Here is a 236,605-nt window from a genome sequence, read left to right on the forward strand (position 1 = left end):
CAACAACCTCGCAAGGGTGAGGAAACAGAAGTGAGGAAAGAAAATCGGATCTCTGCTGAGGGTCTGTGATATGGCATCTGTCATCTCACGTCATCTTTATGACACCCTGTTTTACGGATGACGAAGGAAAGATCCAGAGAAGTCGAGTGACTTGTCCAAAGTCACACAGCCTGGAAAAGGAGGCTGTTACATAACTCCATTCACACTTCCTCCTAAGCGCAACTTATAACAGCATAAAATTATATCAAACACTTGCACGGCGCCGCCCTGCTCTAAGGGCTTCATAGACGTTATTATACAAATGCTCACAACACCCCGGTAGGGTAGGTAACGCTATGATTCCTAGTTTTGTGAATGAGGAAACAAGGGTTATTTAGGCTCACTTGCAGGGTTCTTGCTCTCAGCACCAACAGCCAAGGGGCCACTCCAAGAGAGGTTGAAGTACGTTGTGAATGCAGCTTAGTTTATAGCAACACCCAACCAGAAGGACCATCAGCGTCCATCAGTACTGGACGGGATTAGCACCTTGCATTCCGTCTGTACCATGAAACACTCCCCACCAGTTAAGATGCATGATCTAAATCTACTACATGTCACAGCATGGATAAATCTCAGAAGCATGACGTTGAGAGGAAAGTTTACTTTACGAAAAGATACATTGAGTATAATGTTTATGGAAAGTCTAGAAACAATACTACACATTGTTTACGGATGTTCACATACTCAGTGAAAGTAAAAAAATAAATAAATAAATAAAGATAGACGTGGTTACCTTAAGGCAAAGGAGGGAAAGGGGATGGATTCAGGCGGGCAGAGGGCGCCCAAGTGCACTGAAGTTTCACCCCATCCTCTACCCCACCCCAACAGGGCAGGCCTTCCCTGTCAGTCCAGAGAAGACAGCTTGCAGCCCCTCCACACTTTCCCCAACTCCACACCAGCCAGAGGGAGTGCTCTCCAATGCTAACCAGAGGACCACCATGTCACTCCCCAGGGCCACCTGGGAAAAGTCTGAAGGGCTGCATCGTAAGGTTAGAAGACGGGTCATTCACTACTTCCCCTTCATAATTTCCACCTGTCTTGGTTGTGTGCTTGTAAAACCGAAGGTAGGACTTCCTAGGTGGTGCGGTGGTTAGGAATCTGCCTGCCAATGCAGGGGACACGGGTTCGAGCCCTGCTCTGGGAAGACTCCACATGCCGCAGACCAACTAAGCCCGTGCGCCACAGCTATTGAGCCTGTGCTCACTCTAGAGCCCGTGCGCCACAACTATTGAGCCCATGTGCCGCAACAATTGAAGCCCACGCGCCTAGAGCCCGTGCTCCGCAAGAAGAGAAGCCACTACAAGGAAGGGCCTGAACACCACAGTGAAGAGTAGCCCCTGCTCTCAGCAACTAGAGGAAGCCTGTGTGCAGCAACGAAGACCCAACACAGCCAATAAATAAAATAAATTTATAGAAAAAAACCCAAAAAAACCTGAAGGTAAACTTCAGCCCTTCTCATTCAAAAACCAGGTTACTGCCACCAAAACAGTTTGATGAAACAAAAGGACAAAATGGCACTGTCCTCTTACTTAGCCCACAGATGTCCCTCTGAGACCTGTTTCATCTGCACTTCCTGCACCGCCCTCCCCTCCTTTCTTTCCTCCCCCCAAGGCTTCAAGACCAAAAGACCTCAGGCAGCAAATGTACCCCAAATTCCTCCCACTTTCTCTTCCCAGAATTATCAAAAATAAACATGAAGGTGGGACTGCACTTTTGTGAGTGTGTCTGCACGCACGCGCACAGGTGCCAACACATGGTACACAGAGAAAAAGGTCTAAAATGCCGTTCCTCAAATATCATATATTAACACATATATGTGGCATATAGAGAAATGGTACAAATCAACTGGTTTGCAAGGCAGAAGTAGAGACACAGATGTAGAGAACAAACATATGGACACCAAGTGGGGAAAGCAGGGTGGGGGGGGTGCGGTTTGGGGGGAATGAATTGAGAGATTGGGATTGCAATATATACACTACTAATAAGAAAAAAAATAAGAAAAAATAAAAATAAAATGCCTTTCCTGCTTGTGACTCCATATGTTTTTAATACAGTTGCTATATACAACACATGTCAAACATATATCTAATATATATGTACATATTAAATGCTTAGACATTTATGTGTGTGTATTTTAGGTACCTAAGGCTCTCTGCTTGCTAATAACAAAGCCCTTACCTCCAGACCTCAGTTTTCCCATCTGTGAGGTGGGAGACTTGGCCCCTTTCCAGCTCTGACAGTTTATTTGAATCTATCTCATGTGCGGTGTGGAGAAAACACCTACCGTGCAAAATTTGTCTTAATGGCTCCTCCTCCCTGTCTGCAGCCCTGCCCCAAGTCCTACCCTCTGTGACCCCATCCACTATCCTCTTTAAAAATACACTACTGAAGCCCACGTGCCTAGAGCCTGTGCTCTGCAACAAGAGAAGCCACTGCAATGAGAAGCCTGTGCACCACAACAAAGAGTAACCCCCCCTCGCTGCAACTAGAGAAAGCCCACGTGCAGCAACAAAGACCCAAAGTAGCCAAAAAAAAAAAGCACACACACACACACACACACACACACACACACACACACACACACACACACACACTTAGCCCTCTCCCCCAGGATGAGTATCCCTAATACTAGAATCCCTAGTTCCCAGCCTGGGGTGACTTGGCCCCCAGGAGAGAGTTGGCTGTTTGGAGTCACAACTCGAGGGTGTTACTGACATCTTGTGGACAGAGGCCGGCAGTGCCGCTAAACATCTTGCAATGCACAGGACAGGCAGTCCCAGGACCCACAACCTGTCAGCAGAGCTGAGGTTAAGAGCCCTGCCCTAGACTGAAGGCACCCATTGGATACTTTTCCTTATATTCTCTACACCAAGACGGCTAGGATGGCACTGGGGTAGCAGGAAGCATTGCAAGTTTAAGAGGGACAAGTTACCTTTGTTCCTGAGCAGCTAGACACCAGGCTCTGGACTCCTCACTTCCAGGGACCCGACGCTGAGTAAGCCTCACGCACCCTGTTTTCAGATGAAAATGTACGGCTCAGTTAGTTAAGGGCACACAGCTGTGAGGAGTCAGGGTTCACAGCTCGCCCTGTGATGGAATCTGGAGTCTGTGCTCTGGAAGGACTCGTAGGCGATGGTCACCAATTCAAGGAGGAGGGGAAGGAGGGGTCCACGCCAGCCCAGGGAGTAAGACAAGCTTTCCACACTGCTGCCTGATCTTCCTTAGACTGACAGTCTTTACCTGCACATGAAAGTCTAAGGAGGTTGCCCTGTTGGTCGCCCTGATCTCTGGGTTGGACCACCCATTCATTCATTCATTCAGTCAGTCATACAGTATCAAGCCTCAACTATGTGTGGGCTCTTGAATACACAGAATGCAAAATTAGAATGGTCCCTGCCCTTACGGGAGACTTCAGTCTAAGAGGGAACGGCAATGAAGTAATGAATCAGACAAAGAAATGTAAAACCACACGCGTGCTTAGGCCTTCAGAAGACAGGTGAGCCGCGCAGAAAGTCGTTACGTCATCAGACGATTGGCCTCACCTGTGAAGCCAGGGAACCCACTGGGCTGAGATTTGAAGGCTGCACAAGGGCTAATTAGGCAAACTGGGAAGCCCTGTGGCTTGATGAGTACAAAGAACAGGAGAAAAAGTGTATTTATGTAGTAGGAGGCTGGAGAGACAAGGCCAGGACTAGCCCTCCAAGGTCTTGTGAGTCAGTGACTAGGGTCTTCATCCCGAGGGCGATGGGGAGCCATGGCAGGTTTAAGCAGGAGGCCGTCATGATTGGATCTGCATTTTTGAGAAGATTCCCTCTGACTGCTGTGTGGAGAAGGGGCTGTAGGGGCAGAGGGAGTGCAGAGGGACCTGTGAGGAGCCTGTTGGGGCCATGTGACCAGGAGACGATGCAGGCTTGGATGGGGGAGTTGGTGTGAAGTGGGTGGATTTAACAGAGATTCAAGAGGTCAAAGGGTGATGGAAATTCAGGAGACCAACAAAGGGAAATCACGTACCTGTTCCCTTTCAAGCATCTCCTTCAGGGCAGCTCTGCCAAAGCTTCCTGATGCCCAAGTCCACTGCCAATCAACTCCATCCTCAAGAGGGAAGCAAACATTTGGTTTTAGAAGGATGCTGTTGTGACGGACGGTGGCTGTAGAGCCTGTCCAGAGGAGCCGCGGGCTGCTGGGACCTGGCAGCCCAGCACCGGCAGCCAGCCAGCATCAAAACCCCAGTGAGGAGGAGGCTTGGGGAGGACTATTTCAGGCTCCTTAATTTTTAAAGCCGGGGTCAGGGCGCTCTGTCTATCAGCATCTCCAGGACTGGAAGTGTCAAAGAGCATCCCCTGACCTGCCACCAGCCCAGACCAGAATGGGTGCAGGGCTGCACAGTGACCACAGGCAGCAGGGAAGAGGGGCCCCAGAGTGGGTGGTGGAAGGTTTGGAGTGTGGGGGTTCAAGGGCAGCCAGAGAGGCTCAGGATAGAGCCTTGGGTTTCTACCTCAGCTTTTCCGCTTTCTCCCAGCGTGGCCTTGGGCAAGTCAGTCCTCGCTCCGCGAGGCTCAGCTGCCCATCTGCAAAGTGGGAATAATCCACAGGTTGCCGGAGGCCGGAGAGGGAGTGAATCACGTGACCGATAACAACCTGTGACTGACAGTCAGGGCCCTGCAGGTGGGAGCCCTGAGGACGATGCTTTGCTGACACCTGGCGGCTCGAAGGGGAAATGGCTCCTGGAAGGCAGGAAGGAGGCTCAGGGCGGGCCCTGCGGGGACCAGAGAAAGAAGGGAGCAGTTCCTGCCGGGCAGGGGGAGAGGGGGGCAGAGCACAGCCCATTCATGACACAAAGAGAGGGAAGGAGTAAGATGAAGGGGAAAGATAGGGAATGAATGGGGATATAGAGATAAAGAGAGAAAAGCACAGGTGGAGAGACGGAGCGTTAGAGACAGAATGACGGAGAAAGGGGCAGAGATACCAGCAGAAACAAAGGCAGATCCTGAGAGAGACAGAAGATAGAGATAAAGGGAGAAAGAGAAACACACACACACACACACACACACACACACAAATACGAGACACAATCAGAGAGATGTGGAGGGAGGGACAGTGACCCCAACCAGCTGTCACGTCCAGCCTGTTCTTTTACTGAGCAGGATGAGGCCTGAGAGACAGCGTGTGTCCTGGCCACGTGAACCCAGCCCTCTTCCCTGCCTTGTGAAAGCCCATTCCTGGCGCCTCCCTTCCCCATCGGGCAGATTGCATTTTGTAAAGACAGACACCGTACTACAGCTCGTCCCATAGGCTGACCTTCCTCTCATTGACTGGTGGGGTTTTTGTCACCTCCCCTTGAACTTGGGTCCACCTAAGGGACCCCTCTTCCAATAGAATAGGGAGGAAGTGATGCTGTGTGACCTCTGAGGCTAAGCCATTAAAATGAAAGGCAGCTTCCACCTTTCTCTTGGGACACTTGCACTGAGAACCCAGCCACAAGGCTGCAGGAGCCAAGCACCTGCATGGGGTGTCCACGTGTTGGAGGTGTCTGATCTGAGAGCCACAGTTGAGGTTCCTGCACAACATCCAGCCATGTGACGCACCCCAGCCTTCTAGCCACCCTAGGTGACTCCGCTTGGAGGAGAGATGGGCTGTCCTCACTGGGTCCTGCCCAGATTACACGTGAGCAAAATAAATGATGGCTGTAGTTTTATCACTAAGTCTGGGGAGATTTGATATGTTCAAATAGATAACTGGAAACCCTCTTGGTGCCACCGACCACACACATCACCATCTTCATCAACAACATCACCACCATCACCACCGTCACCACCACCACCATCGTCCTACTTCAATCTCTCAGGACCTTGTGTTTAGCAATCCCTCTGAAGTTTCCAGGCCCCGAGGTACCCGCTGTACCTGAAACACTGGAACATACCATGCTCTTTCTTGCTTCCCTAACTTTGCATGCTCTGTTCCCTTTGCCAAGATTCACTTGGAAAATGCCAGCTCCTCTTTGAACACCTCTGCTTTCTGGGGAAGTCTACCCTGATGCCCCAGGCAGTAACTCCCGCCTTCCCTGGGTGTCGCTGGCCTCTTCATCTTATTATCTCTGTATTAGCGTCCTAGGGCTGCCAGAACAAAGTACCACAAGCAGAATGGTATAAACAATGGGAGTTTATTCTCTCGTGGTTCTGTATGCTAGCAGTCCAAGGTCAAGGTGTCAGCTGGGTTGGCTGCTTCTGGGGATATATGAGGGAGAATCTGTCCCATGACTCCTGGCTTCTGGTGGTTTCCTGGCAACCTTTGGCGTTTCACGGCATCTTCTGTATCACTCCCATCTCTGCCTGCATCCTCACATGGCGTTCTCCCTGTGGGTGTGTCTGCCTCCAAATTTCCTTTTCATAAGGACACCGATCATATTGAATTAGGGGCCCACCCTACTCCACCATGACCTCACATATAACTGATTGCATCAGCAACGACTCTATTTCCAAATAAAGTCACATTCTGAGGTATTGGGGGTTAGGACAACATACAAATTTTGAGGGGGTTACAATTCAAAATCATCATCGAGGTTCTACTCTCAAACTATTCCCATCCCCACAGAGTAGAAGCTTCCTGGGGGCGGGGTCTCTGTCTTCCTTGGTATCCCCTACTCTGCCCATTCCAGGAACAAAACAGGCCCTCCGTGAGTGCCGGCTGAAGAATGAAGAAACAAATCGGAGCTGGCAACTGTTTGTTAAGCACTGATTTGCTCCCACCTTCACGGTAATCATCTTAGTCTCTTTAGCTCATTCAATAGGGTTTCCCATTTTTCTAGATTTGAGGAAATGATTTGATATGGAGAAATAAAGGGGCAAGGCTATCTAAAATGTCCTTGAAGAAGAAGGATGATTTAGGGCACTGCAAGATTTATTAGACAGCAGTGGCTATTAACATAATATGGTAAGCATACAGAGACACACACATGGAATAAAGGAACAGAAAAAAAAGAGCCCATCAACAGACTCCACACATATGTGTCCATCCACTATGGGACACAGAGGCAACCCTGCACCACAGTGGGGGAAATGGATTTCTCAGTAAATTACTCCAGGACAACGGTGGTCCAAAGTGGAAAAAAAAATAAAGAAAAAAGAAATTAGGTCCCTGGCACACGCTGTACAGAAAAATCAACTCCAGGAGGATTGAGAACTTCAGTGGGAAAAGCAAAACTTTATAACTTTTAGGGAAAAAAAAAATCTGGAGAATATATTTGTGGGAAGCGGGGTGAGAAAGAATTTCTTAAAGAAGACATGGCAGATACAAACCATAAAGGACACACTGATGTCAAACCACACCAAAATTTAAAACTACGGCATCAAAACATACCATAGACGAAGCAGACAAAGCAAAAAGATGCTCTCTGGGAGCGGATATTTGCACTACAGAAAACCAACCAGCGATGAACATTTATAGGAAGAACTCCTGAACTATCTCATGTCGTCCCTGCTGTAACCCTGTCAGGGAGGCACTATTTTTTCCCTATTTTTCCAAGAGGAAGCATTAAGGTTCTGAGGCCCCATCACTGGCCAAGGCTCCAGAACCGGCATTAATCAGAACCCAGCCCTCAATTGCTATGCTAAGTGACCATCCCAACCAAGTCATGAACAAAGCGACCAAGGAACACACAAACCCACAAACAGGTCATCGTGACCTCTCTCTGGGATGGGGTGGGGATGAAAGGGTTTGGGGCTCCTCTGGGCAGATCTAAGAAAACTCCCAGGTTCAACGTGATGAGGCAGGTCTGTGGGAACTGCAGGCAGTGGTTATGCCTTTAAGGGTCCATCCCGTGCCCTGGAGTGACTGCCCGGCAACCACACGAGAAGCACTCAGAGGTCAGCCAAGCCAGCCACTTGTGGGGCAAGGTGGGGGGCGGGGGCGGCGAGGTAACTCAGACAAAGAAGCAGAGGCTCAGAGAGGTTGGACTATGTGCCCGAGGTCACACAGCTAAGCAGCTGCAGAGCTGAAAGACTTGGTGAGGTTGTCCCACCCCTCACCCAGTCACTGTCTGGTGCTCGCATCTGTGTCTCTTTCACATGAGCACACACACACACACACGCACGCACGCAGCACCCCAGCTCCCACGGGGGATAAAAGACGCTGCCGTGGACACGTTGCAAGTCACACTTTATTCAGTCGCCAGGAGGTCTGGTGGGATCCTGGGCGGTGGGCCACGCCCCCGGGGAAGAAGGAAAGGGGGCACTAGTTGGAGGGGTGGAAGGCGCCTCGCTGGTGCCACTGCATGTCTCGGATGCGGCGCACGGACTGCACCTGGGGCTGGGGGGCCCCAAAGTCACTGCTGTCCTTGTAATCGCCCTTCTCCAGCAGGTACTGCAGTCCGCGGTAGCCGGGGTACTGGTAGCCGACCCACCTGCAGGGCCAGAGGCAGGGGGAGGGGGTGTGGGGAGACAGGAGACACAGATGGGGGGGATCCTTTAGCCACGGGGAAGGGTGGGGCCTCCCAATCATTTCACGCTAACTGGGTGCTGAGCAGGAACACCACCACCCTTCCTGGGCCCAGCCTCTGCTTTCTTCCTTCCCTTGATGGGGAGCTCACTACCTCCAGAAGCAACTTTAAACTGAAGGCCTGACACCGGGATCAGAGGAAGGGGTGATCTCAAGCTGACTTAAGCTTAGGAGGAGACAGGCCTCTTAACCCAACCCCTGGCAAGGCCAAAGGACAAGAGCCGAGGTCCCAGGAGCCCCCTGTGATCCCGCCACCATTTGAAGCCATCACCGTCGAGGGGGCCATTCACTCTGAGTACCTGACGAATGTTACAGTCTTCTCCCCAGAAAGCATCACAAAGTCCCGGCCCACACGGACCTGTCCAGCCAGGCCCTGTGGACACTTCTCAGACTTGGGCCCCTACCTCTCGGCAACCCAGCCACTCCATCCCTTCTGGAACCCATCAGACTCACCAGGCTCCTCCCACCAGGACCTTTGCACGTGCTGTTCTCACTGTCTGGGATGTCCTTCCTCCTCTTTACCTCCATAATTCCAACTTTATTGAGATCTCAGTTCTCCTCGGGGAAGGAGGCTAGATTTGTGTGGATTCCTCAGTTATTAACAGTTGCCCCCAACGAGACCGCTAGCTACACAAGGCAGAGGCCGGGTTTCTTTAACCGACCTTGACTTACTGATCACCTAACGCCGTGCCTGGCGTATGACGTCACTCGACAAATGGAATCAATGAATAAGTGAGTAAATGACAGGGAACAGGAGCATAGAACTTTGCTCACTCGTAAGAGTTTGACAAGCCCCAGGAAGCGAGTATGTGCTGGTAAACTAGCCCTTTTGGGGAAAAAAGTCTTGATTTGTAACCTTTTCCAATTTCTGTGGTATAAATACTTCCATGATGGTTCAAGTCACCAATGATTAAACAACCAGCTCACATAAATTCTGAAAAGTTATCAGTCAACTTTTGCAAGCTGGTACAAGCCAGCTCCAGCACGCTGCTGCCCAAAGCCCATTTGCAGACTCCCCGTGGAATTCAAAGTTTTCACAGTGAGAAATTCCCCAGGGCTGATGGCTGAGGTTATATGCTGAAGAAATTTAATTCGGTGGAGAAGGACCCCTCCGATTTCCAATCTCAGGAACGCATGCAGTCAAAGGCCAGCACGGGCTGGACGTCCTGCCTCTCCCAGCTCTGTTAAGACCACTCAACTCATTCCCAGCCTTGCGATTCCCCATCCCCACCCCCAGCTTCTGCCTTAGCCCACCCCACCTCCACCATTTACTGTCCTGCTCTTTGGGGCTGAGGTTAAGGCCAAGGTTTCTTTCCTTCAGAGGTAGGGTGTTGCCCAAAAGGCAGGTCAGGATGGAACTTCAGGGGCTGAAAGCCACATGTAGGCTGATGATTTCAACACCCGTTTTCCAATGAGAAGCATATAAGATCCCCAGAGTTCAGGGCAGAGCAGGACTTAGCAGCCCAGGGCCCAGACTCCTGGGGTGGGGTGAGCCAGGGCTGGGTGTGCACTCACGTGCCGCTCTGCACCCGCACGGAAGACACCTTCTCCTGGTAGCCGTGGGCGTGGAAGCTGGGTACGTCATCGTCTATCACCTCCATCTTCTTCCCCGTGAAGTTGGGGTTCTCATAGAGGATGATCTTGTGCTCCTGGCTGTCCTGTGGGCAGGGAGTGGGGGAAAGCGAGTGTGGGTGAGGGTGCCCAGGGTGCCCTGGAGTAGGGACCAGCAGGCTCCACCTGCAGCCCTCTGCCCAAGACCCCCACCACGCGAGTGTCTATGGCAACTGTATCCAACAGTGGTCGTTTATTAAGAACCTAGCTGGCTATTTTCACATAACAGACACTCCAGATTCTACACTTTGGGGAATATTTGATTCTGAAATGGCATTTTCCCTCCCGATGCATCACCGTTCCTTTTTAAAAATAAATGGCAGACCTGATACACACACACGCGCGTGCACGTGTGCACGTGTGTACACTTACGGTGTCTCTAGTAGACACTTAAAATATTTTTGTTTTCCTTCATCTCCACACATATTCCCACCCTCCTGTTCCTATGACATTTTTCTTAAGTCATCTCCTTCCATCTTTTAAGCTACTCTTATGCTGTTTGGCAGATGAGAAAACTGAGGCTCAGAGAGGTAAAGTGACTTGGCCAAGGTCACACAGCCGGGAGTGCCAGAGCCAGCAGAGGAACCCAGGTCTGTGGAACGCCAAGCCCAATGTTCTCCAATCTTCCATTAAGCTCTGGGGAGAGCTAGACTGGGCTGGGGAGGTTTGGGAGTGTAAGAGAGCATCGCTGGGCACTTTGCCCTCCAGAGTTCACACACTAGTAAGAATCAGGATCAGAGAAGCTCTGAAAGGTCATGCTGGCATGGTTGTGAACAAGAGCTAAACTGCCTTCTCCTCCTCCCTGAAACCCAGAATTTCTTTGAGTCTTTATGGTAGCAATCATTTATGGAGCAATTGCTCTGTGACGGGAGTCGCACAGCCCTGGACAGCACCATCTACAGAGACTAGAATGTGAACAGCACCCCCTGGAGCATCTTGAATGAAGCCCCTGAAGTTGTATGATGTGGCGACTCTCAGCCTAAGCCTGCTGGTATCTCAGGACAGTAGATGCTAATATCCCCATTTTACAGGTGGGGAAACTGAGGCTCAGAGAGGTGACGTGACTTATGCAAGGTCACACAGCCAGGAAGTCCCCCAACAGTCAGAAGGGGCACGAAGCCAGAGGTGAAGCCTCCTTCCTGGTCCCCAGACCTCTGGCTCCAAGGGGATGAAGAGAGGAAGAAGATGAGGGTCAGGGGGCTCACCACTTTGATGGGCCTCAGGGAGCTGAGAGAGTCCGTCCTCCGACTGCTGGTCCATGAATCCCAGCGGGGGTACTCGCCCTTCTCAAACACAAACTGCTCCCCTTTGCAGTTGGCTTGCTCATAGCCTACCCAGCTGCAGTGGAGACAGACAGAGAGAGAGAGAGACAGAGAGAGGGCAGGTCAGGCTCATTCCAGGCTTCCTCCAGTGGGACCCTGACTACCCGCTTGGGCCTCAGAGCTCACAGCTGCCCAGCTCATCAAAATGAGTAGCAGCCTCATCTAAATCCTAGCACAGCGAGTCCAAGAGCTGCATCCCCTCAGTTATCCAGAAACCAGCATGATGCTGACTCCAATCATCTGGAACACAATCAAGAAGGAAGAAGGAAGCCTAAACGATGGCCTAGCAACAAACGCTGATGTATAGAACCCAGGTCCTAGGGCCAACGGGATGCTGCGAAATGAGCAGCCAGCGCTCAAAAACAAGACAAGTCCTGTTCGTAGCATCTGCTAATTTCCATGGCGTAAATACGCCCACCGTGGCGGATGTCAAGCGCTCCATATGACATCAGTGAACACAGAGTTGGGAAGAAATGCGCCCAGTCAGCTTTCACCCCCGAGAACAGACTCCAGCACATCCCTACATCTGAATGAAGCTCATGCACCTTGTTCAACCCCTTCTCTCTGGGTCGATTTCCTCTTCTGTTCCTGATGGTGGTCTCCGGACTCGTACCCTACACAAAACTCTAATCTTCTCTTTGACCCACAGTAGAAGAGGAATAGGACCTTAAAGGGAAGGATTACCTGCCAGTGGGGCATGGCTAATAGAGGAAAGGAGACAATAAGAAAAATGGGGCACCGACTTCACGATGCCTGGCATTCTGGGCTGTTCACTGCAGAGGCAGACGGTTCAGCCTGGCACCGTATCGGCGGTTCAGAACAGTAATCTAAGCCCTTCACGGAAGGGGAGATGGTGTTTCTTGCTGCTTTTAGAAGAGGATGCCCTCTTGATCTGGCCATTCAGCTTTAGGCAACGTGTCCTTAGAAAACAGCTGTCAAGAGCTCACAGATATATGGGTAAGGGTGTTATTTATAATATCAAATAATTGAAACAACTTACACATCCAATGGGCAGGGCCCGGTTGAATCAATTACAGCGTATCCCATGATGAAAAGTTACAGAGGCGTGAAAAACACTGAAGCAGGACATGGGTTCTCAAACTTAACTGGGCAGAAACATCACCAGGTGGGTTTGTGAAATGCAGGTTCCTGGACTCCGGGCCCAAGAGTTTGATTCAATGGGGCAGGGAAGGGGCCCAAGAATTTGCACCTCAAAGCCTCCCCCTTCTGTGACTGTGATGCAGACTTACCTCCAGAGGACTCTTTGAAAAACATTCACATGAAATGCTACTTAGTGACACGGAGAGCATTTGAGATATCTTGCAAAAGGTTTCAAAATGAGTCATAAAACAGTACGTAAAGCATGAGCTCACTTTTGATTAAATATGTAGCTAATATATATTTGATGAAATATGTATGCAGAAAAATCTAAGTTTATATCAAAATCTTAATGGTTACTTCTGAGTGGTAAGATTAGAGTCATATGGCTTTTTTGTACTAAACAATTTCTCCTTAATTTTAAACAGTACATAATTAATAAAAATGTCAAAGTTAAATATTTTAAAAGAAAGCAGAGGAATGTAAAGTCTACTTGAAAAATTCTTCCATCCAAATACTAAAAAAAGAAACAAACAAAAAAAAGACAACTGAAAATCAGATGTGGTGCTTCAGTGGTCAAAACTTCAGCCATCCAGGAAGCCATGCTCTCAGGCACCCTGATGCTCTGAGCACATCAGGTACGTGGGACTGGGCAGGGCCATTCCTTTGGCTGTGTTCTCCACACCAGCAGGCTCTGATTTAAGTAGGCTCATCACACTCTGCAGAATTCCCTGTGAAGCTTGAGGTGTGGTGTGGGTCACCCAGGACCCACACCAGACTCACTGACCTAGTGGTTGGGGGTCACTGGTAGCCACCTCTGATTCCAGAGACTTGCAGAGAAGGAACCATCAGGGAACCGCAAAAGAGAGGCCCCTGCAGGCTGTGCTCAACGATGTGACTGGAGCACGGCAGAGTCAGACCTGACTAGTCACCTCCCCTTCTCTCTTGGGTCAGGGGTCCCAAGCCTGCTGGACCCCAAATGTGTCAGCAAACCTGAAAAAACCAAGTATCACCACGACCTTGGAAGGGAGGGGTGGATGCAGAGCTGGGACATCCAGCTTTAAACCTCGCAGGAGAGTGAGGACACTCCCAGAGCCAGAGACTGGCAGCTCTTAAAAGGTCCATGGGAGTCATTGTGTCCATCTCCCTGCCTTGAGGAAGTGGTGTCAGTCTTTTCACATGAGCTCCATCCCATCATCCCCAGGAGGACATGGTTATCCTCATCCTACAGAGGAGAAAACCGAGGCTCAGAGAGGGAAGTTCCTGGTCCAGCATCACACAGCACAGAAGTGGTGGAACCAGGATTTGAAACCCAGCTCTATCTGACTTCAACGCACAAGCTCTCTTCATAGGCTGCCAAGACCCCAAATCCTGGTGCCCTGATCACACAGTTAGGAGCTCAGTGAGAGCAGATCCCTCCAGCTCCATAGCCCAACTGTCTTTCCCTGGCAGCTCCTGACCAAGTGAGGCCGCCCCCTCCCCCCAGCTACGTACGGTCCAGCCTGCACCAGGACAGAGGCTGCCTTCTCCACGCCGGTCTCCTTCAGGTTGGGGCAGGGCCCGTTGAGCTCATGTGAGTGGCCCTGGAAGTTCTCCTGCTCAAAGATGATGATCTGCAAGAGGAAGAGAGAGTCAGACCCCCATCATGAGGGTGAGTGGGGTGGGGAGGGGACTCAGAGAGCCTCGAAGGATGCTGAAGGGTTCCATGCTTGGGAATCACGAACCAAACATACAGTCTGACAGTCTTGGCTCCAGTTACCAGCTGTGAGACCTTAAGACAGTATTTCACCTCTCTGAGCCTCAGTTTCCCCATCTGTAAAATGGGAAATACAGAACCTGCCTCATAGGGTTGCTGGAAGGATTCAGAGGAGCATAATAGCAGACCATATTTGCTCTGGATGTGGGAAGCATAATTATAGTAATTAAGGGACATGCTACAGGTGCTGAGTGGGTATGTGGCAGAACTGAAATTGGAGCCCAAGTTTGTCTGAGGCTGTTTCCAGTAGAGCAGCCCTTTGCAAGCTCTAACATGCATATAAAACACCCAGCATCTTGACAGATGTGGTTTCCAAGGCAGAAGGTCTGGGGTGCCTCCCCTGATTCTGCATTTCTAACGAGCTCCCAGGTGAGGTTGGTACCACTGGTCTGTGGACCACAGCAGCAAGTAGCAAGATGCTCGACCGTGCTGCTTAAGCTTCTCCTGTCCCCATAAGAGCTAGACTAGTACCCCCATATCCACCCTTCACCCCCATTTCACCTATAAAACTACACATACCTGTGCCCTTTTCTTAAGCCCCCACAGGTTTTGCAGGCTTTCTTCCCACCTTGGGATACTTCTTAAAAGGACTTCACTTCCTTTGCCTCACCTGGTCCTTGCATCAGCCCGGGGAAGGGCCAGCAGGATTCCCATCAGGAACACTGAAGCTCAGCAAAATAAACGGGCTGCTCACGGCATCACAGCCAAGTACTAATGGCTGGAGGTGGGGTGGGGGGGGGATGGCTGCTATCTTTCAGGATTCCACAGAGAACTTGGGGGCAGAGGTTTTCCAGCCACACTTCCCCCAGGGAGCTGCCTCTGGATGAAGAGGTAGGTTCAGGGCCGCGGGGCAGCTGCACAATCCACTTGTCAGCACTGGCTGGGTGAAGCACCCCCCCCTCCTCTCAGGCGGGGGATTAGCCAGACAAAGCCAGGGCAGGGAGGCCCAGCAGGGTTCAGAGTCAGATTCCATGGGCTCAATTCAGCCTTTGTGTTCACTGACTCCACCACAGATGGGTCAGGAGACCTGGGCCCCAGTGTCGCCTCTGTTGCATCCTGCTATGCAACCCGAGGAAGCCACGTGATTGCTCTGAGCCTCAGCTGCCCGCTCTGTAAAATGGGGAGTCATGCCTATTGTGCCGGCTTACCGAGAAGAATCAAGAACATGGGAGTCGGGGGCTAGTGGATTATGACCCTGGCCTGGGAGGCAAGGGCTTGCAGGGGTAAGGAGGGCGAGGAAGGTCTGCCTCTCCATGCATTTGAAAGGCCTCAGAGAGCCCAGGAGCTCGTGATTATTTTTATTATTTATCAACAAATGGATGCAAAAAATTTACGTATTAGCTAATCCTTTCAACCTGCACTGTCCAATACAGCAATCGTTAGGTTTCTATTGACATGTGCAACTCATCTGAATTCAGATGTGCTATAAGCATTAAATACACATCAGATGCTGACGATTTAGTACGGATAAAGAATGTAAAATAGTTCTCTAATAATTTTTCTACTGACAATACATTAGGATATATTGGGTTTAATAAAAAATATGAAAGTCAATTTCCCCTGTTTCTTTTTACTCTGTGAACATGGCTACTAGGAAGTGTCAAACTCCATAGCGGCTCCCATTAGAAATCGGCTGGATGGCACTGCTCCAAGCCACGTCTGAGTCTATTGCTCAGACTCACCCACCTTGCTCCAACCCCTGGGCCTTTGCACTTGCTGTGCCCTCTGCCTACCCCCATTCCCCGATTCTTACTACTTCCTCGCTTGACCCGAGGCTCTGCTCCAATGTCACCTCCTCAGAGAAGCCCTCCCTGACCGTCTTAGCTAACACGTTCTTCGTCCACCTTGACTCTAAAGAACCCACTCTTTTTCTTTCTTCCTAACACTTCTCACTCCTGGAAGTTATATATTTATTAGTTTATTTATTGTTTTTCTTTTAGAAAGTAAGCCTCTTAAGGGACAGAACGGGGTGAGCTGGGGCGGGGGCTGGAACCAGGCAAAAAGGCAATTCCAGGACAAACTCTCTGCCTGGGGCCCCAGAAGCAGAGGGACACGGGACGCCAGCCTGGCGGACGGTTGCTGGTAGACGTTTGGGGGCAGATTCGGTGTGAGAAGCCCCTGACATTGGGATAAGATCCCACCACCCTTAGGAGGAAAAAGCAAAGAAGGCATCATAGCTGGGGTTAGGTGGACATGCGTTAGTCTGAGCCTGTTACCTTTGCCTCTCCACAACCACCTTATGCTGTGAGTCCGACTCCCCATTTCTCAAAGGAGGGACCTGAGGCTCAGGGAGGTCAAGTCACTGGCCCAGCTCACAGCAGCAGGTGTGGAGTCAGGAATCCCACCCTACCTCCCATTCATGAGCCCCCTCTGGGCTGAGGGTCTGCCCGGCTTTGGGGAACCCCACTGAGGAACGGGGTGCAGGGTAAGGCAGAGGAAATTCAGTCTCCAAAGCCAGAAGCATGTTCGTCGTGGGCCGGGGAGGGGTCTTCTGAATCAGCAACCCCGCTGCAGGGTGCAAGCTGGGGAGACTACGGCTCAGAGAGGGGGAGCCCCAGAAAGAAAAACACCAACCCCACTTTATAGACGGGAAACCGAGTCTGGGAGAGACTCTGTGCCTGCCACCCCAGCCCCCCAGGTGCACCCACCTTGGGGTTGAGGGGCTGAGGTTTGCCCGCTTGGGTCTGGTGGTCTGAGGCCATGGTGGGCTGTCTTGTGCAGGAATGACCTGGAAGGCATGGGGGAAGCAGCCGTGAGGACCCCTCTCTGGGACCTCGGCTCCCTCACTGGGTGGGGGGCGGTCCCGGGACCCCATAACTCCAGCTTTTTGTCTCCCTGGTTTCAGGTTGTCCTAGGGCAGTGGGGACGGCCAGCAGCTGCCTGAACGTCCATCCTTTCGCTTCACTTCTTTGTGTCCAGGCCAGCTCCGAGGGGGGGACAGAGACATGAGATCTACTAGAGAACAAAGTGAGAAACTGGAGGGTGAGTGGGGACCCACTTGGCCCCAGACAGTTGATGCTATTACACATAAAGCTCTTATGCATCGATCGATATTATGGAGACATTTCTTGATGAAAACAACGTGGGCAGACAAAACCCACGCCCTGGCCAGGCCTGGCTGGGTTGTAGTTCCCAATCTGCCATCCTACAAAGGCCCCGGGACCCCCTGTCCCTCGCCCCAACGTCCTCCTTGACTCCCGCGCCCCACGCAGTACCCGGAATGCTCCTCTCCACCACCGGTCTTCGCCCACCCCACGCCCACCCCCACTCCATCAGCACACATCTGTTACGGAACTCCTGCTACAAGAAAGCAGAGACACAAGTACTACGGAAGTTCAGACACTGTGACGAGAAGCAGCGGGGAGAATTTCTCAGCAACCGAGAACATCAGAGAAGCCGGGAAGAGTGTGAGTTTCCTCTCCCTTCCCGCAGGAGGGGCAGAGAACGCAGCCTGCGTTTTCCCAGCGTAGAGGGGAAACCTGTCTCCTTCTCCAGAGATAATATCCCGCTTCCAGAAGCTCCTTCCACACCAGAGGCCAGGCCAGGATGTTCCCCAAAAAGAGGACGTTCAACGAAGCCGCTTGGGAGCCACACTAGTTCTTCTCCCCTAAGAAACCGGCCCTCTGGGGCCGTCCCTGTGCCCAAGAGCCCACATCACAGCCCTCCACCGGCAGCATCCTCGGACTAGAGATTAAGCGCGAGTGGTTCAACTCAGGTGCCGCCTCCGCCGCTTACCACCATCAAGGCCCTGGAAAGGGCATCCCCTCTGTGCCTCAATTTCCCGTTCTGTGTAATGGGGACAGGATGACGCCAGGGCATATCTACGAACAGGTTACGACGATCCAATTACACAACACGGAAACCACAAGCACCTGCCAGCTGTTCCGGGACCCACTCAGCGCCCGGCACACGGCAGCAACTATGGCATCATTCGGGTCCTTTCCACCCAGCTCTAGTGGCTCTGGCGTCACCTGTTGCTGGGAGCTCCCCGAGAGGGGCGGCTGCTTCCTAGCTGCCCCAAGGCGGAACGTGGAGCGGGTGCCCGGAGTGTTTGCAGACATGGAAAGAGCAGACTCACCGCCCTAGAAATGCAGCAGAACCTTCCAAGGTTTTACTCCTCCCACTCACAAACCCTGTTATACTCTCCCTCACTGGCAACACAAGGATGCTGATGGACTGTTTAATATTAATAAAGAGCATCACCAAGGTACACACTCCATGCCAGGCACTGCGCTGGACCACTCTCCTGTGTATCTCTGAGCCCCACAGCAAAGGAAGTTTTATGACCCCTCTTCCCTATTGAAAAGAAAACTAAAGCTCAGCGCCTTGAGGTCTTGGCCCCAAGTCACCTTGTCAGAAAGTGGCAGCCTCTGGGTTTGAACCCAGGCCTCCCACACTTTCCATCAGGGAGGAGGATGAGAGAAAAAGGCAAGACAAGCAAGAGAGGCATCCTTACCAGCGACACCAGCCCCCGAGAATGCCTGTGAAGCCTGCTGGCGGGAGGTGGCCTTTATACCTTCTCCAGGAGTGCTGGTGCCAAGACGGGTGACCGCTGCGTCCCTGCGGAAAGCGGGGCGAGAATGCTGGATTAAGCCCACACCAAAGCCCGGGTCAGCAAATGCCCACAGACATTGTGTCTCTGCACAATAATGTCATTAGCTTTCAGATTCGGCTGCGCCAGGGTGGTCAGGCGGTTGAGCAAGGAGATGTCCGCTTTGCATGCATCAGCCATCCAGCTGCCAGGACCAGGGGCACGCTGGGTTCACTGGTGTGGTCAGTTGAGCCCTGAGATTTGAGACAGAGGCCAATCTCAGCGGCCCTGGTGAAAAAAGAAAAAGCAGCAAGGACAGGAAGGTGCTTTGGCAGGTCCAGCACTCAAACGTCCATCCATGCATTCAAACATCGATCAGGCATGTACTTGGCGCCAAGCTCTGCCCTAGGGGGTAGTGTCAGGGACAGGACCTACCCCAGCCTGGACCATCCAGGAAGGCTCCTGGGGAGAGTCAAAGTCCTCAGGGATGGGGAAAAATTAGCCTGGGATGCAGGGTTAGGAGGAGAGTTCCAAGCAGAAGGGGACCAGCTACAAGGTGCTTGTGGGAAGACATTCTGGAACCTTTTTGAAACATTGAAAATGTTGAAGTATGTGGGCCGAGCGATGGGATTCAGAATGTCCTGCTTGAGCAGTGGAGGAGCTGAGGGTGCGGGGCGTGGAGACTAATATCACCCTGTTTGGTCCTGAGGGATGGCTGGTTAGCCAAAGACGGGTAAGATTCCTCAGAGGAGGAACAACCTAAGACAGGCACAGCCGCAGAGGGGCCAACAGGGGTGGTGCATAGAGCCTTCCTTATATCACCGTGTTTGGCCCTGGAGGATGACTGGTTAGCCAGAGACGGGTAAGATTCCTCAAGGGAGGAACAACCTGACAGGCACAGTCGCAGAGGGGCCAACACGGGTGGGGCACAGACCCTTAATCCTTCTGAGAGAGGTCTCCTGCCCCCAGGGCTGCTTTGCTCTCCACGCCCAGCTCAAACCCATGCCACACCCAGCTCAAATCCACACCCTGCTCAAATCAGGACCCAGGAAACAAAGATCATTGCCCCCAGTCATGTGAGGCCTTTGATTGTTTATGGGATTAACCTGGGAGTGTCAGACCCTTAGGCTATGCCGAGAACTCAATAAAAGCAACGTGGGATCAATCAGCGACGCTCTTGATCCTAGAGGTCTTGAGTCCCCCCGGTCCCATCTTTCTCTTCAGTCTGTGTCTGTGTGTTCTTCAAGCTTGCGGCACCCGTCACTCACCTCGAGTCGCCGAGTTGATCCCGGCAGGTGCTGTCTTGGTATTTCAAGAACACTTGCAAACAGGTTAATGCAGCTACAGGGTTGCCTGTGATGCGGCAGGGCCTGGACTGGCTGGCCAAGGTGGGCAGAGGGCTGGTCGTGCAGGGCCAAGGAGAGGAAACTTCATCCTGAAGGCCCCTGACTGTCCCAGCACCCACTGTTCCTCAGTGGGCTGCGCTCGGGATTCCTCAGGCCCCGTGGTTTCAAGAAACCTCTCAGATCCCTCCTGCCAGCCCCATCGCTGCCCCGTGAGCACTTGGTCTTAACTGTGCACATCCTCCTCGTAGACTGTCTGTGTCCTGGCCGAATCCCAGGTCAGGAAGGCGAGAGGGAACAGCACTGGGGTTTGGAAACTGGGTTTGGGTGAGGGGACTTGCTCGCCCCCACCTTCCATGCCCGATACACACACACGCTCCCCAGCCCCCAGCCACGTGGTCTCTCTCTGTAGCGCTTCTCACCACCTGACAGTATGTTACTCATTTATCTGCTATCTTTCCAATTAGAAGAGAAGCATCCTGAGAGGAGGGCCGTTGTCTGCCTGGTTTACCGCCTGTTGGGCTGCACCCGCAGGCCTGCAAGCCTTGTGGTTGCCCAGTCTTGAGACCAAAGGAAAAGCCTGGACACAGCAACAGAGACATCAGTGATTTATGGCACAGAGAATCGTACGCAAACGGTCCTGGAGCGACACCTCACCACGTGCGGCCAGCGGTGGGCAGGACATGGCATCTTCTCCAGCTACTCGGGGGAGGAGGAGGCTGCCCTTTATGGGGGGAACTGCAGTCCAGTGGGCTCAGTTACCAGCGGCCAACGAAGCCCTGTGATGAAGGGGACTGGGTGGTCATGTGAGGGAAGCAGGCACTGATCAGGATGGACACAGCAAGAGAACAGCCATCTTGAGTGGCCTGACCGCACACGCCGCCCCTGCAGACCCCACACGACCCTCACATTCCTGGTCCGCCCCTCTCCCCGGTATCCCTGGGGTCAGGCGGGGCTGCACGGCAACCAAACACCACACATGCAAATCCAGACACCAGCAGCCCAGCAGCACCACGCGTAAGCCAGGCGCACAGCAAGTCAACTTCTCACGGAAGCGCCGCGGAGGACCACACGGCCTCTCGCTGTGGATGCAGCCGTCAGCAATCAGCCTCGGCTCGCAGGGAGGCCACCGCTGTCGCCCAGTCGGCGAACAGGTTCCCTCCGCTCAGACTAGGGACGAGACGTAAGATGTTCAACAGACCCAAGACAGGGAAGATCGTGACCAGCAAGCGACCCACGAGCAGTGACAGCACGGAGACCACCCCACCCCGCCTGCGGTCTCTGCCCTGCCTGCAGGACCACACTGCCTGTGCACCCTCGGTCCCCACGGCTGGCGCCAAATACCAGAGAGGAAGCTTAACAACAGGCCACAGGGTTAATATAATGGTGCCTGAGAAAGGGGCCCGGGTTAATGACCTTAGCAGGCTTAGGTGGGGCCGGGGAGAAGACAGGTGAGATCTGTAAGCCCCTTTCTAACCCTACGAGGCGGCAAACGCAAACCACCAGGACTTACCTGCCAGTCCCAGGCTGTGGGGGTGGCGGGGTGGCGGGGGGTAGATCCCGTGTCAAGGGCAAAAGGGGGTTATTGTCCTGACAAGTGGTTGGCAACAGTCCTTGGGTCCCTCAGTGGCAACAGCTGAGCTCGGGTGGTGTTGACTAGCTGCCTCTGGGTTAACGCGGTGTGTGCTGGGATGATGCTCCTGGGGATGCTCAGTGATAGTCTCCAGGGCTCGAGTCAGCCTCCTGGTCCATACTCCGAGAATGAACTCCTCTCTCAATTATTTAAGTGGTCCCTTCATAGCCTGGCAGTGTCAGCGAGTCCAAGCTGGCTCTGCTCGCCACACGACAGGCCCATGAACCGGAGACAAGGTGTTGAGGCAAGGAACACGACTTTATTTGGAATGCCGGCAGACTGAGAGGACGGCAGACTCGTGTCTGTCGAAAAACCATCTTGCCTGAGTTAGAATTCAGGCTTCTTTTAGACTAAAAAGGGAAGGGGGGTGTTGTTGGTTATTGCAGACTTCCTGGTGCCAGAATCCTTTGTTCTAACAGCTGTCCACGTAGGTCAGGTCGCAACGTTCCCATAAACGTTCAACGAGGCAAAGGTTATGCTCTGTTCTGCAACTTTATAGGGATGGAAAAGTGTTATACCTTTAAAGGCCAGAGGTTTGAGAATGGGTTAGCCTGTGTATTTTAGGCTGTAAAGCAACATTCTAAAATTGTAGCAAAAGCAGCAGAATACAAAGGTGACTGCAAAACAAACAGATCTAACAGGGAGTCCAATTCAACTCTTCCTGTAACAGCAGCAGCAGCAGGGTGGCAAGGCAGGTGGAAAAGCCAACGTATGGCATTTTCATCGGCTCATTCCTGGACTTCAGGGTCCTTGGTCCCTGTCAATATCCAAGGTCCTGTAGGTCACATACAGCTGTTCCAGACCCTGCCTGGCGGTTGTGGTACTCGATAACTCGTGTCTGCCTTTCGCATCGTCTCTCGCCTGTCGTAAGGCGTTGTAGCCGGCAGGTAGCTGTGGCCCCATCCCCGTATAGCGTTGCTCTGCCCCCGCCCACGGCTGGCACCAGAAGCCCAAGGGTTCTCTTATGATTTTGCCCGTGGCCACAGGCCCCAACCCAGCCCCTCGGGGTAACTGGCCACGTCCACTTCACGGGGCAGTCCCTGAGTTCACATCCCTAAAGCCTGCGTCTGTGACTGTGGTGGGGGTAGGCCTGTCTTCCCCAGGTAACCCCCAAGCGTCCGACAGATAACCCGGGGGCCTGGGTCCCGTCTGTAGTCACCAGCCTTCCCCGGGCAGCCGGAGGAACCCCGAGCGCGGGGCTGTCGCTTTTAAACTGGAAAGAGACTGGGAGTTGAACAGGGCATCCTCAGGAACCGGAAGAGAAAGGTGGCGCCGGGGGTGGCCGGCGGCCCAGCGCCCCAGGGCCCCGCGTGCCCGCTCCCCGGCAGCTCGGCGCTCGCGGGCGCGCCCTCGGCCTCCCGGCTGCCCGGCAGCTGCGGGGCTGCGCGCGGGCCTGGGAGCCTTGTAACCGCCCGGTCCTCAGCCCCAGACGGAGACACCGGCGGCCCCTGGACAGGGCACCTGACACGTCCCAAGCAAAGGGTGCTGGGGCGGCAGCCCACCCGAGCAGCGCACGCCTCTCTTCCCCCGGGGGCGGGGCGAGGGAGGATGCCTTTATAGGGGGGACGACGTCACGTGGGCCCCTCCGTTACCGGGGAAACCAGCAGCTTGGGCACGCCCCTCCCAGCCCTCGGGTTACCACTACCACGAGGGCAGGTGTTTCCTGTTAGTGAACCAGCAGGTGGAGCCGCCCGGGGCTGAGGACTAGAACAGTCCCTGGGTGGGGCACCTGGCAGGTATGGTCACGTGAGCACCTGCAGGCGAAGCAGCGGCCGGTCGAGCAGGGAACGTAGAGAAAGCAAGTGACCAGCCACCTTGAGTGGCCTGACCACACACCATCGTATCCCCAAAGGCCAGTGTCTGACACGTCGTAGGGACTTGTTTTGGTTTCCTGGACTGCCGAAACCAAGGGCCCAAAACTAGTGGCTTGAAAGACCAGAATTTGGGGACGTAAAATGGTGCAACCTTTATGGAAAACAATATGGAGTTTCCTGAAAAAAATTAAGCATCGAATTCCCATATGATCCAGCAATTCTACTTCTGGGACTATACCCACAAGAAGTAAACCAGGGACACCAACAGATATTTGTACGCCCATGTTCAGAGCAGCACTGCTCACAATGGCCGAAAGGTGGAAACAGCCCAAATGTTCACTGTCAGATGAATGGATGAATGAAACGTGTTCTATCCTTACTATGGAATATCGTTCAGCCTTAAAAAGGGAGGAAATTATGACACAGGCTACAACCTGGGTGAAACTTGAAAACGCTATGCTAAGTGTCAAAAACCAGATAAGGACACCTACTGTATGATACCACTTACATGAGATTCTTAGTGCAGCTAAATTTAGAGACAGAAAGTAGAGTAGCGGTTGCCAGGGTCTGGAGGGAGGGGGACTGGGGAATTAAGGTTTAATGAATACAGAGTTTCAGTTTTGCCAGATGAAAAACACTTTTGGAGATGGAAGTGGTGCCGACTGAACAAGAATGTGACTGTATTTTACGCTACTAAACTGCACACTTAAAAGTGGTTAAAATGGAAAATGTTATGTTATGAATATTTTACCACGATAAAAATAATGTCACAAAAAGACTTCCAGAAATATATTGTCTCATAGTTCCGGTACATAAATACTTTCAGAATAAATTAATGATAAAATGTCCTAACTATAATGGAAAAGAATAAAGAAAATAAAAATGTGTAATAATATGTATTTCAATATATAAGGGTTTGGACACAGCTATACCAGAATAATGTAAACAAGGAGTAGGCCTTTGTGCTACTTATTATAATGGACACGTTTGGATAAGAAGTTAATATTGAACTGAATGTGTTGGACGTTTTCATATGCCCGTGAAGAATCTTCTTGAACATAATACAGCCAGACATTCGATTGGCCCGATTTATTGGTGATGCAAACACTGCAGGCAACATCGTCACAGGCACCATGATTTTCCAAAATGAGTAGGAAGGCTTGGTCAAGTTCCCACCTGGGGGTAGGGAGCTGCGGTGTTATACACCAGTTCCTGTTGGCTATTGGATGAGGGCTGCTCCTAGTAGGTGTTCATTCCCCAGAATTCCAGCTGCCCCGGGGCACACAGGCATGCAGATGCTGACAGCGAGAAGTGGCCCTCATACGCCACCAGTGCAGGTGACAGCTGGAAGTGGCCCACACACACCACCAGTGCAGGTGCTAAGGGGTAGGGGGAAGCACATGGCATCTGCTTCCGTCCAGGGGCAGACAAAAGACATCCAGGGTAAAGGCTGGGGAGAGGGGCAGCTCGCAGCAGGCAGTGGCAGGAGGACCCCAAGAGAACCAGGAGTGGGGGATGCATTTGCTGAGGCTCGCTAAGGGTGGAGGATGCCCACGGAGCGTGCCTGCAGCTCCTGGGAGTTCTTGGGCTGCAGTCCTGTCTCCCTGAGTCCTGTTCTCCCCGTGAAGACTTGTCATAGCGTGGAGGCCCCAAGGCTGGCCTCGGAGCCTAGGTTCCTCATTTTCTTGCTTGCACTGGCATCCTTAGGATGAACCCCCATTACTGAGTCACTGGAAAGTCTCTCTGCTTCGTACAGCCACGGAGCCCCTCTTTAGGGTCATCATGTTTAATGAGGAGGAGGATGAAGAGTTCTAGGGCCCCCACTTTGTTTATCTGTTGTTCTCATCCCTTTCGGCAAATTAAACTTATGCTAATACTCAAAACAACCTAGATAGGTAGTGTTATTAACTTCATGTTACAGATGAGGCAACGGAGGCACAGAGAGGTAAAGTGACTTGCCCAAAGGCACACAGTAAATGATGGAACCGGGAAAGGAACCTGGGTGATGTGGATCAGAGGCCCATCTCAGGCGTACTGCCTCTAACCATTAGTCTACAAAACCTCTCATTTAAGTAAAGTGATTTGCTGGCTCTGAACCTTGACCTTTTGTCACTGAGGGATACTCGTTTCACTGTCCCACTCAAGCTCTGCCCGTGACTTAGATGAAATTTGAGTCTAGGTTGGAGTGAAGAGCAGCCTTCTGGAGTTATGCAGGCCTGGGGTCAAATCCCAGCTCTGCCGCTCGCTGGCTGTGTGACCTCGGCAGTCAGCTACCCCTCTCTGTGCTTCTGAGGCCTTTAGGAGGATTGAACAGGGTAATGCATGGGAATACTTGCAGAGAGCAAGTGCTCCTTGACACAGACGGTTATTATGGGTTCGGGGATTTGGACAGAGTCACTGGGACATCAGTGACCTCCTGGGTCTGCACGGGATATGGGGATCCAGCTGAACCCCACCTCTGGAGTCAGCCCAGCTGCAGTGCCTGGGACTAAGCGCGGCCTGAAGGAGGGAGGGATGGAGGGAGGGACACCCTCCCCAGCACTGTGTTGGCCTCCTTGCCTCCCCTGATCCCGGAACCCAGGAGCCTGCCGGGGGGGCCTACCTGCTATAAACTGAGACCAGGCATGGACACCTCCTGCCCAAAACCTAGAACACAGCAGGTGCTCAATAAACAGCAGCCACATTCACGGCCAGCAGCCACAGCAGCAGAGAAAGCTTCAACTACAGCATCATAGCTGGTCAGCCTCTCTGAGCCTCAGTTTCCCTATCTGTTAGATAGGATTAATAACTGCCTTCCAAGGTCGGCATTAGGATTCAACGAAGGGACGGGTGAATACAAAGCCCTAGCCCTGGGTCTCGTGCTCAGTGAGCACTGCTGGATAAGGCATAACCAGGCCTCTCTCTGTGAGAGGGAGGAAGGGGTGAGGAGGGGTGGGTGCTGCCGTCCTCACATCCAGGGAGAGTCAGCCCCTGCCTCCCACCTGCCTCCCTGCGGGGCACCCCTCACCCACCCCAGCTCTCCGCTACCCACCAAAGTAAAAAGAACTCCAGGTGATTTCTCAGCTGTGCATATTTTTTTAAACGCACCGACGTCACAGAAAATCGCCGTATTTTTTAAATGTCTTCCTGGGGCCCCCAGAGGCCTCCCCCACGCCAGCTGCCTCAGCCGTGGGGAGGCTGCAGGTGGCCGGGACGGGCTCTGGGTGCCACGGAGGAGCCGAGTCAGGGTTGCCTCCTGGAGGTGGGAGGGGTGGGGGTTGGCCCCTGGGAAGCCAGCGTCGCCTGTCAGACTGGACAGTCCCGCCTATTCCCGCAGCAGGGCAGGGCAGCAGAGGAGACTGACGTGGTACCTGGTGCAGCACGGCATCCCCCTTGGGCGGGATGAAGCCACTGAGGCGCACGGCAGTGATGGGGGTTGGGATGAACAGGGACGGGGGGGGCGGGATGAGGGCTCAGCCCTTGAGCTGAGGCCGCAGAAGGTCTCCGGCCAGGGGGACAATCGCTGTGATTGCGGGGAGGCACCACAGCATCAAGCTCACCCGGTCTCTGCAGGAGCCTCCCCAACCGGTCTCCCTGCTTCCCACTTGGCCTCACCGTCTGTGCTCTGGGCCACAGCCAGAGCGGTCCTATTAAACCCAAAGGCAGACCATATCTCGCCTCCTTCAAACTCTCCGCGGCTCCCACCCCACCCCAGAGAAAAGTCAGAGTTTCCCACAGCCTGCAGAGCCCCAAACGCCAAACTTACTCCCTGTCTGATCCCCTCCCCACCTCTCACTTAACCCTCCTTGCTGTGTCTCCATCATGCAGCCACACTCCAGCCTGTGACCTTCGAGCCTGTTCTTCCTCTGCCTGGAATGTTCTCACGGCTCATTCAGGTCTGAGCTCAGACGTCACCCTCCTCGGAGCACAGTTCTCTGCCCACCACCCTATCACCCTGCATCCTTGTATCCTGCTTCCTTGTCCTTAGCCCTTCCCACCTCCTGAAGTTATATTCAAACTTTACTTGTTCATTTATGCTCTGTCTCTCTCATAGGTGAGTTTTGTGAGGGCAGAACTTTGTTTTGCTCACTGCTGTGACCTCAGGCTTGCACAGGGCCTGGCATTTGTTGAATAAATGAATGAAAGTAGAGACTGACAGAGAGATGGAGGGGGAATGATGGACAGGTGGATGGGAGAAAGGAAGGATGGATGGAAGGATGAATGGATTAATGGGTGAAAGGATTGATGCAAGGATGGAGGAATGGATGGATGGATGGGAGGAATGGATGGGTAGATGGATGGATGGAGGGATGGGTGGATGGAGGGAGAGATGTAAGATGGATGGATGAAGGGATGGAAGGATGGAGAGATGGATGGGAGGGATATAGAATGGATGGATGGAGGGATGGAGGGATGGAGGGATGGATGGATGGTGGATGGATGGATGGATAGACGGACTGACTGACAGATGGAGACCAGGCAGATAGACACAAGATCACAGCAGGATGTGTGTGTGGTTTTGCGTTATAAGAACCGGAGCTTCCAGTAGGAGCACAGCTCACAGCCCTCCCTTGGGGATCTTGGAACCCTCAAGCCCCAGCCTCTTTCATCCTGCCCCTCCCCTGGGCTCTACTTGGGGCCTGGCCCTCTCAAGAAGTGACGCGGAGGAACATGGCAGGTGGGGGACCAGCCCCAGGCTTTATTGAGCAGATTCTGGGGAAGGGTGGCCAGGCAGGCCCTCACCCCGGCCCTGGAGCCTCCTCTTCTTGCCCTTGCTGCCCCCCAGGGCGGGCCTGGGCCACTGGGGCCTGGGCGCCCTTCAGCTGCTGAGGAAGCAGCCCCGCTTGTGCCACTTCTGGTCACGGATGCGGCGCACAGACTGCAGCTGTGGCTGGTTGGCGTCCCACTCGTTCCAGTGGCGGTACTCGCCCCGCTCGAACACGTATTGGCGGCCGCGGTAGCCGGGGAACTCGTAGCCAACCCACCTGCAGGGAGACCGAGGTTGGGGGGAGGGTGGTCGGCCTCTAGTCTCTCGCCTGCAGCCAGACCGAGTCTTTTAAAACTAGCATCTCATCGTCTTCTCCACCTGCCTATATCCCTCCTTGGCTCCCCAGTGCCCTCGGGATGAATTCAAACTCCTAGTCCTGCTCACAAGATCCTTCATGAAGGATCTCTAGCTGCATCTCTCATTCATTCTTTACACCTCACACTCCAGCCTGTCTTCTTCTACTCTCCCTGAACCTGCATGTCTCTGAGCCTTTACACATGCTGTTCCTTCTGCCTGGAATGCTTTTCCTTGCCTCATCCTTATTTTGGCCTCTCTTTCACTTATAGCCTTTGCATATCAATTCAGATATCTCCTCCTCCTGAAAGCCCCTCCTGATTCCCCTGGGCTGAACCAAGTGCCTCATGAGGACCCTCAGAGCCCCTGTGCATCCCCCATCACAATTCTGATCACAACAAATTGTGAATACTACTTCCTTGTCCATCTCTCTAGAAGACTGTGAAATTCATGAGGGAGGCATTGTAGAGTTTTTGTTGCCCCCATACCCTGACCATAGGTGATGCTTAGTAAAAAGTTGTTGAATATATTATTATCAGGTAGAGGTGGCACCTTTCAAGGCCCAACCCCAGATCACAAGCCCACAAGTGAGACGTGGTCACCTGGACAAAGGGATGGTGATCCTAAGATTCTATTAACAGAGATATCAAGCGTAGAAGGAGGGAGGTGATGAACCTGCTCTCCCATGTACTACTCAAGCCACACCTACATACATGCTGGATCCCCTGGTAAGAAGGACAAGGATTGTGAAGAGGTGAAAAAGACAAAAACAAAACAAACAAACAAAACACCTGACTTCAAGGGCCTAGGGATGTTCAGAAAAGGAGTGAAGACTGATGAAGACAGGTGGTGGGGGGGAACAAATTTCACTTGATTAAGAAAAAAGATAAACCTGTCTCTAAGTCAAGGCTCCCTGGAAATCCAATGGTACAGGAAGGCAAGCCATTGGACGTGCACATCACGGGGGGTCTTGAATGGGGCTTTGAGCAAGGCTGGTGTAGGGGCACTGACTCGAATGAAGGGCCTCCAGACCCAGAGGAGCAGGAAACGTCAGCTGTATAGGAAACTGAACAGAGATTCTGTTTGGAGCCAGATGCAAGCTAACTGGAGTACAGGGCAGTGGGGTCGGGTCCCTTACGTCCCGTTGATGGCCCGGGCGCTCGCCACGCGGTCCTGGAAGCCGTGAGCCCAGAGGCTGGGCACATCATCGTCCACTATCTCCATCTTGCGGCCGCCGAAAGCCGGGTTCTCAAACAGATGCAGCTTATGATCTGGACCATCCTGGGAGCAAAAGCACAGGGTGAACCGGCTGCTCCCGCGCCCAGAGCAGGGGGCAGGGAGGCTCCAGGAAAGAATCAAGTCACCACAAAATAACGCCCACCCCCAGGGCTGGTCTCCTTAGGAACCGTAGAGCCAGAGAGCCGTGAAACCAAGAGGGAGACTTTCAGGTCTGGTTAAACTCCGACGTTTAGCAGATGTGGAAACCAAGGTGCAGAGAGGATAGCAGGAGATCAGAACTATTCATGTAGAAACATCCCCTCTTTACGAAACCAGATCCTGAGTAGGTCTGCCCAGCTTTCCTCCTCCCAATCCCCTCCGAGGAGCATCAGTCGTTGTGAAAGGAGAAAGGACTGGGGCAGCTTCTGAGCGCGAGCGCAGTAGGTGGTGGTGGGGGGGAGCGCTATTTTACAGTGTCACCGTGGACCAAGTCTCTCTCGGTGCTGCAGAAACACAGGAGAGGACTTGAGCTGTTTTGCAGTTACTTTCTGAAGCTGTTTTCCAGACTGTATGTCTTTGCCCGGAGCATGTGGGTCATGATGTTAATACGGTTACAAGGGCACGTACCAGTGCCCTGCTGGCTAATTCAAGCTGTGAGCCCTGGTGTCCTGACCCCCGGCCCAGCGCCCACTCAATAGCCAACTTCTTCTTGTCCCATGCAACCAGTTAGGTCAGAAATAATGAGGGCCCTTCCCAGGCCAGGTCCATGGCAGCCAAGCCCTTGGCAGAGCTTGTGAAAGGAGCTTGCCTCGCGTGCTCCCAGGGTGTCCTGCTTCTAGGAGCTGTACTTACAATTTGCAGAGGCCGGAGGGACAGGAGGCTGTCACTGTGGTGGCTGTTGGACCAGGCGTCCCAGCGAGGATAATCCCCCTTTTCCAGGACATACTGCTCCCCGCGGAAGGCCCTGCGCTCAAATGCCAGCCACCTGCAGGAGGAAAGAGGCCTGGGTCACCTCTGCTGCCCTGGGGGAGGACCCAGGTCTAGTGAGGGGGGTGCCCAAGAGCTGCTGACTTTTGACCTTGCACTTTCCCTCCAACCCTACTACTTCTGATCCCTGGTCCTGGTATTGAAGGAGCTGCGAGAACATACTGGGAGTTGAGACTCTGAGCCAGAAAGCCATCCTGGGAAAGAGTACGGAGAATCTATTTTACGTGCAGCCTCTGTGTAGGCTGCTGGGAAACATTTAAAATGCAATGCCTGGCACACAGTAGGTATTCCATAGACGACAACTCCTCCTCCTCCTCCCCCTCCCTCTTCTCCTCCTCCTCCCCTTCCCCCCCTCCTCTTCCTCTAATTCTTCTTACTATTATATTGTTATTGTTATTATTATAATTATACTGTGGTTGTTTATGTGCATCCTTCCCCTCATTTTCACAAAAACTCTGTCTGAAGTACGTACCCTCATGACCCCCATTTGACAGATGAGGAAATAGAGGCCTGGAGGGTGAAGCACCTTGCCCAGGATCACCCAAGTGGTTACTACCAGAGCCTGGACTTTCCTTCCGAAGAATTCAGGGTCCAGCTGGGACTCCTGTTTGCTATGTGGACGTGGATGGGACATGTAACCATGTTGGCCTCAGTTTCTTCATCTGTCAAGTGGGATTCAGTGATATAAAGCACCTTACAATTCAGATTTAACATTATTAAAATTATATGCTACTGTTAAATCCCACTAGTAGGCACTGAGCTAGTTGCTGGGATGTCTTCCTCTGTTCTCTCTCCACAGCACCCAGCTACCGACCCCAGAGATGGAGAGCTAGAAGGATTCCAAAAGAATCACAGTTCAATGCTCTCATCTGACAGATGGGAAATCTGAGGCCAGAGATGGGAAAGGAGTTGCCTAAGGCCCCACCGCAGATCTAGAGCTTGATCCTGGACCTCCTGCCTTCCAGAGGGCTCAGGGCTGCGAGAGGGGGCTGAGGGTCCAGGTACTCACGGCCCTGACTCCACTTGGATGGAGCCCACCTTCTCCAGCAGGCTTTCCGTCAGGTTGGGGCACTCGGCCGAGAGCTCGCACCGCTTGCCCTGGAAGTTCTCCATTTCGTACACGATCACCTGGAAGGGCAGCCTCCTGAGCATCTCACCGGGGCCGGGTTCCCAGCTGCAGCCCGTATCCTGCCCGGTCCTCCGTAGGGTCATCTGCTCCATCAGCTCTGCCTGGTACCGGCCTGAAGCCAGCACCGCCACAGGTCTGCCCTGCCCCCTAGTGGCCACGGAGGGGAACGCCTCCAGGAACCCCCCGTTAAACCAGGGATTGCTACTCGGGTATCTGGCCGAAGCCAGTGCAGAACCTAGTAAAGCAAAATGTCCCAAATGACCGGAAGGAGAACTGTAGGGAAACGAAGCCGCTGTGGTCAGGAGGGACTGTGGGCCCCCTTTCTAAGCTTTTCAAGAGAAGCCAAAAATCTGTAATTTCCTTAATGTGAAATTTATCCATTTAAAAAGTCTGGTGCAGGACAAACAAAACTCCAGTTTGCAAACAGTTGAACTTCCCCTGTCCCTACACCCCAGAGCAAGGGGCTGCAAGGGCAGAGGAAGGCTTTGCCTCTTTCACCTGCCTAGAAGCACAACCTGTCTTTGTAGCAGGTCCCTGAGGAACATCGGCTCTGGTCATTTTATACACGGGTCAAGGGAGGCTCAGAAAAGGTCCTGGGCTGCACAGCAAGTTAAGGGGAGGCACAGATTCAAAAAGCCTGCTGGCCATTTTCTCCCAAGCACCCACAGATGCTAAAAGGAGCCAGGAAGGGCCGGCAGTGATGACCCCTTCTCCGGCGTGTGGCTGCCTCTGGGCAGCTCTCCCCAGAGAGAAGCTGGGGGTCCACAGGGCAAGGCTGATCCACCCACGAAGCAGGCCCAGAGCCAGGCAGGCCTCTTTGCTGCTCTACCCCTCCCAGTGTCTCCCGCCCTGGTTAAAGCCCCGTTATCTCCTTAGTCTATCCATCCTCGTACCCCCATCTCAAATTAAAGCCCCCAGGATAGCTTAGAAAGGACAGACCAACAAATCCCCGCTCTCTGATTCTGCCGTTAGCTGGCCATGGTAATGGCATGTGCACTGAGCTCTCACACTGTGAAGTGTGGGTACTGTTCCCATTTTAAAGATGGAGCTATTGAGGCCCAGAGAAGGCCAAGGACTGGACCAAGGTCAGGCAGGAGAGTCAGTGCCATGTCTCCCGAAACCCCCATTGAGACTGGCAGGGTGCGTGTGACCAGTTCCATGTTGCAGACAAAGACACAGAAGAGGAAAGATGGGGCGGAACCGTGAAGTGAGTTTATGGGCAGAGCGGGGAGATGTGCTCCTGGTCCTGGCTGGCTGAAAGGGCTGCAGCTCCTTTCTAGAGAGAGGCTGCCCTGCCAGGAGGCTTAGCCTGAGGACCAGAGCCCCCGGGACCCCTCTGCGCCCAGTACCTTGTAGCCACCCCCGAGGCCTCCGTGGCTCTTGCCTGCGGCAGCCTGCTCCGGCGCGCTGTGCGGCTCCGCCATCTCCCCAGGAACACCTGTGGCTTCAATCAAAGGCAAACGGGTCACCAGGTGCACCTGGGCGAAACCAAGTGCTCATGTGATTGGAATCGAGGATGAGCTACAGAACGTGGCTGCCTCTGAGATGCGGTCATTGCTCACAACTACATTGGATCATTCAGTCATTCAGCAAACATCCCCGAGCATCTACGAGGGACCACAGGGACAGTTGGGGGATCAGGATCCCCATTTCACAGACAGGAATCCCGAGGCCCAGGGAGGTGGGGCTGGATTGGGCTCCAGAGCCCATGCCCTTCCCCTACACCTGGAGCTCTGTGCAAACATAGCACCTCCAGACACTGCTCAGAGGGCAGCTGTTGGGGTGGGGACGGGGGGGGGGGTTCCTCTATGAGGATCTCTCCCACCTTCACACCCCAAGCAGTAGCCTTTTGTTCACTGATTCCTTCATTTGCCAAAGATTCTGTGAGAACCTAGTTGGTGCCTGGCCCTGTGCTGGATGACCGGGAGGAATAGGAGACCACAGACAGATGGGAGATGGACAGAAAGACAGACGTCTACAGAAAGCATGATGCCGGACCAAGTCCTGGGACACCTGCTCCAGCCCAGTTTCTCTGCATTCAGTTACTCGTCCCACATGCATTTGTGGAGCACTTTCTTTTTTCCAGCCGCTTAGAGACCCAGACACAGACAGACACAGACAAGCAGCTCCCCTTCATCCCTAGGGACTGTGCCGTGCACCACCGGGCCTGCAGGAGCCACGTGGAGGGACGCTCCTGATGCTGCCCATCCAGACACATGGGACTGTCCTCCTGCTTATCCACACACGTGCACACACATGCACGCTCCCGGGGTCACTGTACCCGGTCGCTTCCTACCTGCTGCACAAACACAGGCCCCCTTGCACACGCACATGCCCATATCAGACACCCACAGTGGCCCAGCAGGCACCACAGCCACACCCCCACACTCCTGGGAGCAGCTGGGCTGCGTGGCCCACACACTCGGGACACAGGCCTGGGGATGCATAGCCTGCGGGCTGTCTGTCCGCCTGTGTCCAGCCTCAGCAGGAAACGGGCCTGGTCTGGCTCACGGCGGACCAGCTCATGGAGGAGTCTCAGCGGCCCCCCAGTCTGCCCACTCCCCTTCCTCGGCAGTGCTCAGTCTTTGCCAGCCCTCTGCCCTAAGCTCACGCCCGAGAGCGCGACCCCGGCCACCCACTCAGACACCTGCTGGGCTTGGTGGCTGTCTTGCGTCCTCCCGCTCAGCTCCATCCTCACATGGAGCCCCGGTGCATGCAGGGGGCCAGCTGGGCGCGCCCCCCCGGACACCGCCAAGGTCTGGGCCTGCCTCCCCGTCCCTGCATCCCAGAGCAAACCTGTTGCAGTCGCCTCGAGAGGAACAGAGGAGCCGGCGCCGTCTGCAGACTCAGTCTGCCTCTGCCAGGACCGTCCTATTTATGTGTGCTTTCTGACAGCCCAGCACATCCCGGCTTTTGCTGAGGCAGCGCCCTGTCCACCCGATTCCGTGCGGGCCGCTTCACCCCAATAGCAGGCCCAGAGAGGCCCCTGTGCCTCTGTGTCCTCAGCCGTGGCCTCTGATGACTTCCTGGGGGCAGATGAACAGCATCAGCTTTGTGGGGGGCCTGGCAGCCCCAGGCCAGGGGCATCAGGGTGTCTGGTGTCCCCCAACTTCCTCCCTTTGGCTTCCTGGTGCCACCATCTTCCTATTGGGGTGCATGACATCCTTGGAATGGCTCCAGTTCTTAAAGTGAGGGGCTCCAGAATCTCTCAATTTTCCCATGCGCCACGTCGCCTAAATTTTAAGTCGGACCACCCTGAACGTACTCTCCAAATTGAGTGTAAATCCATCTAAACATTTCCACGAGATGCAGTAACAGACCCAACAAAGATTCATTTTCTTCATACGGGAGGCATCAATGAATAACAGTGACCATTTATTGAAGACCTACTACGTGCACAGCACTGGGCCAGCTTCATGAGCTGCATGTCCAATCCTCATGCAGCCCTCTTTAGGGGAGGAGTTATGATCCCTGCTTCATAGAGGGGGAAACAGTTCAGAGAGGTGAAGTCACTTACCCAGGGTCACACAGCAGTGAGGATGAGGAGAGGCTGGCCTGCTCCAGGGCCCAGCTCTTAGCCTCAACAGAAATAAAGATGATCATGACAGCCACTTTATGAGAAAAAAAAATTAGATTCATGTATTTTGTGTGTGTCTAACAAAGTATAATTTTGCCTGTGATAGTTACAGGATTTCCTTGCTTTCTGGAAGTTTGCCTTAAGCCACTTTGCTTTTATGAATGCCCTACATTAGTACCTGTTTTCTTTAACGGAAAGAAATCCAGAGAATTGTTGCTTTTACGAAAAAAGGCAAAAAGCAAAAATCACTTTATTTTGTAACGAGCCATTACAGAGGCAGGGTGAGCTCCAAGCAGTGAGTGGCGCCACCAATTGCCTTCCACGGGAACCACACTCAGCATCTCAACATCTCAGCATCACGCGGCCATAGTTTTGAACCGTCTCTGAGAGCGTCTGTGTCTTTGAACCGTGTCTGAGAGCATCTCCATTTATTTTGTGCATCTGTGAGCAAGATGTGTCCTCAGGTAACCGCTTCTTCGATTTATGCCACTGTGGTTTAGGAAAGATTTTAGAGGAACGCTCTACTTTCAGATAGTGGAGGAGAACCTGTATTTAATGATTACTGAATGAATAAAACAATGAAAGGGCAAAGGAGTGAACTGTTAATCAAGAGGGTTTTCTTTAGCTGTTGTTTGTTTTTGGGTGAAATTCTCAAGTCAGCATAAAACCCAGCATCCCTGCATCCCTGGAGATGTGGGTGACAGCTGGGCTCTGGAACCAGGTGGACCTGTGTGACCTTGGGTGCGTGAATGAAGGTCAGAGCCACAGTCTCCTCGTCTGTAAATGGAGGAGCTTCTCTCTCCTCCAACCATTGAGAGATCATGAAGGCAAAACACTCGGCACAGCATTACTTTCTTACTTTTAATCCCTGAGGATGCTGCCTACTGTGGACAGTTGAAACCAAGGGGCTCCCTCCTCCTGCTGCTCATGGAAAGCAGAGCTGGTCTCAATCCCTTAACCTGGGCTGCAGCTGCCACCTGCTGGGGACATAAGGGGGAGACAGGTGGGGACAGCCTATCAGGCATGACTCTTCCCCGGCCCCCCCACCATGCCCCAATCAGTTCCTTTAGGATCCTGAAGACCTACTATGGGCCCAGATTTCCTGTGCCACATAATTCTTTTAACCTGAGTTTTCAACCTCGGCACTACTGCCCTTTGGGGCCAGATCATTCTTTGTGATGGGGGTGGGGGGGGGTTTCCTGTGCAGTGTACGGTGCTGAGCAGTGCCCTGGCCTCCACCCACTAGATGCCAGGAGCATCTCCCTTCCCTCCTTGTGATAGCTTTAAAAATGTCCCCGCCAGACGTCGTGCAAGGGGACACAGCCGAGAGCCACCGCCTTTAACCTCTGCCAACTGTTGTTGCTGTCACCCACCCCCATTCTGGAGAACCGTGGGGGCTCAGAGGTACCCCACAGCCAGGAGCATGCAGAATGAGGACTCAACCCCATGTGGCCGAGTGGAGACCCTGTTTTCCCTGCCTCGGCCCCCTCCCCCAGGACCCCCGCTGCGCGCCCTCCCGCCGCCTGGCCCCCAGCTCAGCACAGCCCAGAGAGACTGACTCAGCTGGGGACGGGCATGCAAGCGTGGGGGAGTGCATTCATTCACACACCGACACGCCGACCTCTCCAATGCGGCGCGCGTCAAAGCTTTATTTGCTGTTTTTCAGAGTCTGAATGCAAACGACTTTGTACATGCAAAGGTCATTTTGTTTTAGGGCAGTCGACCAGACTCCCAACAGCTCTGCTGTGCGTAGGAAACCTCTTTACAGTTACAAAATAGAAAAGCACTGGTAGACATCCGATACCCTGTGAGGTCCGGGAAGCTCCGTGTGTTTTGATGTTAAAAATATAGGTTTTTCTAGATGAGTTCTCAGTCACACGATACAGATCCTTTCTGGGGTTGGATATAGTGCCAGTCGACCGCCTTCCGTTCGGAACTCCTGGAGCCTGTGAATTCATAAGGCAACTGCGAGGACGCCAGCTGGCAGGACGCTTCAACTGTCCTGCACACAGGACTCGAGTTCCTTTTCGAATGTGACTCAAATATCAGAGGAAGGGACCCAGAAGAAAGGTAAAGAAAATACATAGTGTACGTATATATATTTCCACTCCCCTCATCTTACAAAGCGTTTTGAGGATCATCTGGGAAGTGCAGGACTTGGAGGATATTGGTATGATGTAGGAAACAACACAGTACAAAAGAGCTTCCGTGACACAACAGATGACTTTTACAAGCCCCGTATTTACAGGATCTATAAGGCTATGTGGAATGAGATCATTCTTTAGACAACAGCATCTTTCTTTTTCTTTTTTTTTTAAGCAGGAGCGACACCACCGGAGATTGTTAAAAAAAAAAAGTGCCAGGCTGATTCATGGGAGGAGACAGTGTGTGCCAGGTGTGAGGGTGACTGTTTCAGGGGATTCTGGGAGGACAACAGGGAGAGGCTGAGAGGTTACCTTGCCGGAAGTCTCAGGTTGACTTCCCAAGAACCTGGCTTTCTGGCCCCCTCCCTGCAGGAACCAACCCAGATGAAAGAAGGAAATCTGTAGACGGGTGATGGGGGCCAAAGCAGACACGGACCTGCTAAGACGCAGCACGTCCGTGCCTACTGACTTTCTACGTGGTTCTGCATTTCCAGACCCTCGGCTTGCCCAGAATTCCAACACTGTGACTCCTGGCAGCTTCAGTACAGGGCCCAGATCCATCACTCCCTAAGGGGGTGAGGCCCCAGGTGGACCCCCTTCCAGATGTGGAGCAGGTCCTGCCTCCTTTAAGTGGCTCCCTCCTACCCCATGGAATCACGATGCCATGGGGTTTTTTTTTTTTTTTTTTTTTGCTTTCCTGTTTTAACACATTGGAGGAGGAAAGGCACAGTCCGAGGCTACAGAAGGTTTCTCCGTTACTGAGTGACTTGCCACAGCTTAAACTGGAGGGGGGGCAATTCCCAGTGGATAGAGCTTTCCTCCTGCCTCCCCGCAGGCCTCACCCTGAAATGTGAGTCTACGCAAAGGCGACTGTCATCTAGCTTCCTATATTAAGGGACAGGGCTGTGTGGGAGGGACCACAGTGCTGGGGGAGGAGAGAGGGAGAGGCTGCCTTGTGAGCCCCATCCTTGGGTGGGACACTGTCTTCCATGCAGGCCCAAGTCCCTTTTAAGAAAGCATTTCGTTTTGGAGGTCATCTGACCACACATCTGTGGGTTTTTAGTTTTGTAATGAGGCCTAGCTTCTGGGGCAGTCTGGCGGCACTGTGATGAAACATGTAAATGGACAAGGCAGATGTCAGCACCGGGTGGGAGCAGCTGAGGTCTCCTTCAGGGAAATCATGCCCAAGGTTTTTCCAAATCCCTGCACAGCCTCGAAGGTAGAGAACCTCAGGCTCATGTCGATTCCAGTACCTAGAGCTGGCCTCACTTCTTCCCGGGAAGCATAAAGGAAAACACGTGTGTCTGAAAGCACGTGACTTCTCTTGTCCCCTGCAAAACCTTCCCATCTGATTGTCCTTTCCTCGAATCTTAGACAACATCAGGCTGTCAGGGCAGCATCACTCAAAACCTCCAACATTCTAAACTCCGCGAGGCTTCTTTTCCACTGGAGTTTCTCTGGTGGTACTGAGGAATTCTCCACAACACTAATTTTTCAGGCCTCACCATGGAATTTTACAGGCCAAAGGCTTCTGTTACCTTAGGCAAGAGACCATGAGGAACGGGATCTACTGGAGGAGAAAAAGATCCAGACTTATCAAAAGACCAGCCGTCAAAATGCTGATGTGCAAAGAGGGTGTGGGGAGGGAGGGAGGGGGGGAGGGAAGGAGGGGGAGGGGAGAGAGAGCAAGCATATTTTAGAAAATCACCTACCTACCCATCTATCCACCTTATTTTTGATGCATTCTGTATAAAACTCTCACTTAAAGAGAGCCAAAGGCCCAGGAGAGGAGGGCTGGATGAGGGCGGGTGACGTGATTGCATACAAATGATTAAGGCATATTAAGTTAGTTTAAAAGGAGACAGATTTCCAAAGGTGGCTCCAGGCAAACTCAAGAAACGAGCATACAACCCCTTGCATAGCCCCCAAGAGCTCACCAAGTTTAGAAAGAGGAGAGATAAATAACCCATTTGCCCAGCTATCTGCAAAGGCTACAAGCATCCGTTGCTGCAAACTTCACTGTACTTCATCACAGCAGGAGCCAGAGGTCACAGGAGCCAGAGGTCACGGCCTGCATTAAGGAAGCTGCTCCTGACCCACTGTGATTGTCTGCTCTGCAATGGAGGGATGAGGCTGCTGTAGTCCGTTTCAAGGGGGTGGACTTTGTACGTCCTCATCACCAAGGAATTACATGGAATTGTATTTCCAATCCAGGTGTGGGAGGTTAGGTAGAAGAACTCCAGGTCAATCTCATTTTCAAGTGTTTTTCTTTCCTGCTGGGTACACCTGGGCTGAAACATGACTGATTCAAAACTGAGAGCTTTGCATGGTGAGTATCAACGTACCGATGGAACAAAGCAGGTCACTTCCTACTGCCTAAGATGGTACCAAGGGGCCTCCCCACCTTGAGAAAAACAAAGAAAGACAGCAGCTGAGAAAAGAAACCAGCGTCAAAACACATTAGGAGCGTCTTTTAAAGAGGACCTATTGACCTGGAAGGATACTACATCAAACTTGAAACAAAACATGAACTGGATCTTCAAAGAATAAGAACGAAGAAGCAACTGAAGCGGTTCCTGAAAGGATTAAATCCCCAAATGGCCAGAGAGAACGGACTGAGCACAGACTCTGGGAATGAAGAGAATACTATGATGAAGCAGGACCAAGCCTCCAGACACAGGTGCATGAGATTTCCAGATGCACAAGGCTGCCCAGGCGACAGGCTCCAACAACTGCCCACCCAGTAGCCAAAGCTCAGCCAACAGGAGTCAGGGAGGGAGGGGCCCCCTACCACCTTGGTCACTGTCCGTGGTGCTGACCCACAGCCCCTTTCCAGCCCAGGTATTTGTCTTAACCTGCACACAGGATTGGTCTCCATCCTGCCAGCCCCAAGAGAGGGAAGAGGTGGTGAAGGGAGATAAGGGTGGAAGAAGAGCTGAGGAGACAAACAGAGACTTGAGGAGGGGTGGCCAAGGAGAAGGGAGGCGTGTTTTGACACCATTTGCAAAGAATGGGTTTAGCAGGAGAGACTTTCACCTTCTGGGAAGTCCACTGCTGAGCAAAGATCCATTAGGAAGCTCAGCCCCAGTGCCCCTCAGCAATCACAGGCTGCCCTGTGAACTGCCCAAGTATCTTTCTCACAGATGGGCATCTCCCGGGCAAGGTTGGCACAAAGTTTATGGCAACTCCATACATGGTGGGGGCCAGCCATCTCTGGGATGATTGCTGGAGCCCTGGGCTTAAGATTGGTGGAGGAGGCTGGTGTGGAGGATTTCCAAAAAAAAAGGACAGAGTACACAGTGACTAGAGACCCCAGAGGTCTAGGAGATTCCTAGGAATGAGCTTAGAGTTGGCAAGAAAAAAGAGGCAAGGCAAGCCTACACTTGGTCACCTAGTGTCCAGCACATCTGTCCAGAATCCCTGGATTGGTGGGGGTGGGGGTGGGGCCCTCCAGAGAAGGCCTTTCAGCAAGACCCTTCCTTCCTGCATTTGGACCTAGTAAAAGCACCTGGTCAGGTAGAATTGCGGGGAGGTTGGGTAGAAAGAAGAGGTGAGAAGAAACAAAAAGGACCCCTCGTTCATCGTTTGTCCTGAGTCCAACTGGGAATCATCCTTTCATGCCAGCAGCTCAGGTCGTGTTCTGAAAAGGACTTTGGAGAAAAAGTCTCTCGGGGCAGGTCTGATGTTTGGGAGGAAAAGGCACTGCCATTTGGGCTGCAGTTTTGTGAACCCTTGAGGCCAAGGGACAAAGGTCACCCTACAGAAATCAGAGCTCGAATGAAAAGGACCCAGGAAAATGTACACCAGGGTGACAATTAGAATTTTTAAAAAGCTTGGGGTAGGGATAAGATAACCTGAGATGATCAGATACTTCAAGCAAACCATTCACACGCCTCTCCTCCCGCTCTTCAACGTAAAAACATATATACATCTCAAATTTCAAAGAAAGCTGGCTGGATTATTGCTTTTTTGCCTTCTAAAGCAAACAAAACATGACGTACAATGGAAGAGGCCAGCTCTGCACACAGCCCCACTGGGAGGATAAACACAGCTGAAAGAACGAGGGTGGGTGTGTTTCAAGGTTGGAACTGCTGATTCTTCGAGAGGGGGACGGAATTTGTCAGAGGAGCAAACAAAGTCCCCAACCCGGTGGTACTGCTGGGACCACGGTTACAGCAGGAAATGAATGGTTTCATCTTCCTTGGAAATGTCCTTTGGAAAAAGACCAGCCCTGGAGTGGTGGGGGGAAGAGGCGCTTTCATGACTCAGAGCCCAGGGGAGACGGTCCGGACTTACAACTATGTTCCCGGAGCTGCTGCAGGGGTCTAAAGTGTGTAGAAATGCACATCTTTACGTAAAAAAAAAAAACAAACAGAAAACAAAAAAACAAAACCACCAGCATGGACATTTCTGGGCTGCCTGGCTTCTTTCCCAGCCTGAAGCGCTGTCTGGGGAGACGGTGCACGTGCTTGTAGAGGGTGAGCCTTCCTGCCCCATCCATCCCGGAGAGCCAGCCGGGGGGCGGGCACTGGGCAGCCTTCTCCACCCGACTGACCAGAAGGGCCCAGGCGTGTGCGGGAAGCGACGGCAGCAGCGGGACCTCGTCTTCGGGTTCTGACAGTTAAGGCTTGTTCATTAGACGTGGCAGTGCCCCCCATCTGGAGAGGAAGGGACAGTCCTGGTGTCAGCATGGGGAACATGAGGCCCCATTTCTCTCCATCATCGAGCCCTGAAAGCTTTTCTGGTGCTCCCCAAGATGGCCACCCCCACAAGCTACAGGCCAGGAAAGCTGACTTTTTTTTTTTTTCAGGGGTGGGATGAGGAAGCTGGGGGCGGCCGGATACAATGGAATGAACGTGAAATTTAGGGTCAGGTCAGGGTGCCAGCGTCCGTGTCCTCAAATGGATCCCTGGAAGCTTAACTGAGATATCATATATGCAGCACTGAAGACCAAAGAGACACAGGATCGCATCTCTTATCCAGATTTACTGGGGAGTTTAGAAATTTTGAGTTTATTATATACATATATATAGACATATATAAGCATACATGCATATATGTAAGTATTATGTAACATGTAATACATATATACATTGCCCAACACCCCTATAATTAAGCACATAATATGCCTGCAGTATAATGTATGCATATTCATATAAAATGGGGGAAAGAGAGTCTAAGTAGCGTTTTATCCAAGCAGGTCAGGTTTTGTCACTACATGCGGGATGGAAATGCTCTGTTCTGCCAGCATTCTGGATTTCGGGTTTGTGGAGGAGGGGTGGTGGGGTGGGGTTGCCTCTGAGCTGCTCAGAGCAGAGCTGACTCTGACGCAGCAAGAGCCGTGTGTTTCTCCCCCAGGGACTTCCGGTCCATTCTCAGGGAGCCCTTGGGACTGCTCGGCGGCACGGGCGCTGCTACCCCATTTTACAGATGGGCAAACTGAAGTTCAAGAAGTTAAATCATTTGGGGCCCACACCAGGGCATAGCCAATCATTCGATTTTTAATTTTTTTTTCAAATTAATTTTTAATTATGCAGGTTGTATAGGAATTTAGAAATTGGGGAGATTTCAGATTAAGCTGATCTCTGACGTCCTGCCCATTCATTTTATAAAGGGGGACTAAGATGCAGTAAGAAGGGCTGGCCAAGGGCATGAGACCAGAGTCCATGCCCCTTCCACCTACCCTAGGCCGTCCAGCTGTGTTGTTTTCCCTAAGAAGAAGCAGATCACTGTCACCCTCTTTAGAACCCAGAACACCCTGGTCCATATTTTCCCTTCCCTTTCCCAGGGTACAGCATCCCAAGCCTCTGACCCTTTGCCTCCCAGCCCAAGTTCCCTGCTCCTCGGACTGCAGGCTCTGTCCGGGTCTCCCCTCCAGAGCCCCCCTTACCTGCTCAAGCTTGATTCTCATACAGGCTTTGCCTCTTCTTGGATTTCAGCTCCTTAAGCCACTGAGGGGAGGGCTCTTCTGATCTGAAACCACAAAGGCAGTGGGAGTCAAGTGTGAGCCTGACCCAGGGCTGCCTGTGGGCAGGGCTGTGTGGGTCCCAGTTCTCGCACTGCTGTGCCAAGGTAGGGGCTGAGCCATGCTTGCAAGTGGGAAAGATGCCTATGTCAATGTGATTGAAACGGGAATTAACCAAAGCACCCCCAAGTGGGGAAGATTAAATAAATCATGAGTACATCCATTCTGTGAAATAACCTGCATCAGAAAGTCATGCTTATGTAAAGTTACTTCCATTCATCCATCTGTCACCCAAATATCCATCCATCTTTCCATCTCTCTATCCAGGTAAATGCCTACAAGGGTTAATTCTGTGTGTCAGCTTGGCTGAGCCACAGTACCCAGCTGTTTGGTCAAACATTATACTAGATGCTTCTCTGAAGGTATTTTATTTTTTTTAGATGAGATTAACATTTAAACCAGTTGTTTCTGAATAAAGCAGATTACCCTCCATAACATGGGTGGGCCTCACCCAATCAGTTGAAGGCCTTAATTGAAAAAGACCAACCTCCCCAAAAGAAGAGGGAATTCTGCCTTTGGGACTTGAGCTGCAACATCAGCTCCTCCCCAGGTCTCCAGCCTGCCTGTCTACCCTGCAGGGTTTGGACTTGTCAGCTTTCACAATCGTGAAAGCCATTTCCTTAAAATAAATCCTTCTCTCTTGCTCTCTTGTTCTCTCTCTCTCTCTCCGCCCGTGTACACATCCTATTGGTTATGTTTCTTTGGAGAACCCTGAGTAATGCAATGCCTGTAAGACAAAGAAAGATTGATCAATCGATCGATTGATCTTATTTTTACCGAATAATAACAATAATTGTTTTGGGGAGATATAATTTGTTTTAACTTTTTTTAAAATTGAAGAACACACATCCAGAAAGCACCCAGATCACAGGTGCACAGATCAATAACTTTTCTCAAAGGGAATGCATTTGAGTCATTACCATCTGAAGGTAACATTTTCGAGTGTTTTATTTTTTACTTTCTTCATTATGTATTTTTCTCTGTTCTCAGAATGGCTTGTAATGAGAACACATCATTTTAACAAAAACAATGAAGTAAACAAAAACATTTGAAACTTTTTTAAATAAAAAAAAAATTCATACTTATGAAGACTAATGGCCATGGAAGAATCGTCACATGAAACATGTGACTGGAACAGAAGCTATGTATATTGTACGTTGTAATCTTGACTACACTTAAAAAGAATGGAAGGGTCACAAATCAAGCCTTAGTAAATTTAAGAAAATTGAAATCGTATCAAGCATCTTTTCTGACCACAATGCTATCATATTAGAAATCAATTACAGGAAAAAACTGTAAAAAAGCACAAACACACAGAGGCTAAACAATACGCTACTAAATAACCAAGAGATCACTGAAGAAATCAAAGAGGAAATCAAAAAATACCTAGAGACAAATGACAATGAAAACACAACGATTCAAAACCTATCGGATGCAGCAAAAGCAGTTCTAAGAGGGAAGTTTACAGCAATACAATCCTACCTCAAGACACAAGAAAAATCCCAAATAAACAATCTAACCTTACACCTAAAGAAACTAGAGAAAGAACAAACAAAACCCAAAGTTAGTAGATGGAGAGAAATCATAAAGATCAGAGCAGAAATAAATGAAATAGAAACAAAGAAAACAATAGCAAAAATCAATAAAACTAAAGCCTGGTTCGTTGAGAAGATAAATAAAATTGATAAACCTCTAGCAAGACTCATCAAGAAAAAGAGGGAGAGGACTCCAATAAAATTAGAAATGAAACAGAAGTTACAACAGACACTGAAGAAATAAAAAGCACCATAAGAGACTACTACAAGCAACTATATGCCAATAAAATGGACAACCTGGATGAAATGGACAGATTCTTAGAAAGGTATAACCTTCCAAGACTGAATCAGGAAGAAATAGAAAATATGAACAGACCAACCACAAGTAATGAAATTGCAAGTGTGATTAAAAATCTTCCAACAAACAAAAGTCCGGGACCAGATGGATTCACAGGTGAATTTTATCAAACATTTAGAAAAGAGCTAATACCCAATCTTCTCAAACTCTTCCAAAAACCTGCAGAGGAAGGAACACTCCCAAACTCATTCTTTGAGGCCACCATCACCCTGATACCAAAACCAGACAAAGATACTACAAAAAAAGAAAATTACAGACCAGTATCACTGATGAATTTAGATGCAAAAATCCTCAACAAAATACTAACCAACAGAATCCAACAACACATTAAAAGGATCAAGTGGGGTTTATCCCTGGAATGCAAGGATTCTTCAATATATGCAAATCAATCACCGTGATACACCATATTAACAAGTTGAAGGATAAAAACCACATGATCATCTCAATAGATGCAGAAAAAGCTTTTGACAAAATTCAACACCCATTTATGATAAAAACTCTCCAGAAGGTTGGCATAGAGGGAACCTACCTCAGCATAATAAAGGCCATATACGATAAACCCACAACAAACATCATTCTCAATGGTGAAAAACTGGAAGCATTCCCTCTAAGATCAGGAACAAGACAGGGATGTCCACTCTTGCCACTACTACGCAACATAGTTTTGGAAGTCCTTGCCAAGGCAATCAGAGAAGAAAAAGCAATAAAAGGAATCCAATTTGGAAAAGAAGAAGTAAAACTGTCAGTGTTCGTAGATGACATGATACTATACATAGAAAATCCTAAAGATGCCACCAGAAAACTACTTGAGCTAAGCAATGAATTTGGTAAAGTTGCAGGATACAAAATTAACACACAGAAATCTCTTGCATTTCTATACACTAACAATGAAAGATCAGAAAGAGAAATTAAGGAATCAATTGCATTCACCATTGCAACAAAAAGAATAAAATACCTAGGAATAAACCTAACCAAGCAGGTAAAAGACCTGTACTCAGAAAACTATAAGACACTCATGAAAGAAATCAAAGAAGACACAAACAGATGGAGGGACATACCATGTTCTTGGATTGGAAGAATCAACATTGTGAAAATGACTATACTACCCAAAGCAATTTACAGATTCAACGCAATCCCTATCAAATTACCAATGGCATTTTTCACAGAACTAGAACAAGAAGTTTTACGATTTGTATGGAAATGCAAAAGACCCCGAATAGCCAAAGCAATCTTGAGAAGGAAAGACAGAGTTGGTGGAATCAGGCTTCCTGACTTCAGGCTATACTACAAGGCTTACAGTGATCAAGACAGTATGGTACTGGCACAAAAACAGAAATATAGATCAATGGAACAGGATAGAAAGCCCAGAGATAAACTATGGTCAACTAATCTATGACAAAGGAGGCAAGGATATACAATGGAGAAAAGGCAGCCTCTTCAATACGTGGTGCTGGGAAAATTGGTCAGCTACATGTAAAAGAATGAAATTAGAACACTCCCTAACACCATACACAAAAATAAACTCAAAATGGATTAAAGACCTAAATGTAAGGCCAGACACTATAAAACTCCTAGAGGAAAACATAGGAAGAACACTCTTCGACATAAATCAGAGCGAGATCTTTTTTGATCCACCCCCTAGAGTAATGGAAATGAAAACAAAAATAAATAAGTGGGATCTAATGAAACTTCAAAGCTTCTGCACAGCAAAGGAAACTATAAGCAAGATGAAAAGACAACCCTCAGAATGGGAGAAAATACTTGCAAACAAATCAACAGACAAAGGACTAATCTCCAAAATATATAAACAGTTCATCCAGCTCAATATCAAAAAAACAAACAACCCGATCAAAAAATGGGCAGAAGACCTAAATAGGCACTTCTCCAAAGAAGACATACGGATGGCCAAGAGGCACATGAAAAGCTGCTCAACATCACTAATTATTAGACAAATGCAAATCAAAACGACAATGAGGTATCACCTCACACCAGTTAGAATGGGCATCATCAGAAACTCTACAAACAGTAAAAGCTGGAGAGGGTGTGGAGAAAAGGGAACGCTCTTGCATTGCTGGTGGGAATGTAAATTGATACAGCCACTGTGGAGAACAGTATGGAGGTTCCTGGAAAAACTAAAAACAGAACTACCATATGACCAAGCAATCCCACGGCTGGGCATATACCCAGAGAACACCATAATTCAAAAAGACACATGCACTCCAATGTTCACTGCAGCACTATTTACAATAGCCAGGACAGGGAAGCAACCTAAATGTCCATCAACAGATGAATGGATAAAGATGTGGTACATACATACAATGGAATATTACTCAGCTGTAAAAAGCAATGAAACTGGGACATTTTTAGAGACATGGATGGACCTGGAGACTGTCATACACAGTGAAGTGAGTCAGAAAGAGAAAAACAAATACCGTATATTAACACATATATGCGGACTATAGAAAAATGGTACAAATCAATCGGTTTGCAAGGCAGAAATAGAGACACAGATGTAGAGAACGAACATATGGACATTAAGTGGGGAAAGTGGGGAGGATTGGGGGGAAATGAATTGGGAGATTGGGATACCAAATTGTACACTCTAAATATATGCAGTTTATTGTATGTTAACTGTATCTCAATAAAAGTTCTCAAAAAAAAAAAAAAGATGTGGTACATATATACAATGGAACATTACTCAGCTGTAAAAATGAACGAAATTGGGACCTTTGTAGAGACATGGATGGACCTAGAGACTGTCACACAGAGTGAAGTGCGTCAGAAAGAAAAAAACAAATATCCTATATTAACACGTATATGCAGAATATAGAAAAATGGTACAAATCAACTGGCTTGCAAGGCAGAAATAGAGACACAGATGTAGAGAACAAACATATGGACACCAAGTGGGGAAAGTGGGGTTGGGGGGGGTTTGGGGGAATGAATTGGGAGATAGAGATTGCCATATATGCATTACTAATAAGAAAAAAAATATCAAATTGTACACTTTAAATATATGCAGTTTATTGTATGTCAACTGCATCTCAATAAAAGTTCTTAAAAAAAAAAAAGAAGAAAAAGAATGGAAGGAGGAAGGCCCAGACATCACTATGGTAGTCTTTGGAGGGGCAACGGGTGCCAGATCACGGGTGATTTTCTTTCCTGCTTTACATTCGCTTCGTATTTTCTAGGTGAGCATGTACTGCTTTTATAATCAAACACACGTACACACAAGACCTGACTTCTGTTGATCTCAAAGAAAGCTCCTGACCCCATGGTCCTGGAGGGCTCAGGGACACCGCTGACCTGCCTAGGGGTGGGGTGGGGGTCTGCGAGGAAGGAGAGGTCCCCTGGGCAGACAGGGGTCTGAGTACCCCAAGCAAGGCTTGTCTGATGGTGGAGGCTCAAGACCAGGCCTCCTGGTCTGGGGGCCTGTCCAGCCTTGGAGAAACACAGGCACCCTCAGCTGACTCCAGAGCAAGTCTTGTGTCCCCAGAGCAAGCAAGGCCCCATCTCTGCCTCAGCCTTGTCTCTCTCTCTCATTCTCTTGTCCCCCTGCTTCCCACAGCCCACTCTGTGCTGTAATAACATGCACTGCCCACAGCGCCCAGTTCTACCAGGCCCCCGGGCCTTTGCACGTGCTGTGACTTCAGCCACCTCTTTTGTTTGTCATGACCCAGCTCGGGCATCCCCTTCTCTTGGAAGCCTTTTCCACACCTTTCCTCCTCAAGTCTCAGTTCTGAACCCTTCTTCTGCCTTCCTCTGTCACCAGGGGCAGACAAAAAGGCAGACAGCATGTGTTTTTGACTTCGCAGGTTACAGGGTGTGGGCGTCAGTGTGTCAAGTCTGCAGTTGCATCATGAAAGCAGCCGCAGACGATCCTTAAATCACGGCGGTGTGCCAATAAAACTTTACCTACAAACACAGACAGTGGGCTGAAACGGACCTGTGGCCTACAGCTGGCCAAGCCCCGCCCTGTCATAGCTCTTACATGACAATAACGGTCTCACGAACAATCCCTCACTTTTACGTGTTAGCCGTGTGTTCGCCAGATGCTCACCTCTCGTCCTTCTCCGTGCTGGAGGGCAGCACACGACTGCCCAGCGCGCCGGGCTGGGAGGGGGACTTGGGGGTCTTGGGCTGGGGGGCCCAGCCGGGGGTCTCGCCGGGACTGTCCGCCTCTGGCCTTTTGTGCAGCTGAGCCTGGGGAGAGAGGACAGGGGTGGAGTCTGAAACCTGCCCTCGGTCTGGGCAAGAGTCCCAACCTACGATACTGTCCCTGCATGGCAACAGCGGGGCTCGCAGCAGCTGGACGGACCCAGGCAGCAGACTCGGGGGCGGCGGAGATGCTGCCTGACCACGGAGGCCAAGAAAAATCGCAGCTCAGGCGTGTAGTCCCAGAGGCCACCCCTGACCCCTGGGCTCAAAAGACCGTCAAAACCCCACACCATCCCATCATCTTTGGCTGAAAAGCCATGGGTGGCGTCCTCATCTCAGGGCACTCCGATCGCCTTCAGTTTCCCGAGGACCGCGAGATGGAGACAGGAGATGTATCTTTAAGCTCTTTGCTCCTGTGACTATGAGTAAGTGAGGCTTCTAACGGATTCGCACAGGGAAAAGGCAGGGTGGATTCCCACCATGTTTGGAGGGCACGTAGGGCAACGGGGTGACTTGGAATGCGGTGCCCAGAACTCCTTTGGGGGCCCCGGGGGTGTGATGGTGGCAGGTGGCATCGGTCTCCGAGGCAGCGCGGGCCCAGCCCCCAGCAGTCACGGCATCACCATCGTGGCCCTGGCAGCGTCTGTGCACTGGGCATCCATCGTCTGGGCTCTACCAAGTGGAAGTTACGTGACACACGTTTCTGGGGTGGAGACTGGCTTTCTCTGTTTTACAGAGGAGTAGCCTACAGGTCAAAGGTCGAGGATCTGGCCCAAAGTCATATGATTTTCAATAACTGGGGTTCGCTCTAGGTCTGCCCAATTCTAACTTCAGGGCTCTTTTGACAAAAAGTCCGGCAGCCTCCTCAGGGCCTCTGCCCCGTCCTGTAAGCAGGGCCTTTCTCTGCCTCCTGTGTTAGGCTGCCCTGTAAGATAGCCTTTGTTCCATTGCTTCAGAAAAGAAGTCAGAAAACCTCTGGCCCAGGACAGTGGCTGCAAGACATGCATGTGTTGAAGTTCTGTAAAATCAACGGCAGAGGCGAGTGTGCGTCCGCTGTTTATCGACTTTTTATTCTTGCCAGAGGTGACATGAAAAGCGAAGCTGCCGTCTACTGAAGGAGTGGCAAGTTCACGGCCCTCCGGACAGGAGGCTCCTTGGCCACGTGGAGTGTCGGGCTGAGAAATTCCGCAAACAACCCAGACTTCTTTGTCTTCATTTCTTCTTTAATAAAATGGGAGTAAAGAGCTACCTTTCTTAGGGCTGCTGGGGGCATAACGCGAGTTTGCAAGCACATGGTTCCTGGCCCAGAACAGGGGATAAAAGAGGCCTCTCCCTCGCCTGCATTAAGTACTGCTGTCTGCCAGGACTGTGTGAGATGCTCGGTGGAGCGGAGGGGGTGCGGAGGGTGGGCAAGGAGACAGCCCAGCCCTCCCTCCAGATTCCACAATGCAGTTGGGAACGCAGTGTCATTTAAGACAGCTTCATGTGGTTCCAATGCTGACTTCCCACATCCTTTGGAATCAAAATCATCATTTGATGTGCCTCCCACCCCTAGCACACCTGATTTCTCAAAGACAGAAGGCTGGGCTGGTTCACTCCTGTTTCCCCGACATCCAGCATGGGGCCCGATGCCTAAGGTGGACTTTTAACCCCCTTTACAGATGAGCACATGGAGGCTTAGCTGGAAGACTAAACTGAGCAGCAGGTGTGGGGGCTGCAGAAAGATAGGAAGTGGAGATTCAGTAACACAGGGTCAGTCATTGGAGAAATCCAAGCAAATCAGCAGTATTGTTCACAGCACTGGGCCAAGGCCAACGTCCTGGTCTTGATGATGTACCACGGTCATGGGAGGCGTTAGCACTGGGGGAAGCTGGGTGAGGAGGGATGCACGGAAACTCTCTTCATACTAGTTTTGCAACTTCTCATGCATCTTCAGCTGTTTCAAATATTAGAGAGGGAAGAAGAAAGGAAGGGAGGAAGAGAGGGATGCAAGGAGGGAGAGAGGGGAGGAAGGAGGGAGGCGAAACATAAGAAACAGGAGCCTGTCCGTTTTGCTGCCACAACTGAGCGTAGCTCAGGGCATGAGCTCTGGTACCTTCAGTGCTGCCGGGTCCATGCCTGGAAACACGGGCATCCTCTGGGGTCGGCTGATGGGCGTCCTCTCAGCTCTGGGTGTCTTCTCCTCCTCATCTGACTCCTCCTTCCTGGGGGATTTCTCTTCTGTTGCAAAGAAAAGGGTACTGAAGTCACTGGCAGCCACCATTCTGAGATTTTGCTTCTTAAAACTCTTCCATGGCTCTCCACCTGCGGATCAAGGCTAACTTCTTAGCAAGGAATCACATCTCTCCAGAACTGACCCTGCCCTTCCAGCATGATTTCTGCTATTCCTGGCTTGGGCAACACTGAACCGCTTAGAGAGGCCACTGTCCCTGCTCCCCCCCACACAGACCCCTCCCCACAGAATGTTCTTTCCACACCTCAGCTTCTTTGATCCTGTTGATATTTCCATCTGGAGTACCCTTCCCTGGCTAATTCCTATCTGTTCCTTAAGATTCAGCTCAGGCTTTGACATGGAATACAGCCAAAGAAGTCCTCAGAGGAAAATGTATAGCCTTAAATAATTTATTAGAAACCCAAAAAGACTGATAATAAGTGAACTGATCTTTCAACTTGAGAATCTAGAAAAAGACCAGCAAACAAACCTGAAGAGAGGATAAGGGTACATTTAATAAGGACAACAGCAGAAATAGTGAAATCCTATTAAATTGTGTCTCAGTCCCTTGCAACTGTGGAGCCCCAATTAATATATCATCCTCAAAAAATTTTTTACCTGGTTTCTAATAAGCTCGGTGTAAGGAGAAATCAGTTTCCTATGTTACCGTGTTCTAATATACTGCAGTCTTCAAAGTCAGGAAGCTGTTCCCAGGGTGAGCTAAATCCTTCCCACCCTCCACCGCGCTACCTGTGGAGGGGAGGGGGCATACCTGTGGAGTCCTTGAACATCCACATGCTGTCGGCCTCCTCCTCCAAAGCAGACCTGCTCCCCGACTCACTGACTTGGCTGCGCCGGAGGGAGTGGGAGATGGGAGCCCGGCGGCGGCTCTTCTTGCTGAGCTGCACCCGGGTCTTTAGGGCACTTGAGTCGAGGACTGAGGTTTGCTGTGGGAGCGGCAGGGAAGAAGAGGGAAAAAAAGCACGGGAAACATTAAATCGGGGCACCACCCAAGGGAGGTGTGCGTAGCTGTGTTGATACAGGACGCTATTTAGGTGGTACGTGGGCCAGTATTTCCACATTTCAGTAGGAACCTAACACTCTCAGCCTACTTTCTCTGCGAAATATAGCAGGTCGGCTGATTCTACGAATCAAATGAACCTTGAGTGCCCCACACAGTGCCTGGCACACAGTAGGCACATGACGGACATGCCTTTCCCCTTCTGATGACATTGTCTGCGCAGGTAAGCTAGAACAGTACGTAACTCAATATATGTTTGTTTGCTGAATGAATAACTGAGCACGTCATCTAACTAAATCCTTACAACAACCTTATTCCACAAAGGTCCTTGAGCTGAGAGGTTCTCACTGTGGTCCTTCCTCTACCCACAACAATTCAGGGTGCAGGTGGGAGCCGGGGGAGCAACCTACTAAGTACCAGGCATTCGTTTTCAAGCATCACACTCTGAGCAGAGGTGGGTGGAGGGTCAGGGATCGTTTCCAACATCACCACCTTTTGTGCTGAAAGGGCCGGGGGATGGACCACCTGGGTGGGCCCAGCAAGGAGGTGGGGGCAGCCATGGCTCAGTGATCTCCCAGGAGATGGTGGTGAAGAGCTCGGAGCTTGGGGCTCAAATCCCACTCAGTTCAAATCTTAGCTGTGTGACCCCAAGCAGGCGACTTACCCTCTCTAAGCTTGGGTGTCCCTCTTTGTAAAAGCGGAATAATAGTATCCCCTTGCTAGCGTGCTTGAGAGCATTCGGGGAACCCAGGCATAGAAAGCCCTGGTTCCAGCAAGGGGTTTCTCTCTCCCTGGCCAGCTCACGTCCCAGCATGAAACGTTGATTCTTCCTCTCAGGTCCACTTTGGGGAAATTCTATCACCCAGGGCTTTTAAGTTAGCAATGATGAGCTAGCTAATTGCAGTGACTCATTTCCCAGAGTTGGTAAGTGACAGGCACCCCAGTGGGGGCGGGAGAGGGAAGCTGATATCTGCAAAGCTATTTCCCAAACCGGCCACGATGCTGTCCAGTGGGGGGGAGGGGGGACCTGTGTGGGGCCGGCGGAAGTGGGGGAGAGATGGAAATCAGAGAGGATCGCCCTTCCCCAAGAGGAGGGCATACGCCTTCCCCAAGAGGAGGGCACACATCTTCGGTCGTCACTAAATACAGCTGGTTTCTCAGACTCAGGGAGAGTGGGAGCGGGCCACCGCAGCACAGGGGATGGCTCGAGGGGGACGTGGTTCCGTGTCCCCAGGGCCACCCTCGCAGCCTTAGGCTGGTGCAGAAGCTGATTCCTTAGTGCCTCGCCTCCCCTTTCGGCCTCCAAACACTGCCTGTGGGAGACCTCAGGGTTAAATAATCAGCTGCACCTGTGCTTAGGGACACTGGCATTTCAGTCACTCTGTGGCCACTTCTGTTCCCTAATCTGCAAAAATGCGGGACTTCCCTTGTGGCATGGTGGTTAGGATTCGGCGCTGTCACTGCCGTGGCCCGGGGTTCCATTCCTGGTCAGGGAACTGAGATCCCGCAAACGGCAGTGCAGCCAAAATAATTCTTTTTCGAATTTTTAAAAAATAGTGTCGTCTCTGGTTATTTGAAAGGATAATTAAAAAGAAAACAAAAACAAAAGCAAAAACATGGGGCAGGGATTTTGCCTCTTGGTCTTCGCGCTCTAGACAGTAAATCTCAAGAGCTACCCTACAGCACAGGGACAGCGCATGAGCACGTGAGCTGCAGCAGTGCTTGGGACACAGCTGGAGCTCAACAAATGTTTGTCGAACGAATAACTGAACACATGGCCTAACTAAATCCTGACCACGTGCACCCTGCTCAGGTTTATATAGTGCGGCGCCCCAGTGGAGGCTGAATTTGTGCCTTTCCCCATCTCTGCCCTTATCTAGAGATGCCAGCGAGAGACCCTGGCCGTACTTAGGAAAGAGAATCCCCTCTGAGGCCCTCAAGGAAGCCCCACCCCCAGCAGTGACAGTCCTTCTCTGGGGGCATCTGTGTAGCCATCTCTAAGGGTGTGAAGCTGAGGCTTTACCGTGGAAAGAGGGTCTGTTTTGGGTTTTGCCTGATTTAGATGCTGCATCCTCAGGAGGGTGGGCAGGTAGCCCTATTCTCAGGGAAAGAGAATACGAAGACCCCTCAAGGGCTGAAAAGGACCACCTGCCTGACCCCTGCAGAGGGCCTGTGCTGCTCTGGAAGGGGCTGGGTGGGAGGCAGTTGGGTCTGGGCGGCCGGCAGCCTGGGGGGGTGGCTCTGCATGGGCCCTGGAAGACCTGAGTTCTGGGGGGTGCCCACGCCGGAGGGGGCTCCCCTGGCTCCAGGGACACAGTCCCACTTGGCAAGACCTTGGTGAGAACCCCCAGCAGAATCTGTCTCAGCAAAGTCCAGACTGCACGCCTGGATTTGCAGACCTCAGGCAGACTACCCCCTCACCCAGGAAGGAGCGAGGGGCCAGACGGCCTGCTTACCTAACAGGTGAGGGCTCAGCTCAGTTTTTTTTTTTTTTCTTCCCTTTTAGTTTTTTTTTTATTTTTAAAGCTCTTTATTGGAATATAATTGCTTTACACTATAGTGCCAGTTTTTGCTGTACAACGAAGTGAATGAGCTGTATTTATACATATACCCCCACATCTCCTCCCTCCCGTGACTCCCTCCCACCCTCCCTATCCCAGCCCTCTAAGGCATCACCCGTCATCGAGTTGATCTCCCCGTGTTACGCAGCAGCTTCCCAATAGCTATCTATTTTATATTTGCTAGTGTATATATGTCAATGCTACTCTCTCACTTCGTCCCAACAGCTCAGTTTTAATTTGAACACGTGTGACTGTATTCAAGGCTGTCAAGCGCCCTGTACTGGTTATGGGTGGGGTAAGGAAGCTAAGCCTCAGAGAGGGGAAGACATTTGCCCCAGGACACACAGCTGGTGCGTGGCAGGTCCAAGCAGACCACAGTCCCATCTCAGACTGCGTACCCTCTGCACCCACCAGAAGGGGCCCTGGTACACAGATTCTACCCAGGAAAGGGGTAATTCACTGGGAGATGCTAGCATGTCTCTTTAAGAAGAAATGACTGTTTCCAGCACATGCTCCCAGCAACTGACTTACATCGATAAAGGAGAAGTCGTCCACCCTCTTTTCGGGGCAGGTGTCTGGCGGGGGTGGCCCCTCCGTCCCATCAGTGGATTCCAGGTCCGTGCTGGATCGGTCCACGCTGGTGCTCCGCTGGTCCCTGGAGCAGTCGTGCTGGTCCCCGGCTGAGGTGGTCTCCGTTTGGGAGGACAGCGAGGACAAGCGGCTGCCAGGGGCCTGCTTCTGAGCCGACGCGGCACTGCTGTCTGGGGACGGGGACTCGGGGGCCAAGCTACAAGAACGGAAGGAAGGGAGGGAGGCGTGGTCAGGCAGGTTGTTTCAGACCTGAATTTCAAGGAAGGGAAGTGGCAGAAGGTAGGGTGTGCTTTATATGCCGGGAAACAAGAGACAGAACATCCCAGTTAGAATGACTCTGGGCCCAGCCAGGTGCTGTCTATGGTGCCCCTAGAACACCTGGACAGATGTGGAATGAGAGGAGTCAATCCTGTCCTGTTCAGGACCCTCGAACCCTGCGCTGTCCGATAGGGGCACCACTGGCCACATGTGGGCCACTGGGCCCTTGCAATGGGGCAGGTAAGGGCTGAGCTGGTCTGTGAGTACAAAGTACACACTGATTCCCAACACTTTGAGTGAAAAAAAAGAATATAAAATACTGTGTTAATAACTTTAGAGTGATTGCACTTAAAATCATAGTAGTTTGGGTCTATTGGGCTCAACAGAATATACTGTTAAAATGAATTTCACCTGTTTCTTTTTACTGTTCTGATGTGGCTACTAGAACGCTAAAACTGCACGTATGTCTCGAGTGTGCAGCTTGCACTGTGTTTCTGTTGGACAGAAACACAAGCCTGCGAGGACTGCCCTATAATCCTGCAACCTCCACAACCCTAGGAGGTAGGATTAACCTCATGAAATTAAATACCGACCTCGCTAAAGATGAGGAGACCGAGATGTGAGATGTGAAGTGGCTGGCCCAGAGGGGCAGACCTGACTCCAGAGCCCAGGTCCGTGACCCTCTCCTCGAATTTCTGCTCTTGACGATGTATGCCAAGTACCCCTTGGATAATTGGAACCACGCAGGACAGAAAGTTTGTAAATAAATCAAGCCATTAAATTAAAGAGGCTCCCTGCTCCCCTCTTAAAAAGATCCCAAAGTCAAGAGCACAGGAAAGTCTCACCCCAAGGAAGAGGGGGTGGGCACACCAGATACCACCTCCCAGATAGGAGGGTCTGCCTTGGAAGCCCCCCCAGGCTGCACCCTCGGGCAGAACCTTCAACCCAGGTGTACTGGTGTTTGACTGCGGGAGCACAGCCATGCTTTTTGTCAGCTCTGTGAGGATGTTATTACTTGGAAGAGGCAGGATGTTGGGGTGTGGGGTGGGATTGAGGCAAATCCACCAAAAATGAGGGAACTACCACAGAGGAGGCAGCAGGTGGCGCTGCTGCTCAGAACCGGGCACACAGCTGCTCCTGGGCCCTTTCTCGGAGGAGGAGCTGCAATGCCTCCGGAGGACAGGAGAGGGCGACGCCAGCCCACGGGGGAGATGCCAGGTCCCAGAGGGACAAGGGGCCTCCCAGGGTCACACAGCGACAGCAAAACCAGGACACCCAGGCGTCCAGGCTCGCAGTCCTGTGCTCCTGCAGGAGTGTCCTAGTGAAATCTAAGTAAGCTCATTAACTAAACATTATCACAGGTTAGGAAAGAAAACAAAAAGCCTCATGGGTACTGCAAGGAACCTGTGCTTCCCTTTTTCTTTTACTTACCCGTTTCCCATTCCATCATCCTCCACCCACCTTAAGGACCAATGACAGCTATGGGACGTGAGCCAGCAGAGGGCTGTGGCTGCTCCTGACTGGGGTGGGGGGCAGGGGAAGGAGTGGGGAGACCTGGGTCTGGGTCCAGCTCAGTCACTCACACACTGTATCCCTGGGCACGAAACCTACAGGTGACGAAACTGAGTCACACGCTGACAGCTGGTAAGTGGCCACACAGGGGTCGACCCAGGTCTCCCTGACGTGATCCTGCGGCCCCTGGGTGAGAAGGCGTGAGCTGAGAACATGGCAAGCCCACCCCCGGTGTCCACGAAGGCGCTACTGTGTTCGATCCCGCCCAAGGGTGGGAAGAAAAATTGCATTTTTAAGACAAAGACCGGGTGCAATGTATCAAGCTCCTGCTAAGTGCCGGGAAATATGCCAACTGCTACACAGGTGACCCTCCCGACAACTCCATGTGCCTCAAGTCTTTGCCTCTGCAAGATGGGGCAACAGGATTAAATATTGTTTCAGTGCTTAGAACAGCGCTTGGCCTGTCTGTTCAATATATCTTGGCTGCTTTTCTAATATAAGCATCATTCCCTTTCTATGGAGGAAGAGCATGGAATCTGACGAACATAATGAGTTTATCAGGACCCCACCGCCAGCGGGGGTGGGGCTGGAATTCACGCCCGCCTGCCTCCTGAATCCGCCTCTGCCACAGTCATGACAGCATTCCCTCCCGGCCAGGCTGACACCTGAGGGGCCCTACAAGCCACTAACAGTGGTGATACTAAACGCTGACCTAGCTTATAAAGCCGTATGTATCATATGCTCCTATATCTGTAAACACACAATACACATAGAAAAAAAGCACAGAAAGACTTACAATAAAAAACATAAACGAGGGTTATATCTGTGTGCTGGGTTTAGAGGCTGGTTTTCATTTTCTTTGTAATTTTTTTTTTTAATGGTGGCAAAACATGTAATATGAAATTTACCAGTAGCGGAGTTTCATGCATTCACAAGGTTGTGTGACTGTCACCGCTCCCCGGTTCCAGAACATCTTCACCTCTTCAGAAGGAAATCTGGTCCCTGTTTAGCAGTCACTTTCCCTCCCCCCTCCCCCCAGCCCCTGGCAACCACAAATCTACTTTCTGTCTCTATGGATTTGCCTCTTCTGGACATTTCATATATCATTCTAAAGTAATTTCTTTGTCCTTTCTAAATTTCTGTTTTATAAAAAGAATTGTTTGCTCTTATAGTTACAGACAAAACAGGTTCTACTTAGTAACAGAGAAATCAGGCGGCAGATGGGTCACCCCGACTCCTGCCCAGAGGCCCCGCCCCCCACACCCTACCTCTCCCGGCTCTGGTGCTGGTCCAGCCACGTCCCATACTGGCTGTCGGCTTCCTGCACGAGGGTGTCGGTGTCCTTGGCCTCAGGGGTCCGTCTGGAGAAACACTGCTTCAGCTGATCCTGCAAGGACAAGCCAGAGGTTTCTATGCGGGGAAAATGCTTGGAACCTGGTCCCGGCTGATACATCACTCAAACCCACCCCAGCTCCCTGCTGTTCTCGGGGCGGGGGGATCCAAGTGTCTGCGCTGGGCACTCGAGGGACCAACCGTCTGGGTCTGCCTAAGACATCGCAGGATGCAGGACTGTCGGTGCCAACGTCAGGCAAACTGGGATGAAGGGATCACCCTCCCGGGTCCTGTGTGGGTACCACCCTGCCCCTGGTCAAACGTCTCTCCATCTTCAGTGCTCCCAGGACTTATTCGCCTGGTTAGGACGCTCCCCCACCCATCCCCCGCCCCCAGACACCCACGGCCGCCCTGCTTCCGCCATCAGCATCGCCCAGCACAGCCTCCGGGGAGCACTTAACTTGTGCCTGGAGTCGACCGAGCCGTCTGCACGTCACCTCGCTGAGCTGCAGTCCCACAGCAATCCCATGGGGGGGGGCTCATTACAATCCCCGTTTTACAGATGAGAACACGGAGGCTCAGAGAGGTGCAGTGACACGCCCCCAGTCGAACAGCCAGTATGTGGGGAGGTGGGACTCAAACTGGGGCAGGGGGCTTGGACCACGAGTCCAAACTGGCAACCACTGTGCCCCACGCAGCCCGGATCCCCGGTTCTGTCACCACCTGCTGGTGAGGGTCCTGGTAACCACGGCACTGGCTGCAGAGCCCAGCCCGGTACCTGGCATGTGCTGGGCAGCCCACCGATCTCCAGGAAACGACCGAACTGCCGGCCTCCCTATCTTGTTCACTTGGCAAATTAAAAGCCCGCCCCAGTGATGACTACTGAACTGGCCGACGCACGGGCCTCTGTGTTACTGATCGGGGGGCGGCTGGAACACTCAAGGCAAACCCAAAACTCCAGCCCCCTGGGTGGCCATTGGGCAACAGCAATTCAAATGACCTTGGCTTCTGGGCTTTGAAAGATGTTCCCGGTCACCATCTCTTGATGACTTGGGGCCAGTGGAAGAGGAATACGGAGGGAGTTGGGGGTGACAGGGGGTGAGGAGGTGAGGGCAACTTGGCCCCCAATTCCAGAGACACCAATACGAAGGAGGCTCTCACTGCTTGTGTTCCATCTGGGGTCAGGAGGCGTACTCCGCTGGGATGTGCTTCGGAGCATGTATCTGCTGCTCAAAATCCTCCCAGGGCTCCCTACTGTCCTCCTGCTGAGATCCAACACCCCTTGTAACAAAGCCCCAACTTCCTGTGCAGTCCCATCTCCTACCCCTGCCCCAAACGGACCCTCATCCCACCCACGGAGACCTCCTCAGCACATCCCACGCAAGCCTCATCTTTCAGCCTCTGTGCCTCTGCTCTTCCTGTTCACCCTTCCCACCCAAAGCCACTGCAACAACCCACAAGGATCTTGCCTTCCCCTGCACTCTCCCTGCCTATTCTGGACTCACTGTTGTGCCAGATGAAGTTGGACATATACGTTATTTACCCAACAGAGACCTACTGAGCACCTACCACGTGCCAGGCACTGGGGAACCAGGGGTGGGGTCACTACACAGATTCTGTAACTCCACCGAGGCAGCCCGTAAGATCGGACACTCTGTCACCTTTATTCCCCGCACGGAGCCTGCCTGGCACCCAGTAGGTGCTCAGTGGAGGTGGGCAGACTGTCCTTGAGTAGCTTATCTTCCTCCCAGTGGGAAGCACGTCTCCTCACTGCTTCTACGGAGCCATCCTTCCCAGAAGAGCAAGCACGTGTGGTCCTGCAGAATAAGCACGCATCTCGGGGGAAAAAGCTTTGCTGTGCGACCTCAGGGCTCCAGTCTCCCTCTCTGAGGCACAGAGACGTGGCAAGGACACCAATGAGAGGACCCACACGACAGCTCCTAGGCAGGACCTGGCATTCAGGAAATACCCAATAAATGCCCAGCTCGTTCCTCATTTTCTTTCTCTCACCTTTTGGGGACACGTGTGTACCCCATGATGTTCAGGGGGATGCTGCAGGTGAGGGGTGAGCCAGGACCCCCAGGAAACAGAATAAACCCCTCAGCTGCCTGTGGTAAACAGCCACACTCACACACCCGAACGCCACTGCCTGTCGATGCCTTTCCTCGTGCTAGTTACCAAAATCACACGTGCTCGTCGCAAAACATTTAGAAATTATAGAAGAGTACAAAGAACAATATTTAAAAGTCACCCGTCACCCAGTGATCGCATTCTGCCATAGTCCTGCCCCGCATTTCCCGTGGGTCAGCTCATTTACAGCGTCATCGTTAATGGCTAAAGAAGATCCCGCGGCCCGGACACAGCACTGTTCCTTCAATCAATCCCCAGGCGTCGTGGCATTTAGGTTGGTATTCCCTGTTATAACCAATCACACGGTGAACATCCTTGGGGCTGAAATGACACATCTCTGATGATCCCCACAGGAGAACTCCCTGGGCAGAGAATCGCAGGGTCGAGGGGTAGCACACGCGAGCCAGTCTCTCACACTGCAAGCCCCCCGCAGTATCTGGGGGTGGCTGTTAGCATGCTTGAGCGATGAGGTCAGTCCCCAGTTGGGGAAACTCGGATGTTTTTGCCTCGAAAGGTCACCCGACACGGTCAGATGCCCGGCACCCTTAAGAAAATTCCCCGGAATGGAAGTGGTCATCTGAGCGTGCTCCCAGCGGCCGACTGCTTTCCAAGATGTCACAGAATCACCCACTCCCTAACGTAACCTCCCAACGTGGGTCCGATTCAGAGGCCAGAGGTCGGGGCCTGGGGGGCTGCTTCTGATGGACTCGACATCCTTGTCCCCAGCAGTCTGCAGGTGGCGGCAAGGTGGAGGCTGGGCCCGTGCCCTCAGGGACAGCTTACAGCTCGGGCTGGGAAGGAGGACTGCGGTCTCTGCTCTGCCCCAGCTGGGTGGCCTGGCTGAGCGGCTCTGCCCATCCAAGCCTCAGTTTCCTCAGTGGGAAAACAAGGGTTGTTCTGAGGTTTCAGGGAGATAAGCCCTGGAACGCGTTCCGTCCAGTGCCTGGCACGTAACAGGTGCTCAGCAGACAGAAACTGATGTGATCAGAACCAGGTTCACGGCCCTTCCCGGAGTCAGGCAGGGGGACGGACCCTTGGCAAAGTGTGATCCTTCGCGGGTCTTCAGAACCCCCAAGAGGTGGGGATCTCTCGGTGCTGAGTGATGGAGGAAGCGATCTGCAGGTGGGGGCGGGGGGCCCCCGGAAATTAGAACATCAAGTTCTCAAGGATGCTTCGGGTGGAATCAGGGCAGGAGGCAGGGGAATGCTTCCTGACCTGCTTCGGGAGGCTCTGGGCAGCAGGCTGGGTGGCGGGGGTGGGGGAGGAGGGACATGGCGCTCAGCACAAATGCTCTGGCTTCCGCGCATTCCCATGTGGGGGCCCCGCCGCAGAGGTTTAGGAGTCACGCTCAGGGATCTGGAACCCCCGCAGGCAGGGGTGGAGGTCTCCCTCTACCTCCCCCTAAAGCCAGACTCGGGCATCTGGACGGCAGCAACCGTGACTCCTCTGTCACTCTCACCCCCTGTCGGATCAATACCCAAGCCCCTCAAAGTCTCTATCGGGAAAATTCCGTCCAATCTCGGCCAGCTCTGGGGTCCCCCTGCCTCCCTCACCTCAGGCCCCTCCCGTATATTTTCTTCCCGTTACACTTTCCAAAACTGAAATCTAAGCCTGCAGGGTTCTGCTCAAAACCCTTCAGCAGCTCCCCAGGGTCAAGTCCAAACACCACAAGGACGGCTGGTGGGACCCTCATTACTGGGACTCTTTCCCCACCATCCCTTGTCCTTCCTCCATCCCCAGGCCCTCCCAGCCCCTCCCACTGGCTGCTCCAGCCCCCTTTCCTCTCCTCACATTCCTTAGTTGGCTCTGCCTCACCTCCAGACCTGCTGGAGCAGCCACCACCTCCTGGCTATCGTCCAGATTTCAGCTGCCCTGGCTCTTCCTCCAGGAAGCCTTCCCTGAACTCCCCCTTACCCAAGACTGGCTTAGGAGCCCCCAGCTTGCACTGTTCCCTAGATCTCAAGTCTCTATCCCTGTGCTGTCCAATACTATAGCTGCTAGCCACGTATGGCTATTTAAATTTCATTTAAATTAATTCAAATTTAAAAAATATGAAGAATCAAGTTCCTCAATGGCTCTAGCTGCATTTCAAGGGCTCCACGTGTGGCTACCATACCGAACAGCACGGACAGAGGACATTTCCATCATGGCAGAAAGTTTTTGGTGAAGAGCACTTCTGTAGAACTTCCCACAATATATTCATTACGATTGACCTGTTTCTTTTCAGTCTCCCTTGGATGAGTACTGCTTCTGCAGCCAGATGTCTGCATATGAGTCCAGGCTCCATCACATTGATCCTGTATTCCAGCTGTGTGACCTCAGGCAAGTTACTTAACCTCTCTGTGCCTCAATGTCCAGATAAAGCAGATGTTAAGTATTTGGTTGAATGCCATCTCGGTCACTGCATTTTAAAACAGAACCCCCAAATCTGGAGTACTCCAGGGGTTAGGATCATCTAAGGGAATTGATCTTGTAACTGATGCTCAAGGAAGCAAGCTGTTTGTCAGCACTTCCCCAACTAGCATCCTCGTAACCTTGAGTGCGCTGCAAATAATTCACGTCTTGTCACTGTGGCAGACCCTGGTGGCTCAGCAAATCAGCAAGGCTCGATCGTCACTCCCAGGGTTATGAGGCCTCAAGATCAACCCCAGAGAGGGCCCAAAATTCTTCTAAAACTTTCTGAAAGTCAGGTTTTTAAATTAGCTTTAAGGCAGAGTATTCTTCCAAATCAGTTTTGCCTCTCAGGCTGCTGCTATAAAAGCCCTCACTGTCTGCAGACGAGTAGATACCTACAGATGGTTTGAAAATACATGATAGATAAAGAGAAGAGTTGTCTGAGGAGCACACGGGTCCTAACTAGTCCCCCATTTCGGTCACGGGCAGGACTTTTCTTTGACGTGCACCCCCAATGGATATCAACTAGCCACAATTCAAATTTTTGCTGTCATCTGTCACGCGAAGGCATCACATCTTGACATTTAGATCCTCGAGGGCCCTGAGTCCATTCAGCGGGCCCTTTTCAGGTGATAAACTTTTTCGGATGATAAACTCAGAGGCAGGGATTGCTCACAGTTAGAGGGAGAGCCAGCAGGCCTGGAACCCAGGTTTCTGGGCTCCTGCCAGCCCCCAACCTTTTCCAGGATGCTTCACGAGGCTCAGATGAGGAAATGTACATTAAAATGCTCTAAAAAAGCCTCGAGACCTTGGCGGGTTTAAAAACCCCTTGCTCGGACTAGCACACCAAGCCCCCATCTGGTGGTGGGTGAAAATCCTGGACCCTCATCTCACAGGCAAACACGACTGCCTCGGCCCAGGACCTAAAAAAGGACAGCTTCCCAACACCCAGGCTGGGGACACCAGCCTGACAGACACCTCTGAGGGCTGCGTTTACACAAGCAGCAACACACGTCCTGAAATTCAAAACGTGCATACCCCGACTCAGCAACTTCAGTTCCAGAAATTTAGCTCAAGAAAACCATTAGACGTGCTCACCGAGATCTATGAACACGGACGCGTCCCCAGGGGAGAGCAAAGATTGCAAAATATCTGACGTAGCCCTGGAAGACACTGGAATTGTCCTAAGGCCTCAGTTAAGACGGGGATCGGTGAAATATAATACGACGTGTCCACACGACGGAATGGACACAGCCAAGGAAAATCATGCTCAGGAGGAACGTTTCCTGTCACCGAAAGACGTCTGCCCTATACTAGCAAACGGTATCCGTAAAAAAAGGTAGCAGAACAGCACGTGTGTTGTGATACCAGACTTGTAAAAGCAAACATGTCAATGCGTGTGAGAAAAAGCAAAGGACATCTCGAGACGTTTCCACAGAAAGCTGCCACCCGTGGCACTGTCTGTGGTGAGGAGGTGGACTGTCTTTCTGCTATTGAGGATGATTTTAGTCACTGTCCACACCTGTGATTTTTTATCCCAATGTCATCGGACGATAAAACTAACTAAAATGAATTAAATCGCTCCTCCAACACTACCACATTACAGCACACATCACGAACGAAGAACGGATCCGAAGGGGGGATCTTCGTCTGCTCGGCTCCGTTGGAGCCAGCAGATAATAAATATTTTGGGCTTTGTGGGCCATGGGGTCTCCGTCCCAGTTTCAGCTTTGCTCTTGTTCCCGTGTCCGCAGCACAGTGTCTGTGTTCCCATAAAACTTTATTTAGAAAACGGGCAGCTGGCTGGGCGGTTGGCTGATCCCTGATCTATACCCTCTAGACTGTCACAGCGGCGTGACAGTGGGGACGCGCTCATCCACTGCTGCACCCCAGCTCTTAAGAACCACGCCAGGCCTGGAGCACTTGTTGAATGAATATTTGCCGGAGGAATATGTTTCTGAAAATAACTTCTTTGCGCTGAGTAAGGTGTGAGCTCCTTACCAGAAAAGGCCATGTCGTTAGGGAGGGGGTGAGGAAGAGAGGAAATATTAACGCCTGTGTGTATTTCGGGGTGTCTGACACATCTGCCTAGGAAAGAGGCCTGAGTCAGGATGGCACGCGGTGGCCCGCGGCTGACGGGGCAGATCTGAGCAATTCCAGACCTGCGTCCCCCTCCGCCCTCTGCAACTGGACACTCTCAGCTGTGCAGGGTGCTCTAGGGTCATGGGGCCCAGGGTGGCAGGGGTGACAGCGGCTCTGTCCCATGCCCCCGGGGGCCTGGTGGCACCTCCCCGCCTTGTGCCCAGGTCAGACTTGCACAGTGGCTGAGCCGTGACAGTAACAGTAATATCGAGGGCTAACACCGCTGCGAGCGCTGCTGACTGTGGAGGCCTTTCACTCGGCCCTATGTTGTAGGCGCCCTCGTGGACCCATTTTACAGGGGAGGGGACCGAGGCCCAGCGAGGGGACCTGACACGCCCTAGGTCACACAGTCAGCTGGTGGTGGAGCTGGGATTTGAACTCAGGTTTGCTTGACACCCAAGTCCTAAAATATTCCCCCAAACTGGTGCATCCTCCCAGCTCCAGCTTGACATGGAGAGCTTTGTGGGGCCTTCAATGACCATTTCACAGATGGGAAAATTGAGGGCCAGAGAAGGGAAAGGATGCCCGGCCAGGCCTAGAATCTAGGTGTCCTGACTCCCTGGCCTGTGCGTGGTCACTGCAGTGCATCCCCGGCTGCACCCAGGGTAGGGAGGGGAGAAGGCGGGGGGCTGCAGGCCAAGGATGGGCCAGTCCCCCATGTGTCTCCCATCCACCCCGTACCCCCACTCCGGGCTCTCATCTCAAGGGCACTGTCTGTCCTTCTGCGGCCTGTGGGCCCGGATGTCCAGTGCCCACTCCCCTGGCCTCCTCTTCTCACCCTCTCCCCTAAGCCCCTGCGCCTTCACAGCACAAGCCTGTGCCCCAGCTGTTCACTGGTTAAGGACCACCTCCTTCACACCGCACAGCAAATGGCAGTGCCTTGGAGAGGCGTCCCCACCCGAGCCTACATCCTTGTCCTGTCCCTCCGATCCCTGGCCTCGGCTGGGGGTTCTCAGCCCTTGGACGGTTCCTTGGATACCTGTTCCTCCCAGGACACACAATCTCCAAGAGGGGAGAGCTGCGTCTCGTCACCATTGGACTCTCAGGGCTTAGTTACAGCACCTGGTGCAGAGTAAGTGCTCACTGAATAGGGAGGAAGGAGGGAGGGAAGGTGGGGAGGAACGAAAAAAAGAAAAAGCAAGGAAGGGAGAACACGGTAAGGCAGTCAGGACAGAAGGAAATGGGCAGGAACAGGGCAGGACGGAGCCCTCAGAACGCTCTCCCGATGCTGCCAGCAAAAACCCGTACGCTGTCCCCTCCCCGTGGACTTGGGTCCCAGCTAGGAGGCTTCGGGGCACCTGATGGGCTTCTGGGAGTCCACAGTGTCACCTCAGGCGGCAGGACAAGCCGGGGGGCGGCAGGACATCGCGCCCGCCCGATGGTAGGGGGTGGTGCTTCCCAGGGAAGCCACAGTTTCTGACCCCTCTCAGTGGGCTCTGGGAACAACAGTGCAGTCTGGCCAGGTGTGGCTAGGTGTGGCCAGGTGTCGTCAGGTATAGCCAGGTGTGGCCGTGTGCGGCACACTGTGGTGGCTTGGATGGGGGTGCAGCCAAGACAGAGAGCAAGACAGAAACGGGGAGAACACAACCCGGACTGGGAGACACGTGGAGGTGGGCACAGGGAGAGAGGCGCGCGGGTCTAGAGGGACAGACAGGTGGAGGAGGGTGAGTCCTGGGCCTCGGGGACGGGGCTGGACCGGTCCAGCCGGATGGCGATGGCAGCGCTGTGGCTCCGCCCACAGGAACACACCTGTTCCTGGACTGTGTCCCCTGACCCGTCGTGGTGGGCACAGGTGCCAGGCTCAGCGCTGGCTCCCTCTCTGGATGGCCCAGAGCAAGGCCCCCACCTCTCTGAGCCTCCGTTTCCTCTCTTGGTGACTTTGTGGCCAGGGACGGCAGGTCTCAGCCGCTTGATGGTGTCCGGAGCTCACCACACCGGCCTGTGTGAACTGTTGGATGCTTCCTGGTGATGAGGGCTTGGTTTGTTCCCCTTTAAACAAGTTTGGAAGGTTCACACCCTTGCTGGGTTTGCTCACCTTGACTAAAATCAGTTTTTATAAACACCCTGTGGAGAAGCTAGCAGTGCCTGGTGATTAGCAACGGAAAGTACAAACTTCTAGGTTGCAGGTGGGAAATGAACCTACCTCGGGGCTCTGACAAGTTGGAGGTGGGGCAGGCTCTGAGATTGGGCAGACCATGGCAAATCCAGCTCTGCTTTTCGGCAGCTGTGAGCAAACCTCTCAAAAACCTCAACTTTCCCATCTGTAAAATGGGGATGGGGAGGGTGCTTGGGGCATTGGGGGGATTTTGTAAAACGTCTGGTGAACTTGGTGTACCCCCCCAAAAATAATAAATAAATAAAATTATAAATTAAAAAAAAAAAAAAAAGTCTGGTGAGAGCTGCACACACCCGGCATACAGTAAGTGCCAAATAGATTCCAGTTGCGATGACAATGAGGATGATGATGGTGACATCCAACGTTTAGTTCCCTGAAGCACATCATTCAAACAGACACTCTGACAAGGAGGCCTGACAGCCCTGTTGTTCAGCTGAGAGCAAAGGGGCTGCCTTAACCAGATCCCTCAATATCTCCCCTGACCCGGACATCGTCAGCTGCTCCCCTCTGTCATTGAGGGAACTGGACCCCAGCACACCTGCCCCCTCCAGGGCCAAGCTGGGCACGCAGGCTGCAAAATGACAGCTCTGGCAGAGACATGAGAGACGCATGGGGCCAGTGTGTCACCTAAAGTGACGGGAACACACGTTGGCAGCTGGTCCTCAGGAGGCGTGCCTGGTTCCGGCGGGGAGTGCCCCGCAGGGCCTGGTCGGGGGGCTTCCTGGCTCTTCCGACAGCCTCCACCTCTGAGTCTATAAACAGAAAGGACAGCTGGGCTGGGGGGCCCAGGCTCCCCTCGGGCTCGGGGGCGGGGTCTCCCAGACTCCAGAAGCCCGGTGGGCACCCTGTGCTCTGGGTGTTAGAGGTGGGCAAGGAGGCAATAAAAGTAGTAACGACAGGGAACATGTAAAGAGCACCCACCGCGCGCCTGGCACCGACTCAGATTTCCTCTGTGCACCGTCTAGTTTAAGTCCCAGAGCAGATGCTTTAAGAAGCCCATTCCACAGATGCACAGGAATAAGAGGGGACACTGATACGACCCTTCCTGCATGCCAAGCTGCTGCAATTAGTCCTCCCAACAACCCTAAGAGGCGGGCACCACGCATTACCCCCACTTTCCAGATGAGAAGACCGAGGCACAGGGAGGTGAAGTGACTCGCCTTAGGTCGCAGGAGTGAGTGAAGGAGCCCGATTCAAACACAGAGGGTTCCGAGTCTATGGCCAGTTACTCCCCATTCTACCAATTCTGCTGTCACTGCACCCAGGAAACGCCCCCCTGGGAGACTTCCTGGTACCATCGGTCAGCCGCTGGCCAGTGCTGGCCCCAGGTCTGCCTGGAATGTGTCCCTGAAACACCGCTCAGGCATCAGCTCCTCCAAGAAGCCTCTCCTGACTGCCTCTATCCACAGTGGGCCTGGGTCTCTCCTTGGGATGATAGAGACCCCTGTGCACAGCTCATCATACAACGTATTGTGCCGGGCTGTGCTTACTGTTTGTTTGTCGGTCTGCTCCAGACTGTGAGCTCCCTGAGGGCAGGCACGGGGATCTGTCCACCCTCAAACCCTGGCACCAAGTTAAGAGACAGCACGGTGGTCAGGGGAGCAGTTGCCAATGGACGGATGCATGAATGAATGAACGCAAATGAGTGAGTGAGTGAAGGACGGAATCAGTGAGTGAACGACCCCCAGATGACCCCCAGACTGCTCTCGCATGTCTATGAACAATATCACTGTCTACTTAAAGACTCTTGATACATCCCAGGACCGTCTGTTTTTATATATGCCCCTAAGTTTTAATTTTTGTTACTTTTTAAAAAACAAATCTCTATACACCAACAATGAAAAAGCAGAAAGAGAAATTAAGGAAACACTCCCATTTACCACTGCCAACAAAATCAATAAAATACCTAGGAGTATTCTGCCCAAGGAGGCAAAAGACCTGTATGCAGAAAACTGTAAGACACTGATGAAAGAAATCAAAGACGACACAAGTCTAAAGTTCTGTTAATAAAAGGTCTACAGTCCTAAGGTTAAGATGAGCCCAGAGAAAAGGGAATTTGTTTTTCTTTTTAATGAGTTTCTGTATTTGAAAATTATGGAACAACTACAGCATGGAATCCTCTTTAACTGTTGAAAGGAATGGGGAAGATGTACGTGTGCTGATAGGGAGTGACTTCCCAGACACACTGTCACGTGCATAAGGCAAGGCTGGAAGCAACAGGTGGAGTGAGGAAAAATACACACGTAAATATCTGAAGATGCACAGAATATGTGAGAAGGACACAGGAAAACTGTCATCACACTTGTCTCTGGGAGGGGAACCGAGCGACGCGGGAGGGGGAGAGAGGGAGACATGGTTTTAAAATTCTACCTCTTTTCGTATTTTGTAACATTTGCGGTTGGTACTTTTTAAAAATAAATGTTAAAAATGTACGATTCTATGTACATATAGAATTCTTTCATGTTTCCTAGCATCTCCTCTTCATGGGATCTGCTCCCACCCACCCTGACTTGGCTCCTCCTGGAGGGATTCTTAAAACAGTCTCAGCCAAATTTGACTCTTTTTTTTTTTTTTTTTTGAAACATCACGTGTCAACACATCTCTCTCATGCTTATTTCAGGCGAGGGCTTAACGTGTCAGGCGACAGAACTGCGGCCTTGACGGGTATAGGTGTGAACCTGGGGGGGAGGCGGGGAGCTGGTGTGTCTCTCCTGCCACTGCCTCGGGACCCCAAATCCTCCAGCATCTCTCCCAGGCAGGACACACCCACCACCTCCGCCACGATCTGTAGCTGTGGGCACACTGCAATGTTGCAACACTGCTCCATCACCCCTACTTCTAGTGATTCGCCAAGAGAGATGGGCACACGTGCGCGCACACACACACACACACAGATGCACACGCACAAATATACACGTATGCAAATTTACACACAAATACACGTACACAAAAAACACAAATGCACACAACACACGGAACACAGAGACAACACACACATACACAATAAACACAGACATAAAACACACAGACACATGAATATGCACACACAACTCCCACACCCAAGGAGGTTCTCAGCAGCAGCACACGCAACCCAGCTGCCTTTCTGTAAGGGCACCTGTAAACAGGTTTCTCTCTGCAAGGAACTCTGTGCTGCCAACGAAAACATAAAGTAGAATTTTAAGTGCTGATATGGAAAGACGTCAGAGCTATTATAGAAACTTTACTATGAGCAAGGGCCGCACGATCCCACCTTAGATCACCCCCTTGGTCATCCGGGGCCCCATGATTCATAATTTCCTATCCCAGGTACCCAAAGTACTCCGGGGCACCAGGCAGAAGCGGAGGAGTGTGCGCACAGGGGGTCAGGAGCGGCGGGTGACAGAGGACACCTGACATGGCCCAGGCCTTGAAAAGTGGGGCAGATCGAACAGGTGGGGGAGAATGGAGAAGGCAGTGCAGGTGACAAAACAGCCTGGGGAAAGGTGGCGTGAAATGCCATCTTCACTAGCAGCAGGCTATGCTGGGGACCGGACAGCCCGTCCCCTCCACCCTGCGGAGCAGCCCTGCAGGGGAGGCCCAAGGACTCACGGCGAGGAGAAAGGGCTGGTCTGCAGAGATGGCACAGAGCACAGACCGGGCGCCTCTTCGCCTGGGTGGGGGCAGGGCGGGCATGGGGCCGAGGCTGGGAGCTCTCTGCTGTCGATGGGTCTGGCAACTCCCTTGTTCATGAGCACCCAGCCCCGGCAAAGGAGGAGAACCAGCTGGGCTGACATTCCATCCCCGAGGACAGAGCCAAGGGCCCTGTTTCCCTCCTGGTGCCCAGCCCAGCCTGTGGTTTTGTTCAGAGACCCTGCCCAGGGTCCAGGGTACCGCCTGTTCTAACTCACAGCTCTAGCCACCCCTGCTTCCCAGTCCAGCCCTGGGAAGCCAGAGAGGCCCTAGAAAATGCTGGGTGGATGGTGTCGCTTTGGCCAACTCTCAGCAGCACCCAAGTTGGGGCGTAACTGCCTGCTGCAGGGTCCTGTCCGCTCACCACGCGGCTCACTGGGTCACAAGTGGGTGAGATGGCGCCGAAGCTTCCGTCTTAAGCTCCAGGATGTGGGGCCCAGTCCCCACGCACCACTCCAGGCCAGCTTACTTCTGGCTGCTGGCCAAGCCCAGAGACATGTCCAGACACTGCACGTTGGTCAAAGCCTACGAACAAAACCACAGACCCACGTGGAAGGAGCTGGTGTCCATGCAAGCTTTGGGGCATGCTGGAAAAGCCCCAGGCATCCTTGGGGCCAGGACCCACTTAGCGGGACGTGCTCAATGTGAAGACAGCACCCAGGCACGGGACCCTGGGCGCCCAACACTCGGGCACTTTGGCTCATCCCGGGTGAGCACGGACCACGGCCAGGTGCTGAGAAACGCACTTTACTGCATCAGCCCCCAAAGGGTCCTCCCACCGACCTGTCAAGTGGGTTTTAGTGTCACCGCTCCGCAGTCCCGGACCCGTAACCCAGGGGCCAGAGGCATTCTAATTCAGATTTTAGAAAGGCAACAAGCGAGTGCACATACTGTGTATTGGGAGGAACCCCCAGAGGGATCTAGAGGAGGGTTTCCCAACCTGAGTGCTTTGGCGTGTTGCCTGGGGCTGTCGCTGTGCACTGGAGGAGGCTAGCGGCCTTCCTGGTCTGTACCCACTGATGCCAGTAGCCACCCCCTCGCCACAGCCGTGACAACCCAATGCCTCCAGGCATTGCCAAATGTCCCTGGGGCGGGGCGGGGCGGGGCGGGGGAGGGGGGGCAAAGTCGCGCCTGGTTGAGAATTACTGGTCTAGGTCATGCATTCTCTACAGGAACGATACGGTCCCTAAGGGGGTGAAAGTTGGTTCTTGGAGGGGGGGCCTTATTTGCACAGATATGCATGCAGTCCACGTACAGATATACAATATCAACTATGATATGAAAATTTCATGGAAAGGCAATTCAGAAAAAGTTTTAAAAGGCCCTTTTGGGGGATGATTATGAAAAACAATACCCCCAGAAGGGGATAAACACGGGTGTAGGGCAACACCCCAGCAGCAAACATATTAATATTTCTGCAGCAAAATGTACGAAGAGTCACACCGTGTGTAAATACTATTAATTACCTCCCGTCAGCACATCGGTACAGGGTGGTTTTGCTACAAATGAGAGCTCTGTGGATTTCCGAATGGTGGATAAGGGCGGCCTACCCGGTGCTCCATTTTATACAGGTGAGGACGGAGGCTCAGGGGAATTAAGCAACTTGCCTGTGTGTGTGTGCACGTGTGCTCACGCCGAGGTCTAGCTGACACTGGAGGGATTTAATCACCGTGCTGTACGAGCTCTTTGCCTCCGTCCCAGTCACCCCACTTGCAAAAGTTATTCTGGTTACGCAGGTGCGTGGAGATGAACGTCCAGTGATGTTTACTGCAGCATCACTTACAAGGCAAAAAGACTGGGAACAACATACGTGTCCAAAAATCAACCCGGGGCTGACTAAATACAGTGGACGTAACCTGAAAAATGGAAAGAGTGTAGCCACTGAAAATGAGGCTGTAGGCCCATGTTCATGACATAAAAAGTTAGTCATAGAAGAGAAGATGAAAGAAAACTAGGTACAAAAGCGTTCCTGCAGCACAATTCCATTTTGTTGATCTATCTGCAAAAAATGTATATATACTGCATATACAGTGTTGCATGGATATATGTAAATGTGTATATAGCATATATATGCAAATATATGCAAAAGGATTATTTATATACATGTGTATATATTATATATGCACATATATTTTGCACATTGTCTAGGTATACCCTTTGCATATATATTGCACATATGCAAAATATGAACATATTTACATGTGCATGTGTGTATATATCATATATTCATATGTGTGTACATACTTTACACATACATGCAAAAAATCTCAAAGGGTATAGACATGTCATAAAGAATATTTCTAGGGGTGGTATACTGAGTGATTTTTTTCTTCTTTCTTGTCTATGATCTCATTTCTCTATGGTAAGCATGTTTTGTGGTTTTTTTTTTAAATAGGAGAAGGATCCAGAACACACCCTGGCAGGCAGGCAGGATGGCTGTCTGGCCCGGGGCGGGGAGCAGGATGCCGTCCAGCCCCTGTGCACCTTCTCCCTGTCGTGTTTCCCAACCTTGGTGTTACGTGAGAGCAACCTGGGGACACAGCAGCAGGCAGATGAGGCCTTAGAGACAGGGAGGGGAACAGCCTGGGAATGTGTACTACCCGGTCCTGCTGGGCCTGCCCTGGACTCCCACCCACCTCCTCCGCTCAGCACAGAGAAGGGGTCAGGGCTTAGACCTGGGGTCCCTGGCCGTGCCTCTAATGAACTGTGTGACCTCAGGTGAGTCTCTTTCATGGGGCCTCAGTTTCTCCCTCTGTAAAACAGGGGTCATCACTGGGGTTGCATCACTGGGTGAGGACCTCATCCAGGGGTTCTGCTGCCAGGCAGGGAGCAGCCACCCTCTTGGGCCAACTGGTGCTGCTGCACCCAGCCCTTCCTGCACAATGCCACCACCCAGTGCGGGGAGAGGTGGAGAAAACAACCATGTCTATCACACAAGCCGCAGGCTCTGGGAATTTCCAACAGAAAGAGGGCTCGGGGGTGGCCTGGAGCTTGCCCAGGACAACAGGCAGTTATTCAGTGCCTACTGTATGCCAGCTCTCTGCTAAGGATGCCAATGCGCCTCAGATATCTGCCCAGTGGCAGCTTAAAATCAAGTCAGGGAAGTGGACGTGTAAACGGATCATTTGAACAGGGAGCAGGAAGGGCAATGGGCTGGAATGATTGCAGCCAGAGGAGGGGACTGGGGGAGATCAGGAAGGCTTCCTGGAGGTGGTGACTCTTGAGTCGAGTCTTTCATGAGGAGTTAAAATTAGCCCGGGGAAGGAGAGGGGTGGTTAAGGCAAAGGAATAGGGATGTGAAGTAACAAGGAAACTTCAAGGAGCCCAGTATTTATTCCTTGGGCATCAAGTCAGAAGTGAGGAAAGCAAGGCAGGGGCTGGGATGTAAGCTACAGACCACGCAGGTCACAGGGATTCAGGGAAGAGGGATGCCAGATTGACAGGTGCCTTGGGGCAGAAAGACCCAGGCTCCAGTCCTAGCTCTCAGACTCTCAGAAGCTGTGTGGCCCTGGGTAAGTTGCTTCACCTCTCTGAACTTCAGTGACAGCAGAGAACCATGCCAGTGTCCATCAGTGATGCCGGCCGGGCTAACGTTCTGCGTGAAGTGCTGAACAAGTGGTAGGTACCTGGGAAATGACTGCAATTGCTGTGAGGCTTGTAGGTCAGAATCACCGCCCTCTGGCTCTGAAACCAGCGGGAGACACAGCGCCAAAGAAGGGGATACGAGGAGCTTTCAGGAATGAGGTGTTTTCGGAATTCTTGGTCTAGATCACCACGGGGCCACCACCCAGGTCGACACTCTTCTAGGGGAGCTGGTGGGATTTACAGGAACTGTAAGAATTCTTGCCGCAACGACTATCCTCGGCTTCCGGGAAATAAGGGCTTAGCTGTAAACGCTATTCTCTGGAGGGGAAACCAGAGCAACTACGGGAGCGAGAGGCAATGGAGATGAACGACAGGATGGAGAATCCTGGGTGGGGCAGAAACCTCAGTTGAGCTCCGCGCCCCCATCCCCTCCTCCCTTTGCAGGGCTCCCAGGGGCAAAAGCCCAGGCGAGCTGGAGGCTCCTGGGCTGACAGTCCTCCCAGCTCCTCCTTGCCTAGATCCTGCTTCAGGGAGACTGCGCTGCGTGTGGTTTTGCCGGGAGCAATGCTGTTCTGCCTGGAATTCCTGTCCCTGCCTGGTCTGCTGGGGAACTCCTACTCTACCTTCAAGACCCAGATCTCCACAGCACAGGGGAGCAAGCAGTTCCGACTCTCCTAGAGCACCCAGGACCCTGGGCAGCAGGCGCACTTGTCAGCTCTGACCACCCCACCCCAAGACTTGTGCCTCTGAGGGCTGGGATCAAATTGGGTCTACCTCCCTCTCCCCAGGGCCAAACCCAGGACCCAGCACAATGCAGGTGCTTTGAGGAAGTAGGGAGGGAAAAATAGAGGGAGGAGAGGGAGAGAGGGAAGGAGGGAGGGAAGGCGGAACCAAGCCCAGGACTATGGGTAATACGCAGAAGGTACCGAGCTGCTAAATGACCAGGGATCCAAGTTCCAATGTCCTCCCCTATGAAAATGAGGACACCAGAACCCACCTCTCTGGGCAGTTAAAGATTACACACAAGAGTACGTGCAAAGGCCCGGGGACACAGGCAGCCCTTCCTCCCTCCGCCATTCACTTGAGCATCTACTATGCGCAGACACCACAGACAGCAGGGAAGTCCCCGCCCTGGGAGAGCTGACATCCTAGTGGGGGAAACAGACAGGACACAGAACAGAGTGCATTGCAGGCTACGCGGCGAGGTCATCTGTGTCCTGGAGAAAAATAAAGCTGGGCAGGGGCTGAGGAGTGCTGGGGGTGTGGCGCAGTGGGGGCGGGGGCTACCAGGCCATCCGGGCAGGTGTCTCCTCTGAGACATCTGAGCAAAGACCTGAAGGAGGCGAGGGAGGCAGCCAGGCGGATATCCAGGCGGAGGGACGGACCACCGCAGAGGGTGAGGCAGCCGCTGTTACCGGTGCTGGTGCCGCCGCAGACGGTGTTTTCTGGCCCCTGGCGCGCTGATGCAGGAGCCTGGGCTGAAGCGCCCCCAGCTTCCCTCTCCCGTTTCCCCGAATCGCATTCTAAGTCCAGCATTCCCTCTGCCCACGCTGAAACCTCGAGCTTCCCAAATAAAAACACAAGCTAAGTGCACAGAGCGAGCCCTTCCTTCACCCCCGCGGGGCAGCAGAGCTGAGATAATCCCAGGCAGGGGCTGCTCTGGACACTCCAGGTGGGAGGAAGGGGGCGGGTGCCCAGGGCCGAGGTCTGCCCGGCGCATCCAGCTCCTTGGTTCCCCAGCAGACCCCACGGCACTTTGTTCTCTTTTATTTTTAAACGTTGATTGGCCACCGACCGTCTACATGGAGACCCGTCATCTCCAGATGTGAAAACCAAATTGGGGGGCTTCAGATGTTTATTCTGCTCCCCTTGGGGGAGGGGAGCACATTATCCATGGTCAGGATCCCATTTTCCAGATGGGGAAACAGGTTCAAAGGGAAGTGACCTGCCCAGGGACCCACAGGAGTCAGACCCAGGCAGCCCGGCATCAACCCGTCAACTTGGCCTCCAGGGATACACCTTCCTCACTTCTGCTTTAATTCTAAACGTTTTAACAGCCAACAGCCCAAGCTTGGCCCTGGGAGCTGCTCTTGTTCCCAGATGTTTTCATGATAAACATTTCAGAGATCTGTTGGTGAGGCCTGGGGGAAGTCTGAGAAAGGCAGAGTGATTTTTTTTGGCATCCCACCCCCCCACTCCTCCCAAAAAAGAAGTGCAGGCAAGGAGTTTGTTTGGAAAGGCCACGTGACGTGCGAGTCCAAGTGTCACGGTACATCTGAGGTCAGACAGACCTGAGTTCCTGTCCTGGCTGTGCCTCATACCAGCTGTGTGACCTTGGGCAGCTCACTTCACCTCTCTGAGCCCATGCCTGGTTGTGACTACTAGAACTTTTTACACATTATTGTCTATACTGTACTAATCTTAGATTCTACCAAACACTGCTGAGATGGTCCTGCCCGCAAAGGACCTTCCGACCAGTGTGAAGGTCACTTTCTGCACAGGTAACGTTCCCAGTGCATCGCCGGGTTTTTTTAAATACACAATTTATAAACAGAGTTGCATATGCACCTGTGCACACGCTCACCCACACCACTGGCAAAAGATATCACTGCTCTCCTGCCTGGGTTTTCCACAGAGTACACTGGAGCTGTCTGGGACCTTACCTAGGGTCTGGGAATGTGAGGCCCGGAGAGGGGAAGTGCCCTGGGCAGGTGACACCACAGGTGGAGGCAGTGTTCAAGAGAGAGGCTGAAGGCTGTTTCTGCTGCCTCCCTCCTGGAGGAAGCACAGGTCAGGGGTTTGCCAGCACTCATCCCTCCCAATCCTGCTGGAACATAGCAGCAGGGTCACGGTCAGGCTGGGCTACACTGTGGCCTTGGGGACATCACAGTCACTGTCACTGCCCAAGAGGCAGGCCACTGGAGGACTCTGAACCGTAGAATCCAGTTCTGCAGCCTGTGCTGCCAATGAGAATGAAAACAGAAGAGGATGTGGCTGGGCCCAGGGCCACCTCTGAACTCCGGCTGCGGCGGCCGCCCTTCACCCCCTCAGGCTTTGCAACACTGCGAGGCCACAGGCCTGGTGGCTTTTTAACTCAAGCCACCCACACCGGGAAAAAGCGCCAGTGGCATTTTTTCAGTTCCTCCTCCAGTTCCCTATGTATAGCGTGCTGACAGGCGAGGGATGGTTTCCAGCAATAATCCGGGAACCCACACCAGGGCCTCAGGCCTCAGGCGGGCCCCGCAGCCAGCAGGTGGCTCTGGGGACCACTGCGATCCACGCGCTGTCCCTAACGAGAAGGGATTCCCAGGTGTGCTTGGCCAAGGGGGTTAAAAGCAGGTTAGTTAAGCACTGTTCTTGCACTGCAACATCACCTGGTCCGAACATTAGCCAGGCGGGGACCGTGGCAAGGTCTGGGTTAACTAACAGTGGATGGGGCTTGCGCAGGGCTTCCCAGGGAAAGGGGGAGGTTCTGAGTGGGGGCCCCTGGTGTAGACAGGCCTGGGTTCCAAGCCCCGCTCTGCCCCTGTCTAGCGGTAGGGTCCTGGGTCAGTCCCGTAGTCTCACTGGGCCTCAGTCGCCCCATCTGTACAATGGGCACAGTAACCGTACTTCACTCAGCTGTTGTTGAAGACCACACAAATATCTGTTTTAGCTTCGGGGAGTTTGAGTCTCCTCACACAGGAGGCCACGTGACTCTGAAAAGCGTCGCAGCCCAAAGTCTGCTCTCTGTTTTGCCAAACCTTACAAGTGCTCTAGGATTGTGTCCAGCGGCCTGCCGGGGGGTATAGGGGGAATGTCATTTGTTGAACTGGGCCAGGTGGAGAGCCGGGGGCCAGGCGGCGTTACAATATTTACCAGGGAGGACACGGCTCCTGCAAAGGAGCGTCGACAGAGCCAGATGTGTGTGCAAACCCCTAGAACGAAAGTGGCCTTCAGGGAGCGCGGATTAGATGATCAGGTGGGAGTCAAAGCAGGGAAGGCCCCCTGGAGCTCCCTGGGCTTCCCCCGGCTCCCCCGTTTAAAGGGAGCCCAGATGGACTGAGAGCCGCAGACAATACCCTGCTGTCCTCAGCCCCGAACACCGTTTCAAAGCCGGACCCACAGTCCAAGATGGCAGTGGTGCTGGTTCAGGGGGACAGAGCTGTAAACCCACAGGACTCACTTGCTCCCTGCGGGGAAAGAACCCGTTTTGACTTTGACTTGAGAAGCCCCTGAAAGGGGGCTGGATTCTACAACTTGTGGACAGGTTCGTGCACGCTGCTGCTTTTTCCCTTCTCATGTAACTGGATATCGGCGCCATAGCAGCGGCTGAAACGTTCTGACAAATCAGAATATCGACCGGGATGGGTTTCCCGTTGCTAGGCAACCAGAGGCTGTTGCTACAGTGCACATCCCACCCCCTGCCCCCCGGGACTTGAGTGTCGAATTACGGGGTACTGCAGATGTTAAAGGTCTGCCCGCAGAAATGCTTGATGGGGAAATTTGCAGCTCATTAATTCTTAATCTTGAACAAATACCCACCGTATTTGTGGTGTGTCCCAGCTTAGGGGGAGCTGCCACATGATTCGCCCCCACTGCATTTTCCCCTTCTGCCCCTATGAGACAAGGACCATCCACAGCCCCATTTAAAGCTGGGGGTGCAGGGGGTGACTGAGGCTTGCAGAGGGAAAGGGGCTTGCCCAAGGTCACAGAGCTTGTCCATAGTGGAGCCAGGGTTCAAATTCATGTCTATCGGACTCCAGACCTGGCAAGTTGCGAGGTAGACCCATGAACTTGTGGTCTAAATCAGAACCACTGGAACTCAGCTTCAGACGTTGGAAAACGGAAAACCACTTTGATGAACCATCTCTTTCAACACAGTAAATGTGGGGAGATGTGCAGCCTCGATCCGCTAATTCTGACCAGGGCCCCCCCCTTGTGGGAGCAAGGCTGGCAGATGCAGCCCGCCAGATCTCCGTCGTCCCGCGGCCCTCCCAGGTGGGCGGCATCCACAGTGCCTCAGCTCCCCCTTCTTACTGTGTAATTGCCTCTCTGAGCACCACAGGCAAAGAGCGTTCCTTTTATAAATATCTTCAGAGCAGCATCCCCAGAATTCCCAACTGAGAGGAGATGAACACATGCTCAGGAGACCCCTTCAGATTGTGCTCAGACCCCATATTAATTCTTCCTCCACTGCTTCTCAGTCAGGGACTGGTTGGAGGGGTGGGGTGTGCTGTGTAACTGGCTGGTGCTTTTCTACGCTTAAGCACTGAAGCTGGCTGTCTCTTTCCCTCCAAGTGAAGAACAGGCAGGGAGTGGAATTTCCAAGCCCCCAAAGAGAGGCCACCTCCCTGAGCTCTCTGGAACCCTCCAGAGACAGCTTGTAACCACAGACCACTCTGATGCAGGCACAGAAGCATCTGGAGCACAGCAAGCACATGATAAATGCCGCCCACGTGGAGTAACCCAGGCTTTAAGGTCTGCTTGACAATACTTCTGTGGGTTGGAGGGACACAGGCCAGCATTTCTTGAAAGAACTCTGAATTCCCTTGAAAGACTGATATTTGAAGGGGTTTTTTTTTTGCCCCCACCACTGTAGGTTGGCAGTCCAGCTCTAGGATGAACCAACAGATGAATGAATAAATGGAAATGTCAAAATGGGTATATGTTCAACTTGGGGCTTCTTAATAAATCCAAGAAACAAGGACAGAGTTAATTCAAAAGGGTGGCTCATGCTATAGGGAAGGAAAATATGAGCCTGTGCAAACTACAAATGAACCCACAGAGATCACGTGGATACTGTATTATGAGGCATACATATCTACTGCCTCTCCCTGTAGAAAAATTATACTCCCTCTTGAGCACAGGTGTGGTCATGTGATTTGCCCTAGCCAATGAAGTGTGAGCAGAAGTGATGTCATTTATTTCCAGGCAGAACCTTTAAGAGCCAGTGATGGCTGCCATGTTCTCTTTCCCTTAGCCTTGTGGTTGGTCGTGGCCCCTGACAAGCTGCTCCATCAACCTGGGCCTCACAGTGGCAATGACATGAAACACAGACATAGCCAATATCAGTGGACATGTGGAGCACTCAAGAAAGAAACCTATTTTTCTGTTTGAAGCCACTGAAGTTTGGGGGGCTGTTTGTTACTGCAGCATAACCTAACCTATCCTGACAGATACAGAGGTGAACAACTTTGAGACAAGGACAAGAAAAATGAACCATCATGTACTGAGCATCTACAGCAGGACAGACATTCACTTGACATATTTAAGAGCAGGAGCCTTGGAGTCAGACAGGCCTGGCTCTGCTGCTTTTTGGCTGTGACCTTAGGCGTAAGTGGCTTAACCTCTCTGAGTCTCCATCCCCTGCCACTGTAAGTTGTTTACTTGCTGGAAACTTTCCCAGCTATACACAGGTCTTGGCAGGGGGACAAACTCTCCCAAGGAGGGATGAGCAACTTTTATTTTGCTTTGGAAGGAAATCACTTGATGAGGACATAATGGCTAATAACAGTAATTGAGCAGAAAGAGAAAAAGAGACATAGGAAAAGAGGCTATGCCTGTCTTGATTCCTCAGCACAGGTCTCACTCACCAATTACTCAGTAATAAGTTCTGAAAATTCGGCAGGTATACAATGGTGACTTCCCAAGAAACAGAAAAGCTTAATCTCAAATGTTCTTGTTTACTATCTATTTCTTTTAACCTTGGTTACTGGCTATTGCCAAATTCTCCCAGCCTGAAGGAAACCAAGGTGAATAGCGACCATTCCATGCGTCCATGACGCTTTCCTAAAGCCTCTGACCTTTACAGACAGACCCCACGGGCCTGGTAATGTAGGACAGAGAACTCTGGGTGTGGGAGTGGATGACTGCAGACAACCATGCCCCCTGTCTCCAGATTTTCAAAAATATAGTAAAAATTTCATGTTAGAAACAGAAAGTGTTCCTGTTTAGAAAAGGGCAAAAAGGAGAAAGTCAGTACCAACACTCTCTTGCTTGCCCATGGCAGACATCAATAATCAACTATAGAACTGAGCCCTGACAAGCCCCGAGAATCCCCAACACAGCACCCCAGGCAGCCACTGCATCATTCAGAGTTAGTAGGTGGGCAGAGACCTACTTGGTACCCCGCTCTAGGTTATCTTTTATCAAAATCACAGGATTACAGAGCTGGAAGGTATTTGAAAGATCATTCTAGCTCCGCCTCACGTCTAGAGCACCAGCCTTTGCTTGATTTCCTCCAGAGACAGGAGGCTCACCACTTCACATTCCCTAATGTCTGCAGTGGTTGTATAACCCTGAATGTCTACAGCTTCACGAAGTGTATCCCAGTGATGGGACCTGCTGAGGAAAAGTTTCTGTTTTTCTGTTAAGTAAAAACCTTGAGACCCATGCAGAACAGAGGTGCTTCATTCCTCCACTGCAGAGACACTCTTTCAAAGGTCTGCCCTGAACTTCACCTACTCCAGGATACATATCCAGGCACCTTTTGCTATAATCAGAATACACATGAACTGTTGGCATGTGGGGACGTCCCTGGTGGCACAGTGGTTAAGAATCCACCTGCCAATGCAGGGGACATGGGTTCTAGCCCTGGTCCAGGAAGATCCCACACGCCGTGGAGCAACAAAGCCCGGGCACCACAACTACTGAAGCCCTCGCGCCTAGAGCCCGTGCTCTGCAACAAGAGAAGCCACTGCAATGAAAAGCCAGTGCACGTCAGTGAAGAGTAGCCCCCGTTTGCCACAACTAGAGAAAGCCTGCACGCAGCAAAGAAGACCCAACACAGCCAAAAAAAAAAAAAAAGTTGGCATGTGAACGAGGCTCAACGACCAGGAAGACCAACCGCTTGTGGTATCCATGGGGTAATGGAGGCAGAAGCAGGGGCAGGATTTTCCTGTGGCCCCACAGCAGGGTCCTGCCTGCACCAGGACTAAGTTCCGGGCTTCCTGACTCCTGGGTTGGGGCTGTTTCGATGATGCCAAGCCCTGGATTCACATTACTCCTGCTCCTCCGCGGGGACAGGATCAGGAACACCACAATCTGGCTCAGTGTAGAGAAAAGTAGGGGCTCAGAAGCACCCAGACCTGGGTTCAAAGTTTGATGTTCACTGGCTGTGTGATCCGGGCAAGCCCCACGAGGTCTCTGAGGCTTGGTTCCTTCATCGAAAAAGCAGGGTCCGTAATGCGAATTGTGTGTGTGTGTGTGTGTGTGTGTGTGTGAGAGAGAGAGAGACAGAGAGACAGAGAGAGAAACAGAGGAGAGAGGAGGGAGTATATAAAAAAAGAATGAAACAAGAGAGATATGTACAGGGCTCATACCATCTGGCACACAAAGTCCAGAGAAGCTACATAAGGAATATCAGCTCCCTCCCCTCATCCTCCTCGAAATAGGACCAGGGCAGTTTTCAACTCAGAGCTCAAGTTAACTGCAGAGTGTACAGCTCTGGGACAGCATCACGGTGATGCTTGCAGACTCAAGTCCAAAGGCCTGTGTTCAATGCCGACTGTGTGTCCTCCCAGCTGTGTGACCCTGAGCAGGTCATTTCACCTCCCTGAGCCTCAGTTCACAAAGCTGTAAAGTGGGATAGCACCACCTACCTCGCAGGATGTCTGCGGGGATGAAAAGCGTCAAGGCACGTGAAGCCCTTGGAACGGTGCCGGGCGCACAGCACTCAGGGAACGTGGCCGTTCGCAGCCCTCCTAGGAGCTGGAAGCGGCAGGCCCAGGAGGACGCCGAGAAGGAAGTGCTCTCCTCGTCCCTTTCCAGAGCTGCTGCCCACCAGGCGGCCACGTTGGGGCAGAAGCACCCTCTTTTGGTGGCTGCCACTGTAATGACATCTAAAAGGTCCTATTTCCCCACTTAAGAGGCGTTAATTAGTCACACGTCTGGCTTTGAGTCTCTAGACGTCAAGAGTGGGAAGGGAATTTCGAAAGTGTGAAGGCAGAGGGAAAAACAAGCAGCTCCTGCTACTAGAAGCCGCTCGCAGGGTCCAGGAGATGAAAGATATTCGAAAGGACAGCCCCAAGTGCCCAGGGTCCCTCAAATCTTTGTGAGTATAAAGGGCGTGGCGGGGCCTGCGGGGCCCGTCACAGACACACGTCTAACTGTGGTGTGAGGCCAACCCTTTGGCCAGTGGAGGGATCTCTGCAGGACCCGGCCGCCACACCTCTGAAGTGGAATGATTACAACAATTGCTAACATTTATAGAGTGTTTGCTTCCAGATGTTGTGCTAAGTGCTCTGCCTGTATTAGCTCATTTAATCTCTACAGTAAATCTGTGTATACGTGTGTGTATATATACATACACACACACACACACACGTATAGTTCTTATTTTTTTATGAATTTATTTATTTATTTATTGGCTGTGTTGGGTCTTTGTTGCTGCACATGGGCTTTCTCTAGTTGCGGCGTGGGCTTTAGTAGTTGCGGCACATGGGCTCAATAGTTGTGGCGCACGGCTTAGTTGCTCCGCAGCATGTGGGATCTTCCTGGGGCAGGGCTCGAACCCGTGTCCCCTGCATTGGCAGGCGGATTCTTAACCACTGCGCCACCAGGGAAGCCCTACATAGTTATTATTGTCCCCACCGTAGCTAAGAAGATACTGCGATTCAGAGACATTAGGGAGTTTGCCCCAGGACACGCTGCTGACGGGTGGCAGGTCTGGGATTTAGATTCAGGGCTCTGAGCCCTGTGACCACTGGGGATGAGGTCCTGGCTGGCCTGACTGCGATGCTCACGCAGCCTCCCCTCTCTGAGCTCAGGACACCGAGGTTATCTCAGCTTTACTGGTCACCGCGGGACCCAGGTCTGGTTGAAGGTGCTGGTTGGCAGAACTGACAGCCCCGTTTCTGCTTAGGTCTGCCGGCATCAGAGACACGTCGTTCTATTTCCAGGGTCTCTGAGGGACGATTTCGTTTCCACCAGCTGATAAAGAATGCTAAAAACAAAATGCCAGAGCTTCTGAAAACAATACAGAAAAGCTTCTGCAGGAACCGGGCTGCGAAGGGGGTGGGGGAATCAGATTTCAGCTTCTCTCTCCCTCCCTCTCCCTCTCTCCCTCTCTCTCTCTCTCTCTCTCTCTCTCTCTCTCTCTCTCTTTCTCTCTCTCTCTCTCTCTCTCTCTCTCTCTCTCGTCTCCACCAGGAGGGCAGGGGTGGGCAGGGAGATGGGCCCCACCCGCCCCTCACAGTAGGAACTGCATGCCAGCCAAGCCTGTTGTAAACACAGGAATCCAGCTGCCAAGCCCTCTGGCACATTCATTAATTAAACTCTATGGGTTTGCTCCATTCCCGGAAACCTCCACTCATTTCAATAATAACTGGAGGCCAACCAGGCTCAGGCTGTAATAATAGCATGCGAGGTACTCAGCCACGACGACAGAGCACAGCAAGAAACCCGGGTCTGGGGTGCGGTTCCGGATTGACCTTGGCCACGTCATTTCTACCTCTGGGCCTCTCTGCGCCGTCCTCTGAACAAAGGGCCCTGACCGGACAGAGGTCCTCTTCTGGAATCTCGGGGCCGCTTAGGCCTGTCCCATCAATGCCCGGGTGGCAGTGATGGACACATCAATGCATGTACCTTCCTCTCTGCCTAATAAAAAACGAGGAGGGAATGAAATGATGTTGACTCTAGAAAGGCAGTTTGGAGACTCTGTCTTTTAATGGAAGCCAATGTATGTAATTCCAGAGGTGGGGAGAAAAAGGACTGGGCACGTTTCCCAAAGTGTGTTATGCAAGATACCAACCCAGCGAAACCCTGTGAGAATGCCATACTCAATGCACGCTACCCAATCCCCCCACGTGGAGGCACGTTTCCCCAACCCCAGACTGAGCATTTCAGAAAGCGACGTCTGACTATTGGTGTGTCCATTCCCTGCCATGATGTCCTCCCACACGAGTCAGGGAACAGACCTACGGCACTTCTCTTGATGGAGAAAGCTCAGACATACAGGAAAACAACGACCATCTCTGGAGGTTCCTAACATATGTTTGCATAATTAAAGCCTCTGAAAAGTCCTGCATTAGAAACATTATTTAACCAAGTGATTCATAACTGAATTGTCTCTGCTAATCTTTATCCATGGAACACGAATTGACAAGTCATGTGTAGCAAAAAAGAATTCTGGGAAACTCCCAGGCCAGAAAACCGAAGGGGGGAATAGGGGTCCCCAGTGTTGACAAGGTGGGGATGGCTGGCTGGACAAGGGTCTAGGGTCCCTGCCCTGCCCTGAGTTCTAGGGAAGATGTCTGTGAAATGTCCCTCCTTTGACTCATCAACCTCACAAGAGGTACCATTCATATCCATCTCCGGTCCCTCCCAGCAGCTTCGAGAAACATCTTACAAATAAGGAAACTGAGGCTCCAGGAGGTATAGGGAGTTGCCCATGGTTGCCCAGAAGCTAAGTGGCAGGTCTGGGGTTTGATCCTGGGTCTTTCTTACTCTGAAGCCTGTGTTCCTTCTGTTACGCTGCCTGACCCACTGGTTCCCAGCCCTGGAGGCACCTTGGGGTCACCTGGGGAGCTGTGAAAACCCCAGCTTCCCAGATAGCATCCCAGACCAAGTATGTCAGACTCTCGAGAGCTGGGGCCCTCGACACGGGCATTTTTTCAGAACCTCGGTTCTCTAACAGTGGTTTGCAGATTGGGAGGCTGAGAGTTTTGACAGAGTGAAGGAAGATTTTGGAGGTGACCCAAATCCTGCTTACAGATGATTTGTGTCTTGTTAAGTTGCATTGATTTAAAACAAGTGTGTCTTGGGTTTGGTTTGGTTTTGAAAAGCTGGACTTAAATCAGTTCTGGGAATAATGCAAACGGCGTCCATAACCACGTCCCACACGTGCTCCTATGAACAGGCACCGCGGTCGTCACCGCCCCCACCATCGGAACAGTGGCTCACAGGCTTCCCCAGGGCAGGCGCTGCATGGAGTCTTCACACGCACCCTTGGTGACCCTTAGAGCCCCCTTAGATCAACCCTATGCGGTGATGCCCCATCACCCCCTTTCAGAGAGGAAGACCCCAAGGCACGGGGGGCAAAGCAACCTGCCCACCGCCATCGGGCCTGGAGGTGGCAGAGTCGGGATTTGAGCCTGAAACCAGCCTGAAACAACCTGGGGTGCCTCCGAAAGAAAAGGGATGGTGCCACCCTGGTCTCAGAGAGCAGGGCGGAGACTGTGTCCCCTCCCTGAGCCCGCCCCACATAACAAACAAAACAGGACACAGGCGACCGGGCAGGCGGGCAGGCAGCCAGGGCCGCAGTCCCCGGCGCTGAATGGCTTCCTGGGGTGACATCAGCCTGCGCAGGTGCAAACGGCCCCGTCACCTGAGCAGCCACGCAGCCCAGGGGCCTGGAGGTGACTTCGTCGCCACCTCGCCCTGGAGGGAATGAGCAGCCCCTGTGCCGCTTGCCAGGCCCTGGAAGGAGAAAAGCTGAACCAGAGACCCAAACCACAGCAGCTCGCCTTCGAAGCAGGCCCGGGGACCAGGCATCCCCTGCGGGCTGACAAGGTGCCAGGTACCCTTACGTGCTGGGCACCTGTGTACCTAAGATCCTGAAATGGGCATCACGTGGGCTGTAGGCAGGCCCCCTGGACTCAGCTTTCCAGGGCTGGACAACGCCTGGCCGGGACCACAGGGGAAGACTCAGCACTGGGAGTCGGAAGCCAGACTCGGAACAGCCCCTGCCGCCGGGTGGCTGTGTGCCACTGGCAAGGCACCAGCCCTGTTTGGACGTCCCCTCGTCTCTGACGGAGGGCAGTGGCTGGCACCACAGTGCCCGTTTTCTACTTTCCTTTTCCTTTCTTAGCTTTAGAAAAATCTCTTTAAGCAAAATCACAGAGACCCACTATATTACAAAGATCAGGGAGCAACCAGGGTTGGGATGGGGTGGGTGAGGTGTGGAGGCTGGGGCCCTGGCATCCACCTCTCTCCTTCTGGTGCCCCCATCCCCATGAGAACCCCTGGCAGAATATGCTCTGGAAGCTCCTCCACCTCCCGTATTCGCAGGTCTGGGATGCTAAGCGTCTCTCTTCCCCCAGCAGCAACAGGTTTTGAGGGCAGTGGAGAGAGAGGCTCTGAGCCCAGAGGATGGGTCCCCAGTGCTTCAGGGCCAGGGAGGTGCCTGGGCTTTGAGTGGAGGCCCAGACACAGGGGCGTCCTGGGATGGAGAACGCACCTAGAGGCCTGGATTTCTCACCCCAATCTTTCAGTCCCCTCTGCCCCAACAGGACAGTCATTTTTTTTTTTTGGCAGTTTGTCTTCACAGAATGTTTGATGTGTTTAAGTTTTCATAGTATGACAACTCTCTCTATTTTCGTACTCCTATTTCTACATTTACCTAACAGCGCATCAGGTTATGCAGCTACGGTTGTAAGCCTAACAAGCATGAGAGGTTTCAGATCAAACCCAATGGATCTTCATTCATTCAAGAAGCATGACTGGGCTTCCTCGGTGGCGTAGTGGTTAAGAATCTGCCTGCCAGTGCAGGGGACACAGGTTCAATCCCTGCTCCAGCGAGCTCCCACATGGTGGAGCAACGAAGCCTGTGAGCCACAACTATTGAGCCTGTGCTCTAGAGCCCGTGAGCCACAGCTACGGAGCCCATGTGCTGCAACGACTGAAGCCCACATGCCTAGAGCCCGTGTTCCACAACAAGAGAAGCCACTGCAATGAGAAGCCCGTGCACTGCAATGAAGCGTAGCCCCCGCTCGCCGCAACTAGAGAAAGCCTGCGTGCAGCAAAGAAGACCCAACACAGTCAATAAATAAATAAATAAATTTATTTGGGAAAAAAAAAGTGTTATTAACTGATTGGCAGGGGCATGAAGGAATTTCTGAGAGGGGGTGAGAATGTTCTAGATCTTGATAGAGTTGCGGGTTACATGGGTGTGTGCATTCGTCAAAACCCATCAAGCTGTGTGCTTATGACATATGCATTTTGCTGTATATAAGTCACACCTGAAAAATATTTATGCTGTTTTATGTATTTATTTACAATGTTCTTACAGCAGTGAATATAATAATATTAATATCCATACTAAGAACTTTTCAGAGCTAACTACATGCCAGGCACTGTCCTAGGTGCTTTACATGTGGCAACTGATGTGTTCTTCACAACTCCATAAAGTACTATTATTATCCCCATTTTAGAGATAAGGAAACCGAGGCACAGAGTAACTTGCCTACACACCACTAGTGGGTTGCAAAGCTGGGATTCGAACAGATGCATCTGGCTCCAGCGTCTGGTTTTTGTCACTAACTAGCTCTCTCTGACTCAGCAAAACAAAGAGAAGCCCCTGTCCTCACAGCACTTCTGTTCTTGGGGAAGAGACATAATAAAGCACCTCGGCAGCTCAGCTCATGGGATGAAAGGTGCACAGAAGTAGCAGGGAGAAGCCCCAGCCTCGGCGTGCGAGGGCCCGGGCCACCATGTGTGCGCCTCTCTTCTGGCTTAAACCCTTGGGTGATCCTGAGGATGAAGTCAAGTCGGGTCCGTGAATGCGCCCAGCACCGTGCCTGGCGGACAGCACGTCCTAATAAACGTCGGCTGAATAAATGAGCAGAGGATGGCGTCCCAACTAGCTAATGAGAAGGCTCCAGGAGCCTCCCTTTGGTTCAGCGAGGGATCCAGATGAGCTCTGCGGAAGGCTGCCTGACTCCAGCTCCACACAGCCACGTAAGCAAAGATCTGAGAGCACAGCACAGTGGTGAGAACCTTGGGGTCCAGAGAGATGGCTTATGGGGGTGCGTGTAGAGTAGCAGGGTACCAACTATAGGAGTGAGAACAACCCTGAACATTCTCTAACTGGTCAAGACATGGACTGACCCTCAGGTTCTTGCGACTAGACCTCCATGGGCCCCGGGGCTTCTGTGGTCCTTGGGGAGAATGGCCACGACCCCGTGGAACGTTCCCGTGAACGTGGAACTCCGATTCACAACCTAGAGCCCCTCCAGACCACATTCCTCGCAAGAAAGCACAGCTCCACTGAGCCCTAGTCACCCACGCAACTAATGTGGCTGGTGGGCACCCAGGAGCTTAGAGTCCATCCATACGTGTGTCCATTCATTCATCCATCAGATATTTACTGAGTGTCACAGGTGTGCCAGGTGTGCTGTTGGGCTCCGAGCATGTGAAAGGGCAAATACATCTCCGTATTGCTTTGTGGTCTAGCAAGAATGGCTAGAAAGGATTTGGGAGAAGCTACAAAGACACATCTATGATCAGAACCATATTAACAATTCACATATCCATTCATTCTTTCGTCCGTTCGTTCATTCATTCGTTCAACCACAAGATGTTTGCTAGAGCAAGTACACAGCACGCCCTGCGATAACGACATGCTGTCCTCGAGGACTGGGACCCCCTCTGTCTTGTTCCCTGATGGATCCCTAGGGCCTCCGACGGTGCCTGGCACACAGCAGGTGCTCGATAAACATTTGCGGACTGAGGGAACTGCTTTAAGGAACTGTGTCTCCAAGGGTGCTGCCCACGTGACCGTCTTCACCTGGGGCTCCTGAAACACGGGTAGATTCTGGGGCCCACTTGAGACCCAGGAGACCTCCACCTGGGACTCTACTTACTGAACCAGGATCCAAGGTGCCCACCGAAGTTTGAGTTGAATCCTCATGGTGTTAGCCCCTGTTCGCACTTAAGGACACCACTGCTCAAAGAGGTCAAGGCCTTTGGCCAAGGTCCCAGACATAGGAAAAGGCAGCATCAGGACTGGAACCCGGACCTGCCTGATGTCACCACCCGTGCTGCTTCCTCCACTCCCCTGCCTTGGGGGTCAGACATCACCGAAAGCAGCACAATTCAGCTCAGAAACCTGGAAGGCTTACGTTTGCACCGATAACACCGCGTTGCTGAAACTCCACGGGGCTCCCCATTATATGAAAAGATTAGGAAACTCATAAAGCAGAGCTCTGACGGCCTCTGTTCTTTTCTTCAGTCCCTCCCCACAAAGGGCTTGCATTTATTATGAGAAAAGGAAGAATATACGCAACGTGGGACATAAAGAATCTCCAACTGTTCTGCCCTCAGCCACATCGCAGAATGTCCCTTACTTAACTCTGTGCCGTGGCTTCCTTCCTAATTAGCTGCGGCTGTTAATGACCCCAATATGCTTTCATCACCAGGGAGCAACACGGGGGTGGAGGTGGGGAGGGCTTAGGGGGTGTGTCCTGCACCAAGGGTGGGGAAACCAAGTGGAAGCAAAGGAGTCTGGGAGCTGCCGGCTCTGTCGCTGCAGGCCAGGCCCACCTGCTCTGCCCTGTCCTTCTCCTGGAAACCAGAACACCTGCAAGCAGAGGATCATTCTGGAAAAAACAGTGCAGTTTTGGAGAGGCTTAACCTTTTCAAACCTCCAACAGGGAGGAGGACGTGCCCCTGCTCCATCCTTGCAGGCGGAGGGAATGGCTGGTGGACAGACTGGGAGAAGGGAAGGTTCTCGCAGAGCCAGAAGCAGCCCCAGGTGGTTGGAAAGGGAGGCCAGGTAGAGGGAAGCCATCGCGATCACTGACTACTAGCTACCAAGGGCTCACCACAGGCCAGGGACGCTGCTGAGCGTTTTACACTCATCGCCGCATGGAATTCCCACCAGGAAGGTAAGGGTTATGAGTTCCCTTCTTGCAGATGGGAAAACCGAGGCTTCCTCAACATCTGGCTAAAAGTCACACGCCAGCAGACAGAAGAGCAGGGATTTGACTCAAGGCTGATTCCACTGAGGAGGCCTGCAAAGGTCACATGGGGAGCCTCCGTGTACAGAGAGGGAAAGTGAGGCCCACCCCCAGGGCTGCAGAGAAGAGGCTGGTCCGAGGCTGTGCATCTGGGATGTGCATCTTAGTCACTTTCCTGAAAACTCCCCCGAGGCGGGAACTGCATCGCCTTATCTTTAGCACCTCACACAACTGACTGCAGAGTTTTGCAAACAGTAGGAGCTCAATAAATGTCTGCTGCTCAACTCTGAAGGATATCAGGGTTGAGAACTGTACAGCCTCTGACTGCCCCAACTTTGAATTTAGAAACCCCAAGCCCTGGTCCTGGGTCTGTCACCGACTTGCTGTGTGACTTTCTGTAGGTCTCCTTCCCTCTCTGGGCCTTGGCTTCCCCAGCTGTAACATGAAAGGAGTGGACTGGAACAGTCTAGATGCGCTGGCAGTCAAGGCGCAGGAGCTCCTCGTGGAGGAGGCACTCCACATCAGCGTCTGAGCCGCCTGTTTACACTTGCTCCCAAAGCTCATGTGAAAATTTTTACAGATGATGAAGCTCTGTTTCCCATCAGCCACCGGGACGGCTACCTTGGTACCCTCTTCAAACCCAGCGCCAGAGGTTCCAGAACCTTCTGGGCACTTCCCGTCGAGATGTCTGCAGTGGGTGGGGGTGGCAGCTGCCTCCACACAGCCCTCACATCCATCCTTCACCCTCCCCAGAGCAGAAGGCAATTACCGAGAAGAACAGAGCGGACTCCTGACTACTAATTGAGGAATTACAGATCTTAAATTATAGGTGTGCCCGGGGAAGGGCCGTTTCTAGAAATCAAGCTGGGGAGTGACGGGCGTGTGGGAAGCCGGATAATTTCTGGCCTTGGCAGAAAGCAAACATTTGGATGTAGAGCCTGAAGACACAGGATTGGCGATTCAACAGACCACGCAAAGGACCTTCGATTGCTAGGAAATGTGCGCCGCCCCCCATCCCCATGCGACAGGCCGTAACCAGAGGGACATAAAGCACTGACTATGTGCTGAGAGTCGTGCCACTCTCCTAACAACTCCATCAGCAGGCATTGTCTGCTCCATTCTGTAGCTGAAGAAAAATGCTTTATCAGTGTGGGAAGGCTTGCGCAAGATGACACCAGGAATCAAAGGTTATTTTATCTAAAGGTTAGGAAATTCCAAAGCCCCACTCCTAACGTTTCGGCCTCACCCAGAGTCTGTTGGTTCAAAGCCACGTGGTTACCCAGGGCCCGGCAGGGACCTCAGCTCACAGCCTGTGACTCTTTCCATCCACATCAGTGGTTCACAACCGCGGGCGAGTCTGCCCCCAAGGGACACTTGGTAAAGTCTGGAACGACTGGCTGGAGGCCACGGATGCTGCTCAACAGCCTACCAAAGCACAGGACGGCCTCCCACCCCCACCCACCACAAAGAGGGATCCAGCCCCACGCGTCCGTGTCGCTGTGCTGGGAAACCCGGGTCGGCACTGGGGTGTCTCTCAGCACAGGCACACGGGTCCCGAGGTCCACTGAGGGACAAGAAATGAGGCATCTGCAGACCTGGGCTGGAGTCTGGGCTGTGAGTGAGGTCACGTCCTCCCCCTGGGTCTCGGTTTTATCCTTTGTGAACCAGGGATACCAAAAATAGTACAAACCCCATGGCGTTTCTGCAAGGATGTGATAAGGCATTTTCTTTGCTCAGTGGCTAGCACAGGGTAAGTGCTCAAGACGTGTCACCCTTATGCCTTCATTTTCCCACCTGGGAAATGGGACAAGACAGCCTCTGCCTTGGCGTGACTCTCAAGCTTTTTCTCTCTGACGCTGCGACAGAGAAGTCACATTCTCCCAGGTGGCCTCGCTACAAGATGCAAACAGCCGGGGGAGACAGCGGCTGCAGAGAGCCTCAGGGCCAGCAGCGGACTTTGTGTGAGCAAGAAATAAACATTTGGGGAGGGTGGGGAAGTCGGTGGCGGGGTGAAAAGGTACAAACTTCCAGCTATAAGTCCTGGGGACGTAATGCACAGCATGGTGACGATAGTTAATGATACTGTGTTGTGTATTTGAAAGTCCCTAAGAGAGTAGATCTTAGAAGTTTTCATCATGAGAAAAAAGAATACGTAACTACGTGAGGTGGTGGGTGTTAACGACTTGTGGTGATGATTCTGCAGTTTATACACACGTCAAATCATTATGTTGTACACTTTAAACTAATACAAATAACATCTCGGTAAAACTGGGGGAAAAAACAATACTTCAAAAAAATTCAGGTTGAGAAAAAAAGAAAAATTTTTTGTTAAGAGTTGAGAGTTGGGACCTACTGTATAGCACAGGGAACTATATCCAATATCTTGTAATAACCTACATGAAAAAGAATCTTAAAGAGAAAATATATATATAGATACATAAACCGAATCACTTTGTTGTACACCTGAAACTAACACTATGTTGTAAATCAACTGTACTTCAATAAAAAAAATTAATTTTAAAAAACAGTTGAGAGTTGGCAGTTACTGCAATATGACATACCCTAATGTGACTAACATATCACGGTCATAAGGAGAATAACAGTGGCTAAATTTTATTACACACTTTTTAGGTTCCAGGCACTGTGCTAAGTATACTTTACAGGGAAACTGAGTCTCACGAAAGGAAAGTCTCCTGTCCAAGGTCCCACAGCTAATTAGTGGCAAGGCTGGGACTCAAACTCAGATCGTCCAAAGGGAGAGCCAAGCTCTTAACTGGATTGACCTAATTCTACCTGCATCTCCCCACTTTTTTGTGCTTCAATCAAGAAAGGAGAGACAAGGATGCCAAACCTATGTTTAAAAAACAAAAGGAAAAACTCACACACTTTGCAGTTTTTTAACTCTTGGTGATAATTTCTGTTTTAGGATCTGCCTTTCGAGGGAGCAGGACAGTTGGACAGGGCTCCTCTGGCTGAGAAACTGATGCAGGAGAAAACTGCTCTTGTATACCCTGCTCTCAAATCTGTGCAGAGAGTTCACAGCTGTTTATGGCCCAACCTTTACGATGAATGTTTGATGAGTTAACGGGAGTGATGAGCACTTAGGATCTAGGAAATGGATTCCCTCCCACGCTGAGAGAGTCAGGCCAACTCCTGAAGGGGTGCTTTGCTCAAAACCCTCGGGACCCTGAGCCCAGACTGGCTGAGCAGCCTCCCTTATGAGCAAGAATCCCTGAGACAAGAAAAGCATCTGTGGGGAAAACCAAGGGCTACCATGTCACAGATCTTGGGTGGGCCCCTTGAGTTCTTCCCACCTCAGTTTACTCATCTGTGAGATGAGGGATTAAGTAACACTCCCTGGCCACCCTCGGACTGTCTGTTGTGGTAGGTGTGAATGAGAAGGAATGTGTATTGGTTATCTACTGCTGCGTAACAAATAGCCCCAACCTTAGTAGCTGAAACAACAAACACTGCCTCTCCCAGTTTCTGGGAGTCAGGGGTCCAGAACGGAGCTGGCCAAGTGGTTCTGGCTAGGCGTGCCTCAGGAGGTTGGAGTCAAGCTCCTGACCGGAGGTGCAGTCTCCTCTGCAGGCTGGAGGAAATACTGCCAAGCTCACTCACGTGGCTTTTGGTGGGTTTCAGTTCTGTGCCACATGGGCCTCTCTAAGGGCTGCTCAAGTGTCCCTGAGACAAGGCAGCTGGCTTCCCCTAGAGGGAAAGTGCCGAGAAAGGGAAAGCGTGACCAGGAGGGAAGTGACAGCCACCTTCTGTATAACCTGATCTCAGGTGTGACACCACCACTTCTGCTGCATTCTCCTGGTCACACAGAACAGCTGGGTGCAGGATGGGAGGGGACTTTGTGTGAATACAGAAAGGCAAGAATTGCTGGGGGCTGCCTGCCAGTATCTGAATGTGCTTTGCCAACTGTTAAACACTAAACAAATGAGGAGGAGGAGGAGGAGGAGGAAGAGGAGGAGGAGGAGGAGGAGGACAGAAAACACTCACTGAGACCCTACCATGCGCCTTGCACTGTGCTAAGTGTTCTGTGTGCACTACCTCAACGTACTCTCCAGCACAGCTAATATTATGGGCCCCGTTTTACAGAAGACAAAACGGAGGTGTAAAGGGACTAAGTCACCTCCCCAAAGTCCCACAGCAAGTGAGAGGCAGAACCGGGATTCAAACCCACAGCTCTGGGACTCCATGACTCACTCTCTTCACCAACAGTGGTGCAGACACAACTGTGAAATTTTCAGGAGTCAGCTCTGAACCAGTTGCTAAACACAGCCACTACCAAAAATTAAATGATATAAACTAACAATTGAATAAACCCTATTGAAAGCAAAGGTAAGGAGGAGTCAAACCTTATCACTTCCTAAGTACCACGTTTTACTATTATCTATGGCCTTGAGGTCATTTACGTATACTGAATCTGTATGATGAACATACCATACCCTGGCCCCATCCCCCTTATCTGCAGTTTGCTTTCCGTGGTTTCAGTTACCCACGGTCAACCTCGGCCCAAAAATATTAAATGGAAAATTCCAGAAATAAGCAATTCACAAGTTTTAAATTGCACGCTTTTCTGAGTAGCATGATGAAATCTCACACCATCCCTCTTGGACCCCCAACCACTGGCATCGTCCGCTCCTGACATCCACCCATCACCAGCGTCACGGCTCCATGACCCAGGCTCATTCAAAGCGGATGACCCTCCTTCTGACGTACTGTCAGGTCACTCACAGCCCAATGGTCCGTGACACGGCCTACATCATCCCGCTCACTGCATCTCATCTCCTAGGCATTTTGTCATCTCACATCATCACCAGAATAAGAAACGTGAGTACAGTACAATAAGATATTTTGAGAAAGAGAGAGAGAAACCACCTTCACATAGCTGTTGTCATAGTATGTTGTTATAATTGTCCTATTTTGTTACTAGTTATTGTTAATCATAGGTATGTGTGTATAGGAAAAGCACAGCGTATGTAGGGTTTGGTACTATCTGTGGTTTTAGGCATCTACTGGGGGTTTGGAACGCATCCCCCTGAACATAAGGGGGGATTACTGTGTATAATAATGATGTGTTGCACATCTTTTCCCAGTTCCTTGCACACTGGTGGCTAGTGGGTAGCTTGCCGTGGGCCCTGGAGGGAGTATTTACACCACAGGAATAGGTAAATGCCACATGCAAATCAGGGCTTTCCCCCCAAAGACCTGGCTCATGTTAAACATTCACCAGCAGCCTGGTGTAACTGACCCAATGCATCCTTCCTGCTCGTAAGGAATTATCGCAGTGACTCCTTGCCAGGGACCCCATTTTTCATGAAATCCAAAAATACAACATTCCCTGCGATATGTACTGATCCAGATTTCCTTCCTGAAATTTCTGACTTCCTGATAAGGAGAGCCAGAGGCATTTTGTCTGCACAAAACATCTGAGATTTGAAAACGCTGAAAGAGGGAGAGAAAGGGAGAGGAACAGCAGGGACCTCAGGTCACAGAGACCAAGAGGAGCTTGTTAAACCTTGCCTATCTCTCAGAAATCCGGACAAAGACGTGCCCGCCCAGGGCCGCCCCCGCATAGTCCTTCCTGATCGCCCCAAATGGGGAGTGACCTGCATGTCCAGGCAGAGGGGTGAAGAAACAAAGGAGCGTGTGCACCGTGGAGTTGTGGCCTGGGCATTCACGATGGTCTTTACTAAAGACACATAAAACCGGCACATTTTTTCCAAGGACAGAGACAGAAGGTGGGCGATTTTGCTTGAGAAAGGGAGGAAAAAAAGACAGGAAGGAAACGCATTTGAATGCCAAGAGTGGTTTTCATGGATGTGAAAATCCTGGGTGGGTTTTGGTTCTGCCCAGGTTTTCTGTCCTCTCCACACATTGCGAGCGCACCCCGTGTTCTCAGGGTGGGGGGGCAGAAGCAGGGAGCTCAACGTAACGCCACACAAGCAGAGCCCTGTGGGGCGGCCAAGCCTTTGTCCCGACCTGCGCGTCCCTCCAGGTCTCTCCCAGAGGCACTGACTCTGGGCCCAGACTTTGGCCCTGGCTGGGCCCGTGAAGGGGCCATTGTTCTCCGGGTGACATCATTCTGCTGCCTTCAGGGTGAACAGCAGACCTGGAACTGGGTGTGGCCGGCCCATCCTGTCTGCCCATCCTCACCAGAGCAGAGGTGCAGTCCCTGTGCATGGAGCTCAGGGGCTGCACTGAAGTCCAACACCCCAGCTCCAGGCCCAAGGTGGGGCCTGAGGCCAGGGCACCTGGCTGGGCTCTGGACCAGCAGTGGCAGGCAGCGTCGGCACAGATGCCAGGAGATGGAGGAGGGGGTCCTGGCAGCTGGACCCCATTCCCCTGAAGCCCAGGTCTCCAGGAGAAACGTGACAACCTGTGCCTGGCACACAGTAGGTGCTCAATAATTGTCAGCAGCGATTGTTACCCTGCTCTTGTTATCGCTTATAACCTTACAGTTCTAAAATCTCACATCCTTACCAGAGCCCCTAGGCTCCACACGACATGGCCCCTGACTGCTCATCTTCTACCTTCTCCCACTTACTCATTCTGCTACAGCCACACTGGCCTCCCTGCTGGTCCTCAAACATGCCTCAGGGCCTTTGCACTTGCTTTTCCCGCTGCCAGGATGTTTCTCCTCCAAAACTTCTTAAAGCCCATTCCCTTCATTCACGTCTCTGCTTAAAACATTTCTGCTGAGAAAATTTCCCTGACCTCTCTTTCTAAACCACACTCCCACCAGTCCCCATACACTGTGACATTTTTCCTCAGAGCCTTGACACATACCAGAGAGTATCTCATTCACGTATTAGCTGACTTATTTGTTTACTGTGTCTCCCTGTTCCTGTGAGCCCTGAGAGGGTGGAGAACCTATCTTGCCCTCCATCTGGCACAGAAGAGGTACTGGACAAAAAATTCTTAATGAATGAATAATAGTTTCTATTACCATTATATCTCAGATTTTCCCATCTGGACCTCTATAAGGAAAGAACCCCCAACCACCCTGGGCTGGAATCTTGGTGTCAACTCCAAGAAGGTGGGTACCAAGGCCAAATCACTGATCCTCTCTGGGCCTCAGTTTAGCCATCTATGACTTGGAGGTAGTGCCACAAGGGGGACACAGGAATAAAGGAGAGTGGGTTTCAGGAAGGCAGACATGACGTGAGAGGCTAGATGCACAGGATGCTCGGCACTGGCGATACCGAGGTGAACCAGAATGACCCAAACCCCAGTCCTTGCAGGCCTTTCATTCTAGTGGAGGAGACAGAATAAACAAGTGAAATGAAGCAACTGAGATAAGTACCAGGAGGACCTTTATAGGACACAGGGTGGAGGGAAACACAGTGGGGATTCGCCCCAGCCCTGGCTGTCATGAAGCCTCTCTGCAGAGGTGAAGAGAGAGGGAAGAGCATTCCAGGCAGAGGGAACTGTAAGGGTAAAGGTCCAGGGTCTGGAAGGAGTGTGGTGACTGAAGAAGAGCCAGAGGTCAGGGTGGCAGAAGTGAAATGAGCTCAGAGGACGGCAAGGAGAGCTGAGGTCAGGAGGGAAGCAAGGCCAGGTCCCATAGGGCCTTGCGGGCCACGGTAAGGTGCTGGGGCTTCCTAAGTCTGGGTGAGGAAGGGAAACAACTTGACCCCTTGGGTTGCCGGCTGAAGAATGGCCTGGAGGCGAAGGCGCCAAAGTAGAAGCAGTGAGTGAGCTGAACTGTGGCCTCCAAAGAGATATGTCCACATCCTAAGCCCTGGCACCTGTGAATGAGACCTGACTTGGAAAAAAGGTCTTTGCAGATGTTACTGAAGTTAAGAATCTCCAGATGGGCTCATGCTGGATGACCTGAGGGCCCTAAATCCAGGGACAGGTGTCCTTATAAGAGACAGGGGAGAAGCCATGTGGGGACAGAGGCAGAGATTGCAGTGGTGCGTCCACAAGCCAAGGAACGCCTGGATCCATCAGAATCCAGATGAGGCAGGAAGGATACTCCCCTGGAGCCCAAGAAGGGGGGCATGGCCTGACAACACCTTGACTTTGAACTTCTGGTCTCCAAATTTTGGTTGTTTTCCAATGCCGTGTGTGTGTGGTCATTTATTGTGGCAGCCTAAAGAAACGAACATGCAGGAGGTGTTGATTGAAATCGGGGCTTCTGAAGATGAGAGTCACAAACATTCCTTTCCTTTCAAATACTCTCCCACTTGCTAAAAAAAGAGGTGTGTGTGTGTGTGTGTGTGTGTGTGTGTGTGTGTTCATGGGTGGGGGGGAAGATGCTGAGCCGCGCTGAATATTTTACGCATCCGTTTCACTCCATAATTGATGCGGAACCAAATTCTCCACCCAGAATCGAACCCAGCACGGGGCGCCAGTGCTTAAACAGCGAGTCCCCAGGGCCGGGTGCTGCTGTGGGCCCAGCACGGCTGACACACTCTGGGGTGTTTGGGTCCCAGCCTCTCCGATCCCAGCTGTGTGGCCCCAGGCCTGTGACTTCACCTCTCTGTGCTTCCGATTTCTCATCCATGAGATATAGAGCTACACCTCATGTCCCTCAGGGGCAGCTGCGCGGACTCGATGAGACGAACTCCTGGGAAGCAGGATATGCCTGCCCTTCTTCCCCAGCTCAGGTCACTAGGATACCCCAGATACAATTAGAGTCCCCCAACCAAACTACATACAGCAGCGGTTTGCAAGGGGGGAGGGGGAGGGGTGGCAGTTTTGACCCCCGGAGACACTTGGCAATGTCTGGGGACATTTTTGGTTGTCATGCTTGGGGGTGCTACTGGCATCTAGCGGGGAGAAGCCAGGGATGATTCTACATACACACTCGGGACAGCTCTCTGCCCCTCAAAGAATGATCGGGCCCAAGGTACCAATGGTGGGGAGACTGGGAAACTGACATATGGCAAGAGTTTGGTGTTGGGACTTCCCTGGTGGTCCAGCGGTTAAGACTCAGTGCTCCCAATGCAGGGCGCCCAGGTTCAATCCCTGGTTGGGGAACTAGATCCCGCATGCCTCAACTAAGAGCTTGCAGGCCGCAACTAAAAGATCACGCATGCTGCATCTAGAGATCCCACACAAGGCAACGAAGATCCCAAGTGCCACAACTAAGACTCAGCGCAGCCAAATAAATAAATATTAAAAAAAAAAAAAAAAGGTTTGGTGTTAGAGACAAGTCCTTGATCTTTTAAGACGGTTCCCTCGTTTTCAGCCCATACATGACACATTTACGTGCCGACGTGTTTTATGTTCTGTCCCCTTGAAGGCAACTCGATAAAGGCCAGAGTTGTATCTGTTTTACTCAGTGCTGGCACCCTAGTAGGTGCTTGATACACGCTGGTGGGATGAAAACGCGAGTGAGTGAATGAAGGGACGCAAACAATACACACGTCATGCTTACCGGGCCTGGCACACAGTAAATGCCCACAGAAGGTCAGCCAGGTTCTTACTTTCCTTTGCGAATGGCACCAGTCTGGCCACCTGGGCAGGTAGGACTCATACCTCACGGCACTTGCACCCCATCCTCCCGGAAAGTGACATGAAATGCGCACTCGTTAAGCCCTTCCTGTATGCCAGCACTTAACAGGTGCCAGGGCTGTGCTGGTTTTTATTCTGTCCCACTAACCACCCACCAGACAAGTCCCAGGCGAACCCCCAGTTTATAGATGAGGATGCTGAGGCTGGAAGAGGTGGCCTCACTTGCCCAAGGTCACTCGGCCAGCACAGGGAAGAGCTGAGCCTCGACCCCAAGTCGGTTCAATTCCAAAGCCCTCCCTGCGGAACACACCTCGGCCCTGGAGACCCCCACGTCCCACTTTTACTCCAGCCGTTGGCCTTTTTGGCACTGCCACTGTGCCTCGGTTCTGGAATTTTCTGCCTGGCCTCTACTTGCAGCCCACCTCGCTGGCTGAGCTTGTTCTCAGGCTCACTCTGGCCTGCAGCACAGACCTGCCTCTTCCTGCCTTTGTCACTCAGAGACAATGCGATTATTTCCCCTTTTCCCCCTTTTATTCGGCAGACGCCCAGGCAGGCCATTAGCAAATTATTTCAAGGCTGCCTTTAGAAAAACGTTTCGGGGCACGCCTTTGAGGGTTACTTTCTGCCTGCCAGGGATTCTTCTACTAGCTTCTGAGTAAATAGGAGCCTGAGGCAGGATTTGGAACAGAACGGATTCTTTAGATAAATCACGAACAAGTTCGAGCCCCAAAGACTGAAATCCCGCCCCTTTCCCCAGCCCGGCTACAGCTTCTGCAGGTGTTCCTGAGCTCTTAATTGTCTGTGGCTTTAAAAAGTTTCCTCCCGTAAAACAAACATTTAAGCGAAGTCCCTCAGTGAAAGGGGTGTGTGCGTGGATTTTCCAGTTCACTGGGAATCTCTGAAGGAATGGTTTGAGAGAAAAGGTTTTAGTTGTCACGGTAGCTGACTTTTAGGGCTCACGTACCACGTGCTAAGCATGGCCACGGGCACCACGCGTCTACTGGCGGCAAGTCACTGCCCTTCAGTGACAACAACGGGAAATGTAAATGGGAAATAAGGATAATCACAATTTCACAGATGAGGAAACTGAGGCACAGAGAGGGGAACCATCCACCCAAGGTTGCACAGCTGGGAAGTAGCAGAGCCAGAAGTCAAACCCAGGCCCTCTGCAAAATAGCATGCATCTCCATCCCAACTCTGCCCTCATCCCGTGGAGTCAGGAGATTGTGGCACCTGACAGACAGAAAGCAGCTACACGCGCGCACCTACTATGTGCCCAGCCCTGTGATGGGCGCCCATTTCCACCTCCTGATGACCCCGAGTTCTCCCCAGTTGACAGAGGAGGAAAGTGAGGCTTGAGAATGCGTCAAGGTCCCTTTGCCAGGATGTGGCCGAGTTTGATTCAAGCTTTCAACCCCGATGCCAGCTGGTAGCTGCCGAAAGCTAAATGGGAAGGAACCAGATTGATTCAGCCCAGATTTATTTAGCATGCATTCGCAGTGAGGGAGGCACTGCACGGCAACAGTGAACAGGGGAGGCAAAGGTCCTGTAAGATCCATCTCTGTTCATTCATTCACTCACTCGTTCACCAAGCTGGGGAGCAGGGCAGTGAGGCCTGGGGGACTCGGGCTGATGCCCAGGGCCACATGGCGGGAGAGATGAATGTTACCAAGGCCCACGCCCTTAACTGAATTGCCAGAGAGGGAACAAGAGTGAAAGAGAAGAGAGCCAGAGAGAGACACATAGAGTCAGAGACAGAAAAAGACACAGAGACAGAGGGACAGAAAGAATGAACGAGAGGCTTTCGCTCCCTGGGCTGAGTCACCACTTCCCCAGGTTGGGCTGAGGGATCTGTCTCATAAGTTCAGGCCCCACTGATTCGTTCAGGGCCACAAAGCAGCACAGACGCAGAAGGGAAGGAGATGTCATATTAACAAGGCATATGTTAGCACCCGACTGTTCCGGTTGCTGTGTGACCCTGGGAGAATCACCACACCTCTCTGGGCCAGCTGAGAGGATGCCGGAACCCTGCACCTTGAGGGCAGGTGTAAGATATCAGTGACCTCGAGTACGTAGAGGGCTGGCTCAGAGCCTGGTGCACCCTGCAGCTCCACCCCTAAATGCTGGGTCTCATAATGACTACTGGGACTCACTGCAAGGCTGAACCCAGGGAAGGAGCTGACTTAGCCCCTCACCCATCTTTAGTCTCCTGTGAACTGGGTCACATGGTCAGGGGGCAGACATCTCCTCTGTGAAAACACCAGGCCCTCTCTTTGAGGGTCAGTGACATGGGCTTTCCTGAAGTTATCAGGAAGGTCTGGAGAAATCTTTTTACCGGACGCTTGGCTGGAAAGAGCCCTGAGTGGGGTTCAGAGCTGGGGGTTCTGGCCCTGGCTTTGCCATTCACTTGCTGTGCTGCCCCAGGCAGGTTCCTTTCCCTCTCTGGTCCTTGAGACAAAACCTGGATGCAGGTAGGGTCTTTAATCATTAAATGTCTTTCCACCCTGGTCCCTAGGCCCCCTCAAGCTTGCCTAAGTGAGAAATGGTAGACTCTCAGGACCCAGACTGAAGCCCTCCCCCCATCCTGGCCCACTCACACCAAGGTTCACTGGCCAGTGGGCAAAGCTGCCTACCGCCTCGGGTAATCAGAGGAGACCTCAAAAGTTTGCTCGACTATAAGACCACAAAAGCCACAACTCCACATGCACGTGACATGGACACTTGGCCACCCCAGGAGGGTGTAAGGAGACAAAGCAGGTGCCAACTAATCCCCCCCCACCAAAATAGGAAGCATTTGTGTCGGGCTGGAGTGTCGGCACTTGCAGAGAAATCAACCAGCAGAGCCAGCCCGACTCACGTGCCAGCCCCGTCCACACAGACGTTGAATCCGGTATAAACGTCTCGACCGCTTCGGGGGAGGAAGCAAGTCCACAGTCAGGGGAATCACCACCACACGCCTCTTTCCCAGGCACGGGAGCAGGAAACGGTCGGGTTCGATGGACAATTATTCTGGAAGAGGCAACTTCCCTGGCTGGATCTATAGGACCCCCCAACTCCGGGGTGGGGGAGGGGGAGAACCGAGGAGAGGAGTTATCACCGCTGTTTTAATATTTTAAAAAACATAAAAGCTTACAAGATCTGGTGGCTCCGAGTCCGGCTGCCTTTTTCTCAGGGAAGAAAATCTCTGTTGGCTTCTCGCTGAGAAGCGGCGGAAAGATTCCCGGCTCCGGGAAGCCAGGTGTCGGAAGGACGAGGTGCGCTTGAAGGGGGTCCGGCCAGAGGGCTCCCCGCTCGCCCGCTCGGGGCCCACCGTGCTGGTCACTAAGTTGAGGGCCTCCTGGAAGGACCGCCGGACGGTCCCCATCCACTGGGTCATGTGCGTTTGGGCCACCGTGAGTTTGTCTCCCAGGTAATCCATGGGTCCGGGAGGTGGGGAGGGAGGAAAGCAGTGAGATGCCGGGGTCCTCTCCCCTCTCCCTACTGTTCGCTCACGGAAGTTCTGGGCTTGCCTGGAGAGGAAAGGCAGCAGCCTTCCTCAGCCGGACCGAGAGCAGATAAACATCGCTGAGCCAACAGCCGGAGGCATCCACGGGGCTCGCTCCAAACTGGAGGCAGTTCAGGGTCAGGCTGCGAGTCCACCCCCCGGAGTTGCGAGTAAACAGCCAGCAGCTCCAAGATCCAGTTCCCAGGGCTCAGCGGCCGGCCGGCTGGCGCGGGTGACGAGGAGCTCTGAGGAACTGGGCTGCCGTGCTGGCTCCAGGGCGTGACGGTCCCGGTGAGGTGGGGGAGCAGGAGGTGGTGGCCCCTGGGCACCCCCGGGCACCCTGGTCCTCACCTTCCCCCAGGTAGGCGGACCCCCCCAGGCGCCCGCGGCGGCGGGGCCCCGCTCACCTGGCCCATGCAGGTTTCCCGTTCTCCGGCTGAGGGTTCCAAACCTGTGGGCCAGCGGGCAGCTAGCTCATTTCCGGAGGCAGCCACCAGGGCCCCGGGTCCCCTGGCTCGGCAGCCCAGGATGACATCAGCTCCCGTTCTCAGCGAGGGGCTTCGCTGCCCAGGAATGCAGGAGGAGCCTCGAGGCGGCAGCCGCCCAGGGAGCTGACGTCCGCCCCCATTTGTTCTTCCCCCCAAGTCCCGACTCGCTCCCCGTCCCGCGGGGCTGACAGTGACTGCACGTGCCCGGCAGCCCACCCGCCCTGTGCCCTGACCGCAGGCCAACGCGGAGACGCGGCTGCACGTGCGTGCACGCGGGCGCGTGTGTGCACGTATGTCGGAGATCAGGCGGCCCGGGGAAGGCTGAACAGTTGGGAAACTGCCTCTAGGGTGACAGGCAGTGAGTGTCTCGGGACCTCTGGCCGGCAGTCAGTCTGTCTCCCTCTGGCGGTCTGTCTGTCTCCCTCCGGCAGCGATTTCTCTGTCAGGTTCCCAGGCTCTCTCTCCTTCCTCCCCCGCGCCTCAATTTCCACTTGTTCCTCCCTAAGCGCTCGCTCTTGAGCTCGAGTGCTCTCTCTCTCTCTTTCTCGCCTTTCCAGCCTTCTCTCCCTCCTCCCTAAAAGGCAACACCCAGCCCAGGTGAAACAGCTCCCAAGGTCCCCCAAGGAAGGAAATGGGCCGGGCTGCATTTCAGTCCAGGCCAGGTTGCCATGGCAACCCCGGGGCACAGCATCTGCCCCATTCTGGGTGGGCAGGCTCGGCACAGGGAGCAATGGGGAATGATTCACGGTTTACACTGGGTCACATGAGCTCCTGGGCTTTAACCCTTGTGGAGCTGAAGTGGTTGGGAGGGGGGATGCGAAGCGGCAGCATCTGGGACTGGGGGGGGCGGTGCTTGTCGGGGAGAATCGGCAGTGGCTGCGTGCCGCGGGGAGGCGCTTTCTCCTTCCAGCAGGGAGCCACCCTCTGTGTTACAGATGGGGGGATGCAGACTCAGAGAGGTAGATTTACTCGCCCAAGGTCACACAGCGCCAGGGCATGGCCCAGGGCTGTTTCCTCCCCACCCCCACCCCATTTTCTGGGTCTGACACAGCGCATGGTCCAGAGTTGGAGCTCAGTAAATATTTACTGTTCGAACGCCGAGTCCAAGAGTGAAACTCTGATCAGTCTGATCATGTCTCGAGCGCTTTCCTCCATCCACGTCACCTCAGTTTTGAACAAATATTTGCTCCCTAGACACCGATCAAAGGACCTCACTTGAGAAAGTTTTTCATGGAGGCGTCTCTGACAATGCAGCTGGCACAGATCTCCTTCTTCTCTGGATTCCCAGTCCTTACAGATGTTCGTTCACTCATCGATTCTTTCACTCATTCACATAAACATTCAGAGACGGCCCTCTCCGGGCCGGGCACTGGTTACAGAGACTGAGGACGGTCCCTTTCCCTGAGGGCTCACAGTCCAGCAGGACACTATAACGGTGGCTAATATTTACTGAGAGTGTGACTGAATCTCCAATGCCATTCTAAGTGTTCACAGGAATCAACTCACGAATCCTCTCATGAACCCATTTGACAGAGGAGGAGACTGAGGCCCAGAGAGATGACAGCACCTGCCAAGGTCTTCCTGGTAGGCAGCCCCCAAGACGGCCTCCAGGGATCCCTGACCCCTGTTATTCACACCATGGAGTGGTCCCCTCCCACAGTGAGTGAGAGTTGGTCTGTGTGTGTGCCCAAGAGAAAAGGCAGAAGCGACAGCGTGTGACTTCCAAAGCTGGGTCCTGCCTGCCACCACGCTGTGAGGGCGCTCAAGCAGCCCTGTGGAGAGACCCATGTGGAGAGAGTCTGAGGCCCCCAGCCAACAGCCAGCACCCACTTCCAGCCGTGTGACTGAGCCATTTTGGGAGCAGGCTCCACATCATCAGGCAAACCCTCGGATGACTGCGGCCCTCAACTGCAACCTCACAGGAGACCCTGAGCCAGAGCCACCCAGCCAAGCTGCTCCCAAATTCCTGACCCACAGAAATCACCAGAGATTCAAATGCCCAGAGGCAGGACAGTGCCTGGGCCATCGGGAAACCAAGGGCTGGAGCAGAAGAAGCGGAAAGAGGGGAGGGGGACAAGGGGGCTCCTGCAGCAGCCCACACCCCATTATGCAGATGAGAAAACAGGCAACAAAGCCCCAGATCCTACCTCCGTGCATGTGTCTGGCCCCACTCACCACCCCATACAGCCCCCAGGGTCCCAGAGCTTCTGGCCACCAAGGTCTGCCCACTTCCCTCACCTGCAGGGTCTGCAGCCAGCCTCCTGTAGCAGGCGGGCCACTTGCCCAGCGGGCTGGGAACTGCCAGGGTGGCAGCAGACCTGAGAAAGAGCTGAGTCCTCCCCATCTAACCCCAGAAAAGCTGCACCAGAAATACCTGAAGAGCTGGAAAGGGACGCAACATTTTAACAGACCATCTGGACTCAAAGAGGTGGGGAAAATTTACTAAGAACCTTCAGGAAGAAAAACGTTACATCAAAGCAGCACCTCAAACACCTTTAAAATGATAATACCCAGTGTTGGCCAGGCTGTGGTAAAAGAGATACATTTACCCACAGACGGAAATGGAGATTGGCATAAATTTCCTGAAGGGAACTGAATGTTCAAGATCAAAATTCTTAAAAACAGTGGCCAGTTAATGACACACATGCTGAAGTGTACTGATGTCTATAACTTACTCTGAAATGCAGACAAAAAAAATTCATATGCTAAGGAATGGCTGGCTGGCTAGTTTTTCTAAGGCAAAGATAGCAAAATGTGAGCAACTGCACAATCTATCCGGTAGGTCTATGTGGGTCCCCCGCACAATTTTTCCATACGTTTGAAATTTTTCATAAGAAAAGGCTGGGGTGGGAGGATGTGCCTGCCTTTTGACCCTGAGGTTCGCGATCCAATTCCACACCCAGCAATCTGTCTGGAAATGAGAATAATCTATACAAACATTTTGCTCTACAGGGCTGTTCATCACAGTCATATATGATAGTTTTGTGAAAAATCATAAAAACCTTATTGTCCAACAAAAAGAGACTTGTTCCGTGCTGTGCCAACCCATACCGACATCAGAGGCAAAAGCAAAAATCAGTCATACTGACCCTGTCTTTACGTATAATGGTGACAGTTTGTTCATCACGGATTTCTGAATTAATTTTGATCTTTAAAAAATACTGCATTAAAAAATTATCTTGATAACCCATCTTTTTCTGTGAGCTCTCTCAAATTTTGGGCCCTAGGTGTGTGGCTCAGTCACCTCACCCTGGTCCCAGCCCTGGATATGCTAAATCAATATGGTTTCATGGTTAAAGGTTTGTAGACCTGCCTCTGGCTCTTATTAGCTGTGTGGCCTTGAGAAAGTTCCTGAACCTCTCTGATTTTCAGAGATGAACTCATCAAAGTCATCACTGTCACTGATGGTGTGGGTACCACTTACTGTGTGTGGCCAGGTGTTGTATTACATCGTCTGCTCTCCCCAACAATGAAATGAGGTTTGTACTAGGATTATTACACCCATTTCACAGATGGAGAAACTGAGGTAGAGGGATTCAGTGACCAGCCTAAAATCACACAGCTATTAAGTAGTGGAGTGTGCAACCCCTAGCCTCACACCTTGGACAAGATAGAGGAGGACCAACCTTTGCCAAACAGTCTGGACAGAAGACAAGTGTCGAGAAAAGCAAAGGAGACAAAGCAGCAGGCCAGATCGGACGGTCCCGCCTCCTTCCCCAGTGCGGGGAGAGGGGTGCAGAGGGAGCTGGAAAGCCAGATTGCCTGCCTGCTCCCTGTTCCCGGCTCCCTTTAGGTACAATGTGGTCTGAAAGCATGACTATAAAAAGCGTCACTCTCTGAAAACTGGGGCAGCCTGAGCGCTTTCCCCGCCGGAGGACTTTTCCTGCAAACTCCTCTGTTCTCTCCAGGAAACTCTTGGGATGTTGCTGGGCATCAAAAAGGAAAGAAAACCATCTCCTCACACAATTACGTAATCCAAAATACTCTGGAGAAGCTGCTGCAATCCAGGAAATAAAGGGGAACTTTATACACAGTATGAGGTGGGGCCCAGAGGTCTCTATTTCCGGACATGTGTGTGCTGTCACAGAAACCAGAATGTCGGTCATTTATTCATTCATTCAACAAATGCTCCCTGTGCTGTTACTGTGTGTGAGCTCCGTGCTGACCCTGAAGGGACCTATAGTTCCTGAAGAGCCTGGGACAGCTCTCTGATTCTCAGTTATTAAGGGGAGAAGGTGTCCCGACAGGCCACCTCAAATCTGAAGCTATATCATTTTCTCCCCCAAATCTGATACAAACGAACACTTTAGAGAATCCCTCGGGTGGAAGAAAAAGCCAGAAAAAAAAAAAAATGAACATTTGCAATACAACTACCAAGGGCTGTGACAGACCAGTGAATAACACACTATGATGGGAATGTAAGTGGGGGAGGTGAAACCCAATCAAGAAAGTGGGAAGCTGAGGAAAGAAGAGCAAAGGGAAGATGATCATTTATTGAGGATCACTTATTGTAACTGGAAGAAGGAAATCTGGGTAGGGTCTTGAAGGATGAATAGGAGTATTCCAAGAAAGCCAAATGGCGTGTGCAAAGGCCATTGGGCATGGCCATATTCAGTCTTGCCTCTGGGCTTTTGCACATGCTGTGTCCTCTGTATCCCTGCCTAGAGCTGCCTTTCCGGGTTCTCCATCTCTACTGGACATCCTCCCACCCCAAGACCATCTTCAGCAACTTCAGTCTTTTCCAAGTCTCCCCCAGGAGGTCTCAATGACATGACTCTGCACATCTGGCTTCTCAAAGATTCGACATTCCAGGAGTAGGCATGCTGGGCCTCGAAATAGATCAGTATTATGTTGATGGGGAAGGTGGCACAGCAGAAATAATAACAACCCTTAACTGAGGATTTACTGTGTGCCGGGAACTGGTTCCCCATACACCTCACCCCACATAACCCTCGCAACAACCCTGCACGGCGAGTCCTGTGATTAATTATCCCCACTTTGCAGAGAAGGGCAGTGAGGTTTAAAGAGCTGAAGGTATCTGCTCAAGGTTACTGAAGTGGCAAGTGGGGTTCTGGGACTTGAACCCAGACCTGTCTAATTCCAAAGCCCTCCTCCTTCTAGGGCAGAAGCCAGGCTCTATCCACACCTCTCAGACCCCTTAAAACGGCCAAATCTGCCCCATGCATGAGGGCGGTTACAATTCCACACACTTCTCTGATTGTCTTCAGACCTCCATGGGCCAGCAAATGCCTGCAGAAGGACTTGTCTGGGTGTAAATCAGTTTCCTTTCTTGACAACTGGCCTGGAGACTAATTTCTGGGAGCACATGTGGGAAGGACTGACTTGTGGACCCAGCTTAAACCTGTTTTCTCTCCCCGTGGGATGGAGCAAAGCTTCTGGAGGGCCGGCTGATGGCCAAACCTCTCGTTTCATTGAAGAACCAGGCCCAGGCTGTCCCAGACCCACAATAAATCTGTGTCAGGCACCTTATTTTCCATTGGAGTCGATCATGATCTGGACTTTGACAGGGTCTTTGGCCTCATGTCTGACCTATTCCCCCAGCTCCTCTCCACCCCAGCCCAGCCGGACCAACTGCCATCCTGGGATGTGCAACACTGCCTCTTGTTCAGCCCTTTGCACATGCAGTTCCCTCTGGCTAGGACACCATTCCACCCACTCCTCACCTGGTCAGTACCTATTGTCCTTCACAGCTCAGCTTAGGCGCTCCCTCCTTCAAGCAGCCTCCCCTGATTCTTCATGCCTACGATGGGGGGGGTAGGTCACCTCTGGGCTCCCACTTCGCTGTATGACCCCCACTGCATCATTAACAGTCTGAGCTGTGACTCAATTTACCCGTCAGTCTCCCCGCTGGACTCTGAGCCCAGGGGCAGCCGGTATGTGTCCTGTCCACCCTTGAGTCTCAGCATCCGGCACTCGACGTGCCCCCCATGTGAGAGGAGGGAATCACTGAGGCTTGAACCCAAGTCATACAACTCCCAGCATCCCGCGCCTGAGACTTGTTTCCAAGGCAACAGGGAGACGAATTCTGATATGGAGGAAAAAAAAACAACCAGAAATGATGTGATCTGACAAGTCAATCCCAGATTATTTATAAACCAAGCCCAAGACTATTTCCTTGTGTTCATGTATCACATTCTTATTCAAATAGTCATTTTAATGACCTAAGATGCCCTTAATTAACCTTGCGAGGGGAAGGGGGAAAAAACACACGTGGAAAGGAAAGCTTTCTGGAAACTCATCTCCCTGCTTTACCAGGCCCCACCCCGAGCTCAAGTGGAAAACAGCATTTTCCACACTGGGGAGAGTCTGCTGTGTGGCCCCGCCTGGCGTGGCAAGGCTCGTCTGTAATTACAGCCCCTCTCTGAAGAGCTGGGCGTCTAATAAAGCGGGAGGCCCCGGCCTCCTCTAGGATGGAAGCGGGCTGGGAGGAGGGCCCCGCCTGATTCCTGCTGCTGGGCTGCCCAGGGGCTCTGGGGCAGTGGTTTCTGGAACACTGCCACCCTCTGCTCAGGCTTCCTGGGAAGGAGAAGGGGACCCCGCTGGGGTCTGGTTGCCTTGCCTGGGATTGGACAGCACGTCTCTTTCCACCAGAGCAGCTGAAATTCCACATCTTTGGATCAGCTGGCGAAAGAGAGCAAGATGTTCTTGGGGAACAAGAAATCAGAACTGGGATGAGGGGTTCACGATGTCCCCCAGGAAATCTATCCCTGAGCAGCGAGCCTGCTCTGCTGGGCTAAGTGCCCCCTAAGCAGCACCCCAAGACTTGAAGCCTCCCCCCGAGGATAGCAAAAGCCTGGAAGAATGAGAAGTGCTCCCTCCCTCCTCCTGCTGACTTCAATGAGCCTTTGAATGAGGACCTACCACGTGCCAGGCGCTGTGCCAGACACTGGGGAACCCACCCCTGGGCCCCGGAGCGGTTTTATTTGGGCTTTGCAGTAAGGAAGCTAACAAACCGCAGTAGTTCCCAGTCGCCGCGGGCCTACGGTGCGCGCCGCCACCTCCCTGACCTGCGTAAGCCAGAAGGGCGGTAATCCCCGCTGTACAGATGAGGACACCGAGATGCCGAATGAGGAAGACCCTCGCCTGAGTCACGTGGCTGCCGCGTGCAGCGCAAGGCTCCAGCCCAGGTCTGGCTGAGCGCAAAGCCGGGGCTCCTAACCAGCAGGCTACCCTGCCCCTGTGAGCGCCCTGGTTCACGGCAGAACGGGGCTAGATCTGGGGTGCCGAAGAGGTGGTCGCAGGAGCAAGGGCCTTACCCCTGGCTCCTCTTTCTTCCTCTCTGCTTCACTTCCTCAGACTCGGGGGGCCGTGAACCCCAAGTGAAGCCTGATTGTGACAGGCACAAGGTTTCCCGAGATGGCCTCGGGGACCCTCTCCAGGCCTCAGCCGCCTTGGCATCTCTCTAGGGACCCCCAGGTCTGGGCAGCCTCGGCGGGCCCCCGTATCCCACCTGCCCTGGCTGAACGGAGGGGAGAGGGTGGGCGCTGGGCCCGCTGACCTGGGCTTGACGCTCACCGGGCTCTGCCCCCAACGACTGAGGGTCCCCAGGCAGCGCTCCCCTTCTCTCTGGGGGGCAGGGGAGCCCAACTCAAACCCCAGCTGCCTCCTCTCAAAGCCACCTGTCCCAGCTGGGCTCAAACATCGCGTGGCCTTGGGCACTCACGTGCCTCCTTCTGCCTGCGGCGCCTCAGAAACGGAAATCCTCACACCTGCCTCCCAGGCAAAGGTGCACAAGTAGGTCCCCGGCTAACACAGGCGGCACGGCATCAGATTCCCACAGGGACGTCCACAGCTGGAGGGCTCACAACTTGAGAACAAATTTATGAAGAAAAATGGCCTTCCAAATGCCAAATCAACATCCATTCAAACGCTGCAGGACGAGGTTAACATTTCCTAACGAGCACCGAGGATGTGCCAGGCCCTACACCGACTCTTGTCATCCCCACACACACGCTAAGGACAGGCCTCCCAAGACTGACTCTGTGCTGTGTGACCCTGGGCAAGTGGTTTGGCTTCTCTGAGCCCCTCCTTCCTTGTCTTTAAAACGGGATAGACATGGTCCCCTCCTTCCCAAGTGGTGTTGAAGGTTGCATGATACCTGTTCTGACTATCTTGTGAGAGCAGAAGAGCTATCCCCATTACGCAGATGAGGACACTGAGGTAGTGAGAGCAGAGGCTGAAGGCTGCACAGTCACTTAGTGGTGAAGCCTGGCTTGGAGGCCTGTGCTCTTGGCAGCTGTGGTTCGGCGGGCGAGGGGACGGTGGGCTCTGGGGAGCCGGAGCCTTTGGCCTCCCGTGCCCGCCCCCATCATCCCCATTGCCCAGCTCGCCCTTCTCTCATCTCAGAGCTGCTGTGAGTGACGGTGCGCACTTGGCGTCTGCTTGCTGACGCCTCCACACGGCACGGCTGTCTTCCGACCCGGCTAGAGGTCTGTTATCTTGTGCCTTGTTTCTCAGCTGGCAGAGAGCCCCGCCTCTGCGCCGCCCACGCTGCTCCAGGAGCCACGCTGGGCCGGGCAGGAAGGGGGGCAGCCAGACAGGCAGGCCTGGCACTTTTACAGAAGTGTGCCGCCCCACAGGCCCCCACAATGGCTCCCCTGGCAGGCACGAGGCATATTCTGGCAGCCTCAGAGTCCCAGACTTGGCCGGCCTGGACTCAAAGCTGTCTGGAGCCCCCCTCACCAGGGCGATGAAGGTGAGACCCCCAGCTCCCTCCGCGCGGCTGCTTCCTGCCGGGAAAGACACCCCCCAGCAACCCCAAACTGACTGTGGCCCCCACACTATGAGGCTTCCTATGTCTAAGCCTTAGCTCCTCAGAGAGTCTCCCGCCGACCACCCAACACAAAGGAGCCGCCAGGCCCTCTCTATCTTAGCACCCTTTCCTTTACACGTTCCTTTACACTACCTGGCATTTTCCTGATCGTTTATTTAATGTGATCTCTCTAACCAAGGCGCGTGAGAGCAGAAACCTTGGATGTCTTATTCCCTGCTACTGTGCCCATGCCTAGCACACTGGCGGCTCTAAGTGCTTGTTGAATGAATGGGTGAATGAATGAGGCAAAGAAGAGAAAGAAGGGGAGAGGAGGGAAGGAGAAGTGGGGGGGAATAAGAGAGAGGGGAAAGGAGGGGAGGGAAGGGGAGGGGAGAAGCACGATAACATTTGTACTGCACTCCCATCCTTTCCTCTCCTCTTTCCCTGGCCAATTCCTACCCACCCTTCAAGACGTCACAACAATGCCCCCACCTCCAGGAAGCCTTCCCTGCTACCCTCCCCATTCAGTTCAGTGCCTCCTCTGGGCTCCCCAACCCCCTCACAGCATTCTCTTCACCATAAATATAAGGACCAATTTCCACACCCCTCTGCCTACCAGCTGCGAACACTGTGAAGGTCAGTGCTGTTTCAATTCCCTTCTGTACCTCCATGGCCCATCCTGAGGCGTGGTGCACAGCTAACACTTATCGAGGCCTAACCACATGCCAGGCCTAGGCTGAGCACTTTGAATCAGATAATTCACGGACTCTTCAGGATCACCCTATAAGGAGGGGGACCATCTTACACCCATTTTACAGACAAGAGAACTGACGCTGAGAGAAGGCAAGCTACTTGGTCAAGGTCACACAGCAAGGACCCTGAGCGACCATTAGACCACACTGTCCTCCAGCACCAGCCCTAACTACAGGCAACACTTTAGGCACTTTGCATAAACCTCCTTCAGTTCTCATCAGCCCTTAAAAGCGACATCACTCCCCCAAATCTCAGATGAAGGAACCAAGGCCAGGGACACACAGGGTCCCCATACCCAGCTGACACTCACTCAAGAAAATCGGGCACCAGGAAACTAATCAAGCACAACCATGAACAGCATTATTCTTTACTGGGCAAGCCTGAAAACACTGGCTACTCACTTCCCACCTGCTCTTGCAGCAATAGCATGGGGATAGGACCAAATCCTGGCCAATGGGATTTGGGGTGGGGGCGGCAGCTGGTGGGTATACTCAGGGAGAAGTCTTCCTCCCCATGCACCCCCTCTTCCTTGGCTGGATATTTGTCAAGTCTCCCAGGAATGGCTGGAACTGTGGCAGCCATTTTGGGACCACGAGGGGACAAGATGCTGAAGAGAGCATAGAAAGCTACAAAGAACCACTAATCCAGGATGTGGCAAACTTTTTTAAAGGGCCAGATAGTAAATATTTCAGCTTTTGTCAGCCACGTGTGGTCTTTGTCACACATTTTTTGTTTTGGGGGATGTTTTTTAAAATAATCTTTTAAAAATATAGAACTCATTCTTAGCTCACAGGCCACAGTTTGATGAACCCTGCACTACATCCCCTCCACCATCAGGCAAATTATGTGAAGTAATACACGGCTTTATGGCTTGACCCATCTTTATGGGGCCTTTTGTTACTTTCAGACTCTTCAAAAGCATCTCCACTGATAAAAATGACGGTGGTGGACCAAGTCCCGGCGAGGATGTGGGGCAACTGACACTCTCAGCGGATGAGATGCAAAATGGTACGGCCACCCTGGAAAACAGTTTGGCAGCTTCTTAAAAAACTGCCTACCATATGATCCAGCCACTCTACTCCTAGGTGTTTACCCAAGAGAAATGGAATCACATGTCCACATAGAGACTTGAACAGGAATGTTCATAGCAACTTTGTTCATAGGAGCCAAAACGTAGAATTAACCCAAATGTCTGTTGACAGATGAATGGATACACACATGGTACATCCGTGCAGGGGAACAGTCCTGAGCGATGAAAAGGAATGAGCTGCTGATACCCACTGTGCCATGGATGAATTTCAAATAATTATGCAGAGTGAAAGAAACCAGACGAAGAAGTGCGTGTGGTGTCCAATTCCATTTACATAAAAGTCTAGAAAAATGCAAACTAATCTATAGTGACAGAGAGCAGATCAGTGCTTGCTTGAGGGCAGGGAAGGAGGGATGGATTGCAGAGGGGCATGAGGAAACCCTTGAGGGTGAAAGATGTGTTCATTATTTCCATCATAGTGGTAGCTCCTCGGGAATACACATACGTCAAAACTTATCAAGTTACACACTTTATGTATGTTGTGTCGGACGTCAATTATATCTCAACAAAGCTGTCACACACACACAGTAACAGCGGTGGCTCTTACGACATGCGGAACCCTACCCTGAGGGTAAGGGACGGGGTGGGTGAGTCTTGGCTGAATGGGACCAGCGGAAGAGCAGGGGAAGAGGGTAGGTGGGAGGCTGAGAAGCCAGAAGCCCCACCTCTGTGTCTTGGGTAAAGGTGACGTTCAGCTCTGCCTGCTCCATGACGTAGCCGAGGACAAGAAACCAGGTCCCTGAAACGTTCCTAATTTGGCAAACAAGGCCCCAGCGGCAGCCCTTGGGGACAGCTCGTGGACAAGTGGCCTTCATTCATCCAGCCTCAAGGGTCCTGTGGGCTGTGCTGAGCACCTACAGCTCTTTTGGGAATTCCAGGTGCCAGAGCTGGTGTCTGGGGTGCCAGATCTCTTCCCATTTGATGAGACCCGGGGCACACACCAGACAGAGTCCCCTGGAAGCCTCAGACTTTGTTTTTTCACTCATCCCAGAAAGAACAGGAAGAACTCCCAGCTCAGCTCATCAACCACCATCTGCAACAGGCCGGGAACAAGTCTGGCTCTGCAGCTTTGGAGCCTCCTCCTGCATCCCAACCGATCCTGGGGACAGCGCCGTTGCCAGCAGGCTCGGCAGAAACCCGGCCTTCCTCTCGCAGGCCCTGCACCCTCCATGGAGACTTCGGTCCTGGCCAGAGAACGGGCCCTGAGACAAGGGAGAGGAAGCTGCAGGCTAACCAGAGAGTGTAGGTCAAGCTACACCATCAAGGGCCAGGGAAGAGACAGGCCAGGAAAAGGAGAGAAAATACAATTGTACCGACCAGGGATGCAGGGATGAGCCAGGGGAGACTGACAAGTCACCAGTAATCACTGTGGCTTATTACTCACAAGTTCCTTAATGTCCTTTTAGAGACACAAGCGTTATACGTTTTAATTTTAATTTTTTTTTTTTTTTTGCCCCTGGATATGACTCTATGCAGAGACTGGACCACATGGGAGCCCCATCTTTTATAAGAATTGCACATTCCTGTTCCCCTAGAATCTCCAAAACCAGACAAAGAGGTGGGCAGTCCCTGTGCCGTTTTACAGAGGGGGAAACTGAGGCTCAGAGGCATTCTGTGTGTCAAGCCCAAGGTCACTCAGCTGGGAAGCGGCAGGAACCTGGCTCTGTCAGGCTTGCAGATGGACGTTCTTTCGTACACACATTCCTGAGTGAGCCCTGACCAAAGTCTCGAGCAACCCCATGCTCACAGCTGTCTGTCTTATTTGTCAAGGTATCCCCAGCCCCTAAGACCCTCCACGAACAGCTGCTGAGTGAGTGAGTGCACCAAGCAGAGGGCCAGGCACAGAGCTGGTGCTCAGTGAGGATCTGAAGGAGGGGGACGGGAGAGACCAGAAGGAAGGGCTGGATTCCCAGTGGCTCCAGACCCACCCAGGATGCAGACTCCGGCCACCAAAACACAGTCATAATTAGAACACAGGACATGTCACTGGTCAAGGCATCTCTTTAAGTGTCCATTTTCACAGTCACCTTTTTTAAGACACATGACATAATTTCTAAAAACACTGCCCTGAGCGTCACGCCTACCTCCCTGTCCTTCCAGAAAGGGAAGGAGGCCTGCAGAGGTGGCTGGGGGAAGGTTGAGGGGGTCACGTCGCATCAGCCGTCACTAAGATGAACGACTGCTGGCTGAGGGGTGTTCCGGTCATTCTCATCTTTCACTCCCCGCCTCTGGGCTGGGGGCAGCAGGCCTGCGCTGGCCCAGCACCACTGCTTGGGCATGTGGCCTTGGGCAGGTCCAGGTACTACTGGGCCTCTCTCCCCGCAGCTGACAAGGACGGGATGCCACTGACCACCTGTGGGAGCCCTTCAGGTCTAAACCACTCGTATACTCCACAAAACCACCCTGGGGGGTTGCAGGTGCCAGCCCTAGGCCCCTTCGGAAAGCTCGGGGCTCTGGCCACAACGGCCCGCCCCGTCTCAGCAGTGGACACATCCGTTCCCGTTTAACCAACTCCGTGCCTGGCCCCACCGGAGCAAAAGAAGGTGTTCTAGTTGTTGTGACAGCACAAACCCCTTCGCAAGAAGGTCTGAGTTGATGGTTTGCTGTCCTCAAAAACAGGACCGAGGTTGTAACAACGTGTTCGGGTGCAAAAGCTCCCAATGGAGTCTTCGGGGCGGCCCCGCGCGAGAACCACTGGGGATGAGGCAGGGGTCAGCGAGTGCCTGCCAGCCAGCGTCTCCGTCCAAAGAGGAAAGACGTGGGGCCTGTGACAGTGTGGGTTCTGGGGACAGGGTGCCGGGCCAGGTCCTGATGCCTCTCTCTTCGTACCAGACAAGTTATCTCAGATTTGAATGATAACCATGCTAACTACCTTCCCTTCCCCTGCCACGTGTTCTCATTTCAAAATGGACTTAATGAGATCCCCTGGCAGAAGGACGTCTGGAAGCAATGAAAATGCAGTGCAGCCGCGAGATGCCAGCAGCGTGGGGCACTTACCGGAGACCCAGTGAACAGAAACAGGCCAGGGCGGGGTGGCCACCACTCACGCACCTGCCACGGGCTGAGCACGGTGTTCGGCGCACAGCGGGGCGCCACCATATCTTTTTATGTCACCAGCGCTCTGCCAACAGCCCCATCTCCTCTTGAAAGATGAGAAATCTGGGCCTCAGACTTGGTTCCCAGGCTGTAGAGCATCAAAACCTGGCCTGTCCGCCAAAGAGCTGTGTGACTTTGGGCAAGTCACTGCACCTCTCTGAGCCTCAGTCGCCTCATCCATCTGTAAATGGGGATAATAATCGCGACCTCTGCAGAGAGAGCGCTTGGCACACAGGAAGTGCTCGGTGAGTGTTCGCGCTCGGCAACTTGCTGGGGGTCGAGTGGCTGGATTTGACCCCAGGAACCCGCCAGCCTCCGAAGTATCATCAATTCTCTTTCCACTAATCGGCAAGTCCCTCTCCCTTCCCTGAAAAAAATCAAAGCAATCAGAGGAGCGTAAGCCCACGCTCTCAGGCCCCTGGCATCTGGGAGCCCGCTCTGCCTCCCTCTGGCTCCCAAGCCAGCCCCTCCTCTTATCCCCTCTCACCAACGCCGGGGCATCACCCCTGCAGCTGACTGTCCCTCTGTCGTCCGCAGCGGCCATGTCTCCCCCTCCGCTGGACCAGCCCCATCAGGGAAGCTCTGACATCAGCCATCTTCAAAAGTCAAAGGGAGACCTCCTTCAATTCCACCTCCCTCTCCGCTTGGAAATCTAAAGGCGCCACAAATGTAACACACCAGGACGGAACTCTTGATTCCCGGCCCCAAACCTGCTTCCTCCACACAAGGCCCACCACTCACCCCGCTGTCCTGGCCTGAAAACTGGAAACCTTCCTCGGTCGCTCTTCTCCCCTCCCCCGCTCCCCAAACTACAGCCTCAGCCAGATCATTTCTCCATCCCCGTCCCCAACCCAGACATACTGCCTCAGCACTAGGTCCCAGCCCCCAGCCCCATTCCATCCCATCAGCTGCCAGCAAAAGCACACCCTCAGCTCTCCACTACGACCGGAGTAAACTCCAAACACGCTGCCCTGGCCCTCGAGGCTCCCACCTGCCTCCCCACCACCCACCTTGCTCAATACCAGGCCGGCCATATTGACCCCACGATTGGCCTCAGCCCCTCCAAGCCGGCTCCAGCCTCACAGCCTCTGCGTGAGCTGTTCCCACAGCCTGAAACCCTCTTCCCCCAGATCCCCACAGGGTGGGCCCCTCCTTTCAGATCTCTGCTCAAAAGCCACATCCCTTTAGGGGCCTTTCCGGTCACACCTCCTCCCAGCCTCTCTCTGCCACATCACCCTGTTCCACTGTCTTCATACACTTATCAGTATTTACTGCTTGTGTATCTTATCTGTCTCTCCTACTGGAACGGTAGGTTCCAGTAGGGATGCTGGGGCAGGGATGCTCGGTGCCTCGACCAGTGTCTGACACAGAGAAGGGGTTCAATACATAGCTGTTGACTGAATAAGCAAATGAATAGATGGATGAAGAGTGAATGGACACATACACCACATGAAACTCTAGGGGGCTCAGTGTGCTCGTCTCTGAAGTGGAGGTGGCAGTCCCAGCACCCACAGGATGGTGGCAAAGATGAGCCCTGATGGACAGAGGCCCGGGAGATGCTCGAAAAAATACCTGCTGGTTAAAGCACTTCAGCCAGCAGAGACCCAGCAGCAGGACTCGCCTCTCAAAGCCTCACTGCATTAAATGCACTTAAAAGCCAAAATTCTATAAACTGAGATTGAGTGGCTGAAGGTCTAGTGGAGACCATATGTAAGAACACGATTTGCTGTATTACCCAGTAGCCATGGCAACTGAAATCTCCAAGTACAGTTCCATCTTGCTTTAACTTTTTACGCAGAAATTTCTAAAAGGAAGTGTTCAGATTCCTCTCTCTGGTGACATTCTACAGAGTAGACATCCTTGTTTGGCTCCCAGAGGAAAAAAATGCAAAATGTTAGATTCCAATGAGATAAACTGGTTTGCAAGGAAAGATGTTTCATTTTTTTTTTTTAAATGTGAGTATTTCTGAGAGGAGGACCCAGATCTCCATCATCATAAACACTATTAGCAGCAAATAGAAGTTTTGCTTGTAATGGAACAGACCAGTACTTTAACCTTCACTAGTTCACTTGGTCATTCAACAAACATTCATTGAACGCCTACTGTGTGCCAGGCCTTGTGCTGGACTCTGAGGACACAGCAGGGGGTGAGACAGATGAAGATCCCTGCCCTCATGGAGCCTGTGGTCCAAGAGGATAGACATCCAATGAAAGAGCATTCCTAGCAAGGAATTCTTAACAAGGAAGAGCAGGGAGCAACATGGTAGAGGTGGAAGGACTGACCTACAGGATCGTGTAGATCCATCATTCATTGGCTGTGTGACCCTGGGCAAGTTACTGCACCTCTCTGAGCCCGTGATGAAATGGTGATAACAATACTGCTTGATGAAGTGCCACGTGAACCCAGGAAGAAGACAGAAAAAGCGCCTTGCATGGCGTCAGACCCCTCATAAGGAGCCGCCCGCACCCCCAGATTCTCAGAGCTGGAGTGAAAACCTGGCTGATGACGTGGCATTTGAACATCAGCCCGGAACACAGACCTCATCTGTGTTGGAGGCCTGCCGCACTGCTCTCAGCTGCCAGCTCCTGTATGTTCTTCATACCTGAACCCCTCCCCTACACCCCCTCCCATCCCTGCTAGCCCCAGCCCACCTGGAAAACTCTATTCAACCTTCAAATGACCTGGCAAGTCCACGGCTAGGTATTTCCCCTGCAGATGCAACACACAAGGGCACCAAGATGTTTGCACAAGGATGTTCGCTGTGGCATTGTTTACAGTGCGCAGAACTGGAAATAAACTATGTGTCCATTGAGAAGGACTGGTTGAATAAACACAGTGTGAGGAAACATATAAAGCCATCAGAAAGAATGAGACTGACCTACTGTGCTGATAGGGAAAGGTCTCATCATTTTGAGAAAAAGAAAAATCAGGGCATAGAACACTTCGTATAGCAAGGTCTGATTGGTGTTTAAAAAAAAAAACACGTATCTACATATGGGAAACACAGATACATACACAGATAGTCTTATGTATGCAGAGGATACTTCTGAAAGGAGATGCATGAAACTGTCACCAATTACCAGGGAGGGGACTGTAGACTGGAGGTAGCAGGGAGATTCATTTTTCTTTAGAATGCTAAATTTTGCACTATTGGAAATGTTTACTGTGTCTATGTATTACTTTTTCAAGTCAAAGAAAAATAAACTACTTTTAATGTTTGGACATCACCTGTGTTAAATTCCCTCCCCCCTACAAATGGGCCTAATCTCCCCTCCAGCGTGTGGAGACATCCCAGGTACAGCAGCGTCACCCACGTGTCCATTTACGTGGGAGGCATGGAATGTGGGTCCACACTGTGCACCCACTGAGAGTCTGGCCCCTCGCGATCGCTCAGCACGTGCTGGAGGGACAGACGGCATCGTTACACTCATAGGCTCACTTCCACCTTCTTCAGAGCTCTTCATTTTTACCAAGTTACTACTTACTGAGCATCGACTTCTCCATGCCAGCCAATCTACACCCACCATCTCACTGCACTGGGTCCACAACTCCCCAGGCTGCCTGACGGTAGTAGACGCTGCTGACGTCCTGCCCAGACCCCCAGTACTGGCTGGGGGCCCCGTCACCCGGGTTCTGGGGTGCTGGCTGCCACAGCTCACGGGCCCGTCTTCTCCAACAGCAGACCTCGGCCGGTGGAGTAAGAGCTGTGCTGCCTCTCCAGGGGGGGACTGACTCTGTGGTGCTGTCGACCCTCCAGAACTCCTCCAGGGATCAGGCCAACTCGAGTTCTCCATCACTCAATCGTGGACACGTGAATCCCCGTCTCAAGCTCTGTTTCCAGGGAACCCAGACTGAGACACTGCCTCTCAGAATCAACCGGCGCAGACAGTTCTCTAGACACAGTTGCTGGGAATCTACTGAAATCATAACCCTGGGAGCGGGCAGCCTCAGCACGGGGAGTCTGAGAGACCAACAGGCACGTGGCCAAGACAGGAAAACAGGAAGCGGGGGCGGGGGAATGCATAACACCCTTTCCACAGATGAGAAAACTGAGGCTCCACTTTAAAGCCACAGAGGTAGATTTGAACCCTGCTCTCTCAAACTCCAAAGCCTTGACTCTCTGCTCTGCTCCCGCCGCTCAGCTGTGAGGGGGTTAACAGGCCCAGCCAGCGTGAGAACAAGGTGACCGCAGGGGTGGACCACTCTCCCAGGCTTCACCTGCCTCGTGCAGAACCTCAGCAGGCCCTAAAACAGAACTGCTAACGTGGTCAGGAAGTGGGGGCCCTGAGGGGTACCGTGCCTCGGCCAGCGGGCGCTGGGGCCCGGTGTGGCGCCTGGGTCTCACCGAGGGCAGCCCGGCATGAAGAAAATACGCGAAGCAGCCCTCGGGCAGGCCTTCGGGGACTTTCTGTCCACCTGCGCAGACGGGAACAACAGAAAGTCCCGGGCGCGGGGCCTGGCAGGCGGGGCGAGGTCCCTCCAGTCGCCCTTCCCCTTTCGGTCCATTCTCAGGGATGGAGGGACACTCCCACAAAGGTCGGGGCAGTGTGGAAGCATCTGCTAAGCACCTGCTGTATGCCTGGCCCTGTATTTAGGAGCTGAGGAAAGCAATGAAGAAGACGCAGGCCCTACCCTCCAAAAGCCTCACTTATGTGCTCACTCATTCATCCATGCATTCAATTCAACACATTTATTGAGCACTTGCTGTATGCCAAGCCCTATTCTAGGAACTAGGGGAACAAATAAGACATGTTCCTTCTCTCAAGAAATTTCCCTTTTCATTCATTCACTCATTCATTCAATTCAAAGCTGAATGAGGGCTTCCCTGGTGGTGCAGTGGTTAAGAATCCGCCTGCCAATGCAGGGGACATGGGTTCAAGCCCTGGTCCAGGAAGATCCCACGTGCTGCGGAGCAACTGAGCCCGTGCGCCACAACTACTGAGCCTGCACTCTAGAGCCTGCAAGCCACAACTACTGAGCCCACACACCACAACTACTGAAGCCCACAAGCTTAGAGCCCGTGCTCTGCAACAAGAGAAGCCACCACAGTAAGAAGCCCACGCGCTGCAAGGAAGAGTTGCCCCCACTCTCCGCAACTACAGAAAGCCCGCGTGCAGCAACGAAGGCCCAACGTAGCCAATAAATAAAATAAATAAATAAATAAATGGAAAAAAAGAGAAATCTATTGCATTTCTTAAAAAAAAAAAAAAAGCTGAATGAGTGCCTACTGTATGCAAGTCTGTGCTGAGAACTGGAGAGACAGAGATGAACAAGGCAAGGTCCCCGATGATGGGAAGTTTCACTTAGTCATTCTTTTCACTCCCTCTTTCTTTCATTCAGCTCTGCAGGCAGTACTGAGCACCTACTGTGTGCCCGGCTGTGGATACAGATGTGCGATAGACACATCCCCTCCTGGAGGAGAGTCCACTGGGGTCGCTCATACATGTATTCATCCATTCACCGATGGAATGGATGGGCGTCCAGCACTGCGTTACGTGACAAGGATACAAGTGTAAGGCCCAACAAACATTTATTGAGTGCCTACTGCACGCAAGGGACGCAGAGGTGCACAGGAGAGAAACTCCGCCCCTGAAGAGCCAGCCGTTTTCCTTCCTTCACCCCTTATGAGTTCGGTTCACCAAACATATAGTGGGCACCTGTGGTATGTCAGACCCTTGGGAGGCAGGTGAGGGAGCCCCAGACCCGGCCCTGGAAGAAGAGCAAGGACAGCACACACACGGGGCTGAGTGACGGCTCCGCCCCACCTGCCGGCTCCTCAAAAGCCCCGGGAGGGGAGAGGCAGGCAGTGGGGAAGTTTGCAGCCGCCCTTCCCACGGAATGCAGGGTGGAGGAGGGTGATGCGGGGGTGAGGCAGGGAGAGGGCTCTCAGCACGCAGGCAGAGAGAACCCGCTCGAAATAAACACCAAAGGGGAGAACTGGTGAGTGAGGAGGCGATGAACCGGGCAGCCAAGTGAGGCTGTTCAAGAACTCAAGGAATATTCTAAGTTCAGAGGAGGAAGGGGTAAAAGAGAAAGCTCCCCACTGTGGGACGTTCAACCAAACTGCCGGCAGCCCTGTGAGTTCCCTGGGTTCCTCCACCGTCTTGGGTTGAAAGCTTGACGGGGGAACATCAGGCTGGAACCCCTCGCCCCCTGGGGCCGTGGGGAGGATTCCGCAGGTGCGCCCACGGGGAGCGCTTGGCACAGTGCCTGGCACATAACACGTGCTCAGTAAACGTGACCTACGCTTTTACTTGCGGCTGTGGTGGCTTCGAAACATGGCTGCACGTTCGTGGACACGCCTCCCACTGAGAGGTGGGGGGGTCCATGTCCTCTCCGCCTGAATCTCGGGGGGCTGGTGACTGCTTCAGTCAATGGAGGACGGCAGACGTGACGCGACGCTGCCTTCCGAGGCTGCGTCTGTCATAAAGGGCGACGCGGTGTCTGCCCTCCTGGCCACAACACGTGCTCGGGGAGCCCCGAGCCACCCTGCTGTGAGGAAGCCCACGCTACAGCGGGCGCCCGGACAACAGTCCCAGAAAGCCCAGCCGCCACGTCGCCACAGGTGGGGGAGGAGGCCTCTGGGCGATTCCGGCCCCCAGCTGCTCAGGGCTCCCAGTGGACACCCCGAACATCACAGGGCGGCTGTCCCCACGCGGCCGCGCCTGATTTCCTGACCCACCGAATGTGAGGAGCACAATAAGCAGTGGTTGGCTTACACCCCGATGTTTTGACGTGGTTCTTTGTGAAAACCACTACCTGCCTCTCTTGAGTCCCTGCCCTGAATGATGTGCACACCAACCGGGAAAAGCTTGGGACAACGTTATAGACGGTAAAGCTCTGGGCACACAGGAGCCCCTGGCATCACTGCTCAGGCCACAGGAGGGCTCCGCCGCCTTCTGGATCCCACCTGACGCTGCAACCCCACAGCCAAGGCTGCTGCCTCCCCCACACCGTGCTTAGCCTGGGAGACTCTGGGGGCTACTGGGGCTGACCTGAACTCACGTGGCAGGTTGCGGCTTCGTTCCCGAGCTGGGACTTAGGTCATCCCTCTGGGAGGAACGGGCTGGAGGACAAAGGCTGCTTTCACCGGGCCCAGCCTGCTCTCGGCAAACACGGGCGGTTGGGGGCAGAGCGGGGAGTAGGTGGCCCCCAGCACACCCCTCCTGGGAAGGTGGCCAACGGGCCGGCGAGGGCCCAGGCAAGCTGGGGCAGCACTGGGGTCTGGCAAGGGCCTTCCCTCCCCCTCTGGGTCTTTTCCAATCACACCTAAAACAAGGACAGGGCAGAGTACAGAAGCAATGAGGAAATATTGGGTACATTCAACAGAATGTGAGAAGTTGAAAAAAAAAAAGGCCTCCCTAGGATTCAAGTCAAATTATAAACAAAACTAATATAATGTGGGCTCCAAGGCAAGACAGCATGGGATCAAATCCCAGCTCCTCTGCCAACCTGCTGCATGATCTTCTGCAAGTGACATAACCTCTCTGAGCCTCGGTTTCATCATCTGTAAAATGGAGATGATAATAGTGTTTTCCCCCCCCGCCCCCAGGACTGTTGTGAGGGATAAAACGAACTAATATAAAGGGCTTTGCCTAGTGCCTGGCAACTGTGGGCTGAATTGTGTTTCCCCCAAATTTATACAGTGAAGCCCTAATCCCAGTACCTCAGAAAGAGACTGTATTTGGAGACGGGGCCTTGAAAGAGATAATTAAGTTTAAAAATGAGACTGGTGTCCTTATAGGGAGGAAATCTGGACACACAGAGAGACACCAGGGGTGCACTCAGAGGCAAGGCCACGTGAGGACAAGCCAGGAGGAAGCCCTCTGCAGCCAAGCAGAGAGGCCTCGTGGGAAACCAAACCTGCTGACACCTTGATCTTGGACATCTAGCGCCTCCAGAACTGTGGGAAAACACATTTCTGTTGTTTAAACCACTCAGTCTGTGGTATTTTGATGGGGCAGCCCTGGCAAACACATACACTGACACATGGGAAGAGGTACATGGCAATCTCCTGTTACCATATTATCAGATTTACATGGCAACTATGAAATAACACGATGTTAACATGACTGTGCCTATATTTTATTAATACAAGTAGATTGAATGCAAAATATTAATATGACATTAAACAGAATACAACCACAAACAGCTGTCCCTCCCTACCTCAGAATTTCTACATAAAATACCAGGTTTTCCTTAATGAGAACCTACTGGATAGCACAGGGAACTCTACTCAGTGCTCTGTGGTGACCTAAATGGGAAGGAAATCCAAAAAAGAGTAGACATATGTATACGCATAGCTGATTCACTTTGCTGTACAGCAGAAACTAACACAACGGTGTAAAGTAACTATACTCCAATAAAAATTAATTTTAAAAAATAAAAAACACCAGGTTTTCTTAAAAAGAAAGCAAGGAGTTTTCTTAATTTGGACCAAATTCCTTGACAGTCTTCTCATCCATGCACTACTTCACCCTTGAGGAAATACTTACATTGTGTTCTTCCGGCTTCAAACAAACATACCTCAAACCTCCCACCTCTTCCCGAGCTTCCAGGCCTCCACACATGCTGGTCCGGCCACCTGAATGTCCTTCCCCCTCCTTGTCCTACTCAGGCTTTAAGACCCAGTTCAGGGCCCAGCCCAGAGAAGGCACTCAATACACATGTACAGCACAGCAAGCCAGCTCTGAGACGAGCCCATGACTGCATCTCACAGATGAAGACGCTGGGCCCGGAAAGGGGCAGTGACCAGCTCAAGGTCTCACGGCCAGGACTGCACCCCAGCATCCTGGCTCCCGATTCAGGGATGCTCTCCCACTGGCCCAGGTTGCCTCCCCGCTCATCCGTTCTGCCTCAAACATGGAAACCATGTGTTCATACAGTTCGAAACTCCCAAATTCAAGTGCCTCTTCAGCTCTGGACAATTCGTTTGCCCCCCAGTGATAAGTGGGTGGAGGAATTGGCACTGGCCTGCATCGAGCTTCTCACCCCTCCACCGAAGCCAGATTTGCTACCACAAAGACAGGTGCAGCTTCTCTCCAAGGACCAACATCCTGGATTCAGCAAAACTTAGCAGAATTTGCTCCATCGTTCACACTCCGTACTATACCCCTCCTTCTTGATACTGGATTTTCCAGCTGAACTAACTGGAGGTCAGGAGCTGACCTGGCTTATCCCACAGAAACTAGTCTTAGTGGCAACGCTGTCAGGACTCAGGTGGCAGGAGACCTGAGGGGCAGAGACTATGGGCTCCAGTGTGGAAAAACCCGGCCCTAGAAACCCAGTTCTGAGGCCTCCCCTCTGTGTGACTTTGGACACGTAAGGGTTCCTCCGTGTCCCCACCTGTAAAATGGGGATAATCAGAATGCCTGCCTCTCCGGAGAAGGTTACACAGGCTCAGGTGTGGAAAGGGGTGGGGGGGGTAGCCCTGCACCTGCTTTAAAAAGGCTCAGGCCATTTGTTAGAACAGGAGCCCCCTCTAGTGTCTCCATCTGGAAATCACTGTGCCGGCGAGGCCCCCAGCCCACAACTTTCATCCTCAGTTTGGATAATTCCCCTGGGAAGGAATGTAAAAGGATAACGGCCCCCATTTATTTAGTGCCTACTATGTGCCAGGTGCTCTCCCCACTGGTCTCCGTGATGAGATGCTGACATAATTCCCATTTGAGAAAGGGGGCTTGCTCATCCTCAGGTGAGAAAACTTGAGGCTCAGAGACAGGAAGCCACTGGCTCAAGGTTACACAACAGGGAAGGCTGGATTCGAACCCAGGTCTGTCTGACTCCAGAGCTCCATTCTTTACTTGATCTCTAGAACTGGGAGATTGTGCACAATCAAAAACCTTAAGGGGGACTTCCCTGGTGTCTCAGTGGTTAAGAATCTGCCTGCCAATGCAGGGGACATGGGTTCAATCCCTGGTCCGGGAAGATCCCACATGCCGCGGAGCAACTAAGGCCATGCACCACAACTATTGAGCCCATGTGCCACAACTACTGAAGCCCACACACCTAGAGCCCACGCTCCACAAGAGAAGCCACCGCAGTGAGAAGCCCGTGCACCACAACAAAGAGCAGCCCCTGTTCACCGTAACTAGAGAAAGCCCATGCACAGCAACAAAGACCCAGTGCAGCCAATAAATAAACAAATAAATAATTTACTTAAAAGGAAAAAAACCTTAAGGAGAATCCTGCCCAATACTTCACTATACCAAGAGAGAAACTGAGGCCCAGAGAGGGCAGGCAATTGCCTCAGGGTCACACAGCAATTATACCCCAGACTCCTGGCTCCTGGAAGTGTTTTGCCCACACGCCCACCCCTCCAGAGCTTCTACCCTGAATTTATCATTCCTTTTGGCAGTCACAGGATTGCCATGTCCCTTCTAATGGCTCTAATCCCTGGAATGTCTGAAACCCAGCAACAGCTCCTTTGGGACAGCAAGGGCTGCCAGCCTGAGAGACCTCCATCTGAGAGCAGAGAACCCTGTTCACTTCAGCCCATCAGCATGAAGTTCCCGCTGGCATGGGTCAGTGGCTGGGGCCCCCTGAGGACCAGGGAGTGGCCTTCCAAGCCTGGGGGGCGGGGGAGCCGTCAGCATCAGAGAGCAGGGTTCTCTTTTCATTTGATGCCAAGGATCCTGCAGACTAAAGGGAAGGGGAAGAGCACAGGAGGGAGTGGTCCTGCCAGGAGGGGCCACAACAGGTATAAAAAGTGTTGGGAATTTTCACAATGAGGGAGGTGCCAAGGGGAGCGGGCCTTGGTCCAGCTGAATTCTCATAAACCCTACAGTGGACATTAGCAGGGCCTCCCTGTGCTTAAAAAGGAGTACCTCTCCCTGAGGGCTCAGAAATGCTGGGAACTATCTAAGGGGCTAAAAAATCTCCCGACATGAGCTTGGTGTTTTCAGTCTCCTTGGAGGTCCTTTCAAATTCCCACCAAAGCACCTCAACAACCTTCGGACATGGGCAGGGCAGGAATTACCTTCCATTGTACACATGGGGAGAGAGAGGCTGGGGAAAGGATGGGGAATGTCTAACAGACATCTCAAACTCGACAAGTCAAAGCCAAATCCTGATCTGCCCCCGAGACCCTCTCCCCATGCAGTTTTCCTAACGGACACCAGCGGCAGCTCCATCTTTCCCACCACCAAGCCCCAAATCCCCAGTGTCTGCGTGACTCTTCTCTCTCTCTCCCACCCACACCCAATCCATCAGCAAATCTCATGGCTCGACCTTCAGAGCGGATCCAGAATCTGTCCACTTCTCACCACCTCCCTGGTCTGAGGCACCGTCATCGTCCACCTGCAGACGCTCCTCGCTGGTCTCCCTGATTCTGCCTTTGTTCAAAACCCAAGTCAGACTGCATCCCTCCCACTCCAAGTGACCCCCTTCAGAGCACAAGTGGTTGCCAGGCCCTGCATGACCTTGACAACTCCCATCACCTCGCCGACTTTCTGCTGCAGCCACACTGGCCTCCTCCCTGTTCCAGAGAACTGCCTGTGCACACACGGACCTCAGGGCCTTTGCACCGGCTGCTGTCTCTTCCTGCAAGCTCCCTGGGCCTATTCCCTCCCCTCTTCCAGAGTCTCGGTTCACATGTCACCTTCTCAGGGCATGCGCACCCGTCCAAACCCTCTGGGGCTTCTCACCCTCTTCCTTCCTTCTCTCCCCGGATGCCCCGCCTCCTGACATACTGTACAGGGTTCCTGTGTATCACGCCCACTGTTTACTGCCTGAACCCCCACTAGAACATTAGTCCCCGAGGCAGGGATCTTTGACCGTTTGGTTCAAGGATTATCCCAAACAGTGAGAACAGGCCCTGCCACAGGCGTTGAACTGAATTGAACTGAGGACCCATTAGCCGTCTACACCGGCATCAGCTGCTAACACTTATCCAGGACCGGCTGTGCCCAGGCTTGTTGGAACCGCCTCACTGAGTGCTCAGGACCTCCCACGAGGGAGATGGTACGATCGCTCCCACTCTGCAGGCTGCAGAACTGACTTTCTGAGAGGTTGGGAGAGTTGCCCGAAGTCCCCCGCTCCATCAGCAAGAGGCTCGGTGGGCACTGGAAGCCGGGAGGGCCTGACACCAGGACCCCAGTTCTCCGCCCTGCAACTGGGCTTATTTATAAGGCACCCAAGGCTCGAGTCTCATGACACAAGCTGCCTGCGGCCCAAGCCTCAGCCCCGGCTCCAACGGCACAAAAATAGCCAGTTCTCCTATTTCAGCCACAGACGTTGCAAAGCCAAACCAGACAGACCCTTAGCACAGAGTGAGGCCGCCAAGATCTGAGATGCAGGAGCTGGTAGTAAAAATAACAGCAGCGGCAGTGGTAATGGTGGACGGGCATGTGTGGAGTGCCAGGCGCCTGGATAAAGGCCTCAGCACACCTCCAGTCCCCACCACACCTTCTGCACGCTGTGTCTACTGAGCACCTACTATGTGCCGGGCACCGTGCCCGGGGCTGGGTGAAGATGGGCATCCTTCCTGCCTGAGGGAAGCCGTGTGCCGTAACCAAACACATTAGCTTTGGTGCCAGATTTCCCAAGTTCAAACCCGGGCTCCGCCCCTTGCCGACTGGTCCGTATCAGGTGGGCACGCAACCCCCTGGAGCTCCAGGCTTCCCATCTGTAAAGTAATAATACCCGCCTCTCGAGGCTGTTGTGAGGATTAACCGCGATGCCACACATGCAAGGGCTTGGAGGGCGAGAGAGGAATACACGTCACTGTCTCATGACTGGTATTCTTATTCCTGGAGGTGATGACAGGCTGAGTGAGGGACAAAGCTGAGTAACCAGGCATCAAGGAGGCCCCGCGGAGAGAAGGGCCACTCTAACCGCAATTAGACATTTGGACATTTTTCCATCAAAAAAGAAAAATATCTGGTCATGGAGTCGAATGTGGGGAGATGAAGCTCACCAAGCACCATTTGAAAACGAAGTGGCTTCCCCATCACCGCACAGAGACAGAGCCATCGGACCACAGGCCTTGGCAAGGAGGCACCTGAAAGGGGCTGGGGAGGGACCCGCCAGCAACAGCACAGGGTCCCGCCCTTGGGCTCGGTCTCCATGTCACGTAGCACCTTCCTGAAGAAGCTGCCAGAAGTGACACCCTGGCAACCCCCTTGTCTGTGGGTGACACAGAGTCGAGGAAGGTGGCCAGCCAAGAGTCAGCGCCCAGGGTCTCCGGGCGGGCTGGACGGGCAGCCTCTGGGGAGCCTGCGAAAGTCCGCGGAGCGGGGGGGTGTCTGCCATTCTATCAGAGCCCGCCCACCCCCACCCTCCAAAAACAGAACAACTAGACAGTCCAGCCCTGTGCTGAGGATAACAACGCCCCTTTGTCTTAGCTAATCCTCGGCACGGTCCTCGTACAGATGGGGAAACTGAGGCTCCGAGAGGCGACGTGACTTGCTGTTGCTGGAGCTGGGGTTCTAAGCCAGGGCTCTCCCCGCCAGAGCCCAGCCTGGCCCAGTGCAACATCCTCCTACAATCCTCCACTTTGCAGGAGCTGGTACGGAGAGAGAGCTTTCCTGTAGGCTGGCAAGTTGCCTCAACCCGTGGGCCTCGGTTTCCCCATCTGAGAAACGGGAAGATCAGACTCAATGAAGTAGTTAAAACGACACAGGGGAAGACCCGCACAGAGATACAGGCTCCGACAGCTCCCAGCAGGGGAACAGGAGGCGGGGGAACAGGTGCTTCAGTGAGCCGCTTCACCTCTCTGAGGCTCAGGTTCCCTAACTGTAAAATGCGGACAATAATGAGACCCACACACGGGGTTCTGGGTTTTCGTGAGGACGGTGAGATACCCGTGAAAGGCACGGGCCCCCGACGCTGGGAGCGCCCAGTACGGATGGTGGTGGTGACGGTGGCCACTGTCTCATTATTATTGTTGCAGCCGACAACCACAAGCAACCAGCTTGGTGCCAATGCCCCGGCGAGGCCGCCGGGCTTGGGACTGGTCTGGCTGGGTTATCTCGGCAACGGAGGAGATTAAGTAACTCAAAACAGCCACAGCAGGGGTAGCCACCGGCTATCGTTACTGCTGATCTGAAGCAGAAACGTCATCCCCCTCCCCCACTTCCCAGCTGATGCTGGGCAGTGGCTGGGCTTGACGGTGGGGCAGCAGCTACGTGGGGGACTTGGGCCGCCGACAGGAAACCGCCGACATCCCACCGGCAGACGACAAACTCTGCAGAAGCCTGCTGCGGCCCATGCTTGGCCCCAGTTCTAAGAAGCTGACTTAGGAAATGACCTGAAAAGTGAATAAAGAAGGCTGAGTAGGATGATGGGTGTGTGTGTGCTCACCACTGTGTGAGTGTTGCGACCGCCTGGGAGCACCCCAAGTGTCTGACTGCGGGAGAACGGCTGGTAAATCAAGGCTAGGGACACGTGCAAGCAGTGAGCGGTCCCTGAGCATCACGTTTACAGAGAGCTTCTAGATGTGGGCAGATATCCACAGTGAGATGTGCATGGTCTACACCCATTTGTTCACAGTGATGGATGAAATTTAGAGGCAAAATAGGACATGGGACCCTGGATTGGATCCTGGAACACAAAAAGGACATCAGTGGAAAATCTGGTGAAATCGGAACCAAGAGAGATTTCCCAAGCTTGTTGCGACTGACGTCTGGCGCCGGGTCATCCTTGGCGGTGGTGTTTGTGGGGTGGGAGGCTGCCCTGTGCGTTGTAGGATCTTTAGTAGCATCTCCAACCTCCAAGGTGCCACCAGCACCCCCCCCCCGCCCCAGCTGTGACAAGCGAAGAAAGTCACCAGACATTGCCAAGTGTCCCTTGAAGGTGGTCCCTGGATGAGAACCACTGGAACGAAGGCCAGATTTAGTTAATAGTCCTGCACCAATGTTAATTTCTTACGTTGGACAAACGTACTTTGTTACGGTAAGATGCTAACATGAGGGGAAGGTGGGTGAAGGGTATACAGGGATTCCCCCAACCATCTTTGCAACTTTTCTATAAATCTAAAAGTATTCCAAAAAAAAAAAAAAAAAAAAAAAAAAAATATATATATATATATATATATATGAAGAGGTGACACGGAGCAGAAAACGGAGAGCAGTTAGTGGCCCAGGCTGATGGAGTGACAGGTGAATGTATATTCTGCGCTACATGAGTCCACGGCAGGGATGAGGAGGGCCAGTCCCACACATCAGCACCCTTACAGTAATCGGTGCTGAGCTGGCCACGCTCCATCTGACGTGGCATCCTGGGAAAGAGGAAGAGCTCACATGGTTGGTTTCCCAGGCAACCAGCCCCATACTTAGGTGCAGGCCAAAAGTCATCTCATTAACATCAACTCATGTGTGAATATCTAGACACCTTTATCACTTTTTATCACTTTGGAAATTCCAAGGGTTTTAGGAGCTCTGTGCCAGAAACAGGAACAAAGACCAAATCTGTATGTCTCACTATAAATCACAATATCACAGCCTCCCTCACACTGGAGCCCGGAGCCTGTGTGCCCAGCACATCAAGGTCATGAGGACCTGGTGGGCAGCAAACCCCCCAAATAGAAATGACTATGGGATGCTTATTTTCTTTCTCATGCTCTTCAAAATTTTCAAGTTTTCTACCATGTCCATAAATTTTTTGTAATTAAAAAAAAATAAACCAACTAATGTTCCCTCACGTTTACAGTATGACAATATTCAAAAGTCAGTGATCAAAGGAGGAAGATTGAAGGGGGATCTCCTGTTTTTCAACTGTCGCAGGGGACTTGGGGTGGGGTGGGGAGGGGCTGAAGGACAATGTTTCCTAAAGTTGTATTTTTAGGAGCTCCGGAAAATTCCCTGGGTGAGAAGGCATTTGAAGTATTTGCAAACACTCAGCAGGGGGAAGAATAATATTTCCCAAGTCTTTCTTTCTTGGGCTTTTTCAGCCGGGCGGCAAATGTTCTGGGAAACTCTGAGGCCCACCTGTGATGATTCCCCGCTAAGCCCCTCTGTTCACAGAGCCCTGATGAATGTCACATAACCCACCATCACCTACTGCCCACCCCTTAGTTTCACAGATGAGGAAACAGAGGCCCAGAGACGGGAAGCAACTTGCCTGAGGACACACAGCAGGTCAGTCTGAAAGTCAAAACAAGATTTGAAAAGCACTTTATACCCCACAAAGCACTCCCACGTGGGTTCCCTGTATTTGGCATTTTGCCAAAAAAAAGTTTCGAGTTTTTTTTTCTTCCCCCCGTTACATAGAGGAGAGGCTGCAATGCGAGGGTTCCAACTTTTTACTTCTTCTTAGTAAGTTCACTGAAAGGAAAACAAAATCTATTCTTTCCATCTCATAAAAGACGAGACATTTTTACACTCACACAAAGGCAAGGAGGATGTAATTTCAGAATAGAGAACAGTCCTGTAAATCAAAGAAATGTCGCTCTCTGGAAAGATCACTAAGGCTCCCCTTGTTTTTCCAGTTTTTCCGAGGCCTGGAGGGGTGGCCGCTGTGCCCACTGACCCTCTGCGGGCAGGATCCCCTTCTCTTCTACGAGCCCCCTCTGCCTCCCAAGCCAAAACCCCCATCCCCTTCCCAACGCTCCCTCCTCTTTGAAACAACCACCACTTCTTAAAGAAAACAGAGACGCTGCTGGCCGGACAGAGCCAGGAAGCAAAGTTGGCAGGAGTCGGGAGAAGGAGAAAAAGGAGACATGGGTCCGCACAGCCACACTCACCCAGAGGTACCGCAGGAGCTTCAACAAGCTGGGGCAGTAATAATACTCCATTTCTGGCGCCTGGGGCTACGCTGCCTGCACTGCGCACGTCTCCAGTCCCCCTCTGGAGGGGGCGGCTCTTCCAGCTCCGACGGTCACGCAGAAGTCAAGTTCAAGGCGGCATGAATCATTCAAGGGCCGGCTCGTGGCCAGGGGACTGGCAGGATGGCCCTGCTAAGGGCACGGGGACGCTGCTGCTCAGGTCCCCAGGAGCCCCGCCTGGAGCATCTCTGGTGGCTCTTCCGGCGGGGGGGTGGGCCCAGGGGCGGCCCTGGACCTGGGGTTTTCCGCTGAGTGGCTGGAGGAGGGAGGATGAAGCCCCAGAACGGAGCGTGTGTGTGTTGCATGAGTGTGTCATGTGAGTACAGGTTCCTCCCCAAAACCACACACCCAGGGGGGAGCTCCCCCCACCCCGACTCCTTCCACATGAAGGAAATAAACCCACCTCAGGATCCCATCAGCTCACACAGCCCTTCCCAGCTTCAGTCAAGTTCCTTCTGACTCAGCTAAGCTTCTGAGCAGCCCTGGAAGGAGGCCCTGGTTGTCCCCGTTTTACAGAGGGGGAAATGGGAGGCCCAGAGAGGGATAGGGACTTGGCTGAGGTCACACAGCGAGGTGGAAACTGAGCCAAGGCTGGAACCCAGGCCTCCCGACCAGCCCCGGGTCCTGTTCGCTCCCGTGGGCGGGCGGCCCAGGGTGGGAGCGGTGGAGGCTGAGGCCGGCTCCCAGAGTCACCATCTGCCAGTAGGAGGGTGGGGGCGGGGGGGAGAGCATCCTTTTCAGAAATTAAAAACGCAGATTATAGCACACCTAAGGCTGACCCAAGGCGACCTTTCTTGGGAGCTTCCTTTGAAAGAGTGTGATCTTGGCAAGTCACCCCCACCTCCCTGAGCCTCAGTTACCCCTTCTGTAAAATGGGATGGAGTATCCCTGCGTTTCAGGGTTTTGTGCCTCAGAGGAGGCAGCATAACACCAAAACATCTCATTTAGTCCCCACGGGGCCTCCTGGGAGAAACATTGTCGCCTCCACCGGCCACATGAGGAAGTCGGAGCTCAAGAGCGAAGGCAGCTGCCGAGGTGAGCGGCGGGCAGCCCCAGGGCCCCGGCTCCACACCTCCCCCGACAGGTCAGCGCGCGTCACAACCAGGATGGGACTGGCACCCGCGAGCGCCCCGCACGAGGGCCCGGACGCGGAGGGGGCGCAGGACCTCGGCAGAGGGGCCTCCCCGGGCCTCCGGGACCGCGGGTGCCGCACACACGCGTCCCACAGCCCACGCGGGGCAGAGCGACGGACAGGACGCCCACGTGGATGCCGGCGGGGAGAGCTGAGCTCAGCAGCGAGGAAACCACAGCGTGAACGTCCAAGCTCTTCAGACACAGACCCACGGCGCCTCCGACTCGGCGCCCGACATCCGGCCGGCGAGGGGTCCCTGCCGCTCACTGCCCGACAGACGGCTCGTCGGGGGCTGGTCCCAGCCGATGGCACAGCTGGAGGTACAGCCCGGTCCCTGCTTGCTGACTGACTGGCTGACGGTACCACTGGGAAATGGGGTCCCGCTCGCTGAGGGGCTAACAGAACGGTGGGAGGAGGCCTCAGCTGACTCTTCCAGGGAATAACTATCCAACACCAGGAACCTGGAGGCTGCTGGCAGCCAACTACTCAGCCTCCCATTGGCCTGACGGGGATGGACCAGAGAGAAACGGGCTGGAAAGGGCAGAGAGCATGACAGAGATGGGGCGGGGCAGGGCTTGGTCACTGAGCGTGATGGAGACACACGCACAGGCAGGAAAAGAGATGAAGCTGAGGCAAGTCAGAGATGACGGGGAGACAGAGAGAGCAGGGCAGTGGGGTGTGAGCAGGGAAGGGGTGGGGGCAGAAGCAGAAAGACAGGAGACAGGGCAGGGGTGCTGAGAATAAAAACAATGTGAAAGTGAGACCCGGCAAGTTCAAGGCGGAGACAGAGCTGAGCCCCGATGAGGCAGGGGGTGGTGGGCAGGCCCCAGTGATGGAGACCTCCCCCTAGCTAAGTCCTGTTTTCTCGGCCGGGAGGTGGCCAGCAGTCACCAGGTCACACCCCCAGGAACAGCAGGCCCCCTGCCACACCCCCACACCAGGCTGAAAGCAACCTCATTCCCCACCCTGCCCTGTGGGACCTTCCCACCTGGCCAGGAGAACCACCTGCCTGCACCACGGTGACAAAGGCACCCCCCCACACACACCCTGGATGCCGTCCCTGACTCCCCATCCGTCCCATTGCAGGCACCTGCTCGCCTTTTACCATTGGAGCCCACACCTGCCCCGCCCCCATCGGGTGAGCCAGGCAACCGCAGGGCCTTTGCTCATGCTTTCCTCCGTCGGAAGCAGTCTTTCTCCCGGTAGTGGATGGGATGCTGGCCCCTCAAAAGGCATGTCCACCCAGAACCTGCACATGTGACCTTATCTGGAGAAAGGTCTTTGCAGATGCAATTCAGTGAAGGACCTTGAGATGAGATTACTCTGGATTACCCGGGGCTGCCCTAAGTCCAGCAAGTGTCCAGAAGAGCAGACACGAGCTCAGGGGAGGATGCCAGGTGAGGATGCAGGCAGAGGCTGGAGGGGTGTGGGGCCCCCAAAGCTGAAAGACGCAGGGAAGGGTCCCCTCCCAGAATCCCTGGAGGGAGCGTGGCCCTGCTGCCACCTTGACTTCAGACTCTGGCCTCCAGGACAGAGAGGGAGTAAGTAGCTACTGTTTCTGAGCCACGACGTGCGTGGTGATTTGTTACGGCAGCCCCAGAAAACAAACACACCCCTTCGTCGCCACCTGGTTCGCTCCTATGCATGCCGCAGCCTCTGGCTGAAGCTCTAACCATCCTGCCCCCTCCTGCAGCCTGCAGCCCAGGCTCAGGGTGGCCCCCCCACACAGGGACCCACAGCCCCTCCTGCGGAGGAACATTCTGTGTCCCTGCGATCCCCCCCTTCCCTCCCTCCTCAAAGGTCAGTTCCCCAGGGGCCCCCACCCTGGTCAGCCAGGCTCCCCACGTCGCAACACCACACCTGGCCGCAGGAGGTCCTCGGGCAATGCTTGTTCATGTCCTTCATACATTCCAAAAAACCCCCCGAAAACAAAAGCAACAACAAAAAAGACCGAAGGTACAAGCAACCATGTCAGCCTACTCAGAGGGCTTAGCTTTGAGCAGAAACCTCTCATCTACAAAAAAGATGGGAGGTTGTTAAAATCAACACCTGTGTTCACGAAGGAAAACAGCGATGGACAACTGTCGCCCCCAGGTGTGACTCTGCGTCGGGCTGTTCTGGTGGGGGAGCAGGGGGAGGAAGGCGCACTTTTTTGTTTTATCTGAATGAGTTGCCGACATTTGAATGTCAGGAGAACTGCGGGTAGCAGTGCAGATTTCCGGTGTCTCTAGAAAAGCAGGCTGGCCTGGCCCAAGGGTCTGCATCCCCACGTGAGGATGTGGGCCACTGGCTCCGCCCCATTCCCCGCGCCCCACGGCCGGCCGTGGCCCAGACCAGTCCCCGGCCTTTGCGGGCATGAGAATTTCCAACCCTCTAGGAAGGCAGGCGGCCGGCTCACTCACCTGTGCACCGTGTCCCGACCCCGTGCCAGGAGCTGGACACAGATGGTGCCAACACGGCCCCCTCCTGAGAACACTGGAGGCACCAGCCCCACGTGCCTACTGGTGCTCGGGGTGCGCCTGTGGCCAGAGCCTCACGACTTGGCTCGGGCTTCAATGCCCTTCGCCATACGGCCTCCACGTACCATCACAGTGACACCCATTCCTCAACTGTGTGTGGACCCTCAGCCTTCCAGCCTTTGCTCAGGCAGGGCCCTCCATCGGGAATGCCTTTCCATCTGCGGAAATGGAGCCATCTCTCAAACCCAGTGCAAGCAGCACATTTCCTGGGACGCCCTCTGAGCGAGCAAGTCTGAGTCGCTGGGCCTCCCCTTCGGGTACATCAAGGTACTTCTGGTGATGAGAGCCTGTCCTCCCCGCAGGACTGTGAGCTCCCCGTGGGCAAGGCCAGATCCCAGGGCCTGGCATGCAGCCCAGCACTTAGTAGGTGCTCTGTAACCGTTTCCTGAAAGGCAGACCTACTGTGTGCACGGCAGCGCCTCAGCCACCAAAGGGGACCCACAGAAGCCACACACACGTCCCCGTCTGCCAAGAGTTGACAGTCCCCTGAAGGGTCACAACACAGAGCAGAAGACTGTCCAGAGGGGAAACTGAGACCCAAGGAGGAGATGGCTCGTCTCGCAAAGGCAGCCTGGGGTGCAGGGAAAGGGTGAGGGTGCTGGAGGCAGACTGCCAGGGTTCGAATCCCCGTCCCAGCACTAGCTAGCTGTGTGATATCTGGCTGGTTGTCTAACCTCTCGGTGCCGCAGCTTTATGTAAAATAAGGGTGACGACACCGCCTGTCCCACGGGGTTGCTGGGAGGAGGAAATGAAGAAATATGTGTAACATACTGCTCAGAGCCGGGAGCTCTCTGTCAGGGCTCAAATCACCTTGGCCATGACCGCCTAGTGGTGTAGCAAGTTCCACCGCCCTGGCTGGCAGGGCAACAAGGAGGGCTTCAAGCTGGAGCCAGCCCTGCAGGGTGGGGGGTTATCTACCCCAGACAAGGCACTCTGAGCCCATCCCACCAGGGCACAGCCAACCCACAGGGCGTTATCAACAGCAGGATGCTGGAAATCACTTAAAACACACAACTGGGAGAAGAAAAAAAACCCCAAACCAGAACATTTTTCACCTGCCTTCACTCAGCCTGACCCCTCGGTTCCCTCCACTGGGAGGAGGGGCAGACAGGGAAGAGAGGAGGTAGGAGACACCAGCGCCCAGAGGGAGCCAGGTCAACACAAAAGGTGGAGGCACTCTGGCTGCACCAACACCACCGTGCTCAGGGAGAGAAACCACGCGGGAAGGCCTCGTGGTAGGAACTGTCCAGAAGAGGCGAAATGATGGAGGTGCACAGTAGATCGGTGGTTTCCAGGGCTTGACGGGTACGGGGTTTCTCAATGGGGTGATCAGTAGGTTCTGGTATTAGGCAGTGGTGATGGTTGTGCAACTCTGTAAATTTACTGAAAATGATCACATTGTACACTTAAAAAGGAAAGAATTTTATAGGATGTAGACTATACCTCAATAAGCTTTTGGAGAAAGAGGAGAAGAAAGAAGAGGAGGAGGAGGAAGGAGCAGAGGAGAAAGAGGAGGAGGAGGAGGCAGCTGTGCAAAGGATGGAGGGAGGAGGGAGCAGCAGGAGGAAGACCCCCAGGAGGGTGTGTGCGGGGCCAGCTGCACCGAGACCCCAGCCGGAGAGCTTTCCCCGCTAACTTAGGGAGCCCTGTTTGGGCACCTACCATGGTGCTACGACGATGGGGCATGAAGTTGCCAGGAGCAGGGATGGGCACTCAGATGGACCTGGGTTCAAATCCCAGCTCTGATCTGCAAACAGCATCGCCCTGGACACCCTGCTTCTCCTCTCTGTGCCTCAGTTCCTCCCGATGTAAAACGAGGTTGGTGACAAGAACAAGGAGGCAACGGCAACCACAGTAACTTCTTCCCTCACAGGGCCGCTGCAGGGGTGGGGTGAGGTGGCATCGGAAGAGTCCCTAGCAGGTTTCAAGCGCTCACTCACTGAAAGCCTTGAGGATGAAGTGTGAGGTGGTGGGGACACTGAGTGAGGCTGAGGGAGGCCAGTTCTTGCCCTCTGGGAGCTCAGCGTCTACAAGAGGGAAGCACTTGGCAGCAAGTTACAGTACCGGAGGCTGAAGGGCCTGCAGTGCACAGGAAAGGGTGCAACCCAGGAGGGCTTCTTAGAGGAGGTGGCGTGGAGCTGGGGCTTGAGATACGACTGAACGTTCCTCTTCTCAGGAGACCCTCTCTTCCTCTGGAAATACACCTTCTTAGGTCAGAAATGCCATTTCTATATTCATAGGGCTCTCCTTGCAGGCTACCCATCCCCTAGAAACACACATACGCTCCCCCCACCACACACACCTCTTTTAGAAATAAAACAAACTTTTTCCCTCCAAAATTAATTTATTCAAAAGAGAACCAGCATCAGTGAAAACAAACTGGGGTGGCCAGGGCTGTGAGAGCTGCATGTCCCAACTTCAGCCCAGCAGCCCCTGACAGGCTTGCAAAATCAAAACTGACAAGAGACCTGATGGGGAACTGAGCTGAGGGACACATGCTCTGAAGTCAGTGACAAGCATTAAAATAAAAATCTACATGGTGGTGGAAGACTTGGCCTTTTTGGGTTTAGAATGAAGGCCCTAGTGCAAAAAGGGTTAAAAACTAATCATAAAGCAAAATGTTGAAAAGTACTTAGATCACCCCCTTCCTGCCCTCTGGTGGTCACTTGTGGACACTGCACCAGGAAGCTGGTGCCTTCTTTTTATCTGGAAGGAGGATGGGTGGGGGAAGAGGACAGAAATTGCAGCAAGAACCCCCCTAAAGGACACTCAGGACATTTCTGATGCCCCCTGAAGATGGAAGCTTCCAAAAGAAGCCCAACATCCCTGGATGGAGCCTGTGGGTGGCACCTGCCCACTTTCCCAAGCCTCCGTTTCCCCATGAGTCATGGCAAGGATTCGGCGAGATCGTATGTGAATCGAGACTGCCAATACCCCCTGTGTTAACTGAAGGCGGCTGGGTGTGGTTAAGTTAAAAACATATTTTTTCCCTCCAGTGTATAAAAACAGTGAGATTTCACAATAAGATCAAATGCCCATCATGGGTTTTGCTTGAAACATCGGGTGGTCCAGCCACTCTGGGCAGGACCACCCTGGGAGGCCCCTCGCCCTCCTCCCTGTTTTGTCATTAAATTCCCATCCCTGCCTGGCCTGGCCTCCAGGGGCAGCCCTGACACAGGATCTTGAGGGACACCGCCCACAGATCTGGATTCAGAAGCCCTGAGTGTATCTGAGGCCAGCACTCAGGGATCACCAGGTCAGGGGGTTCCTGAGGCAGAAGGAACGGGGTCCTCGGAGCGCTGCCCCACCCCCCAGACTAAATTCTCCGCCCTGCTCCCCGCCCTCCGCTCTGCTCGGTGACGAGGCCACCCTGCGAGCACGGGGTCCCCTCCCAGGACTGTGTTGAGGAGCGCAAATCTCTGTTGTGGCCCAAGCGGTTGAGCCCCCACCTGCCACGGCTCAGGCAGGGCCCTGTGCCTGGGTCGCCCTGCCTGCCTCTCTCTACCCGGCCGACCTCTACACACCTGTCAAGACCCAGCGTCACTGTGCCCTGAGCCCTTCTGGCTCCCCCGCAACCGAGTCAAGGGAGACCAAGCTCGCTCTCTCTCACCGGGTCGGTTAGCTGTGCACACGCCTACCTGTCCTCCCTGCCTGGCTGCTGACTCACCCGCTGGTCCCTCCCTCACGCATTCATTCAACAAACACTGATGGAGCACCAACTTTGTAGTGACAGCACGGCGCTGAACAAAGGAGGCAAGAGTCTGGAAATCCTGCGATTCTTGTTTGCGGCAGGGAGACAGGGGATCAGAAACCAAATAACTAATAGGTGCAGACAGAGGTCAGAACAGTGAAGAAATGAAACCAGTACAAGGGGACTGTAAAAATGAGGGGGAAACACACCAGCTGTCCATCAGCCGACGTACAAATAACCAAAGTGCGGTATGCTGATGTGAGAGTACCACCCCGCCGTGAAAGGAACGCAGGGGACTTCCCTGGTGGCGCAGTGGTTAAGAATCCACCTGCTAACGCAGGGGACACGGGTTCAGGCCCTGGTCCCGGAATATCCCACATGCCTCGAAGCAACTAAGCCCGTGCACCACAACTACTGAGCCTGTGCTCTAGAGCCCGAGAGCCACAACTACTGAGCCCGTGTGCTGCAACTACTGAAGCCTGAGCACCTGGAGCCTGTGCTCCACAACAAGAGAAGTTACCGCAACGAGAAGCCCGCGCACTGCAACAAAGAGTAGCCCCTGCTCGCAACAACTAGAGAAAGCCCGCGCGACCCTACACAGCCATAAATAAGTAAATAAATAAATTTTTTTAAAAAGGAATGCAGTACTGATCCACAGCCCGGATGGACCTAGAAAACACTATGCTGACTGAAATAAGACTGACCCAAAAGGACAGATACTGTGTGATTCCATTTATACGAGGTACCCAGAATAGGCAAACTCAGAGAGAGAGAGAGAACAGAATAGCGTCTGCCCAGGGCTGGGGGCAGGGGGCGACCTCGGCTGGCAGCTAATGGGTACTGCTTTATTTTCGGGTGGGGAGCACAGTCTAGAGGTGACTGTGGTGATGGCTGCACATACTAAAAACCACTGAATTGTCCCCTTAATTGTGTGTCATGTGAACTATATCTTGATAAAGCTGTTATGTTTTTAAAGGTGAGCCAAGCTGAAGAAAAACAGTAACTACGTATCAGTCCAGGTGGTTCGTGAAAATGAAAGATGTTCAAAGTGATACACGAGAATGACTACGGTTTGGGAAACGTCAAATTCGTGTGTTAGATCCTCCAAGCACAGGCTCTGTGTGGGTTCAAATCCCAGCTCTGCCACCTCCTGGCTGCGTGGTGTGGACAAGTGACATCACCTCCCCGGGCCTCAGCTTTGCCATCTGGAAAATGGGAACAAGAACAGTTCCTATCTCATAGGGTCACTGTGCTGGGTGTTTCCTGCCTCTCAGAGCCTCCACTCTGATGGGGGAGGAAGACACGGGGTGACGGGTGGACGCTGCATGTGACACGGGTGTCTGGGGGTCCTTCTAGAGACGTGGCATCAGGGAAGGCCCTGATGAGGAGTAACACTGAGCTGAGAGATGCCCTGAGAGGAGGGAAGTGAGGAGGGAATCTGGAGGAGAGCAAACAGCCTGTGCCAAGGCCCTGGGGTGGAAACATGCCCACGTATGAAGGGAACATTCTGGAGGCCAGTGTGGCTTGAGTGGGGTAAGTGGAGGTCGAGTGCTGAGAGCAGAGGTCACATGGGTAGCCAGAGGCCAAACCACATACAGTCTTTTAGGCCGCTGGAGTGGAGCCTGTGTGTGACGGGATTTGACCCTCCAGGAACGGATGTGAACCTGGCTTCTCTCCAGCACGCGGCAGGGGCTCAGCAAATGTCTCAGGAATGAACTCTGAATTCTGCCTGGGCCCTGGACCACTAAGTCCGACTCAGCAACTTACCAATGTCTTTCTCATCTACTCATGACAGCCTGGGAGGGACAAAGAGCGGGCTTCACCCCATTTCACAGATGAGGGAAGTAAAGCTCAGCAAGCTGTCCAAAGCCAGAGAGTGGCAGCTGAATGAGGCGGGGTGAGAATCCGGGTTGCATGGGGATTGTTCCTGGTTCCCAAGGGGGCGTGTGTGTGTGTGTGTGTGTGTGTGTGTGTGTGTGTGTGTGTGTACATACACACCAGTGCACTTGTGTGCACCCTGGAAGTGGAAATGGTGTGGACCCAGCAACCCGGCCAGCGTGTGGGGCCCCCTCAGTGGTGGCTCAGTGGTTGTACAGGTGAAGCAAGTAACTGTGACTGTTAGCAGCTGAAAGTGCATGTTCGTTCGTTAATGATTCACTTTCTTATGGAAAAAAAAAAAAGAGAGAGAGAATCAAGATTATTCCGGTATTCGCATCATTTTCACACAAGGGCGCACCAACATACCTTCTTAAGGAGGCGAAACAAAAGGACGAGATCATCCTCCGCCCTCTGGGCCTCCCTTTCCTCGCCTGGGCACGGCGGCAATGCGCTGCGGCACGGAATGGGTTAACACGTGGGCAGGGTTAACAGGCCCCAGGATCTCCTCCCGGCGCCCGCAATCCCGCGCAATGCCACGCGGGGGCGCGCGCGCTCCAGGTTGCCTGCCTGGCCCCAGCTGGGCGGCTTCGCGAGGGGAGCAGGTGTCTGGCTCTTTCACTAGCCTTTGGCCTCTGCGGGCGGCAGGCACCTGCCTGGGGGGGTTCTCTGAGGCCTCCGTGCCCGGGAACCCACAAAGCTCCAGGAGCTCCAGTGGCACAACAAAAACATAATTCAGCCCAGCAGGATGCCTTCCTTCTTCCCTGCCGGAACCCCTGTCCCCCCAAAATGCCCTTACCCCTCCCCAGCCGCAAGGGGCGAGTCGGCAGGCCAGGAATCAATCAGATGCTGCAGTTCCTCTGCTGTATGCCCTTGGGCCAATCACCTCCCCTCTCTGAGCCTCAAGTTCAGCATCTCTAAAATGGGCATCTTCCTAGCACCTCAGGATTCAGGGAGGTCACTCAGGGGGGAAAAGCCAGCACATGACACTCGACAAGCGTAAGGGCCCAGGCCTCATTTTCCTCCTCTACAACATGGGGACAATCTCTTGGGGGTTTGCGAGGAGTCAGTGGGATAGTGGAATAATGTCTGTACAGCACTCAGTGCCGTGTCTGCAGAAACAATATATAATACATAGTCACGGCACTAACAGCAAACACTTAAAAAACACCTACTAGGTGTCAACCACTGTTCACAGTGCCTTACTGACATTAATTCATGTAAACAGTGCATTTCTATCAAGTTGGCTCTATTATCATCTCTCTTTTACAAACAGGAAAATTGAAGCACAGAGACGTTAACCCCCTTAAGGTCACATAGCTGAGAAGCAGCAGAGCTGAGATTCAAACCCAGGCTCTCTGGCTGAAGATGCATATTACACCTCAACTAAAAAATTATTTTTGGTATGCATATTACAACACAAATTTATGCAACAAAAGAAAAAGTAGTAAATTAGATGTAATCAGAATTCAAAAGCTTCATGCATCAAAGAACACTATTAAGAGAGTGAAAAAACAACCCACAGAATGGGAGAAAATATTTGCAAATCATGTATCGATAAGAGATGAATATACAGAATTATATATATGTATATAACTCCTACAATTCAACAACAGAAAAGCAAACAATCTGATTCAAAAATGGGCAAAGAAGATACACAACTGGCCAAGAAGCACATGAAAAGATATTCACTAGGATGGATAATATTTTTTAAAATATACACATACACACACACACACACACAGAGAAAATCACAAGTTTGGTGAAGATGTGGAGAAATTAGAAACCTCGTGCATTATTGCTGGTGAGAATGTAAATTGGTGAAACCACTGTGGTGATTCCTCAAAACGTTAAACATAGAATTACCATACTTTTTTTGAGCAATTAGACTCTCTGGTATATACCCCAAATAACTGACAGCAGGGACTCAAACAGATATTTACACACCAATGCAGCACTACTCACAACAGTCAAAAGGTGGAAACAACCCAAGTGCCCATCCGCAGATGAATGGACAAACAAAATGTGTTCTATACACACAAGGGAATATTATTCAGCCATAAAAAGGAGTAAAGTACTGAAGCGTGCTACCCCATGGACAAAGCCTCGAAGACATTATGTCAAATAAAATAAGCCAAAACAAGACAAGAATAAGGATGCAGATGCAGAGAACGGACTGGAGGACACGAGGTTGTGGGGGCAGGGGGTGAAGGGGAAGCTGGAACGAAGTGAGAGAGTAGCATAGACATATATACACTATCAACTGTAAAACAGACAGCCAGTGGGAAGTTGCTGTGTAACAAAGGGAGATCAACTCGATGACGGGTGATGCCTTAGAGGGCCAGGATGGGGAGGGTGAGGGGGAGTCAAGGGAGGGAAGGAATATGGGGATATGTGTATAAAAACAGATGATTGACTTTGGTGTACCTCAAAAACTGGTACAAGAGTGCAAAGCAATTATATTCCAATAAAAAAAATAAATAAAATAAAATAAAATAAGCCAAACACAAAAGGATACATGTTGTATGATTCCATTTATATGAAGTCCCTAGAATGGGCAAATTCATAGAGAGAGAAAGTAGAAGAGAGGTCGTGGGGGGCTGTGGAGGGGGAGGGAGGAGTCAGTGTTTAAAGGTACAGAGTTCCTGTTCAGGATGGTAAGAAAAGTGCTGCAGCTGGGGGGTGGTGATGGTCACACCACACTGTGGATGTATTTAATGAAACTGTATATATGCTTAAAATGGTCCATCTTATGTTATGTACATTTAACCACAATAATTTTTTTTAATGGTCTTGCCGGAATTGTTCCAACAGCCTCCTAAACGGTCTCCCAGCTTCCAGTTTACCCTCCCCACCCCTTCCCTGCACTGGCCACTCGAGGGCACTCCGAGCTGCACCTCTGACTTCCCATAACCCTGGTCATAACTCCCCTGGGCTCCTCCGCGCCTCCGGCCCAGGAACCCCACGCCCCTTCCTCTAGCCCTGAGGGTCCTTCTCAGCTCAGTCTTGTCAACGTGCTCATCATCCCCACTGCTCCCCGGGGAACCCCCTCGAAGCTCCTGGCCATAGTCTCCCACCCAACAGCAGAGTATTAGCTCCAGGAGGGCAGAAACCACGTGCTGCTCACTGCTGTACCTGAAGGACCAAAACAGTACACGACACATAGTAGGTACTCGATACATTTCTGCTGAATGAACGAGTGAGTGAACACATGAACAAATGACTGGTTTGCATCATCCTGGCTTTACAGTCTAGGAACGTAAGCAATCTGAGGACACTAACTTGTTCATCTTTATATCTGTACAGCTTTGCATGTATTAATAACTCGGGGGGAGGATGGATGGGTGGGTGGGTGGGTGGATGGATGGATGGGTAGGTAGATGGCTGGGAGGGTAGATGAATGGGTAGATGAGTGGGTGGGTGGGTGGAGAGTTAACTGGATAAATGAATAAACACAAAATCCTCCCAGTTCAAAATTTCAGGCACAACTGATTCTTTGCATTTTAAGACCTAGGAAACAAAAGCTTTCTGGTCTGGCTGGTTTTACTCCAGAAAAGGAACTTTAATCAGCTGAGATATAAATTACTGGGTTCTTCCCCAGCCCTTTGGACTCAGCAGTGAAAGACAAGAAGCAATTAACAAATGAAATTAGCCACCTGCCAGCGGATTCCCAGTCTGCTGTCCAGCTCCTCACCACTCAGCTTCACACCACGCCCGCAGAGCCGGCCCACCATCCAGACTCACCCAGGCAGAGGGGGTCCCTCTGGCCGCGGGGCCAGCTCCCAACCGGCCTGTCCCTTCCACCCCAGCCTTCCTTCCCTTCCCTGAGCCCTGCTCCCCAGCAGACTGGGGGCCTTGGAGGGTGGGAATTGTGTCCTCCGATCCCCGAAGCCCAGTGTCCAGCACACATCTCACATCACAGCATACAGACGCTGGGCAGATTCTCCTCCTTGTCCCGTTTCCTGGTTTGGAGGCCCAAGTCTTCCTGATCAAGGGCCTGACAATCCCCATTTTCTTCCCAGACTGTGTACTAAACAGTGCTATTTGTTTTTTAATGTAGGTGTTTGTTTGTTTGTTTTTGGCTGCACCGTACAGCTTGCAGGATCCTAGTTCCCTGACCAGGGATTGAACCCATGCCCCCTGAAGTGGAAGCGCAGAGTCCCAACCACTGGACCACCAGGGAATTCCAGACAATCCTATCTGAATGATCAACGGCCATTTCCAACGTGGCCAACTTCCAATGTGGACAACGGACTTTCCCAGACCCTCTTACTGCTAGCAGTGGCCATGGGACCCATTACTGCCCTCTGGGAGGGTGCTCCAGGGAAAGCTTTTGCTTTCCTGCAAGCTTGGCTGACACGGCCCCTCTGGCTTCCCACTTCTTTTTGCCTGAAAGCGGACCCAGTGGCTGGAGAAGTGGCAGCCACCTTGGGACCATGAGGGACGAAGCAGGAGGGAAAGCCCAAAAGACTCTCAGAGGTGTTGCGCTAAGTCAGTGCTGCCCACCTCCTGACATCTTGCTGCATGAGGCAAATTAGGTCTTTCAATTCAGCCAGTGAGCCACGTTCCTGGTACAATTCAGCATGATATGGACACAAGCCCAACTTCATACGTGGGAACGCCAAGCAACACAGTACGGGGAAGAAAGTTCACATCCTCGGCAAATAAAACGCCCTCAGATCTTTATGTACAACTTGTTTTTTAGGCACAGTCTTTGATGAGTTGTTTCCATTTTGCTTTTTTTTTTCCCTTCTCATTTGACAGCCCATTCAACCAGCTGAAATTCAAAAAGAACCTCTAAGCACAACCACTGATATCTCCATGTGGGGGCCACCTCAAGAGTTCCCTCTTATCTCAAGTTGATGGCATTCACAAGAATTAGTATTCTTGTCATTAGACTCCAAAAATATGGGCCCCCATTCTCCAGTCATTACAATAAAGTCACCAGGTTCAGAGTGGATGCAGCTATATGTGTAACTGATTCACTTTGCTGTATACTTGAAACTAACACAACATTGTAAATCAACTATACTCCAATAAGATTTTTTTTAAAAAAGACAGAAATCATAAAAAAGAAAAAAATAAAGTCATCAGGTTCAAATGCTTTCAGACCTTCAGGGATGGCCCCAGCCCATCTTTGTCCAAAGATGAGAGAGCTGCCAGGAGGTGGCGCCACTGCTCAAAAACAAGAACCACTGGTTCCTCAGCAGATGTGGGGAAACTCTGAATTCAGCCTTAAGACACACACCGGGCAGGGGAGTCCAGGAATGACTACCAGGCAGTCTCCTGGTCCTTGGACCACACTCACTGTACAGAACCCAGTTTCACAGCCCCAAACCCTGGCCCAAGCTGCTCCCTCTACCAGGGGCAAACCACTGCTTCCCAGGCCACACCCATCTGGCAAACGCTGGTCCATCCTTGAAGACTTAAAACAATGGTCCCTCCTCTGTGAGACCTCCCCAGATGGAGAGATACACTCCCTAATCTTGGGAGGGACTTGGAACCAGGAACAAAGTGAATGAGGGAATGCAGGTGAAGCATGTGACAGGGCGCCTGGAACATATTAAGGGCTCAGTGAACTGGAGCTGTTAACCCACGGCACTGATTTACTTACCTTCCCATCTATCCGGCGTCTTATTCATAACATGCAGATAGATGTTTGTTAAGATAAAGACAACCCCCAAAGCGCTCCGACTCAGCCAAACTGGGCTGGTCACTGCCCCCCAAACATGCCTCTCACCTCACCCCCACCCCCACCCCCACGCCTTTGCAAGCGCTGTCTCTATTTCTTGAGTGCCTGCCTTCACCTAACTACCCCCTCCAGGGCCATCTCCAGGCCGCACCCCCGCCCCCCACCGCCGGACTGTGGACCCCAGGAAACTGAGTGAGAGACTCTCTGGGGGGGCCCCCTCACTCAGGGCCTGGCGCACAGTAGGCCCATGAGGGGGTGAATGCATCGCTAGATGAGCCAGCAAATGCCAACCGATGGGTCTGGGGATTTGGGAGAACATTCTTGAGGTGACCAGAGGCCCACCCACCCCATCGCAGGGAACCCCCGGAGTGTGAATCTGTGCCTTCACGGTCACGGGAGGGGCCCCCAGGGTGAACCATGACCCAAGATCATGGTCCACAACTGAGTCACCGTGCTTTACGATCCCAGCACAAGTGCAGGCCAAAGGCTCACTTTACAAGGAAAAGAGGGTGTGCCCACCCACCACCACCCCTGGACGGGGGAGGGAGGAGGCTGGGTGCGGGACTCAGACCTGCTGCACAGACCCGAGGTCCTAAGGGTGGCCCTGGAAGGAGCGGGGGGGGGGGGGAGAACAAAGAGCACTGGCCAGGGAGTCAGAACTCCAGTCCCAGCCCAGCCCGGCTGCCGCGGGAACCTGGACAGAACACCTCCCCTTCGCCGGCCTCTGTTTACTCAATGGATGGGACAACTTCCCATTCCATCAGCAGCTCTTTGAGAGAACGTAAGGGAACAAAAAACAACTGACAGCAAATTGCAATTAGCAACACAGTAGCAGCAGTAACACTGGACGGTTACTCTCCCCAGGCACTGTGCTAAGCTCTGTGTAAGCATCATTTCGTTTCAGCCCTGTCCTCCTACCGCACCTGGTAGGGTAGTGGGAGGGTCAGCGGATGATCAGGAGTCTGCACTCCAGACTCAGACCTTGGGAGAGGCACGTACTGGCTCTGAATCTCAGTTTTCCCACCTGTAAAATGGGGATGAACTAGTACCTACATGCCACAGTAAGCACCTTGGTAGGCATTGTTATTCCTGCAATTCACCACTTTACAGAGGAGGAAAACAGAGGCCTGGAGTGGTGAACTCACTTGTTCCCAGCCAGGCGGGACCGGTCCAACCTCATACTCAGCATCTGACCCGTCGAGGGTGGGTAGGGCTCTGCAGATCAGCAGGGCATCAGCCCCAGTGGGTCCCAGGGTGGTAACCCTGTGCAGGACAAATATCACATTCTCAGCCCCAGGGCTCGGTCAGGTGTCTTGTTTCCTTGTGAGTGATACACTGAGTGCTGCAGACCCAAGGGGAGAGAGGGGCTGGCAGGGTGGCCCCAGGCCAAAAGTGTACGCATGCAGCAGAAGGGGTCCAGGGCCAATGCTGGAGGCGAAACAGGCCCGGTGTCCATTCAAGCTCCCCAGCTTGCTGACTGTGTGGCCTTGGGCAAGTGGCTTAACCTCTCTGAGCCTTGGTTTCCTCCTCTGCAAAATGGGATTCATATTCCCTAACATGAGGGGGGACTGGAGACCGACAAGGCCTGGGGCACAGACTCAAAAAAGGGAGATGAACCTGAATCTCAACTGGAAACCAACAATACAAAGTCATCAATCAAAACAGTGATGGGAGGTACTTCCCTGGCAGTCCAGTGGTTAAGACCCCGCTCTTCCACTGCAGGGGGCACAGGTTCAATCCCTGACCAGGGAACTAAGATCCAGCATGCCATGTGGCATGGGCAAAAAAAAAAAAAAAGCAACAACAAAAACAAAAAGCAGTGATAAGAGTACCAACAGATGGCATTTATCCACTAGTGAATCCCCAAACACCCCACAAAGTACGAAACGCACATCTGACCACCTCCTACCTCCAGAGAGGTAGAGGCTCAGGACCCCAGGCCCTCAACTGCAGGGTAACCCTGCCTACATCAGGCCCTCTCTTGGGGCCTCAGTTTCCTCATTCATAATGAGACAGTTGGACTAGGAGAGAAAAAGGGAGAGGAGAGGAGAAGAGGGAGTAAGGAGGAGGAGGAAGAGGCGTAAGGGAGGTGGAGGAGGAGAGGGGAAGGAAAGAGGTAACAGCAATCCCTGCAGCCAAGGCATTAATTGGGAATTTACTCTTCTGAGCACTAACAGACCTCATTTACTGCTCACAAAAATACTCTGGAGGCCACTAAGGACCAGCCTCATTTTACAGAAGCAAAAACTGAGGCTCACTGGGGTCCATCAAGTCACTTGCCTGAGGTTGCAGAGTGCCAGAGCCAGAACTTGAACCCATTTCTTTCAGCCTCCAGAGGCCCAATGCTGAGGTCCTGCCAGTCAGGCTTTTGGAGCCATCAGAAAGTGAGCAGAACACCACCACCCCCTGGTGGACACTCCCCAGAATTGCAGGTGTCAGTCCTGAAGGCAGGGAGATCTGGGGCCCCAGCTCTGCCTGGTTCAGGCTCAGTACCCCTACTCATCCGCCTCCAGGGGAGAGGTGATCAAACAGGCAGCAATGGGGCAGGGACCTTGGGGGCCAGAAGGTGAGAGCCACCTGAGGACTCCACAGACAAAGCTCCTCAGGGACAGAGAAAGAAAGGAGAGGGGCCAGCGAGCAGAGACTGTAAAAAGACAGGGCTCTAATGCTCTTTCCTCCATGGCCTTTGTCTTCTCTCTCTCACACACACACAATCAGATAAGCTGAGCCAGTGCCTGAGAGGGAATGGAGACAAGGGTGAGAAAGAAATCGGCGGCTGAGATCTGGACACTTGAGGAATTTACCAGGGCTTCTCAGCTGAGGTCTGATTCCCTCCACGGGCGCTGTCACCTCCGGCCCCAGAACCATAGTCAGGTCTTTTCACTCTCCCATCAGGTGTCAGCAAGAACACTGCCTGGGGCTGCGTCTTCACCCCATTTTACAGAGGAGGAGACCAAGGTTCAGGAAAGTGAAGTTTCTTGCCCATGGCCACAAAGCCAGAAGGAATGGACCTCGGGCTTCAACACTGCAGGATCCCACATCTCAGAGATGTGAGACCAGGCACAGATAATCACAGAAGTGTAGGGAGCCCTGCACTCAGAATGACCTCAGGCACAGAACTTGTGTCAACTCATTAAAAAAGGCTTATCTTAGATGTCCCCACGCGGGCCCTGGGCCCAGGAGGGACTTCAGGAGGAAGTGCAGAGTTCAGCAGATCTCCAAGGATCATGAAACAAACAAACAAAAAACAGAAAAGAAAAGCACAGATAATCAGAAGTGCTGAAGCAGTGGAGCCCAGATGGGGACACTGAGGCTCCGGGAGAGGGGGCTTCCCTGGGGTCCTGATGTCTCACTTACCCACCTCCTTTCACAAGTGAGGAAACAGGCTGAGAGGGAAGAAGTGCTGGCCTAGGACACAAAGCTCAGTGACAGCCAAAATGACACTCAAAAACAAGAATAATAATAATAACAGTAACATAACACTTATTAAAGTGCTTACTGTGTACCTGGGACCAAGCTAAACACATGGCAAATGATCTTATCTGAGCCCCACGTCAGCTCTGTGAAGTAGATGCTATTATTACCCCTGTTTTACAGATGAGGAAACTGAGGCCAGATGCCCATCTCCATGCAGAGCTAGGATGTGAACCCAGGCGATCCAGCTCTGGAACCAGCTTAACGCCACCTTCCTCCCGTCCTTACCGCACTGTCAGTTACTGTCTGAATTACGATGCGCTGGGCCCCACGCAACCTTACTCCATCCTCCCAACAACGGCGCAAAAGAAATAGGAATCACAGTCCCGTTTTCCAGGGGAACAAACTGAGGTGCAGGGAAATTAAGCAAATTGCTCAAAGAGGCTGAAGGAGGAGATGGTGCTGGGATTTGAACCCAGGGCTCTCAGATCCCAGCTCAAGTTCTCTTAGCCACTCCACACCAGGCAGCAGGGCTACCCTCTTCACAGGGGGCCGGAAACCCATGAGTGGGGGAGGCTTCCCCAGCAGAGCCACCACACACCCTCCACATCACGAACCGTGGCACATCAGGCAACACCAGGCTCCCAGACAGTCACCTCCCTGTCCCCATCCCCCTCGGGCCCTGGGGCCAGCCTGGGACATTCCCAGCAGCGGCCACTTCGGCGACACCGGCACCACTCACCACGAAGGGCCCGCTCCTCCTGTCCTTGCAGAAGCTGTGGCTTCTCCGGGGGCCCACGGCCGCAGGGCTCACCTGCCGGAGCAGCGGCTCGGTATCCTGGAGGGCATCCTCCCTCCCTAGGTCCCACGGCGGCACCTGAGACACAGGACACAAGAAAAGGACTTTACTGGGGCTTCCCCATTTGCAGGAAGGATACGTCACGCCGAGAGAGTCCATTCTGTACCTAAAAGGGCAAAGAAGAAAATTAAAGCACCAAACTGCCCCCACCCCAATATCCTACGGCGGGTGGCCCACCTCACTGATAGGGCGTAACGTATAGGATCAGCAGGTCTGGGTTCAGCCCAACTTCAGCCACTTAGTAACTGTGTGACCTCGGCTGTGTGCCTTAACCTCTCTAATCCTTGGGCATGTGGGGAAAGACCCGTAATAATAGTCCTCAACTTCTAGGTTCAGGGATAAACCAAATGAAGACCAGCACATGGAGAGCGTGTGACCCAGTGCTGCCACCAGGGGGCAGAGGTGCGTGAGACCTGGGTGCCTGGCATGTGGGGAGCCCTCCATAGACGTTAGCCAGCTTCATCACTGCCACTGGAAACTTTTGATCACCTCATTTTAGACATCTTTCCATGCATCCAAACATATGTGTACAGACAGAGAGAAATGGTACATGAACACAATGGGACTAGGTATGCTAGTGTGAATCCTGTCATTTTTATATATGGGGAAAACATCCACAGGCCAGTAAACACGGGACTCTAGAATGTGGGTTTTACATACCTCACACTGTCCCTGCACAGACAAGGAAAGAAAGGCCCAGAGAGGGAAGGCATCTGCTTAAGAACACACAGCACGAGTGAAGAGCAAGGCTGGATTCCTGATCCCTTGCCTCATGGCCTCTTTTTTGATGTCTTATGAGAGACACTCTGGTTCTCCTCTGACCTCAGCCTCCCTGCATCTCAGAGGGACATGTAAAAGTGTGACCCAGGCCAGGCACACAACCTCTCTTCTCCTGCTACATACATCATTGCCTCGGGGATTTCTCATCATACCCCATGGCTTAAATAAATCCCATCTGGATTCTGTCTCTCCGTGTTGGGGCTCCAGACTTGCAGATCCCACTGCCCACTTAAACCATCTCTACTCACTGCTCACACTGGCCTGAGACCTCACCTGGCCAAAAGAGGCCCCTCAATTCCTCCCCTCCAATCACTCCTCCCTGCCTTGCCCGTCACCAGCTGGGCAGGCCAGGACCCTCAGCTTGTCCTCTATCTCCTCTTTCTCTCCATCCCATCCCAGGCAAAGCTGACACTCTGCCTTCAACACATGCTACAAACCTCATATCATATACCAAAATTGACTCAAAATAGATCAAAGACCTAAATGTCGGAGCCAAAAGAAGAAAACTCTTAGAAGAAAATATAGGTTTATCTTCATGACCTTCATGGATTAGGCAAGGGTTTCTCAGATAGGACACCAGAAGCTCAAGCAACAAGAAGAAAAATAAATTGGACTACATCGAAATGAAAGACTTTGGTGCTTCAAAGGGCATCATTAATAAAGTGAAAAGACAACCCACAGAATGGGAGAACGTTCCTGCAAATCATTATGTCTGATAAGACACTGGTATCCAGAATGTACAAAGAATAATGACAACTCAGTAATAAAACAACAAACGAATTTAAAAATGGACAAAGGATCTGAATAGACATTATTCCAAACAGGTACACAGATGGCCAATAAGCATGTTAAAAGATCCTCAACAGGAAATGCAAATCAAAACCACGATTATTTTGCAATATATACAGATATTGACTCATGTTGTACATCGGAAACTAATATAATGTTACATGTCATTTATGTCTCAATTAAAAAAAACCACCATGAGATACTACTTCACACCCACTAGGATGGCTAGAACCAAAAAGACAGATGATAGCAAATGTTGATTAGGATGCAGAAAAATTTGAACCCTCACGCACGGCTGGTGGGAATGCAAAATGGTGCAGCTGCTTTGGAAAACAGTATGACAGCCCCTCAAAGGTGAAACCTGGCGTTATTACCATATGACCCAGCAATGCTACTCCCAGGTATATAACCAAAGAAATGAAAGCTACAAAAACTTGTACATAAATGTTCACAGCACCTTCCTCCATAATAGCCAGAGTGGAAGGAAACCAAATGCCCATCACCAATGAATGGATAAATAAAACAGGGTGCGTCTATACTGCAGAATATTATTCAGTCGTAAAAAGGAACGAACTACTGATACATGCCACAATATGAATGGACCTTGAAAACATTATGCTACGTGAAAGAGGTCAGTCACAAAGGACCACTTTGCGTGACTTCATTTATATGAAATGTCCAGAATAGGCAAATCTATAGAGACAGAAGGTAGATGAATGGTTGTCCGGGACTGAAGGGTATTAGAACAGGAAGTGACTGGTCCGAGTGTACAGAGCTTCCTGGGGGGTGATGAAGATATTTAAAACTGAACGCAATGATGGTTGCAGAACGCTGTGAATACACTAAAAGCCACTGAATTAACTGTACACTTTAAATGGGTGAATTGCATGGGCCATGAATTATATCCCAATAAAGCTATTATCACCCTCTCAAAAAATGTTGCTAAGCCCTCCAGGGCCACCACCCTGGTGCAAGCCCTGTCACCTGTCTGAGGACCACGGCAGCCTCCTCACTGGCCTCCCTGCTTCCACCCTCACCCAGAGGGCAGCCAGGGGTCTCTCCGAGACACAGATCATGGCAGCAGCGCTGAGAACTCCTTGCTGGCTCCCTTATGCTCTGGCCCCTCCTCACCTCCCCAGCGCAGCTGGAGGCAGTGCCCCAGGGCCCACTGGGGTCTTTTCAGCATCCAAGGGGCCAGCTCATCCCTGTGCTGGGGCATCTTCAATTGCTGCTTCTGCCTCCTCCCCGCAGATCCTGGCCTGCCTGGGGCTCTCCCATCACTCACATGACACCTGTCAAGTCCCTTCCCACAAGCCCACCCCCTGAGGAAAAGGGGGTGACAGGGAGGTTACTCTCTCTCCCCAGGACTTACACTCTCTGAATGACCCCACTCACTCACTCTGCTTGCCCATCTGGACCAGTGCTGTCTGCTAGGACACTCTGTGATTACGGTGATGTTCTCCAGCTGGGCGGAGCAATAAATACCACGACCGTGGACCACTTGTGGCTCTTGAGCACTTGGATGTGTCTAGCGCGACTGATAAACTGAATTTTGGGTCTTACTTAATTTAAACTAATTTAAACCGAAAGAACCACACGTGGCTAGTGGCTGCCACGTTGGACGGCACGGCCTGACACAGCGGACTGGGCCCTCCCAGCAACCCTGGTGCCCAGAACAGGGCCTGACACTGGATTCGTACACTTATTCGATGAGTGGAGGTTTGAAGGCTGACCCTAAGTGCAACCCTCCGATTTCCAAAAACCTTCTTCACATCAGGCCCTGGGCCAGGCACTTGACTACATGTTACTTTGTGATAAATCCTCAGCAAGTCCATGAGGCAAGCAGGATTCCCATTCCACAGGTGAGGAAACTGAGGCTCAGAGAGCTCTGGCAAGGTGCCCAGGGAGTCACAAAGCTGGTGAGTCACAAAGCTAGGTCTGCCCAATGCCAGGTCTGCCCCATCTGCAGTCTAGGGCTGTTCCCAGCAGGAAGTCAAATCATGAAAGTACAAAAGGTTCATCTTCCTAATAAAGAGCTCTTTTTCCAAAAGAAAAGTGGCGGAAGTTAAGCCAGCAGGTGACAGGAAGGAAATACAAATGGCCTCACATGCAAGTGACAAGATGAGAGGCTCTCATTGCAAGCATGAGCTCCAGAAGTCAGATGACCCAGCTGGCTGGCAAGGCTGAGGGGAGACGGGCCCCTGGCATCGCTGGGGAGGATGTGAACTGGTACAGCTCCACTGCTGGGCATGCTGGCATGATCCTGCAAAATCACAGTCCCTTCCCCGTGGACTGGCAATTGCCATTCTGAACCCACAGGAACACCTGCACATGCGTGGTTTATAAATAGGAAAAGTTGGGAAATATCATCTACTTCTGTTATGCAGCAGTCAAAAATAATGAGGACTCACACATTCTCTGTGGACTAAATGCAAACGCTCTCGAAGATGCTTTATATGAATAAAAAAAAAGCAGGTGGCAGATCTGTGGGTTCGGCAGTGACCCTCTACCCAAGAATGCCCAGGGGAGCTTTTAAAACTAACAAAGGCAGGCCACACCCGCACCGCACCACTCTCTCTTCAGGCCCCCTGGGTGACTCCCACAGGCAACCAAAGTTTCAACCACTTGTAGAGAATACTCTCTTTTATGGAAAAGGGAGGTGAACACAAGACTTATGTATTCACATTTGCTTGTATTTTTGGAAAGCAACTCTAAAAGAATTTGGGCAGAAAATAACACGGTTACGGGATGAGGAGGAACGGGAGGACGGAGAGAGGTCTGGGGGAATTTTTACTTTATAAGTATTTTTGGAGCCATGCGGAAATACACTCTCTTGAAACAAAAATAAATCATTTGATGAAATGAAATACGATCATTGGGCCTGGGACAAAGTTCTGATAAATGTCAAGTGAAAAAGAAAAAGAGAGAGAGTGAGAGGAAGAGAGGAAAGGAGGGAGGGAGGAATCACTTTAATCGCAATCATACCCCATGTGGGGCACGTGAGCAGAGCTGGCTGTTGATCAAGGAATCCTCACCCAAAGAAGCAGAGATGCACCTCAAGGTGCTCGATGCAGCTCTAGGATTCAAATCAACCCAAATGTCCACCCACAGGAGTCTGGGCTCAGTCACACAATAAAATACTTTCCAACCATTAACAATAATAAGGTGATTACACATGCTCTGTTTTTTCACCATTAAATTTTTAAACAGTGAGTTATCTGGGTGTCTATCTGAAAAGAAAAAACAAAAACACTAACTCGAAAAGGTCCATGGACCCCAATGTTCATAGCAGCATTATTTACAACTGCCAAGGTATGCAAGCAACCTAAATGTCCATCAGCAGATGAATGGGTAAAGAAGATGTGGTTTGCGTGTGTGTGTGTGTATACACAATAGAATATTATTCAGCCATTAAAAGGAACGACGTTTTGCCATGTGCCACAGCCTGGATGGATCCAGAGGGCATTATGCTAAGTGAAATAACTCAGAGAAAGGCACATACTGTATGATATCATGTATATGTGGAATCTAAAAAAAAAAACAGTGAATATAATTTTTAAAAAAAGGAGACTCACAGATATAGAGAACAAACTAGTGGTTACCAGTGCGGGGAGGCGGGGGCCGCAACATAAGGGTGAGCGAGGGGAGGTACAAACTATTGGGTGTAAGACAGGCTCAAGGATGTATTGTACAACATGGCGAATAAAGCCAATATTTTGTAATAAGTGTAAATGGAAAGTAACCTTTAAAAATTGCACAAAAATTTTTAATTTTTTAAATACGTGAAAAAAAAAAAAAGCCAGTTGTGAGATTTTCTGTAGAATGCTGCCATGTCTCCATAAAACAGTGTGCACTTAGCGACCTGTGTCTGCACCAGGGTCCCTCAGCCTCGGAACTACGTACACGTGGGGCTGCACAGTTCTCTGCGTTGGGGGCCGTCCTGTGCACTGTAGGATGTTGTGAGGCATCCCTGGTCTCCACCCGCGAGATGCCAAGAGCAAACTCTTCCCTGGTTGTGACAACAAAAAACGTCTCGAACTTTGCCAAAGGCACCCTGGAAGCAAAGCTGCCCATGGCTGAGAACCACCAACAGGCCTGGAGGGGAGGGTCCAAGGGCACCAGACTCCTCATGTGGGGGAGCTTTCCACCCTAAACTATATGCTTCTAAAACATTTTAAATTTTGTCCCAGCATTCGCTACTTTTGCAACAAGAAAAAATACAACAATTATAAATCAATGCATGTACTATGCGTAAGCCACTCCAGACTGTAGGAACGTCCCCCGGGAGATTAGAAACCATTAACAGTGGCTGCACCTGGGGCTGGGAAAGGGAAAGGGGTCCAGGGAGCACATTTTTCTATACCCGTTATACACTCTTGTAAGGTTTGAATTTTCAAAAACCAACATTTTGTACTTCTGTTTTGCTCTTATTTATTTTTTAAAGGTCAAAAACCAAAGATCCTTGGGCAGCAGAGAAACGGGGAGCTGGTCCAAGGCTTCCCAGTCCCCTTGGTGAGAAAACAGATCCCCTGACAACAAGCACTCCTGGGGCCCCGGCACCCCGGGCCGGCGTCCAAGGCCGGGCCGGGGGCCCCTCCACAAGGCCTGGAGACTCCCGCTCCCGCGGGCCCCCGAGCCAGGCGCTAGCACACAAATGAAGTGTCACATTTCCACTGCCCCTTCCCTCTCCAGAGTCCCCACGACAACAGCCTGGAGGGGGTGGGAGAGGTGAAACCCTTCTCCGAGGTGCATCTGCGGAGCCCACTGCTTGCCAGGCCCATGCTGGCTGCTTCACCTCCTCTCTGCCTGGTCGCAGCCTCCAGGAAGGAATCCCCATTAACTCCTAACTCCGGGGGGGAAACTGAGGCTCAGGGGGGCCAAGCACCTGCTCTGCACACAGTGGAGCCAGTGAGCAGCAGAGCGGAGATGCCGACACAATCCTGAAGGTGGTCATCGGAAGAGGCGTGGGTTCAAAGCCCCCTTCCATCACTTACCCACTCCAAACCCTGGGTGAATTCTCCTATCACTTAATTTCCACAACATCCCTCTCTAGGTTGGATGGGGGGACTTCCCTGGCGGCACGGTGGTTAAGAATCTGCCTGCCAATGCAGGGAACACGGGTTCAAGCCCTGGTCTGGGAAGATCCCACATGCCATGGAGCAACTAAGCCCGTGCGCCACAACTACTGAGCCTGTGCTCTAGAGCCCATAAGCCACAACTACAAAGCCCACGTGCCACAACTACTGAAGCATGCGCACCTAGAGCCCGTGCTCCGCCACAAGAGAAGCCACAGCAATGAGAAGCCTGTGCACCGCAGCAAAGAGTACCCCCGGCTCGCCACAACTAGAGAGAGCCCGCGCACAGCAAAGAAGACCCAATGCAGCCAATAAATAAATAAATTTCTAGGTTGGATGGGAGGTGACGCAGAGGGGCCATAAGTCAGTTTCCACACTGCCCCTAGGGCATGCCATATTTTCCCCACCTCTGAACCTTTGTCCATACTGTGTTCCTAGCGAGAATGCCCTCACCTCCTCTAACCAGCCCACCCAAAGTCATGTCCATCCCTCAAGCGTGGGCTCGGGCCAGGGCCTCCTCTGGGACGTCTCTCTGGGCCTCTTGTCCAGCAGCGCCTCACTCTGCACCATATCCCTTCCTGCCCAGTGATCACTGTATCCCATCTCTGCACAGAGATCGAAAGCTTCCTGAGGGCTGACCCCATGCCTCTTCCCCATCTTCAAGATCCCTCATTCCACCGAAAGCTTGGGTATCAGGCCAGACCTAGGTGCAGACACTGGCTATGCCACTTGGTGCTGTGTGACTTGGGATAACTTACTGAACCTCTCTGAGCCTCAGATTTTCCCATCTGAATAAGGTGATCATACTGCAGCAGATGTTGTGGACGCCCTGCCTGACACTCAAGCACACGTCAATGCTGCGTGAGGATTCTCCTCTCCACCACTGAGCATGACACCAGCCGGGTTAGAGGAGTCTGAATGTTAAAAGCCCCAGACACAGCCTCAGGCAAGGACAGAGGGGAATTACGAAACAAATACTCCAGGTCCCTTGCCCCTTGGACGGGACCACTCAGAGGTGACCTGTGCTGCTTCCCAGGGGTCTCTGGTGAGAATGCAGGGGGCTGCTTCTGTAGAAACCCAAACCACGACAATCTATCTGTTGTGGATTGTCCTGAGGCTCACGTGAGATCGCTCATTCGCTCATTCAACAAATATTTCTTGAAAGTTCACGAGACGTCAAGCACGATGCTGGATTCTGGGGACACAACGATGTACCTGATGCAACATACTGGAAAAGAGCAGGTGCTCAATAAATGATACCTGTCGTTACCATTCTAGGCCAGGGGTTTCACACTGGCAGCCCACAAGGGCTGTAGAGAGCCAGTGGGCAAGTTTCGTTGAGACTAAATAGCATTTTTTTAGTACGCTGTCCTCATTTCATGATGGGGGGAGGGGATTACAGACAAACATCTGGATCTTTCAGATTCTCTCAAGAAATCAGACCTGGCATCCCAGGACCTCCTTCCTCACCTGTCGAGAACCAGCTGGGACTGCGCAGTGGGTGCCCCTTTCAGGTAAGGCATGAGCCCTCCATCTGCCACAAGCCCTCCCCTCCCTAGCGTCTCACACCCAGCCTGACTCCACTCATTCCCATACCCACCTGGCCTAACCACGTAGGTTCTGAGTTTGAGATCCCTGGCCTGCATGTTTAATCAACGTTTGACAAAACTGCCACAGACTTTGTACTCACCTTTTGACTGTCTCGATTCCCCGACTGCTGCCGACAGAGCCCTGTCTTGATGTCTTTGGCCTCCGAACTCTCCCTTGGGAGGCTGGGCCTCCCTTTGGGCTGCTCTTGCCTCCTCTCTCTGGCTTCCTGCATGAGGGACAGGCCCTCTCGGATTCTGAGAGGGGGGCCTTTCTCCGAACAGGCCCTCTTGACATCCAGTGGTGACCTTCCACACTCCGGTGGGTGGTCGCGCCATTGGGCCACACTGCCCTCCTCTCCACTCCCTCGGGACTTCCTTGGGGTCCCTTTCTTCTGGTCAGCGGGGGAAGACTTGGGTGGTATGCTGGCCCAACTGCCCGGATCCTCCCAGGCAGTGGTAGGCTTTGACTCAGCCGGGGGATGTTGGCACTTTGCACTGTGATGTTTACTAGTAAAGGCTTTTTTTTCATCCTCAGTGATCCCCGAGCCTTTTTTCCTGGGACCCGCGGGGCCAGAAGAGACCCCTGAATTTTTCTCAGGAGGAGCTGATTGCGGCAGAGCCCAGAGAGGAGGGCTGACCCTGCTGTTCATGGCTGCCCCCGGGGTCTCTGCTAGATGCTTGCCTGAGCCGGGGGTGGAACTGGAGTTTGTTTCAGCAAAACTGGCTTGTTTCCAGGGACCCTCGGTGTCAGGGCCCTCCTTCAGGCTCCTCCGTCTCCAATCCACCTCGCCTTGCTGGCCGGGCCTCTCGGGATTCAAGCTCTTGGACTCTGCGGGCAGACCTCCCGACTGTTCCTGGGCCTCCCCGGAGCCTCCAGCTGGCTGCCTCTGATACTCGGCCATCAGGGCGTCAATGTCGAGGACGCTGGACCTGTAGCCGTCCTTGATTTTACCTGGGAATGTCTCGCTGACCACCTCCGTCTTCCTTCTGACCAGGAGATCGGCGGCTTTCGGGTGACTTTTGAAATCTGGGGGCGTTTTGGGAGCACCGCAGGGGGACGTCTTGTTCCCGCCGTCCTTCCAGTCGTTGTGAAAACCGATGCCGTCTTCCGGTCCCCGACGAACCCATAAAACGTCGGCATCGGAGATTCTCTCACTGGGAGGCCCCAGAATCCTTTCCCCAAGAGACAGATCTGTTGGCCTCAAAGTCTTCGGAAAGCCTGCGTTTTCCTGCTCTCTGCCCGGAGCCCAGTTTTTACTGCCCACGGTCTCCAGCAGCTCTTCACGGTTCAGAGAAACCAAGGCAGATGATAAAGGATGAGGGGATAGAGGTGGGGCTATTTTTCTAGAATGTTCCATCAAGTTTTCGGGCCCAGGCCTTACAATGCTCCTTGCTTTTTGAGTGTCAGGAATCTGATACGTCACTGCAAAAAAGGTCACCTTGGATTCCACAGACGACCCTTGCTTTGCCGCCGGAAGAACCTGTGACACACCTGGGTTCCCCTGCTGGGTCTCCTCGCCACTGTGGGGTAGTTGGGGTTTTCCTAAGGCACCTGCGGTGGGGCTCAAATAATCTGTCCGTCTCTGCTCTGCCTCCGAAGAGTGCTCTGGGGCCAGGAACCTGAATTCATCGAACTTCACGTCGTGGGGTAATGTTCGCCGCCTCCACCTCTCCATCCTCTGGTCGCTGGGGCCCGCCTTCCGCATCCTGGCTTCGGGCTCCGGGGCCCGGGCCGGCCTCGCTCCGCCCTGGCCACCAGGCACGCCGAGGGGCCCCTTCTGCACCAGCACGTCCGCGTGTGGCCGCGCTCGGAAGTCAGAGGCCCTGCAGAGAGGCTCCAGAGGGGCCCCCTGGGGGTGACCCCTTACTCCCGGCTTGACTCCAGCCCCTTCGGTCCCCTGGTGTTGGGACTCCTGGATGGCAGCCTGGACAGTCCTCGCAGAGGCAGCCTCGGGGCTCAGTTCTGAACCTCTCTCTTCACCGCCCCCCACGGCGGCTTGCTGCCAGCTCACGGCCACCCCGCCCGTCCATCTGGGTGACGGGCAACTGCCTCCAGACGTGTCCTTTGGCTCTCGGGGGATCTCGGGCCTTGGCCCACTGACCTCACGCATCCCTCGAGCCTCCCAGATCAAACTGGCCCTTTGGACGGACCCCACCTGGCCTTCCAGGCTGCGCTCGGGGTCAGCAGGGGTCCCGGCGGGGGTGACCTCCTGGGACAGCGAGAGCCGAGACCGCCTGCTGCGGAGCGTCACGGCCTTCTCCTCGGGCGCCGCGGGGACAGCCTCGCTGTGCGCCCGCTCCCCGCCCGCGTGCACCACGTCGTACCTGGGCTCCACCCTCTCGGATGTGGGCGGGGCTTCCGAGAGCTTGAGGGCGGGGTTATGACTGCACTGTTCGCCCACGAGGCGTCTTCCCAGGAGCGAAGAGCCGCGGTGCTGTGCGGGCTCGCCGCTGGAGAAGGTGGTCCGTCCGGACGTCTCTGGGGCGGGAGTTTGCAGCCACTCTTTCTTCAGGTATGCGGTTTGCGGGAGCGAGCTTCTCGACCCAGCGAACCTGGATCTGAGCTCCAGGACGTCAGCTGTGTCCTTGTGGGTCGTGGCCGGGAGACAGCGTCCTGACGGGTCCACCACCGTGTGCCTCTCCACGTGATGTTCGAACACCGTGGCCCACACAGTCTGGAAGCTTCCGTCGTCATCCGGGGTGCCGTCGGAAGGGCTCAGAGCCCCCACTGCGCTTTCACCCCGACCGCTTCTGGGGACTTGGTCTGAACTGTCTTTCCGCTCTGTCTGCCTGGATGTCTCCCGGGGCGTCCCAGGCTTCCAGGGGCTTCTTGGGACAGATGATCCGTCCACACCATGCCCTTCCTTTTGCTGGGGGAAAAAAAAGTCCAATTTAAGTTGAAGGGTTTGAAATGGAGGGAATTCCCTGGTGGTTCAGTGGTTAGGACCCTGAGGGTCCACTGCCAGGGCTTGTGGGGGGTGGGGGGTGGGTTGAACCCTGGTCAGGGAACTAAGATCCCACAAGCTGCACTGTGCGGCCAAAGAAAAGGCGGGGAGGGTTGAAATGGAAAGGAAGAGATTGAAGTGATTGAAATGGCTGCTTTTAAAACATCACAGCGGTGAGACACTGTAAAACCTTACAGGCTGAACATAGCCACAGTGAGCGAGGATGTGGGGAGACGGGCCCTCTCGGGCACTGTTGGTGAGAAGATAAATGGGCATGGCTCTTGGGCAGTTCAGAATATGTCATGATTTTAAGGCATTCATTTCCTTTTATCTGGCCAGTTTCCTCCCAGATTCCTGCTTTGCCCATGTGCATTAGTCTCCGTGAACACGAAAATTCACACAGCACTATTTGTGAAACGAAAGAACACAGAAACAACCTAAATGGCCATCTGAAGGGTGCTGGCTAACTGTATTTTGACATATCCAAACAACTGAATACCACACAGGCACGTGGATCCATGGAAGGGATCCATGTCTTAATATCTAAGAACACTCAAAACCTTGTTGTGTGGGTGGGAGAAAAGCAGACCGAGGAACTATATATTTATAATAATAAAATACCATTTATAAAACTACGTGTGCAGGTGTACGTACATATACGCATGTAGATAAACAGTGGAGAAAAAGATATCAAACTGTGAGTGAGGGAGTGAGGGTAGGAAGAAGAAATGAGGATGAGAACGTCATCTTTTAACTTCACACACTTCAGTTCTGTTGGATTTTTATAATATGCATGTGTTATTACTTAGTCATATTTTAAAATATTTTTTGTTATAAATAAGTCTACTTCAAGAAGTTAAAGGGAATTCGCTGACAGTCCAGTGATTAGGACTCTGAGCTTCTAATGCCAGGGGCCTGGGTTTGATCCCTGGATGGGGAACTAAGATCCCACATGCCACATGGTGCAGCCAAAATAAATAAATAAATAAATAAAGGCTCTTAAAAAAAAAAAAGACTTCAGGATTAAAAAGAAGTTAAACAAAGATTTTAACCTATGACCCACCAATTCCATTCCTGAGTACACACACGAAGAAATGGAAAACAGGTGTTCAGACAAAACCTTGTACACCAATGTCTACAGCAGCCTTATTCACCATCACCAAAAGGCGGAAACTCCATCAGTGGATGAAAGGATAAACAAAATGTGGTATATCCACACAATGGAATATTATTCAGCCATAAAAAAAAGAATGCAATACTGATACGTGCTACAACATGGATGAACCTTGAAAACATAATGCAAAGTGAAAGAAGTCAGACACAAAAGGCCACACATAGGATTCCACTTACATGGAATATCCAGAATAGGCGAGTCTATAGAGACAGAAAGTAGATTCTGGGTTGTCAGGGGCTGGAGATGGGGGATGGGGAGTGACTGGGTGGGGGATGGGGAGTGGCTGGGTGAGGGGTTTCCATTTGGGGGTCTGAATAATCCTGGAACAGGATAGTGGTGACGGCTGCACAATCTTGAGGATGTGCTTAATGCCACTAAATTGTTTATTACAAAATAGTTATAATTCAGGTTGGGCCATAAGTTTGCCAATCTCTACTTTAAACGATGGAATGCCATTAAAGACTTTAAAAAATATATCGATTTAAAATTTTTGTTTCTATTTTATTACATAAATTTTGCATAAGTAATACATGAATCCATTTTCATTGTACAGGAATCTAAACAATGCAGACAAAGCTCAAGTCCTTCCATTCCCTCATTCAAATATTCAAATCCCAGACCCCTTCCTGGATAACAACTGTTATCAGTGGAGACTGGATCCTGGAAAAGCTTTCCAGAACTTTCTCCGTGCATTTGTGTGTGTGTGTATACAGTTTGTTTTTTAAATTAAAAATAATATTTATTGTTCTTAAAAATATAATAGTTTAAAAGGTATATTTTATGTTATGTGTATTTTACCACAATTTTAAAAAAGGCCTATTTATAGAGATGAAATCTCATGATATTTAAAGCAAGGGTTTCTTTATTAACTCATTTTTTTTGAAAGTTTTCAAACATACACGAAATGACAGATTAAGATAATAAATTCGCTAGAAAGAAAACAATAAATGTCATTAAAAGTGAAGAAAAGAATAGGTAAATAATATACTACCAACTGTAAAGTAGATAGCCAGTGGGAAGTTGTTGTATAACAAAGGGAGTTCAACTCGAGGATGGAAGATGCCTTAGAGGACTGGGGCGGGGAGGGTGGGGGGGACTCGAGGGAGGGTGGGGGGGAGTCAAGGGAGGGAGGGAATATGGGGATATGTGTATAAAAACAGATGACTGAACTTGGTGTACCCCCCAAAAAATAATAAATAAATAATTAAAAAAAAAAAAAAAAAAGAACAGGTAAATAATAAAATAATCAGTTCGCCTCCGCCCATCCCCTGGAGTCAATGACAATCAGCATTTTGCCCTCCTGGCATCACGCAGCCCTTTCTGTTCCTGCTGCTGCTGCCACTACGGTTATTTTAATGTGAATATGAGGGGCTTTGCCTAAATTGGAGTCTCTCTTTACCATTGTTAAAGAAATGATTCAGAAGATCCGAGGAGTAACACAGGGCAAACGGCTCGCCCCAGGAGTGGTGGGCACTGCCGTTCAGAGGCAGCTCACCTTTGTTGGGGGTTTACGATGGGAGGGGTTCAAACAGGCTTGGAACTGAGCTCTGGTGTTTACAACTCTGCATTCGTTTCTTGAACAGGGAAACCGTACGATCCAGCCATTCCACTCCTAGGTATTTACCCAAGAGAAAAGAAAATAGATGTCCCTACAAAGCGTTGCCCATAGATGTTCACCGAAGCTCTGTGTGCAGTGGCTCCAAGCTGGAAACAACCCAAATGCCCATCAAAGGCCGAGTGGATAAGCCAGTGCTGGGCTCCGACGCTGGGCTACCCATACAACGGAGCACTACTGGGCAATGAAAAGGCATGGGCTATTGATACACATGACGTCATGATGAGGCGCAAAGGAACGATTCTGAGTGAAGGAAGCCGGACCGAAAAAGAGCCCTGGTTCCATTTATATAATAAATCTAGAAAACTGAAAGCAGATCAGTGGTTGCTTCGGGGGTTGGAAGGGGCAGGCAGGGGGATGACAAACAAGAAACTTGCGTGTGCTGGAAATGTCCAGCGTCTTTACTGTGATGACAGTTTCGACAGCTGTACACAGATGTCAAAGCTCACCTGCTTATACGCTTTAAATACGTCCCACTTACTGTATTTCAATGATACCTCAATAAAGCTGTTTAAGAAAACTGAAACTGCAGAAAGCATCAACCATAAACCTGTTATACCTAACAGTTATTTTATGAGCTTTTATTTTTTTAATTAAACAGACTAACTGAAAATACTTTTTAAGCAATTTAATTGCTGGTAATGTTTTCTCCTTCTTCTCCTAGATGACACATCAGGGTGGGGAAAGGAGCAGGGACCATAATGGGGGAAAATTGAGGGGGTTTCTATTAACATCTTATACCTTTATTAATTTCTTAACAAAGCAGACATTCTTACATAGGAAAGCCATGTCTCGCTTCCTAGTTGCACAGATAAAATAAATGCCTGATGATTATATTTGCAAACAGTATTTAACACCAAAGGACAGGGAATCACAGCCCATCATACCGGAAGGGGCTTTAAATAAAAGTCCCAACACTAAAGGAAAAAGTCTCCTATGGTCATGAGAGGTTTCTGATTCTTTCCTAGGTCTTGGAGATCGTAAAAGCCCTCTTTTCCAATAAGTATAACTACCCACTGGGAAAAATGGAAGTGCCAAGCGGCTCCTTACCTTTTCTCTTGGTTCTTTAGGAAGCTCACTGCTCAGTTCAGAACTCCTCTCGTATTTGACTTCGTTGCATGAAGCGGCACTTGAAAACCTGGCACAAGAAATCCAAGTTACTTGTATGGGACCAGCAGCTGTGACTCCCTTCAGCCCACACCCCATAACTAGCTCAGAAACCCAGGGGTGAAATCAGCACTGAGATCATCAAAGCAACACTGCCCGATTTCCTTCGAGAAGGGACACGTCCTTTTCAGTCGCCAAACCTCTTGGGCCCGGTGGAGACGGCCTACCTTAAGCACAGCATCACTGGGGTAGCAGGAGCCCCAGGCTTGGGTGAAGAGACCTGGGTGCTAGTCCCAGGGCTCCTGCCTCCCCACTGAGGGAGCTTGGGTCAGGCTTGTGACCTCACCAGAGCCTCTGTCTCTTCATCTATAAAATGGGGATAATTAACACCTCCCCAACATCTTTCGTAGGGTGGATAAGAGGCTACCCAAGGCCCTAATAGCTACCATGAGGGCGTTTAGAGAAGAGTGAAGATGCCCCAGGAGGGATAATTAATAGTTGCAGTCCCACCACGGGCTGACCACAGGACTCGGGGGCAGTGGGCAGTCAGGGAATGTGTTGGGGCTCAGGCCTGCCTCTGCCTCTCCTGGTGACCTTGGCCCAGTCATTATCCCTCTCTGGGCCTGTTTGCCCACTGTAAAGGGGAAGAGGGAGAAAGGGGAATTCTGGAGCTAGACTTCTTCCATCTTTGAAGAGTTCTCTGGAGTGGAGGCCAAAGGATTAGCTCAGGGCTGGAGGCTGCAGAGAAGAGGGAGGTGAGAGAAATCAAACTGCTTGAACTCGGCCCACACGCAGCAGTCCAAGATCTGCCTCCTGGGAGGAGTGGGGCTGTGCCTGCGTTGTTTCTAAACCTGGAGCTTCCATTTCCCCACCTGTCAGATGGGAATAACCTGAGACACTGCAGGGGATGCAGGGAGGGGAGGTGTGTGAGGTCCCCGACACGAGTGCCACTTTCTCTGTTTTCTGTGTTTATTTTATTATTATTATTTCTTTTTTTTCCATGCCACGTGGCTTGTGGGATTTTAGTTCCCCGACCAGGGATTGAACCTGGGCCACGGCAGTGAAGGCACAGAGTCTTAACCACTGAACTGCCAGGGAACTCCCCCCTTTCTCTGTTCTCTGAATTCAGGGTTTCTCAAGCCTGGCTGCACGTGAAAATCACTTGGGGGCTTCCTAGGTAGCGCAGCGGTTGAGAATCCGCCTGCTAGTGCAGGGGACACGGGTTCGATCCCTGCTCCAGGAAGATCCCACATGCCTCAGAGCAACTAAGCCCGTGGGCCACAACTATTGAGACTGTGCTTTAGAGCCCATGAGCCACAACTATTGAGCCCATGTGCTGCAACTACTGAAGCCCATGCACCTAGAGCCCATGCTGCGCAACAAGAGAAGCCACGGCAATGAGGAGCCTGCGTACCACAACGAAGAGTAGCCCTTGCTCACCACAACTAAAAAAAAGAAAGCCCGTGCACAGCAAAAAAAAAAAAAAAAAATCACTTGGGAAACTTTTAAAAGCCCCCGAGATATGGCCCCTCCCCAGACCAGCCGAATCAGATTCTCTGGGGGTGGGGGCCAGGCATCGGTATTTCTTTTTTTCAGGTCATTCTAAATGCTGAGAGCCAATGGTTTAATTCTGGCCGAGCTGGCTGCCCTGGTTCCCAGGGCAGGGAGGGCAGTCTGCCCAGAGCTCCCGCACCCTGGAAGCTCCATCCCTGACCAAGTATGTCAGCGGCATGCATGTCATTAATGAGCTGGCGGATGCCCAGGTGGCATCTCCCTGTCCTGGCTGAGAAGCCCCCTGTGGAAAAACAAAGGAGCAAGAGATGTCAGAGGCCAGGCCAAGCTTGGAAAATCATCATTAACCTACAGGATTAATCACATCATTTGGAGCTACCACGTACTGAGGGTTCCCCTGGGCCGAGCGATTCTCAGCATTCTCTCTCTGAATCTTTGCAAGTCTTAGCATCATTTCTATTTTGGAGATGAAGAAACCGAGGCTCAAGTGGGGAAGCGACCTGCCCAGGTTCCCGTGACCCATCTGATTTCGTTTCTTGGGCCATCCGTGGAGGTTTAGGCCGTATACTAAGTGTCCTTGGGCTTTAGGAAAGGAAAGCTTAGCTACGGAGATAGGCTGAGCTGGAACTGCACCAGGCTCCTGACTTCCTCATGGTACTTCACCTTTCCCCTTCGAATCTGAAATAGGCACGATACCACCCCCTGAAAAGTGCAAAGAGGGGGAGGGACAAGGAAATGAAGCTCCTGGCCCTGCTGCCGGCACACACAGGCGAGCTGCCCTGTCTCTCCACACCTCAGCTTCCTCATCTGAGAAATGGGAGCTCATGCCCATTCCTCTGGGGGCTGTGGGTAAACCTAGATGGGGTGAAGGTGCTCAGCATGGAGCCTGGCACCCTTCCGTTTCCTTTCCCAAGGGGTGTCAGGGGAAGGGTTGAGGCTCTCGAAAGCTGGGGGAGGAGGTCCATGGGATATTCCCACTTACAGTTTGGTCAAATCCGCGGACAGTGGCCGCGCCTGGACCGCCTTCCTCCTGATCTCCGGCTTTGCTTCCGCGCTCTCGGTGGCCCAGCCTCTGATCCGATGCTGGACGCTCACACCCGCTTTCTCTGGCTCTGGCGGGGCCGGCGGGGACGCAGGGGTGGCTGGTGGGGGTTCAGACCCCGCTGCCAAGGCCGGGGCACCCTCCTCCCCAAACAGGCTGATGTGCTTCTTCACGCTGCCCCTGGGTGTCTGCTCTCTCCCCACCCGGGTTTCCCCATCAGCCAGTCTACTCTTGACCTCGGCGCTTTCTTGGCCTTTTCCAGGCCTGGGCGAAGGGGACTGGGGGGACTTGGCTGCCTTCTCTGGCTCCCCATCCAGCTTGGCTTTCTCTTCCCCAAGATTCCGGGCATTGGTTGGGGGGACCGTGGCCGATCCCCCCGCAGTTCGGAGGCTGCCCGTCTCCGCCCGCTTGTAGAGCAGCTTCTCCTTCCGTTCCTGGATCTTCCTGGCCACCTGCAGGAAGTCAGAATCCGGGTCGTGAAGGGGAGCCTCTGCTCTGACCAGACACTCCCCGTCCACTCTGGGGTCTGGGTCGGGCCTCTCGGGCCCCCGCCGCTGGGCAGTGGACCCTGCTGTGGCCTCGTCCACCACCTTCCTCGCCAAGGCCTGTCTGCTCTCGAATGGGGCCGTGAGGTCCACGGACAGAGGCCTGGGCCTCCTCACCCACGTCTTCTCGGGAGGGGCGGGGGGCGCCTTCCCCGCCGCGGCTGCCCCACCAGGGCCTGGCTTCTGAGGCTGAATGGACTCGATGAAAATGGCCGACACAGGCCTCCTCTTCAGGCGAGGCCTGGGCTCCAGAGCGGGGCCACCCGCCTCCTCCACGCTGCTGGCCTTTGACAGGGGCTCCTCGAGGCCCATCTCCCCTTGGGTGGCCGTCGGCCTGGTGTCCTGAGACAGGGAGGCCGGCCGGGGAAGGATCCCTGCAGGCTTTCGGGCCGGCACGGCGGGCTTGGCGGCCACCTCGGGCCGGGAGGCGGTAGCAGGCCCCTGAGACGCGCCCGCGTCGGCCTCCTGAGCCCCCCGGCTGACTCCCTTCCCCAGGGTGGGCCCGGCTTTGGTGGTTTCAAAGAGAATCATGGTGTTGGCGCTGGGCCGCAGAACCGTGGCCTTGGCGAACAGAGACGCGCTTCTCGGGCCGTCAACGCCCCCGGCCTCCTGCCCCACCAGGCCGGGCATCTTCTCATCCAGCCCCTCTGCCGCGTCCTGGGAGGGCCCCCCGGTAGGAGACGGCCCGCTGCTTGGGCTGGGCCTCGAGGGGGTCACGTCCGCGGCCTTCTCCTTGGAGAAGGGCTTGGGGGCGAGTCTCGGCAGAGGGAGTAAGCGGACGGGACTCCTGAGGGGGCTTTTTCCTTCCAAGAGCAGCGCGGAGGGGGCCCCGGAGGCGCCGCCTGCCTGACGGAAGTAGGTCCGAGTCAGGGCCTCCTCCTTGGAGAGCTCGCCCAGGCCTGGCACTCCTGTCAGAGAACTTATGGTGCCGACCTCCACCCGCGTCACCATGGTTACCACTGTGGATCCACGGGGAAGAACATCAGACACGGAGAGGCAACCACTACACAAAAGAAAAAAAAGATTAAATTTAAGATTCAGTCAGTGTCTGGATTGAAGCAGAGAGATTTGGGGGACGGGGATCAAGAGACCAGAGCCCGGGGTCTGGACGCCAGCTCTCCACTGACCTCACCGGGCAAGCCCGGGCCAGTGCTTCCACCTCTCAGCTCTGGGCAAGGGCAGTGGGCTAAATGGCCTGACTGTGAAGCTCGTTCCAGCTCAAAGGACACGGAAAAGGTGCCAGCGTTCTCCTGGACCGTCCCGACTCGGCTAATCTCGAGGCCAGCTTTGAAGGTATAAAAGTGATGATCTCTGCTTCACAGGTACGGAAGCCAGCTCAGAGAGGCCAAATAACCGACCTGAAGTCCCTCAGAGAGTAAAGAGGCAAAGGTGGGATTCGAACCCAGGTCAGACTCCAAACTCCCAGCGTAAGCCCTGGTGAGGGTCCTGTCACGCCACAGTGTCGTCCCATTTCAGAGCCTGCCCACATCAGGCTGGATCCTGATCCTTGTCACAACCAAGCACAGAGAGGGTAGGTGACCAGTCCCAGCTCACACAGCTACCCAAAGCCGGTGTTCTTAAGGTCACAATGTTGGTCAGTGGCCGTGGAATTCCAGCCCCCCAGACCATCCCTTATCTCTCCACTCCCCAGCTCTTCCAAAAGCCTTAAAAACAAACAAACAAACAAACAAACAAAAAAGCCATCCTCATTTTCCACACCACCTGCTGTCATTATTTGTTTGCCTTTGAGTTCTCTTCGGTTGAATGCCTGTTTTATGCTGGCTTCCTTCACAGGCTCAGTAAGTAGAGTATCAGCTAAGGGCGAGAGTCTACCATGAATGAGGGCCTCAGGTAAGCCAAGTGCTCCCTCTGTTTTACAAATCACATCCTCCTTACAACCCTACGAGGCGGGTATGCGATCATCAGCCCCAGTTTTGCAGCCGCTCAGGCATAAAGCCCCTTGTTCCTCCAGCCGCGAGCTCTGCGCTCTCAAGACAGGAGCCCTCCTCTCTCATCCATCCTCCAGTGACCCCGAGAGGCAGGGGTTATCCTTATAAAGATGAAGGGAGAGGGGCCAGAGAGGTTGCCAACCATTGCATAGCTGAAACTGGGTAACAAGCCCGGGACCCATTCAACTCTGCCTTTTTAACAATTAAGTCCTGTTCCTTTCTGGTCATAAAAAGTGCCAGACAAGTTGCTGTTCCTGATTCGTCCCCAACCCTAACCCCACCTTCACGCCGGTGCTCTCTTTCCTTCCAAAATTGCCCCCAGCCTGCCCCCGTCTCGATGGGCTGAAAGTAGAAGGTATTTTAGTTCAATGCAAGCCTCCCGCTTCCCTTCCGGGGGCCCCACACTGCTGCCCCCAGCTCTGACTCACTCGGCAGCCTGCAGGAAAGAAAGGCAGACAGATTTTGATATTTTCTCTTCCTTACACGCTCGATGGTGCTAAACGGATGCCTTCTCCCCAAAGCAGAGAACACTGTCTAGGCAGAGTTAGAGGCAGAGGGGAGGCACAAAAATGGAGAATCGGAATATCAGAGACTTGGGAGGAATCCGTCTGCAGTGACCCGGGGCGGAGTTCGAAGGCACGCAGGGTCCTGCCCTGAATCAGGACTGTTCAACGTTAGAGCCAAGCTCCCGTGACCTCTGGGACACAGACGGAGCCCGGACATGAGACACAGGACAAGAACAGGATTCAAAGGACAGAGAGAAAATTCCCTGGCAGAACCCACAGGAGCCCTTCCCCTCCACCCCCTACCCCGGACTCTCCAGCCCCACTTACCCGAGCTGGCAGGTCCTGGCTGGGGACGTGTGACTGCCGGAGAAAGCCAGCGGTATCGCGTCTCATCGTGAAGAGGGCTGTCCGCACACTCCCGTGGCAGAAGCCAGAGGGGGAGGGGAGGCTCGTCCCAGCAGGCTGAGTTTCGAGCAGGTCTGGGGAGACACGGGGCGACAGCCTCGGTTCCGGAGTTCCAGCAATATGTGCACAGACGGAGCAAAAGCTTTCGAGCTCCAACTGCGTCTGCTGGCATCTCTGCCAGCTTGTAAAACTCACGCTCCTATCAGCTTTGCAGTATCGTCGCCTTATCTATACACGTGGGCATCAAGGGTGCTGAGTCCACAGTAGGTGCTTAATAAAAATCTCCCCCGTTCCTCTGATACATGTTTATTGAGCACCAACTGTGTGCACAGGGATGAATAAGAAATATCCCCTGTGTTCAGGGAACTCAGAGTCTTGTGTGATAAACACACACGCGCACACACACACACACACGCAATTACAACACTTGGCAATAAACACCATGGTTTATAAAGGGGGACATGGGGGCACAGGAAAAGGAGGATTAACTGCCTAGAATTGGGAGTGGTGGTCCCGGAAGACTCCCTAGGCTTAGAGGAGGTAACTCCTAAACACCCAAGGAGCTAGCTAACTTGGGGGCTGTCTTCCCTGGTTCTCCTGCTCGGGAGTATTTGGACATTGCATCTCTTGGAGGTCCTCACATGTCTCCTCAGGGCCTTTGCACGTGCTGTGCCTGCTCTCTGAGTTATCCCTGTTGCTATGCACAGACGCAGGCCCACCCCTAAGATCACAGTCCAGACACAGCTGCCCGCCTCCAACCTAGTACAATCTCCCTGTTACATGTCCAGAGACCCACAGACACTTGGCTGGACTCCTCACAACCACACAGTTACACTGAATAGTTCACGATCCTTCACTTCACATCAGTGGGAAGCGACCAGAGGGTACCCTGAATCCTAGCACAGTAGCCTGGCAGATAAGAGCACTGAACACATAATTACTGAGTGAATAAATACACAAAGGAAGAACTACTCTCCTGGCCCTGCTCCCTACCCTTTGAAGATTCTGAATAAGTGCAAGAGTTCTGAGTTTCACGACACTAAGCAGTCTAGGTCACAAGATGAGCTCGTTCCTCTGGCTCTGGCAAGCTCTGCCGTGGCCGTAGGGCAAGTGCTACTGAATGACAGAACCAAAGAGCTGTGAAGAGCTTAGCTGGGAGCTCCACCTGCCCACCCCACTGAGAGGCCCCACCAGTTTGACCTGCCTGGGACAGGCCACTGTCAGAGACCTGCTGTGACCACATTAATCCCACACTGTCACACCAGCTCATCTGCCCAAAGGTGGAATGAAAGAATGCTTCTCTGCACAGCTTTTCCTGGGAAGAACCACCGAGGGCACTGTTGCTGAATCAGGGTCGATGGCTCACAAGTGTCACCCCAGTTTGGGATCTCTGAACCCATCTCAGTGACCACATTGCAGGGAAGGAAGAAGGGAAAAACAAGGGAAAGACTCTTGGTCCCCGCCCCTCTTAACCAGAACAGTGTCTCTGTTATTTGTAATCTGCTTTCTATCTTGGGCTCCCTCTCAAGTTTCCATTTAAAATGCCAGACAGATGCCTGGTCTATAAATATGGTTGCATGAACTAATCAATCAATGAGGAATCAATCAGTGAACAAAGGGGGGGGAAAAAAGAGCTTTTAAACCACCATAGTGGATAGCTAAATAATATCTGAAGTCTTTCCCAAACCTAGAAACCCATGATTCTCGGGTTTTCCTTTAACCTGTTGTAAAATACAAGGAAACCGACTGAAATGTTCGCTTTAAAATCTTGCTTTAAATGCATCACATATGTTACGCTTAATTTAAGAGATGTTAGTCTCTTCCAAAACATTTCAGAAGCCCACTCACACAGAGGACAGATGCTGTTTATTCCCGGGGTGGCCTCGCTCGCTCTTTTTAAATATAGTAGCACGATGGCCAGAGCCAGGTAAACAAGAGCTCCCTGGAGAAAGCAGGGACACCAGGTATGAGCCGTGTCGGTTTTATCTACGAATCACCGTGGAGGTGGGCATGGGGGGACAGACAGGGAGTCAGGCTGATCTGGGAGGTCAGGAGGTCAAGAGGCTGCGGTGGACCAGGACACGGAGGATGGGGGGGCAGCAGTGGGGGTAGTGGTAAGTGTACTTCTGCTGTTGCTGAACCTGCCAGGCTCCATCTCCCTGAACTGATCTGCAAGGTTTGAAATTCCCATTTCCTGCAATTTCATGCAGAGAAAATCACGTTGCTGGGCGTCTAGTCACTAAGGCCAATAGTTGCTAAAATTAGACAGGCGTCATTCACGGGCATTCATCCCGTCATCCTTCCAACCTTCCTTCTACAAGCCAGGCTCTGCGCCGGGTGCTGCAGGCACAGCCGTGGAGCGCGCGGGCTCCCGGGGAATCGGAGAGAACTTTACAGGGACAAGGCAGGAGAAGCCTCTCCATTCAGAACCCAGCCGTTCGGCAGCTTCACTCTCAGATTTGGAGGCGTTGACTCATTCTAACAGCTGCTGCCGATCTTTCATAATTACACCCCTAAATCCGATCTGGGAGCTCACAGTCATTCACTCAGCCGTCTCCGGGTGCTGTTTCCTGGGAATGCCACCATCTGGTGAGGGCCGTGAGCCAGTCCTGACACCTTCCAGCGTCTTCCAAAATGTGACCTGGGCTCCCAAGTCTGCAGATCCATCCCATGTGGGGCACCTTGCAAAGGGCCAAGTGCATGCCCAGGTCCCCCCCCCGCCCCAGGAGAGCAGGGCTGTGGTAAACGCATATGCTTCGTTCACCTGCAGGCCCCGGATGGAGGGGGACCAATGTCTAATGTCAATGGAGTGCATGCATCCTCTCCTCTCTGTCCCCAAGGCTGCAGCCCTAGCTCATTCATTCATTCCTTCCAATACGCAATTACTGAGCACCTACCATATACCAGGCTCTAGGGACACAGCAGTGAACAAATCATATAGAGAGCCCTGTTCCCACGGGGCTGATAATTGTGAAGATGGGAACAGACAGTAAATGACATAAATAAATAAGATGCATAGAACATTGTTAGGTAAGTGACTTTCTCCGCCAGTGCCTCCGCCAATCTGTTCTAGCAGCAGCCAGAGTGATTCTCCACTATGCAGGGGCCACCATGTCACTCCCCTGATCAAAGCCTGCCCTTGTCTCCCCACTGCCCTCTGAACGAAGATCAAACTCCTTCTCTGAGGCCGGGCAGGATCCGGATCCTCTTCATCTCCCCAGCTTCAGTCTCATGACTGACACCTCCCCCTCCGTCTGTCTCTCTGTCTCTCACACTCAACTCATATACTTACTTCAGCACATGAACCCCAGACAGGTCACAAAACGCTCTATCCTTTTCCTTGCCTTCACGCCTCTATACTACCATTTCCTACTGCCTGACTCATCTCAGCTCCAAGCAGCCACCTCCTCCAGGAAGCCTTCCCTGATGCCCCAGGGCGGGTGTTCAGGTGCCTCTTCTCTGCTCTGGTATCTAACTCCCAGTGCAGACCCCACACGTGGTAACTACTTCTAGACTGGAAGTTTCTGGCCAGGAGGGTCCTGGGTCCAGTTCACAGCTGTACCCCCAGGGTCTGACTCTGTACTGGACGTGAACTCAGGGTGCAAAAAAATACCTCAAGGGAGAGCATCTCTGAGAGAAGAAAATAATAGTATCCAATCCAGGTGTGGGTGTGGGAAACTGACATGCTCATCTACTCCCAGGGACAATGTCAGTTACAGAAGCAATTTGGCAATATTCACTTTCCACTCATATTTTTGGAGACCCCATCAAGACTCAGGACCACACTAAGTGACTCTGTACACCTTCTGCCCTCTCTCTTTACTATTCTCAACAATCTTGTGCTTTTCAGATTATTACCACCATTCTACAGATGAGGAAAATGAGTCAGATCTCAAGTTAGTGAGGGGTAGTGTTACAGCGAAATCTTCTAACTATGAATCAAGCACTTCCCCCCCCCCATATACCTCACCCCCAAGGCATTCATTTATTTTTGACTCAGTAATCCCACTTTTAAACACGTGTCCTATGGAAGGAATCTAAAGGAAGAGAAAACCATACACACAAAGATGCTCTCCGCAATGTTATCCATCCAAGTGCAGCAATAACATAGCCTGGATTTAGGGTGATAACCCTTATTTGAAAAAACCCAGGACTAATAAGCCATTTAAATGTGACAAAGGTTGCAGTGTCAGCAGACAGACCAGATCTCCAGTTCCCAGCCTGCCCACAGGTGGCACAAAAATCCCTTCATACCACATGGCCTGAGTTTGTGATTGGAAAAGATGGTTGCCATGGCTACCATGGCAAAAACCTAGAAATAATACACATTCTCCACAAAAGGTTAAAGCCTCTCAGCCACATGGAAGGGGCTATTCTGCATCTCTTGAAAGCGAGGGTTGGGGGATGGTCTGTGCAGGCAAGTGGGAAGAGCTTATGAGAAGGCTGTTGGAGGGAGGGTGGTAGACGGGATTGTTATTTTTGTATTCAAGGCTGTGACAACGGAAAAGATTGTTTACACCAATGGTCAAGGTCTGGAAGGGAAAACGGACAGGTGAAAAAAAAAAGTGTTGGGGACCTGGGGAGGAATCGTTGTTATATATATTTTTTTAATTCCTTTTCATTTCAAGATTCCCTTTCAGGGCTTCCCAGGTGGCGCAGTGGTTAGGGGTCAGCCTGCCAATGCATCGATCCCTAGGCTGGGAAGATCCCACATGCCGCGGAGCAAACTAAGCCCGTGCGCCAACTACGGAGCCTGCACTCTAGAGCCCGCAAGCCACAACTATTGAGCCCATGTGCCACAACTACTGAAGCCTGTGTGCTTAGAGCCTCTGCTCCGCAACAAGAGAAGCCATTGCAATGAGGAGACCGCACACCACAACAAACAGTAGCCCCCACTCACCACAACTAGAGAAAGCCCAAGCAGCAACGAAGACCCAACGCAGCAAAAAAAAAAAAAAAAAAAAAAAAAAAAAATTCCCTTTCATTTCCATTAATGTTATTTGTGCAAACAGATTTCTTTTTAGACCTCAATACAGGAAGTTTCCCTCTGAGCTATGTTCTCCCCATCAATTCAAAATGTAGATGTATCAAGGCTCCCTTCCTGCCCACTTTCAAAGCTTTCAAAAGCTGAGGATAAAGATGGCTATTATTTTATTAAGCACATACTGTGCGCCAGCAGCTGTGCTAAGTGCTTTACGAGGATGACTTCACTTCGTCCCCTTAACAATACAAAGAAGCAGGTTCTGGGACTTCCTTGGTAGCCAAGTGGTTAAGACTCTGCGCTTCCACTGCAGGGGGTGCAGGTTCCATCCTTGGTTGGAGAGTTAAGAGCCTGCATGTGGTGCAACCACACAAAAAAAGCAGCAGGTCCTATTATGAAGCCCGTCTTACAGATGAGGAAACTGAAGCTGGAGTAGCAGATGGATCTGCCGTGGGCGGCGGGAATTATGCTGATCCACCCTCCCTCCCTGCAAGATTTCTTCCAAAGTGCACGTGGGCTTCACTAGAACAAGTGCTTTTTATGATGTTCAAATGTAAAGGACACTTCACGCTCATTAGGGTGGCTACCATCAAAAGAACAGAAACAACAAGTGTTGGTGAGGATGTGGAAAATTTGGAACCCTTGTGCACTGCCCAGGAAAACAGTATAGTAGATCCTCAAAAACTAAGCATAGGGACTTCCCTGGTGGCTCAGTGGTTAAGAATCTGCCTGCCAATGCATGGGACACAGGTTCAATCCCTGCCCTGGGAAGATCCCACATGCCAAGAAGCAACGAAGCCCATGGGCCACAACTACTGTGCCTGCACTCTACAGCCCGTGAGCCACAACTACTGAGCCTATGTGCCACAACTACTGAAGCCCTTGTGCCTAGAGCCTGCGCTCTGCAATGAGAAGCCACCGCACTGAGAAGACTGCGCTCCGCAACGAAGAGCTGCCCCTACTTCCCGCAACTAGAGACAGCCCGTGAACAGCAACGAAGACCCAACACAGCCAAAAAAATTAACTAATTAATTTTTGAAAAAGGAGAACTTCCTTTCTAAAAAAAACAAAAACAAACAAACAACCTAAACATAGAATTACCATAAGACCCAGCGATCCCACTCCTAGGTGTGTAACCAAAAGACCTGAGAGTAGGGACTCGAAAAGATACCTGCACACCAATGTTCAAAGCAACATTGCTCACAGTAGTCAAAAGCTGGACACAACTCAACTGTCTGTCGATGGAGGCACAGATAAAATCCATCCAGTGGAGTGTTAAAGAGGAAGGAAATTCTGACACATGCAACGTGGATGAGCCCTGAGGACATCATGCTAAGTGAAATAAGACAGTCGCAAAAGGACAAATACTATATAATTCCGCTCACATGGGGCACCTAGAGTAGTCAGATTCACAGAGATAGAAGTAGAATGGTTGTTGCCGGGGGCTGGAGCATGGAAGGAATGGGGCTTTATTGTTTAATGAGCACAGAGTTTCAGGATGAGAGGATAAAATAATTCTGGAGATGCATGGCGGTGATGATTAAGGAATAATGTGAACGTACTGAATGCTGCTGAACTACACACTTCAAAATAGTTAAGATGATAAATTTTACGCTATGTATATTTTACCACAATAAAAAAAAAAAGCAAGAAACTAAAACCAAATATAAAGGAAACCTAATGCTTAAACTCTAATTACCACGTGACTCAGCTCATGGGGACCCATGTCTTTTAGGCAAATCTCCATTAAAACCACTTATGGTCCACACTGGGTTCTGCTCCCCATCCCCACTGGGAATGCAATGAGAAGAAAAAGAGACCCCATTCCCGATTACAACAGGTGATACAGTCTAGCGGAGGAGGAAGAGATGAAACCTCATAAAATTTGAGGGGGGGGTGCCCTAATAGGGGCAGAGTAGTCAGGGATGCCTTCCTGGAAGAGGTGACATCTCAACTGAGACTGGTAGGAGTCAGCCAAGCAGAAGAAAAGGTTGGAGCCAGGAGAGGGAACAGCATGTGCAAAGGCCCAAAGGTAGGGGAGAAACACAGTCTTATAGCATGAGCCTATTCACTTACCCTCCTTGGGGCAACGTAGGGCTATCTTGGTGAAAAGTTTGAGTGGCACAACTTTCTAAAAACCATGTGCTTTTGTTGGGTCAGAGTTGCATTGGAGGGAGGGTACAAAACACTGGTCCGTGAGTCAGAACTGGGTGATTTTAGTCAAGGTGATCACAGATCCTGGTTTACTTGGGACAGAACACTTTCATTCTCAGAAGTGCCCAGGTTTGGACAATAAATTATTCCACCATCCTTTTTTAAAAAAATTGTGGTAGTGAATCACATAACATGAAATTCTTCGTGTCAACCATTTCAAACCGTGAAAGCAGTGGCATTTAGTAAATTCACGGACTTGTGCAACCACTGATGCTAATCTATAATAGTTCCAAAACATTTGCATCACCCCAAAGGAAATCCCATACCCAACAAGCAGCCACTCCCCCTTCTCCCCTCCCCCAACCTCTGGCCGCCACTCTCTGCTCTCTGTCTCTACTGAGTTGCCATTTCTGGATATTTCAAAGAAATGGAATCGCCCAGTATGTCTTTCACCCTAGTTTTGGTCTCGGTTCCTCCACCAATTTGCAATGAGAGCTTGGACAAGTTCCTTCCAGATTCTGCGACTGTGATTTGGCTCAACCCCAGGACTTATCAGGTCTGCATCACGCAGCTTCTCTCTGGCCCTGGCTTCTCCCCCGTGGAGCCCAGTTCTCTGGATTCTGAGGTGCGTGTTCTGCATCCCCTGGTCCCCCACGATTCCTTCTGAATACCTGGTACTCAATAAAGGATTGCTGAGGCACTCAAATTAATTCTCATTCCGTGTTAACAGACGTAGTGAGAGCTAAGTGTCCTTCTGAGTGTGTGTGATTTCTGTAGGAACCGCCTTAATTAGCATAGCCTTGACTTCTGTGTCAATTTCAAGTTGTAATGAATTAAAGAGTTCAGGGCATCTGACCTTTCAGACTCTGGAATCCAGAGGAACAGTTTGAAGGGGCTTTTCCCCAAATGGCCTGGATCACCAGATGTGCATGGTACACATTCACACCCACACAAAGGGTCCTGTGGTTTATGTCAATAGAAAGGGTTTGGGAAATGCCGGGCTCAACGGTGGTAAACGAATGTCCTTCCGGCAAGACTTGCCGGAGACTTTGGTGACCTGATTGGCATCTTAAGGCACTCCAAAGCATAATCCAGCTGGTACAAGAGTGTAAAGCAATTATATTCCAATAAAGAGCTTAAAAAAAAAAGAAGAAGAAGAAGAAGAAAAAATGTCCATGCACTTGGCTGGAGAGGATGGAGAGGACGGAACAGGTCTAGAGCAGGGGTCCTCAAAGGGGCAATTTTGCCCCCAGGGGACATTTGGCAACATTTGGTTATTTAAAAAAAGCATAATCCAAACTGCTTCACCCCAACACCCCTTGTCCAGGTGTAACTGCTGATTTGGAGAAAGAATGTTACAAGTGACCTTTATGCCTTTATTTAAACATCCGCCTTTTCAACTTTCATTGGCCTGTTCCTTCCTACTATTTGTGCTATTTCTGAACTGGCTACAGCACTCACTGAAACCATTAATCAAGCAGATTTTTTGGGTTTGTTTGTTTTTCTCTGGATCACGGATGGGCAAACGACAGTCTGCACGCCACATCTGGCCCACTGCCTGTTCTTGCAAATAACGTTTTATTGGAACATAGACATGCCCATTCATTTGCGTGTTATCGAGGGCTTCTTCCAACGTATGAAGACAGACCGGAGTGGTTGCCACAGAGGCCCTATGGCCCAGAAAGCCTAAAATATTTACTCTTTGGGCCTTTACAGAAAGAGTTTGTGACCCCTGCTCTAGACTGTTGAGATCTCAGTCCCCTGAGAGACGGGACCCCTCCAAGGATATGACATTTCCCTCTTTAAAATATCCAAAGCTCTCACACTATTCTGGCAGAGACCTACGCCTTCACTAGATCTCTTCAGGTTCTCCACATTGGAATTGCAGAAAAATTCAAAAACATAAATGAGCAAAATATTTTTAATAATCCTAAATCCCATCACCTAGAGCCAGCAGCCACTACTAGCATTCTAACGTCCACCGATCTGGCCATTTCCAATGTAAATGGGAACTTTTTGTCAAAACTAAAATGGAATCAGGTCACACATGCTATTTTGGAACTTGCTTTGTTTTGTTTAATTTCAAGATACGTTATAAACACTTTTCACATCAATAGCTGCACAACCTCTACAGCCGTTTCTCATGCTTTGAAGTTTCCCATTACCTGGATATCTCATCATTACCGGGACTCCATCCTCCACTGTTGTATCCTTTGGTTGTTTCCAATCTCCGACTATTAAAACCAACACTGCAATGAAACACCCACATGCAATGACTTTCCCAAGATAAATGTTACCTAGAAGTGGGCTGGCTGGTTCCAAGGGTGTACACCTTTTTTTTTTTTTTTTTTTTTTTTAGAGCTTTGGATATACGCAGAATGGATCTTCACACCCAAGGGAAAAACGTCCCATGCTGACTTAAGTCAGAGCTTAGGAGGCCAGGGCTCTTAACCTCTGCCCTGGGGCAGACCCAATAAAGATGTCTCCTCAGCAATAAACCAGGGCCCTGGGGCTGACTGTGCCATCACTGGCAGCTTTACTGGCTCTCATTTACTGCCGGGCCATCACACACTTGACTGTAAGATTTGCAAGGGCAATTAGAACGGCTCACAGGGAGAGGTGAGTCTGGGCCCGGCCCGGCTGCTGTGTCCGGCCTGGCTCTGGAAAAGTGGGCAGGAAGGAAGCCCCATCCCGGAAATGACGTTCACAGCAGAGGAAATTCAACCTCAGCACTTAGTTCAACACGACGCACAGCACAATGCTGGACTCGGAAAAATGTGAGCATGATATGCTCTCTCTTCAGGGAGCCTGAGGGGCACATATTGCATTTCAGAAAAATAAATAAATAATTCCCTCTGAGCACAGATAGGTTTCTGGAGGAATTAGCTTATTTTGGCCCAAGAACTGCCTTATGTTCAAACTCAGACCCTGGGGAGGTCTGAGTATGTCACTCCCCAGTTCCAAAATAAATGTCCCCCACCCTCCATTGCCTTGGGCAAGGTATTCAAGATGACACCCCCTCCCCCGCCCCCAACACATACACACAGGCCAAAACTAACCAACCTGGTCTATACTATAGGCCCTGCCTCCACTCCCAGATTCCCAAAGGGGCCCAATGATCTGAGCATCTTTTTCACTTATTTCTCCTCTGTGGAGAGAAGATTGATTCCTTTGGGCACAATTTCCATTTGCCCAAATCCCATCCATCCTTTTAGAGCAGACTAAGAGACACCACTTCCAGGAAGCCTAGGCTGATTTCCTAAGCCAAAGCATCTTCCAACCTTCTCTGGCTATTTACCTGATCATCATGACTTGTATCAGAGATAAGCCTGAGGTTCTCCCCCTTGCAAGATTTACAGATCCCTCCACAGCCCACCCAGGACACAGACCCTTCCAGCTCTGGGTTCGCCTTCCCAGAACCTAGTTGATGCCTGGCACGGGGAGGGCAGAACAGGAGAGTGCTGGGTTCCCCAGAGGTGGGAGGCAGTCCATGTGGGACACAAGATGGTCTTTGGTAACACTTAGGATGCTCTGATACCCAGGCACAGCATGAAGCTTCTGTGAATGACATTCTGCGAAAACTGTTTCCTTTCTGATTCTCATTGGTGCCTTCTCATGAAGTCCCTGAGCCCGTCTCTGCTTGGTGCCACCATGACTTTAACACCTACACTATCTGCTACTCTCTCAAATTTAAGAAAGAGGACACAGCCCCAAGCTTGGACCATCAGCTGCAGCAGCAGCTTTTGAAATATAATTTTATTTTCATTATATTTAATTTCACTGCTGTTTTCAATTTAAGACAAGTGACACTGGTTTGCTATTTACAATAGAGATTTTCATAACGGTTCTTTTAAAATTTTATTTAACTTTTGGAAAAGTGAAAGTCTAAAAATAATGGTGGTACAGGGGTTATGTGAAATGGCAAAAGCCCACGTGACCGGAATTCACCAGTCAGGTGGAAGGAACATGGCACTGGAGTCAAAAATAGGCAGATGCAGCTTGTGGTGCTTCCTCCCCATCTTCCTGCCTGGAACAAAAATGTGATGCCTGGAGCCAAGGCAACTATCTTGGGATCATGGGATCACATGTGATACTTTAAGGACAGCGACATGGAAAAGACCTCAAAGACATAGCTGAGCCACTGTACTAACTGAACTGTTCTCCTCTGGATTTTTATTGTTGTAATTGTTATGTGAAAAATAATAATATACTGTTTAAGCCATTGTTAAGGTTTCTGTTATATGAAGGCAAAAGCATTCCTAACAGACAGAGGGAATTTGGTACAAATTGGTTAAGGGGACAAATGTCTTCTAAGTAAACATAGTGAATGTAGTCGTGCTTTTGACAAGCCACTTCATCCCCGAAAGCTCAGTTTCTTCATGGGTAAATTAAGTTTAATGATACCTACCTCAAAGGGCTCTGAGGATTAAAGGAGATGGTACATGTGAGACACCATCAGTATACTTGGAACATACAAAGTAGGTTTCTGCAAATGCATGATAAATAAATGAGCAAATAAATAGAACATAAAGCCTGATGGACGGATTGGTGGGTTGGTGGATTTTTTTTTTTTTTTTTTTTTTTTTAGCTAGACTTAAAGGAATAGCTCTCTGCTGAAGGAATTTGGGAGAAACAGTGGTTCCGGGGACTCCACCCTTATGCTCAAACTGTACCCCAGTTGCCCAGCTAGGGAGAGGGAAAGGAAGGGTGACTGGCTAAGTGGATACCATTCGCCAGGATGGCCTAAGATCTAATATCAGCCTGTCATCTACACAAGCCTTGATTAAAATCAGGGGTAAGTGCCAAAGAACATAGACACCAAAGAGTATCCCCCCAAAACCAGGCGCAAGAAAAGCCTGAAAGGATGGTCAAGACTGAACCGGCATCCGGGGGATGTAAACGGTTCCAGGCCCACCCCCAGCCGCTGCACCCACTGCACCCCGCCCCCCGCGAGCCATTGTCATTGGGTGCCGCCCACGGTAACGAGCCTGCAGGGACGGCTGACATGTCCTCTCCTGGTTTTCCCAGGAGGATAACTGTGCCTCCCACGCCCTTCAGGCAACCAACTGACTCCTCCTCCTCTGGGACCAGCTTCCCAGCACTCCCGTAAACCTGTCAGGGCCTGGCGCCGCTAGCCTCGGGGCACGACAGACAGGCCCTGCTCCTGGCACAGAACCCAGGCCTCCGTGGAGCTGAAGAAACATACCTGGCCCAACTGCCAAAAAGAGAACCCAATGAACCATCCCAAGTTTATTCAACTGCTTTGTCCTCCGACCTATTAAGTACTGGGCCTTGGGAAAGCTCGGTGTTAATAATTACCAGCACCAGATCACTAACACTAATTGAGCACTGATTTTGTGCCAGACGGCATCTTAAATGAATTTCCCCACTTAATCCACCTTCTGAGGTAGGTCACATGATGAGGCCCACTTAATGGATGACACAAGGAGGCCAAGGGAGGTTTAGCAATTTGCCCACGGGGTGGAGCCGGGATTTGAACTCAAGCAGCCTCACTCCCAATCCCACCCAGTTCATCCTCTGCTGGGTTAAGTCCTGCCATCCCCTTCCCTACCCTCGACCCCCACCCCTATGCTGGGCCCTGTTAATCTCTCCAACAACCTTTTGGGGCTGATGCTATTTTTATCCCCATTCTACAGATAGGTAAACTGAGGTTTCAAAAGGCAAAGTGATTGGCTGAGGTCAACCGCTTAGTAAGTTAGCAGATGGGGGACTCTACTCAGGCTGACTCCAGAGCGTATGCACTTTGCCATTTTATCATTCACTGGACGCCCCATTCCTGCTCGCTTGGACCTTGACGGTATCAAATCCTACAGGCAGGTCCTGGCACTGCACTTTGCCATGTAGCTACTAAAATTTAAATGTGAAGTGATTAAAATTAAATACAATTTTAAATTCAGTGCCTTGGTCACATCAGCCCCATTTAAAGAGCTCAATAGGCAAGGGAGGCTGGGTACCTTACTGGACAGTGCAGAAAGTCCTATCAGACTGCACTGTACAATCCCAATATACAGATGTGTAAACTGAGGTTCATAGATAGGGAGTCACAAGGGTGAGAAGGGACTAGCTGCACTCAGTCCCTGGATCTGGATCTTCTAACCTCATTCTCAACCTTCTCAACACAGGGAAGGCCTGGGCCACAGGGCTGGCTGCCTCGACCCCAGGCCCAACCTTATTTAACGGAACCACGAATTATTCACCCACTGGAAGGAGCTGACCTTCAGCATCACCGAGAACAGTTTATTTTGACCTCTTTCTCTCTCTGCCTTAAACGCAGGGTGAGAAGCGAGGAAGGCAGAGGAGAGGCCTTGGTTAATGAAAGGCTCTGGTTAACAGCAGTTCCAGCCACTCATTACGGGCACGGAGCACTTGTGGTTTAGACGGAAGAGTGCCACGTGTTTGAGTGATCAGCCAGTGTCCCTTTGACCCCCAAATCCATCATCTTTATCAACTGGCATACAGCACTAAGAAAGCCTCTATCTACAGGGCCCAAATTACACCATCAATACATGAGGCTAACACGGTTCAATTTCTGAGGTAACCTTTGCCACTTACAAGGATAAAAGTGGCTCCCTGGGTGATACACAAGTTGTCAAGAGCACATTCAAATCGTTTACACTTTTAACTGGAGGCAGTTACAAACAGTTTTGGGCGGGGGGGGGGGGGGGGGGGGAGGGGGATACAATTAACAGTAAATTTTAAATTCATTCCCTGGGGGCGGCAGGCAGGGAAATGGGTGAATTGAGGGCCAGAGACGGGAGGGAGATTTCTCGATGTCTGCACTTTGGTAACTTAGCATTTTGAGCCTCGTGACTGTGTTACCTGGCCAAATAAATAAGTAAAAGTTAAATTTTAAAAAGTTGGGGTAGGATATGCAGCATGGAGATCCCGTTTCCTGCTTTGTACAGATGCACATGGGTGGGTATCTAAATGTGAATACACGGATACTTAGAGAAAGTGTGAGGAGAACATATAAGCAATGGTCTGAGAGGCTGACCCTAAGTGGGAGGGAAATGAGACTACAGGGGATTTTAATCTTTGTTTTCCCCTTATTTATAATTTATGAATTTTATACCATACTAAATAACAAGAATAATTTCTATTTATTGAATGTGTAGCCAGTCTGCAGGTGAAACACTTTATGGGCAAAACCTCATTTCTCCTGGCAATCTCTGAGGCAGGTAGCCGTATCTTACTCCCATTTTCTAGATGAGGAAACTGAGGCTCAGAGACACCAAGACCACGAAGCCCACCGTCTGGATTCCTTTGCTGTGCTGACTTCGGATCAAATGGATGTGCTCATGATAGAAAAAAAAAAAAAAGCAACGTTTTTGAAAAGCTAGGTGTGTGAAAGCAGGAAGTGAAACAGAATAAATTTCTGACTATAATATGCATGTCAGAGAGCCCAAGCCTTTCTGGAGAAGGTGCAGCAGATGCCGCGGGTACCCTGCCCTACACCCTCAGCACCCACCCCAAGATGCAGAAGGCTGCCTACTGAAGATGCCTGTGAATCTCTGGCTTGGTTTCTAGCCATGGGAGCAGAGGCCAGAAGTGCCGGTGGGTCAGTGCCCCACTGGCAGCCCTCCAGCATAGACGGAGGGCAACTATTGTATCAATACCCCAGCTCCCTCCCTCCCTGGGAGAAAACTCCAAGGTGCACATTCTGACCTGCTCAATGGCACATCCTATATTAGCTCCGCGACTTGCCTGTCCCACCTCCACACTCACCTGATGGTGCTTCCTGTGAGGTAAAACACTAAAGCTTCTAGAAGGAAACATGGGGTAAACGGATCTTAAACAAAATGAAGTAAAACTTCTGTTCACCAGAAGACACCACTGAGAGAATGAAAAGGCAACACAAGGACTGGGATAAAATATCATACGTACAAATGATATAATATATAGTATTTCATCTATATTATGCTTATAAATATGATTTACATTATATAAAATATATCATACATATATACGTGTGCACAGGTGTACACACACACACATCTATATGTCACAAAGGACTCCATCCGGAATACAGAAAGAACTCTAAACCAATACGAAAAAGACAATCTGGCTTGTTGTTTGCTTTTTTTTAAGGACAGGAGACTTGAATGGGCACGTCACACATGGAAAAAAAATCTCCAAATGATCAGTAAGCACACAGAAAGATGCTCAGCTTCACTGGTCACCCGGAAAACACAAATTAAAACCACAATGAGACACTACCTGACATCTACCACAATGGCCAAAACAACAGAGACTGACGTCAGAAAGTGCTGACGTGGGGGAAGTGGAACCATTTTACGTTGGCACAAACACTTTGGAAACTGGCAGCACCTACTCAAGCTGACCTGCATCCAGCTTATGCCCCAGCAATTCTGCTCCTGAGTTTTTACCCAACAGAAAGGAGTGCTCAGGTCCACAAGAGACGTGTGCACAGATTTTCACAGCCGCTTCATTTGTCACAGCCAAAACCTGGAAACCAGCTAAGTCCATCCATGGTAGCCTAGATAAAGTACAGCATATTCATATGACGGGATATAACACAGCAGTGAAAACAACCAAACTATTGCAACATGCAAACACGTGGATACGTTCATAGACATTAAGGTGAGAAAAACAAGCAGGACCCAAAAGTACTCGTACAGTAAAACCACACTAATGTGGAGTTCAGGAAATAGGCAAAACTTCTCAGTGGTGATAGAAGGTAGGTCTATGTGGGGAGTATTGGCTAGGATGGGTATAATGAAGCTTTCTGGGGGTCTAGAAATATTCTATATCGTGATTTGAGTGGTGGTTATGTGCTGTGTTCATATGCAAACATGTGCCCAGTTAACACTTTAGACTTGTGTACTTTACTGTGAGTTATACCTAAGAAAACAAAACCTCAAACTTCCAGTGGCCTCCAGGTGTTTATGAAATGAAGCCGCACCCCGCACCATAGCCCTGCCTCATGTGCCCCTACCCACCCCAGGACCTCATCTTTTACCAAATTCCCCCTCCCATTTCCCCGGCTCCACCCATCCTGGAGATCTCAATTTGCTTTGACCTGCAGGTAGTCAGGATCTGTAAGAATTCACCCTCAGACGGGAAAGAGACCTGCAAGGAAATGCCGGTCATTTTTCTTTTTCCCAAGTGATGTCAGTACCCACGTGTGTTCACGCAGCAACAGCTCTCTGATAAGATGCTTCTTCCTCCAGGAAGCCTTCCCAGAGCTCTGCCCCCACCCCAGGTAAGACTTTCATTCTCACAACTCTGCTTCTTTGTGACACTGATCCTACTATTTTAAGCCTGTTGACTTGATTGTCTTACCCCCTGAGGGCTGAGACCCTCTCTGTCCTGTTCCCTTCCCTGTTTTATCATCAGGGCTTAGCAAGTCACCTGGCACATTGTAGGTACACAATAAACACTTGCTGAAACAAATGAATGTTTGAAGGAGAAAATGAGTCATTTGATGGAGGTTAAAAATGTGATGGGGCCAAGAGTGATTCTATGCATCTCCCTCTGGGGAAAGAAGGTGAAATCTGGGCCCAGAGAGGGTAAGTGACTTGCCTAAAGTCACACAGCCAATTAAGGACAAATGGAGCATAGAACCACCAGGAGACGCTGTTGCTTTCTCCCTCCACCAGATCCCCTTCCCTGGTGCTGCACCCTCCCGCAGCTGCTGTAAGGGTTATCTGTTCAAAGATACATACTTTTCCAGGACAGTGGTCCTTCAACAGGCCAAGACCTCCAATCCTGCCCGCAAACCCCCTACCAGGGCATCCATCCTATGACTAAGATATGTGGGATAGAAAAGACCACTTACCCTTGCATCAAGGCAGGATTCATTCTGTGGCTCCAGAGCCCCCAGGGGTCAGGCTGAAGCTAAACGTGGGTGAGACCACAACCCCTCCCCTGCCTGCTCCTCTTTCCCTCATTCCCCCACTCCGGAGAGCACCCCTCCCCCATCCGGTCAACGCTTCCCTTCTCGGGAACCCTACCTAAGACAGACTCCAGGATGCACCATCTCGCACAGGTAAGTCTAAAGCGAATGACAATGACAGACTCAGGATGGTCCAGGAGCCCAGCTATGAGAGGCAACATCAACAGAGTGTGTGTGTGTGCGCGGGTGCTGGGGGAGGGTCTACCCTCTGCTCCAAAGTCCTTTTACTTTTATCGCTAAAAGACACGCAGAAGGACCCCCATCAAAACCTTCTTGCTTTCAGCCACCAGCAGTGAAGCTCTGAAGCATCCCTCCCCTCCGAGAGCAGAGAGGGCCCTCCCCTGAACCACCGGATGCAACCACCAGCTCTGAGAAGAGCCACCTGGGCAGAGGAGAGGGTCCGTTCCCTGATGAGTCATTTCAAGCCCCTCCCCTGAAAGCAACCTACCCGATCTGGTGACAGAAAACACTACAATCTCCTAAATTCGGATAAAAACCACCTGCTGTCCGTTCTTCCAGACTCTAATTTTGCCCAGGGTAACCAGCAGGTACTAAGAGCTCAGAGGGTGCCGAGCTTGGGGGACTGGCAGCCAGGAGCCCCCATCCTCCTCGCCCTGTCTGCGTCCCTCTGTGTGACCGCGCAGAGCATGGACTTCCAGCGTCAACCAGCTGGGTGTCCAATCCCATCTTGACCTCACCAGCTACATGACCTCAGGCAAGTCACTCCACCCTTCTGAGCCTTGGCTTCCTCGAGTATAAAATGGAATCATGGGTAGGTTTTCATGCGTTTTTGTAAGGATTAAAGGAGATCACACCCGTGCAAAGTGCTTAGGGCTATGCCTGTGGGCGCCACATGCCTCAAGTACGGTCCTCATCAACAGTATTATTACTAATCATTTAGAGAGATGGGGACGAGGAGGTGGCCTGTGGAGTTAGACCTGTTGGCTTCTGTACAAGTGCAGGAAAGACGTGGGGAGCTGGGGGAGGGACAGGCTTTGTCCAGCATCCCAAACAACACAAGGAACCAAAGACGCTTGGGAAGTATATACAGCAGGCGCTCAGTATGCAGGAGCTCTGCTTACGATACAATTCCTCCTGAGAAGGTGAACCCAAGAAAATGATCTCTCTGGGCTTGGAGATCCTTTCACGCCCAAAGTGGCAACTATGTACAAATGGCCCCAGATCTCTGGCAGAAACACCACCCCCCTCTGTCTGCTGCAGCCGGCAGGCACCCGCCAGAGCTTGCCACGCTGTGTACGCCAGCCACCGGGGAGGAGCCTGCCTGCTGTAGCAGATGCTGTCACAGCCCCACCCAAATCCTCCTGGCACAGGTGGACAACTTTCCACTGCTGGTGGGACAATTTAGAGGCGTGTTCCATAGTCTCCCTGAGGTTCCCAGCGCACTTTATGCCCCAGCTGCCCCCAGAGATATCCTGATTGTTGGGAAACCCTAACGATGTCCCACCACCCAAATAAATCACTTGCCCTGCACCCTTGACTCAGGCTCTGCTTCTGGGAGAGCCCAACCTAAGACACCTCTCTTTTGCTAGAACCACTGACTCACAAGAGCTGGACTTGCTCAGAACACCCATTCTCCCCTAGGGTGTTATGATGCCATGGTGAGACGTACCCCATTGTAAAACGGTCCGCAACCCGCCAACGACCAAGATGGTGGGAGATGCCAACGAATGCGCTGGCCGAATGTTTTCAAGCTGCTCTTTTATCAATTTATTCAAAAGACTTACTGACCCACTATGTGCCAGGCCCCGTGGTTGGGGATGGGGAGGTACTGATGAACTCAAAATTCAAGGTCTGCGTTTACATAGAGTTTAGAGATGGAGAGTGGGAAAGATGGGGAATGGATAAGCCAACATGCCAGGACAAAGATGGCAGCATGTTACAAAGGAGGTGAAGGGAATGAGGTCTGTGAAGTGAATCAGAGTTAAGCCCCACGGATTGGGTGATCAAGGAAGGCTTCTTGGAGGAGGTGACATTTCAGCTGCATGACCTAAAGGATCAGAGGGAGCCAGCCAAGAGAAGACCGTGAGGTCTAGGGTTAAAAAAGAGTTCAGGGCATTGAGGGAACAGAAATTTCTGGTAAGCTGGCTGGGGTGGAGTGGCAAGGGCTGAATCGGGACAGGGGGCAGTGAGCAGATCGGAGGCCACCTATGAGAGTGCATTTGGGGCTCTCCCAGAATCGCCTTCCTCTCCCTGCCTCCCTTGCATTCTGATCTGCTTTCCTGAGTGGGAGAGGGTGGAGTTACCACCTGCCTGCCAGGAGCTTTGCTGAGTCCCCCACTCCCGGGGGAGGGCGTCTCACATGTCAGCATCCTCCATCCTGTGCATCCAGGTGAGAACTGCTGGCTTCAAGGCAGGTAGAGGGAGAGGCAGAGAGAGCTGCTTTGAGATCAGCACCTGGCAAGTGGGCGTCTGAGTCAGAAGAGAGCTTCAGGTAGTAGCTCACAGCATGCAGACTCGAACTCAAATCCCGCCTTTGTGCACTTGGGCCCCTTTCTCATCATCTTTAGCCTCAGCTTCTTCACCTGTCAAATGGGTTTATAACCCTTTCCAGTTCCAAAACTAGCTGAGAGGTTTGCTAAGGAGGTAAAAGCGTTTGGCACTGCTTATTTATTGAATCCATTTTTACTGGTCTCCTAGTAGGTGCCAGGCATGGTTACCAGGAGCTGGGATGCAGCTGTGAACAAGACAGGGCCAGCTTTGGGGGGAAAGAGGAGACATATAATGTTCACACAAGTAGGTAATTACAAAGACAAGATTTTACAAGCATGTAGGTGTGTTCCCTCCACCTGAGACCCTGTCCTCCACTAAGAGCCCACAGCCTACAGCCATGACATGAACACTGCAAGTTAAGACTCTGGTCTCCAGGTAGAGCCCCAGGCATGGGCATCCTTAAAGAATTCAGCTCTTTAGGGGCCTGTCCCAGCTCTGGCAGGGTCCAAGCCCTGGTCCCTACCCCTACCCTCGCTGACAACATCCCTAAACCCCAGAGACTACCTCTCAGGAGATCAGTTGCGGGCGTGGTCAGTTATGCCAAGGGCGGTGTCCGCCAGCGCAGGCATGAATCATGTCCTGCTCTGTAGAGGAGGGGGAGGGGTCCCCAGGCCCACATCTGCAAACACCGATGTGGTGTGGCCACACTGAGCAAGCAGGGGACGCGAGGGGACGAGCGTGGAGAAGGCACACCCAGGTCCCGATCTCCCCACACCAGCAGAAATAACAGCTCCAACCACAGAACAAGCATTCACTCCACGCGTGCTGTGCATGTCCCCAGCTCTAAAATAAACTCTGCATGGAGGTTATCTCCTTGACTCGTCACAATTTAGCTTGTGACTACAGGTATCATCATTTTTCCCACTTAAGAAAGGAGGAAACTGAAGCTTAAGGAAATTAAAAGCCTAGTTAGTCCAAGGTCACTCATCTTGTCAAACTTCAGAGCTCAAGAGGCTGAACCCCTTCTCCTGGACTGGCAGGAATGAAGAGAGGGGACAATCTTAAAAATCAGAGGGATGGGTCCCCAAAGCTCGCCTGAGTGACAGGCACTGCCTGGCCCAGGCCCCCAGCAGGACAGAGGGGCTGAGCAGTCAAAGGGGGACCTTAGGTCGTGGCTTGTGGCTTTGGCTGTGTGTCCTGAGCCTCAGTTTCCCCTGTTGGGCAGGAGGGCCTGGGGCACTCCTCAAGCCCCGGGCTCTTCCCACAGGTGAGGTGGGAAGACCAGCCGTCCAGGCTACGGCAGGAGTCCGAGGTCAGCATCCTTGAAGCTGTCCACCTGCACGGCTGGGTCACCATGGGGCCACCGTGACTCCGCCCCTCAAGGATGGGCAAGGCCAGGGCGTAAGCCAGCGCCTGCTGGGTCAGCCTGTTGACACCCAGAGGTGACCTGTTCACACTGGGGCCGGGCTGGAGGCAGTGGTTCTGCAACCCAGAGCCAATACCAGCACCCAGAGCAGCTGCTGGTGTGCACTCACATCTGGGGTGTGTGTGTGTGTGTGTGTCAGGGCAGGGCTGTCATTAGAGCACAGACTCTAGAATCATCCCGCCTGGGTTTATAACCTGCCTCAGCCCCTTCTCGTGTGATTCTGGGCCAATTACGACACCTCTCCAAGCCTCAGTTTCCTCATCTGCAATATGGGATGATGAGCGCCTCTCTCGGGGGCTGGCTGTGAGAGGTGAATAAATTAAACTAATTAGTTAAACTAAGTGTTCAAGAAAGAGCAGCTCTTACTGTTATCGTGGTGACATGACATCGTGGATCTCCACGGTAACAGCCATTGACACATGGGTCCACATACATGGCGTATATCAGTGGAGGGACTAGATGGGGTATCATGCGTCTGTCGGGGTCATTTGCATCTTTGCTTCATGCTTTGAGGGCTAAAGCAAAAATGTATCAGGACCTCCCCGGCGGTCCAGTGGTTAAGACTTCGCATTTACACTGCAGGGGGCACGGGTTCAATCCCTGGTCGGGGAACTAAGATCTGGCATGCCATGCAGAGTGGCCAAAAAAATAAAATGAAATAAATATGTGTCCTGTACCCCCATCATAAAATGTATCCATCCCCCACTCAACCAGTTAAACACAAAGGAAGCCAAGGCCCCATTTTTAGAACTCAAGAATGAACATCTGGGGGTGTGAAACTAACAATCCCATGACCCCTCCGGAGACAGTAACACCCCTGCCCTCAGGCCGCTCACAGGCAGGGGTAATGGGAGGCAGGCAGAACTCAAAGAGAAACCAGAGAAAGGTTTCCATACAAACTGTGAGGAAAGTAAAGGAGGCACATCAGGAAGCTACAACAGAGGGAGAGGCAGCAGAACAGCCTGTGCAAAGGTCCTGCGGCAGGAGACCCTCTTCAGGGAACTAAAAGTGCAGGGCATTCCAAGGCCAGAGAACACCAGGTACTCGAGGCTGGAGAGACAGACCAAGTTAGTAAAACAATCTAAATGCTCAGTGACTGGGGTTTGGTTAAACAGACCACAGTATTCTTTGGCAATTTTATGTACTTGTCCCAAATGAAGGTTACCACCATGGGTGATGGGAGAAACTAGTTAATGGCATGATTTAAGTAGAAAAAAAGGAAGCGTCAAAGCTGTATACATCTGGGGTTTTGAAAAAAAAAAAAAAAAACAGCTGTAATCAGCATAATCTATGGGAAAAAGCAATGCACCTTCAAAAATACAAAAATCCCCCTACCAAAAGTTCACGGTGATGATTCAGTGGTGGTGGGCTCACTTCCGGATGATATTTTCTGCTTCCTGGTGTTCGGCATGTATGCTATTCCATTAGAAAAAAAATTTTTTTAATATTTAACAAAGAGTAAGAAAAGCTGCCTGCCACCTTCTGCCCAGATCTCCAAACCCCAGTGAGGTTTCTGGAACTGTGTTTTTAAGAGGATAGCCTTCTTTTTTGTTCGAATATGAAATAAACAAAAGCCTGCTTGGCAGAGGTCCCCGGTGGGCGGATGCTCGCCCCGCACACCCGCCCCCGCACACCCTCCCCGCACCAGCACGGCAGCTAAGACGACAGCCAGTGTTTCCTGGGGGGCCGTGGGGAGAGGGGCTCAGGAGCTCTGGTTAAACCTCGGGAAGGCATCCCAAATATTTTCTTCCCCACCCATGGACCCTCCCTTTCCTGTGGCTCGGGGGTCAGCCTTCCTCCCACATCTTCCCTCGGGCCAGCCGGTCCCCCCAGAGCCCTGACCAGCCCTGAATTCCTGGGGCCTGGAAGCCCAGAATCTTCCACCTTCGAGACTACGCAGAACAGGCTCCCTGGTTACACTGGCGAGGAGACCCCGAGGGGGAAGAAAGTTGCCCAGGAATGTCCAGGAAGCCGGGGCAAGGTCCACACTTGAACCTGGACCTCCTCACCAGGACAGGACCATTCGCTCAGCAAATATACATTAATTAAGCACTGACTATGTGCCGGGTATGGGGGATGCAGCCTCAGAGCAAACCAGTGAGGTTTCTGCTCTGGAAGGGAGAGCTTTCAGTCAACCAAAGGAAAGGATGAAATCGTGTGGAAGCCGACCAGGGCTGGGAAGGCAATAAAGCAGGGTTATGTGATAAGAGTCAGGGGCTGCGGGGAGCACCTCTACCCTGGGGGGATGGGGAGGGCTCTCTGAGGAGGTGACATCTGAGCTGAGACCCAAGAGAAGGGGAGGAGCCTGCCACGCGAACAGCCTGGGAAAGAGCCTTCCAAAAGGAAGGCCGGGAGGGAGGCAGGCAGGTGTAAAGGGGGAGGATGAGGTCATCTGGAGGGGCAGGCGGTGGCGGAGGGGAGAGGCGGGTCAGGCAGAGCCTCTGCGGGAGGGAGTGGGCAGCCACTTCCACGTGGACTTTAGCAGGGCTGTGAGCCGTCTGGAAGCTCACTCCAGGTGCCCAGGGGAGAATAAACTGCAGACGATGAGAGGGGAGGCTCCTGCTGCCTCCCAGGTGGGAGAGGGGGGCGGCCTGGGCGGGGTCGGTGACAGTGGGGACCGAGAGAAGAGACAGGGTGGCTTTAAATACAGAGGGTGGGACTGGCAGAAAGACTGCATGTGGGGGTCAGAGGAAGCGTGTGAACCCCTCCCGACGCGAAGCAGGGAAACCAGCACTAGAGGGAGCAAAAAGGATCAACGCAGGGCTCCCACCACGAATGTAAATGGGTGCCGCCGCTACGGAAAACAGCCTGCAGGGTCCTCAAAAGACTGAAAATAGAGCTGCCACATGATCCAGCAATCCCACTCCTGGGCATGTACTCAGACAAGACTATAATTCGAAAAGATACACGCACCCCAATGTTCACTGCAGCGCTATTTACAATAGCCAAGATATGAAAGCAACCTAAATGCCCATCAACAGATGAATGGATAAAGAAGAAGTGCTACATATATACAATGGAATACGACTCAGCTGTTAAAAAGAATGAAGTAATGCCACTTGCAGCAACACGGATGGAAGCAAAGTAAGTTAGACAGAGAAAGACAAATATCATATGATATATGTGGAATCTAGAATGGATAAACAAGGGTCCTGTGTAGTACAGAGGACTACACTCAATATTCCGTGATAAACCATGATGGAAAAGAATATAAAAAGACTATATATATATACATATATATATAAAACTGAGTCACTTTGCTGTACAGCAGAAATTAGCACAACAATGGGACCTCCCTGGTGGTCCAGTGCTTAAGACTCTGTGTTCCCAATGCAGGGAGTCCAGTTTCGATCCCTGGTCAGGAAACTAGATCCTGCATGCAGTAACTAAGACCGGTGCAGCCAAATAAACAAATAAATATTTTTTTAAAGAAGAAATTAGCACAACAGTGTAAATCAACTATACTTCAATAAAATTAAAAAGAAAAAAACAAAACAAAACACCACCCACCACTCAGAAGCAGGGAGCCTGCCGGGCCTGGTGATTCACCACTAGCACAGAGGGCAGAGTCAGGGAGCCCTTGGTTCAAATCCCGGCTCCACCACTTACCGGTTGCATGACCTCAGATATGCCAATCCCCCTCCCCAGGCCTCAGTTTCCTCATCTATAAAATGGGGATAGTGATATGGAGCCCGATGGGCACGGAAGGCCCCAGGGCAGCAACTGGTACATAGCGGGCTCCCTTTCCTTCCATCTTCGGGGCTGACGCCCCCCTGCAATTCTCAGACAAGTGAAATTGCCCCAAAGCCCATTTTTAAAGAACGAACAACAACAGTGACTTTCTTCCCGAAGGATCATAAGAAGCAGTGATGGGAATACTTCCCACTGAGGGGGGTCGGACCAGAGACACCCTAAAAATAGCAAGCAGGCTCCCAGCCCTGGGACAGGAGTCTCTACATTCCTGAGACCTGCGGAGGGAGCTCTGCAGAACCCCCTCTAGCTACAGCACATCGCTCTCCGCCCCTCCCTGAGTGAAGGGCAACGGGATGCGAGGTTCAAAGGATGCGAGGTTCAAAGGATGCAAGGTCAGGCTCAAATGCAAGCTTGGTTTCAGAAAATCACTCTCCCCTTGCAAGCCTTGGGTTCCCCACTTGGAAAGCAGAAATAAGGAGGCCAACCTTGCAGGAGTCCTTAAGATTAGCTGTAGGGGTTGCCTGCCCAGGCTGGGGGCTCAGGAGATGCGTTCTCAGGACCAACAGCACAATGCTGAATTAATGGCCCCCCAAAATATCCAGGTCCTAAGCCCTGGAAGCAGGATCTCTGGTACTGTACGTGGAAAAGGGGTCTTTGCAGATGGACTTTAGCTCAACATCTTGAGATGGGAGGATCAGCCTGGATAATCCGGGTGGGCCCTAAATGCAATCACATGTGTCCTTATAAAAGGGAGGCAGCGGGAGATTTGCCTAGGGAAGAGAAAAGGCCATGTGACAGTCTCAGCAGAAAGACACTTGAAGATGCTCAGTTGTGGCTCCGAAGATGGGGGAAGGGAGCTTGGAACGTGGCAGCCTCTAGAAGCTGGAAACGGCATGGAGCCTCCCCGAGAGCCCCTGGAGGGAACCGATTCCTTGGTTCCTAATCAGTGAAACTGATTCCAGAACCACAACAGCATCATCTGTTGTTTCAAGCCTTTAAGGTTTGTAGTAATTTGTCACAGCAGCCATAGGAAACTAATACAGAGGGCTTCGGCACTCCAAGCCCAACGGATGGATCGATATCTATAGCCAGATGCAGGGCTGGACCAAGGTAGCATTTCTGCAGGTGGAGCCCGAGCACAGCTATTTTGATGGAACTGCCAGAGAGATGCCAGGGATCATACAGGGGTGAGAAGCACAGGGTCTGGCAGCGGGAGCGGCTCGAAAAACAGCCGCTTTTCAGACACGGTCTCCCCAGCCCTCCCTCCCTGAAACACAGCCACCTGTCATTCATCCGCCTCCCCCAGGGCTGTGAGAGCTCCGGGGCAGGGTCCCGCCTTACTGCCCTGAACCCATGCTCACCAGGTATTTCCAAACCCCGTATCTGGAACACGATGTGGCCCCAACCCAGGCCAAGGAGGAATTATGGCATCAAGTCCTGAAGCGCTAGGATGGGGGTCGATCTGGGGGCTGTGGGGGGGTCAGAGGAAGGAAGACCAGGAGCAGCCACTGGGGAGCTGGGAAGACCTCCTGCAGGGGAGAGATCTGAACTAGGTCTTGAAAAAAGTGCACTAAATCCCAGTGCAGTAGAATGCTGCCAGTGTCCTGTTCACAACTGTGAACACCGCCACCGTTTCCAAAAGCCCTGCAGTCTCTGCCTGAGGGCTTTCCCCTGCCCTGGGGGCCTGGGTGCAAGATTGGCGGGAAGTGGCCGGGAGCTGATGTACCAGGAGCTGGAGTATAAACACCCCAGATCTCCCACCACCTCGGGAGACACCTGAGGTGCAATGTCCTCATCAACATTGAACACGGCCGAGCCCTCGTCTCTGGGACCTCACCACCCATCCCTCCCCTTCACTCTTTTGGCTTCTGTTCCTGTACTTGCCACCACCCTCCCCTCCGCCAGCTCCTCCCTCCACCCCAGGACATCTGCCTGTGCTCTTCCCACTGCCTGGAAGAGGGGCTGCCTCTCCCTCCACACAGTTCTCCACCTAAACGTCATTTCTTCAAACGGGCTTTCCCTGAACACCAAATAGGAGCACCCCTGGCTGTCCTCTGTACCACCCCTCTCAGCAACCGAAATGATCTTTCTGTTGGTTTGCTCACTTGGCTTCTGTCTAGAAACCCATGGGCCAAATCTGTTTTTGTTAGGGTCTGGGAACTAAGGATAGTTTTCACATTTTTAAATCAAAAGGACTTCCCTGGTGGTCCAGGGGTTAAGACTCCCAGCTCCCAGATGCAGGGGGCATGGGTTCAATCCCCAGTCAGGGAAGATCTTTTTTTTTAAAATTAATTTCTTTATTGATCTTCATTGCTGCACGTGGGCTTTCTCTAGTTGCTGTGAGTGGGGGCTACTCTTCATTGCGGTGCGCAGGCTTCTCATTGTGGTGGCTTCTCTTGTTGTGGAGCACGGGCTCTAGGCACACGGGCTTCAGTAGTTGTGGCACATGGGCTCGATAGTTGTGGCTCACAGGCTCTAGAGTGCAGGCTCAGTAGTTGTGGCCACAGGCTTAGTTGCTCCACGGCACGTGGGATCTTCCCAGACCAGGGATTGAACCTGTGTCCCCTGCACTGGCAGGCAGATTCTTAACCACTGCGCCACCAGGGAAGTCCCAGTCAGGGAAGATCTTGAATGCCACATGGCATGGCCAAAAAGACTTTTTAAAATAAATAAATAAATACTTTTTTTTTAAATCCCTGGAAAAAAGTCGAAAGAAAGAATAATATGTCATGACACGTGAAAACTACAGGAAAACCACGTTTCAGTGTCCCTAAATAAAATCTGATTGGAGCACGGTGGCATGCACTCAGCTACATATTGTCTCTGGCAGTCAGCAGTTGTGATGGGGGGGTCTTATGGTCTGAAGAGCTGAAAATATTTACTATCTGGTCCTTTACAGGAGAAGTTGGCAGACCAGGGTGCGGGGCCTCGTCTGTCTCGTCCCTAGGTGAGTCCCTGGGGACTGTACAGGGCCAGGTTCGAGGCAGGTGCTCAAGTAACAAAGGGCGGATGATTAGCCCAGGGACCTGTCTCCAGCAAGGGGGTTGCCATCACCCGGATTTGCAATGAGTGGAAGGGTTGATGGACAGATGGATGGATGAATGAATGAAATATAAATGCCTCGAACAGGAGCTACAGGCACCATCCCTTGAGGTGGCCCAAAGTCCCTCCACGGAGTCCCAAACCAGCGTCTAACATCCCCTAGGTGGGTGTCCCTCTGACAACACCAGGCTGGCCTTGACATTCTGTGGGCCCAGAACGCTAAAGAGAGGATGTGATTCATTCCACACGGCCTTTCACCAGGAGAGGAAGGAAACCAGCCCTCAGATCCCGAACCAAATTTAACTCCTCTCTGCCACTCATCACCCCTCCCCCCCCCCACAGAAAACACGTACACACACACACACACACACACACACACACACACACAGAGCATCCCTCAACCTTGCGGGGTAAGGACTCCATCCCAGCAGCCAGGCTGGGGGAGGGAGTGAGCAGTGCCTGGCTCAGCTTTCTCCCGAAGGAGTACCCCACAGCTCCTTCAAAACACAGTTGGAGAAAAATCCTCACCAGAAGGGGGGCATTTCAGAGCAATCCCTTCGTCCCTCCCCTCCCCGTACCCCCCCACCCCCGCCCCACCCCACCCTACCCCACTCCCCAGCACTGAGACGAAGAGAGAACTGAAAAAACAAGAGACCGAGCAGGAAATAATGACCTTGCCTCACCCTGGGAATTTCAGATCCAGCAAACAAGCCCGTCTCTCAGGAGGATATTAGCGTCCTCAGTACCTGGGAGACGGCACTTAATTTCTGTTTTCAGTCCCAGAGCAGGTTAAATGAATATGTTCACACTTTGGAATGTTTCATCTGAAATAGGTAAACGTATTTTTCCTTCTCAAGAAGAAGCGAGTTCTTTTCCATGTGAATAGACACCCCAAATGTCACAGAAACATCAGCTCAAAGGTTCTGGAACAGTCTTAACTATCCTGCCATTTCCTTTGGGCCTTGGCCCAAGATTTTATCACAGCCCTCCAAAACCCTCTTCGGTGAACAGGGCAGTGTTTATTGCCCTTGGCCTGTTTTTTCTCCTCTCCGAGCTCCGCTCTAAAGGGGAGGATGAGGATCCTAGCAGCTCCCAGATATGCGGGAATTAACTCCACACTAAGTTACCAAAGCTACCTTATCCCTATCGCACAGCTAAACCTCCCCTGGGCTGAGCAAATGACATAGAACAGGCAGCAACAGGTGTAAAATCAATGCATTTCCCCTGCCCGGGAATCTGAAAATGGACCTTCAAGGTCCAAAGACTTCCCCTCCAGGTGCACTGAGCATTCACAAGACAAAAGACATTGATGAGTGTCCTGAGGGCTCTTCACCCTAGCTGTGTGATCCTGGGAAAACTGCTTACCCTCTCTGGGCCTTCATTTCCTCAGGGGATATTAGTGCTGCCCTACCTCTGTGCCAGGGCTCTAAAGATTAAAGCGCTCATGGGAAGTAAATGTGCTTGGGGGTAAACCTTAAAGCATGTACACTGCTGGTCACTGCCATGCCCCTGGCCCAGTCTATAGTTAGAATGACTTTTTTTTTTAACTTTTTATTTTTTTATTTTTTACAATAAACTGCATATATTTAGAGTGTACAATTTGGTATCCCAATCTCCCAATTCGTTCCCCCCCAACCCTCCCCACTTTCCCCACTTGGTGTCCATATAGTTGTTCTCTACATCTGTGTCTCTATTTCTGCCTTACAAACCGGTTGATTTGTACCATTTTTCTATAGTCCACATACGTGTGTTAATATACAATATTTGTTTTTCTCTTTCTGACTCACTTCACTCTGTATGACAGTCTCTAGGTCCATCCATGTCTCTACAGATGTCCCATTTTCATTGTTTTTTACAGCTGAGTAATAGTCCATTGTATGTATGTACCACATCTTCTTTATCCATTCATTTCAAGTGGGGAACTATATTCAATATCCTCTGATACATCATACATGGAAAAGAATATAAAAAAGAATGTATGTAGATGTATAACTGAGTCACTTTGCTGTACAACAGAAATTAACACAACATTGTAAATCAACTGTACTTCAATTAAAAAAAAAAAAAAGAAAGAAAAGAATGACCTTTTCCCAAAAAGGGATTCCAACTGCGTTATGCCCCTGTTTAAACTCCTCTGAGCTGCACAGGATGAAACCCATCCCCTTTCCAGAGCTCTGTGCTGCAGCCCTGCAGTCTCTCTGCCCTCAGCCCCCACTGCTCCCTTGCTTCCCCTGCCCCAGTCACACTGGCTCAGCTGCCCTCCCACCGCAAAGCCTTCGCACCTGCTGTTCCTTCTGCCTGGAATGACCCCCTCCCCGCAACTCCCCACCCTCCCTGACCACACACACATGTTTAGGTCTCAGCTTTAACGGCCCTTCCTCAGCACAGTGGGTTGAATAGGGTCCTGAAATTCATGTCCATCTGGAATCTTGGAACGTGACCTTATTTGGTCTTTGCAGATGTAACGATGTCTCAGTGAAGTCATATTGGATTAGGGTGGGCCCTGATCCAATGACTGGTGTCCTCAAAAGAAAAGAAAATGCAGATATACAGACACAAGCCAAGAAACACGAAGGATTGCGGGAAGCCACCAGAAGCTGGAAGAGGAAAGAAAGCGTTCCCCTCAGAGCCTCTGAGGAAGTGTGGCCCTGCTGACACCTTGATGTTGGAGTTCTAGCCTCCAGGCTGTAAGAACACATTTCCGTTGTTCTAAGTAACACAGATGGTGGTTACTTGTTACACCAGCCTCAGAAAAGCCTGGGCCGACCCCTCAGTTAAAGTACCTCCCCCAGACTATCTTCAAAGCCTCCTGTGATGTCAGTCTCCCTTCCAGCCCATAGACTCCCAGGGAGAAGGGGTTCTCTGCCGCAACCAGCCCAGAGCCTGGCCCTGGCAGACATCCAATGGTAGTTTCCAAATGAATTAATTTGACAAAGGCACCAAAGGAAGCTCAGAGAGGTCAAGGGACTTACCCAAGGTCACACTCCAGGAAGAGGCAGACCGCTGGCCTCCCCACTGGTGATTCGAGGACCTGGGATGCCTATACCCACCTCACAGGGACTCCAACCCTGCAGGACAGGCCCCTTCTCCCTCCTGGCTCCCAGCTGCCAGGTCCGTGCCCTCTGGGCTCTGTGCCCTACCCAGGGCCTGATCTCTTTGGCAGGGATCCCTCTCAACTCAATGAACCCGTAGATAAAAGCCTCTTCAGTCCTGGGACCGGCCATAGGGCAAGGGATGCCCTGGGCTCGGGTGACTCCCACACCCACAGGGCCGTTCCCGCGATGGCCACTCAAGACGGTGGGCCTCACCCATGGGGATCACTGTCCTTGTCACCCGGGCTCCTCCCTTGAGCCCTCATTGCCTGACTCTGCAGCTATGAGGCATGGGAGGCCACACAGTCCAAGGGCTGGACCTTAAACAGCGCTGACTCATGGAGGAAAAGTAGTTCCAGGCAGGAGAACGTAGCCATTGGGTGCTGGCCTGCACTTAACACTTATGTAACACTTGCTAATCACCCTTTCTCATAAAGAGAGCTAGGCCTCTGGCTCAAAACCCTTGGGGGATGCAGCATTTACAGTCTGCCCTCTGCGTTGGCGGTTTCGGCAACCACCTTCCTGCATCCAGGGATTCCACATCCACAGAGTCAACCAACCGTGCATCGTGTGCTATGTTTACCACCTGCGGTTGGTCGCACTGGAGGATGAAGAAGCCGAGGATATGGAAGACCACCTATCCTAGATGGGACTTAAGCATCTGCGGATTTGGGTACCCGGTTGGGTCCTAGAACCAATGCCCCGCAGATACTGAGGGATGACTGTATTTAGCTGAAACTCTCTGACACAGTTTGATTTCCTTTGAATATTGAAAGTAAACCTCTATTTATGGCCAGAGACACTGGCTTTTCCTATTTATAATAACCATAGATTTGTTTGAGTACAACTAGGTAGGGTGACTTTAAAATATTAGGTGACTATCAAATTGTCCACTTTAAATATATGCAGTTTATTTTATGTCAACTGTATCTCAATAAAAGGTCTTAAAAAAAAATTAGGTGACTAATAACATAGCAGGTATACAGGCGTACCTTGTGGTACTGCCCTTCGAAGATACTGCGTTTTTCACAGATTGAAGGTCTGTGGCTGCCCTGTGTGGAGCAAGTCTATTGGTGCCATTTTCTGACAGCCTTTGCTCACTCCCTGTCTCTGTGTCACATTTTGGTAACTCTCTTGATATTTCAAACCCTCCGCCAACAAAAAGGTTAGGGTTAGTTGAAGGCTCAGGAGACAATTAGCATTTTTTAGCAATAAAGTGTTTTTTAATTAAGGCATGTACGTTTTCTTTTTAGACATCATGCCGTTGCACCCGTAACAGACCACAGTATAGTGTAAACATAACTTTTATGTGCACTGGGAATCCAAAAATTCATGTGACTCGCTTTTTTTTTTTTTTCACTGGGTTTACTGCAGTGGTCTGGAACCAAACCCGCAATGTCTCCAAGGTACGCCTGTATAGATGGGGCAAAAACCACAAAGCTGGTGTGTGGATGACAGAGCTTGGGGAACTCTGCACTTTCATCATTCATTCACTCACTCACTCTAGCAAAGATGCAGACACACACGTCCCTCGGGTAGTTTTGTGATAAATTCCGCAGCTTTAGCCAGGGTCGAGTGACATGTTACACGGGCGTGCCTCGTGGGCCAAGCGCCCATTAGAATCACCTGGGGTGACTTCTTTTTCAATACAGGTGCTCAGGCCCCACCCCAGACCCGTGGAGTCTGACGCTCCAAATGGTGGTCCCAGAACCTGTATTTTCTTAAAGCTGCCTCGGGTGGGGTGTTTCTTCTGAACAGCCAAGTCCCAGGTATTCAGCTGCTGCTTCCTCCTCAGTGACCCTGGAGCTAGGACTACGGTGCCCAGAGAACATCCTGGAAGAATTAGGTCCAGGCTTTAAGCATTTCTCCCAAAAAGACACATGCCAGGGTGCGTCCTGGGTCAGTGAGAGGGGAGTTCTTTAGTGTTCCCTCATCATCTAACCCAGGCCAGCACCCTGTGGCGGCACCGGGGCTTGTCCTGAGAAAGTTCACCGTCTGGTGGGAGAGGCTGAAATAGTTCCAGAAAACACATGCCATGATGCCACAGACATTCCAACAGGAACTAAGGCTCCACGATTACGGATCCCAAGAATCTCTCACAAAAATCAGGCGCCAGCCACACCTACTAGGATGATTGGTATTAAAAAAAAAAAAAAAACCCAAAAAAACCACACACACACACACACACAGAAAATAACAGGTGTTGGTGGGATGTGGGTGTACATTGCCGGTGGGACTGTAAAATGGTGCAGCTGCTGTGGAAAACAGTATGGTGGTTCCCCAAAGAATTAAAAATAGAATTATCATATCATCCAGCAGTTTTGGGGTATCTGCCTAAAATAATTGAAAGCAGGTTCTCAAAGAGATATTTGTACACCCATGTTCATAGCACCATTATTTACAATAGCTAAAATGTGGAAGTAACCCACGTGTCGAAAGGATAAACAAAGGGTGGTGTTTATATACAATGGAATATTATTCAGCCTTAAAAAGGAAGGAACATCTGACACACGATACAGCATGGAAGAACCTTGAGGACATTACGCTCAGTGAAATAAACCAGACACAAAAGGACACATATTGCATGAGCCCACTTATATAAGGTACCTAGAGCAGTCAAATTCACATAGACAGTAAGTAGAATAAGTTATCAGAGGCTCCGGGGAGCAGGGAATGGGAAACTAATGTTTAATGGGGGCCAAGTTTCAGTTTTGTAAGATGGAAAGAATTCTAGAGGTGGATGGTGGTGACTGTGGCATATTTAGTGCCACTGAACTGTTCACTTAAAAATGGTTAAGATGCTAAATTTGGTATGTGTATTTCACTACAATTTTAAAATAATTTTTAATTTTTTAAATCTGGTGCCAGATTTTGCTACCTGGGTTCAAATGCCAGTTCTACCATGGTAGCCTTAGGCAAGTTATTTTGCCTCTCTGTACCTCAGTTGCCACACCTGTAAAATGGGTATAAAAATGACAATCTCTGCCTCGGGGGGCCACTGGGAGGATGCAATGAGTTAATCATTACACAGTGCTAAGCAGAGTGCCTGGTTCACAGCATGTGTTCAACGTGTTAACAGCTATCTGATGGTGGTGGCTACTATAACCATCCCCGGTCCGCACCCTGCTGGATGCAGGGAGCTGTGAGCTTTTGGCAGACACCCCCATGAAAAACATGTAGGTCCAGCGGTGTGTATTTTTGGCCTTGTGGTTTGGTTAATACCAGGTGCCACTTATGAGTAAGGAATAAAGACTATGTACTGCAGGTGAGAAAGTGGAGAAATTAAACTCAGTGAGGACAATGGCCAATTTGGTCCCTGACTGAAGCCCAGAGTCAAGAGCCCTCTGCCCTCGGCTTGCTGAGTGACACAGGTCAAGACCCTGCCCTCTACGGGCTTCAGCGATCCCAGCTCCCCCACCCCACCCCACTGTGAATCTAAGGGTGAGAAACCAGTCCATGGACCAGCCCGTCAGCACATCAGACTCCTGGGCCCCACCAGAACCCTGGGGGTGGCAGGGAACAGAAGGCGGATGCCCCCAAGTGACCACAGGGTTAGAGGGGCTCAGACACACTCAGGCCTTTCTGCTTCTAACTCACACCCCAGCAGCAAGTTGGGGGTGGAACCCGCCTACCATCTACCCATTAGCCTCACCAAGGCCAACGACCCCATTTGTCAAGGGCCTAGTCGGGCAGAACACAGAGTCCCTGGCCTTGGACCAACAGTTTATCCAGAATCTTTGGACAGGAAGGGCCCCTGAGGGGTCACATCATTCATTCCCCTGCCTCCATCGCCCTTTGGTTTCCTCCTTTCCAAAGAAATACATCCCCAACATTGCAGGGTCATCCAATAAACACACTGGGAAACGTCTGAGGCTGATACCATGGAATTATTATTATTATTGCTATTATTATTATATTCATAATAACCAAAGACATGCCCAGCTAATCAGAACTTCACAGACAGCATCTCAATCAATCCTCATAACAGTACATTCAAATTGGTTCTCCTGTCATTCCCATTGTACAGACAGGGTAACTGAGGCTGAGGATTCAACTTGCCCGGAGTCACACAAGCAGAGAGTGGTAAAGTCAAAGACTTGAGCCCAGGCTTCCTGGACACAAGAACCTGCATGTTTTGTTCCATCTACCCCCTCCCCCATTACATGACCATTCACTGAGCCCCTACTACAGGCCCAAACCTTACCAGTCCTTTGAAGGAGGCCTATCACACCCATTTTGCAGATAAGGAAACCGAAGTGGAGGCAGGTGATATGACTTGTCCAGGGCCAAGATTGGAACTGTGGTCATCCTCACTGGGCATGACTCTGGGGGTCCAGTCACCCCACCTCTGTCTCTCCCTTCCCCTCTCCACTGGCAGGGCTCCTGGAAGGCTTTGCCCTCCTGGGGTGCGGAGGACTGAGGCAGCATTTCTCCTGCAAAGCTTGGCACACACAGGCCCAGCCAGACGCAGGTGGCCCATGGGCTGAGCCGGGGTTGGGCCTTGGCGTGCAGGGGGGATGGGTGGGGAAAGGGCCCAAACCCGTTCCTCCACCTGCTGGGATGCTGGGTGCTAGAGCATCTTCAAGCCGAGACCTGCCTGGTGGGCTCCCCAGGTCACCGGGCGGGTGGCCAGTGGGTGCTGCAGCTCCACCCAGACAGCCTGGGAGCTATGGCACCCCCAGCCAGCCCATACCTGCTGGGGCGGGGCAGCCTGAATAGGTGCCTCCAACAACGAGGGGCTCAAGGGGGCAGGGAGGGTGTCAGGTGGAAAGAAGCAGGAATTAGGTGGCAGGAATCCTGACATCTTGCGCAGCAGCTCCCGGCTCGCTGTGTGACCTTGAGCAAAACAGCATCCTCTCTAAGCCTTTTGTTCCCTCCCCTAGAAAGGAAAGCTTCCAAAGGGAAGGCACAAAAATCCAGACAGCCTTGTTAGGGCCTGGATCCAATGCCTGCCCCTGGGGATTCTGCCATCCTGCTCAGTAGACAGGGAGCTGCTGAATGTGGACCAATGCTCCTGGGAGGGATGCGCAGAGCTCAGTGTTCCCGGCTGCAGCAGAGCCAAGAGCCCCGCCTCGCCAGCTCAGGACGGGGAGAGGAAGGAACCAGGTTGTCAGAGGCCTTGGAGACCGGAGATGGGTAAACTTGCTCAGTCCTCAGCCAGCGGCCTCCCACAGGGCATGTGGTAGCCGCGCAGCCAGCCCAGGCCAAACGGAGGGGAGTGTGGATGGTGCAGGGAAACCCATCCCCGCTGCTGGAAAAATCAGCCAAAGCTCCCATCCACTGCTGGTGAGTCAGCAGTGTCACTGCAAGGGCCAAGGGAGGCCAGATGAAATGAGTGGGGACTTTGGCTCCCGGTTCCGCCTGTCCTGGCTGTTTGCTGAGTCACCTCCCTCCTGGGGCTCAGTTTTCTCATCTGCAAAAAGGGACCAATATTCCTGACCTGGTGGGGTCATCCTCGGGTTTTACCATGTGAAATTACAGTGTTCCATCATTGTTGGGCTATAAAAATGGCACTTTCGTATGTTTGAACCCAATATGTGGATGGGGACGGCATATAGCACACGTGAGCAATTAACGCTGAAATTTGAATCTCTCCTTTGTTCCAGCAGAAGAATGTTTTTCTCATTCATGGGACAAAATGGAAAATATCTCATCATATCCCCCCTCTCCCAAATATAACAACAGCACAACAAAACAGCTCACCTGTGGGTGACCTGTTAACAGTTTACAAAGTAAGGTCCCAAGTACATCAGAGCATGGAGTGTGTATGTACTTCGGTGATGACACAGTGGAAGGAAGGCTAGTATCACCATATTTTGATCCAAAAAAAAAAAAAAAAAAAAAAAAAAGGCACTGTAAAGGCCCAGTTGTGGCAGAGAGTTTTTTGCAAGTAACTTGTAAAGCATTTACCATATCCTAAATGTGCAATCTTTTCAGACTTGTGCATATATATTTTGCTTTCGGAATAGTTCTGCAAATTGTACACAAACGAAAAGAGAGGAAGCTTTTTAATAAATAAATTGCATTTATAAATGTTCTCTATTAGAATATGTCTCCAGTTATAGTAAAAAGGAGATGCTTTAAGTGATGTATTTCCTTGTGCGTTAGATCAAATATAACTAGTACAAGGAACATCTTTTTTAATACTTTTACGTTTTAAAAAAATGAGTCAACATGTGGTCTAGCCATACAATAGAATATTATTTGGCCATAAAAAGGAATGGAGTCCTGATACAGATGACAACATGGGTGAACTGGAAAACATTATGTTGAGTGAAAGAAGTCAGCACAGAAACCATATATGGTATGATTCTGTTTACACGAAACGTCCAAAATAGGCATAATCCATAGAGACAGAAAGTAGATTAATGGTTACCAGGGGCTGGGGGAATTGGAAGGAAATGGGGAATGACTGATAAGGGGTACGATATTTCTTCTTGTGGACATAAAAATGTTCTAAAGTAGATTGTGGTGAAGGTTGCGGAACTCTACAAATATACTATAAACCACTGAATTATATACTTTAATTCTTTTTATTTAAAATTTTTTTATTAAGGTATAATTGGCATACAACATTATATTAGTTTCAACTGTATACACGGCAAAATGATCACCACAATAAGTCTTTTTAACGTCTGTCACCACACATAATTACAAAAAGCTTTTTTTTCTTGTGATGAAAACTTTTAAGATCTACTCTCTTAGCAACTTTCAAATATGCAACACAGTATTATGAACTATAGTCACCAGGCTGTACATTACATCCCCAGGACTTATAACTGCAAGTTTGTACCTTTTGATCACCCATTTCAACCCCCAGGCCCACCCCCACCCCCACTTTGGCAACCATCAATCTGTTCTTTATATCTGTGAACTGGAGATGTGTTTTTGTTTCGGGGTGTTTTTGTTGTTGTTGTTGTTTAGATTACACACATAAATGAGATCATCTGGTATTTGTCTTTCTCTACCTGACTTATTTCACTTAGTATAATGCCCTTGAGGTCCATCCATGTTGTCACAAATGGCAAGATTTCACTCCCTTTTTAATGGCTGAATAATATTCCACTGTGTGTGTGTGTGTGTGTGTGTGTGTGTATACACATATATATACACACACACATATATGTCAGTCACATCTGCTTTACCCATTCATTCATCGATGGACACTTAGGTTGCTTTCATATCTTGGCAATTATGAATAATGCTGCAGTGAACGTGGGGGTGCAGATATCTTTTCAAGATAGTGTTTTCATTTTCTTTGGATAAATACCCAGAACTGGAATTGCTGGATCATATGGTAGTTCTATTTTTAATTGTAATTTGAATTGTACGCTTTAAATGGATGAATCGTGTGGTATGTGAATTGTATCTTAATAAAGCTGTTAGTTTAAAAAGTGAGTCAAGTTCAAGAAAAATGTTAACTGAGGAACAGTCAACAGGTGGCATATAAATATGAAAAATTTTCGGGGTGATACAGGACTGATTGGAGTTGGGAAACATGGAGTTGAAGCATTAAATCCTCAAAACAGAGAGGCTCTGCGTGGGTTCATGTCCCACCTCCTGAGTGACTGTGGGCTAGGGACTTCACCTCTCTGGACCTCAGTTTCCTCATCCGGAAAATGGGTACAAGAAGAGTTCCCGTCTCTGTGAGTCACCATGAGAATGAAACAAGTTAGCATGAGTCTGGCACATCCTAGGGGGTCGACGGAAGGATCAACAGGGGACTAGATCTTTTGGGTGGTTCTGACCATGGGTTCATGAGCACGGGGTCCCGAATTCAAATCTCTCAGAAGTACTGTTTCCTGAGTGAGATAAAGCATGTAAAGCACTTAGCAAGTTCTCAATAAACATGAACTTTATTTTTGTTGCTGTTTTCACTGTTTCCACTGGGTGGTAACATTTTGGGTGATTTTTATTTTGTATTTTTATTTTTTGCTTGTGTTCTACAATGATTCTGTCTTGTTTTGGTACTAAGAACCACCCAAAGAATTATATTTAGTACTTAGCATCTTTCTCTAGTACGATCTTGGATTTCAGATAGACGGGAAACCCAGCTGGGGTCCTGGCCTGTCCTGGCCGCCTACCCTACCCCCGCCCCCTCACACTAGACACACCCTAGAACCGGAGATTTCCCAGGATGGTTCTGCCTTTGCAAGTCCTGTTAGAGGAAACCATCCCACCCCCACCCCCACCCCAAGCCAGCAGTAGATGAAGATTCCAGCCAGAGCCAGAGCCAGCAGCCCATAAGACCGGTTATCCTCCCAACATCCTGCCTCCATGATCTACCCCCTAAAAATACAGTTTCTGGGTGCAAATTTCATACCACCCCCCCACAAAAGCAGCCAGGTTGATCATCCCCAAATTTGGGAGAGGCATTTGGGATGTACCGTGTTGTGGGTACAACATTCAATCTGGAGGAACCAGGGGAGGCCCCCAGATGTGGCGACCATCCTTCGGAGCAGCTGAAGTAGATAAACAGAACCTGGAGAACTGCCGGTGGGGGTGCGGGGGGTGGGGGTGTGGGGGGTGTGCAGCCTGGCATGGAACTGAAACGGACAAGGAAAACCTGGCTTTCTTTTTCTTTTATTTTTTTGGCCCCGCCACGCGGCATGTGGGATCTTAATTCCCCAACGGAGGATCGAACCCACGCCCCCTGTATTGGAAGCACTGGGTCTTAACCACTGGGCTGCCATGGAAGTTCCAAACCCCGTTTTCAAGATCAGCCCCAGAAGAACACTCACAGGGCAGACGCTCCAAATTATAGACATTGGGTTGGCGAGGGAGCTGCCTCTTCTCCAACAGCCGTGTGTAGCCCCAGCGAAACTAACCGGATCAATAATAATCGCCGCGGCTGTCTTTTATTGATCACTGACTGTGTGCTGAGTGTTTCATCACACGCTCAAAGGTGTGAAGCCGTGGTTAAACATACTCCCAAGCAGTGTGGAATCAGACAGGAAGACAACAGTATTAATAACAGCAACGGCAGTTCATGACTGGGAAATAATGCATAGCAAGTAGTTAGCGTAGCAACTGGCCCAGTCTGTGTTGTTCTAAATGTTGACGAGGAGGAGGAGGAGAGAGAGGAGGGGGCAACTGACTAAGTGTCTGGCTGTGCTAGGGCCTTTACATATCATAGTACAACCACCCTATAAGGTCAGACCTACTATTAGCCCCATTTTACAGAGAAGGAGACTGAGGACAGGTGAGGTTGTTTATCTCGCCCATGGCCACAGAGCTGGTAAAGCACAGCACCACTTGTCCCCCATGGATGTCACCTCTGGAAACCAGGTTCCATAGGCTGTCCTGTCCGATGGCTCCCCAAACCCCTTCCCTCTCTCTGGCTCTCAGGGTCCCCATTGGTGCCAGGTGACTCTCTAGTTTCAGAGCTGTTTAGAGGTAGGCCAGCCAACCCTGTCCCTCTTCCCAGGTGTGGCTGAACCCATCCTTCTGAAGCCACTGCTGCCACCAAAGGAGGGGGAAGGGTTCTCAGCAAGCTCATTTACAGGGGCCACCTCCAGCCTGCTGGGACCAGCCAGTGGCTTTAATTTGGACAAACGTCCAGGGCTCAGTGGGGACAGGAAGCATCCCTGAGCGATAAAGGTCAGGACTGGCTTGTGAGTGTGCCCAAGGTGCTTTTATGTCAACCAAGCCAGCTGGCCCAACCCCCGTTCTCAGCAGCCCCCACCGTGGGCCCTGCCAGGAGGAGGTGTTCAGGGTGTCCTCATAGCCTAATGTCCAAACCCACAAGTGTTAGATTAAAGCATTGCAAGAAAGGGGATCAGTGCTCAAAACGAGAAAAAAATATACATTCGTATAAAATGGTAGCTCATAAACATGAAGCATTTGTTTTTTCCCAGGCATCTCTCTAAGCACTTCACAGACACTGACTGACTTATTTAATCCTCACAGCCACCTTATTTCATGGCAGAGAAACTAAGGCTCAGAGAGGGAAAGTGACCTGCCCAAGGTCACACAGCTGGAGATTCCAAAGCCAGGATTTGAATTGAAGCCATCTGAGAATAAAGCCCACACTCTAACCCCCAGGACGCGGTGCTGACATCTCTCCATCTCCATCTGACATCTCTCCATCTCCATACTGTGCATAACTTTAAAACTCACACCACAAAATATGAGCCCTGGTTATCTTTCGAATGTGGGATTATATGAGTTCTACCTCCTCCTTTTTGTTTTTCTGCATTTGTAAATGTTTGACAATGAACATGCATTGTAGCATGATGGAAATATAGTGTAGTAAGGACAAAAAGAGAATAAAAATTATGAATTTGGAAAATGAACGGAGAATTATCCGTTAGAGCACTGAACAGTTATCTCCTGCCACCACCTTAAGGCAGAAGGGCTGGCCGAGTGTAACTAGCAAAGGTATAGGAATCCCGCGGTACTGCAGAAGGACGCATGCGCACAGTGGGAGCTTTACATACCATCACCACCCACCCCAAGTGCCCAGCATGAACCCTGACTGGCCATTCACCCCAACGTTCATCCACAGGACCTCTCTGGGAGCCCCCGGCCGGGCTGAAAGGCGGACATCAGCACCCCGACTCCGTGGCGTGGACACCCGGGCAGAGAGAAGAAGCCACGCCCACAAAGGTACAAAACAGAGGCAGGAGGGGACCGCAGGGCTGCATAGCTCCCGACGGGGCAGTGTCATCACAGGGGACTGCTGCTGCGGTCCGTGGAAGAGCCACCTTCCCCGGGGCTGACCCGGGCCTTGGCACAGCACCTGGGCGACACCCAGAAGGCCCCTGCGGTCGCCCAGCTGAGCCGACTAAAGCCAGGGCAGATGGCTCACACTTGCTCTGCTGGGTCAGCCAGCATTCTGGGCATTCCAAAAATTCCTCCAGAGCCTTCTACTGCCCCCTCCACCCCATCGCCCTTTAACGAAGGAAAAGAGGGAAGGTAGAGGGGCTGTGATGAAGGCAGCTGGATAAAAGCGACACTTGGACACCTTATCGCCTCCTCCCTGCGGTTAAATCTGACAGTAACCAGGTGCACCTCACCTCTCCAAGAAGGAGGCGGTCTGCTGGTTGCCAAAGCTCCCCGTCGCATCCAAGTCTGAGCGTGTCAAGGGAAACAGCTTTGCTTCAAGGCTGCCAGAAGGCAGGACCAGGAGAACAGGGTCCCCACCCCAGTCCCCCCATGGGCCCCACGCCCCCCACCACAGCCCTGGGCACGCTGCCCTGTAACCCTTCATCTCTCTCCTCTGGGAGGGCAGGAGCTGTATCCCAGGCAGCTCTGAGGCCCAGGGCCCAGGGCAGGCCCTGGTACATAGTAGGTGCTTAATTCATAACAAAGATGAAAACGATCGATGATCCCAAAAGAGGGCAGGGATACACTGCCCTGGAAGTTTTGAGGGGAGAAATGGTATTTTCAACATGGTCAGGGGGAAGGTGGGAAGACCCACTGCATTGAGTTATACCGTAGGGGGTGGCGGCTTTCCAGGAGGCAGACCTGAGTTCAAATCCAGCCTCTGCCCCTTCTTGCCTCAAGCTAAGCGACCTTGAGGAAGGCTTTAGGTCTCTGAGGCTCAGTTTTCTCATCTGTAAAAGGGGTTAGTAATACCACCTGTCCAAGTCATTCTGAGGATTGACAGAAGACGCAGATGTAATACCTCTCTAGCAAGGGAGTTGGCACACAGTAGGTCTTCCACAAATGGTGGGTTTTTTTCTGGGCCCTACTTTTTAAAGGTCTGCTTTTGATTCTTCCCAGAAGGTACAGCAGGAATAAGAGGCTCTGGGATCTACTCATCCAGTTGCCCCTCCCCCTGTGAAAAAGGCCCAGAGAGGGGAAGGGGCTTACCCAAGGACACACAGCTGAGAAGCAGGCACTCAGGGGTCCTGACTAGCGGCCCAGAACTCATTCTAATACACTCTGTGTTCTCTCCCACGGCCTCAGACCCCTTCTCATGCCAAGCACAGTCCCTGGCAGGCAGGTAATCCATTCTAGAAACAAAATATGAGCTTTCCAGGGCTGGGGCCTCAAATGAAAGGGAGAGACAAACTTGGGCAGCTTCCCAGGACAAAGGGCCCTGGGAGTTCCCCAACCGAATCACTCCCCAGCCCAGCCCAGGACACTGGGCAGGGCTCGGCAGGCACTGTGCCCACCAAGGCCAAGGCTCCGTCCCTGCCTGGGAGGCAGGGTGGCGGGAGTTCATGGAGTGACCTCGGTGTACCCAGTGTGCCTGCTGGCCTTCCCATTGCCAGGGGGCCCCACACACCCCGGGCTTCCTTCCTCGCCACCCGGCGGTGCCTCACCACGCCTCGGGTAAACAGGACGGCCCCCAGAAAGGGCTTTCATCACTGAGGAAGCAAAACAAAAAGAAAAGAAATGTCAACACAGAGTTGCTGGAAGCCACAGCCCTGACCTGGAGCCTTTGAAAGTGCAGCTGTGTCTCTGCCAAGGAGAATCACACGCAAAAGTGCTCCCACTAGCTGATAGCTCTGGGCAAGGAGGCTCACCTCACCAGGACTCAGTTTCCTGATCTGTAAAATGGGAACAACATTAGCACCAAAAAAGGATTGCATATAATAATGCACAAGGAACGAGAGTACAAGAAGCAGTCCATCAACACTAATTATTATTTTGAATTACTGCTACTATGATTATTTCTGCTATTACAAACAAGGAAGATTTATATAGTGACTCATAAAGTCATTCCTTGGCATAACTTACGCACACTTTTTAAGAACTCTAAACGGATCTTTTTATGGGGCAGGGCTCCCATTTTTAAAGTGCCTATTATGTGCACGGTTACCTCACCTAACCCCACAACCACCCCACAGGGAAAATCTTAGTGTCTGCTTTCTGCAGGTGAGGACTGAGGCTCAGAGAGGCAAAGCTACTCGCCCAGAGTCACACAGCAATGACACAGTAGAGATGGGACGGAACACCAGGATTGTCTAGCTCAGACCTGCTTTACCACCAGGGAGGCAGCAGGGGAGGGATTCAGGGCACGGGGGTTGAGTCTGGCTGCAAGGATCAGCATTCCCTCTTCCCAGTAGTGGCCCTGGGCATGGGACTCCCTCTCTGAGCCTCAGTTTTCTCATCTGGTAAATGGGGACATGAGAAACAACTAAAACAACAATGAGCACAGTGCCTGGGACAGAATGAATACTCCCTACTTACTATTTTTATTTTACTGTAAATAACATTTAGTGTTCTCAAAAGCCAGGACTCAGCAGATGGAGGAAAAGCAGATTCAGTCATCTCCCCCAAAACTTCTGGAAGCACAGGGCAGAGAACATCAGGTACACACAGGTAAAAGGCTGTCCCCTCTCACCTTCAATGACACGTTGGCCCATCTGAGACTCACTTCACAGATGGGGAAATGCACAGAGAGGTGAAGCGACCTACCCAGGGTCACACAGGAATCCCATACCCGCGCCACATGACTTTCCTCCAGAAATCCAGCCCTGACATCCAGCAGATCCCATTTTCCCCAGAGCCGGCCCAAGATCCGCCAAGTGACAGATACCAGATCAATTTTCACTGAATGGAGAAGTAAGCATGACTTCTAACCCTGCACCTAGCTCGATACTCAAAACCATGGGCTCCCTGACACCCGCTGCTTGCTTTTACAATGTGGCCGCGTGAATATTCCTTAAACGCAGAGCATCTGAGACCCCTCCCTGGCCCGAATGGGGCTGAGTGGATGATCAAGGCTCGCCCTGGGAACAGAAAGTCATGCAAACAGTGATGCATTACCTGACAGCCCTCTAGCTACAGCAGAAGGGGAAAAACACTTGCTGGGAAGCAGGGGTCCTAAGTCACTCCTTTCCCCGAGGCCTTGGTGCTCCAAGGACCAGAAACAACCTCACCAGACATTCATAGATAATAATACTAGTAATAATGGCAATAGTATTACTGTAAAAATGACACATGTACATTCATCATATGTATTAACTCAGTTAATGCTTAGCCACCTCAGGAGGCAGGCACCACTGTCACTCCCATTTTACAGATGAGGAAACTGAGGCACAGAGAGGTTAACTGCCTTGCCCAAGGTCACACAGCTGGAAAGTAGTGGAGTTGGGGTCTGAACACAGGTAGTCTGGATCCAGATTTTCTGCAATATTCCCAAGAGATGTTGGGAATATCTAATTCTATAACCAATTCTGCAGAACCGATATGCAGTTTGCAGAATTCCTCACTCCACCCCAATCAGGAACCCCCAACCCCACCCCAGCTCCACAGTCAGCCCCACCATTTATTTGTCATCTACTTCATGCCAAGTGTTTCACAGTCCTTCTCGCTAATAGTCACAAGCACCCTGTGTCCATTTTATAAACAGGAAAACTGAGGCTTCAAGAGGTGATGAGACTGGTTGAGGGTCATGTGGACCATAAGGGGCAGAGCTGGGATTTGAGGCCAGATCGATCCCCTCTACAGCCTCCCCTTGGCCTCACTGTGATCTCCCAGTCCACTGGCTACAGGTACCAGAGCTCAAGGAACCAAGCCCAGAGCAAAAACCATCATCAACACAATCATTCCTCACCTTTGCACCTCATGTCACAGAAAGCACCTCCTTATCCAATACTGTTTCAAGATTCACAGCAGCTCTGCTAGAGAGGATGCATTATTTCCATTTTCCAGATGAGGAAGCCAAGGCTCAGAGAGGTGAACTGCCTGTTCTGGGTTATAAACTCAAACCGGGTCTCCTCACCCAGACCCCTGCTCTGATATGTCCCCCCAAAATCATGAGCCACGATGTTCACCATCACCTCTGGGTGGACCCTCCACCTTGGCAAGGACCTTCCTGCCCCATGTGATGGGCTGTATTTCTGCTCAGAAGTTATATACTAGCTCCCTCTCAGCCTCCATGAGAGGATCATACTTCCATCTCATTGATATTGAGTTTGGCCATGTGACTTGCTTTGGCCAAGAGAATGAGGGCAGAAGTGACACCTTCCCAGTTCCAAGGGGAAGCTTTCAGAGGCTCTGCAGTTCCCAGTGAGCTCCTGAGCATCGGCTGTCCACCACAGAAGAGCACGTCCTGGCTGGCTGCTGCCTATCAGTCTGGGTACCAAGATGAAAGTACATGGGGCAGACGGGAATCCAACCCAAAGCCTGGAATCCAGCCTCCCTGCCAAGCCCAGCCAAGGTCAGTCAACCCATCTGATGACCCACAAGCACGAAACAGCTGTTTGCTGTTAAAGGTCACTTTGATTTGGGACATGTGTGTTACACAGTATTATCATAGAGAAACCTGGCTGATACAAAGGACCATGTGTTTCCAGCCTTGGAGGGAGTGGGAAAGGTACAAACACTCTGGAGGGAAACTGAGCAGGCGAGATCAACATTCTAAACACCTTTCATCCCAACTGTTCTCCATCCTGGGATCTGTCCTCACATTGACTGCAACGAGTATGCAAAGACACATGAGCAGGGATGTTTACTGTGACACCACGTGTCATAGCAAGAAAACAAACCACTCAATGCTGCCAGCAGGGCATCTGTTCAATAACTAATAGCACCTTCATGCCTCGGAGTATTGCTCAGGTTTTTAAAAGAGTGCCGTAAGTAGACACGGACTAAAAAGGGTCCACATCTATTTTTAATTTCTGTGTGAAATTCTAGGTCTTATGATCGTTGTTCAGAGCGTATGTCCACATATAGTCTTTATTTTGCATCTGTTTACTAAGGAAACAACAGTGAAGACGAATAGGGTTTCTGTCTTCTTGGAACATCATCTAGAGGGGGAGGAAGCAACACCAACTCTACTACAACTACTACAACCACCATAAGGAACAAGAGTAATAATCAACGCACACTGAGCCCTGACTACGGGCCAGTCCCTTCTAATTTCCTCCTCACAGCAACCCTCAGACGTAAGAGCTGTTATTATCTCCATTTACCGATAGGAAACGGCAGCTCAGAGAGGCTAAGTCACCTGCCCAAGGTCACACAGCCAATGAGTGCAGAACCAAGATGCAAGTCTTTCCATCTGGTTCCAGAGTGGAGAAAAAACAAACAAACAAACAAAAAAAACCCCCAAAACTTAAGATAGTTAGCAGAGTGTGATAAGGGCTTGGAAAGAGGTAAAGAGAACATATGTATGTGGAAAGTTTCTGGAGGGTTGAGGGAAACTGCTGACTGCTTTATCTCTGAGGAATGGGATTGGGGTCTTGGGTGGGATTTTACTTTTCGCTTAATGTAAAATCATTTTGCCATCTTTGAAGTGTTTGGTGTGTTACATGTTATTTTCACAATAATATATATATTATATGTTATTATTATACTGTGTGTGTGTGTGTGTGTGTGTATGAGAGAGAGAGAGAGTGTGTATGTGTATTTCTTCTGACTCAGTGATGTAAATATCCAAAGATCAGGCTTTGGGGATGTATTTTATATTCTCAGTGGTGACAAGGCTATAGAACATTTCAAAGGTCACCCAGCTGAGCAATTAGCAAATGTGGCAGAGATAACTACTTCCCAGAAGTCAATCCATAATCATTTCCATATCTGTCTCACTTTGCCTTCCTCTCCCTTCCTCCCATCCAATTGACCAGATTTCTGAGGAGTGAATTTCTAAGCGCAGGGGCTCTTCTGAATTGCCCACAGAAGATGTTCAATAACATATCCATCACATTGAAGGGAAAAAAATATATGTGTGTGCATCCCTTAATTCAAAGTTTATTAGCTTCCTTGCAAATGACAAGAGTTTGAGTAGCGGGCTTGGGCAGGACCCCGGGAAGACTTAGTTTTATAAGCTGCAGAATCAAGGGTCCCTAAAGCAGGCATCGCCTGGGTGTGTTGTGAAGAATAAAAAAAAGAACAAAAGAGCTTTGCCCACAGCCCGGCACATGTAAAGGGTTTAGTGGAAAGAGGTTGTTCTGATGTGTTAGGTGCTTTCTCTACATTCTCTCCAATCCTCCCATTTTACAGAGGAAGAAACTGAGGTTCCAGGAGGGAAGTGGCTTGTCTGGAGTCACACTCCTATAATCTGCATGGGGGAGCAGGGGAAGGACGGTGAAACTCCTGGACAGGGATCCCTTGCCCTCCTCTCAATGCCAAACCTGCCGAAGCCTTCCTGATTGGGTATTTAGGGAGCGGCAGGGGCTGTAAAGAGAACTTTTGTTGCCAATGGTCTAACTTTTATTTCTTCAACACACCCTGTATTCTGGGTATACCAGTGAGCACGCAGGTCTCCTAATGAGCCCTGCCTTTGCCTGTGCTGCGCCTGCCTGCAATGTCCTCATCCTTGCCTCTCCTCCTTTAAGACTCAGCTCAAGTGTCACCTGTGGTTGCCCAACCACCCCCCCCCAACTCCCCCAGCCTCCCACCCCACCCCCACCCCGGCTAAACACACAAGGTTGGGAGAGGCAGGCGCCACCTGCCTGAAACCTATTTATATATATATAATGACATGTAGTCATCACATCTATTATAATAATCATACCCACTACTTAATGGGCAGAGACCAGTACAGACACTAACCTGGCAATGTCCATGCACTGCTTCACTCAACTCATATAACAACCCTTTGAGGGAGGAGAGTATCCTATCATGAGCCCATTTTACAGATGAGGATGCTGAGTCTCAAACCAAATACCATGGCCACAGACCACAGCCAGGACAGGGCAGCACCAGGGTTTGCCCCCAAGTCTCCCTGGCTGGCTCCCTCCTTTCTGTCCCTCCCTCCTGTCCCTCCCTCCTCCTGGAAGCTTCCCTGGATTTACCCCTGCTGCACCCCAACCCAACCTCATCACCCTTTGTGGCTTCTCTACTCAATCTCCCCGACGCCAAATATCCACAAGTTGCAAGCTGGAAGCAAATTCAAATCCCTGCTCTGCCACTGGGAGCTGGCAAAGACCTCACCGCCACACCACTGAGTCTTGAATCTGTAAAATGGAATGACAAGCCCCACCCCCTCACACAGGAAGGTGAAGAGGGTTCCAGGGTGAAGTCTCGGGGAGGACCTGGATGTTTATGACCCTCCCAGGGCAGGGGGACAACTGATGCTCAGGAAGCTTTGCTGAATTGAATGAAATACTGACACTGAAAATATTCAGGCCACCTCCCCTGAGGGTCTCCTTCTCCAGATTGACTGCCATGTTTCCAGGAAGGGTCTTCAACTGAGTGGCTTTCAAAACACAACACTGACCACTGTCTCTATCCAAGTTCAGTTCCGCCATTACCTCTCACCTGGATTTTGCGAGCAGTCTCCAGCCTCCTGGTACACCCTCTCCCATCCAGCCTCCGCAAGAGATGGGCAAGCTTCCCAAAACACACATCTAACACCATCCCTCTCCCCCACAGAAACTTCCACAGTGCCCCATTGCCCTGGAGTAAAGTCCAGACCCCTGGGAACAGTTGACTTGGGCCCCGTCAGGATCTGCAGCCAACACCCCATGCTGCCTCCTCCGTCCAGGTGCCCAGGCCTTTCTGTTCCCTCTATCCAGCACGTAACACCATCCCCTCCCCACTGGCACGCTCTCCCTCCATCCCCCTCCTCCCCTCCAGGCCAGAAGCCATCAGCCCCTCCTCCCATTACCACAGCTCTCTCCTGGACAGTTGCCTCTTTTCACAAAGACTTTACCCCTTAAGGGTGTGCCTCCTCTTGGACACAGTGTCTTGAAATATTTGTTGAATGGATGAATGAAGGAACTGCACATTTAAAACACTGCTCTGGGGCTCTTTTTCTGAGTTGGTCAGAGATGTATTCTGGTGATGCTGCAAGGGGAGAAAGGCCCAAGGCCAGACAGTGGGGTGTTCCATTCTCCTGCCAAGGTCAGCCCTGAATAAAAGCCAGTCCCCAACACCTCCAAGGGAGAGTGGGGCACCTCCAGCCTCAGAATCTGGGGTGAGGGCTATACCCGTAACATCAAGAAACAGCACTGCTGCCTCACGGGACTGCAGGGCAAGCTGATTGCTCATAGCTGGATTGCAAACCAGGAGGACAGATCCTATGTTGCCCCGGGTCCACCATTTCTAGCGTCTGCCACATAGTAGGTGCTCGATGCACACACTGGTTGACTGAAGAGCTGCGCCTGTGCCCAGACACTGTACTGAATGAAACCCTGTACTTCTCTAGGGTAATTGCACCCTTGTCAAGCATGCAAATCCTTTAAAAAAGGATTCCCCCTAAAACTACCAGGACTGTGGCTAGTGTCTGCACAACTCCCTCTGGAACTGTCCCAGGGATGAGACGCCAGTGTCTGGGAGTGAATGCATGTTTGCCCAGGAGCTCTGATGGATTAGCAAAGGGAAAGCTGGGCCAAGGGAGAAGTCTTGTTCAAATGCCCTGGTTACTGATTAGCCAAACCCTAGAGCTTCTCTCTGCAAGGAGGATCAGAGGGGCAATTAAACCCCCTTGGAAGAAAGACCAAGTTAAATATCTCTCTAATCCTGTAGTTTAAAAAGACAGCAAATTGGGTTTCTGGAGTCTTCCTTCAGATACCCTGGGGGAAGCCGCAGGGGATGAGATAAGGGAAAGGAGAAGCCACTGAAGAAGGGCCCACTAATATGTACAGAGCCCTACCTGTTTCGCACCTTTTATACCCATTAATCCTGCCAGTCACCCAGAAAGGGGAGGACTGTGACCCCCCCCCCCCCACGCCACTCCATCTTGCCCATAAGGGAGACCTGAGCTCAGAGAGGTTAAGTGTTTTGTCCAAAGTCACAAAGAAGCTGCAAAGGAAAAGCACTTTCTTTGTGCAACAGGTACAGCCCTTTCCTTTCCAAAAGGTAATGGCAGCTCCTGACTGGAGAAAGTTCAGTCCCGCGGGCAGGAAGCCCTGGCCACCTAGGTGGCGCGCGGAGGTCACACGCCCGCCCCACTACTGAGCCGCTACGGACCGGCGGGAGAGGCAGGGCTTCAGGGCGAGGCGCTCCGGGTCCGTGCCGAGTGTGTGCTAGGAGGGTGTGGAAAGGTCGGGCCCGGGTCGGGGGTCAAGGGGCCGTTTCCCTTCCCCGGGGCCCCGCCTGTAGCCCTAGGCGGCGCCGCCGGCGGGGTGGGGGCCACCCGAGCCGGCCGAGGAGCCGGGGGATTGAGTCTTAATCCCATCAGGGCGCCTCTGCCCTGGGAAGGCGCGCGGAGGGGTGCGCAGGCCCGGCGGGAAGAACGCGTTCGGAGCCCGGGAGCCCGCGAGCCCGCGGGGCCCGACACGCTGCTCTTTCCACCGCCCCCGCTGCCCGCTGGATCCCTTCGCCCCGGGCTCCGCCTCGATCCGCATCCCCGCTTCCCAGTGTCCACCTCCTGGGCCTCCAACCTGCACGGACGTCCAGATTCTAGCAGTTCCAGGCTGGGTACCCCGGATCTCCAGCGATCCCCCAGCTCCCGGCCACCAGATCTCCTCTCGGAATCACTCTCAAGGCTCGGACCAGTGGGGGGCAGGGGAGAGCGATCGACTAGCTCCCAGTTCCCAATCACCGTCCACAGTCACCCCCAGGCTGGGGACCGAATGGGACCCCAGGCCACCGGCGCCCGACCCACTTCTGGGGTCGACTCCCAAGTCTTCGGCCGGGTGGCGCGGGATCCATTGGCTGCCCAGTGCGGGATCTTCCCGCGGGATCGACTCCCAAGTCTCGAGAGACAGATCTCCCGGCTCCCAAATCGGGATGCCCCCTCACCGCAGACCCAGAGCCCGGGGAGAGCCACCGGGTCCCCACCTCTTCCCCCGGCCAACTTTGGCAACTTTTCTCCCGGGGCCTCAGCCGAGCAGAAACTTGGCCAGCCATCGCCGGCCGCCGCCTCCCAGTCCCCTCGCAGGCCGGGGACGCGGGGCGGACGGCCGGCTCCCATCCACCGCGGCCGCCGCGCAACCTACCCTAGAGCCGCCGCCACCGGCCCGCGCCGCGCCTCCACCTGCCCGCAGCCCCGCGGCACCTGCCCGCGCCGCCCGCGGCCCAGCGCAGCCTAGCCTGCTGGGGGCGGGGCCTCGGGCGGGGACGCGCCCCCGTCGCCATGGGAACCGCGGCCGGCGGCGCCTGCGCGGAGAGCCCCGGGGCGGAGCGCGGCGGGTGAACCCGAGCTCTCGGCGGGCGCCGGGGCCCGGGGATGGTCCAGGAGGTCAGAGGTCGTGAGCGTGTCCCTGCTCTCCTGCCGGAAACCCTCGAGCTCCGACCCCTCCGCGCCGGACTCAGAACGCTGCTCTTGATCCCCGCCCGCGTTCCTGGGGTCATCCCCCTGCCCTGGCCGGGATCCCCCCTAACAGACACCGACCCGCCGCCGGGTCTGCGCCCCCAAGAGCCTAATGCAGCCCGGGAACTCAGGAGGCGCACGATAGAGCCTCGCCCATCGAATTGCTTGGGCTGCGGGAGCCGCCGGGGAGCGAGCGGGGTCTGCGCGAAGCGCTCCCGCCGCCTCGTGGCAATCGCGGGAATTGCACCCGGGGGCCGCAGGGCCCGGGGGCCTGGCCTGAGGTCGTTCCCTCCGCTGGGGCGCCTACTGTATGCCATGCCTGCTGCCCTTGTGTTGAGGTGGTGTTTGAGGGGTGAGGCATATAGAGGTTTTTTGGGACAAGCTGAGAGAATCGAAGGAAGTCGCTCCTGAACGAGAAAATGCCTGTTTTGCTATCCTTTACTCATTTCATTCCCTCCGTCTTTATTAAGCACCTACAGTATGCTGGATGCGGGGGACCCAGTGGTGGAGCATCTGGCAAGATACAGGCTCTCGTGGAGCTTACAGACATTGTAAACAATATCTGCACGAATAAATTGAATTGTATTTGTGACTCGTGCTTCCTCCATTAGAAGAGTTAATACCTGAAGGACCTAAAATCTCACCTGCATTTATTGTAAGTCAGTGAGACCTCAATAAAGTCAAGGAGAGAAAAAAGAACATCACGCTGTGGGGCTTCAGGAGATTTGGCAGGGATCTCTCTTACCCATCTTCCTCTTGATTCGTGTGTGTAAGAAGAAGGCACCCCTGTTACGGGAGATACATGCATCATAGCCATTGTTTCTTTTAACCTGCACTTTTGGAGTAAGGATCTGCACCACCCTATTTTATCAAGGAGCAGTCTGAGGCTCCCCAGGAGGCTTGCCCACAGTGATGGAACCCAGAAATGGTAAGGCAGTGGCCCCATGATGTCTTACATCTTAGAATAATCTCTTGTATCAGCTGGACATCTTGAGAACAGCCATCGAAAGGATCCAACTCAGTGGCTTTTAAATGTGACTACCATTCCCAGGGTGGGGGCTTTGAGGTAGGGAGAATGGTTGGATTGAAAGTTAAAATGCCTCAAAATCCACCTTTCAGCAGGGTTTTTACATTATGTGTATATTATATGAGCAAAGGCAAATCGCTGTGTATTGTCTGCTGCTCTCTCTAGAACTTCTGGAGGCAGGGGCTTTTGTCTCTTTAGTTCACTCCTGATTCTCAGAGCCTAGAGCAGGGCTTGGTGCAGAGTAAGTGCTCGATAAATACTGCACTTAATAAGTATTGGGTCAAATGCATGAATGACCAGCAGCTGATAGGGTACTGTCTGCTACCTCTCCTCCCTAACCCTAGCAGAACTTCCTGTCTCTCCCAGGCAAATCTCAATTAACCAGAACGTGTGCACTGTGGGTTCTGTTGGACTGGATGTCTCAGCTCCCCATCTACCTTAGTCCTCCATCTTGGCATCTCCTCTCTATCCCAGGACTTAAGAGGGGGAAGGGAGAAGACAGTCCTTTTTCTGCCACCCGTCACAGAAACCCCAAACCCAGATGCGTCCCCAGCCCTAGCCAGCCCACCTCCAACACTGCACCCCAAGAAATGCCCAGCCCACGCCCAGTGTCAGTTCTTCTCCCCACATCAAGCTTTGAGGGGAAATCCCAGGTGTACCAAACTACAACTCCCAGAGTCCTTCTGGCCCAAGAAGGGGTGGGACTTCCTGGTTCAGCCCCACCTTAGCTGATTCTCCCTGCCTTCCTGTGTCTTCCCTCCCAGGTGAGAGGCTTGCCAGCCAGCCCACACCCAGAGTTTACAGCCTGACGGAAGGGGTGTCACATTGTACATTGTTTTCAGAGCCAACACCTCACCCCCCACTCCTAGCCCTGGCTTTTTCTTCCTAGGGAGAGAGGACCGTGCCACCCAGGGACTCTCCCGGATCCCCTTCTCTGCTAGTCTGCCCCCGCCTCCAGCAAGTTTGTCCTGATATTGCTGGCTCTGTTCTCGGACTCTCTGGCAGCTCTGTCCAACAGAGCTTTCTGCAATGATGCAGATGTTCTAGATCAGCTGCACTGTCCAACATTAGCCACAGATGACTGTTGAGCACTTGAAATTTGCCCAGTGTGACCGAGGGGCTGAATCTTTGATTTTATTTAATTATAATTAATTTAAATAGCCACACGTGGCTTCAGCTACTGTCTTGAACAGGACGGCTCTAGAACTCACAACACTCCTTGGCAAAGACAATATTCACACATTTTCACTGGTGTATATTTATTCATTTTGTTTCTGTTGTAATTTACCTGCTCCTTGAGGGTGAGAGCCGGTACGTTCTTTGACATATTTTCTCTCAACAGCAGGACTCTGGCCATGCCATGGTCTCTGTCTGGAACGCTTGGCCCTCCACTTGCCCATCGCCTGCAACAACTCCGTGTCCTTCAGATCTTAGCTTTAATGTCAACTCCTCCGAGAAGCCATCCCTGACTACCATCCCTGACCCCATGCCGAAGCCTCTCAGTCTTCTAGCCCTGACTAGGCACTGATGACACTGTAGTATAATTGCCCAGGTACTTCTCTGTCTCACTTTCTAGACTGTGAGCTCCTTGGGAGCAGAGACTAGCATAATATCCGAAACAAGAGCTGATCCTCAACAAATATCCATGGAGTTCAATGTCACATAAATGTTTTCACGTGATACAGTCCAGTGCCTGGTTCACAGTAATGATACTAATGAGAGCTATCATTTATTGAGCGACGTACTTTGCCTGTGCTGTCTCATTAAACCGCACAACAATTCTATAAGAAATGCTCTATTACCTCCTTTTCACAGGTAAGTGATCTGAAGCTCAGAGAAGTTAAGAAAATCATTCAAGGTCACACAACTGGGACACAGCCTGGGTTCCTTAGGAAACAGAGCCTGAGGCAAGATTTACAAGCTGATACCTTACTGGGGATGAAATCCCAGCTTAACAAGAGTGGAGGAAAAGGGACTGTGAGACTGGGAAGGAAGGAGAGCAAATATAAGACGTCTCTTACTGAATTGGCCACAGCTTTCCAAGAAAATACGGCTGGGAGTTCTACCACTCAGGGCATCTCTGGGGAAGCCACAGGAAATACGCAGGGATGAGGGGCAAGAACTTCATCTGCTCGCACGTCCCATTTCCCGTCTGCCGTTAGTGACCCAGGGCCAGCTGCTCCTCGTGTCTAGACTGTGTTACCTATACCTCCAGGCAACCATGAGGAAAGCCAGTTCTACACCCGGAGCTTCACCTGAGTCTAGAGGAGGAGGCACCAAAACCCTATGCCCAACCCCCAGCCAAGGATCCAGTCAGGTCGGCTTGGACCACAGCTGGGGATGTCGGGAGACCAAGCCACAGCCCAGGCCTCATCACCACAGAGTGACTGGCCATGTGGCTGCAGCAACTGAGCCAGGCCACCTGCAGCAGGAGGCCAGCAGAGGCTGGATGGCATCCCGTGCTGCTGGGTGGCCGGGAAGGATGCAGCTAAGCACACCTGAGAAGGTGCGTCAGCCAAGCCTGACACATATCAGACTGGGATTTAGATCCAGTTCAGACAGACTCCTAAGCCCTTCCACAAATATTGATTGAAAGAAAAAAAGAATAAATACATGACTGAATGAGTGGAAGAAAACCCCTGGCAACCATCTCTTCACAACCCTGGTATATTCCAGAGGCTCTTATTTTACAGTGGAAAGACTGAGGCCCAGGAAAGCAGAGAGGCCCTGACCAAGGCCACAGAGTGTCAGGGACAGAGCTGGGACCTGAGCCTCTGTCTCAGGCATCACTGGACCTTCCTGCTTCTGCCAGCACCAACTGGTGTGTCTCATTTGTCATGTCAACATTTATAGCATCAGAGCGGCGCCTCTTGTTCTCACCTTCCCAGCATCCATCCCCCATCCTCTGCTAACAGCACCTTGGTTTTCCTCCTGGAAACCACTCCATCCCCCACCTTTAGTCCATGTAGTTCTAGTGCGGTGAACCTCAGGACATGCCTACTCTAATCCCCGATCTCCAACCCTCAACCCCTAATCCTTGAGCCCAGGTCCTAGGTCTGGCCAATCAGAGCATCCCATTTCCCTGGCCACAGTGATTAGTTCATGGATGGGACCCAAGTTAGTCCAGTGAGAGTTAATCACAGCAATTGCAGCAACTATGTGCAAAGAGGAGCTTTCTTTTCTCTGGGGTTGCTAAGCCTGGAGGCATCAGAAGCCAACACTATGAGAGAGAATCTGCCTGAGAGTAAACCCAACTCAGCAGAAAACGGACCTGAGAGATATGGGGTGGGGGGTGGGGGTGGCCATTGCTTGGGCACCTGGAGCCAGCTGTGCCTGAAGCTGTACCCTAGAATTTTCAGTTGTGTAAGTCAATACATTTCTCGTTACTAGTTGATTCAGTTGGAGTTTCACTTCCATACCTTACAGCGAAAGACAAGACGAGCACCTGTTCTGTGCCAAGTTTTATGCTCGATGCGGGAGATAAAGATTTTTCAGATCCTGTGCCTACTCTCTGGAAGTTCACAGCATGCAGGGTAGATATTCAGATCCCAGAGAAATATTCCTCAACTAGAATTACCAAGGCAGAAATGTAGAGAGCACAGTGGCAAGAATTTCAACACCTGGTGTTTAACAGTAGATCGGTTAATCCCTATTCATGCCTTCCCCTACCCAGGAAACACCACACCCTCACCCCATCCTGCTTGGGGGCTGGCTCTTCCCTCTTTGCCCAGCCCACCCAGCAGCCCAGTGAAAGGCTGTTGACTTAAGGAACTGGGAAGGAAAACACACACACACAAACACACAGACACACACACACACACACACACACACACACGCCCCTCTCAGGCCAGCTTATCACACACCTGGGCTTTGTTCACCAGTCTGAGTGTTACCTTCAAACGGAAGGACACCTGTTACAAAGTCACAGACTTACGTTCAAAGCTGGAGCCTAAGAAGAATTGGCCACGTTGGAGGGTCTTGACCTGGAGTGTGGTGAGTCTGGAGGGAAGAGGGATGTGATGTCAGGATGGGGAGAGAAGAAAGTATTGTCCAGAAGCCGTTTAAAGGTCCATAAGCCCCTGAAATTACAATATTGTTGGGGGGCGGTGTGCAAGTAAGTCGGCATGAAGAATGCATCCATGCTTTTAAATCATATTTTCAAAGGAATCCATCACCTAAAAAATGTTAAGTCCCACTGGTCTAGGAAATGGCCATCCTTCTGCAGGTAGGTGTTTTCGTCTATTCAGGCCGCTATAATAAAATGCCATGGACTAAGGGGCTTATAACCAACAGAAATGTACTTCTCTCGGTTCTGGAGGCTAGGAATTCCAAGATCAGGTAGATCTGGTGTCTAGTGAGAGCACACTTCCTGGTATATAGATGGCCATCTTCTTGCTATGTCCTCACGTGGCAGAACGGGTGAGGGTGCTCCCTGGGGTCTCTTTTCTAATCCCGTTCATGAAAACTCTACCCTCATGACCTCATCACCTCCCAAAGTCTCACCTCTCAATAGCACCACCATTAGGGTTAGAATTTCAGCATACAAATTTGGAGGGCACACGAACATTCAGTCCACTGCAATGGGGAAATAGAGGCTTGGAGTCATTACATTACATCATCATTTGACCAGTTCACACAGCCAACTTGTAATGCAGCTGGAAAAGCACCCGGAGTTGGGCTGAACTGCCTCTGCAGCTGGGAAAATGAGACAAGGGATGCGGGTCAAAGTCCTCCTCCAAACCTGACTTGCCCGTCTTCAGATCTCAGCCTGGATGTCACCTGGCACCCAGGCTGCATCAGGTGCCCCTCCTCGGTTCCTGCCCCCAGCATCCCCTGGGCTTTCTCTTGGTGTGACACTGTGTCTGTCTGCATCTGCTGATTGATGGGTTGGCAAAATACACATCTCAGACTTCACTTAGGCTACACCACACTCAGATATCTCCGCCTCTCCTAAGAAACCAGCCCCTCCTGCAGCTTCCCCATCTCAAGTAAGGGCAACTCCTCCATCTCGGGTGCCAAGGTCCAAAGCCCTGGAGGTATCCTTGCCCCCTCTGGGTCCCTCACACTCCAGGTCCAGTTCACAAGCAAATCCGGTTGGCGGTTGGCTGGACCTACCTTTGACCTTCAGCATAGATCCAGAACCTGCCCCTGCCCTCCCTCTCTTGCCTCTATCCAATCCACTGATATCTCTCACCTGACCGACTGAAGTTGCTTCTTGGTTGCTTTTCCCTTGCCCTCCCTTCTGCCTCTCCTCCACCCAGCAACCAGACTGATCTTTTTAAAACATTGGGACAGGTCATGTCACATCTCTGTTCGAGACCACCCACAGACTCCCCATCTCACTCACAAAGTAAAAGCCAAAGATCTATCATAGCCTACAAGACCCGCCACTCTCTCCCCTTCCTCATTCCTTCCAGTTATTGGGTCCTCTTTGCTTCCTCCAACATGCCAAGCACACACTCACCACAGGGCCTTTGCACCTGCTCCTCCCGCTGCCTGGAATAGACCTCCACCAAACATACCTCCCCCACAAATCCACATGGCTTCCTCCCTCAGCTCTTGCTCAAAGGTCACCTTCTCATGAGGTTTTCCATAACCATTCCCCAATCACTCGCCATCTCCCTTCCCAGCTTCATTTTTCTCTACAGCACGTATTTACATCACTGCCATATATATATTGACTTATTTCCTTATTGTCTCTCTCTCCCACTAGAATGTAAGCTCCATGAGGACAGTGGTTTTATTTATTTTCTTCACTACTAAATCCCCAGCACCTAGAACAGTTCTTGGAACATAGTAGATAAGAAATATTTGTTGGATGGATGGATGGATGGATGGATGGATGGATGATGGACCGTATTGTTCCATCCTGTTTGTCTTGCCCACAAAAACCTAAGCTCCTTGAGGGCAGGCACTATGTTCTGTTCACTGCTGTATCTGTGAAAGTCGCATAGGGCTGGGCACATAAAATTTGAATGAATGAATGATCAACTCCTTCCAGTTGACAGATGAGGACACGGCCGCCAGGATGAGAAAGGGACTTGGTTGTGGGGACATACCAAGGCTCTAGCAGCCACCTCTAAACTCCCAAATCTCAGTTCCCCTCCTGCCATGGCTGACTGTGGCTCCCCTGGGGCCATCCATGCTCACTGGCTGCAGCAGGTGGGAGGGTTGACTGAACTCTGACCCTGGGTAGCCCCCGGAAAACACTGGGGTATTTGACTTTTAAACGAATTCCTTAGTATCACTTTGGGTTTAGGGTCCAGAGTCAGGAACCCGATTCCCTGAGTTTGAGTCCCTGGTTCACCATCATTTCCTGAGGCTTCATTTTGTCATCTGTAAAATGGGAACTCAGATAACAGTACTATCCACCCTACCATTGAGGGGCCATGTGGCTTAAATTAAATGAGGCACTGAAAGAGCTTAGAATGGGGCTTGATGAGTGCTCAAGAATTGTCAACTGCCCTTGGACTTCCTAGGTGGCGCAGTGGTAAAGAATCCGCCTGCCAATGCAAGGGACACGGGTTCGAGCCCTGCCCTGGGAAGATTCCACATGCCAAGAAGCAACTAAGCCCGTGCGCCTTAAAAAATAAAAAAAAAAAAAGAAAAAATAAAATATACTCATTACATACCTTTAAAAAATAAAAAAAAATAAAAAAAATAAAAAAGAATTGTCAACTGCCCTTAACAGTTAAGTGCTGAGCAGGAGGAGAAAATATTCAATCCCTTTCAAGTTTCTCTTAGGTGGATTCCAGCTAATTGGAGCCTGGCCGGATGTGGTTTCGGGTTATAATGCCTCATTTAAGTTTCTGGGCACCTGGACGGTTGGTGTGATTTTCCCAGGTGACATTGAGCACATTATCTGGAGAACAAAACTTCTTTCAAGGTCAGAAACGCCCAGAGAGGCACTGGGCAGCCAGAGAGAGGCAGAATCCCGGGCCTCAGTCAGCTCTGGGCTCCCCAGCTTCCTGGCTGGAATTACACCCCTTGGGATGTTGCCAACCCCAAAGTTGAGGCTGATTTTGGTGTAGGGGAAAAAAAAAATCCATCCTCTCTGGCTCAAGGGGCCACGTCTCATTTGCTGGCTAGCTGCTGCGAGGTTTTTCTAAACCTGGGAATAAAATGTCTGTGCCGCCTAACCTGGACCTACCTCCCCAGGCTTAGCTCAGCCCCTCCCCCCAGCAACACACCTGCACTGGACCCCCTAGAACCTCCACAACACCCCATCCCCATTTCCAGAGAGATGAGGTGACCTCCCCAAGGTTACACGGAGGAAATGTTGTTTGTGTGCTTCTTTCTACCACATGGCCCTGCTCAGTGATTGAACCCAACACTACATGCCCCCTGGGATTTAGAATCTGCTTTTACCGATGGAGGAACTGAGGCCCAGAGCAGTGGGGCGACTTACTCCGGGTCACACAGTGGGAAGTGGCAGAGAGGCGGGCTGGCCTCCAAGCCCAGGATTCCAGCCACGTTTAAAGTGCTGGCTGGGCTTACAGTCCCAAAGTGAAACCCAAGGTTGAAGAGCACGGGTCCTGGAAAGTCTGTCCAGGTGCCCTTGGCTGGCTCAGCTG

General features: G+C 51.9%; 3 protein-coding genes across 9 annotated transcripts; all 3 read right to left on the bottom strand.

Moving 5' to 3' along the window:
- Positions 1–8,179: 8,179 nt before the first annotated feature.
- Positions 8,180–18,798, bottom strand: CRYBB2 (crystallin beta B2). The gene is made up of 6 exons (XM_057746628.1): positions 18,776–18,798; positions 16,968–17,047; positions 14,058–14,176; positions 11,349–11,481; positions 10,048–10,190; positions 8,180–8,437 (listed from the first exon to the last, which is right to left on the bottom strand). The coding sequence occupies exons 2-6, from the start codon at positions 17,019–17,021 to the stop codon at positions 8,269–8,271; spliced, it is 618 nt and encodes a 205-aa protein (XP_057602611.1). The 5' UTR covers positions 17,022–17,047; positions 18,776–18,798; the 3' UTR covers positions 8,180–8,268.
- Positions 18,799–28,293: 9,495 nt separating this feature from the next.
- CRYBB3 (crystallin beta B3) lies at positions 28,294–34,857 on the bottom strand. The gene is made up of 6 exons (XM_057746404.1): positions 34,812–34,857; positions 33,365–33,453; positions 31,896–32,014; positions 30,752–30,884; positions 29,820–29,962; positions 28,294–28,604 (listed from the first exon to the last, which is right to left on the bottom strand). The coding sequence occupies exons 2-6, from the start codon at positions 33,437–33,439 to the stop codon at positions 28,439–28,441; spliced, it is 636 nt and encodes a 211-aa protein (XP_057602387.1). The 5' UTR covers positions 33,440–33,453; positions 34,812–34,857; the 3' UTR covers positions 28,294–28,438.
- A 6,706-nt stretch (positions 34,858–41,563) lies between these two features.
- On the bottom strand, positions 41,564–227,790 carry KIAA1671 (KIAA1671 ortholog). 7 transcript variants are annotated; one of them, XM_057745206.1, is made up of 15 exons: positions 227,691–227,720; positions 198,413–198,493; positions 195,521–195,615; positions 176,051–176,202; positions 172,664–174,271; positions 170,113–170,200; positions 163,430–166,198; positions 154,979–155,113; positions 59,236–59,354; positions 56,138–56,393; positions 52,797–52,971; positions 51,908–52,032; positions 49,715–49,857; positions 43,627–43,709; positions 41,564–42,394 (listed from the first exon to the last, which is right to left on the bottom strand). In XM_057745206.1, the coding sequence occupies exons 5-14, from the start codon at positions 174,217–174,219 to the stop codon at positions 43,631–43,633; spliced, it is 5,445 nt and encodes a 1,814-aa protein (XP_057601189.1). In that variant the 5' UTR covers positions 174,220–174,271; positions 176,051–176,202; positions 195,521–195,615; positions 198,413–198,493; positions 227,691–227,720; the 3' UTR covers positions 41,564–42,394; positions 43,627–43,630. The 7 variants fall into 7 exon arrangements, with proteins under 7 accessions (XP_057601189.1, XP_057601194.1, XP_057601190.1 ...); XM_057745211.1 differs by lacking the exon at positions 154,979–155,113; XM_057745207.1 differs by lacking the exons at positions 195,521–195,615; positions 198,413–198,493 and having other exon boundaries at positions 227,691–227,790.
- Between the last annotated feature and the right edge of the window lie 8,815 nt (positions 227,791–236,605).

The sequence above is a fragment of the Hippopotamus amphibius genome, chromosome 8 (assembly GCF_030028045.1).
Source record: "Hippopotamus amphibius kiboko isolate mHipAmp2 chromosome 8, mHipAmp2.hap2, whole genome shotgun sequence".
Taxonomy (NCBI): Eukaryota; Metazoa; Chordata; class Mammalia; order Artiodactyla; family Hippopotamidae; genus Hippopotamus; species Hippopotamus amphibius.

Excerpts from the sequence above, each read along its gene's own strand:
- CRYBB3 (XM_057746404.1), bottom strand. The coding sequence starts at position 33,439 with ATGGCGGAGCCGCACAGCGCGCCGGAGCAGGCTGCCGCAGGCAAGAGC. Across the intron at positions 32,015-33,364 it reads GCCTCGGGGGTGGCTACAAG|GTGATCGTGTACGAAATGGA; the intron begins GTACTGGGCGCA and ends CTGCCCTTCCAG. Across the intron at positions 28,605-29,819 it reads GCCCGGGCCATCAACGGGAC|GTGGGTTGGCTACGAGTTCC; the intron begins GTAAGGGACCCG and ends GTCTCCCTGCAG.
- CRYBB2 (XM_057746628.1), bottom strand. The coding sequence starts at position 17,021 with ATGGCCTCAGACCACCAGACCCAAGCGGGCAAACCTCAGCCCCTCAAC. Across the intron at positions 14,177-16,967 it reads CTCAGCCCCTCAACCCCAAG|ATCATCATCTTTGAGCAGGA; the intron begins GTGGGTGCACCT and ends TTCCTCTTGCAG. Across the intron at positions 11,482-14,057 it reads GTCCTGGTGCAGGCTGGACC|CTGGGTAGGCTATGAGCAAG; the intron begins GTACGTAGCTGG and ends TCTCCACTGCAG.
- KIAA1671 (XM_057745207.1), bottom strand. The coding sequence starts at position 174,219 with ATGGTGACGCGGGTGGAGGTCGGCACCATAAGTTCTCTGACAGGAGTG. Across the intron at positions 155,114-163,429 it reads GGAATCGAGACAGTCAAAAG|GTGCCGCCGTGGGACCTAGG; the intron begins GTGAGTACAAAG and ends CCTGTGTCTCAG. Across the intron at positions 52,972-56,137 it reads ACGACTTCTCCTTTATCGAT|CAAACCTCAGTCCTCGACTC; the intron begins GTAAGTCAGTTG and ends CCGCTCCCACAG.